Source organism: Biomphalaria glabrata, chromosome 9 (genome assembly GCF_947242115.1).
Source record: "Biomphalaria glabrata chromosome 9, xgBioGlab47.1, whole genome shotgun sequence".
In the NCBI taxonomy this organism is placed as follows: Eukaryota; Metazoa; Mollusca; class Gastropoda; family Planorbidae; genus Biomphalaria; species Biomphalaria glabrata.
The window spans coordinates 15,376,895-15,665,252 of NC_074719.1; the positions used below are offsets into that span (position 1 = coordinate 15,376,895).

At 35.0% G+C, this 288,358-nt stretch overlaps 11 protein-coding genes across 53 annotated transcripts in view; 7 read left to right on the plus strand and 4 right to left on the minus strand.

Annotated features, from left to right (window-relative positions):
- Positions 1–11,723, plus strand: part of LOC129928229 (uncharacterized protein C10orf82-like) — a 30,304-nt gene extending 18,581 nt beyond the window's left edge. The window contains exons 5-7 of the mRNA XM_056041534.1: positions 1–128; positions 1,489–1,595; positions 9,432–11,723. The exon at positions 1–128 is cut by the window's left edge and continues 68 nt beyond it. Of these exons, the coding sequence (XP_055897509.1) occupies positions 1–128; positions 1,489–1,595; positions 9,432–9,544 (348 nt within the window). The 3' untranslated portion in view covers positions 9,545–11,723. The remainder of the gene's footprint in view (positions 129–1,488; positions 1,596–9,431) is intronic.
- Positions 11,724–20,190: 8,467 nt separating this feature from the next.
- On the minus strand, positions 20,191–30,644 carry LOC106067745 (plancitoxin-1-like). Its single transcript, XM_056042205.1, has 8 exons — positions 30,116–30,644; positions 28,913–29,087; positions 25,328–25,406; positions 24,512–24,673; positions 23,577–23,774; positions 22,147–22,256; positions 21,446–21,529; positions 20,191–21,172 (listed from the first exon to the last, which is right to left on the minus strand). Exons 1-8 carry the CDS (start codon positions 30,205–30,207, stop codon positions 21,026–21,028), a joined length of 1,047 nt encoding a protein of 348 aa, XP_055898180.1. The 5' UTR covers positions 30,208–30,644; the 3' UTR covers positions 20,191–21,025.
- A 3,646-nt stretch (positions 30,645–34,290) lies between these two features.
- LOC106077106 (plancitoxin-1-like) lies at positions 34,291–76,570 on the minus strand. 2 transcript variants are annotated; one of them, XM_056039865.1, is made up of 9 exons: positions 76,379–76,570; positions 53,021–53,119; positions 51,620–51,788; positions 50,824–50,902; positions 50,409–50,570; positions 49,220–49,417; positions 41,183–41,292; positions 38,399–38,518; positions 34,291–36,033 (listed from the first exon to the last, which is right to left on the minus strand). In XM_056039865.1, exons 2-9 carry the CDS (start codon positions 53,104–53,106, stop codon positions 35,869–35,871), a joined length of 1,089 nt encoding a protein of 362 aa, XP_055895840.1. In that variant the 5' UTR covers positions 53,107–53,119; positions 76,379–76,570; the 3' UTR covers positions 34,291–35,868. The 2 variants fall into 2 exon arrangements, with proteins under 2 accessions (XP_055895840.1, XP_055895839.1); XM_056039864.1 differs by having other exon boundaries at positions 34,291–36,039; positions 76,379–76,569.
- Positions 56,996–150,216, plus strand: LOC106065426 (hemicentin-1-like). Of its 3 annotated transcripts, XM_056039861.1 has the most exons (73): positions 56,996–57,296; positions 69,929–70,562; positions 96,633–96,710; positions 98,392–98,543; positions 98,650–98,772; positions 99,527–99,698; positions 101,811–102,035; positions 102,731–102,915; positions 103,600–103,817; positions 104,540–104,661; positions 105,198–105,381; positions 105,877–105,968; positions 106,464–106,730; positions 106,964–107,088; positions 107,201–107,345; positions 107,660–107,842; positions 108,106–108,201; positions 108,406–108,678; positions 109,420–109,704; positions 110,121–110,393; positions 111,036–111,314; positions 111,877–112,152; positions 112,808–113,101; positions 114,376–114,482; positions 114,605–114,785; positions 114,931–115,082; positions 115,705–115,834; positions 116,059–116,170; positions 116,650–116,822; positions 117,546–117,827; positions 118,300–118,584; positions 119,828–120,106; positions 120,945–121,098; positions 121,577–121,701; positions 122,206–122,330; positions 122,659–122,818; positions 123,458–123,615; positions 123,725–123,848; positions 123,967–124,133; positions 124,306–124,423; positions 124,560–124,832; positions 125,137–125,280; positions 126,039–126,167; positions 126,793–127,009; positions 127,110–127,192; positions 127,356–127,546; positions 128,728–128,809; positions 129,009–129,140; positions 129,809–129,946; positions 130,822–131,009; positions 131,207–131,288; positions 131,701–131,872; positions 132,901–132,998; positions 133,526–133,696; positions 134,231–134,401; positions 134,626–134,790; positions 135,632–135,778; positions 137,018–137,155; positions 137,663–137,818; positions 137,959–138,162; positions 138,859–138,921; positions 139,168–139,287; positions 140,008–140,142; positions 140,835–140,954; positions 141,073–141,192; positions 141,366–141,497; positions 142,199–142,327; positions 143,680–143,802; positions 145,245–145,751; positions 146,070–146,192; positions 146,539–146,665; positions 147,228–147,393; positions 148,852–150,216. In XM_056039861.1, exons 2-73 carry the CDS (start codon positions 70,211–70,213, stop codon positions 149,062–149,064), a joined length of 12,390 nt encoding a protein of 4,129 aa, XP_055895836.1. In that variant the 5' UTR covers positions 56,996–57,296; positions 69,929–70,210; the 3' UTR covers positions 149,065–150,216. The 3 variants fall into 3 exon arrangements, with proteins under 3 accessions (XP_055895836.1, XP_055895837.1, XP_055895838.1); XM_056039862.1 differs by lacking the exon at positions 133,526–133,696; XM_056039863.1 differs by lacking the exons at positions 143,680–143,802; positions 145,245–145,751 and having other exon boundaries at positions 56,999–57,296.
- A 2,791-nt stretch (positions 150,217–153,007) lies between these two features.
- Positions 153,008–181,545, minus strand: LOC129928023 (beta-1 adrenergic receptor-like). Its single transcript, XM_056039888.1, has 3 exons — positions 181,364–181,545; positions 164,732–165,487; positions 153,008–153,548 (listed from the first exon to the last, which is right to left on the minus strand). The coding sequence occupies exons 2-3, from the start codon at positions 165,474–165,476 to the stop codon at positions 153,223–153,225; spliced, it is 1,071 nt and encodes a 356-aa protein (XP_055895863.1). The 5' UTR covers positions 165,477–165,487; positions 181,364–181,545; the 3' UTR covers positions 153,008–153,222.
- Positions 181,546–199,196: 17,651 nt separating this feature from the next.
- LOC106066846 (uncharacterized) lies at positions 199,197–203,344 on the plus strand. The gene is made up of 2 exons (XM_056042488.1): positions 199,197–199,328; positions 201,478–203,344. The coding sequence occupies exon 2, from the start codon at positions 201,540–201,542 to the stop codon at positions 202,683–202,685; it is 1,146 nt and encodes a 381-aa protein (XP_055898463.1). The 5' UTR covers positions 199,197–199,328; positions 201,478–201,539; the 3' UTR covers positions 202,686–203,344.
- A 3,742-nt stretch (positions 203,345–207,086) lies between these two features.
- On the plus strand, positions 207,087–217,582 carry LOC106066845 (zinc finger protein on ecdysone puffs-like). 3 transcript variants are annotated; one of them, XM_056040917.1, is made up of 16 exons: positions 207,087–207,136; positions 207,554–207,664; positions 209,947–210,020; positions 210,798–210,858; positions 211,004–211,299; positions 212,171–212,261; positions 212,963–213,018; positions 213,165–213,373; positions 213,465–213,549; positions 213,673–213,777; positions 213,924–214,004; positions 214,115–214,183; positions 214,305–214,368; positions 214,455–214,576; positions 215,065–215,485; positions 216,167–217,582. In XM_056040917.1, the coding sequence occupies exons 4-16, from the start codon at positions 210,813–210,815 to the stop codon at positions 216,388–216,390; spliced, it is 1,869 nt and encodes a 622-aa protein (XP_055896892.1). In that variant the 5' UTR covers positions 207,087–207,136; positions 207,554–207,664; positions 209,947–210,020; positions 210,798–210,812; the 3' UTR covers positions 216,391–217,582. The 3 variants fall into 3 exon arrangements, with proteins under 3 accessions (XP_055896892.1, XP_013081391.2, XP_013081392.2); XM_013225937.2 differs by lacking the exon at positions 209,947–210,020; XM_013225938.2 differs by lacking the exon at positions 209,947–210,020 and having other exon boundaries at positions 211,004–211,242.
- A 4,923-nt stretch (positions 217,583–222,505) lies between these two features.
- Positions 222,506–231,172, minus strand: LOC106066844 (small RNA 2'-O-methyltransferase-like). 11 transcript variants are annotated; one of them, XM_056041658.1, is made up of 9 exons: positions 231,025–231,157; positions 229,931–230,038; positions 227,931–227,966; positions 227,536–227,663; positions 226,545–226,792; positions 225,788–225,976; positions 225,432–225,612; positions 222,954–223,159; positions 222,506–222,795 (listed from the first exon to the last, which is right to left on the minus strand). In XM_056041658.1, the coding sequence occupies exons 2-9, from the start codon at positions 229,992–229,994 to the stop codon at positions 222,633–222,635; spliced, it is 1,215 nt and encodes a 404-aa protein (XP_055897633.1). In that variant the 5' UTR covers positions 229,995–230,038; positions 231,025–231,157; the 3' UTR covers positions 222,506–222,632. The 11 variants fall into 11 exon arrangements, with proteins under 11 accessions (XP_055897633.1, XP_055897637.1, XP_055897636.1 ...); XM_056041662.1 differs by having other exon boundaries at positions 227,931–228,030; XM_056041661.1 differs by having other exon boundaries at positions 227,931–228,069.
- Positions 231,173–231,667: 495 nt separating this feature from the next.
- LOC106066843 (phosphatidylinositol 4-phosphate 5-kinase-like protein 1) lies at positions 231,668–243,951 on the plus strand. 5 transcript variants are annotated; one of them, XM_013225928.2, is made up of 12 exons: positions 231,668–231,751; positions 232,620–232,724; positions 233,195–233,291; positions 233,968–234,265; positions 235,478–235,634; positions 237,155–237,217; positions 237,698–237,858; positions 239,097–239,165; positions 239,263–239,449; positions 239,612–239,684; positions 240,156–240,315; positions 241,046–243,951. In XM_013225928.2, the coding sequence occupies exons 4-12, from the start codon at positions 234,054–234,056 to the stop codon at positions 241,467–241,469; spliced, it is 1,506 nt and encodes a 501-aa protein (XP_013081382.2). In that variant the 5' UTR covers positions 231,668–231,751; positions 232,620–232,724; positions 233,195–233,291; positions 233,968–234,053; the 3' UTR covers positions 241,470–243,951. The 5 variants fall into 5 exon arrangements, with proteins under 5 accessions (XP_013081382.2, XP_013081386.2, XP_013081384.2 ...); XM_013225932.2 differs by lacking the exon at positions 239,097–239,165; XM_013225930.2 differs by lacking the exon at positions 233,195–233,291.
- Positions 243,952–247,666: 3,715 nt separating this feature from the next.
- On the plus strand, positions 247,667–272,879 carry LOC106080349 (ranBP2-like and GRIP domain-containing protein 4). 8 transcript variants are annotated; one of them, XM_056042257.1, is made up of 23 exons: positions 247,733–247,975; positions 255,221–255,288; positions 255,415–255,528; positions 256,318–256,370; positions 256,555–256,601; positions 257,896–257,955; positions 258,100–258,165; positions 258,275–258,379; positions 258,518–258,651; positions 260,543–260,672; positions 260,926–261,097; positions 261,479–261,700; positions 261,849–261,938; positions 262,210–262,298; positions 262,860–263,041; positions 263,303–263,423; positions 263,766–263,887; positions 267,699–267,894; positions 269,998–270,129; positions 270,282–270,342; positions 270,596–270,645; positions 271,896–272,147; positions 272,571–272,877. In XM_056042257.1, exons 1-23 carry the CDS (start codon positions 247,898–247,900, stop codon positions 272,613–272,615), a joined length of 2,589 nt encoding a protein of 862 aa, XP_055898232.1. In that variant the 5' UTR covers positions 247,733–247,897; the 3' UTR covers positions 272,616–272,877. The 8 variants fall into 8 exon arrangements, 7 of the variants coding, with proteins under 7 accessions (XP_055898236.1, XP_055898232.1, XP_055898233.1 ...); XM_056042255.1 differs by having other exon boundaries at positions 247,737–247,975; positions 258,266–258,379; XM_056042256.1 differs by having other exon boundaries at positions 247,738–247,969; positions 258,266–258,379.
- Positions 272,880–276,393: 3,514 nt separating this feature from the next.
- The window catches only part of LOC106050106 (DENN domain-containing protein 1B-like), a 31,514-nt gene continuing 19,549 nt past the window's right edge, over positions 276,394–288,358 (plus strand). For all 17 annotated transcript variants that reach the window (XM_056040814.1, XM_056040823.1, XM_056040816.1 and 14 more), the window contains exons 1-14: positions 276,394–276,687; positions 281,894–281,958; positions 282,346–282,389; positions 282,539–282,588; positions 282,969–283,076; positions 283,790–283,949; positions 284,417–284,470; positions 284,582–284,643; positions 284,830–284,928; positions 285,057–285,107; positions 285,280–285,325; positions 285,531–285,638; positions 286,670–286,775; positions 288,353–288,358. The exon at positions 288,353–288,358 is cut by the window's right edge and continues 128 nt beyond it. In XM_056040814.1, the coding sequence (XP_055896789.1) occupies positions 276,671–276,687; positions 281,894–281,958; positions 282,346–282,389; positions 282,539–282,588; positions 282,969–283,076; positions 283,790–283,949; positions 284,417–284,470; positions 284,582–284,643; positions 284,830–284,928; positions 285,057–285,107; positions 285,280–285,325; positions 285,531–285,638; positions 286,670–286,775; positions 288,353–288,358 (976 nt within the window). In that variant the 5' untranslated portion in view covers positions 276,394–276,670. The remainder of the gene's footprint in view (positions 276,688–281,893; positions 281,959–282,345; positions 282,390–282,538; positions 282,589–282,968; positions 283,077–283,789; positions 283,950–284,416; positions 284,471–284,581; positions 284,644–284,829; positions 284,929–285,056; positions 285,108–285,279; positions 285,326–285,530; positions 285,639–286,669; positions 286,776–288,352) is intronic.

A 288,358-nucleotide genomic window follows, 5' to 3' on the forward strand; every position in this document is an offset into this window, starting at 1 on the left:
ACAGAGGTGGGGCTGGGTCAGCGGTATCATCGTGCTGCTGATAGTGGCCTTGACCTCTTCACCAGGGAACAACTGCATCACAAGATAACCAACTCTTCCAGCCCTGTCAAACAAATTACACTGGACAGGTCAGTTATGACACGAATGTCAGAAAGTATTCGTTTTTACATTTTGTGTGTGTTAAAGTTACCAGTGTAGTTTTTCTTCCATTTGGAAAAAATGAGCCACGCACGACAAAATAGATTTTTTAAAAGAAACATTGTTCATTCTTGTCATCACGCAATGCCCATTTCGTCAAGTCTGTAGATCCCAAACAAACTGTTGCATACTATTGGCTATTATTTTCATCATTTATCTGTGTCACTTTCCTGGTGGGAAGCTCTGCGATCTTCGTTTGTCTACCTCGTGAGTACTCGTGACTCTCTCTATAAATACACAAATACACTAATATTGGTACAGATGTGTGTTCTAGAGGTTCCAGACCTATCTCGCTAGAAATAATTTTAGTCTACTCGATAAGAAAATAAGGTTACATTTGCTTAAAGATTCATTTATCATAATGTTAAAATGCTTTTCAAATCTGTTTTTTTTTTTCATTCATTCTAAAAAAAAAATTATTATTTTCAAGTTGTGAATCATTTACACAATCTGAAAGAATTTTATTTCAGCGGAATTTAAAACAAATAATAAGAATTCAAAGTGTTACACGAAATTTGTCAACGTAATGGAAAACAATTGTAGACTCAGAACTTACTACAAAGCTGATATTAACTCAGTCTGTCTATCTTGTAAAAAATTTGAACACTATTTCTCCCACACCGATTCTCGGATCAAGTTGAAACTTTTCAAATTATTTATTGTACTAACAAAGCGTGAATAAAAAAAAATAACCAATAAGTCAACTAATTACCGGTATTGCTAATTATTTTTGTGTGATACCAACAATGGAAATGAATCCTTTAGTATTAACAGATATTTCTAGATATAAGGGGTTTTGTCCGCTTAGATAATTGTACACGTTATTTCTCCCACACCCATTCACTTATCAGGTTGAAACTTTCCACAATTTATTATTGTACCTAACAGAATATGAATCAATTAAAAAATTAAACAGTCAATTATTCACTGGTAATTAATTATTTTGTTTGATGTCGAAAAATGGAAATAAATTCTACATTATTGAGAGATTGTTGTAAATATCGAGCTCTTCCCCTTATAATAGCTTTATTATTTTTTAGGTATTTTTTTAAAATATTAATAAAGATCGTGTCTCCGTTCTAATAATGTGTACGTGTCACTTCTACAGTATGTTTAGAAATACATTTTATCTTCAGATTCAAAACAATGAAAAAATCGAGCGTTGTATCCCAAAGTGACTTTCTCAAATTGATATTTTGTTTCCTTGCATTGTGTCCTTCTAGCTGCTGGATAAAACATACACAAATAAATATACTTCAATAAATGTTGTTTTCTTGTGTTTGTTTCCAGCCAACCTGTTGATTTCAGCACGTCCACTTCCAGGCCAGGTGTTGACTACAGTACCCGTGTCTATGTCCGAGATGGCATGATACCTAAGTACACAGGATATATTCCACGTGAGTTTGGTCACGCGCTTCTTGGCGCACTCTGTTATCTGTAGATATCACACATTAGAATGTAGAACAATGGGAATGTGTTCCTTAGCTCTAAGCACGTTTCTGAGCTGCATAGTACGCGTAGCTACGTCTGTCTGAGTTTGTGCTTCAGATTTCATCATGAAAATTTTTAAAAAAAAATGCAAAAAAATAGAAGACAATTACCAATAGATCTGTTATTTGTTATACTATGAGATGGATAAACAACATTACCATTGAAACACCGATAGACATTCACAAAATTTGTATCAATACTTAATTCTCCCCTGTTCTCACTATATAATATTCTCTCCCTGTTCTCACCACTTAAATCTCCCCCCTGTTCTCACCACTTAAATCTCCCCCCTGTTCTGACCACTTAAATCTCTCCCCTGTTCTGACTACTTAAATCTCCCCCCTGTTCTCACCACTTAAATCTCTTCCTGTTCTCACCACTTAAATCTCTTCCTGTTCTCACCACTTAAATCTCTCCCTGTTCTCACCACTTAAATCTCTTCCTGTTCTCACCACTTAAATCTCCCCCCTGTTCTCACCACTTAAATCTCTTCCTGTTCTCACCACTTAAATCTCTCCCTGTTCTCACCACTTAAATCTCCCCCCTGTTCTGACCACTTAAATCTCTTCCTGTTCTCACCACTTAAATCTCTCCCCTGTTCTGACCACTTAAATCTCTCCCTGTTCTCACCACTTAAATCTCTCCCCTGTTCTGACTACTTAAATCTCTCCCTGTTCTCACCACTTAAATCTCCCCCCTGTTCTGACCACTTAAATCTCTCCCCTGTTCTGACTACTTAAATCTCTCCCCTGTTCTCACCACTTAAATCTCTCCCTGTTCTCACCACTTAAATCTCCCCCCTGTTCTGACCACTTAAATCTCCCCCCTGTTCTGACCACTTAAATCTCCCCCCTGTTCTGACCACTTAAATCTCTTCCTGTTCTCACCACTTAAATCTCCCCCCTGTTCTCACCACTTAAATCTCCCCCCTGTTCTCACCACTTAAATCTCTCCCTGTTCTGACCACTTAAATCTCTCCCTGTTCTCACCACTTAAATCTCCCCCCTGTTCTGACCACTTAAATCTCCCCCCTGTTCTCACCACTTAAATCTCTCCCTGTTCTCACCACTTAAATCTCCCCCCTGTTCTCACCACTTAAATCTCCCCCCTGTTCTGACCACTTAAATCTCCCCCCTGTTCTCACCACTTAAATCTCCCCCCTGTTCTCACCACTTAAATCTCTCCCTGTTCTCACCACTTAAATCTCCCCCCTGTTCTGACCACTTAAATCTCTCCCCTGTTCTGACTACTTAAATCTCCCCCCTGTTCTCACCACTTAAATCTCTTCCTGTTCTCACCACTTAAATCTCTCCCCTGTTCTCACCACTTAAATCTCTTCCTGTTCTCACCACTTAAATCTCTTCCTGTTCTCACCACTTAAATCTCCCCCCTGTTCTCACCACTTAAATCCCCCCCCCCCCTGTTCTCACCACTTAAATCTCTTCCTGTTCTCACCACTTAAATCTCTTCCCTGTTCTCACCACTTAAATCTCTTCCCTGTTCTAACCACTTAAATCTCTCCATGTTCTCACCACTTAAATCTCTCCATGTTCTCACCACTTAAATCTCTCCCCTGTTCTAACCACTTAAATCTCTCCCTGTTCTCACCACTTAAATCTCTCCATGTTCTCACCACTTAAATCTCTCCCTGTTCTCACCACTTAAATCTCTCCCTGTTCTCACCACTTAAATCTCTCCCTGTTCTCACCACTTAAATCTCCCCCTGTTCTCACCACTTAAATCTCTTCCCTGTTCTCACCACTTAAATCTCTCCCTGTTCTCACCATTTAAATCTCTCCCTGTTCTCACCACTTAAATCTCTCCCTGTTCTCACCACTTAAATCTCCCCCTGTTCTCACCACTTAAATCTCTCCCTGTTCTCACCACTTAAATCTCTTCCATGTTCTCACCACTTAAATCTCTCCCCTGTTCTCACCACTTAAATCTCCCCCTGTTCTCACCACTTAAATCTCTCCCTGTTCTCACCACTTAAATCTCTTCCCTGTTCTCACCACTTAAATCTCTTCCCTGTTCTCACCACTTAAATCTCTCCCCTGTTCTAACCACTTAAATCTCTCCCTGTTCTCACCACTTAAATCTCTCCCTGTTCTCACCACTTAAAACTATCCCTGTTCTCACCACTTAAATCTCTCCATGTTCTCACCACTTAAATCTCTCCCTGTTCTCACCACTTAAATCTCCCCCTGTTCTCACCACTTATATCTCTCCCTGTTCTCACCACTTAAATCTCCCCCCCCTGTTCTCACCACTTAAATCTCTCCCTGTTCTCACCACTTAAATCTCTCCCTGTTCTCACCACTTAAATCTCTCCCTGTTCTCACCACTTAAATCTCCCCCCCCCCTGTTCTCACCACTTAAATCTCTTCCCTGTTCTCACCACTTAACTCTCCCCCCCCCCCCTGTTCTCACCACTTAAATCTCCCCCTCCCCCTGTTCTCACCACTTAAATCTCCCCCTGTTCTCACCACTTAAATCTCTCCCCTGTTCTCACCACTTAAATCTCTCCCCTGTTCTCACCACTTAAATCTCTCCCTGTTCTCACCACTTAAATCTCCCCCCCCCTGTTCTCACCACTTAAATCTCTCCCTGTTCTCACCACTTAAATCTCCCCCCCCTGTTTTCACCACTTAAATCTCTCCCTGTTCTCACCACTTAAATCTCTCCCTGTTCTCACCACTTAAATCTCTCCCTGTTTTCACCACTTAAATCTCCCCCTGTTCTCACCACTTAAATCTCTCCCTGTTCTCACCACTTAAATCTCTCCCTGTTTTCACCACTTAAATCTCTCCCTGTTCTCACCACTTAAATCTCTCCCTGTTCTCACCACTTAAATCTCCCCCTGTTCTCACCACTTAAATCTCTCCCTGTTCTCACCACTTAAATCCCCCCCCCCTGTTCTCACCACTTAAATCCCCCCCCCTGTTCTCACCACTTAAATCTCTCCCCTGTTCTCACCACTTAAATCTCTCCCTGTTCTCACCACTTAAATCTCTCCCCTGTTCTCACCACTTAAATCTACCCCCTGTTCTCACCACTTAAATCCCCCCCCCTGTTCTCACCACTTAAATCCCCCCCCCTGTTCTCACCACTTAAATCTCTCCCTGTTCTCACCACTTAAATCTCTCCCTGTTCTCACCACTTAAATCTCTCCCTGTTCTCACAACTTAAATCTCCCCCTGTTCTCACCACTTAAATCCCCCTCCTGTTCTCACCACTTAAATCTCCCCCCTGTTCTCACCACTTAAATCTCCCCCTGTTCTCACCACTTCAAATCCCCCCCCCCTGTTCTCACCACTTAAATCTCCCCCCTGTTCTCACCACTCAAATCTACCCCCCCCTGTTCTCACCACTTAAATCTCCCCCCTGTTCTCACCACTTAAATCCCCCCCATGTTCTCACCACTTAAATCCCCCCCCCTGTTCTCACCACTTAAATCTCCCCCCTGTTCTCACCAATTAAATCCCCCCCCCTGTTCTCACCACTTAAATCCCCCCTTTTCTCACCACTTAAATCTCTCCCCTGTTCTCACCACTTAAATCTCCCCTCTGTTCTCACCACTTAAATCTCTCTCTGTTCTCACCACTTAAATCTTCCCCTGTTCTCACCACTTCAAATTCCCCCCCCCCCTGTTCTCACCACTTCGTTCTCCCCCCTGTTCTCAACACTTCAAATCCCCCCCCCTGTTCTCACCACTTAAATCTCTCCCTGTTCTCACCACTTAAATCCCCCCCTGTTCTCACCACTTAAATCTCCCCCCTGTTCTCACCACTTAAATCTCCCCCTGTTCTCACCACTTCAAATTCCCCCCCCCCTGTTCTCACCACTCAAATCTCACCCCCCTCCTGTTCTCACCACTTAAATCTCCCCCCTGTTCTCACCACTTAAATCCCCCCCCTGTTCTCACCACTTAAATCCCCCCCTGTTCTCACCACTTAAAATTCCCCCCTGTTCTCACCACTTAAAATTCCCCCCCCCCTGTTCTCACCACTTAAATCCCCCCCTGTTCTCACCACTTAAATCCCCCCCCTGTTCTCACCACTTAAATCTCCCCCCTGTTCTCACCACTTAAATCTCCCCCCTGTTCTCACCACTTAAATCTTCTCCCTGTTCTCACCACTTAAAATCCCCCCCCCTGTTCTCACCACTTAAATCCCCCCCCCCCTGTTCTCACCACTTAAATCCCCCCCCTGTTCTCACCACTTAAATCTCCCCCCTGTTCTCACCACTTAAATCTTCTCCCTGTTCTCACCACTTAAAATCCCCCCCCCCTGTTCTCACCACTTAAATCCCCCCCCTGTTCTCACCACTTAAATCTCTCCCCTGTTCTCACTACTTAAATCTCTCCCTGTTCTCACCACTTAAATCTCTCCCCTGTTCTCACCACTTAAATCTACCCCCTGTTCTCACCACTTAAATCCCCCCCCCCTGTTCTCACCACTTAAATCTCTCCCTGTTCTCACCACTTAAATCTCTCCCTGTTCTCACCACTTAAATCTCTCCCTGTTCTCACAACTTAAATCTCCCCCTGTTCTCACCACTTAAATCCCCCTCCTGTTCTCACCACTTAAATCTCCCCCCTGTTCTCACCACTTAAATCTCCCCCTGTTCTCACCACTTCAAATTCCCCCCCCCCCTGTTCTCACCACTTAAATCTCCCCCCTGTTCTCACCACTCAAATCTCCCCCCCCCTTTTCTCACCACTTAAATCTCCCCCCTGTTCTCACCACTTAAATCCCCCCCATGTTGTCACCACTTAAATCCCCCCCCCCTGTTCTCACCACTTAAATCTCCCCCCTGTTCTCACCAATTAAATCCCCCCCCCCCTGTTCTCACCACTTAAATCCCCCCTGTTCTCACCACTTAAATCTCTCCCCTGTTCTCACCACTTAAATCTCCCCTCTGTTCTCACCACTTAAATCTCTCTATGTTCTCACCACTTAAATCTTCCCCTGTTCTCACCACTTCAAATTCCCCCCCCCCTGTTCTCACCACTTCGTTCTCCCCCCTGTTCTCAACACTTCAAATCCCCCCCCCTGTTCTCACCACTTAAATCTCTCCCTGTTCTCACCACTTAAATCTCTCCCTGTTCTCACCACTTAAATCTCTCCCTGTTCTCACCACTTAAATCTCCCCCTGTTCTCACCACTTAAATCCCCCCCTGTTCTCACCACTTAAATCTCCCCCCTGTTCTCACCACTTAAATCTCCCCCTGTTCTCACCACTTCAAATTCCCCCCCCCCCTGTTCTTACCACTCAAATCTCACCCCCCTCCTGTTCTCACCACTTAAATCTCCCCCCTGTTCTCACCACTTAAATCCCCCCCCTGTTCTCACCACTTAAAATTCCCCCCTGTTCTCACCACTTAAAATTCCCCCCTGTTCTCACCACTTAAAATTCCCCCCCCCCTGTTCTCACCACTTAAATCCCCCCCTGTTCTCACCACTTAAATCCCCCCCCTGTTCTCACCACTTAAATCTCCCCCCTGTTCTCACCACTTAAATCTCCCCCCTGTTCTCACCACTTAAATCTTCTCCCTGTTCTCACCACTTAAAATCCCCCCCCCCTGTTCTCACCACTTAAATCCCCCCCCCCCTGTTCTCACCACTTAAATCCCCCCCCCTGTTCTCACCACTTAAAATCCGCCCCCCTGTTCTCACCACTTAAATCTCTCCCTGTTCTCACCACTTAAATCTCTCCCTGTTCTCACCACTTAAATCTCTCCCTGTTCTCACCACTTAAATCCCCCCCTGTTCTCACCACTTAAATCTCCCCCCTGTTCTCACCACTTAAATCTCCCCCTGTTCTCACCACTTCAAATTCCCCCCCCCTGTTCTCACCACTTTAATCTCCCCCCTGTTCTCACCACTCAAATCTCCCCCCCCCCCTGTTCTCACCACTTAAATCTCCCCCCTGTTCTCACCACTTCAAATTCCCCCCCCCCTGTTCTCACCACTTAAATCTCCCCCCTGTTCTCACCACTCAAATCTCCCCCCCCCTGTTCTCACCACTTTAATCCCCCCCCCCTGTTCTCACCACTTAAATCTCCCCCCTGTTCTCACCACTTAAATCTCCCCCCTGTTCTCACCAATTAAATCCCCCCCCCTGTTCTCACCACTTAAATCCCCCCCTGTTCTCACCACTTAAATCTCTCCCCTGTTTTCACCACTTAAATCTCTCCCTTTTCTCACCACTTAAATCTCCCCTCTGTTCTCACCACTTAAATACCTCCCTGTTCTCACCACTTAAATCTCCCCCCTGTTCTCACCACTTAAATCTCCCCCCTGTTCTCACCACTTCAAATTCCCCCCCCCTGTTCTCACCACTTAAATCTCCCCCCTGTTCTCACCACTTCAAATCCCCCCCCTGTTCTCACCACTTAAAATTCCCCCCCCCCTGTTCTCACCACTTAAATCCCCCCCCCCCTGTTCTCACCACTTAAAATTCCCCCCTGTTCTCACCACTTAAAATTCCCCCCCTGTTCTCACCACTTAAATCCCCCCCCTGATCTCACCACTTAAAATTCCCCCCCCCCTGTTCTCACCACTTAAATCCCCCCCCTGTTCTCACCACTTAAATCCCCCCCCTGATCTCACCACTTAAATCTCCCCCCTGTTCTCACCACTTAAATCCCCCCCCTGTTCTCACCACTTAAAATCCCCCCCCCTGTTCTCACCACTTAAATCCCCCCATGTTCTCACCACTTAAATCCCCCCCTGTTCTCACCACTTAAATCTCTCCCCTGTTTTCACCACTTAAATCTCTCCCTGTTCTCACCACTTAAATCTCCCCTCTGTTTTCACCACTTAAATCCCTCCCTGTTCTCACCACTTAAATCTCCCCCCTGTTCTCACCACTTAAATCTCCCCCCTGTTCTCACCACTTCAAATTCCCCCCCCCCCTGTTCTCACCACTTAAATCTCCCCCCTGTTCTCACCACTTCAAATCCCCCCCCCCTGTTCTCACCACTTAAAATTCCCCCCCCCCTTTGTTCTCACCACTTAAATCCCCCCCCCTGTTCTCACCACTTAAAATTCCCCCCTGTTCTCACCACTTAAAATTCCCCCCCTGTTCTCACCACTTAAATCCCCCCCCCTGATCTCACCACTTAAAATTCCCCCCCCCCTGTTCTCACCACTTAAATCCCCCCCCCTGTTCTCACCACTTAAATCCCCCCCCCTGATCTCACCACTTAAATCTCCCCCCTGTTCTCACCACTTAAATCCCCCCCCTGTTCTCACCACTTAAAATCCCCCCCTGTTCTCACCACTTAAATCCCCCCCATGTTCTCACCACTTAAATCCCCCCCCTGTTCTCACCACTTAAAATTCCCCCCCCCCTGTTCTCACCACTCAAATCTCCCCCCCCCCTGCTCTCACCACTTATATCTCTCCCCTGTTCTCACCACTTAAATCTCTCCCTGTTCTCACCACTCAAATCTCCCCCCCCCCCTGCTCTCACCACTTACTCCCCCCTGTTCTCACCACTGCATTAAGTGAATTCAACTAGCTATAAAATACAAATGTTACTGTTTGCAATGAGATTTTAAAAGGAAGTGGGCTATTTTTAAGAAATTCAATTCTAATCAAGGAATGTTTACAGTAAACTTCATTTACACAGCTTCCTTTCATTACTTTATTACACAACTTCATTACACAATTCCATTACACATCTCCATTACACATTTAATGTCTATCAGTATGTAAACATGTTACTACTTGCAGAGAGACGCTATGTATTCGGCAACACGTATGGAGATGAAACCAGATCACTGGACGTGTGCGCCCACCCAGCACCTAACTATGGAATGTTTGTACGATCAAAAACTTTCGCTTGAAAAACAAAAAACCATCATAGTTAATCTACTCAGAAACAGTACAGAGTGTTGTCTATGTTGTCTAGGTTTTTTTTTTTTGTGTGTGATAAATTTACTGTGCACACCAATTATAGGTTAGAAACAATAAGAACAAAACAACAACAACGTGTAAGCCCTGTTTTCTATTTGGCCTTATTAATGTACTTAGCATCTTTCTGCTCATGCTTACCAATATAGGACTAACAATTAAGGCCAAAAGTTACAACCTTTGCCTCTGTAAACCTAAATTATTAAAGTCGACTTTTTAAAATGATATATGTATTCTTGAAGTCATATCGTTTTCATGTAACAGAGAAATGTTTGTAATATTTCTAGAAGTGCTTTCTTAATTGTCATGAGCCGTATTATTTAAAAGAAAAGTAGATTTGTTTTTTTTTACACCTAGAGAATTGTTTTTCATTGTAGTGTACGAAGTGAATAGTAAGTTTGTATTCTAAAGTTATATCTAATAGCAACAACTTGCCAGTTATCTTTTCCTTACCAAGTTGTGTTGTCAACTCTCAGTGTTGGAAGTAACTTAAAGACTTGTGTTTTGATATTGCTTTGATAATAAACATGTACTTTATAAATATAAATCTCTAGAATCAGTATTATGATTTTACTTTCTCTATACTTCTTTGTCTACTGCACCGAAACTTGGAAACTATTTTATATAGGCCTCTACATTTTCCAAGTCTTCATTGTCTTCTCTTTAGATATTTACATGACTGGCTTTTCTCCCTTTTTTATTCTTTTTAACAGTAAGCATTTTTTTTTTTTTTTGCATATATTGAAATGTAAACATTTTTTTTTAGAAAGTGTAATTGTTTAAAAAGCAAAAAATGTTAATACTTTATGTCTAAATGTGGAGTAATTATTAAAAGAAATACATGAGCTCAGATTTCTTCGCAATAATTTCCACAACTTATTAACAACTCAAATAGGCCTACATCTATATTTTTGTAACTGATATTTTTTCCATTTAAAAAGTTTCTTTATTATAAATAAATAGAGCGTTATATATCAGTGTCCTTCTTTACATTTGAAACAATCTCTAGACTGTATATACTTTTGTTCATAATTATCCAGTTTAAAAAAAAAAGCAACAACTTATCTTTTCATTTGAATTGCTGACTAACCCAATAGCCATAAGCATTCCAAGCCTTGTTATACATTTATCTCTATTTAATATTATTAATTGGTTTTCATTTTGCATATTAATTGCCATACTCTCTATTGTGATAATGTACTCATCATGTTACTTAAACTTATATATAAACAGTATTACGTAAGTCGTTCAAGTGGAAACAAAAATAACAATGGACTCAAAATTCGTACGGATCTATCCTCAAGTTTATTTTGCAACAATATTGTGTTACACTGGAATTAGGTTTATGCACGATATGTTTTGTACAATTTATCAAAGGACGAGGCTATCTATTCAAAAGCAAAGCAGCGAGCTTGGAATTCTTAACTTAAACTGAACAAAAAATAGATCTAGCTCCCCCCTACTTGAAGACAGAAAATCCATTTTGGTTAAAAGTAAACACTTATTTGTGTTGATATACCCCAAATTTTTTTTATCCAACATGGCGACAACGTGCATTATCCTAATGACTATCTGTCTACATCATGTTCAGAATAAACAGGGATATTGCCTTAGAGTTCTCAGTCCATTGTGTACCTAGGTATTACGTCATTGAAATGTGAGATGATTTCGTGGGTTGTTTCTTGATCTAAGTACATCAGCTTTAAAGAGCCCAGTCATGAGCCCAGTATTGGAATTCTTCTGTTTTGGAGAGCAAAGTTCTATGATAAGCATGGAGATCCATCAAGGTTAATGTTATGCAAGAACTGCTGTGTCAATGTGTGGCAAGGCTTAGAGAGTATGTAGATCTTTGTAAAACATGCAATTATTGAATCCTTTGAATGTGTATAAATATGACATCATCTTGAATGTATTATCGGTATAGTTAGTAAGAGAGACTGTATTTGTGTTTGATAGAGAGAGAGAGAATGTCCCATTTCTTGCCACACATGGTACACGAATTAGTTTTAAGCTCCAAAATGGATACATTCGAACATAACAAAATTTCATTTAAAGAGTTTTTTGTCTAATCAATATATTTCTAAGACATTAAAATCACATCAAAATCTCTCATTCGGTTCTTTGCCTCTTTAATTATTCATAGCCTCATTGTTATAAGTAACATTAACATATTATCCAGTCACATTAGAACACATGTCGGCAGTATCAGACTAATATAGTATTTCAAATATGACCTTGATTTAATTAAGACTAAGTCATGATTCCTTTTGAATTTCAGTTTGTGTTCCTAGATCAACAAGCCTCCAGTAAATTAGATTCTGCCAAATAGCTGAGTACATGTTCTTGAAACAACGCTATTCCCATTGTTGTAGATACTTAGAATCTTGATCGCAGAGGGCTAAAAAGTTTACCGAGTAACCTTCCCGCCATTCAAGTTCATTTCCTCTTTCCACTTCAGGTCTCTTGCCCCGGCGTCATGGCTGGCCACGCTACATACCCATGTGTCCCGACATCAGCGCCACCTAGACCACATTTTATAAACAATGTCGGCGGTAGGGTGCTCTCTCATTGTGGGTAAATGGTAATACAATCCATTATGTAGAACAACGCAAAAATAATAATACCGGAAGTGAAGTCATACTAAATTCAATTGAGTGAGAACGGACATTTCCAAATCAGAAAAACACCTTGCAACCCCCAACTCTCACATTAAGAGTAAAGGAAGGGGCTCCATTAAGAAGGTGAGCAGACAACTCTAGCTAGCATTCTGCTTAGGTGTAGCTCAATGTAGTGTCCTTATAATCAATTTCAGGTGATTTCATCACATCCTTAGACTCTGAGAGATTCTATGCGTGTAACGCTGGTGTTAAACCAATGTAGGTCCTAGTGATTGTAGTGCTGGATTTAGTCACACTTAACACTTTAGCTTGATACGATTCCGTTGGAATAGAATTCACTAACACAGTTCCGTTAATTATGTAAACTTGAATTGTAGAATAAACTCGTACAAATAATAATTCTTCCTATACATACGTGAAGCTCAATTGATAAACCCATATTGAACATTCTGAAATAGTGAACGAATGTACTGCTCTAGCTAGCTAGTCTCCCCCCTTTCATGCTCTAAATGTGTCTTCTCTGACGTCTTAGAACGAGACAATCTGAAAAGCCTCTGTTTATTTTTAGCAACATCCCTGGACTTTTTATGACCTATTTTGTGCTTCAGTCAAAGATTTTGATCTCTCGTGTCCTCTCTCCCTAGTCCTCCACTTATTCCGGTCAGCAGCTGTTCTTAGCAGATGATCAAGAGAGAGGTGGGTCCATTCTTTTACGTTGTCAAGCCAGCTTTGTTTTTTTTTTCTATGGACGACCCTTTCTTTGTGCTCCGTCCACTGTACCCTGAATGATGACTTTGGACAGAGAGTCATGTCTTACAATATGGCCGAACCAGCTTAGCTTTCGCTTCTTGGCAATGTTGAAAAGTCCCCCCTTTTCGCCCGCCAGTGTCGACGACTTATGAAAGTAAATAGCTATTTGTCTTCTTTTTCTGGTATCTGATACCCAGCAATTTTTTATCATTTAATTTCAAAGGCTCGAATTCTACTTTCTGTCTCGGTGCTTACAGAGACTGCAAGCTATATATGCTTACAGAGACTGCAAGTTATATATACTTACAGAGACTGCAAGTTATATATACTTGCAGAGACTGCAAGCTTTACATGCTTACAGAGACTGCAAGCTATATATACTTACAGAGACTGCAAGTTATATATGCTTACAGAGACTGCAAGCTATATATACTTACAGAGACTGCAAGTTATATATGCTTACAGAGACTGCAAGTTATATATACTTACAGAGACTGCAAGTTATATATACTTACAGAGACTGCAAGATATATATACTTACTAAGACTGCAAGCTATATATACTTACAGAGATTGCAAGTTATATATGCTTACAGAGACTGCAAGTTATATATACTTACAGAGACTGCAAGTTATATATACTTACAGAGACTGCAAGCTATATATACTTACAGAGACTGCAAGCTATATATACTTACAGAGACTGCAAGATATACATACTTACAGAGACTGCAAGTTATATATACTTACAGAGACTGCAAGCTATATATACTTACAGAGACTGCAAGATATACATACTTACAGAGACTGCAAGTTATATATACTTACAGAGACTGCAAGCTATATATGCTTACAGAGACTGCAAGTTATATATACTTACAGAGACTGCAAGTTATATATGCTTACAGAGACTGCAAGTTATATATGCTTACAGAGACTGCAAGTTATATATACTTACAGAGACTGCAAGTTATATATACTTACAGAGACTGCAAGCTATATATACTTACAGAGACTGCAAGCTATATATACTTACAGAGACTGCAAGATATACATACTTACAGAGACTGCAAGCTATATATACTTACAGAGACTGCAAGTTATATATACTTACAGAGACTGCAAGTTATATATACTTACAGAGACTGCAAGTTATATATGCTTACAGAGACTGCAAGTTATATATGCTTACAGAGACTGCAAGTTATATATACTTACAGAGACTGCAAGTTATATATGCTTACAGAGACTGCAAGTTATATATGCTTACAGAGACTGCAAGTTATACATGCTTACAGAGACTACAAGTTATATATATATATATATAGGACCAGAATTCACTTGCAAAGAATGGAGTTTTAAATTTTACTAGGAAGCTGCTGTTACTCTTCCAGATTTTCCATAGTTTGCTCATGACAAGCTTATACAGATTTTTATCTCTTGTATTGATTTTTCTTCAAAAATTGTATTGTGGTTTATCGAAAAACAATGTTTATTTAGATGTTTAAATATAGAAGGAAAGAGACAAACTGCGATCATCTTATCTTATATGATACAGACGTTACTTCAAAATAGAAGATGATTACGTCTAACGCGTCATGCATTTAGTCATGCATAGTAACCAATTCTGCCAAGTCACTGGTTTTCCTGGCTAGCTCAGGTAATCCATTCCATGCTCTAATAGCGCTAGGGAAGAAAAAGCATTTGTACAAAGTCGATATATATTATTCTACAACTCTATTATTATGTGATAACTCTATTATTCCACGATAACTCTATTATTCCTCGATAACTCTATTATTCTACATCTAAATAATCCAGACAGTTACTGTACGAAGAGTTATCTTACACTAGATCTATGAGATGTACCGAAATAATAAAGCTACAAACAATTGGAAAGTCAAAAAAAATCATGTCTGTTTCCAACATTACCCTCTGTTACTTTTGGTGAAAATTGAGTTTGACGTCTTCGTTACAGTAGCACTAAGAACCACGCAGTCCTACACACCACTGGGCGTAATTTAATTTTCTAACTACGGTGGTCCTGTGGTCATCAGGTACTCCCCGAGTTTATTTCCCTTCCTATTTCCAAAAAGAATTAAACGCACACATCTCATAACGAGGCTGGACAGTACTTCCGGGTCGACTTTATCAAAACTTTTAAGTTGTTTGAATGCTTACTGTTTTTAATACATAAAACTCTGATAGTTGACATCTCATTACAGCAACATATAGTTCACAGTATAGAAGTTTATGAACTTGTTCAATGTTTACGGCAGTGCTTTGCTACAGATATAATACCAAATATTCAAAAACAACCAAAAAAAAAAATATTGAGACAGGAGATGCTCCCTGGCACTGGCACAGTTCTGGACCGTCGTGACGACACATGGTAGGGCATTAGCACACGGTCATATCGTGAGGGGTGCTTAATGTACCCAAACGTTGGTATTACATCTATGAACATGTACAAGCATTGAGTGTCACGACGCTTATTTTAAGACAACGTAGCACCGAGCTGACTGTAAGGACGCTTTTACTTTAAACAGATTACACATACATTGGAATGTTGTTTAGGTATGAATACATACTGGATGACCCTCTTTTTTTTTCTTTTACACCCAATCTTCTAGTTTTTCATGTACGGAGGGCTGATGAGGGTGCATCACATTGTTATTGAACCCGGTCCCACGGAAAGTCATACTTTATATAAGGTCGAATTCTAATGATTCTTAGTCCGTATTTCTCTCATGTTCTGCTAGTCTCTAACCGAGACAAGATTTAAACTTCTATCAATTAAACTTCTATGTAATTAGACATGACGGTTTCGTTGTTGACAAATCTTTGCTGTAGAAACCATTTAAATAAATGCAGTTCCACATACTTGAAATGTTCTCAGTGCCAACAAAATAGTTTCTTGCACTTTGATTCACAACAATTTGTATAGCTTTGTTTTCTCTCTATGTTTTCAAATAGTAGAAGAAAGTCTTTAGGCAGTGAACGAGATGTTTCTATTGTTAAATGTTACCACTTTTCCACTCCTTATTTCTCTCTCTCTCTCTTTCTCTTTGAATTAATCTTTGACACCTTTTCTCTATTTCTCTCTTCTTTGTCGTTCTCTCACTTTCTCTCTGTCCTTCTCTTACGCTCTTTATCTTTCTCGCTCTCCTAGTTTTCTCTCTTTTTCTTTATCATTCTCTCATCTACTTTATCCTTCTCTCTTCTACTTTATCCTTCTCTCTTCTACTTTATCATTCTCTCTTTTTCTCCACTCTATTTCTATTCTGTTTCTCTATTTCTTTTTCTCTTTCTCTCTCTTTCACTTTCGTTCTGTTTTTTGTTTCTTTTTGCATTCTTTCTCCTTTCACTCCTCTTTTTTTCTCCTTCTCTTCTCTTTTCTCTTCTCTTACTTTAACCTATACTATTGTTTTAAAACTCCACACGCAGAGACACACACACACAGAGACACATGCAGACATACACACAGACACACACAGAGACACGCGTAGACACTCACATAACACACGCAGAGATACACACACACAGACACACGTAGACACTCACATAACACACGCAGAGACACACACACAGACACACGTAGACACTCACATAACACACGCAGAGACACACGTAGACACTCACATAACACACGCAGAGACACACACACAGACACACGTAGACACTCACATAACACACGCAGAGATACACACACACAGACACACGTAGACACTCACATAACACACGCAGAGATACACACACACAGACACACGTAGACACTTACATAACACACGCAGAGACACACACACAGACAAGTACATTCTTGAACGTGAAAACTACTTATGTTTGACGAGACGTGGGTAACTCTATGAGGTCTGTCTCTGATCGAAATGTACGACCTGACAAAATGAAATCTTCTTTATGTCAGTTCCTGTCAATGGAGAGATGACTGATAAATAGGATTTACGTGTTTGTACTTCAGTACTCTCAGTGGTCTAACAGTCAAATTTATATCATAACTAATCCTACGTTAGTTGCTAAATACAAGGCTGGTAATAATAAAAACTATTCAGGCTAAACGTGCAGAATCGAAATAAGTCAACGGCAGCCTTTAAACAATGAACTTTGGAAAGAGAAGAACAGAAAAGTCCAGACACGCTCTAGCTCTAGAACCTTGTTATATATAATAGTTAGGCTGGTCACTATGCTGTCAACACGATACCAGCGTAGGCATTCAGTTAAAGAAAAAAGAATGGAAGTTGACTTCGACTGTCCTACTGACCTTTGACCTGACAAAGAATGGTAATCAAGTCTTTCCTTTACGGAAATAGAATCTTGCTTGCTGCTGAGATACGCTGCTGTTGTTTTTCCTCTCTCCTTATTTGTGTTGGTGAAAGATTTATTTCATTGTGTCATTGAAAACCTTCCTCCGCCCATTCCCCCTTCTGTTCCCAATGCCAGCATTGTGTATAGATGTGAGTGGCATTGTGTGTGTTTGTGTGTGTAGTTCTATGTGTGTGAATACTGAATTATGTTCAGTTGTATAAAATTGTTTCGGATGTTGCTTCATAAAAAGATTATTACCTCCTTTTCCTAACCTCACGCTGACGATGGGGGGTGCGCGGGAAGGGTTTGAACCCAGGACCATGGAGACGACAGTCCCAATTGCATAGCAACGTCCAGTCAGCAACCCTAATGAATTGATGAATCTGAACATGTCTTTTGTCTAAGTCGCTTGTCTAAGTCAAGAAACGATTTCATAGACTTAATGTTCTTAGTTATTAATCGTATTTATTTTTTAAACCCTAACAAAATGTTGCAACTTGCCGCTTGGTGTTTGGGTGTGAAATGTCTAGATCTATAGATTTACTGAGGTAAAGATTTACGATAAATACAAAAAGAAACCCATTAACTAGATCTGTCTCAAGATTTTCAGCCATGTTTCTTGAAAAAAAAAACAAGTTTCTCTCTCGAACTCTCCACAGAAAATCTACTCTATATGAATTACAATCTCTCTCTCTTTTTCTCTCTCTCATTCTTTCTCTCACTATCTCTCTCTCTCTCTCTCTTTCATTATTGCTCTCTCCCTCTCATTCTTTCTCTCTTTTTCTTTATCTCTCTTTCATTCTTTCTTTCTTTCTCTCTTTCTTTCCATCTCAATCTTTCTCTCTCTCATTCTTTCTTTATTTCTCTCTCATTCTCTTTCTCTCTCATTCTCTCTAGCATTCTTTCTTTCTCTCTCTCTCTCTCTCTCTCTCAATTTGTCTCAATTCTCGTAAAATGATCACTAGGATATCGAGTTGTTAACATAATTAAAATCAAACTATTATTGTTCCGTGTCAAGAAAAAAAGTCATCTTTAGTGTTTTAGTTTTTGTGAAACTAATTTATTGTGGACTTGATCTGTTTTAATTCCCTTTTACAACTACCAACTAAATAAAAGTCAATCGTATTATGGGATTATTTGGAAGTAAAATTTTATATTGAATTGCTAAAAACTTAGGGGACAAAAGCAAAAGTCATTATTAAGAGAGAAGCGATCAAACAGAGACACCACGATTCATGCACATAACCTCTGTATAAATAAAGAGAGAGAGAGGTTAGAAGTCCATCCTCTCGGTTACAAATCCAAGCACATTCAGCTCATTTTTTTTAAAAATGTTATTGGAGAGCCTATGAACATGGAAGATTGTTTAGTCACACTGACGGATCCAGAGTAAAGGCGATCACTCCAACCAACTCTGCTGACCCCCTCCCCTGTAACAAAACGAAACTACAAACAGGCGTATTGAACATAATTAATTACTTATATATGAATTTTTTATTTAAATATTATTTTTGAAAGATATTTTTTTCAGCGGCAACCCTCTAAATCTGTATTTGCAATGAACTAAATTTGATCTTCCCTTTTTTAATAATAATAATAATAATAATAATAATCTTTATTATCCGTAAGGAAATTTGTCTAAGATGAATAATGAGCTGTGGATGTCAGGAGAATGCGTTTCTGGCAGTGAAGAACGCAAGAAGACGCTTGGCCACCAACGTCCGACGTTTTTGTTGTTGACGAAGTTTGAGAAACACTGCTCTAGTTGTAATATGACGACTTTTTGTTCTTCTCTATCTATCTATCTATCTATCTATCTATCTATCTATCTATCTATCTATCTATCTATCTATCTATCTATCTATCTGTCTGTCTGTCTGTCTGTCTATCTTTTCCCCTCTAATGTTATGGTTTGCGGGCTTTTTCAGTGCAAGGACCAAAAGTTTGGAAGTTGCTCGCCATCGATCTCCGATAACATGCTTCTCTACATGAACAAGAAGAACATTAAGACCTATTTGTTCAAAACATTTGTAGACCAGTTGTAGACCAGTTGACCAGTTGTAGACCAGTTGTTGACCAGTTGTTCATGTAAATCCTCATGTCTAAGTCTATTATGTGACAACTGGCGCACTAATTAGTGAGGACAAGAGAACAGCGCTGGCAGAAGAAAAGAGTCAGAGAAAAAAAAAGCAAGGCCAATGACACTAGTTCCAGCCGAACGTTCCGGGCTCACATAGGTCTCACCAGCCACATGAGGAGGCATAAAACCCCAGTGCAAAGTCCTCAGCCCCATGGATGACAAAAGTGGTCATCATCAAACCACGATGGACGAACTATAAATGTCTATTATGTTATCATAGCGTCTTGAGCCTACATTATGTTTGTTAACACCGCTATATAATTAATTTATTAATCATTACTACTAGTATCCACCGACTTGTCTGAAGTCTCATACGAAATAAGTTTATCCTAAATTTGCATGATAAATCATTAACCATATATTGTATCAAAAAAAATCTCAAGTCTTCTTATAATTCTTTTAAATATATTTAGGATTATTCAAATACAATAATCAAATGAGAATAACTCAGATACTCAATTCTTCTGGCAGTCTTCTCGTCTATAAAACTTTTAGTCACATAGATGGTATATTTTTAATAAGCTATTGGCAACTAAGCCGCAACTTCAAAATAATGTTAGCCAGTAACTAGCATATTACATTGAAACAAATTGTTAGACTCCAAAGTGATTTTCATTAACACTTTCATTAGACGTTTAAAAAAATGGGTACATTGACAGCAGGTTTCTTTCGAAAAACCATTACAAAGTTCTGACCATAAGGTCTATAAAATATTTTTTGAAACAGTAGCTGTGTAATCTATTTTGTTGAACAAATAAAAAATGTAAAATATACAAGAGATTAGGGAAAGGAACAAAACAACAGTTTATACTTAAACCAAAAGACTGTTCATTTGGTTGAGAGTGTAAATCACACGTGCTAACGTCAAATTTCTATATAATACAATGATGTAAATATAACATTTAAATTAATTTTCAAATGAATAATCAGAACAACATCAATTAACGCCAGGTCAACAAAAAAAGTTTAAGTCTGAGATAAAGTCTGAGAGTTAGGACACCACCTGTCGAAGTCTTTTAGGACACCAATTTCCAAGGTCTTTTAGGACACCAATTTCCAAGGTCTGAGAGCTAGGACACCTTCCAAAAGTAACGACATATTTTTCTCTCATTTTTCCTTGAATGACCAGCGAGTTTACTCATTAAATACACCACTTTTGTTATGGGTGACATGTCAAAGTTCAATCTAGAAGTGATAGGATTGAACTCTTTTTTTTCGCGGAACACCACGAAGTCACCTGACCAATGAGGCTGGAAGCGATATGGGAGAGTTCTATTAAACACGAAGATGCTTGCTAAAATCCTCTTTTGTACCTTTTGTACATGACGTGCTAAAATATGTAGGTCACAGATGGGTCTGCATACCCACCAGAAATACTGTACTCTTGTCATGCACGAAAACATTCGCATTATTATTATCTTATTAAATATATTCCTTTTTAAAAATACTTTTGACATCCATATTTGACGTATAATCTAATTATGAATAAAAGGTTACAAAATATTGATGCATCCAATTTGTCAGCAGCTGTCTGATATTGTGCACCATTGCGTTTTAAAGATATTTCTTTCAACTCTACACTAATCATGGACAGGGTTGATAGTGTGCTATGATGTTGTTGAATGATGTCCACACACGCTGATCCTTTAAACACAGACATCCTCCCGCTCTTTTAAACTGAGTAGACTTTCTGTTGATGTCACTGGCGCACGTCCAGTAGCTGGGAGACTCCTGAAAGAGAAGTCAAATAGTAAATCTTAATGAGTAATTATAAGCAGAAGATGATCACAATCTCATTACCTAAGTAGTCCAAGATAGCAATGACGTGAGATCTTCGCTTTGAAAAGCCAATTACACTCAAGACTATTAAAAACTTATAGCTATTGCCAGATAGCTAACGCTAGATGGCGCTCCAAGTCATTAAAGTATAGTTCCATGGTTTGACTATAATGTTGTAATTTTCTAATATGAGGTCAACATGATGTTAATAGGGAATGTATTAACCTTTGAAATGGCCCACTTGGAATGATCTATTGTTTCATTGAATTTCACATCCTCCCTCAAAGAAACTTGGTCAATGTCGTAAACCTGAAATAACAAAGGAAAAGACTGAGAAACATTGCATTAGTGAAATAATAGTTTAATAACTGAAAATTCCTTTCATACCTACAATAATAACCAAATTAAACGATTTTAATTAATTTATTTTTTTGCTCAATATATGAATTACAGCAATATATGCAAGTCTTGGGCCCATATTTTTTCTATGGATCGAATATTGAAATATGTACAGGTCTATACATTTTTTACTTTACATTAGCTATCTACTATTAATTAAAAAAAACACCACATTCTTTGAAATAATTAAGATTACATTTGTATACATTTGCATAGGGTATCTGTCATGCCATAGCATTCTAACGTCGCTGTGGACAATCTTATAGGAGGGGGGTTCCTGAGAGAAGACGCCCATGCTGCCTTTAGGCGCTTAGCAAACACAGCTCAAATTGAGTTAAGATTGGAACTCGTGCCTCCTTGATAGGTAGCCAAGTGGTTCATGCCACTGAGCCACACACTGGACGTTTTCCCATTCACGTGTCCAAAATAGTGTGGTTCACAGTTCTGCCAACGCTTACAGTTTAGCCAATCGCAGAACAAAGAAAACGAACATTTCAAGGGGGGTAATGTCACAAAGTTGTACAGACCTTGTATTTTAAAGAGCAAGTAGATGGTAGGGATTCCCCAGGCCCGTTCATCCATGACTCGACCATGAGATCTTGCTGCAGCTTTGGCGCCACTAGAGCATCATAAAGATCTGAAACATTTTCGATGATCATATCTGTACAGGTTTCAAACGTCTTAATAAAGATAATAATTGTAAGTTAACTTATATGTTCCTTAATTAGAAATATCACTATCAATAAACTAACGAATATGTATGTAAATATCTTTGGCATTTTACTTCTCGAAAGACGATCTTTTCCCTTTGCAACTTCTTGTGTGACTAAAGAGCCCAATCCTTGATACATAGATGCGGTCACAGGTTGGGCCTATGTAATCACCAGGCGCCGTTGCATTTTCACCCTTCTTTCTACTACTGTTGTGTATGGCATCTGCAATCCGAGACCATTCTTGTATTCTTACTCTCCATGTGGATCTATCCAATGCCACTTTTTCCCAGCTTTTAGTTTTGATTTTGAAGAGAGTTTGCATACATCCGTATTCCACTTTTACGCTATATAAATATATATATATATATATATTGTTACGTCTCTCCTACTATCCAGGCTCTCTTCAAACTGCACCACACGACACAACGAACTTAAAGAACCTCACAACTCAGGGCTTCAAAGTAACAGTAGCAATTTAATTTCAAATACATTACAAAACTGTACAGTTGGCAACAATATTACACTAACTGTCCAAAAACCTCGCCTTGCTCCGCCTGACTTCACACACTGTAGTGTTTCTAACTAACTTCGCTTCGTACTGGTCTCATTGCGAGGTAACGTGAAGTGTCGTGAAGTGTCTTGACTCAAACACACTCGCTCTTATATATGTCTCTACTGGCCTTCTAGAATCGGATGGAACGTTCTTGACCACTCAGAATGATCTCAATCGCCGTGACTTGCGTGCGTAATATTTACATATATATATATATATATATATATATATATATATATATATATATATATATATATATATATATATATGTGTGTGTGTAAAATAATAAGGCTAGTCTTCGAGTCCGAAGATTAGTGAGGAATGCAGTATTTCCCGTGGCTGCGCAGTCCAACCTGTGACCTACATATTTTGCCACAACCAGGGCAAGCATAACCATTGTCCGCAGGCGGTTGATTTAGATTTTCTTTTCGCCGTCTGCGTTTGTCCTCGGCAGCAGATTTTGTGTGTGTATATATATATATATATATATATATATATAATAGATACATAGACAGACAGATATTTGGACAGACAGATAGATAGATAGATAAATAGACAGACAGACATATGGGCAAACAGACAGACAGACAGACAGACAGACAGATAGATAGATAGATAGATAGATAGATAGATAGATAAATAGATAGATAGACAGACAGACATACGGACAGACACATAGATAGATATCTACCATCGCCAAAATTGTCTGATTTAGCAAAACTTAGAAAACTCTGCCCCCGCAGTGACGTCACAGAGGTGAGGTTGAACCAAGGAGGACCTTTCACGGGACCACCTTTAATAATGGCGTCCAGTATTGGAAATCTTGCTACAAAATCTTGCGGGAAATAGTGATCATACACGTGAGGTTGGTAGTAATACAGTTGATGTCCTGAAACATGGAGAGTTTACAAGTATTAACACTTTTCATAATAACATGATAATAATACAACAGATGAAAGAAAAACTGGTGGTATAACACAGTAGATGATAAAATACAAGCGCGATTTATTAGGAAATAACAACAAAACGATTTGTGTAAAATAAACAGAGTACACTCCCATTTGAACTATAAAAATACAGAGAAAACTGAACACAGATTTATTTAATTATTTTTTTAAACGACTAAAATTGTGTTATTTAATTGTTTGTAATTCCAAGTAGCCAATATTTTAATTGACATTAAATTCTTTTAAAACGTTGCTTATAAAATGACTTGGTTATGAACAAGAAATGACTTGGTTATGAACAAAAAATGACTTGGTTATGAACAAGAAATCACTTGGTTATGAACAAGAAATGACTTGGTTATGAACAAGAAATGACTTGGTTATGAACAAGAAATGACTTGGTTATGAACAAGAAATGACTTGGTTATGAACAAGAAATGACTTGGTTATGAACAAAAAATTACTTGTTTATGAACAAAAAATTACTTGGTTATGAACAAGAAATGACATGGTTCGATAAATCAAGAAAACGAGCTTCTATTTTTCTTAATGAACCACCAAAATTTCTTGAACCTCAGCAAAGGTCACTCTAATCAACCCTTTGTTTGTTTATTTAACTTTGAAGAATATGGAGCATGAAGCTATTATGACGAAAAAAAAAAAAGACTTGCTGGCATACCTATTACATCTAACTGTGCCAGAGGAAAGCTAACACACAGAAAATTCTGGCCAAACTTTGAAGCGCTTAGCTTCCATTGGTAGCCATTGGCCTTTCTTGGTGGGTACTCTGGAGCACTGTGTATCATCCAGAAACCAGAAGTTTGATCAAAGGCGACAACTCCTGAAGGAAAAACAAAACGTAAAGATCTAAAGTGTTTAGTAATTGTCAACAATTTTATTAATTGTTTTCTTTTTATTTTAACGCGAGTCAAGGAAGGTCTTTTACTCGGGGCCTGGGCGAGTGTCATATACAGGGCCGATATATTCTTAAGTGTAGGCTATATATGCAATACCACAGCGTTTCTGGGCTTTCCGCCACTAATGCTGTACCTGTAGGACTTATTATTGTTATACGACGTAGATAGTACTTTATGTAGGTACCATTGGTCACTTAATTGAACACTTCATTACGTCAGAGTTGTTCTTATTTTTATGTTAATTCCATTAGTCAACTTAATGATACAGAAATATTTTCATGAAAAAAATCAACTTCAAATTGGGAATAAAATTAATTCAATACAGAGTATTTAGTCTATAATGGATTTTTTATGGTAAATTAGAATGTGTGACAGAGGCCCCGCATATTTGTATGATAGGCTGAGGGTGACAACAGAATCTCCATATCGTGGGCTCTCCTTCAGGCCCGAGCCTGGGAAGTTTTCCTCAATCGCCACCCCCAAAGCAAAGAAGAGGATCTGTAAAGCGACCCTTCCTCCCCCCTCAAAAGCTGTGGATCATCACAAAAACTTCAATCTCCCTGCAGCAGACGATCTACCTTTTGTATGACCTTTAACAGTTTCTGAAATGTTCATAGGTGGCGACTGGTCGTTGTAAAACATATACATCATGGAAGTCTGAAAATACGAAACAAAACAAACTATAATGTCAATGTAATAAGTTCACAAGTAGACTATAAATGTTTGAAAAGGTGTCCATGTTTTTAATATCTTTTAATAACTCAGTAGGCTCGTCATGTGACCCATCATGGATGACATGATGAAGAGTCATGAAACAAGCATGAATACCAAGTAGTCTAGAAGGTTAGTGATTAAAAACTGAAATGTCGCTGACAGTGTGGCGTTGCGTTAGGTCCTAATTTTTGGCACATTTAAGTAGACATCCTTGGTCCTGACAACAGACTTCGTGGTGCTGTAATGATGGCATTCGACAGTGACAAACACACACATTATATATATATATATATATATATATATATATATATATATATATATATATATATATATATATATATATATATATATATATATATATATATATAAACAGACTTCGTGGTGCTGTAATGATGGCATTCGACAGTGACAAACACACACATTATATATATATATATATATATATATATATATATATATATATATATATATATATATATATATATATATATATATATATATATATGTGTGTGTGTGTATGTGTGTTTGTGTATGTATGTATGTATATATATATATATATATGTGTGTGTGTGTGTGTATGTGTGTCTGTGTATGTATGTATGTATGTATGTCACTGGCGGATCCAGGGGGGGGGGCGGTAGGGGCGATCGCCCCCCCCACTCGGCCGACCCCCCCCCAAAGGGGGGGGGGCGGACGAATTTTAGTACAGAATTAAACACAATTTGTATACGAATTTATTACTTATGTTAATAATATATACTAATTATTTATATTTCAACTTTTTTAAAGATTATTTCGCCCCCCCAGTATGTTGGCTGACTTAATGGGGTCGGGCGGGGGGGGGGGGATGGCATCAATACCGCCCCCCCCCCCCTTTCCATAAATTTTCGAGTGGGGGGGCGGTCCAATTTATGTGTAGAAATCAAAGCTTGCTAACAATAACAATTAAATATCTATATGATTAAAACTTGTTATTAGTGTTTTAATCAATCTTTATATTATGTCTTTCCCCTGTTGGCCGATGGGGGGGGGGGCGAATACTTCTACTGCCTTTCCCACCTAAACCCTTTGAGTGGGGGGGGGGCGGTCCTACTTTAATGGGGAAATCATAGTTTGTGAGCAAAATTAGTTGAGTTAAAATATAATTTTTATATTATGTCGCTCCCTTTATGGTATCTTGGCCGATTCGGTGGGGTAAAGGGGGGGGGGAATTGATTGTATTGTCTTCCCCACTCTAGCCCTCTGAGTGGGGGGGGGCAGTCCTATTTTTATGCAGAAATCATAGTTTGTGAACAAAATAAGTTGAATATCTATATAATATTAGCTACATATTGATATGTGAACCCATTCTATATTATGTCGCACCACACTCTAATATCAAATTTTATCATTAGTAAATATAAAATGAAAAAGGGTTGTACCAGGTGGGAGGGGCGATTCATGCAATCGCCTTCCGCCCATCGGACAAAACAATACTTTTTCTTTTTTTGTTTTATAGTTAAGATATTACAATTTTTAAAAAAATCTGTCACTAATATTATTTATATATGCTATAAATTAAATTCTTATATCGAGTCGCCCCACACCTATTCTTTAATGCCAAATGCAATCATTAGCAAATATTATAAAAAGGAGCGAGGATTAATCGTTTTCACTCTACCGCCCCCCCCCCTCTTTTTCCAGACGAAAACGCGATGTTTTAAAACAGAAAAGTCAAATTTAGCGACAGAGTTTATGTCATTTCATCATTTTTTATCATAATTTTTTAACGAAAGACTTTGCTTTGGAAAATTTGGAATTCATACCAAATTTCTCAGTAGAAGAATAACGATTGAGATGAGTTCTCAACAGAAATATTCTTTTCCAATCTGCCTTTTTTCAATCTTTACTCAATCTGCAATTTTTCTAGTTAAATTTGGGACACAGCTCACAATTTATGCTTGAATCCTAAAATTGCAAAAAAATTTAGAGTAGAATCTAATTTGCCCACTTCATTTCTCCTCCCACTTCAGAAATTTATTTTAGAGCTTTAGATTATAGTTCTGTAACAAAACAAAGTTACAAACATGCCAATTGAAATAAATGTATAACTTACAAATGAGCTTTTTTTTATATAAATATTATTTTTCGAACTTTTGTTTTCGGCGGCGATCCTCAAAGCCTTAATCTAAATATGTGGGGTATCTTCTAATCGTTTTATTTGCAATGTAGTAAAGGCCTATAAATTCCTATTAGAATATTTTTCAAGTAAAACTTTTTTCAAAAGTTCCTTTTTTAATAGGATGAATAATGAGGTGTAGATGTCATGGAAATGCGTTTCTACATAGAAGAATGCAAGAAATCGCAATGATAAATAGTGAGATATAGATACCATTAGAATGCGTTTCTGCAGTGAATTATACAAGAAAACGCTTTTGGCGTCGGAGCTTCGCCCCGAATCCCACTGATTACTAATGAGCTGAAGTTGTCAGGAGAATGCGTTTCTGCAGTGAAGAATCCAATAAAACGCTTTTGGCGTCGGGGCTTCGCCCCGAACCCCATTAATTAATAATGAGCTGTAGATGTCAGGAGTACGCGTGTCTGCAGTGAAAAATACAAGAAAACGCTTTTGGCGTCGGGGCTTCGCCCCGAACCCCAATGATAAATAGTGAGATGTAGATACCATTAGAATGCGTTTCTGCAGTGAAATATACAAGATAACGCTTTTGGCGTCGGGGCTTTGCCCCGAACCCCAATGAGAAGGCTTACAGTGATTCCCCCAGAACCCCAAGCTATCAAGAGAAAGGCCTCAACATGACTTTTTTTTTTTTCGCCGAATGTTAAGAAACACTGCTTTTTTATTTTTTTTTTATTTTCATATATATATATATATATATATATATATGCAAGAATGCAAGAAATCGCAATGATAAATAGTGAGATATAGATACCATTAGAATGCGTTTCTGCAGTGAATTATACAAGAAAACGCTTTTGGCGTCGGAGCTTTGCCCCGAACCCCAATGAGAAGGCTTACAGTGATTCCCCCAGAACCCCAAGCTATCAAGAGAAAGGCCTCAACATGACTTTTTTTTTTTTCGCCGAATGTTAAGAAACACTGCTTTTTTATTTTTTTTTTATTTTCATATATATATATATATATATATATATATATGCAAGAATGCAAGAAATCGCAATGATAAATAGTGAGATATAGATACCATTAGAATGCGTTTCTGCAGTGAATTATACAAGAAAACGCTATATATATATATATATATATATATATATATGCTGTACGCACGTTTATGCATAGGGTTAGGGTTTACTGGGCATTAGGGTTAGGGTTTGGAAAAAAAATCGCCCCCCCCCCACTCCGAAGTTCTGGATCCGCTAGTGAATTTTTGTATGTATGTATCTCGGTATTTAATACTAAATTTATAAATTGCAGACTGAGAATTTAAACTCACTTTATTAGCATAAACTTGTAATAGTGTGTTAGTAATGGCTGTGTTCTTAGCTGCGATGGTTGCAGTGGACAACGTCCAACTTGTGTTTTCCTTGTCAAGGTAGAAAAATCCCTGGCCAGTTTTAAACTTGTGATCAGCATGTTTCGCTAATTGAGGTGCTTTGTATACAAAGTACCTGAGAAGAAGAGTTTGTCCATTAGTTGTCATAACATTATACACAGTTTGTCTTTTAGTTGACATTACATTATAAAAATGTTATCCTTTAGTTGACATAACATTAAAAAGTTTGTCCATTAGTTGTCATAACATTTTTAAAAGTTTGTCCTTTAGTTGACATAACATTATACAAAGTTTGTCCATTAGTTGTCATAACATTAAAAAAAGTTTGTCCTTTAGTTGACATAACATTATACAAAGTTTGTCCATTAGTTGTCATAACATTTTAAAAAGTTTGTCCTTTAGTTGACATAACATTATACAAAGTTTGTCCATTAGTTGACATAACATTATACAAAGTTTGTCCATTAGTTGTCATAACATTTAAAAAAGTTTGTTTTTTAGTTGACATAACATTATACAAAGTTTGTCCATTAGTTGACAAAACATTATACAAAGTTTGTCCATTAGTTGACAAAACATTATACAAAGTTTGTCCATTAGTTGACAAAACATTATACAAAGTTTGTCCATTAGTTGTGATGACATTACAGAAAGTTTGTACATTAGTTCTCATAACATTAAAGACCCACATGAACGCACGTGTAACATTAAAGATAACTATATAATGGTGCAGACATTATTATCAATTAGGGGCAGACCGGATGTCGAATTCGACCTTGCAATTAGCATAAAGTCCAAAAATGAGTTCCATATCAAAGTCATGAACCCGGGCGAATTGATCCACTCTAGTTTCTGCTTCACTGATTGTGTGTTAATTTTTTTTTTTTCAAAAGTAAAGCAAGAGCCATTTGTGACGCTCGGTCGGACACTTATAGAAGACAACACTAAATAAAAATCTTTTACGGAACTTATTATCATTGTAGGTGGTCATTCAGCAAAAAACTCCATCGGCTCAGTGGGTGCAAGAAAGGCGTGTTAAGTCAAAACAATAATAAATCAATTCTTCAATACTTTGACATAAGAGTGTTTGGATATTAAAAAATAAAATAAAACAATGACAAAAAACAAAACAAGGTCACTCACCAATCTACAGGATTTCCCTTGGAATCTAAACACTGCAAAGCATGGCCCAAACTCATTACTGAGTGAAGGGACAAAATTAGGAGTCCAAACATGAATGACTAAATGTCACAAGTAACGTGAATCAACGTAAAGTCAAATCTCTGCTTGTGATGATTAGATTGTGATTTTGCAATGTTCGACAGAATTTCTTTATTTGAAAATATATAGGCCAGTTAAGACTTGCAGTTTTACTTTCACTTTCGTTTTCACCGTACGGCAGACATATTTCAGTGCACAGTAGCGCCAAGTTTACGTTATACAGTTGAACACAGAGAAGCTTACGGCGAGGTTCTCATGAAACGAAATATTCCTTTGTGTGTGTGTGTGCTACGTAATATAAATCAAGTTAGTAGGTCAATGTCACACGAACACAGTGAAGTGCATTTGTCGTGGTTTGTCCCTATTATCGATCGCGTTCAGGTTGGCTGTTAAAATACTTTAAAAAATATATTACAGCAGTCAGCTACAAGCTTAACAAAACACTTTGACCCAAATAGAACACGACGCAATAACCTCTCGCGGACATAACCTTGTCACCTGATTAGTCACCTGATTACAGGTAGTAATAATAATAATAAAGATCTTTTTAGAGAGTAATTACTGGTATTAATTTGATCCAGCTTTAGATTCTGATGTGTAAGATGGCAGAGTAGGAACAATTTCAGGAAGAGACGCAAGCATTTGAAAAACAAGCAAGTTTAGTGATTTTGTTTTGAAAGTTGTTTTCTTTATATAAACTGAATATATGGTAGTAAAATTAAGAAATAAAATATATCTAAAATATGTTTTTTTAAAACAAAGCTTATAATTGGTAAAATTGCATCAATTATTTTGAATCAATCATGTAATTAATTTTTAGTAGGTTAAGACTAAGAATAATAATTTCAGGTAGGTGTGTGTGTGTTTCTATGGTGACGGTGGTAGGAGGTTAGCTATGCGTTGTGAATGATGCAACATAGGTGGCGTTGTCGTCACTTGGTCTTAGGGGAGACGACTCCAGAACTTTAGATTGAAAGGATGTTATTGCAGTGACTAAGATTTTGTTAAAAGATATTATTACTGAAGTCGATTTTATTTATTTCATTAATCATGCGTTGATTTAGTCTATATTATAAATAAAGTTATAAATAGTATTACTCACAAGTAAGTTATTCATTTTATTTGTTTATTTGTTAAGATAGTTAAGTCAGTTAAGATATAGAGTCTACTACGCCTACAACGGTTTAGTTGTCTACCAATAATTTGGTGCTACAAATCAACGACCGGTAACAATAAATTGGAAATTATTTTATATAAATATTGTTTTAACGCAACTGTCATGCTCATAGCATGCTCAGTGAGTTCAGGTTCAATCCCTCTTGTTGACCAGTGGGGGAGGGGCCGAGAGGAGGGGGGGGGGGTATCTGTAAGAAGTACTCCTAGCTACAGTTTCAAAAACATTTTTTTTTTAAAGTTGTTCCAGACAGAATTCAAACTCGAGCCTCAACGATGGAAGGCAGACTTGTTAGCCACTGAACTAGCCAAGTGCTTCTAAAAGTAGGTTTTATAGTTAAAACTTTAAACGAAGTACGGACATCTCTCGCCTTAGCAGGCTCTACTTTAAATAAATAAAATTATATTAATTAATTACGACTAATTAATTAACTAAAATGTTATTTTTGCCATTATCTAAAATGGTCAATAGTGCTTATTTCAACTTGATCCGTCAATGGGAAGTGGGAAAAATAACGTGAACAAGATTTCACTCAGAAATGGTTGATATAAACTTTGTAAAAATGGAGACCCTAGTTAAAATTAACATCAGTGAATGATCCTATTCAAATTTGGAATCACGGATAATCTACTTTGAACTTGTGACAGTTAATAATCTATTTCAATCTACTTTGTAGAAAAAAACCTGATCTCACTAGACATTGGAAAGTTGCTGTTTTTTTTTTTTTTGTGTGCAAACATTATTTCAGTTTATTTACTGTTCACATTGCTAGTCTTTCTTTTTTTTTATATCATCCTTTATGCACCGTGTCAGTACATTGGTTATTGGTTTTATAAACATTTATTAACATTAGTGGATCTTCTCGTACATTACGGACAAAAGAAAAACTATAAATAGCCAGATTTTTGGTGTATCAGGTGAACACAATAAGGAACGTGTTCATAAGCTATTTGTGTGTGTGTTAATAAACTATTTGTGTGTGTGTTCATAAGCTATTTGAGTGTGTGTTCATAAACTATTTGTGTGTGTGTTCATAAACTATTTGTGTGTGTGTACATAAACTATTTGTGTGTGTGTTCATAAGCTATTTGTGTGTGTGTTCATAAGCTATTTGAGTGTGTGTTCATAAACTATTTGTGTGTGTGTTCATAAACTATTTGTGTGTGTGTTCATAAGCTATTTGTGTGTGTGTTCATAAGCTATTTGTGTGTGTGTTCATAAGCTATTTGTGTGTGTGTTCATAAGCTATTTTTGTGTGTGTTCATAATGAAAATATTTGTGCAATTTTTCAACACTGCCAAATCAGAGGACATAAGATCTTCCTTTTGTATCTCAAACTAACTTCAAAACAGAGGAAGGAGTAGAATTTCACTCTAGGACTTGAAACTTAGGCTATTTAAAAACAAATGGTAGAAACTTTATTATTTTTATACGAAGCTCAATTACCAGGACTTGAAATAGTGTTGAAATAACAGCTCAATGAAACGTCCTTGACATTATTTAGTTCATCGTGAAAATCTCAAATAATAAAAAGCTTGTCACTTTAAATAATATTTGTAATAGTATCATTATGATATTCCGCGATTTTAACTTTGAAAATATTGTTTTAAACATCTCAATTTTAAAGAAAAAATATACAGCCACTTAGCAGTCTCAGATTGATCTCAGACCGTCTGGGCTCTCCCTTCTCTAGCTTCACCATAAGTACTTTACTTCAGGTTCAGTACTCTGCTATGTAAAAGTAAATACTAGATCTAGATTCGATCATATTTCTAGACCAACTTTACCTTTATCCATGATCAAACGGTACAACATCAACTGTTTTGTCGATCCGCCGCTGATAAACTACACCCAGTTCGGCACCTGCGCTAGAATCCGCCACTGCTGAGACCGACCCCCACCCGACAGCTTATTATTGTAGTGGTTCTGCCACTGGACAAAGACAAAGTGGTATGAAAAAAAAAAACTCACTCCCCTATAAATGTGGTAAGCGAGTTTGCAAGAAAAGTTGACTCAAGTTACCACGGACATGTTTACCTACAACCTAACAGGGTAGATAACTGCTCTGCATGTGTGGCGGCGGTTGTCTTCGCTTTAGTCACATAATACTTTGGACTTGTCTTTTCCCCCTGGTACTCCCCCCCCCCCCCCTCCTACGCCGCGGTGTTTCCAATCCAGTTTTCTTGACATTGAAATAAACTAAAAAAAAAACCACAAATCTGAAAGATGCCTTTCTTCCCCCACCCGCACTCTGGGCAGTTCTCAGCACCACAGAAATGTAGGATGAGCCGGCGAAATGCATACTATCCACATGCACAACCCAGAACATGTCATATGTATATACCTAGATTTGTATAACCTTTCATCCCACGTGACCAACATTGTTTGTTCCATGCATTTCTCTGTCTCTCGGGTAGTTATAAAAAAAAAACACGGCAATACAGAGTACGTGGGTCTACATAAAATAAACAGATATTGAAAAGTATTGCAAAGATAACCATTATAGTGCTAACTCGGAATGAGACGAGACAGAGGATAGTAGACAATATACAAGCATACTATCCGCATGCGCAACCCAGAACATGTCATGTATATACCTAGATTTGTATAACCTTTCACCACAAGTGTCCAACATTATTTGTTCCATGTATTTCTCGGTCTCCTATAAAAAACAAAATACAGTGAAGAGACAATAGAATACCTTAAAACTTGAAAGTATCTCATTACAGTGTTACACTTTCCATTTCACTGTTAGTGCTGACAAGTGAAGTCGGTAAAAAGATGAAAGCTGTGACGTTCACTATTTGATTTGAAACACACGTGAGCAAAATTCTTTGTTAAGGTTTTACCAAGCTAACGTCTGGGTCATTTTAAGCATTAATATCTCAAGACTGGTTAGACCAATTACACAACAATAAGGAAATGTATCTACATCGGGTTTTATTCAAAATGAACACTCTACAAAATGCTAAAAAGATTTTCAAACATTAAAACATTTGTTTAAAACTTTGACAAATACGATTGCGCCAATTACAAAATCACAAACAATTTCATTTTCTGCGTAGTGTTCACCCATTAGATTATGATGGTTGAACTAATGTATTGCTTGTATTGCCTACTTTATTTAACTTTTCGTTATATGCATAAAGTAATGTTTAATTCTAATGCGAAAAGCACACTTGTAAAACATATGTTTCACTTTCTGTAAATCTTCAATGTAATGTTAGCCGTAAGAAAGATCTGTTGAATGGAGGGGACGCTTACCAGTCTGCTTTCAGATACCGTCATCGAGACGTAGATTTTGTTTTCCAGTGGTCAACGTTTGAAGACGTCATCAAAACGTAGTTGTTTTAGTGTCCTCCGGTTGTGAGAGGAACATCCAACACACCCTAAAGTCTCCGCAATGATGTAAGGAACATCCATGCCAAGTGTCATCAAGATTGCTCAGACGGTTTGTATTTGTATTAAAGACACACACACTGGTACATACACTTACATTCTTCTTACCTTATACATTACAGATGTTATTTCCAAAGAGAGGAGCATGTTGTCCTACTTTATATATCAGATGAAAAGACGAAATGAACGAGTTCAAGCCATTCAGTGTATTAAATTAATATGAACATAGCAGCACATCTTCAACACAATACTGTGGCTATAGAGTTGAAAACCATGTCCGCATAGTATGGCGTTAATACACGGAATATACACTGAATGACTACACACCACACTTTGGTTTCTTATAGTTATAATGTTTTTTGTTTGGTGTAATGCACAAATTGTAAAACAAATCTCCTTACGGATAAAGATTATTATTATTATTATTATAACATTTTTGAACACATTCTTACGGACGAGTTACAGGCGCATGTAAACATAAGAAAAACAACCGATACAAGAAATCATTTTCATGAGAGTACACAGCAGATATTGACTAACAAACACAGACTATGTACAAAATATAGAAACGAAAGGCCATCTAAAAAAATGTATTAAAAAATATGCGTGTAGAAAAAATAGATCTATTTATATATAGTACAATTTGTGGAAAAATGGCTAGATCCAAATGTGATCAAGTGGCAGCATTGTTGAACAAAAAAACGAAATGGTAAACATCAACAATGGGACCTACAGCCAAACAACAACAAAAAAATCTTAAACAAAGCAAATATCAATTTAGAATTATTTACGAAACTTGAATTGGGTAGACGTTTATAGTTGGTCAGTGATCCGACTCTTGGAGGTAGTGGTGCCGTGATCCTCAGTTATGACTTGAGTTGTTACAAAATAAATTAAAACTCAAGTCTGCTGTACGTCAACATCCTGACGGGTGGGGAGAGTTGTCTTTCCATGGGCTGGTCAGAACACCTGCCACCATCAACAATGAAATGGAATCGTGTGGTGTGTGTGTGTAGGTTTATGGTGTCTGTGTGTGTGTGTGTAGATCTATGTACGTGTATGTCAGTCTTTTTGTTTGTGTGAGGGTATCAGCTCATACTCCCTAAGGCTGACAGCTGTCACATTTAGCAATAGCGTTGTTGAAAGATGTCCAGACGCCCTGGTGCTGGAGGCACAGCGCCCCTCCGCCGCGCTTAAACTGACTTTCCATCCTATTAATATCAGCCACACAGACCCAGGGGCTCGACTGGATGCGATGGCGTTGCACCTGAAACTTGAAATAGGAAAAACGTAAGTTATAAATACATGTCAACATTGATACAATCACTTAAGTCGTTTAGTGCTCTTAGCTGTGGACAATCCCAACAATGTCTCTTCTAGTTCCATTATTCTAATTGAAAAAAAAGAAAAGAGGTTTATGTGCTGGTATGGCTGCGTGGATGTCTGACTGGTCGTATGCTTGTGATTCAGACGTCACGGTGGTCTCAAGTTGGAACTTCGCTGGCTGTCACCCGCTTCAGTCCTGTGGAAGGGCTAGATTGTCCCGAGTACGCTATTCTGCCTCAACGTGGCACTTAGGTGGAAACGATCACTAGAGGAAGTGATTAGGCTAAATGAATAGCAAAACAAAACTCCCGTGGGAGTGTCCAAGGGAATGCGAGAGCTTTCCCATTGTACATTGCGGAGTTGAAAGAGAGCTTCCACGTCCATGCGCCGTTCCTCAAGGGACCGTTACACTAATGGCGAGTCCTGCACGGTTAGCTTGGTAAAACATAGGAAAATTGCGCGGGTTCCGGTGTGCTCGGCCTTCAGCCATGTATTCTAGTCCATGTGCCCGAAGTGCCACATACATCAGAAATGGCAATGTTTTTCAAAGACATTGACTTGGAACTCTTCCAGACAGAACGGTTGGTTCATGCAGGCTTACACGCCTAGAGTTCGAAGAGCCTTCGGCTCAACTCTTTTGACCTTCACACGGGCTAGAATGGAATGTAATAATATTCATCTCTGAAAGATCGTCCGAGACTGAATGGTCAAGTTCATTCTACTTTTTGATTTGCACTCATGTGTAGAAGAATGAAAACAAAACAGTGGAATGACCAAAATGAGGAGTATGGAGTGTATTTACAAGAGTTCTCTCCCCCCTTCCTCCACCTGTATACTCAGACCCCCCCCCCCCCCCCCACAGATATGAATGACTTAAGTGTGAAAACAGTTCAAATATGATCCTTTAAAATTATGAAACAATCAAAAAATAAATGTAGTATAGATAATGACAGCTATCATTACATCTATTTCGATAATTAAAACTAAGCTGCCTATTACAGTTACTTAGCCTTGTTAAATCAAATGAAATTGTTTCATTGACATGTTTGATAAACAGATTGGCTGGTTGACACACTTCTAGCTCTTTCCATAGAGTTACACAACTAATACACTGATACAGATTTTCATGAGTTGTGTCCAATTTCCCAGTGAATAAAAGGAATCATGGACAATCTGCTTTCCTTCTCAATAGTATTAACTTGTTATGTCTGCAGCATTAAATAAAAACGTTGCATGGTCATTAGCTAGTTACTTTCTTGAAGTACATAAAATGTAGGGGAGTTTTGTCTCTTGTTAGTTAGTCTAAATCAACAATCATCAATGGATGGCGAAAGACAAAATATTATTAACTCTTTAGCTTATGTAGGGCATATGATGTAAAGGTCATCTTTTTCTATAGCCCACGGTGAACGATGGTGTCATGTGGCCAGCACAACGACCAGCTTTACTTTTCTCCAACGTCAGGTGCTGGGTGGACTCTAAAGCGCCCTAAAGATCCTGAAATAAAAAATCCCAGTCTTCACCAGGATCCGAATCTGGGACCTTCCTGTTAAATAATCAACCAACATTTTTAAAAGTCCTTATTTATTTATATGATATTGTTCGTAGGATAAAGGATGCGACTTGTCTTCTCATTAGATGTTTGTTCAGTTAATAATCACACATTAGACTTTTTTTCTAATAGTTTTATTGGACTTCTTTTATAATAGAGTATTGGACTTCTTTTATAATAGAGTATTGGACTTCTTTTATAACAGAGTATTGGACTTCTTTTATAATAGAGTATTGGACTTCTTTTATAACAGAGTATTGGACTTCTTTTATAACAGAGTATTGGACTTCTTTTATAACAGAGTATTGGACTTCTTTTATAATAGAGTATTGGACTTCTTTTATAACAGAGTATTGGACTTCTTTTATAACAGAGTATTGGACTTCTTTTATAATAGAGTATTGGACTTCTTTTATAACAGAGTATTGGACTTCTTTTATAACAGAGTATTGGACTTCTTTTATAACAGAGTATTGGACTTCTTTTATAACAGAGTATTGGACTTCTTTTATAACAGAGTATTGGACTTCTTTTATAACAGAGTATTGGACTTCTTTTATAATAGAGTATTGGACTTCTTTTATAACAGAGTATTGGACTTCTTTTATAACAGAGTATTGGACTTCTTTTATAATAGAGTATTGGACTTCTTTTATAATAGAGTATTGGACTTCTTTTACAAATGACTATTTGGCTTTTTCTATTCATCCATTGTAATGTATTTAATTTGTTTTTGCCTTTTTTGTTTGTTTACCTTTTCAGAGATGAATTGTATTGTAGAGCTCTCCTGATCAGAGATGGCCCACTTGGAGTGATCCTTAGTCTCATTAAAATTGGCTTGAGCAGAGAGAGCCACATCGCGAATGTTTCTTACCTGAGAAATAGCAAAACAGACTGGGGTCTGGCTCATGCTGAGAGCAATGCATCAAGTTTGATTACAAAGAACTTTAAAGCTATTTTTAAATAAACTAGTTTTTTTTCCCTATGCATTAATAAACAGGAAAGTAAAAAAAAATTAAAAAATAAACAATTTATGTTTCAGGCAATGTGCCCAGCAGTCAAAGAACTAGTCTAAAACATTTATTCAACGTTGATATTTAGCATATAACTTATAATCATGTTTTACATGCTAACCAGGGGCGCCCGCAGGTTTTATTTTTAGTAGGGGGTTGCAAGCTGCCACTTATCAACTTTCTTGTTACGGAGAATATTGAAGAAAAGAATTGGTGTCCCCCCCCCCCCCCCTATGCGATATGAAATGCACTGTAAATATTTGTTTCATGAGACTTTTAAACAAATTAAACATGAGAACAAACTTATCCGCGCGGCCCTTGACGCCCGTGCTTCCCTGCGGTCGATCAAACAAATACTGCAAATGTCTGTGGGTGCCGAAACTATCAATTACGTTACTAAAGTTTCTCGTCGCGATGGACAAGCTGGCGATGAGCGCTTATCGTGGACAGTGCTGAGAGTCTTCTTCACATTGAAGCTCTTGCATCTTTTTAGGATGAAGACAAAACAAGTTGAACTGAGCATTGTTATTGATCGAAATGAAGAAACTAAGGAATCAAGATACCTTCGATGAAGTCCAGTAGGGAATCGGCGCCGTAGACGCCATTATCCCGTTGATGGTTAGAAAGGCGTTTATCCAACCACCAGACCTGGACATGGGGCTCTTCACCCCTTTCATGTCTGAGGGCTCTCAACGGTAAACGACCATATCGGTTGAATGGGCCAGACCGGGCCGTGCCGTGTACACAGCGCACCGTCCCCGGTCCTGGGTGGAATCAAGATACAGAATTTAAAGCCGTATTCTGTAATATGTGGTTTTAGCTCGGTATGTTTAGAGTCTCGACCACTAATTCTCGGCAGCCCCAACTCGATACTAAGTTTGGCTTCTAGAATTCACGATAGGCCTACCCACTGATGAAGTACTTTACCAGATGCCATTCCTGAAGTTGGTTTTTGACTTTTCAATGAGACTGCTGATGTGGGTATCACAATCCATGGATGACGCCGAACTATAAAATCCAATTTAGAAAACAGACCAAGTGTCGGGTTTTGTTTTCAAAATTGACTACAGTTATAACTCACTTAATAGCTCCTGACAAAACGAACGTTACAAGAGTTACAACTCACAAAATAGCTCCTGACACAAAGTCATAACGCACTTTATAGCTCCTGAACTTGGCACTTTACCATGCTCCAGATTTCTATACAATAACATTTATGGCGAAATGACTCTGGATTATTTCCTAGAAAAAAGATGAATGACGAGCTTTTCTTCTCCAGATCTGGTCCATCGTGGTGGCGACCAGCACTTCATTTAAACTGGACTTGAGATCTCTTTCTCTCATTCTCTCTTTCTCTGTCTCTCTAACCTTACATTCATTAGTTGTAACGCATTAGAACTTAGTAGCTCGATCTTGCAACTAGAAGTCAAGCGCTCTACAACTTAGGTCACTCTGCAACTTAGGTCACTCTACAACTTAGGTCACTCTACAACTTAGGTCACTCTACAACTTAGGTCACTTTACAACTTAGGTCACTTTACAACTTAGGTCACTCAACAACTTAGGTCACTTTACAACTTAGGTCACTTTACAACTTAGGTCACTCTACAACTTAGGTCACTCTACAACTTAGGTCACTCTACAACTTAGGTCACTCTACAACTTAGGTCACTCTACAACTTAGGTCACTCTACAACTTAGGTCACTCTACAACTTAGGTCACTCTACAACTTAGGTCACTTTACAACTTAGGTCACTTTACAACTTAGGTCACTTTACAACTTAGGTCACTCTACAACTTAGGTCACTTTACAACTTAGGTCACTCTACAACTTAGGTCACTCTACAACTTAGGTCACTCTACAACTTAGGTCACTCTACAACTTAGGTCACTTTACAACTTAGGTCACTTTACAACTTAGGTCACTCTACAACTTAGGTCACTCTACAACTTAGGTCACTTTACAACTTAGGTCACTCTACAACTTAGGTCACTCTACAACTTAGGTCACTTTACAACTTAGGTCACTCTACAACTTAGGTCACTCTACAACTTAGGTCACTCTACAACTTAGGTCACTTTACAACTTAGGTCACTTTACAACTTAGGTCACTTTACAACTTAGGTCACTCCACAACTTAGGTCACTCTACAAATTAGGTCACTCTACAACTTAGGTCACTTTACAACTTAGGTCACTCTACAACTTAGGTCACTCTACAACTTAGGTCACTCTACAACTTAGGTCACTCTACAACTTAGGTCACTCTACAACTTAGGTCACTCAACAACTTAGGTCACTTTACAACTTAGGTCACTCTACAACTTAGGTCACTCTACAACTTAGGTCATCAACTCATATGTTATAGTTCCCAACCATTACATGTCTCGGTTTGAACATCAAAAATATCCTCGATTGTATCCATTGCACAATTCATTCTTAATTCGATTCAAAAGAAAATACCCCCAAAAACTGTGGGTCTACATGTGCGATTGATCTAAAGTGGATCAGACACTTCTCTTACCTTGTAGGTAGATGTGCAGTCCGAAGGTAGTTTTGTACCTTGACCATTCAACCATGTCTCAACTTTTAGACTTGTTTGTAGTTTTGGAGCAACAAGAGAATCATACAAATCTGCAACAAAGAAGTAGATTCTTTTTAAAATATTGTCTAAAAGAAAGCTCATTTCTTTGTTTTTCTAACAGGTAGAGGACTGAAAATAGACTTAGCAAGAAGTCCTTTATGGTATCTTTAGCATGATTAATGTCATAGCAACATAGTAACATTTTAAAAATGAATAAGAACATGTGTTTAGCATGGGTTGTTCATAGAAAGATTGATCGATGCCTTTGTAAGATGTGTTTATTGTGGCTGTGACAGGTGGGGAAATGTGACGTGTGTTTGGCACGTTTTATGTCTAGGGGATGATTATTTTTAATGCTATCACACCCCCACTTATCAGCATATGAATCGGGAGCAGGCACGCAACGAGACAAAGCAATGAAAGATAGATACAAAAGTTAAGATAAAGGATATTTATTTACATAAATATACATATAATAATAAAAAGGGGGAGGGTTTGCATCTATCTCTAGTATATTCTATGTTTAATCATCACTCTTGCACCTAATAAGAGAGTATGTCACTTTGTCCTCTGACTTAGCTGGTTGTCCTGTTGATGTCGCAGCTGGCTGTGTCCTGACTTGAGGTTCTGCAGCTGGAGATGGCGCTCTAGCGGATAGAGGGACGCCGGCGATATAGTTCTTGTGGAGTCTCAGTCCCAAGTTCTAGTATCTGTAGTGGGCACAGTATGGCGGGTGGCCGGATACCGTGGGCACAAGGTTACTGCGGGCAGAGCTGATCTGCCGTGGGCAGTGTGGGTAACAGGATATGTCCAGTGAGTTGCAGGGGGTTGGCGTAGCTATGACGTCTCGCACAGATCTGACTCTATAGGGACGTCGCGCCTAATAGCTTGACAGGTGGGCTGTCGAATAGGCGGGCAATGCCGATAGCGCCAAGTAGTAGAGTTGAGTAGATCTCCGTAGGCGGTAGACGATACTCAATAGGAAAGTGCAGCGCTGAATAGCACTAAGCACAACTGCAGGTAAATAGATCGTTGATCCAATAACTAGGCAATAGGTGATTCTCGATGGCAACTAAATAGGCGGGTCTCAGTAGGACAGTGCAGCGCTGGATAGCACTCAGCACATAAATAGGCAGATAAGTAATCCGATAAATAGGCAGACACCTGAGGGAGGCTGCGGATAAACAAAGACAAGTTAGGACATGTCTCTCAAGCATCTTATCGATGCCCTCGACTGAGGTGCATTCGTCAGATTGGTAAAATTGCTTTAGAGCATAATTGGGAGAAGATGACAAATGGGGTTTGGAATAATAGATGGCTGATAGTAGCAATATAAAAATGTACATAAAAGGGAAAGTAATAATATAAAAATGTACATAGCAGGAGAAATAATAATCTCAAATAAACAACACAGGTGGATAGAGAAAGAAGGGGGGGGGGGAAGGGCGGTGGTCAGCGACCCAGACGATTTGTTTACATATGACCGTGGGTCGAGAACAATGGAGCGTGCTTGAATGTAGAGTGTGTCCGTTCAAGCGGGGTAACTCTTATAAGAGTAAAATGAGTAAAGCGGAGATAATTCATATATCTTCTCTAAACGCAGTATCAGTGCGCTAGTAGAATTATCACGGTTGTCAGCCGAGATAAAGGAATAAACTAAGGTGTACAAATATATACATGGTTGCATCAATGGTCAATTGAGCAACGTAGCATTAATAGATTAATGCAATACTAAAATATATACACATCACATGTTTATGTTTTCTACTTACGCCAGTGAGAAATACATAATGCACTAATCAAATATAAATGAACTAAGCAAAATACACATGATAAAATCCAATGGAAATATACACAGAGTAATTAAGATGGAACTTGTGATTAAGTTCGGCTTACCACCAGGTATTCCTCTAGGAGAAAGAATAAGTGATATAGTCCAGACTCGATAGCTCAGCTCGAATGAGAAAGAGAGGGTGATTTGAGTTGGTTTACTATATATATATGCCTGAAAAGCGTGGGCGGACACCGGAAATGTCCAAGGCTAAGATTTTTCTTACACGTGGGTGGATTTGACTTGAGGTGGGAGCCGCACCTTGGAATATCACGCTGTGTGTTGACCAGGGTAATCTCTTAGATCAAAGAGAGACGTGAGAGAAAGGGGGGGGGAGAAGGATTAGCTTGCATTCAAACCAAGGTGGGGTCAACCGCGACCGTCCTTCAGACATCCGGCGGGCAAGACAAAAGAGATTGTGTGTTTACCTTTCCCCGATCAAGGGCAGATAAATGAAGGGACGCGCCTTAGCTATCTCCAATGTGGTCAACTAAGTCTAGCCTGGAGAGGAAAAGGTGTGGCGGGTGAAGAATTCAGGGGTAGGATGGAGAAATAATTAAAATAAAATAAATAAATAATGAAAAATAATAATTAATGCTGTGATAATTTAGAGTGACTCTGACAGCGAGTTTTTGACTTGTCACATACGCCGCCGCCAAGATGGATCTATCGCAGAAAGATCCATAAAGTGCGAGCAGACTGATGTCACTCTAACTTTAAGATCAGTTGTTATCACAGCATCAGAAAAAAAAAAATCTGGAAAAATAAAGGGATAGCCATGCCAGGAGGAGAGTCTGTCCAAGTCTGTCCGTGGTCTACTTCCCGTCCCTGTGTATGTAGTCACCTGAGTGAAACATATGGGGTTGCTTGGGAGAGTAGATTGGGCGATTGGGTGAGTAATAATTCCTTCCTGGGGCGGATTGGGGAGTGTGATTAGGGCTTAGGCGGGGTGCCCAAGGCGCGTGTGCTCGTTGGGGCTTACCTCCGAAGCCGCTGTGAGGCGCTTCTTCACGAGAGTAAGTAGTCAGCTTACCTCGGTTTCGTCTGACACGATCAATGTCAGGGAAGAGTGGCCTGATAAAGAATGTGGAGTTCTGCCTGAGAACGTCCCCACGAGTGTGATAATTTGGCATACATCGTGGCTTCCTGACACGGTCAATGCCAGGGGAAGGTTGATTATGATCGGTGGCTGAGGAGCCAGGGTGAGAAGAGTCTTCACGAGCGCGAGGGTTAGGCTTACCTCGTGACTTCCCGACACTATCAATGCCAGGGGAAGGTTGATTCGGAATGGTGGCTGAAAAGCCATGAAGAGGAGTGAGTCCGCGAGAGCAAGGGTTCATCTTACCTCGGGGCATTCTGACACTGTCAATGTCAGAGGAATGTCGTTTAATTTTGGCTGAGTAGCCTGGGTCAAGTAGACCCTCACGAGTGCGGGTAAACGACTTAACTCGTGACTTCCTAGCAGAGTCAACGCCAGGGCAAAGCGGTTTGAGCTTCGCTGATGAGTCGGGACCAGGCGCGTTAGCGAGGCGACCAGGGCTTCCAACCAGCTGGTCGCTGCCACGTTTCTGCTTCGTCGATCTACCGACGGGCAGAGAGAAGTATGGCTTATGGACTACTCCGAGAGGGACATATTTGGAGCCTAGAATAAAGTCATATACTGGCGTGTCCATGACAGCGGCGTCAATGGTGCCATGTACGTACCTGCACTCCACGTGTACCCTCGCGACAGGTAGAACCTGCGGAGGAGTGCCACGGTCTATGGACTGGATTGTCACTGTTCCACCAGTGAGATCCGATGGGTCAATCAGCGTTCTATTTATAACCGCGCCGAACGAACAGCCTGAGTCGTAAAGGCCCAAAACTTCGACACCGTTAGCCAGAATGTTCTCTACTCCCGGAGGCGAAGAGGTGGGGTGAGGTAGCACCGGTGGGAGTTCTAATCTGCTGAGATCAACGGCAGTGGGTTGAGGAGCCACGGCCATCGTGGAGACGACGTATGTGTCCTCCTCTGGTTGGTCAAAGGGATCAATCACAGAGGGTTGAGGGACTGGCGCCACCATTGATAGGGTCCGTGGGGCCTGCTGCTGCCGATGTGGAGCGGGTCTACTGTCACGCGCGCCATGACGTGAGTCACGCTGAGAGTAGTTGGCCTGATTATAGCGAGACTGGTGGTTGGGGCGGTTATTGTGGCCATGAGGGGCTGATTGCCGACCTGGTGCCTGGTTTTGCTGGGGAGTTTTAGGAGCAAGGTTGGACTGGGCAGGAGAAGTTGGTTGGTCTGTTTGCTGGTCTGTCGCGGTTGCTTTACCTTTTAAGTCCTTACGGGCGTTCAAGTACCGGTCAGCGGCGGAAGCTATGTCAGCGGGCGCGGTCGCTTGTTGCTCCCTGACATAAACTCTGACCTCTGGGGACATGCATTCCAACAGCTGCTCAGAGAGTATGAGGCATGCTAGGCCATCAAAAGTCTCTGGCAATTGGCTGAGGGCGTGCCACCTGACAAGGTACTTGTCCAGCCTCTCACAGAGGTTGCCGTAGGTCTCTCTGCGTTCGAGGCGGGAACTTCTGAACTTTTTGTGGTAGGCCTCGGCGGTCAACTCGAACTGGACGAGTAGCGCCTGTTTGAGGGCTGGGTAGTCCTCTCTCTGGCCGGAGGGAAGTTTGGAGTAAACTTCGTAGGCTTTGCCTCGGAGGCATTGGGATAGCCGGAAGCACCATTTCTCCTCTGGCAGACCGTAAAAGCGTGCTACTTCCTCAAATCGGACAAGATAAACTTCGATGTTCTCTGTCTTGTCGTCGAAGTGCTCCATTGGCATGTGGGGTAGACCGTTCAAGGAACTCTGAAAGGATGCTGGGCTAGCCGGGCGTGACTCGGAAGAAGCCTGGCGGGCGGCCTCGTTCTCTTTGTCCGCGGCTATCTTTTCTCTCGCTGTAATTTCCTTTTCTTTAGCTATGGCTATTTCAGCTTCCTTTCTTTCTCTTTCTTTAGCAATAGCTATTTCAGCTTCCTTTCTCGCTTCCCTTTCCTTCAACGCTGTTTCAGTTTCCCTTCTCTCCCTTTCCATAGCTATTTCATGCTCCCTTGCCAGTTTTTCCCGTTCCTCTCTATCAAGAGCAGCAAGTCGTCCCTTGATGTATTCATTCTGCTCTGCGTCGCTAAACAATTTAGCCTCATCCATGATATCTGCTATCCGCTGCTTGCGGTCAGGTTCAGACTTGGAGCGAGTGCCGCTGGCCATAATGATGAGGGGTGGGTAATGAGAGGTTTTAGGATGGTGGAGGGGCAGATAGAATGGATAATGGGATTGAGCTAGAAATAAAGAAAGTGGGTTAGTAAAAGTGAGTCGCTGTTTACCGGAAGAGTGCAAAAGGAATGCGGTGTCTGCCTACGTTAATCACAAATTCCTGCAATGAAATATTACAAATAAAATGCAATAATAATCATAAATGAAAATATGACAAAAGTGACACTCTTGAAAATGCGAAGTGATGATACTTATAAATATTTTTAGAAAAAAGAAAAAAAAAATATTGATATGGAATTTAGTTATTGCTGCCTGTTCGTGCCTGCTGTACTAATGGGTTAAATCCACGGACGGGCTCGCCAAAATGTGACAGGTGGGGAAATGTGACGTGTGTTTGGCACGTTTTATGTCTAGGGGATGATTATTTTTAATGCTATCACACCCCCACTTATCAGCATATGAATCGGGAGCAGGCACGCAACGAGACAAAGCAATGAAAGATAGATACAAAAGTTAAGATAAAGGATATTTATTTACATAAATATACATATAATAATAAAAAGGGGGAGGGTTTGCATCTATCTCTAGTATATTCTATGTTTAATCATCACTCTTGCACCTAATAAGAGAGTATGTCACTTTGTCCTCTGACTTAGCTGGTTGTCCTGTTGATGTCGCAGCTGGCTGTGTCCTGACTTGAGGTTCTGCAGCTGGAGATGGCGCTCTAGCGGATAGAGGGACGCCGGCGATATAGTTCTTGTGGAGTCTCAGTCCCAAGTTCTAGTATCTGTAGTGGGCACAGTATGGCGGGTGGCCGGATACCGTGGGCACAAGGTTACTGCGGGCAGAGCTGATCTGCCGTGGGCAGTGTGGGTAACAGGATATGTCCAGTGAGTTGCAGGGGGTTGGCGTAGCTATGACGTCTCGCACAGATCTGACTCTATAGGGACGTCGCGCCTAATAGCTTGACAGGTGGGCTGTCGAATAGGCGGGCAATGCCGATAGCGCCAAGTAGTAGAGTTGAGTAGATCTCCGTAGGCGGTAGACGATACTCAATAGGAAAGTGCAGCGCTGAATAGCACTAAGCACAACTGCAGGTAAATAGATCGTTGATCCAATAACTAGGCAATAGGTGATTCTCGATGGCAACTAAATAGGCGGGTCTCAGTAGGACAGTGCAGCGCTGGATAGCACTCAGCACATAAATAGGCAGATAAGTAATCCGATAAATAGGCAGACACCTGAGGGAGGCTGCGGATAAACAAAGACAAGTTAGGACATGTCTCTCAAGCATCTTATCGATGCCCTCGACTGAGGTGCATTCGTCAGATTGGTAAAATTGCTTTAGAGCATAATTGGGAGAAGATGACAAATGGGGTTTGGAATAATAGATGGCTGATAGTAGCAATATAAAAATGTACATAAAAGGGAAAGTAATAATATAAAAATGTACATAGCAGGAGAAATAATAATCTCAAATAAACAACACAGGTGGATAGAGAAAGAAGGGGGGGGGGGAAGGGCGGTGGTCAGCGACCCAGACGATTTGTTTACATATGACCGTGGGTCGAGAACAATGGAGCGTGCTTGAATGTAGAGTGTGTCCGTTCAAGCGGGGTAACTCTTATAAGAGTAAAATGAGTAAAGCGGAGATAATTCATATATCTTCTCTAAACGCAGTATCAGTGCGCTAGTAGAATTATCACGGTTGTCAGCCGAGATAAAGGAATAAACTAAGGTGTACAAATATATACATGGTTGCATCAATGGTCAATTGAGCAACGTAGCATTAATAGATTAATGCAATACTAAAATATATACACATCACATGTTTATGTTTTCTACTTACGCCAGTGAGAAATACATAATGCACTAATCAAATATAAATGAACTAAGCAAAATACACATGATAAAATCCAATGGAAATATACACAGAGTAATTAAGATGGAACTTGTGATTAAGTTCGGCTTACCACCAGGTATTCCTCTAGGAGAAAGAATAAGTGATATAGTCCAGACTCGATAGCTCAGCTCGAATGAGAAAGAGAGGGTGATTTGAGTTGGTTTACTATATATATATGCCTGAAAAGCGTGGGCGGACACCGGAAATGTCCAAGGCTAAGATTTTTCTTACACGTGGGTGGATTTGACTTGAGGTGGGAGCCGCACCTTGGAATATCACGCTGTGTGTTGACCAGGGTAATCTCTTAGATCAAAGAGAGACGTGAGAGAAAGGGGGGGGGGGAGAAGGATTAGCTTGCATTCAAACCAAGGTGGGGTCAACCGCGACCGTCCTTCAGACATCCGGCGGGCAAGACAAAAGAGATTGTGTGTTTACCTTTCCCCGATCAAGGGCAGATAAATGAAGGGACGCGCCTTAGCTATCTCCAATGTGGTCAACTAAGTCTAGCCTGGAGAGGAAAAGGTGTGGCGGGTGAAGAATTCAGGGGTAGGATGGAGAAATAATTAAAATAAAATAAATAAATAATGAACAATAATAATTAATGCTGTGATAATTTAGAGTGACTCTGACAGCGAGTTTTTGACTTGTCACAGTGGCCTAGTTCAACGCAAGATTGATAGATGTTCCAGTAAGAAGTCTATCAAGGTTAGTTCATAGCAAGATTAATAGATGTTTAAGTAAGAAGTCTATCAAGGTTAGCTCATAGCAAGATTAATAGATGTTCCATTAAGAAGTCTATCAAGGTTAGTTCATAGCAAGATTAATAGATGTTTAAGTAAGAAGTCTATCAAGGTTAGTTGATAGCAAGATTAATAGATGTTCCAGTAAGAAGTCTATCAAGGTTAGTTCATAGAAAGATTAATAGATGTTCCAGTAAGAAGTCTATCAAGGTTAGTTCATAGCAAGATTGATAGATGTTCTTCTAGGTGTTGGCCTACCTTTATCAAATTCATCTGCCTTGGCGAAACTGAGAAAGTTCTGTCCGTTCAAAGAAGTTAATTGCGTGACGTTGTACCAGGGTGGACTAGTGGGTCTCTTGCCCATCACTATCTGCTGTAACAGTGGATAGTCTGCTGCTATCTGGTATGGGATGTTGGAGTCATACACATGAGGCCGGTTCATGAACAGCTGATAGGCTGTGAACAGAAGCAAAGACATTGCACAGGAACACAAGATACTTTTGAAGAATGAACAAATTCAAGGGAGAGCAACAACGTGTGAAGGCAGCATACGAACAGAGGATGTCAGTTTAGGAGAGATTTTAATGTCGTGCGTGGTGACTGAGAGAGGTGAGGCCTTGGATTTTTTACTTCGAGATTTGTAGTCCATTCTTATCTTATCTTATCATTTATACTTCAAAAAAGAAGTTGATTACGTCCTACGCGTATTCCTAGGTTAATCTAGCCATGCTTGTTAATCAATGACTTAAGCTCTGCCAAGTCATTGATTTTCCTGTCTGACTCAGGCAACCCATTCCATGCTCTAATAGCACTGGGGAAGAAGGAACATTTGTACAAATTTGTCCTAGCATATGGAACGAGGAATGTGCCTTTATCTTTGTGTCTTTCTGAGTATTTTAGGTTTTGTTTTTTGATCTTGTAGGATTAGGGTTCAGTGTTTTATGTATAAATGCTACTTTCCATAAAATCTTCTCTCCTGAAGGGTCTTTAAATTTAATGAATTTACTAAAGGTGTAGGTCCTTATGGGTACCTTTTGGGAAAGTAAATGCGGTTGGTCGTTCTGCTGGCTACATGGCACACTCGGCAATCTTTGGCCTTAGATACATTTGAGATTTATGTCCCATCAATTAGTAGTCATTATGTATTGAAAAGGTATTCAATGACTATTCAATAAATATACGTTCCTTATATTTGGTTTAGGTCCAACTCAATAAGAACAAGTGAGAAAAGATCGGACTATTTGACAAGAAGTTCGCCAACCAAAATATTCTCATAAACGATGTAATGCTGGAAACAAAGGAGATGGACTCGTACAAAGATGACTCAGAGTCTTCTAGAATAACAAGAGTGGTTTGACTTAAGCAATAACTTCGTAACACGACCTTTGTTAAATATCTTCTGTAATTGAGTAAACATGATCTACACAGAGACACGCTCAGTACTTACCAATCTGACCCAACTGGCTGTAAGGAAAAGTGATGCAGAGAAAGATCTGACCATACTTAGAACCATTGTAGTTCCAGGAATAGCTTCCGCTTGTAGGGGGAGGAAAGTTAGGTACACTGTGGACCAGCCAGAAACCAGACGTCTTATCAAAAGCTACCACACCTGGGAATCAGATCATACAAACAGTAACAACATTAAAGAATATTTAAACAAATCATTGACAAAAAAACAACAATATAAATGTAACCTCTAGTTAACCAAAATGACTATATTCTAATGTAAATTTTAAACTTCTGGGGGGCATTATAATGTAATAGTAAAAGACAAATTTGTTTCATTGATAAGTAAAATATTACAATGTGTTTTGAATATTAATTCTGATAGGCCCTGGCCTACACTCTAATAAAGTATTTACCTTTAGTATGCCCCTTTAGGCTCTGTGATGTACCAGAAGGAGGCTCGTCATTGTACAGCAAGTACATCCAGGAACTTCTCTGGAGACATTAGTCACGCATTAGTAGAAGAAATAGACAAGATTTAATAACAGCTGTTTCTAAAAACTATTTCTTCTTTTGCTTTAAGATACACTCAAATTTGCTATTAAAGATTTCAGATTTCCATTTTTCTTAGCTTTATTTATTTTTTTTGTAATTGGTCTTCTAAAAAGTAAAAGTAAAATAAATGTTGAATTTCAAGATACCAAAACTGAAATTGATAATATTGTTTAGAAAAAATTTGCACGCTACGAACTTCTATGATGGAATTAGGCTATAACTCCTGCTCTCAATTTCGTGGATTACGGATGGTTCTTGAATGTAACTTACGCGACAAACTAGGGACCACTATATTTCGTTAAGTCACGTTTCTTGAGTTAAGGTTAAGTGTAATTATTTTATTAAATCTGTACAAATCTGAAAAAAAAATTACAAATCTGACAAACAACAAGAATTTTTTTTTTAAATTCTTTGAAAAAAATTGATACAAAGCTTACATACGGGGTTTGTATCAAAAAATAATTGTTTTTAGTTTCAACTTGATCCGAGAATCGATGTGGGAGGAATAACATGTTCAAACCTTTTACCAGACAGACAGAGTGCGTTGACATAAGCTTGTAAATATTGCAAATCTGACCAACAAAATGTACAAAATGTCCTATGACAATATGAAATGTACAACATGGATACTAAATGCTATTAGTCTATACCACGTACAGCGCTTGTGTAGATCTGGGTGACTGTATTAGCCACAGGAGTTCCAGAATCAGCAATGGTTGCTTCGGACAGTGTCCACGTTGAATTGTCCTCATCAAGGTAGAAAAAACCCAGACCTTTCTGAAATTTGGGAACTTTTCGAATCAAAGCAGATTTGTAGACCGAGAACCTAAATGCATATAGTACAAACATGTTAATATTTTATTTGAATCAACCTTGAATTGACTTCAATGTTAACTAGTTAATACTATCAGAGTATTGGTACTGTTCTAGAGCTCCATAGTAATTGGTAGCAATCAAAAAATAAAAACGAACAGTACCAAAACGAGTAAGAAACTTCATGAAAATTTATTACATCTAACGCAATGTCTCTCATTTAGTGTGTGCACTTCAAATAGCATTTAGACAACTGACCAAATAGCAACGTTTTGATGTTTTGTGACCAGTCGCACTTTTTTGCATACATCAAGAAACCGCAAAAGTTGCCAATCCATAAGGTGCCATGGGTGCACTAAAGTAAGCAGTATTGAGAGCAACAAAAAATAAACACAGCAGACAGAGAAGAAAAGGTTCATCATTTGATCGACACACAAAACACCGCCATACTGGCAAGTCAAAAAATACAATAACAGCCAAAACTAACCTACGAGAAAAGAACACAAGTAAAATTGCAATCTGGAGATAAAGTCACATTGTTGTTATGGATAGAAAGGAAACTCTACTTGTATGAATTAATCTGTTACTGTCTCATTACATTTTAGTTGTTGTTCTGGAGACTTTCTCAATTGCTAGAGAGCTACATTTAAGGACACCAGTAAGGAAGACTTTGTTTTTACTTGTATAGTATCTATCTTACTGGCTAATACACAGCGACCTCAGTTAATAGATCAGACTTCAAGTCTATCAACGTTACACATAGTGGTCTAAGTTTAACATTGTATGACCTAAAAACAAAAAGAAAAAGACACAAATTAAATTCCAGAGGGGGAGAAAGACGAGACAGAGAAAACAAGAGGCCGAGAGATTGGGAAAACAAGAGGCCGAGAGATTGGGAAAACAAGAGGCTGAGAGATTGGGAAAACAAGAGGCTGAGAGATTGGGAAAACAAGAGGCTGAGAGATTGGGAAAACAAGAGGCTGAGAGATTGGGAAAACAAGAGGCTGAGAGATTGGGAAAACAAGAGGCTGAGAGATTGGGAAAACAAGAGGCTGAGAGACTGGGAAAACAAGAGGCTGAGAGATTGGGAAAACAAGAGGCTGAGAGATTGGGAAAACAAGAGGCTGAGAGATTGGGAAAACAAGAGGCTGAGAGATTGGGAAAACAAGAGGCTGAGAGACTGGGAAAAAATAAAGAGAGAGAGAGAGAGAGAGAGAAAGCTCTTAAGTTATAACAGTTACCTACCAATCTACGTTTTGTCCATTTGAATTCAAACATCGTAAACACTCGACACACGCCAGCATTGCAGACAGAATAGCAATGACTTTCATGTTGAGGTCCAGCCTGGAAGAGCAAAACAAAACTCTTGAGCTTATTTCTCTACAGACTTCATGAAAAGGAAACAAAAAGACAAGTACAGCATTATGTTGGTCTCTGAGAGTTCTTGGCATGAACTGTTCATTCGAACAAGTCGTAGAGGCGTGATCCATGAAGAATTGTTAGATGACCAATGACCTCTCTCTAGATAGCCATCCTTCATTTCTCTGTTTCAACAGCCTCCACTCTCTCCTGGGGGCCACTCCACGGGAACATTTATAACGCCACCATTCATTTTCAACGAAGAAACAAAGTTGATCTACATTTGATTACTTTCATTTATCTTTTCCCTTCTAGAGATACTGACCATTCATGTCACTTTTAAGTTCTATCACTACTGACCATTCATGTCACTTTTAAGTTCTATCAATGCTGACCATTCATGTCACTTTTAAGTTCTATCAATGCTGACCATTCATGTCAATTTTAAGTTCTATCAATGCTGACCATTCATGAAAATTTTCCCTTCTATGGATACTGACTGTAACGTAGATGTTTTATTACAAACGTACGCCGTGTTAGCGTTGTTCTGCCTCTATTTCTTTCAGACCTTGAGATCTATAGGGTAAAGGTCATCTGGTTGTATGGCCGACGGTCAACGAAGGTGTCATGTGGCCAGTACAACGGCCCTTTACTTCCCCCAACTAATGTCAACTATATGCTGGGTAGTTGAGCCCTCCACTTTGCCATCGAGCTTCCAATCAAGCTATTTATAAACCGAAGTACGCTTTACAATGTGACTACACTTCAATACAACAACCACTGTGTGAAATCAAACAGACGGAGACTACAAGCAAAGCAACTCAATCTCAATGTGACTACACTTCAATACAACAACCACTGTGTGAAATCAAACAGACGGAGACTACAAGCAAAGCAACTCAATTTGACTTTTTACAATTTATATCATTGGCTGTCAGAAACCCAAGTCAGAGATTTTTGGCTGTTTTTAGCAACGCATTTTGATCGTTTACTGAAAGTTGATTTATTTTTAGTGTAATCAAAGTTTGACCTTTGAGTGTGTCAGAAGTCAAAGGTGAGTTTTAAGTGTACTAATAAGATCGTAACACAGAAGGTTATTCCTTTATTCCCAGTACAGCGGTCAAATGAAGGCGGTGATGTATGGTACCTTTCAGAACACACTGTTTTTTTATCTTAGGCACTACAAAGAGCGAGGTCAATCTTGAGGGCGGAAGTTATCTCATAAAGGAAGTGAGAACTGCAGACGTGAGAGCAAGCAAACTTTGATTTCTAAAAATACCTGCAACACTTCTATTGTCCACCGCCCCCCCCCTTTTTTTTTCCTCTCAGTAACCATTCACCATTCTATATTTGGCACACTGCTCATCCTTCATTGTGTGTGTATGTGTTCGTGTAGCTAGAGTCAAGGTCAAATGTCCCAGGCTATTCTTCACATTTCACTGACAGATCTCGCTAGAAGACTCGGGCAATGCTCTAGGACAGTGTTTCTCAAAATTGTGACCTAAGTGTACCCCTTTTATAGTTGATGTAACGTTGAGTACCCCTTCCCCCCCCCCCGCTTCCTAAATCTACTTGCATCTATAAGAAGAATGAAATTGTTTTGTGCTGAGATGGCAGATTATATATAGCCTAAGTTGATTCCCTGATGGTTAACTTTAATTATATAGTCTAAGTTGATCCCCTGAGTGTTAACTTTAATTATATAGTCTAAGTTGATTCCCTGATGGTTAACTTTAATTATATAGTCTAAGTTGATTCCCTGATGGTTAACTTTAATTATATAGTCTAAGTTGATCCCCTGAGTGTTAACTTTAATTATATAGTCTAAGTTGATTCCCTGATGGTTATCTTTAATTATATAGTCTAAGTTGATTCCCTGATGGTTAACTTTAATTATATAGCCTAAGTTGATCCCCTGAGTGTTAACTTTAATTATATAGTCTAAGTTGATTCCCCTGAGTGTTAACTTTAATCTAAGATATTGTTCAACGTCCAATAGTCTCTTTTGTTTCGACTTAATGTCTGTTGAAAAAAATGTTTTGAGACGCGTAAAGAATGACCTCATGGCGAAGCTTTAAAACGACTTTCTATTGCCACTTTATTAGCACATCAGAAACTATTTTAACTGTGAATAGACCTTGTTTTTAATGATTTAACTGTATAAAATTTAGCCCTTGTTATTTAAAGGGAGAGTTATCCTTAAAGGATTACGGGCACGACATGGCCTAAATTGTGCCGATGTGCCTAAACTCAAAAACTCAAACTCTCTTACAATTAAGTATTCAATGACTAGGTTTGCTATTTACCATTTCAATGTTACCATAAACATAGTAAATAAAATTATTCATTTTCCTTTTCATACCTTCTTAATATTTTTTTAAATGGATAATAACACTGGTTATGAGTTTTACAAATTTAAAATCAAATAATATTGAAGTATCTGCATTGAAACTAATTGATAATTAATTTGAAATTATTGCCATAACATAATAAATGGGTATTTTAAAAAAAATCAGCAGATATAATGAGGTTCAACGTGTACCCCCCTCCAAAGTATTGCCGCACTCCTGGGGGTACGAGTACCCCACTTTGGGAAACACTGCTCTAGGACAACGAGATCACAGTGAGAAGAATATAAGCTAGAGTAAGAGACACGGGCTGAAAAAGAGGCTAAAGAGAGATTTAGAGAGTAAAAGAGGCAGAAAGAGAGAGACAGAGAGAGGAAGGGAAAAAAGACTACTATTGAAAGAAATATAGACATAGGAATAAGTAAGTAATAAGAAAGAGAAGGGGACAGAGAGAGAGAGAGAGAGAGAGAGAAAAGGATGGAGAAAGAAAAATGAGGGAACGACGAAGAAACAAATAGTAAATAAACAGTTAAGAAAAGATTAGTCAAAGAAAAGTCAGAGTGAACAAATGATAGGGAAGGAGGAAATGAGAAGACAAATGGAGAGAAAGAGAAAGAGAGAGAGAAAGATAATCAATGCACTGAGGTAACATAGCTCTTTTAACACTCGTATTTCTAGACGTACTGACAGATTTCTTAGCAATGTCCAACTTTTCTGACGGGAAACGTCTGCTAACTGAAGTGGATCCGTTATGTTTCCAGGTATTCTAGGTACATGTGGATGCAGCCAACTCCATGGAGAAACGCAGCTATCTCATGCATTCGAATATGTCCCTCACGTTTATTATTTCTCCTCATTCTCTAGTTTGTCCTACAGCACGACATATCGACATGCTAAGTGTCTGTATCGAAAAGTAACAGTTTTACATTCTTATGAACATTTCAACTTTCAAGACACTCTTTTTTTAATCAGGCTACACAAATGCTAAATATCGGTATTTAAAGTCTTCTGTTCATTCAAAGACACTCCTGTAACAACATTTCAAACTAGAAATGACTAAATATCAGCATTAAAAGTTGACATCCGTATTCATTTTCTACACATTTTAAAAACATAATTCTTTCGGCGGTAGATTTTAGTTTTGGAGGATACAATCAATGCTAATGAATGGTAAGAAACTATTATGACTAATTAGATCTAGACTCTAAAGCTCCAGTTTCCTTATCAGAGAACCAAAGACTCGTTTCGTTTGTCTCCTTTCTCTGGGAGATTCTGAGAAGTCCAGACAGAAAAAAACATTGCATATAATGATGAAAAAAAAAGTACACATTTTTTAAAAGGAAAAAGAAAGGAACTTCAGGAGATTTCCAGTTTAGTTTATGCTGTGAGCCAGCGATGGTCTCGCGAACGCGAAACGCGCGCTTCGTTGAATTTTTTTTTTTGGTCTCAGTTCGTAGAGTTCGTTATTAGCGCTACCCCCGAACTGGCGCACCCACCCATTACCCCCGTCTCCATGTTTCCCCATTTTGCGCCCATCCCCTTTCAAAACGATTCATCCAGCATCTTATAGCGCTTTTTTTTTTCACTTTCTGCTTTTTTTCCACCCGAGCATATTACTAGGAAAAGTAAGATTTGAACTGTGCATTAATTGAAGTCTGAGAGTGTGTAGATGTCATTAGAATTGACATCAGTTTCTCTGTGTCATATTTGGACTAGGTGAACCAGCATTCAGGACCCAATTAATGCCCGTGTTTTATTGTTGTGTGTGTATTTATTTATTCTTTGGCCAACACTTTTGTTCCTTGGTTTTATAGGTAAGTACAAATGTGTTTAATTAGAGCTTAAACTTTTACATAACATAAAATGTATGGCTGAAAACAAAGGATTATTGGCCTAGTGTAAGTTGGGCTGAGGACAGAGCAAAAGTATGTTCATAACTTTGTGGGTTTTTCTCTTTTCAAGGAATGCGCAAGCGTTATAACAATGAACTTTATAATTACCATCCACCTCCAGTGGCTGAATTCATCATAACTATACATTTTCTAGCAATTTGACAAGAAATAGCTTTAATTGTGTGAAGATTTTTCATTTTTTTTTAAATATTTTGACAAAAATTATTTTTTTCATTCTTCAATAAAATGACACACTTTATAACGACCCCTGTAGATGGTAATAATATATACTATACTCAGTGCTTTTTTTTTTTTTTTGGTAACCAAAAAAAAAAATTAGGTCCCGGTACTCAGTAATTGATTGCCTAACTTTTAACTACCAAAAATTAATAATATACGTTAAAATACAAGAAAAGTAATAATATTTTCAAAAAGGTGCCTGTATGCATTACCGTCACAAAAAAAGCCCTGACTATACTATTCTATAACAAACTACTTTTGCTATGTCTGAGTCATCAACTAATGTAATTTAGAAACACCCCTTTTCACATTCTAGTCTCCCTTATAAGCATATACACTATTATGGCCCATTATGTCATCCACTGGATAACATTCATTTGCTTTGCTTACTCTGTGGAACTCTTTGATATGTAACGTACATAAAACTAATTTGATCGAATACATTCAAGATTTCAACGATACCATGTGACAGTAGCAAGGAAGTGAGCTAGCAGTGTTGCCAACTAAAAAAAAAAATAAACTATAATCTCTAGTGTACTATTTTTAATGAATGCACTAGCCAATAATTCTAAAAGATACAATTTAATCAGTGCCATGTGACTTTATTTTCCCCAACTCAGAGGCACCCAAAGATCCGAAATTAAACTCTTTGTCTCCGAATTAACAATGCCATCGTCGATTTGACCCCCATTAAATTAAATTAATTTTTGGTTGTAGAAAGTATAATTTGTGTTATATAAGAAGAGCACACATTCTCCTATAATTCTAGACCAAAAGTCAAACGTTTTCTGATTACAAACAAAAATGTTATTGAAGTTAAATCGTAACAAGGTAGAATGTACAAATGTGAAAAATTAACAATTTTGTCAGAACGTGGAAAAATAATTACGGAGATAAAGAGTTAAAAATCCCAGTCTTCCCAAAGATTCGAACCCGGGACCCAGGTTCGGAACCCAAGCGCTTTACCGCGCCTCCTAGAGTGAAACTGTGGCCTTTATATATATATAGTGACATTGTTTTGTGCTATAAACAAAGAACTTTGAACATTGGATTCTGCAGTGCTAAAAAGGGCACAAAAAAGTTTCAGATATATTTAACAAAAAAAAAACTAGCTTATAAACACTTCCTTTATTCTGTACGCCGGTTCCTTACAGCTTGGAAAAAGAGTTACGTACATAACAATCTCTCTCTCTCTATATATATATAGGTCTGTGATCTAATCATTATCGGATAAGGATTTGATTCCGTGTTCCAGTCTAGGTATAATATATATAGGTCTGTGATACACACATACATATTTAGAACTCTTCAGGTTTCATTTTTCTTTAATTATTCTTTCAAATCGTGTAGTCTCCAGTTTGAATGCGAAACGTTGTATATAAAAAAAAAAGATCTATGCGAATTGATAATTGCGATCTTTGATGATGGTGAAGAAACAAAAAGCTAAGAGCAAGGTTTCGTTACTATTCGCGATTAGTAACTGTCCAATAATTTGTGTGAATGTATAAATTATTGTTGAATTAGGCATTCTGATATTATTTGCATTTTTTCAGCCAAATTAATAATAATAATCGTTATTATCCGTTATGAAGTTTGTATTACAATAACAATGAACCTTACCCCAAAATCTCACGGATAGTTTTAAAAAACGAATTTGATCATTGAATTCGAAATGCGTACAACAAAAAATAAATAAAACAAAGGCCAAAACAAATTGGAACAAAGTACATTCGTTGTGTTTTTTTTTGGTTTGAGTTCTTTGATTTATATTACAATTTATTCTAACATTCTAGTAAAAAAATTTTTTTTTTCAACATCGCTTCCTGCTCTTCAACTGAATTTGAAATAGAATCACAGCTTTTTAAAAAGAGAATCCTGTTCTGAGTAGACAAGCTGTAGGTCTACATTTCTATCCAGCGAAGAGCTGAGGAGTTGCGAAAGATGGAGGGATGCCTGGTCGTGCGGTTTGCGCGCTGGACTGTCTTGGATTTATCGATGGTCCCGGGTTCAAACCCTGCCCGGTCCCATCCCCCGTCGTCCTGCGGGAGGTTTGGACTAGGAAGTAAACTATCTTCAACTCTGAAGGAACATCCGAGACATGTCAAACAAACAAACAAACATTTACAAGAAATTAAAAAAAAACAACTTTAACAGAGAATCTAAGTACAAAAAAAAAGTGCTAACCAAATTGCTGGCGTGTTACCTTCAAACAATTCATTTTAAAAAGAAAGAGTCTGTTTCTGGTTAAAAAGAAAAAATAACAACAGGATATAATATTGTTTCCAAGTCTTTCCCAACAGTAAACTAAAAACATGGAATTTCCTGGCATTATGAATTGAGAACTCAATCTATTACACTTTCCGAGAATAATGTCAAGGTTAATCACGTGATAGATCAACATGTTAGCGTGGGAAACTTGACGAGGTTTCAAGAGAAATACATTTGTTTTTTTGTTTTTTTTAAAGTAACACTGACGTAAATCAACATTGAAAGAAATTTTTTGTGGATTTTCTTTACGGAAACTTCCGAAGATTTTATAGATAAATTGATTGAAATATTCCTTAAAGCTAGAAGCTATTAATAGTCATATAAGAGGACATTTCATAAGTAAGTCATAAAATGTATCCATAAATCAATGGGCCACATCTAATTTACATTATGTACAATATAAACCACATTATCTTTTTCCAACGTAAACCATATGGAGTTTAGTGAGCAGCTATTTATGTCTTGTAACCCAGACAGAGACTTGATTTATCGGAATTGAAAGGACATAGATATCTAAAAACTCTTTTATTTACAAAACTTAACGTTTGTTTGAACACAAAGGGCCGAGAAATTAATTAAACACCTTCACAACCTGAGAGAAACCACAGGTCAGGCATTTATTTAAACTTAGGAAAAAAAAACATTTGTTGCTCATCCTGGTCTGTCTGTAGCCCCCCCCCCCACCTCTCTTACTTCATTATCACTTTTTTTTTTACTAATAAGCCCCTACCCCTCTCTCTCATCCTGCCCCTCCTTTTTTTTTCTTTACAGAAGGTAGCACATTTCATTAATGTTATTTCGTAATAATTTATATATATCTATTTATACGTCTATCCATAATTTAAAACAATAATTTGAATAAGAGAGAGAGAGAGATTTACTTTTCAAGTTTAAATTAAAGATTTGAAAATATATTTCATCATAATTCCTTTGAGTTCCTCGTGGAACATAGGGCCTCGACAAATACACGCCACTCTCCACGGTCTCTTGCTAGTTTTTTTTTATGGCTTCCCAGCTCTTTCCGGTCCTCTTGGCTTCCTCTAGTATACTGCGTCGCCATGTTCTTTTTGGTGTTCCTCTACGTCTTGTTCCCTGGGGGTTCCACTCTGAGGCCTGTCTAGCTCTGTTGTTGTTATCTTTTCTAAGGGTGTGACCCATCCATCTCCACTTCCTCTCTAAGATCTGCACCTCTATATATAGTAAATATGTATATATATGAAAATATATTTACTTATGTTTATTTATACATCAAATTAATTCTGTGCTCTGGGAGGACACCATAAGTAGAAATGTTCTATGAACTAAGAAATGTTTTGGGAAAAGGGCACACCTGTCTTCTTTATGGTTAGAGAGATATTTGAAGGCCTTACATTGGGCTTAAATATATGTTATCATGAGCACCAGCGTTTCTGTCATTCTCTCTCCCTCACTGTCTGTCTCTTCTCCCTGTATCTTCACCTCCCGGCATAGACATATATTTTACTTTGGGTCATTGGATTTAACTTTTGGAACATAGACTGATATATATTATATCTAGACTGGACATGGAGATCTTTTAACACTACAAAAAATTTGGAAATCTTTTACAAAGTTGAAACAAGGCGTTGTTTTGTAAAGTAGTTATAAGAAGTAAAGGTTGTTTTTTCAACCCTAACCTATGTAACATATAATTTAATGTTTAGATCTAGATCTAGTAATTGAGCATCAAAAATAAGAGTACTTCCAACTCTTGATTATTATTTTACAATGTTAGATACATAATCAAGAAAGATCTAGGTAATCAATCTATTTAAATGTACATAAGATGATTAAAATCAACAGAGATGAATTATTTCGATCAAGGATTTTTTAAACATTAGGCCTATCTCAATGGAAACTAACAGGAAATGGCTTTGTTTCATATATTTGCGTGAATATATAGTTTTGTGATTAATAGCCCATTCTAAAGAAAATCCGAGAAATGATTTGCATTATTTCTAAACTTTGAAAACTAAAGATCATTACCGGTACATAGACATAAATAAATATAGACTGGCCGAAGGAAGTAACTTCATATAACTTGAAAACATGTATATCTATTGTATTCGGATTTCCGAATTATGAAAAATTGCATAATCTTCATTATTTGAAATTTAAAAAAAACACTAGTGAAAATAATGTAATACTTATATAGGTTATGGCTGAAATAGGTATGAATACTTAACTTTTATACTGCTCATAAATGCAGTATAATAAAGTACACAAAATTTTCGTTTCATAAAACTCTTTAATCGGCCAGTCTATATTTATTTATGTCTATGTACCGGTACTTTTCTAAGACAGAAAAGATTGATTGGGGCGACTTCCCTTACAGCTCGAAAAAAAGAGTTACGTACATAAAAATCCAAATATATAGGTATGTGAATCGCCGATAAGAATTTGTTTCCGATTTCCAGTCTAGATATCATATATATAAGTCTATGTTCTGGAAATACCAAGGCGTGTAGACCATTCCAATCCATCGTAACACCAAGAATCAATGTATTAGAAGTAGACTTCTGTGAGGATTAGACAATTTCCGAAGAATTTCCGCTTGAGAACTAGACTACATTCGTGCTTACTACAAATCAATGTCAAAACAAACAAAAAATTTCTACCCAAGCGGAAGTTAATTTTACCGGAAGCTGCGTGAAATACCGCCATAAAACTTTCACTGGCATATATTTCGTGCTCACCTTAAAGTCTTGCTCTGGCGCCATTACCTACAAAAAATAATGATATGTCTAAGAATAACACACAGAAAGGCAGACAACCTGGCAAGAGAAATTTTGATGAAGATCAAAGTTTGTTCAAAATTGTTAAAAAGTGGAAAGTGCACAAAAAAAAAAGTCTGTTTAAAATTACAGGACAAAAAACTAGGCTGTAGAGAATAGAGACCACAATCTATTTTTTTTTTACATGTCTTGTAATAGGATCTATATCTATGTACTTTCAAAACAAAAAAAAAGGTTAAGAAAAATCATTTCTGTGTGTTTGTGTGTTAAATTTAACACTAAAACCTAATTCAAAGAAAACTGTATCACAAAGGAATGCGATTATGAAGTAAAATGGATTAAGAGGGGGTAATATTTTAGATAAAGACGATCCATGAAGATTGGAATTTAATAATAATGATTAATAATTATTTAATTTATAGAACGCTGTTAACAGACAAAATGTAGGCTCAAGGCGCTGTGATAACATAACAAACATAAACAGATCGAAATCAAAATCGATAGTGTTCATAGCGACATTGACAAAAACTAATTCCATCTGGAGCGAAAGAGATTTCAACGACAGTTTCTTCAGACGCCTTTGAGCTTCTGCAACAAGGACCTGTTGAGATCTTGAGTTTTACTTGAAAAGATGTTGGCTAGATGATTCAGTTGTAAATATTGTCTTTTTTTTAAATATTTCTGACACTTGAGGTTACTGAGGTTCTACGCGAGCAAAATGTATTCAGACTTAAGTTGATCATTAATTAATGGCAATCAACGATACAAAAATTTGTGACTCACTAATTTGGCAATGGTTGGAAAAAAAAATAGATTTCAATTTCGTCAGGAAGAAAGCACCTAAGATTTTTGTAGTATCTTGTTGTTAAATTGATTTTTCTTTTCAAATTAGCAATACTTTAACAATAAATACACATTAGTTCGAAAAAAGCCATTTCGTTGTTTCAATTCGTTTTTTTAGAAAGGGGGGGGGGGAGGCATCACGAGGCGCTGCCGCACTGGGCATCATATACACTAGCTACGCCACTGACGCGAGCCAATATGACAAACTAATCTAAAAAAAAGTTTTAAACAGATCGGTCTTAATTTGAAGTAAAGTTTATTACATGGGGGGTCAGATTTTAAAGTTTATTTCATGAGGATCAGATTTTAAAGTTTATTACATATGTTCAGTTTTAAAGATCATCATATGGGGTTCAGATTGTAAACTATATGACATGGTGGCCAGATTTTAAAGAAAAGTGGATGAGAATGAAATTTCAACCCACTGGCTAGATAAAGGTTGAAAAAAGATACAATGTGTACGTGTTAATTAACAAGAAATACATTAGCAGGATATTCTTGCACTCGTGAGATCTAAGGGATATTCTGATATGCCCACTTCTAAGTTTCTAGAGATTAAAGTCATTAGAAAGTAGCCAATTAAATGCCAGGAGGAGAGCAATTCATTCCAAAGCATTGTAGGTCAAAGCGATTCCACCAGTGTAGCCTTACTTGCGTGCTCGTTTAATTTCTCTGTATGATTAACCTTCGCATCTGTTTCATATTTCACTTCGTTTTTTTTTTAATTGACAAGATGTTTTCATAACACTTCACCGCACATTCAAAGGACAAAGATTTTTTTCTAATAGAGCTGACTATCTGTGTGCCTAGAGTAATGTGCGCATTATGTCAAACACATGCGCTTAAAGAACTTGTTGAGTCTAGATTACTTCCATACTTTGATAAGTGCTAGCGAATTACATAAAGCAGAAAGAATTCCATAAAACCAGGGAATGTAATCATTATTCAAGCTAAGAGGTGGGGGTTTTTTTTTTGTCCATTATCTAGTGTGTTTGATTTGTGTGTGCGTGTGTGTGTGTGTGTGTGTACGTCTGTATTATATAAGATAAGATAAGAAGTTATTAAAGGTACAGTTGCAGTTTAAAATAAAATTCGCTTCCAAAGAGAAGAATGACAAAAAACATGATGACCTCCCGGATTCAATAATAAATACAGGACTATCAACTAGAAATGTCACTAGATATTTATACAGGCTGAATGTTAACACACATGACCGTATTTCAATTATACATTGATACGGGGGGGGGGGGGGGGGGAGAAGGTGAGAGAAAGACAATGAGAAAGGGGGGGGGGTGACAAAGATACAGATAATAGATGGACTAAAAATAAGAAAATAAGAGAGTGTGATAGTGGGAGAGAGAAATAGAAGGATAGAGAAAGAGAAGGAAAGAGAAAGAGGAGGAAAGAGAAGGAAAGAGAAAGAGGAGGAAAGAGAAGGAGAGAGAAAGAGAAATAAAGAGAAAGAGAGAGCAAGAAGAAGAGAAGAAAAGAGAAAGAGAAGAATAGAGAAGGAGAAGGCTAGAGAAAGAGAAGGCTAGAGAAAGAGAAAGAAAGAGAGAGAAAGAGAAAGAAAGAGAAGGAAAGACAAAGAGAAGGAGAGAGGGAGAGAGAAAGACTCTTAAAGAGAGTAAAAAAATGTGTCGAATGTTCATTTTGCTAGAAACTAGAACGACTATTCATCTAAATTCTACCTCAACCAATTCGTATGTAGTTCTTATGTAATATGCGTTCTAAATTTTCCATTAAGTAGATTCTGACACAGTCACTCTGACGCGAACATAACAAACTTGTCGGAGAGAGATATCCGATATGAAGGCTTCCTATCAGTCCAGCATCCTTTCTTCACATGCCAGTTTATAGACTGGGGGTGTCTTCAAGTGCATCAGATAACCGTGACGCCATCACTTAAGTTATTACCATAACATGCATTGAAGTGTACGCCTCAGCACAACCATCACGTGACTAATAGTTTTTGGCAGATTTTTACGCTCTTGAGCTTTGGGCGTTTGATAGCAATGTACTACTTGACCTTAATTAGTTTCTTAGTTTGGAAGATGCTCGGGGCAGCATCACAAAAGTCCTGTTGACCATTGGCATCCATACAAAAATGGGTTAGTGTTCATTCTTGGGCCTTCCCTGTACTAAAGAACCTATCGGTTCAAATATCTGGCGCTAGCAGGAATTACCTCCCTTAGTATTTGGAGCCCTTTTTTTATAGTAACAAATAAAACGCTTACATTTTAACTCAACAGACAAACAAAAAATACTTTTAAACAATGTTCATGGAAGGGAAAACACCGCAATATTACTGTCATATCTCAAAGTTTATTTTGTCCTTTTCTATATAATAAAAATCAATTAATTACAACCAATTGATTAACTAAATGTTGTTTTTGTTATTGATTCGTGTCTAACTTTTGACTATGAATAATAATGCAGAATTTGAACTTTAATATTGGAAATTGGAGAAAGAAAATGTGTAAAACAATCAACACAGACAGACACACAGAAAGGGTTGATGTAAGGGGTCCTCTAAAAGGCCCACAGACTGCGACGTTGCATATCAGTGTTGAGGGCTACTATGGCAAATGGTCTCCACAGGCCACACGTTGCGACGTTGCAGGTCAGTGTTGAGGCCTGCTAAAGCGAAGGGTCTCGGTTTAACTCGCATGTTTCATACGTTCTTTAGGAAATGAAGACAATTAAGTTTCTACAAGAAAAAAATTACTAGACGACACAGTGGATGAAAGTGTGCGGGATTCGAACTTAGGGCTATAGTGAATGAAGTCCAAAACGCATAACACCCAACTGGCATCAGTGGCATGTTGACAACTACATAACTTGAATTTCGAATTTCGAGATATTTATGGCCCTATGAATACACCAAACTCTAATGGGTACCTAACATTATTTGGGGAAAAGTTACGGCGTTTGGTCGTTGTGCTGGCCACATGACATTCTCGTTAAACGTGACCACAGAAACATATGACCTTTACACCCTCTACCCCATTTCGAAAGTTCTAAATGGATACTTTAATTTTTTTTTTTACTTTTACGATAACCCAAACAAGAAAGCAATGTGTCTTGCTTACCAGAACAGAGTGAGATATTTGGCCAGACTCGCATTTGGCCGGATGTGCTAGCTTCTTGATTATTTTTTTTTAACAGTTAAAATGTTTTCGCCCATCTGCAGGCAGCTCAGAAAGTTCGGCAATTAAATTAGTTCGCCTTTTTTTTCCAGGAAAAAAAAGTATACTGCGCAATTTACAATCCTCCACAGTAGAACACTAGAAGTCACTGAGACACTAAGGCAAGTTAGCACAGAAATTGTATATGGGAAATTATTAATTTTGCATAAGTAGGTAATAATGAACGAATTTATTTGTGATATTTTCAACGCTTGATTCCAAATTATCGATCTTAGGGCTGTATCTTTGAATATGTAGATAGGGTGACACAGAAATACAAAAGTAATACTAGATCTTAAGTCAAGCAAAAAATTATTAAACACTTGTCATAACAAAGTTGGTTGGTTTCGTTTTTTTTCTCTTTTAATTACTTATTGGTCTAGACCAGGCATGTCGTAATACTGGTTGGTGAAGCCAGGTATGTCGTAATACTGGTTGGTGAAGCCAGGTATGTCGTAATACTGGTTGGTGAAGCCAGGTTTGTCGTAATACTAGTTGGTGAAGCCAAGTATGTCGTAAATACTGGTTAATGAAGCCAGGTATGTCCTAATACTGGTTAGTGAAGCCAGGTATGTCGTAATACAGGTTGGAAAAAAATAATAAGCATAGACATTTATATGTCTATGATTATAAGCCAAATATTATTAGAGATTTTTGGCGGAAAAAAATAAAAATTGTTAGAGGTTTTTTTTTTGGAAGTATCCGATGTACAAAATAAATGAAGTTTTGATAAGCTTTGTTTTTCAAAAGGTATATGATAAATGTTATGCACTTTTTAATAATAATAATAATAATAATAATAATCTTTATTGTCCGTAAGGAAATTTCTCTTACAATTTGTGCATTACACCAAACAAATCATTATAACTATAAAATACGAAATGTACACAAGATTCATTCATAATTTACATGTGAAAAGTTTATATCAGATTGTTTCTATTCAATGATTTGATTGCCAGGGAAACAAAAGAGTGTTTGTGTCTGTTTGTCTTTGTTGCTATCGGTGTCTTGTATCTCTTTTGTGTGGTAAAATCACAAAATCCTAACCCTCTGCAAAATCAAATTTTCAAAATTTTCTAAGACCTTCCATTGTTAGCACAGAATAATTTCAATATAAATGAAGCATTAGATTTGTACTCAATGAGTTACAAACGTATTTATAAACGAATAGGCGACAAACTAGCAATAATCAGGGGGATTTGATACGAAGGTCAACTGGTTAGCACTTAATTCACTTTTATTTAGTTGGCAACAGTGAAGTTCCATTTAGCGTCCTTAACATTGTTTAAACATACACTATTACGTCATAGTTGCTGGTTCAGGCCCACTATGTGATGATACTGAATGATTATGATATCAATATGGGGTCTAGAAGTAACAATAAGATATGCTATACAAAGTCATGCTAAATTTAATTTTCTAGGATCTAAATAACAGCGACACAAACTAAACCTGACTTTCAACGAAATAAATAAATAAAAACACATTATTGAATCAAATATTAGTATAATAAAACATCGAAACTGTGAACTAAAAAAGTAGGACGCTGTGCCGTCAAAGAAACGAAAGATACCAATAAAACGAAGCAGTGGCAAACTGACGATTGACTTTGGCCTTGAAGACCTCTCTTTGTGTTTGACCTGTAGACATCACAGATGCGAGTCAAGGTTGAAAAAAAGAAAATCGAAAGATGAAAGGTAGACTTCTGTAGTTGAGGAGATTATTACTATTGCTTTTGCAAAACTAAAATTAGCTTTCAAGAACAACAGAGTAATTAGAAATGGCTCGGTTAACAGTCTGTTAAAATTAACATCTTCGCATGTGACATTGTTTCCTTTTTGACACGCCAAAAAGCACTAAGAAGTAATGGATTTGTAACAAGTTCAAAGTCTTTATCTATTATATATATATTTATAGTGTATATATATAGTGAGAGAGGTAAAGACATTGGAGATAATAGGATAGGTAAAGTTATCTGTCGTGGACTGACGGATTCCTCTTTGCAGATTCACCGAGAATTAAGCGTAAGCTTTTGAAAGTATCAACATTTGTAACCTCTAGGCCTAAGTCACCAACAGACACATTCACAACACATCAGAGATAATGGAGAGAAATACAAAGCAGGGACACTAAGTGTCAAATCAGTCGAACACAACATTATAGAACTTCAACAAGTAACTATTCCAAACATTTTTGTTTCGAGACAACGACAGACTTCACCTCTCCATAGAAACACTCTCAACAACTCTGACCACGTTCCGCTTGGTCTCCCTAACCCACCATAACCTACATTTTGTGGGAGAATTTATTTTTTTGTATTTAAATTTAACCCACACCTGGCTGATGGAAAAAAAAGTAAAAAATAAACAAACTCCTTCGAAAAAAAACTTTTTTTGTGTGAACCGTTAATGTAGGAATAATTGTGGCCGGTTGTTTACTCCATTTCCACACGAGTGCAGCTATGCCATCTTTGTATAGGTTCATTCAATACTACATAGGAAGCATTGTTTAGGTTGGGGGACATTCTCTACCTCTCTACTAAATGAGCATTAGCCATGGAAAGTAATATGTAATTGGAGTTTCGAATCTATGGTAGATAGCTATAAATATTTAGGGTTTTTAATTTTGTTATTATACACACAAAATGAAGGGTAAAAGGTGTGTCGATAAGCAGTTTATATTAACTAAGTCAGGCTTCAGGTTACGAAACGCTAAATGAAAAGAATAATTTCAAAAAGAAAAAAAAACAAAAAAAAACAGCCAAATATAAAAAATCTTTAAAAAAAAAACAATAAAGTTTATCTAAGGGAAAGAACTCCGCGCTTACAACTCAATAATCTAGAAGTTAATTTGCTTATTCGAAATGAAAAAAATGTTTAATTTACTAATTTGTATTGACTTATGTTTTGTTAGGTACTATGAATAATTGTTTTGTTTCAACATGATCTGACAATGTGTGTGGGAGAAATATTTGTAAGGGGACGAAGCCCTACATTTTTAGCCGTATCTGTGAATACTGAAGAATTAATGTAATTAATTTTTTAAAATTGATTCATGTCTTGCCAATGAATAATCGTGCAAAATTTCAAATTGATATTAGAATGGGAGTGGGAGAAATAGCGTGTGCAAACTTTTTAGAAGACAGACAAACAGATAGACAATCAAACAGAATGGATTGATATAAGCTTTGTTTAAAAAAAAAAACGCTTAAGGAGAATCAGTTATAAAGAGTTCAACTTTTCTTTTTTACTTTTACTTTTAGTGATTCTCAAGCAATGTTGAAAGGTGCTCAGGACCAAGACGAATAGATCAATGCCTTTGGACTAAATGGAGTTAGCAATAAGAAATATCCCATCGGGAAAACCTTCTTGACATACAGAGTTTCAAAGAAAGGGGAATTAATTGTGTTTCCTACTTTGTGCTATAAATCTAAGAAGCTTCATTGGCTTTATTAGATCTTTATGTAGAGAGGTTACAACTGAATCACATGTAAGCAAAGAGTTCAAAGTTTAAAGTTCACCGCTGTCATTCACCATTAAAAGACATGTCTGTCACGGCTATGACTTTTGACACAAGTCGGTCTTCCAAGAGGACACAACTGGACCAAAATGTCCCGAGTGACCACAAGTCCCTGTGCAGGTGCAAGTCGGTCAGCCTAGCAGTGGTCCTCCTTCTAGTGCTTCTAGTTTCAGGTCACGTGTCACGGGTCGAGTCGCAGGAGCTGCTGGATCCCGACCTCCACGGGGCTTCCTTGGCCTTTGTGTTCGACATCACGGGATCTATGTACGACGACCTCGTCCAGGTCATCAAGGGCGCCGGGGAGATTCTTCACGACGCCCTGTCCAGGAGGGAGAAGCCTCTGCATAACTACGTGCTAGTACCATTCCACGATCCAGGTCAGTTTAGCTGTTTTTGGCTCATTTATCCCCTTGTGTCCAGGTCAGTTTAGCTGTTTTTGGCTCATTTTCTTCCCTAGTGTCCAGGTCAGTTTAGCTGTTTTTGGCTCATTTTATTCCTTAGTGTCCAGGTCAGTTTAGCTGTTTTTTTTGGCTCATTTTATTCCCTAGTGTCCAGGTCAGTTTAGCTGTTTTTTTTGGCTCATTTTATTCCCTAGTGTCCAGGTCAGTTTAGCTGGTTTTTTTGGCTCATTTTATTCCCTAGTGTCCAGGTTAATTTTGCTACTTTTGGCTCATTTTATTCCCTAGTGTCCAGGTCAGTTTAGCTGTTTTTGGCTCATTTTATTCCTTAGTGTCCAGGTCAGTTTAGCTGTTTTTGGCTCATTTTATTCCCTAGTGTCCAGGTCAGTTTAGCTGTTTTTTTTGGCTCATTTTATTCCCTAGTGTCCAGGTCAGTTTAGCTGGTTTTTTTGGCTCATTTTATTCCCTAGTGTCCAGGTTAATTTTGCTACTTTTGGCTCATTTTATTCCCTAGTGTCCAGGTCAGTTTAGCTGTTTTTGGCTCATTTTATTCCTTAGTGTCCAGGTCAGTTTAGCTGTTTTTGGCTCATTTTCTTCCCTAGTGTCCAGGTCAGTTTAGCTGTTTTTGGCTCATTTTATTCCTTAGTGTCCAGGTCAGTTTAGCTGTTTTTGGCTCATTTATCCCCTAGTGTCCAGGTCAGTTTAGCTGTTTTTGGCTCATTTTCTTCCCTAGTGTCCAGGTCAGTTTAGCTGTTTTTGGCTCATTTTCTTCCTTAGTGTCCAGGTCAGTTTAGCTGTTTTTGGCTCATTTTCTTCCCTAGTGTCCAGGTCAGTTTAGCTGTTTTTGGCTCATTTTATTCCTTAGTGTCCAGGTCAGTTTAGCTGTTTTGGCTCATTTTATTCCCTAGTGTCCAGGTCAGTTTAGCTGTTTTTTTTTGGCTCATTTTATTCCCTAGTGTCCAGGTCAGTTTAGCTGGTTTTTTTTGGCTCATTTTATTCCCTAGTGTCCAGGTCAGTTTAGCTGTTTTTCTTTGGCTCATTTTATTCCCTAGTGTCCAGGTCAGTTTAGCTGTTTTTTTTGGCTCATTTTATTCCCTAGTGTCCAGGTCAGTTTAGCTGTTTTTTTGGCTCATTTTATTCCCTAGTGTCCAGGTCAGTTTAGCTGGTTTTTTTTGGCTCATTTTATTCCCTAGTGTCCAGGTCAGTTTAGCTGTTTTTTTTGGCTCATTTTATTCCCTAGTGTCCAGGTTAATTTTGCTACTTTTGGCTCATTTTATTCCCTAGTGTCCAGGTCAGTTTAGCTGTGTTTGGCTCATTTTATTCCTTAGTGTCCAGGTCAGTTTAGCTGTTTTTGGCTCATTTTCTTCCCTAGTGTCCAGGTCAGTTTAGCTGTTTTTGGCTCATTTTATTCCTTAGTGTCCAGGTCAGTTTAGCTGTTTTTGGCTCATTTTATTCCCTAGTGTCCAGGTCAGTTTAGCTGTTTTTGGCTCATTTTATTCACTAGTTTCCAGGCCAGTGTAGCTATTTTTGGCTAATTTTATTCCCTAGTCTGTTTAGTTAAGCATTTATAAGTTATAGACTGCCAGTATCTTGATTCGGTTCAATAGGGATACCTAGAAACACATTGATAATACACATTAATAATATACACTTAAGATACAGGGAAGCTACTAGAAGATGAATCCATAAAACACCAGCTCTACCGGAATGAACAAGTTTAATATCTACAGTAGACAAAAACTCAGAAGCAGCCAAATACCCTTTTCCATTGCCAGAAAAAAACTAACTCCAACTACTCATACAACAAGATCTCAGAATTCAGTTCTCATAACATGCATACTGTTCACATTCATAACATTAGATCAGGGGCGTTGCTAGGAATTTTCCATCGTTCGGGGGCCCGGGGGGCTTAACATCTCTGGGGACTTCTGCAATTTTTGTAATATTTAATATTTAATTTTTTTAAAATAACACTCATTTGGGGGCCTCCTTCAAGTGGGGGCCGGGGGGATTTTCAAATTCTCCCCCCTCCTACTCCACCCTAGCTACGCCACTGCCTTAGAGTATGTTACCTAGCTTGTGGAATAAAAAATGTGCCTTTGTCTTATAATATCTCTAGAACAAGGTTGAGTTCTAAGGAGATACAAGGGTTGTATTCCAAAGGTTCTAGAAATAGACTGGGATGTGTGTCATGCGATTTATAACGTCACAAGAGCGCGTGACTCATTGATTCATTACGTGACTCAATTATTCATTACGTGACACCTTGATTCAATACGTGATTCATTAATTCATTACGTGACTCATTGATTCGTTAAATGGCTCATTAATTCATTATGTGATCCATTTTCCTAAATTAATATAGTTCTGCACATTCTCTCCCAATTGGAAGGGACATGGACCATAACCCCTTTCCAGTCCTATCACTTCTCATATGGATCAAATTAATTCTGTTGTCATGGAAGCGTCCACTGTTGGCGGCAAATATTCCCAGTTTTTATTGCGAGCAAAACCTTGAGAAAAAGAAAATGCGCATGCTCGTAGCTCACTGTAATGTAGATCTTGGCTCACTGTAATGTAGATCGTGGCTCACTGTAATGTAGCTTGTGGCTCACTGTAATGTAGATCTTGGCTCACTGTAATGAAGCTCGTGGCTCACAGTAATGTAGATCTTGGCTCACTATAATGTAGATCTTGGCTCACAGTAATGTAGATCTTGGCTCACTGTAATGTAGATCTTGGCTCACTGTAATGAAGCTCGTGGCTCACAGTAATGTAGATATTGGCTCACTGTAATGTAGATCTAGGCTCACTGTAATGAAGCTCGTGGCTCACAGTAATGTAGATCTTGGCTCACTGTAATGTAGATCTTGGCTCACTGTAATGTAGATCTTGGCTCACTGTAATGAAGCTCGTGGCTCACAGTAATGTAGATCTTGGCTCACTATAATGTAGATCTTGGCTCACAGTAATGTAGATCTTGGCTCACTGTAATGTAGATCTTGGCTCACTGTAATGAAGCTCGTGGCTCACAGTAATGTAGATATTGGCTCACTGTAATGTAGATCTAGGCTCACTGTAATGAAGCTCGTGGCTCACAGTAATGTAGATCTTGGCTCACTGTAATGTAGATCTTGGCTCACTGTAATGTAGATCTTGGCTCACTGTAATGAAGCTCGTGGCTCACAGTAATGTAGATCTTGGCTCACTGTAATGTAGATCTTGGCTCACTGTAATGTAGATCTTGGCTCACTGTAATGTAGATCTTGGCTCACAGTAATGTAGATCTCGGCTCACTGTAATGAAGCTCGTGGCTCACTGTAATGTAGATCTTGGCTCACAGTAATGTAGATCTTGGCTCACTGTAATGTAGATCTTGGCTCACTGTAATGAAGCTCGTAGCTCACAGTAATGTAGATCTTGGCTCACTGTAATGAAGCTCGTAGCTCACAGTAAGGTAGATCTTGGCTCACTGTAATGTAGATCTTGGCTCACTGTAATGTAGATCTTGGCTCACTGTAATGTAGCTTGTGGGAAACCAAATTCAGAAAAAAAACTTTTGCCGTAAGTAGATCTCACAGATGCACCCCCTCCCCCATCCATTAAAAAAAAATAAAACCTGGAACGATGGCATCGATATATCAATGAAACTTTTTTAAAGCTGCCCAGAACTGTTATCCGTCATGTAAATATGGTTTAATATACATAAAATAAACGCACAAAGTCTAAGTACACAATGAGAAGCAGGCGAGTATACATAAAGCCTACTTAAAACATGCTCTATGCATGAACGCTATTCGGGTCATAACGACTCCCCCCCCCCCCCCCCCAAAAAAAAAGAGAGAAACTTAAGAAGCCTCAGTGTTAACGGCGAGGGAGGGCGTATCTAAATGCGTGGTATGCTAATTGCACCTGAAGAGTGAGCACACAATGTATAGCGTAATTATTATCTTCAGGCAAAATATACGCAGGAAAAGCAACAAAACAATTATCCAATGCTATGCAATAATAAAGATAGTTGAATATGCCACTATATATGCACACAATAGTTCCTAATGTTAACATCATACAGTATCATAACATACGAGATACATAGACATCCTTTATACCATAGATTTTCATTACGTCGCTATTCACAACACAAACCCAAGTCACAAGATTATAAACATGTAGGTGTGTGCACAACCCGGAAGTAAAAAGTCAAATGATAGAAGTACATCGTTTTTATTATATACGAGACATTGATTTTTATAACAACGGACTACCTTATTACGACCTTAGAAGTTATCTATCATCCCATTCTTCTAAATCTATTTTTTAAATTGAAACATTTTTTCCTTAGTACACTGACTTATATTTTAATCCAGTATTTTATACTAAATAAACATTATTTGCTAATTAGAAATGATAATGAAACGGCCCTGATTATGTCGCTACTTAAATATACTTTTGACATGTACGTTCAATTGGTACGATCCAATTTATAGCGTTCCCCCTCCACACACCTAAATTTTGTCCTTGAATTCTATTATCACCCCCCCCCCACTTTCCGCTTATGGATATGTCTATGTAGCACAACGTTTAGTAAGTACTCTAGACTGTTGACTCAATGGTCCATAGATCGAACCCTGCCCGCCGCCATCTTTCCGGAGCCATGCTAGTTAGATGAATCTTTCAAGAACTATCTATTCCTCTACAAAGTCAAACCTAAACGGGATGCTTGATATTAACATTATGATAAATTCCCGTCCTCCCTAAAAAAAAAAAAAGGTCTTGTTCTAATTTCTGACTATTCTTCGACTTCTCAAGTCATTGTTAAAAATTTAAATAATAATACCCCCCCCCCTTTTTTTTTTTTCAAAGCACAACTCAGTTGTGAGAAATAACGTGTTCAATTATCTAAGGAGATGAAATCCTACATATTTAGCCATATCTGTCAATACTTAAGGATTATTTCCTTTGTTTGCATCGAATAAAAAATATATTGCCAGTAATTAATTGACTAATTGATTAATTTGTTTTATTGATTGTCTATGCCATGAAAAGTTTCAACTTGATCCGAGAATGGGTGTGGGAAAAATAACGTGTCCAAACTTTTTACTAAACAGACAGACAGAAAAACAGACAGAGAAATAGAGTTGATAAAAAAATAGACCTAAATGTGTAAAATTAAAATTAGTCTTTCAAAACATATTAGGTCGAAATTGCGAATAATGAATCATATGAAAAATTTAACCGCTCTGGGTTCGATCTTGAAAATATCTTGTCTTAACAATGTTAAGTGATAAGTTACAATTTAAATTTTCGTATTTTTTCACCCAAGGCTATTGAGAGAATTAATGTTGAGTGAATCAGGGCCCTTGTAAATATATATTGGGTAGATCCTGCTAATTATTATTATTATTACGCCTGTCTGTTTCTACTTTCTAAATCAGTCACAACACTATAATAGCCGCCATAGAACGTAGTCGTTAAATGTATTATAAATAAATTGTCATATCTTTCATAAGCCCATAATTTATACTTCTGATTTAAAAAAACAAACAAACTATTTTTTAAAGTGGGCTATGTGTATTGAGTAAAAAAAAAATCATTTGCATTTATTCTAGACTAATACTTTTCCGTATTATCCCGTGATAAAATTAATAGGTAGGTTAATATTTTGTCTAAGGCTACAATTTGAACTACACAGAACTGTTTAGGCCCTAGATCTTGATCTAGATTAAGTTTTCATGACCTACTTTCTGTTTCACTGTGTAGAAGTTAGTTTCTTAAAATGTCTTATTTGCACTCACCTAGTCGATACAAAAATGCCTGTGAATTGAATTACTCTCTTAAGATTGTTGCATGTTTTCTTGCTACCTTAATTATTTATTATTTTTTTTTTACTTTGAAAAGATGGAAAAACGTTTAGGCTAATCTAGATCTATTTGTGAAAATAGTCTCGTTCGCCGGCGAAACAACAAATCTCACGTGACACCGGAAACTCCCACCTATTTATAGATTAAACTTACGACTAAAAACTTTGATCCGTCTTCATCTAGCATTCTAGCAGCTAGCTAGTCTTCAAATGTAAAGACTTTGGCCTCAATAAAATAATTAGATCTAGATCTAACATCGTTTAGTAAATAGCCTACTACCACTATATTTAATTTTGCCTTCATGTATTTTTCTTTGGACTAAGATGCATTTGTTTAATATTTGCTTTAAACAAAAGCAATAATATTTTTAAAAACAAAAAATGGGAATTCCCATAAATCTATTTTTAGTAATAATGTTATACATTATAGCAATCAGTGATGAGCAAACTCACAACTCAGGCACAGTAAAAGTCCGGCTCGTTATATAATTTATAATAATGATTTAAAGCCAGTGGCGTGGCAAGGGTTGGGGAGGAGGGGGAGAATTTGAAAATCCCCAATTTTCTAATTTCACGACATTAAATTCACTGACCGCGAGGCCAAAGCCTAATGAACATAGATTGGAGAGCAGTTTCTTGGCGAATTAGACAGAACATTTCAAGACTTCAGTGCAACTGGAAACAAAAAAAGATTTAGATGTTTACAGTATCCCCCCTCGTATGCTTTTTAATGTGGATTGTTAAGTAGTAAGATCAGACCTGCAGATTGAATTAATTGGGCTCCAATGTTAAGTAGTAAGATCAGACCTGCAGATTGATTAAATTGGGCTCCAATGTTAAGTAGTAAGATCAGACCTGCAGATTGAATCAATTAGGCTCCAGTGTTAGGTAGTAAGATCAGACCTGCAGATTGAATCAATTAGGCTCCAGTGTTAAGTAGTAAGATCAGACCTGCAGATTGAATCAATCGGGCTCCAATGTTAAGTAGTAAGATCAGACCTGCAAATTGAATTAATTAGGCTCCAATGTTAAGTAGTAAGATCAGACCTGCAAATTGAATTAATTAGGCTCCAATGTTAAGTAGTAAGATCAGACCTGCAGATTGAATCAATTTGGCTCCATCGTAATACTCCAGCCCAAACACCTGAAACATAATTTAGAAATACAAAAACCCAACCTAAAAATAAAATACTTAGAAAGAAAGATAAACACACATGAGTGGTCTACATGTGCAAGTGTTCCTTTCAACCTCAATCCTCAGTTCCATTAGAGCATGGACTGGGTTACCTGAACGAGGCATGGAAACCAATAATTGAGCAGAGTTTATGTCTCCCATTAACATGCACGACTAAATGAACGCATTAATGCGCGTAGGACGTAATTATCTTCTTCATTGATGGGATGTCTGTGCTACATAGGATAAACTTCCGATAAACAAGTATTTCTAAACCTTCTAAAATTTGAGTTCTACAAGAGATTGTTAAAATCATGTTTTCAATTGGCACTTCAGGTTCAGACTCAGAGAAGATAGGCAATGATTCTATTTTGAAGAGTAGTTTATGTTTTGTTTGTTGACTTCTTGTGTTGTTGTTTTTTCAATAATGAAACTTATAAAAATTTGTTCCAGAAATAGATGCAAGATAAAGACCTCAGTCAACTCCTAAAAATAAATAGTCTTATATCCAATATGAACAAAATTATGAACAAAACACCTGCAGCTTCACATTCGTTTCATTTCAATATCATAAACAAGATTACACAATGTATTATTTACATAAACAGTTCAGCATTTTCTCTGCAAACCTTGTAGTTTTGGGAACGCTTCTAAAAACATTAGTCCATCCGTGGTCTAGACGGATCTATCATTAGAGATTTAGTTTAATTAGTTAATTAACTATTGGTAATTAATTATTTTGTTTGGTATCTCGAACAAGGGAAAGAAATTGCACTTGACTTAAGTGGTGGTATAATCTGAATTAGTCCCCTTTATAGGTCGTCGTCTGAGGCTCAGTGAACACAATCATGAAATAGAAACAATAAATAACTACACAATCTTCTATGTTCATACTCTTCTTGTTAGAAGGATGGTTACCATGTTGGCTTGAGAAGTCAAAGAAGGCTTTAGTTCACGAGCTAGAATTCAGTTCGTTCCTTTTTCTAAATACATTTCTTCTCCCCCCATAGCGTATTGAAAAAGCTAAAAGCATGAAATTTTGCTTAACAAAAAAAAAAAATGGTAAAAATACTTCTAATCGCACATATTTATTATTGCTTGTCTAGATCTATTACAGATTTAATGACATGTTTGATCCAAACTTATTGATAAACTTAATATAAGCTTTTTTTTTTGTTTTAAGTAGTTTTGTATATTTGGCTTGTCATATACATCTAGATTAAAATCGAAAGCTGTAGTAAACGTTACAATGAGTTTTGTTTATAAAGAAGTTTGCTCAAATGTCATATAACTACATTCACATCAGATCATCGGTTTAATAGTACTAACTGTTTGGAGCCACAAACCGAAGACGGAGCATCAACACCTTACCCCCATGAAAACACTCACACACACACTCACACACACACACACAATTTCTTTCTTCTCCAGGTTACTCAGCAATATTTATTACTTTCACTTGTTTGCCCCCCCCCCACACACACACACTCGCAAAATAATTAAAATGAAAATGTATTTGAGGAAATCACGCGAGGCTATGCTGTAACGGTGTGAGAACCACGGCTGCAGGATATCATTAGAAGTGATGTTTATTGTGTTAAGTAAGGAGATAGAAAACAGGCGCGCAAGCAGAAAGAAAGAAAACACAAAGTCAATGACATGACAAAAGAAAAAAAAAACACTTTGAAAACTGGAAAGTGAAGATGGGGGGGGAGGGTGGGTGGGAAGGAAGAGAGCTGGAGCACACTGGGAAGGAAGGAAGTGGGGGGGGAGGGGGGAAGAAAGAATGTGTAATGACAACTGACTCACACACAAAATGCTAGACATTCATAGGCGTAACACTGGACATGTGTACAGAGAGAAGAGCTAACGTCGATTATGGAGTTAAAAAACCAAGATTCTATCCCCTCTTTTAACCCAACAAAGGAAACGAATAGTATTAGTTTGTACACGAAGTTTGCAATGACTTTCATACAAAAAAATTCGTTTTTTTTTTGGTTGTTTTTTTTTTTGCCGTGATGACTGCAGGGGGGATTCGTGAAGCAAGCGATACTGTGCTACATACACTACTGTGCACCATACAATAGTGGGCTACAGTTTTTACTGTGCACCATACAATAGTGGGCTACAGTTTTTACTGTGCACCATACAATAGTGGGCTACAGTTTTTACTGTGCACCATACAATAGTGGGCTACAGTTTTTACTGTGCTCCATACAATAGTGTGCTACATTTACTGTGCACCATACAATAGTGGGCTACATCTTTTACTGTGCACCATACAATAGTGTGCTACAGTTTTTACTGTGCACCATACAAGAGTATGCTACAGTTTTTATTGTGCACCATACAATAGTGTGCTACAGTTTTTACTGTGCACCATACAATAGTGTGCTACATCTTTTACTGTGCACCATACAATAGTGGGCTACATCTTTTACTGTGCACCATACAATAGTGGGCTACATTTACTGTGCACCATACAATAGTGTGCTACAGTTTTTATTGTGCACCATACAATAGTGGGCTACATCTTTTACTGTGCACCATACAATAGTGGGCTACATTTACTGTGCACCATACAATAGTGTGCTACATCTTTTACTGTGCTCCATACAATAGTGTGCTACATCTTTTACTGTGCACCATACAATAGTGTGCTACATCTTTTACTGTGCACCATACAATAGTGGGCTACATCTTTTACTGTGCTCCATACAATAGTGTGCTACATCTTTTACTGTGCACCATACAATAGTGGGCTACAGTTTAAAAGTATTGAGATAATAAAAAAGTCTATCATTTTATACTTATGTACTTATATATCCCGTGACATCTTCTAAGCCAGAGATAGTTAGTGCCCTAGAGTCCATACCATGTTACAGACGTAATCAGTTATGTAATTAGTTAGGACAGAAACACTAGATGTCAAGACAGATAACTTAAAGTGCAAGCTTCAAGTAAATACTGCTTTCTTTTTTCTTAGCAGCTCTAGAGCCCAAAAGGGAGACTAGTTATGAAGAATGAACTCTCTAGTCCAAGAGGGAGACTAATTATGAAGAATGAACTCTCTAGCCCAAGAGGGAGACTAGTTATGAAGAATGAACTCTCTAGCCCAAGAGGGAGACTAGTTATGAAGAATGAACTCTCTAGCCCAAGAGGGAGACTAGTTATGAAGAATGAACTCTCTAGTCCAAGAGGGAGACTAGTTATGAAGAATGAACTCTCTAGCCCAAGAGGGAGACTAGTTATGAAGAATGAACTCTCTAGCCCAAGAGGGAGACTAGTTATGAAGAATGAACTCTCTAGCCCAAGAGGGAGACTAGTTATGAAGAATGAACTCTCTAGTCCAAGAGGGAGACTAGTTATGAAGAATGAACTCTCTAGTCCAAGAGGGAGACTAGTTATGAAGAATGAACTCTCTAGTCCAAGAGGGAGACTAGTTATGAAGAATGAACTCTCTAGTCCAAGAGGGAGACTAGTTATGAAGAATGAACTCTCTAGTCCAAGAGGGAGACTAGTTATGAAGAATGAACTCTCTAGTCCAAGAGGAAGACTAGTTATGAAGAATGAACTCTCTAGCCCAAGAGGGAGACTAGTTATGAAGAATGAACTCTCTAGCCCAAGAGGGAGACTAGTTATGAAGAATGAACTCTCTAGTCCAAGAGGGAGACTAGTTATGAAGAATGAACTCTCTAGTCCAAGAGGGAGACTAGTTATGAAGAATGAACTCTCTAGTCCAAGAGGGAGACTAGTTATGAAGAATGAACTCTCTAGCCCAAGAGGGAGACTAGTTATGAAGAATGAACTCTCTAGTCCAAAAGGGAGACTAGTTATGAAGAATGAACTCTCTAGTCCAAGAGGGAGACTAGTTATGAAGAATGAACTCTCTAGTCCAAGAGGGAGACTAGTTATGAAGAATGAACTCTCTAGCCCAAGAGGGAGACTAGTTATGAAGAATGAACTCTCTAGTCCAAAAGGGAGACTAGTTATGAAGAATGAACTCTCTAGTCCAAGAGGGAGACTAGTTATGAAGAATGAACTCTCTAGCCCAAGAGGGAGACTAGTTATGAAGAATGAACTCTCTAGCCCAAGAGGGAGACTAGTTATGAAGAATGAACTCTTCTATAGCACAAAAGGAAGATTAGAAGGAATCATTTTTGAACATGAGGAAATATCAGTGTGTTACATACAGACTGGGGTAGTGGTGGCTGAGTGACAGAGCTTGGCTTTCGAACCGAGGCGTTTAGAATCTCAATGAAAACTGAAATTTCGAATTTCGGGATTCTAAGAGCTCCCCTGCGTCCACCCAACTCATGTTGGCACCAGGTGACTTTAGTTGGGGAACGTTAAAGTCGTGCCGGCAACTTGACAGCCCGTTAACGAAGTGCCACTGAAACTTATGACCTTGACATCATCTGCCCCATGGATCGCAAGGTATGGAAGGGGAACTGTACATGTGGACTAGAAATCATTCTTTTACATAGACAAATATCAGCGTGTGACATGAAGGCGTCTTATAATTGAACGTTATCTATACTGGACATCTATTTCTTTCTCATCATCCCACCCCACCCCTAACTATCTCTGGACAATCCTGAAACTCATATTACAGTATTACCACTTGAATTATTTTTTAAGTGACCGCTAGAGGCAGAGGTTCTCACTCTTTCAGGACTCGACTTTCAATAATTAATTTGATATATTTTCATACACCATTTAAGTATCAACTTTACAATTACGAACTTAATAAGAATAATCATTTCTATTTGACGCTTCTGCTCACGAGCCCCTAATGAGAATATGATGCTTGAGGAACAGTTTGATTACCAATAAGAGACTAAGACTAACTGGTATACATTAACGTTACATGGACTTGCTTCGGGCCATCTAGTACGACTTGAAGAGAGCTTCTTAACAGTGAGCACTGATCTAATCCACAAAGCACGCACGGCAATCGAATAGTGCAGCTACAGTCAGGCTTGTGAAGTCTACATTTGGTCATTTACATTTTATTAAATAGAACGTTCGACCAATCAAGCTGCACCATCAAATGTATTTCAAAGAGGAATACAACGAGCTATCTGTCACGAATCGATACTGTGACCTTTTTCTAGAAAAGGTCATGACAAAAGAAGTTCATAGATGAAGCACGTGTGAATCAGAAAAAAAGTCGCGTGTTTCTAGAAGGTCATAGCGAAAAGAAAGGTTTCTAAGATTCTAGAAAAGAGGATTTTAAAAGGTATAATTTGGGGGAAAGTAAGTTAGTCATGCTCCTTGAGGCCTCATAGTTGTGGCGGGTCCATAAGTCGTAATAAGTCTTTGAGTACTTTCTATTTGTGAAGTCAATTATAGTGAAAGTGAAAGTTGAAGTTAAGAAGATGGAAAAGCTCAAGTCGTCCAGTAGTATCAATAGATGGAAGTGCTTCTAGGTTGTGGGTGTATACTTTCAGTGGTTTTGTCAAGTAGTGCTGTAGTGTGAATTGTTGAATTCATGTTTTGAAGGAGTTCATAAAAAGAATGAAAAAAATAATATAGAAGTCTCTTCAGTGTTGTTGTCTTTTTGTTCTTTTATATTTCCTCGGCAAGTGATTCTGTTTGTGTCATCGTGTATACACAAAGGGGAAAAAAAAGCATTGTATTGTAAACACAATCATTAACATAAAATCAATTTTTAAAAAATTAGATACTAAACAAGACAATAAATTTAAAAAAAAAAAACATTAATTGTCACACTATCCACGCCAATACAAATAATAATTTACATTTATTCATTGACTAGTTGACTTTTTAATTCAATAATAAAATGTCAAAATCCATAGCAGCATTCTGTGATAGCGGCACTATCGGCTATATCGATGTAAAGCTTACATTAGTGTCATGAGCGAAAAGAACGAGCATATCCCATAAGGCCATTGAAGCAGAGGAATCTTCGCTGATTCTTTCACAACAGAGGTCATCGTGGGTGACCCTGGCGACACGAGACTGACCTCAGCGTGGGTTTCTATAACCTGCGCGTGTAAATAAGACGGTCATGTGATCTTCTTAAATGAAAACGCCCGAGGCGCTGTATCATTCTGTCTTATTCTAGAAGTTTGTTTGGGGTCGCTTGAATCTTATAAACCCAGGGAGAGAATGTGCAAGAGAGTTGTTACTTTCGATACATTATTTGAATAGTTATGTGTACGGCTCGCTACAGTTGTGAGTTGGTAGAGCTGAGTACGACTCAGAAGAGTTAAGCAGAGAGGAATTCGGCTTGTTACAGTTGACTTAAGTTGAGTGCAGAGAAGTCCATGGAAGTGCGAGGAAGTGCCGTGAAGTGCAGATAGTGTACATTTTTCTACGCTACTTGTGTAGAGAAATTAGTAACAATATGTTTCAGTCACCTGAGAAGTATAGCCTACACCATTCTAACAATATGTTTCAGTCAATCTGAGAAGTATAGCCTACACCATTCTAACAATATGTTTCAGTCAATCTGAGAAGTATAGCCTACACCATTCTAACAATATGTTTCAGTCAATCTGAGAAGTATAGCCTACACCATTCTAACAATATGTTTCAGTCAATCTGAGAAGTATAGCCTACACCATTCTAACAATATGTTTCAGTCAACCTGAGAAGTATAGCCTACACCATTCTAACAATATGTTTCAGTCAATCTGAGAAGTATAGCCTACACCATTCTAACAATATGTTTCAGTCAACCTGAGAAGTATAGTCTACACCATTCTAACAATATGTTTCAGTCAATCTGAGAAGTACATACCATTCTATTCCTCGATATTACTTAACCTTTAACCCATTTTTTTTTACTTCCTTCCTTAAGTACCCCTGGCTTCTATAACTTTAGATACACTGTACTATCTAGTTCCTATACTTGAAGTATGTTACCGATGTTCAGTTTAATTGAATACTCAATCTGTTTCAGTCCAGCAACGTAAACATTTTAAAGCCCAAAGGTAAACAAATTCTAAGAGATTTAGGAAATACAAAACAACAGGTGCTAACATCTTGCACATTTGCTCTCTATATATCAACACAGGAGTTTCTACTCAAGCTGTGACCATTGAATTTGAAAGGGAAAAAAAGAGACTCAGTTTATTTACCTCCCTTGTGTAGAGTCAAGGGCGTTGGTTCGTTAAAGGCTGTTCCTTAACATACGTACACATTGCCATACTGAATTTATAAAAATAAAAACAAAGCTATTACGAAGTGTAATTGTCTCAATTAGTTTGGATTAGTCAAGTAATTAAATTTGTAATAGATCTAGATCAACAAAAATAAATCTCTACGATGAATAATTCTGTTACAAATTGTTTTTACAAAGCTTATATCAACTCACTCTGTCTTTCTGGTCAAAAGTTTGTACACGTTATTTCTCCTACACCCATTCTCGGATTAAGCTGAAATTTTACACAATTATTTCTTTTACTTTTACACAAGAATCAATTTAAAAAAAAATAACCAATTACTTAATTAATTATTGGTAATTAATCATTTTTGTTTGATATCTCAAACGAGGGAAAGAATTTGTTCTTGACTGTAGTGGTGGTATAAGATGAATTAGTCCCTCTTATAGATCACCGCTCTAAATTGTAATGATGGGCAGTGGCGTAACTAAGGGGGGGGGATGGGGGGGAGAGAATTAAATGGGGGTCCGAAATAAATTTGTAAATACATAAATTAATATATTTGATTGACAAATAGTGTCAACAGGTGTCTTTTTTTTTCAACATTTATAGATGAAATTTATCACAAAGACTAAACCTAGATCTAGGTCTATCAGTACGTTGACTTTGTTGACATTTTAAAAATATTTTTTCCTACAGAGATCAAAGTTTTTTTTAAAGTTAGTTTAACATTTTAAACTTTGTTGCCACGAATAAAACTGCATGATATACAGCGAATTCCAGTTATCTTGTTACCTTTACTAATAATAGATCTAAATGGCGAGTATTGTGTGGCTACACTACTTAACCTTGAACCAAAATTTACAGAATCGAGTATAACAGATCTAAAAGTTATTCTTAACAATGCTAAAATAGTCCATTATTCGGGTTTGGCGTCTATAATTTCAGAATTAAACTTCACACTCGAGTTATTACCCCTCTATTTATCTTTCCTCCATTCAAAGGAAACTCCCTTTTTTATTTCCATCTAATCCTTTTGCTTTCATAAACATAAACAACAAACAATGACGTAATATCATATAATATTAGCACATCCTTCCTTTTGAAGTTATTATCACACCCTTCCTTTTAAAGTTCTTAAGAGTGATATCTACTAGCAGGGCCGGCCCTAGCATTTGCAGGGCCCTATGCGAAACGGATCGCGCGGGGCCTAGTCTGGGTAGGGATAAGCATAATGTCAAAATTATTTTTTTTTATTTTGAAAATAGGCCTACTTTCGTCCTTTACAATAAATTTTTATCAAATGAAAGCTCGCAATGCCACTTTTTATTTATAGGCACCCCAAAATGTCAATTTGGTCTATTCTTCAGGAGATCTGAATAAATTCAAAAAAAGTTCAGGACTATATCGCATATTTTGCCTTTTCATTAGATTTCCTGGAGGTCCTGGAAATTCAGGAGATCGCGAAAACCATGTTAATTTATTTACGTTATAATGGTTTAATTTAATACTTAGAATTAGCGCGGGGCCTATGAAAGCGTGGGTCCCACTGCTACCGCATAGGCTGCAGAGGCCTAAGGCCGGCCCTGTCTACTAGGAACTTTAACAATTCGTCCACTTCTGGTTGTCTTGACTGGCACAATAAGTTCTCTAGACATTGGTCTATAACTGTCTGTTTCGTTTGTTCCAATAGTTTGCAGTTCATTGTCTTCATCGGTATCATAGTACCCAGAGATGTCTTCATCGAAACTCTTATTCAAAAAGCGTTGATTTCTTCTGTATGTTTTTCCATCGTCTGTCTTTATGATTTAAGATCTGGGTGCTGAATGTTTTTTTATGACAACTGCTTTCTGGCATGTTTGACCTAGACGAACTCTCCGACAGAATAATCTTTAGGTAGTCTAGCTTTTGCATCGTATTTCACTTTGCTTTTCATCTGTCGTTCGTTGAGTAATGTCTCTGCATTTTGAGCTACCGATGGTTTCAATAGTTTGGGATCAGTTGGAATGATTCCCTGAGTCTTCTACTCGTCAGCAGTTGTGATGGTGAATACGGCAGTCTACTTATCGGAGTATTTCTATACTCGAGCATAACGAGATATGGATCTTTCCCACTTTTGTATGCTCTGAATGCTTTTGCTTTCGCACAAAACATAAACAACCAACAATGACTTAATACCATATAATATTAGCACAGAATCTTCTTCATGCAGTGGAAAATTAAGAATGTTTTGCCTATCTTGAATTCTGGTCAAAGCTCCTGCGCCCAATTAATATAGTTCAGAAGAAACTACAAAAGTCTGGACTGCATATACGGGAAGCTGCTAAAGAAATTAGTACCCTTTCATGCTTTCTGCAAAATGATGAGAAACTGACAAAAACCCAATCCATCGAAAAAGCAAAAGAAGATAGTGAATACTATGGATTCCCTGTAATCAAAATAACCAGAAGAAAGAAAAGACTTGATGGGAAGTTGAGTTCTAATGTAGGACTGTCAACAGAACTGCAATTCAAACGTGTTGCGACAGAAGTGCTGGACAGATTTCATATGGAGATGAAGGGCAGATTCCAAAGGCTGGAAAGAAAATGGATACCTTTGGGCTTCTTCTTGAACCAAGACACCTGTTAGATGAAGACACGCTTATGACAAACTGTGCTACTTTTCCTGTTTGTATGATGAAATAAATGGAAAATCTCTTTTTCAAGGATGTCATTGATGCACGAGCACTTTTCAACCAGTAATACAATCACCAATAGACATATTTAGGAAAAAGGCTTCATATGGTAATTACGTGTGCTCAAACTTTGCAACCTCCACCGAATACCGCTAACTCAGGCCACTTCCATTACGTCATGTGAGAGATCATTCTCAAAGCTCAAGTTCATCAAAAACTATCTCAGGAGCAAAATGACGCAAGAAAGGCTTATCATGGATTTAATGTCAGTGAAGTCACAAATACTAGAAAGTGTCGATGTAGTTGATGTTATAGATGTCTTTGCTGCAAATAATGAACGACGTGAAGCGATATCAATTTAGATTTGTCACTTGTGCATTATTTAACTAATAAACAACGGCATTATTCATTAAAAGAGTCTTCATGATTATTTTTTTGTTAAGTTTACTGATATACTGAACCAATTTGATTTTGGGCTTATATATATTTGCGTACATTATCTCATGTCATATGTCGAATGTCAAAATGCAAGGGGCCCCCAAAGAGGTCAATCCCCCCGGGCCCCCAAATCCATAGTTACGCCCCTGATGATGGGTTTAATGAAATTTCGCAAAAAACATTTTTTTTTATACCTACATAGAATGATCGTAGAATTTATTTTTGTATGCACTTATTGAAGAAGATAGAATGTAACGAATGAAAAGATTTAAAGGCCCTGCCGAATCAAGAGTGAAATTTAAGAAAGTCTATAATTAGATATAGGAAAATGAGAAAGAAAGAGAGATACAGTGACAGACAGTGAAAGCAGATCTAAATTATTATAGCTTTAATAATGTCAAACTGACATGTAATTAATTTGCTTAATGTTGATTTCTGTTGCTAAATGTTACATATATTTGTTACATATATTTGAAGCATGCCCTGTGCCAATAAGTATGTGTGTAGAAATATTTAATAATTAATTGGATTAAAGTATTCAAACAAAGCAAGCCTCTTGTAAAAACAAAATTACATCGACGTTTGACTGTGTTCTAAACCATATGATCGAGAACGAGTCCGTTCTAAATAGATGCATTTAAGAATGTGGCATCATGGGATGAAATAGATTGTCTTTCGAAAGATGGAAGCAGACGGCACTCTGTAACATCTTGGCTACACCTGCGGAAGTGACAGTTTTACCCGTTTCAGAAAAAATCATTAAAAAAAAGGTATTGCAGGTAAATTGTTTTATGACAAAAAAAATTTGGTCACTTTTACTAATTTGAACTATCCATTGCTTAGCGATTCTAAACAATCCAATCCCTGACTGATTTAAACAATTCATTCCCAGAATGGTTAGAAAACTCTGGTCACTTTAAACATTGTATTCTTTGTGTGATTTAAAATTTTAGACAATCCATTCACTGGTTGGATAGCATTGATTCATTGAATAACACTGGTCCAACGTATATAAATGAAGGTTATCATTCAAATGATTTTTATTATTAGAATTTTAACATTATCAAACGAAATGGTGCAGTACTTACTACCAATACTTCACTAATAGAGTTTTCACAAATTGCGATCGCGTATACAAGTATTGCTGTTAGATAAAGAACATTTACGAATGTAAGGCTCAAAATCAGAAAAATAGTCAAATGGTCATTGACTCTGTCAAAGGGTCGTTGATTCCTCTTTGTGTTAACCGAATAGTTTAACTACGTCATATGAAAACGTCTTTATTCAGATAACAACTCTTGACGTACAGAAGTAGACCAGAAACAAGAAAACATAAAAAATGTTTTTTTAAAAAAAGCTTATATTAAACATAGTTGTATCAATTAGTTTGGATCAGTCATGTAATTAAAATTTTAATAGATCTAGGAAGTAGACTAACAATTAAAAAACATTTATAAAAGTAAATATAAAAAAGGAGGAACGATTTGAATTTGAACTTCTAAGGCTTCTCAAACCAACACGAAAACCACTCTGCTGGTGGAGAGCCTATTAACATGGAAGATTGTATAGTTATCTATTTTTTCTAGTCTCGTCCTATTTTACATGTTGTGTTCACTAAGACTCAAAAGACAACCTGTAAAGGGGACTAATTCAGCTTATACCACCACTTCAGTCAATTACAATTTCTTCCCCTTGCTCAAGATACCAAACAAAATAAGTAATTACCAATAGTTAATTAACTAATTGTTGTTTTTTATTGATTCTTGTGTTGTCAGGTAAAAGAAATAATTGTGCGAAATTTCAGCTAAATCCGAGATTGGGGAGTGGGAGAAATAACGTGTACAAACTTTTTACCAGACAGACAGAGTGAGTTGATAGAAGCTTTGAAAAAATATTTACAAACAAAAGTATACCAACTATTTTTAGATAATGACATTAAGAGCGTGCCCAATATATCCGGCATTATGAAAAGTAAAGTATATAAGTATACCAAAAAATAATAATAATAACGTAGGGCCTAAGATGTAAGGACAATCATTTTAGAAAGAACGTCTAAATACATAAAACAAAAAAAAAATGTACTGACAGTGACAAGTGTTTTAACATAAAATGTATTAAATATATCAGAGCAATGGACCTCATTCACCAATCATAAACAAACAACATTTAGTCACGTGATCTTATTGAGAAAATAACGAAAAAAAACTGTCACGTGACAACCATCATGAATTAAACATTAGATCGTAAATTATATAGAAGAGATAGAGCACCACGTGGCTAAATGTTGTTTGTTTACGATTGGTGAATGAGGTCCATTAAGAGAGGATATAACAATGAAGTTAAGATATCACAACAGTAAAGTGATGTTGAAGTCATTTTCGAAATCCCCTCCTACTCTATGTCTGACTGTACCTATGAAAAGAATTGGAATTGTAATGTTACAATATGTTGTGTTGACATTTACATTTTCTTTATCTGGCATGGACAGTGCCACTAATGGGTCTACATCCTGACCAATGAGTGAATCTTTTATTACTATGTCAAGATGAAACACGTGGTGTCTTTTGTAGGTACTGTTACCCGGGAGGTCATGGGTCACCCAGGTGTGAGAGAGCACGTGCACCCACTGGGCTTCACATCAGCTCTGTGCAGGACTTGTTTAACAGCTTACCACCCACAACTTGTCCTGTGCACCCCTCCCCCTTCCTTTTTTTTCCTTCTCTTCATCAGTACCACACAGTGATCTCTGACTTACGCTACTCAATACACACACACACATCAATACTTACACTCTCAAACACAATGGGATACATTTTTTTCTCTCTCTTTCTTATACTCAACACGCACACACACACACACACGTTCACATACGACTCACAGCGATCATCTGTTAATGCCTTCACACACTCGCGCACAGACTAATCCAGCTGAAAATATTATGACAAGCCGGTGGTCTCAAGTAGGTAGTTTCCTGCCGGGCCCCGGTCTCTTCCAGGGTGGCCCCCTCACTAACTAGACAGGCCAAGCTGTTAGTCAAGATTTATGGTGGCACGCTCTCAATAAGTAGCACTAGCAGTTCTACCCTTAGCATGAGTTGTTTTATCAATACATCAAGTTATTTAATTGTCATCTAATTAGTTAACTTAATCCAAAAACAAGTGCTTTTATGCTAATTCTAACAACCAAATTTTATGTTGCTTTTATGTTGAAATTTATTTTACTATTATAAAAAAAAAATTACACACTGGATCACATATGACCAAGGCGGATTATAGGGAGGGCAAGCCCCGGGGGTATCCACAAGAAAGGGGCCACAAAAGAGATAAAATTTATCCGAATTATGACGGGTCAGAATTTTTTTTAGCATTTTTTGCCGCTGGCAAAAATGTGATTAAGAGGTGTACGCTTGTAGAATGCTCGGAATAAGCAAATACAGCTCCGGATTTACGACAGTGCGTCTTCCAAAGGCCTTAACTTCTACAAACACAAACATATACACTTTTTAAAACTAAAATATGCATATTTAATATTTTTTAAAGGAAGTAAGATTAAATTTACAAGTACCCCATTTCTTTCTTCTAATATATGCTTTTTAATCGGAGTATTGTAATGACCATGTTCTGTAGTGACTTTATGGCTGCGCACCAACGCACGAAAATGGACTAAATGAATGGGGAGACAGGAAGAGGAAGTGGGAGGAGATTGAGATCAGGACGTTAGTAGGGGAAAGTAAATGGAATTGGTCGTTGTGCTAGCCACGTGACACTCTCGTTAACCGTGGGCCACAGAAACAGATGACCAATAAATCACAAGGTCTGAAAGGGGAACTTTACTTTTTGTTTCCTTTACTTCAATCTATGATAAACTTTAGAAGAACTTTTAAAACTTTGCTATGCAAATGTAGACTTCAAGAAACTTTCAGAAAATATGCAAACAGGAAGTTGATGCACCTGATAGTTTTGATACGCTCCATGTTTTGACATTTTACTTTTTTTTTTTTAATTCTAGAATGTAGCTAGATATATAGGTCTGTGAGCTAGACTCTGTAAAAAAAATGAAAGAAACAAACCAGTTTTCTAGGTTTAAATATTTCTTTACCTGATTTGTGAATGTGTAGAGTATATATATAAAGTTTTTTTTTTTAAATATTCAAATGTTTAATTAATAACTTCTCTTTCCATACACATTTTTTTCTGCAAGATCTGAGCAGCAGAAGTAAATCAGAAATACTTTTCATATTTTACTTTTACCTCTCTCTTAGTCTGTTGGACCGTTGGGGCAAAATTTATCGACCGTCTTTCTCCGTTCCTCTGTGTCTTTTAAGTCTTAAGCTTATAAAGAAAAAGGACTGAAATGTCACATGGTGTTGGCCTTCACCTTCAATGACTTCTACTCACCATTAGTCCTATTTGGGTTTAAAATATATTTCTTTCTTATACGTTAACATTTTGGCGCTATTTATAGATCAATGCCTGCTATGGAGAATCAGAAGTCTTTTTCTTTTTTTAATTGGCTAAGGCTTCAACAGACTCCAAATCTCATGGAACGTAGGCTACTGACGGGAGTTTCAGCAGCCGTGGACCGGAAGCATATGTGATTAACCTTTTCACTGATGTAATCTGCTTTCAACTTCTTACCAACTCAACGCGTGGCACACACTTCAACCGTTAAGACGTCACGCACGTGCAAGAATCAGATCGTTTTTTTTAAAAAACAAGGAATGAATTTCTTTGCCACCAAATCTTTAACTAATTTCCTACAAAATTAGTCCGAGATCAAAATAGTGTGGCAACTGAAAGACATGCAGAATATATTTTAAAATAAATATTATTTTGGCTTAATTAGACTATGCTGTCCATTAAAATCATTAAGTAACTCTAATGGAAATAGGGAAAGAAGTCTTCTGATATAAAAGCACAATTTTATAACAAAAAAGAGTAAAATATGTTAGAACATTAGAATAAAATATTTAAAAAAAAATAGAGTAAATATTTTGTAACAAAAAGAGTAAAATATTTAAGAGCGATAGAACAAAATATTTTATAACAATATAGTAACATATATTTATATGAATATAGCAAAATGTTTTATAACAATACAGTATAATATTTTATAACAACAGAATAAAAGATTTTATAACACAATAGAGTAAAATATTAAGGAACAATAGAGGTAAATGCTTTAGAATAAAAACTTTAGATAAATAAAGTTAAATTTATTTAGAATAATAGACCACTATAATAAGGTAATAAGAATCGTTAAATCATATTTGAAAAGTTGAGGCAGGCTGTTCGTAGCTAAGACACCTGCTGCTGTCTGATTTAGATTTAGTCAGATGCAAATCAGAAAGATGAGAAAAGCTTCAAACTTCAAAGAACATTGAAAGTTTAGTTTGAGTAGAGAGTCAGTAGGGTAGCCACATAGTTGATCCATCGTCACAGGCTGACTTGACAGTGTCCGGAAATGGCGGGGGAACAAAAACACACGCTTGGTCATGCTATCGCTTTTGGCCACATCTGCTGCGCCCATCAACAGAAGTTTCCTTCTCTTTGAACCGATCACTTGCTTCTAGCTTTCACATTTACAAGACCAGAGCTGCCTCTTTGTCGATGTGTGTTCCTTTTTTTCTCATCTGGACATATGTTTTTCCTACATTAAGATTGACCGCTTACCTGGCTACTTTTTTATAGCTCTCTTTTCCCATTCTATCTCACTTTCTGTATTCGGTTCTCCCTCTCTCTCTCGCCCCCACAAAATTTCTCTAAATATATTGTTACGTTCTCTCCTATTCAGGCCTTCTGTAAACACTGCTAAACACATCTAACACATCAAGAACTGAATTAACACAGCCAATATGACACAATTGGCAATACATCAACACTAAAAATGCTATACTGTACATCACCGTACTAAACTAACAAGTCTTCTGACTCTATCTCTTCCTGGACTCGTACATTCACTTCAGGACTCCACCAGGACTGACTTCATGGCAGACTAACAGTCCCGGTCTAATCGCTGTCCTGTCTTGAACTGCACTGCCTTACACACACTGTGTCTCTGGTCCACGCAGGCTTATGATATGATGACCATAACCCGGGTCATAGTCACGTGCAAAGTTCATGCCAGTACTGTCCCTTGCCCTTCAATATAGCACGCTAAACTGTATTACTGGCTTGTGTCACATGTATCAGCTGATCACACACAGTTAACACTATATTTATTTATTTTTCTGGCTATCTATATAGATACAAAACACAACCCTAGATTACTCATTCAATATGACAGGACAAATTCGTGCAAATGCTCCTTTTCTCCTAGTGCCGTTAGAGCATAGAATGGGTCGCCTGAATCGGCCAAGAAAACAAACGACTTAGCAGAGTTTAAGCTTATAATTAACTCATGCGCGACTACTCTTGAATACGCGTAGGACGTAATTATCTTCTTTTATTGCAGGTACGTTAGTAAAATGATTGTGTGTGTGTGCCATTCACAGGAGCATATACATCTGACCTCCTATTGTGTGTGTGTGTGTGTGTATGTGTGTAAAGATTTAAATGATGACAGATTAGATCTTTTGAAGTTGCAAGGATTCCCACGTGTTGGGGAACATGGGGGTCATGTCTAATCTGAGCAATTCAATCCGGGTAAACAATGGTACTACAAACATTGACAGAGGGGTGAGGGGAGGCAGATCCGACTAGCCAGGAACTTGTGTGTTTACACCACCATCTCAACCATGCGACCTATGAAGCACCACCACCCCCACCCATGTGTTCCTCCCTCTCTCTCCCTCCCACCGCGAGAGCTTTTAAGCTTGAAAGATAACCAGAGCTACTTCAGGGGAAGGTGGTACCGAAAACACTGGTGGCCATGGACCATTGGTTCCAGACATCCAGCGTCTGGTTTATCCTCCGTTGTGTATTCAACGCATTCTATTAGTCAATAAACGCACAGGTCAACGAAAAAAACAGCTATATTAGATAACCAGTTACAGTGGCGCTAACAAGGAAAGTTGTGAAACTACTCCCCTTTGTTATAACTTTTATAATGCCTCCTTTTTGTCTCTGTCACTAACACATTCAGATTACAATGGAATTACAATAAGTAGACTTATGTGCGCATGCCCAAATATTTTAATTGCTCATTCTTGATGATCAACCTATTAGTGAGTGCTGTGAAAAGTGACCTAACAATGAAAGTGTTGATTGTTCTTCTTTTAAATCTAAGCTCGTCTGAGTGGCAAAGTGCTTGATTTCAGAACCCAGATGTCCCGGGTTCGAATCTCGGATAAGACTGGGATTTGTATTTCCAGAACGCCCCTGTCCACCCAACACCTGACATTAGTTGGGGAATGTAAAGGCGGTTGGTCGTTGTGCTGCCCACGTGACACCCTCGTTAGCCATGGGCCATAGAAACAGATGACCTTTACATCATCTGCCTAATAGATCGCTAGGTCTAAAGGGGCTACCAGTGTAAATAGTAGGCATATTTAGCGTCTTTTCTAAACTAAATAGTGTACTCGGAATACAGAGATTTTCATCTAAAAATATTGTCATCACTTTTGTAAAACAAAAAAAATGTTATTGAGAAAGACGCTAAACAATTGTTTAGTAAGTAGTTTCCAAATTTTTAAAAACTTTATAAAGTGAAGATTTGAAACAAAAAAATGACAAGGAGTAAAACAATACTTAGTTTAAAAGATTCGGATTTATGTTCATGGGGGGTCGTTGAAAATAAATGGATTCCCTGCTCTTTCTCTCTCTCGTTTTTTTCCCTCTCTCCATCACCCGTCTGTGTGTGTGAGTGTGACAGTGTGTTCTCTATTATGTTTCAGTCATTCAGAATAAGTGGACCTTATTGTGTGACCATCAATACTCATCGTGTCTTTGTATTGAATGCATAATAAAAGTAGCAAGGGGAGACAACATTACTCTTTTTTTTTTAAAAAGGCTTATCTACCCTGGCTTTCAAGACTGGTAATTTAAATGTCTTACAACTATGGGGATGCCCAGCCGAGCGATGACAGGGGAGGTAAACCTAGAAGCGTGAGCTCGTGGAAGAGCAGACGAACTGAGCAGTCATCGGGTCAAGGAAAACTAACGGGTGCATTTAGGGGGGGGGGAGGGAGGGAATAGAGGCAGTGATCATTTCTTTATTGTCACATGTCTACCTTTTTTTTTAAACAAGAGCGTTACAGAGATACAAGATAGAAAAAAAACTAAATAGCAATTTATATAAACACTTTAAAAAAAAAAGAAGCTTATTTAAGGTAAATAACTCTACTCTTAAACTAAACATCTCAATATTGTAGGATATACTTCCATTTTCGATATCAAACAACGTAATGTCTGACTTGCAATCCGTTCTACCATTAGGCCGCCACAAATATCCCGTCAGAGAGTTCATTTTATTTCTCTCATAATTTATTTGCTTGTTTGTTGCTGATTTTGTTGCTCACATACAGACTTACAAACACATTCACATGGGTTACTAGCCTACTAGTACAGATAATCTCTTTTTGGTAAATATAGCAAAGTGTTAAGCCGTTGTGTGTGTCACATCACTTATAGAGTTTAGTTTCCCTATTTGTTTTCAAGGTGAATATTGGCAGTTTTCAAGGTATAAGTGATAAATAAACAACAACAGTACAGAACAACCAAGGCGCATTAAATTATTTTTTTCGATTCTTATCGAAGCAGTTTAATGACGTGTATAAGCATGTTTGAAATCCTTTCTCTCTAATCTTTGTTTCTTTTCTTCTGTAACACAGTCATTGGTCCAGTTCTAGTAACTAGTGATCCAGAAAAATTCCAAGAGGAGCTTAGAAATTTATATGTACAAGGAGGAGGTAAGTCGTTTAAAATCAAGTTGGTTTTTTTAAGCACAATATACAGGGTGATAACAATGGAATGCGCTAAACCCATTAAAAAAATACCCAGCTGGATACTAGTGTTGAAAATAACTTTAAGTTTTTATTTCATGCTTTACAAGTGTTCATTGTTGCCACCACCGGCGGCACAGACATCAAGCTGATATGAAAATTCCTGCCAAAACGCGATTCAGGATGTCCACGTCTAATGTGTTGATTGCAGCTGTTGTTCGGTCTTTCATGCCATTGATATTTACTGGGAACAGTGGGAAAAAACACTTTATCTTTAATATAACCTTACAAGAAAAAGTCGCGCAGTGTGAGGATACAGTGAAATCGGGGGAAGGCTAAGAACAAAAGAAAAAGGTCTTTCTACCAACTCATCCACCGCTGATGCTCAGATAAGTTCGAACCTTTGCCAATGTGGCGGAGCATCGTCACAAAAAATAAAGTCATTTCAATCAGTGTATCAGGTGGAACAGATGAAGACATTAAACGTCGTATAACTATAAATCTAGCGCGTCAGACATTTACACGGCTAAAACCAACCTGAAAATCTCCGCACATCTCAAACAAGACTAAAATAAGAATCTTTAACTCTGATGTCAAGGCGGTCCTACTGTATGGTTCTGAAACATGGAGAACAATGGAAGCGACAACAAAAAAAGTACAGACCTTCATCAACAGATGCCTGAGAAATATCCTAAAAATACACTGGTACGACAAATTTAAGTAGAAAAAAAACAAACTGTGGGAGTTGAGTGGACAGAAAAATATAGAGGTGCAGATCTTAGAGAGGAAGTGGGGATGGATTGGTCACACCCTTAGAAAAGATACCAGCAACAGAGCTAGGCAGGCCTTAGAGTGGAACCCCCAGGGAACAAGACGTAGAGGAAGACCAGTATACTAGAGGAAGCCAAGAGGACCGGAAAGAGCTGAGAAGCCATAAAAAAAACTAGCAAGAGACCGTGGAGAGTGGCTTGTTTTTGCTGAGGCCCTATGTTCCACGAGGAACTCAAAGGAATGATGATGATGGTGAATCTACTTGCACTGAAGCAAACAACCACTTCGAAACAGGCTTGTCCTGTTGGCGCATTTTTTTTGAAGCACGATCTAAATAGCTGAACTATGCCACCATGCTTTTGAAGTGGAGTGGTAGATTAAAAAGTTGGCTATGTTTAAAAAAAAACGTGTTTTATTATGGTTTTATATATTCAACACATTAAAGCTTTAAAACTATCTACTGTGTAAAAATAAAATGCAATTATAACGGGATAGCTACACAGAAATAACCAATATTTTAACAAAATGTATGTAAACCAATAGTCGGTGAATCATTTGTTTGGTGAACCAATGGTCGGTGAATCATTTGTTTGGTGAACCATTTGTGGATTGAACCACTTGTCGAGAACGAATTTGCATTTAAGCAGTTGTTGTGAACAAATTATTGTGATCCCGGGGTAGCTGCATGTGCTTCACATTATCAGCAAGAAGTTTTTCTAGCATTTTTTTCTTTTCTCTACCAACTTTTGCTAATTATCAAAAACGACGCCAGAATCTAACAAAATATATAGGCTAGTTTTATCGATACATTTGTCTATATTTTTCAAGTAAAGTCACAAATTTTACTCTTTTTTTTTTTGTAAATTGAATTTTTCAGGTGACTGTCCAGAAATGAGTATAGGTGCAATCAAAAGGGCGCTGGAAGAATCTCTCCCTTATTCTTTTATTTATGTTTTTACTGATGCTAGAAGTAAGGACTATTATCTCACTGAAGAAGTGTTAGCGCTCATACAGCAAAAGCAGTCACAGGTAGAGACCTTTTCATAAGGCAGTCATTTTTTTTTTAATGTCGATTATCTACATTTCATTATTATTGACATGTTTGATTATTTAATAACCCAAATTCTATTTAAAGGTTGTATTTGTTTTAACTGGGGATTGTGGCAATGTCACTCACAGTGGTTATAGGGCTTACGAAGAAATCGCCGCAACAAGTTCTGGCCAGGTGTTTTTGCTTCAGAAATCCCAAGTGAATCAAGTAAGAATGGATTCTTGTAATTATTATTATTATTGTTATTTACCAAGAAACGAATTAACTAAATTAATAAATATAAAATCCTTCTCTACATTGGACCAATGATTTACAAGTATAATTCTAAGCAGTGCTTTTTTTTTGTGTAAAGAAATAGCTGCCGGTATTCAGTGATGAACTTAACTTTCCACTACTAATAAATTAATAATAAACGTTAAAATACAAACAAAAAAAAAAATAATTTTCCCCACATTGAAAAAGGTGCCGTTACGCCGTACCGGTGCGTATCCATGATAAAAAAAGCACTGGTTCTAAGTGATGAAAAGTTCCTTTTTGTGATTTCATTTTTCATTCTGCTAAATTTGTAAAAATGTAGGTCAATTCATTACTTTAGTTCCTCTTTCAGACCTTGCGATCTATTGGGCAGATGATAAGGTCATCTGTTTTTTAACGAGCAGGGTGTAATGTCAGGTAGCCTACCTATTAGAGTTGGGTGGACTCAGATGCGCTGTAAAAATTCCAAAATTCAAAATCCCAGCCTTCACGGAGATTTGAGCAAAGGGCCACAGGTTGGGAAGCCAAGCACTTAACAACTCAGTCCCCCCCCCCCCGCCCAATTCATTACTACATTCAATATTTTCTATCATTAAGACTATATTTCTCAATATAAATTCGTATAAGTTCGTTGCGTTTTTTTTTTTTTGTCCCCCTAGTTATTTAAATTCCCTCAGTTCTATGTTATTTCTAATTCATTCACCAGGTTCTCAACTTCGTAAGGGTGGCCGTTCAGGCCAGAAAAGTCAATTTACTTTCTGTGAATGAGGATGAAGGTAAAAATCAAGTCTTCAACCTCCCCCTGGATACACTGCTCAAAGAGGTGACTGTTTCTGTCAGTGGAGAGAACCCGGAAATTATTCTCAAAGATCCTGAAGGTTTCTTGTTTCTTAATTCATAGTAAAATGCACGTTTAAAAATTTTTAAAATATATTTTTGAGTTTGTGGAGGCAACCCTTAAGCTTGAGGCCCAGCGCGGAGGCGAATTCTATCTCCATTTCCGTCCCTTAGATGTTCTAGCTCAGTGATGCCCAACCATTTTCGGCCGGCAGGCCAGTTTAATTTCCGACACTCGTGTCGCGGGCCACATCATCGAATAGGTACAAAAAAAGAAATAGAGAATAAACCATTTTAAATAGTTTTATTAGAAACCCGTAGCACTATTTGGCCTACGTACACACGTATGGCTATTATGTAAGATCAGTTTCATCTATTTTATTAGTGAAACGTTTGTCTACTCAATGAAGTGCTTGTAAACATTGTGATCGTCCATAACACTTAATTTCAGAAAAAATGAAAAGTTTCTTCATACACCACGGAGAAGAAATCAATTACCTGCATCGCTCTAAATTTCTCAAGCAGGGATGTCTGGCTTTGTAAGTCAATCAGCGCCTTTTGCAGATCTGTCGTAACAAAATCCTCAGTGGGAATAGAAAACATTTCAAGATCTGCTGCTCTGTCATTTAGTTTTGAATGGAAATTTTTACCTATATCGTCCACTCGTTTTGCAATGTTTTTATTGCTTTTATTACCAGGACTAATTCTGTCAGCACTGCTACAAATCACTTTTTTACGCTTCATTTCTCATAATTTGGGCAACTCTGTAGCTTGCCCTATACCGTGGACACATTTCTTGTCTCTTTTTTTTTTCGTCAGTCGCTCAACTCACTCAACTAGGCGTAACTTAATCTTTTACTTTGATCTCAAACCAACAATGCCTCCATATTTTAAAAAAATGTTTTGTTTTACAAGTACTTTTTGTTATATTTAAAAAAAAAAAAACAGACACATTTCTGTACAAATCATGTTCCCCAAAAGCAAAGATGTGTCCAAAACTTTTCCCGGATGTTTCTACATTCAGAATCTAGTTTTCGTTCCTAAGGCTCTACCATTTCAATGATGCCCAAATATTCAATGGTACGTACTAGTCTCTTTGATACCAAAAGAACGTTACCAAAACTGATGCAGAATTGATGCCCCTGTGTTACACACAAGATGTTAAGAGCACGACTAGCTCAGGACAGCAGCGGAATTATCCAAGAATCTTAAAAAAACGGTCAACAATTGTCAACGAAAAAACAATTAACGTCGTGTTCATTTAAATAAATAATAATATGAAAATTAGAATACACTAGATCAGAATCAAATCTATCCAAAAAAAAAAAAAAAGTTGAGTCCTAACGTAACTAAAATTACATATATATTTTTCAACCTTTATTAAAAATTTCTTCACTTTGTGCCTATGTTTAGGCGGGCCGGATAAAGCCACGTCGCGGGCCGGATCTGGTCCGCGGGCCGTAGTTTGGGCATCACTGTAATCTATAGCTTAATTAATGATAGAATATTCCTACTACAGCTACTACTAGGTCTAGTACTACTGCAGTTTAGACAAAAAAAAAGTAGGCCTATCTCTTAGAAAAAAAAGATACATCTATTTTGCTCATGCCTGGAAGATTCGAACAGAAAAGTTGGATTAAGTTAAACCTTAAGTGGCTTAAAATTAGTCCTCTTTCGAAATCTGTTTCGAAACATCTCATTAAGGCAAAAAATAAAATAAAACAAAAACTTGTTGTTTTGTTGATATCTAAACTACATCGATAACAGTAACACAATATCATTAATTTTGTTAAGACATCCATACAAATTATAATACAGCAGCAGGATAGCATGTTCACATAAATTCGATCTATTATTCTATATAGACTCATCTATAGGCCTATAGGGTTAAAATGGAATCTGGTCATTAATTCAATTAGATCTATTGTTTCCTAAAATAAAATAGAGAATGCATTTGATTGGTCAAGAGGGCTAGGCGCTGGCTCGTTTTGTAGACTCTATATTCCTAGTCTATAGATATACTGTCTATACTCTAGCTAGGCCAACCTATTCACAATGCTTGGCTTCTCTGACTGTACAATGAATGAATGTATGATCTTTAAAAGCATTAAAGTAGGTAAAAAGAACTTGAATTATTCTTATTTGTTTTTCAGGAAAGACTAAAGTACTGGGTAATAAATTCACGGAATTACTGAATCTAAGCAATGTCCGCATAGTAAACATCAAAGAACCGACACCTGGCAACTGGAGACTACGGGTTAGCAGCAGTGGTACACACAGCATTAGAGTTACTGGCCTTAGCAGTGCAGATTTTGTAGCAGGATTTTCAAAGTATCCTACTCGAGATTTTTCAAAAACAAATCTTCGTCCAATTCAAGGTAAGATCTTGACTAATCTAAAGTTGGAATCTAGTTTAGTCTTCAATAGAGTTTAAATGGCCCAAAGTTAAATATATAATATATAGAGTCTAGTCATAATAGATGTAGGTTAAGTTAATGGTTTACTTCTGAGACTGAATCATATCTTCTGAATCATGATATCATCATGATGATCTTCTCACTTCTGATAATCATTGATAATCATAATGCTAATGATGTAAATGTAACTATCATTAGTATCATTACTATCATACTTCAATTTTTTTTTACTTGTATTATTAAATACTATTAGTATTAGTATATTAGTAGATCTAAGTATTATCTCTAATAATACTAATATTTGCCATTATTTGGGGAGTTTGCTAATAGATTAGTAATAGTAGTCTAGTATAATAGTAATAGTTAATAGAAGCCTAATATCATATAGATCTATGATCAGAAAATGAGGGATGTAATTCAAGTTTCATTGTTTGTTTCACAAAAATGACAATAGATTTAGTCTGTTAAACCATACATGAATCATGATGATGATCTATCAACCGTCTTTCTCCATTCTTCTCTGCCTTGGATAAAATACTTTATATATATTATGATATATATCTAGATCTAGACCAGATAGATCTATATGATATAGTGATAATCAAGAAATAAACCTAATTAATGAATCTTGCTAACTTTCTTATTTACTAATTTAGGAATAGCTACGAATATATTAGTCAACTCAACTGGACTTGAAGAGCCATCAATTTTGAATGAGCTAGAGCTAGTGGATCTGAAAGGGAAAACATTGGTTAAATTTCCCCTGACTCAAGATCCAGACATTCAAACCTTGTATAATGTCAGCTCATTTGTTCCACCTGATAAATATTTCTATATCAAGGTAAGTATAACTTTCTTATACAAGTTCATATTAGATAAGGCTGACTTCGTTTTACAATTTCTTCTTTTTTTTCTTTTCATCTGCATCTAATACATAATCATCTCAAATGTGTCAGGTTGTTAAATAAGTGTTGTTTTTTTTTGCTTAAGAAGCTTGACATTTTGTTTGGATTTGAGTTAGTGTTCCAAGTCTGGCAAAAATAAGATATCATTTACAATTTGTTGCCATAATTTTAAATTTAGTTTGTATTAATTTTGCTATATACAAGTCACCTGTTTGATTCACTCAGAGTTATAGCACATATATTGTAATGATTAGCTATAGATCTATATATAGGATATAGGATAAAAAAGAAGCAACATATAGGCATATTCTGAAACCACTACATTTGTTCTTGAAAAACAACTTCAAAAATGATCTACTACATAATTCAAACCTGCACATTTACATTAGCAAATAGGTTGAAGAAACCCGTTACAAAGGAAAGCAATTTAGAAAGGTATTTGAACTAAAAACCACTGATCAGTTTATCTCTAAGAGGAAAACAAAATAGAGGTGGCATATATTTACAGGTGCAAAGCAATGGAAACCAGATGTCAATTATTAACATAGGTATATTTTCAGTATTTATTTAACTTTTTAATAAGATATACATGTTTTAAACTTCTAGAGGATTTCTTGCAGGTAACAGGCACTGATGACGCTGGATATGTTTTACAAAGAACAACACCAACTGCCATCAGTCCTCTTAAGGCCAAGTCTCCCAAAGTGGTTATGCAAGCGACCACACATGCCTTCTATGACTCTACTGTTACACTGGTGTGTCAAGTGCACAGCTATGTGCCTTACAGAGTTCAATGGTCGTATAATGGGAAGCAGCAAGGCTATGATTTATTCTATGAGTAAGTTTGAATTCAGTACTTATTTAATTGTATGTTTTTCAGTCATGTATAGTTCGTTAATTAGTGGATCTGTACGGTAAAGTCACTTTGTTTTGTGCTGCCTGTAAAAACACATTGAATATAATATGTGCCCATCACCTGAGTCAGACTTAAAAATAGGTGCATTGTCTACCTCTTATCTTCTGAAAGCAATATGTTTTGTTTTTAAAATAAAATCATATACAAAATTTGAGTCATGTATAGTCAGTCATGCATAGTTATATTGCTGTATATTGATTAAAAGACATGTAATAAAAAGGGAAATAATCAAACAAATTTATTCCATTTATATATAATGTTTTGGTATTATTATTATTTTTTTAAAGTTAATTATCTGTTTATGGGTAAACTTCTACTTATGGTATTCAGAAAAAATGCACTTTTTAAAAATAATACGTATTTGGTATGCACAACCAAATTTAATAGGCATTTGGCATTATTACATGAGTTATTTAATTTATATGAATGAATCCTGCTAACTGCAATCTGGTAATACAAGTTCTTCATTATTTTATTTTAAATCAAGCTAACTTTTATCTCAATATGAAAGAATACGATTAAATAAAATCCAAAGATTTACATATGTTCACCAAAAGACTTAGGAATGACATTCTTTTTTGTATACAGAACAACTATTTTGATTAAGTCTTACTTATGTTCTCTGTCTTTTTTTTTATCCTTAGAGATCCAACCAATGTTACACTGGAGATACCCAATGCCAGTAGTCTGGTTGAAGGAGAATACCATTGTAATGTCAGTAATTCAGCAGGTTACCACTCAGCCTCAACATACTTAGATGTCAGTGGTAAGTTTAAACATTGACTTGAGTTGCTTTCAGTAGTCAAAAACTCAACTACTTAAACTTAATTGTGATAAAAAAAGAACTGAAATGGTCTGTTCAATTAACTATGAGGTGAAGGCTGCTGCTGTAAGACCAAGGATCGGCTGGTCCATTTTTTTTTATCCCCTTCCTCCTCTAGGTTGTACCCAATAAAACTTTTGCTAAATGAGTTTGTAAGGATGCACTCTGAGGTACACACTTTGATTTATGTCTTTAATGTCATTAAAATCAGTTTACAATTAAATACACATTAATTAAGCTAGATAATGGTTTATCACAGTAAATAATTATAATTATGATAAGTACAATACAATAAAGTTAGTAAACCTTAGAATAACTGACTTAAAAAAAAACTAATACAAAAACTTAACTGACTGCTTAAAAAACCAACTAGTTCATGACAAAAATAAATACGATATTTATTTCTTATATTTTTTGACTTAAATAGAAATACATTATGAATTTCATTAATCAAATTGCAACATCTGTTTGAATTTCAGATCCACCACCAGCCATTGTAACACCAGAGAATGTCACAGTGATGCCAGGAGAGATTGCAATCTTGTCATGTATTGTCATCAGCACTGTGCCCTACAACCTGACCTGGAGACATGGCTCTCATTTTGGACAGCTATCATTAGATCCTAGGATACGGATATATAATAATGATTCAATGATTATTTAGTAAGTAATCATAAAGGTGTCAATGCTAAAATGTTTAGTATGTACCAGAAATTGAAAGTTTAAAATCTATGTTTTTATAGCAGTGGAAGATATTTTAATTACATTAAAATAACTGCATCTTTACCACTGAATTAAATTGATTGCAACATATATAATGATTACTATGAATGTTTTTAAGCTTGTAGATCTGTACAAAATGTAGAATTGTAACACCAATATTTGAGTGTCTTATTTGGACTAGTTTAGATTAAAGCAGCTACTAACTGAATCCAAGCTCTTTGATTTTGAATTCAAAGCCCCCAAAATTTTTTTCTATCAAAGTGTTCTGATCATTAAAAGATGAAAAAAACTTTTGGATACTTATTGTCTATCAAAGTCAGTTGAATTAAGTGATAAATTATTTTTATGGATGAAATATTACTTAAGTATAGTTGTTGTTTTTATAAATATTAATGTTGAAGTTTAATGATAAGCTTACTTGTCATTTCCAACCAGTAATGTAGATCGACATGATGAAGGAACATACAGCTGTACTGCACAGAATGAAGGGGGATCTTCAACAGAAACATTAGTTGTTCGATTAAAAGGTTTGTAAATATTGTAGCTCAAATTCTCAAAACCAAATCTGTGATCAAGATTTATGAAAATCACAACCTCCATTTGTATGTGTTGCTTAAAAAAAAATTCAAAAATGTAAATAATGAAAAAGAAGAATCCCAGTTCAACAAAATTATAAGGTCTAAGTACTGGGAACTTCTCAAATACTAAAGAATGGAATATAGCTAATTTCAATTAGAGCAAAGCAATCAAATTATCTCCAACTAAGCTAGAAAAAAATATAAAAGAATTATTTTATTTCTAGAGAGAATCCATCAACCTTACCTCACATTTTCAAAATAAAAAGTCTGTGCTGTTTGACCTAATCTTAAGACACCAACAACTAGTTAAAAAGGCAAATAATAGTGTATGCTATCTTCTTTTAATTTTATTTTCTCTGGGAAATCACTTATGAACATTTCATTATTATTGTTATTTAAATTTGTACTCATCTTCATTATTTTTAAATGGTAATATTGTTTCAGTCAAACCTGTGGCTCAGATATTCCCAAGAGAACAAACTTTTGTTGCTGGCTCTTCCAAAAACTTTACCTGCATAGCTGGAGGCTATCCTGAACCAACGTTTCTCTGGCAGCAAGATAATGAAATAATGCCCTCTGGTGGCCGAGTCCATATTGAAGGCGGCTACTTGGTGTTGAAAAACTTAAAGCCATCTGATGAGGGAGAATATGAGTGTGTTGCTTCTAACTCAGCTGGGTCCCATTCTGTCAAAACGAGGCTGATTTATATTGGTAATTGAGAACTAATCATTATATTATTATTATATAACTTTAAGTTATATTTGATTTGAAACTAGAAGCTTTATAAATGATTATAAATTAAATTTTTTGCTAATTATTGACAAAATGGTCTTGTGAGAAAATCTATTTCTGATTGAGTTAAAAAAAATTTTGCATTTACAAAACAAATCTTTGCCTAATTTTTTCCTGCTTTAAATTAATATACTCAAGGACAATTTTTACAGAGGCTCCTCATGTAAGAGAAATTGATAAAAAACTTCTGGTCGCTGTTGGTGATGATGCCAGATTAAGCTGTGTAGCTGATGGTATACCACCACCTAATACCACTTGGTACAGATCTGATATAATGGTATTTCAAATTTCTGTTTCAAACAATTGCTATGCTCTATAGTAGATAAGCCAATTGTCTTATACTTGGTCATGTAAACTTAATATCTTATGTCTTTTTTATTTTATTTTAGCTTCAACCTGCCTACAATGTTGAGGTGACAAGAAGTGGTCAGCTAGTAATTGCAGATGTTGTGGACTCTGATGCAGGGACATACCGCTGTGTAGTACAGAATGAGGCTGGTTCAGATTCTGCAGAACTGACACTTGAAGTTGGCTGTAGGTTGTTGCCAGTCTAGCAGTAATTTGTTTTCACATTTGAATATTTATTAAAATTTAAAAACTGATCAATAATAAAAAATGTGGACTTTACTAATTTTCATCCTCATTTATGCAATATCCCATAATCCTTACACATAATTATTATTAAAATAGTTATAGTCAGATTATAATACAGATTCTTGGATTCTTATATTATATTGATAAAAAGAGGATGTTTTTTACTTTTGTTCTTATGATTTTATCTTGAACTTCTTCTTAGACTGTCAAATATGTATATTAGTAGTTATGATAATCTGAAATGTCATTTCCAGCCCCTCCAGAAATAACACTACCCCCAGAGAACACTGGTATAGACATCGAGAGCAATGGCTCCTTATTATGTCAGGCCATTGGTAGGCCAACTCCTAAATTAAGCTGGAGAAGGAAAGATGGCCGACCTATTGACTTTAATGGAAGATTTAAACAAACTCAACCTGGACTGCTGGAGATCACAAGTAAACTATGACATTATCTCTTTTTTAATTTCATCAGTTTGTTTAATGCTATATTAAGTAATTTACTTCTGATGTTATAATAATAATAATAATAATAATCTTTTTTATTCATAAGGAAATGTGTCTTATAATTTGTGCATTACACCAAACAAAACATTATAACTATAGAAAACCAACTATACATTCAGACCAGATTCACTTATAATTGAAGTGTAATACATTGTTTAATTGTCTAAGAAGTATTTGTACTCTATGTATTTCAGATATCCAACAGGGTGATGAAGGTTACTACACCTGTGTGGCTCAGAATCCCTTTGATACAGCTGAATTTGATGCTTATGTCTCTGTCACAGGAATAGGTAAAATATTAGAAACTTTTAGTTTATTTTAGTGGTGCAATTGTTGAAAATTTTAGCTATTTGTTTTAGTACTTTTAAGAGATATTATGTAATAATTTTTTTTTCATGTATTTAAATATTTTTTTATTTCAATTTACTGAAAAAAAAAATAAATTTATAGACCATTTGTATTTAGGACTAGAGTTTTCTATTTGACTATTTCAGTGCGCCCTCTGATAGCGTATACATCTCCATTTGTCAAAGCTATCATTGGAGAAAATGCAGAGTTAGAATGTATTGTAATGCTAGGTAAACCTAAACCTAAACTCAACTGGCTACGTAATGGACAGTTGTTGAGAGAATCTGACCGAGTTAGACTGAGAGAACCTGGACGTATAATTATCACAAATGTCCAAGAGGATGACAAAGGAGATTACTTATGTATGGCTAGTAACATTGGTGGAAATGAAACATACAATGTCAATTTAGATGTTTTAGGTAAGTCATCATGAATTTCAAATGTGACTTCCTTTCAAAAAGTCATTTTATTTTTTTTGATTAGTCATCAGTATGAATGTTTCTAAGCTACACCAGTCGAAAGACTCTAAATTATGTTTTAATAACCATTTATAGTTGACATAAATTCTTGCCCTTTCTATTTTGTATGATAAAACAAAAGATGGTAGTCTCAACTAATACATTTTATATAAATTTAGAAAGATCCTGATGATACTTTACTGATGAAAACAATTAGCCTCTTTTGTTCCCTATTAGATGTTCTTGCTTAAGCTACCCTAAATCTTATTTCACATCTGAATCTTTGGATATGTCAGGAAAACTGATGATTATTTTTAGAGAGATTGTAATGGAACCTGAATAAAATGGCACACAAGTTGCAAACATTTTTTACACTGCTTTGTATTTAAACTTGCTCTTCCACTTGAACATTGTCCACTGCCTTATTTGTGTTCGAAATTTTAAGATAAGAATGTAGCAACACCTAGGAAGAGGAACTTGAAAATGAAAAGTGAAACATAAAGTTTGTTGAGTCAAAGAAAAACTGATGTGTGTATGTAATAGGTAGATAGATAGATAACAAGCAGTTATAATATAAATTTATGTGCAGCCCTATTTTATTTGCAGATATCATTTTTACAATTTTTAAAAAAGCTATTGACGAAGTGAATAGCAATTAAAACAAAGATAATCACATTACTGTTTCTTTATACTTATGGACAGTGCCACCCAGACTGCTAGAGGATGAGGAGAACCTTCAGACTAACTTCTCTGTGACTCAAGGCAAAACTATTGTTCTTCCATGTAACGTGGATGCACACCCACCTGCATCTTTCTCCTGGTTCAAGGGGGGCAGTCCAATTTCATTTGCAGACATCAGGTATTACATAAGGAATGATGGGGCCCTGGAGATCTTCAGTGTTGATTCCCAGGACACAGCCCAATACAAGTGTGTAGCCTCTAATGTGGCTGGGGAGATGGAGAAAAATATCAATCTCTTTGTTGAAGGTAGGGGTAAAATTGTTAACATTGATATTTTGGATGAGTGTAATGGTCCATTCTTGATGTGGTCCTTTTTTTTTACACACATTACATCCATCTTTCCTCCCCCAAAAATATTTGTGTTTACCTTAAGTAGTTTTGAAGTGATAATTTTATTTTTAAAACCATTAGTTTGTGCCATTGACAATGTCATTAGTCTTTTTTAAATTCTCTATTATGTTACCTTTTTAAAATTATGTCAGTTCAAAGTATACAAAGTATCAGCAGAATATTAGTGTATATAACAATGTTATTTTGACCAGCTTCCCTTAATTTCTTTGTCTTTCCTTGACCCTGACCCAATCTTAGTCAACTGTCATATGTTGTCTTTATTTTCATCTGATGACCTGCAGGAAAAACTTGGTTTAAATTTTTTTTTTTAGTTCCTCCTCAGATAGCTGGTGATTTAGAAGAGGCTTTTGAAATCAATCAAGGCGAGTCTATTCTCCTGCCATGTCAGGTGACTGGAATACCCAAACCTGTTGTCACATGGAAACAAAACTTGCTGCCCTTGAACCCTGATGGTGTGAGAGTTCAGATCCAGAGCAATGGTTTGTACATAAGCAGTGCAGAGACCTCTGACAAAGCTATGTATGAGTGTTGGGCATCCAATGTGGCAGGGGATGCCTACAAAGCTATCACTCTTCAGGTGTTTAGTAAGTATATTTCTTGATGTATAAATCTTAATGTTGGAAGATGTAGACTACAATTAGTGGCAAAGGTTTCACAGCAGTAAATGTTAGAATACCATGTTTGTTTATTTTACATGTTTTGGATGCTCCTTCAGATTTGAAGATAATTACATCCTCCCCAAGGACAGCAGGGTACCTGGTACCATCAATGCCATCGAACAACAGTCCAGAGCATATACTATATGACCAATCAGTCAACCTAGTCATTGTAATGTACCTGAATGTTGGAATAATTCTTTGGATAGATATTTGACCTCCAACTGGGCTCTGAATTCCATTAAATACTTTTGGTGTCAGAAACAATTCCTCTTTTCAAATACTCTAGTAACTTACATTTCTAATAGTTTTGAAGTTAAAACATTTTAACAAACAATTTTAAGAAGGGCTGACTTTATTATTTCATGTTTTCATTTATATTATATCATTTAACTGATCAAAGACAATATTGGTTTAAAACTTGGTGTCTTTTCCCCTCTTTTAATGGATTGTTAAATTACTCATGTTTGTAATAAGACATGCTGAGATAACTCATTAAAAAAATATTTCCCTTTACTATTTCTTAAACTTCATTCTAATGTATGACTATCATTTAAATGCATCCTCCAGCTTTGCCAACCATAGAGCCTGGGCCCACTGAGGTAACAGTACTGTATGGTCAGCCAGCTGTGTTAGAGTGTGAGTCTGATGGCACCCCTCGACCATTGGTTCTCTGGAAGAAAGAAGGAGTCATTCTGGATGCTAAAGATGATGACAAAGGGTACAGCTTGTCTCCCAAAGGATCTCTGACCATCAACTCTGTAGATCTAAGTGATGGGGGCTCCTACACGTGTAGTGCCACAAATCCTGCTGGCTTTGCTTCCAGAGATGTCTCCTTAATAGTGCATGGTAAGTTCACATTATTTTATTTCATGGGATCTTGGCACCTTTGTTAGTGATTCTTAATCATATAATTCCTTACAAACTGTCTTGAAAATTTTGAAAAATCTGAATCAAAAGATTCCCATGGATAAAGAGAAGTAGTAGTCAGTAGTCTATAAAATATGAAACACAGTTTTAAAACATGATCTAATGCAAAGGTTCTAAATTTATACAATTGTGTCCTAATGAATCAATGGTTTTAATGTGCAGGCAATGTAGAATCATATTATTGGCAAATGAAAATTGCATTTAACTTTTTAGAATACGAGATTCCATTAAATAGTAGGCCTAAAGGATATTTGCTTTGAAGTTATGTCAGAAACCTATAGTATACTGGAACATACAATGTATAGAAAGGAAGTCTTATAAATGGGAATATTATTTTGAAACAGTTTTCTTATTATCTCAGGAGTAAATAAAAATGTAATTTTGTCTTAGAGCCTGTCTCTATTTCATAGTGAAGAAGTAAAAAATGGTCATTAATGAAAATAGATCTGTATTAAAGAAACTAAAAACTTTTTTTTTACAGGAGCTCCAGAGATTCCTGGAATTTATTCTGATTATAATGAAGTGGTTGAAAGAAATCCAATTATACTGCCCTGTCCAGCTGTGGGCACTCCAAAGCCAGTAATTGCCTGGTTCAAAGACAATGCCCCGCTCAGTTTCGATGGTTCTAACATGGTGCTACTAGATGATGGTTCACTAGAGATTGACAATAGCAGAGCATTGGATTCCGGCAATTATGAATGTATAGCTGAAAATGTTGCTGGAGTGGCCAACAGAAACTTTGTGCTGAAAGTATTAGGTTGGTTTTTGTTAGAATTCTTTAGAGAGTGAAAAATATCTTGGTATCTTGATTGCTTTATGGTCTATGTATTAATGTATACATGAATTACCTACAATTCATTTTCCAGAACATTTTATTTCTTCTTACATATTATATTGTTTTAAATAGGCCTATACTAAGAGTAAATAGGAATTAAACATCGTTTGTAGCTTTGGAAATAGATTGCAGATCTTTTCTATTTAAATAAGCAGTGCTAAATAAAGCTTGTCTTTTGAGTTCAATGATTAAGGAAGAGTGCTGTATTTCATGTGACTACGCAGACCTAGCCGATTTACATATTTTGTCACATCCAATGCAGACATAACTGGCAAAAAGAATATATGCATAATCTAATCACCATATTTTAAAGAACTAAATGAAATATTTAAGGTAGTTTAATGTATATACTATTTTCAATATTCACTGGAGAAAGAATATAATATATTGCCACCTGTTACTATTTAAAAAAATAATTGTCTTTTTATGTTATTTGTTTAATAGTACATAAAATAATACAAATTCTAATCTTTGATATAAATTTTTTTGACTTAAGAAGTTTTAAAAATATCTTTTATATTTATAAATTCCAAATTGAGATAATATTAAAAATTATCTTTCTTTTTTCTTTCTTTAGTTCCACCTAAGCTAACTGGAGGTACCCAAGGAGGAGGCCCAGACAAGCCAAAAGTCATACTGGACAAAAACATCACATTGAATTGCCCAGTGTCTGAAGATACTGACCCACCACCTGAATTCAAGTGGTACAAGAACAATGTGGAGATTGTACCAGATGGCAGGATATTCCTGACCAATGCTGGGAGATCCCTGACTATAGCCAGGTCCATTGTGGAAGATGAAGCCAGGTACAGGTGTGTGGCTAAAAATGTTGCTGGAGAAGTGGACAAATATTTTGAGTTAGATGTCCAAGGTAGGTTTCTAAGAGTGGAATGGCACCCACACTAATGTACATTCACAAAAGTTAAGTCTATTTCAATAGTGGAACACATTTTCATGAAAATACAATTGTGCTGTTTATGACAGAGATTGTATTTTGAAGATGATGTGCATAGCAATGATACTTTTAAACTAAAAATCTTTTGTCTTCAACCCACTTAAAAAACCTTTTGTGTTCAATAAATGTATCTCAATTGTATTTCTAAAATTGATTTAAATTCTAAAACAAATTTCTTTTAAGGTAATGAAACTTAGTATTATCAATTCTTCAATGCTTCTCAAATTGAGAGTCATATAAAGGGAAAAAAGTTCAAAGTAAATTTGCTAAGAATTTTCTAATGATTTGACTGGTCTGCAGCAGTTCTGCATTATTAAGAATCTTCTTAGATATATTGAGGGCCCTAAAGAAAACTGTGTGGTCTGTTGTTCTTTGTTTTTTTATTTAAGATTAACATTCACTCCACGAGGAGATTTTCTTTCTTTTTTTTTTTTTTCATTTCTAATTTTTAAAGCTGTGAAATAATGTCAACAATTTTGGTGGATTTTTCTTGTCAATAAAAAGTTGTTAAAATCTATTCTCTTGTCTGCTAATACTGACCAGTATAGTAGAAGAGACCATTGGTAGACTTGTATTTGTTGTAAGATGCTGTATTTATCTGGTCATGAGTCAATGTCATATGTTAGTGGACTTGTTTTGCATGTTGTTTAAGATTACTTAGTTATGCATATACTCACAAAGACATGAAGCATGCTATTCACTTCTAATTTTTTTTTATTGCACTATTTGTAGGTCATTATATATTGTGTAGGCTTTGTGATACTCCTTAATATCACAGTAGGTACAGTCTTACAGTGGAAGACTTGAGTGTTAACTTCAAAGTTATTGATGTGATTTATATCATCTCGTTCCATGTCACTCCATTGAAAGTGTTATTCTCTACTTGTTTTTTTTTAAGTAAAATGTTTCTCTTTTTAATTTTATTTCAAGTTATATCTTGTTATTGAGTTCTTTTCTTCCATGAATTCAAAACCAAAAGTAGAGTTTACCTTTGAATATTTTCTTATGCATGACATCCAGGCAAATAGTCATCCTGATAGCATTGTAAAAATTGTTAACCATTATAAATCAAAGTTATGATTAAGTTTCAGCAATCATTTGTGAAATCATGTACAAATTTTAACTTTTGGTGTTAATTTTCTCATTCTTGTAACCAAACAGTCTGGACATTATATTTTTTTTTTACTCAGTACCTCCAACTGTAGATGAGTCAAGTCTGTCTCCTTTCAATCAGAGTGTAATATCTGGACGTACATTGTACATTAATTGTCCAATCCAAGGAAAGCCGCCACCACAAGTACGTGTCTTAGAAATATTTTGCCTTTATTCTGAGTATATGGATTATTTTGTTTTAACCTTTAAATCCAAATAAAGAAAATAAATCCATTTGTTTTTTATTTATATCTCAAATCACTTCAGGTGAGATGGTTGAAAGATGGTGAACCTTTGGTAACCGGACTAGATGTCAATGTTAGACTTCAAGCTGAAGGAAGAAGACTGGAATTGCTCAATGCCCAAATAACAGACAGAGGAAGATATGTCTGTATTGGAGAAAATATTGCTGGCCAGACTTCTAGGGACTTTTCTGTCAATGTTTTTGGTATATAGATATAGTTTTATTTGACTTTTCACTAAGGAATAATATCTATAGAATAGTGAATTAAAACTTAAGTTTCCAAGTTAGGAATTCAATGTTTATAGTGTGGCCATATTCATGAACTATGAACTCTATTTGATGCTTGCAGTACCACCAACAGTTGATCAGAGAGAAATCCCAGAAAAATCAGAAGTAATACAAGGACAAACTGTACGCATGACTTGTCCAGCTTCTGGCATCCCACTTCCCACAATCACCTGGTTCAGAGAAAATGTGCACATTAAAGCCAATACTAGCAAGGTATCTCTATGCTGACAAGTTTTTTTTGTTAGTTTTTCTCTCAGTTAATAATATAATTTTGTATTATTTATTACTATTGCTTTTATATAGATTGTCTTCCATGTTCCTGCATACTTAGTCCATGCTGGTTCAATCTCTGGACTTATGGTGGGAAAGGGTATGTGGGAGGTTTCCTTGCTTTCTTTAGGCCTCCAGCTAATACAACTTGAGTCAAATATCAAATTTAAAAATCCCTAGTCTACATCTCAATCTGAACTCAAGCCCCCTCATTTATGACCAGAGCTCAAGTCTCCTCAGGTAGCCTAGTTTTTTTTTACCACTATTACCTTTTTTTTGCACTCTTTTCTTTTTAAAATAAAAAAAAAATATATCTTTTGCAAAGTCAGATATATTATTATCTTATTATTTTTTGTATTGACTCATATGCAGGTCATAGCTGGGGCTGCATAGCCACGGGAAATACTCACTCTTCATTAATCTTCGGACTCGAAGACAAACCTTATCATTATCTTTTGTAATGTTCCATCAATCTATTGTTTCAAATAGGCCTACACCATGTAGTTCTTTTTGTGATCATAAAATATGTTACATGATAATTTGTGCCTTAATCTATTAATTGAAGGTCTCTTTATTGGACTTTGGCTGGACTATAGAAATTCGAGACACAAATGTAACTGATGCTACAAGATATTACTGCCGGGCTGAGAATGTTGCTGGACAGACAGAGAAAGTTTTTGATCTGGATGTTTTCTGTGAGTGCTCTGAAATGTGCATAGGCTAGTGGGTGTCTTGCTATACTCTATGTGCAGGCCCTCATTTAACTTGTTCATAAATGAATATTTCATTTTAAAAAAAAACTCTAGATGATTATAAAGTTCGGCTTTTTTTTTTCTTTTTCTTGTTGTTTATAACGCTAGTTATGTATGACTAGTTGTAGTCAGTTCTGTAGAGCTAATTGTACACTGTATTTCAACAGTGTTTCCAATCATCAACAAAGAAAACATAGAGTTTAAGCCTGAAGTAGTTGTCAACAACACAGCAGTATTTAACTGTTATGTCTCTGGAAACCCTCTCCCTGAGATACTCTGGTAAGAATTTAATGAAACTTGATTACCATTATGTAAAAGTGAACAAAATATCATCTTTAATATGGCTAATTGTTTAAATTTACCATTACACTGCCAAGTCCAAACTTTACGTTCTGAGTTTGACAAATAGTATGAAAATTAGAAGATTATATGAGTGTTCAACGCCTATCAAAGTGTTTTAGTTCTGTGAAGAAAAAAAATCCTTAAATAATTAATGGCAATGCCTTTGATTCAAAATATTAAGTATAAATGCAGTGTTTCCTTATTTATAAATGACGCATTTAATTTCAGGCTAGCATAGATTATGCTAGTATGAGATGTCACAGTGAACTACCAAGTAAACACAGATTTTTAAAAATAATTCAACTATTTAACGCTCTGATAACAAAATAAACTTTCTTATAACAGAATGTGTTTGCTACATTGTACTATCATTTATTTTTTTGTTGTTGTTTAAATGTGCACAACTTTCCTTACAGGTATAGGAATGGTGTTCTAATAGATGCCACTAACAACCCCCGTTATGAAATCCTGGCTGGTGGGAGACAACTCAGAATCTACTCAGTACAAGTCAAAGACAAAGCCAAGTACACTTGTGCTGCCAACAACAGAGCAGGCAAAGATGAACTGGATTATGATTTGTCTGTTTTAGGTAACTTTTGCTACCTTCTTAATAAATAATAATTTATTATTTATTTTTACTAAACTTGCATACTTAGTATAGCCCATTAAAGTGGGTCAAATAATTTTGTTTTAGGAGTTAAGCCTTGGATAAACTACAAGTAATATGTTAACATTTTAAAATCTAATTTGCATTATATTTTATTGAATTTTTTAAATTTTATCTTATATAATACAGATGTTACTTCAAAAAAGAAGATGATTACATCCTACATGTCATGCATCTAGTCATGCATGTTAACCAATGACTTAAATTTTGCCAAGTCACTGGGTTTCCATGCTCTAATAGCACTAGGGAAGAATGGTTACAATGGTTACAATAAATAACATTTCACCACTGATATATTTGATTAAAAAAATAACAAATTCTGCTTAAAATACCTGCAGTACAAACACAAATTCTGAAATATCATGACCAGTCTAATCAGCATTCTTTTTCCATTAATTTTATTTCACTAACTTAATCTTTTTAATTTAAAAAAAAGTCTGTTGATTTCTGTAACCTTTCTTTGGTTGATTATTTTATTTTGAAATTTAAATTTGGAACCCTTTAACATATGTGTACATTTTAAAAACTTATTTGACATTTGCTAAAACACTTTAAGACTTTTTCTCAATTAATGGATATAAAAATCATAATTGTGATGCATTTCATTGTCAAAACTAATTAGTCTTCTGTGTTAACTGTTGACAGTGACACCAAGGATAGAGAGGCAAGGGATCAATGTCCAACCTAAAGTTATAGCCAACAGTACTGTGTCCCTCTCATGTCCTGCCACTGGGGTCCCTCCACCCAAGATTGTTTGGCAGAAGGATGGTCAAGTCATTGAATCTCAGCCTGGGGTTGTTGAGGTCAGAGGCAATGGCACTGAGCTGGTGTTGGTCCAAGCTCAGGTATCTGACAGTGGCAGGTATAGATGTCTAGCATCCAACCAGGCAGGGGATGACAGTATCAACTTCCAGTTGAGTGTACACAGTAAGTAAAGTAGATAATTCTTCAAATTTCATACATTTTAACATCCATAATGTGTGGGTTGTAATGGCTTTTGAGAATAGGAAAATCTTTTTATAAAAACAATACTTCTGTTTAAATAAAAATTTAAGTAAATTAGCTAGTGGAGTAAAAAAAAATAATTTTTCTCAACAATTATAAATTAGTAAATATGTTAATTGATGGTTATCTACTTTTAGAAAATCATTATTTTTTTATTTTTTCTATTGATCAAATGATTTATAGCCATGTAATTATAAATAATTCTAATAATTCTAAGTGATTTGTACAATATTTTTTCCTCTTTGATTTAGAGTTTATTTTGACTACTGAGACGTTCCAATAACTTTTAGCCGTGTTGAAATACTTGAACTTTAATATTAACTTGAAGTTTTCATATTGCCATCCTATCTAATAAAAGAAAATAAACAGATTTATTCATCTTTTTTGTTTACAGTTCCACCCAGCATTCCATTTGAGGGTCTACTAGTGGACACTAATGTCATAGAAAATGACACTACCATCTTGGAGTGCCCAGCTTCTGGTTTTCCGGAGCCTTCCATTCTGTGGTACTTTAATGGGGCTCCACTGGATCCTCAGCTCCAGCCAGGACTGCAGATTAGCGAATCTGGCAAGAGGCTCGTCATCCAGCAGACCAAAGTTTCAGACTCTGGTGTCTACATGTGTGTGGCTTCCAATGAGGCTGGAGAGGCTGAGCAGAATTACAATGTTGATGTTTGGGGTAACTCATGGACTGTAACTCTGACATGAACTTCATAACCTTAAATCATTAAGCTGACAGTTTCTTATTCCAGTCTAAAACCAATAATAGCATTTGCCTCAACAGTATCTTTTCTATGTTATTCATTACCTCATTTGGCTTTACTTTAATTTTTTGTTGTTGTAATAAGTTCTGCTTAGATTAATTTCTAGGACATTCATTTATAGTTGATTTTGATTAGATAACATTTGGACATGATCGTTATGGCTCTAATAAAAGGCTGGTCCAGCGATCGAAGAGATGTGTGTTTTACTTTTGGATTTGGGTGTGAATAAGCAGCTTTTCAACTCTAACTAAATTAATCAATATATAGCCTGATTAGTGATCACATTTAATTAATTAGATCATTCATTAATTGGACCATCTTTTTATTTTGGCTGAGATAGTATTGTACTGAAACAGTGATGCTCAAAATACGTCCCCCGCCGAAACGTCAGCACAAAATATAGAAAATCCCCCTCCCCTCCCAAACCCCCACTCCCACCCCCACCCCCTTCCCAAAAAAATTTTCAAAACATATCTTTACTTACGTTAGGGCCCTTAATTTTGTCAAATGGATTATTACCAACGCATTTAACGTTTGTGCGTTCATGTAAGAAAAGTGAATGGATCCTTACTTTTTTGTAAAACATGATACCATTGCTAGCCAACATGTTTGTTTTTATAAAGAAAGTGTGGCTGTTTAAAAATAAAACAAGAATAACAAAATATAAACAAAACTTACACCATTTTTTTGAAGTGTAAAGAGAAAATTCAAATATCCCAATAATTCAATGTAAGTACTAGATCCTCGGGTTTGAAATAAAATAGTTTCAAGTCAATTTCAATAAGTTTTTATATCTTTTCCATCATGTACCCGCAACACTAGTGTTGGAAATTAAAATGGCCCGCAGATTGAATTAGGTTGGGCAACACTGTACTAAAACGTTCTTGTAACACAGAAAATGCTCTTGCATTCATCTGTGCTGTTTTTTTGGGTGGGGGGTGGTGGTGACAATTTTTCTGTATACTTTTATTTCTCTCATTAATTATTATAACATACAGAAAATAACTTATGGCTGTCTTAAAAATATTTTTACCTTTAAATATCATAATTAGTTATACATATGGTATGCAGTAGTTTAGTTTTTTAAAATATATATATATATATATATATGATGCAAGCAAATCTTTTTAACAATGAATGTTATCTTTATCACCACAGTTCCTCCAGTAATTGACCGCTCTGCCATTGAGTCCATGCCACGTGTTATTCTGGGTCACACCATCAGCATTAACTGCCCAGTGTCCGGCATACCTTTCCCTACGATCTCCTGGCTGAAAGATGGCAAGGAACTGGTCAAGGGCACTAAAGTTCAGATTCTCAGCAATGGACTGCTGTTACGTATCAGTGACGCCCAAGAGGAGGATGCTGGGACTTATTCCTGTGTGGCAGAAAACACTGCAGGGAAAGACAAGGTTAACATGGAGCTAGCTATTTTAGGTATTATCAATATGTATTGTAGCTGTTCAAAGTTTTTACTTTATCGTATTATTTACAGACATTCCTTTTATAAAATATCATTCTTAAACAAAACAATTATATAATTAATGTATAAATTATTAATACTAAATTAATAATTAACTATATTAAATCAAATAAGTAATATTTGTAAAAGTCAAAAAAGAAAAAGTAATTAATATCCATTATGATTTTTTTATGTATTAATTAGAATCAAAAAGTTGGAGTGTTGGAATCAGGGTACTAAACTCCAACAATTAATGCTAAAAAAGTAATACTGGAGTTATATAACACTGCATATAGTTCTGTTATTTTCTATGTTAGAACCTAAATATCTTAGGGCATAGAATGATCTTTACAGGAAAACCATGCCAAACATTTGAAATATTCTAATTAAATAAAAACATATCTAATGATATCACAACCTAACTTTATGGATGTCAGTTAGAGGTTTATGAATAATAATAATAATCGTTGTTGTCCATAAGAAAATTTGTCTCACAATTTGTGCATATTATAACTATAGAAAACTAAAATATACATTCACAACAGATTCACTAAAAATTTACATGTGAAATGTTTATATCAGATAGTTAAATTATTTTTAATGATTTGATTGCCAGGGGAACAAAAGAGTTTTTGTGTCTGTTTGTCTTTATTATCTGTGTTTTGTATCTACTTAACACTGTTCAGACATAATATTATATCATAAACTAATGTACTATTCTAACAATCATGAGTTGTAGACTTGAATTTCATAAGTAATAATTCTTCAAGGCCATTATGTTTTCTAACTTACAATTGTATTTATCTTTACTAGTTCCTCCCACAATTGATGAATCTAATGTTGTGTATGACCGTAAGGTAAATATGGATAGAAAAGTACAGCTGGAATGTCCAGTGCATGGAACCCCAACACCTTCAGTAGAGTGGCTTATCAATGGACAGCCAGCTGAAAACTTTAATTATGTTGTGTGAGTTACAGCTTTCTTTTTCCTTCTCTTTAAATCTGCATCTAAAACTTATCTTTCAATCAAAATTATTGAACATTAGTTGACACTCTTACAATGATAGTAACTTGGTAAAATGTTTGATTTTGAGAAATTAATTATAGTGAGACAACTAGATTTTGTTTTTTAAAATATACATCTACATTTTTTAAAAATGTTATAAAAGTCAAGATTCAAACAATTTAAAAAAAAAAAATTCCAAAAATTTTACTAATTTTCAAATGGGATCACTCAATAAAAACTACCAAAAATGTTTTAACATATATATTTACATAAATTGCAGATATATATAAATTTATTATACTGACATTTTATATTTAAGTTGCTTACTAACAAACCAATGAATACTCCAGGAAGCATTTTTCTAGTAATTTTTGTATGATTTTGCTGATTTCTGTAATGAACATTGGTTCTGTTTAAATTATGCCAACTTTTTTTTCAGCCTTCTAAATAACAAAAGGATTTTAGAGATTGATAAAGTCAACTTGAGAGATACAGCCCAGTATGTGTGTGTGGCAACTAATGAAGCTGGACAGCTGGAGAGAATCTTTAACTTGGAAGTATTGAGTAAGTAAAGCACAGTCCTAGAACAAGCTCCCTAAAATTGTGCAATTGGCAGATGAGGAGGCTATGTCTCAAAATTACACCTACCTATATAGTAATCAGTGAATCACCACTTATCTAATTCTATAAAGAATAGCATAGAAAATAATAGTTTCACCTTTCAGACCTTGGGGCAGATGTTTTTTTTGGCCAACAGCAGGGTGTCATGTGGCCAGCACAACGACCATAAAAAACTAATGTTTTTAGATAATTTTGTTTTTAAACACTGGTTATTTTAGCTATAGCTCTATATATGGACCTGTATTTAGTAAACAATAAAACAATTCATGTGCTTAAAAACAATCTATTGTAAAACTGCTCATCTGGTCCAATAACTTTGTACACAATGTAAGGTCTAAAAGTAATCCCCCAGAATGTTTATCTCACTATATTAAAATTCTGGCCAAGCTTTCATTCAATTATGTTTTAACTTCAATGTTAACCCCTTGTTTGTTTTGTACTTTCCAGTTGCACCAGTTATAGAAAAACAGTCAGTTTCTTCCAACCTGGTCGTAGTCCAGAATGAAACAGTTAAAATAAATTGTCCCGCTAAAGGAATACCAGAGCCAGACATCATGTGGTCTAAAGAACGGGTGAATTGCACATTTGTTTTCTTTTTTGTAAAATGTCATTTAATTTTTCTATTCCCAACTATTGTAATCATGTTTTCTATTGACCAGTTCTATGCCTGTTGATCTTGTGAGCTTTTTGAGTCAATATTTTAGAAAGATTATGATAGAAGGATAGTATCACATGAAAAATTCCTTTTTATATTAAAAAAAAAATCAAGTTTTTTCTTTGAAATGTTTAAGCGTAAAGTTTAAAACCTTACATATACATTTATTGATCAGTTTACCAAAAATAATAGTTTTGTTGCCATGAAAAGTTTCATATTATTCAGGTTAAACCATTGTTTTCCAGCAACCATTCTTAGAGTTTCCTTATGTGGATCTACGTCTCCTAAACGATGATCAAACTCTAGAAATCAGTAATGCTCAGCTGAATGATGCTGGTAACTATAGCTGTAGAGCTAGTAACCCAGCTGGTGTGGATGAAATGACATTTACACTCCAAGTACATGGTCAGTTGTTTCTCAACGGTGCTAATTAAAAATGTTTGTTTTTTGGGCCTCCATTTCTTATAGGACAAGTTAAAACAAGTTAACAACATTATGATTGGAAGAGCTGGTTTTTTGTTTTGCAATCAATATTCTATTTCATAGTTAATCTTTTGACAATGTTTTGAGCACTTATTTCGAGTAAAAAAAAAAAAAAGTACCGTAATCTATATGTAGATGTAGTCAAAATAATATAAAATTAAACTTTTTTTTATCAATGAATTGGTAGAAAAACTTGAAATATTCAATTTCAGTTAGGATCCTACTAAATAGCATTAAGTATTATAGTATTTTCAAAATTATTTGGTTTTCTGGGGTTGTAAGTATTTATACATTAAAATTCTGAAGGAATCACATAAAACTTGTTCAATTAAATTGTTAAGTTTTTGTATTTTTCTTTACATGTTTAGCTGAAATATCCAGGGAAATAACTTTGGTTATATGCAAACTTTTTAGTGTGCATTTTTGACACACTCTCGTGTTAACATTGGTTTTAATATGTATCCAGAAAATATGTTGATTATCAACTTTTTGTTGGGTTTCTATTTCTTATTATTTCTTATTTCAAACAAGCTGATTAAATTCTCAACCTTCACCCTACAGTTCCTCCATCTATTGGTAAACCAACTCCTGACAAACTTCATGTTGTTGAGGGCCAGTCTATCTCAATGAGATGTTCTGTGACTGGACTACCAGAGCCGTCTATACTGTGGCTGAAAGATGGAGCAGTCATTCTAGAGGAGAAAAATGGACACAAGCAGGTGTTGTATATAGCTTTATATGCTTAGTGTAAGTATATCATATATATATATATTGCAAAATATCAGACTATGTTTAACTGACAAACTTGATCTTGTCTCTGAACTCTAGATACTTGACAATGATACCACACTGCAAATAGTTGATGCCCATCCTGTAGACAGAGCCAGGTACACGTGTCATGCTGAGAACCAGGCTGGGTTTGCTGAGAAATATTTTGACTTGGAAGTTTATGGTACTGCTTAATCTTTTATATATTGGGACTTTTTGTTTAATATTTCTTATATATTATCTTTTTTTCTATTTCTTCATATTTATATAGTATATATAATATAATATTCCTTCTTGCACAGAGCCAGCTAAGATCAATGGATCAGGAAAGAGAGTAGATGTGCCAGTCATTGTGAATCAGGAAGTTATACTCAACTGTCCTGCTGAGGGTGTACCAACACCTACAGTTACCTGGTTCAGAAAAAATACTCCCATACCTCCATACGGCATGCCTAACATTCGTATACAGGTAGTTACTGTAACTTGATAATATGACAATAATATTGGTGTTTGTTTTAATTACTGTCCAATATCTGTTTAGTGACACTAATTCCTTTCCTCCCCCTCTCTTGAAAGAGACTCAAAAAGTTCATGCATTTAATAATGAAGACTAGTTGAATGTTTCATTACTGTATACTCAGGACATGAGCAGACAACTGGTCATTATCTCAGCTCAACTTTTAGACTTTGGTGACTACTCTTGTCTGGCCAAGAATGATGCCGGAGAGGACAGACTACATTTTGTTGTCTCTATCATGGGTTAGATTTTATCTACATTTATTTACCTGGCTATTATAGGGTTCCCACTTTAGTGGATCAGACATTGTAGTGAAAGCTTTAATATTTAACACTGCCTTAATGAGAAAAAGATAATAAAACTAACAACTGTCCTCAGTTCCTCCTGATATTGAGGAAGGTCCTACAGAGGTGGCGGGGAAATTCAATGATCCGATATTGCTTCACTGTGAAACCAGTGGCCAGCCAACTCCAGTGGTCACTTGGACAAAGAATGGTCAGGCATTCCCATCAACTAGCTTGAGACACAGGATACTGCCCACTGGTTCCCTGGAGTTCATGCTGGTGAGACTTGAGGACAATGGTGTTTACCAATGTACAGCTACTAATGCTGCAGGCAGTGCCACAAGAAGTATTCAGTTACAAGTGCAGAGTAAGTTGTTCACACACTGTGTCCTGGACCTTATCAACTGACTTGTTGATTTTAAAGTCATTTGCTAACATTTAATAAAATGAGATTTCTCTTTGCATTTAGTTCACTTATAAAATATTCAATATGCAGTGAGACCAAATACATCAGATACATTTGTAAGCATTTCAAGTTAATTAATTTTTTTTGAATATCTAATCCTAGTATAAGATAGATTTAAAAAAATAAAACCTTATAAATTAAAGCTCATTCTGTCATTTCCATGCCAACCCTAATTTAATTATATTTTGAATTTGATATGCTCCAGTTCCTGCCAAGATATTAAGCCGCACCAATCTAAACATTCGAGCATCAGAACGTGAGACAGTCATTCTAACTTGTGAAGTGGAAGGTTTCCCAGCACCTACTACCTATTGGCTTAAGAACAGAAAACAGCTTGATTCTGATGTCCGTAAGTGTATTCGTTTGCTTTTATTTTTGAAATATTAAAAAAAGAAATTGTAATATGAAAAAGAAGTTGAGAAGAGATCAACCTTCAAAATCCTAAGATCCTATCTTATACTGAATGGATTGCATTCATTTTGATAGTAGTAGTAGTTCACTTTCAAACTCTCCAAACTTTTAATGTGTCTCCAAACTTTTAATGTGTCTCCTAACTTTTAATGTGTCTCCAAACTTTTAATGCGTCTCCAAACTTTTAATGTGTCTCCAAACTTTTAATGCGTCTCCAAACTTTTAATGCGTCTCCAAACTTTTAATGCATATACTCTCTTAAAATTTGATTTGTTTGGTTCTGCACCTCAAAGGAAATTTATTTTTCTAAAACAACAAAACTATAACTCATCTAGAAAGCTTAGGATTAGTAGTTGTTAGAATAAAATCTATTGGATTAATCTAATGCTATGACAAAATTTAAAAACAAATATAAAGGAGGTTTATGTTACACAAACTTGTATGAAGCTCTGTTTGTCAGTTAAATTTACACCTAGCCCAAATTGTCGGTTTCAGATTGACATGAACTGCCTTTTAAATCTTGTTTTAAAATTGTTTATACACAAGTTCAAACTTAGGCATAGACAACTCTAAAAACAAAATTGACACAAGTAGCTACAAATTCAAAGTGAAAATATTGCTTATTTCATTTTTTTTTAAATGTTATTTTAAGATAGCTGCCAATGTTTCAGACATATTCATTCTGCATATTTCCAGGCATGTCTACACTGTCTAATGGCTCCCTATACATAGCTTCGTTAGATAGGAAAGATGCAGGTGTCTACACTTGCATTACTATGAACAGTGCTGGCACTGACAGTAAAGATATAAGACTCAGAGTTTTAGGTAAGACTTTAAAGGCTGATGTGAAGAAGGCAGAATTTCATGCTTACTTATGCTCTATACTCGTATTTGCAGTTAAACATTGTTAGTTTTAACTTCACTTGTATCAAACTCTTTAAGTTATTGGAAAGTCAACTTCAACTTATTTTCTTATCATGTTGATATTTCCATTTTACTTTGTTTTGTTTCACATGTTTTGGATGTCTTCAGAATTAAAGATTATTACATCTTAACCAAACCCTCCTGCAGTGAGAGTTTAGCCTAATGCCATCAATACAACAATCCAGTGCGCATACCACATGACCAGGCAGACATTTTTGTAGGCTTTAACAACAATATTGTAAATATTTATTTCTTTATGTTCGATATATTGTTATCTAAATAGGTTTGACTCAATTTGTTTATAACATCCTGTTTGATACGATGGTACATCAATCAAAGTTTATTGATTACATTGTACTTTAGGTGAGACAAAAAAAACACTTGAAAACTGATTCAACTTAGTCAGTCTGACAAATTTAAAATAAATTCCTTCTCATAGCATTTGCATTTAGTTAACAGAGCACTTTTTATATTGGAGGTTTGTTGGTATGAGTTATCAAAATATTGCTAAACCATTTTTGTTTAGAGCCACCAGAGATCTATGCATCTCAGACAGAATTCACAGTGCTTCAGAACAGAACAGTTACTCTCCCATGCCAAGCTAATGGACGACCAAGGCCTAAGATTTTCTGGGAGAAAGATGGCAAGGAAATCCAGACATCTACCAATCAAAGACAGAGCCAAGGGAGGCTACTGCATTACATCACAATGCCTACTGGTGGTCTAGTCATTACACATACCAGGTAGTCTATTCAGAAGTATACTATATTTTTTTGTATGTTGTTCATATTTGCTTTACTAATTTGTAAAACATTGTTTATATTTAAACAACTGTGTCCACAGATCTGAAGATGCTGGTGTGTATAAATGTGTTGCTGAAAACAATGCTGGGCAATCCTTCAAGATGTTCAGGGTAACTGTTCAAGGTAAACCATATTGATCTAGTTTATGTGATTTCATGTTTTGATCCTATTACTAATAACATTCAAATGTGATAAATAGTTCAAGATGCATTAATTTAAAAATATCAAAAGTGAATCTTTGAAACCTTGATTTACAATGAATTACTGTGCTTCTGTAACTTTGTAGTGCCTCCAACTATTGAAGCTGCCACTCGTCAGTACATTGTTTCTGTTGGAGAAAGGGTGACTTTACCTTGTAAGGCCAGTGGCTCTCCTGTTCCCACAATTTTATGGACCAAAGATAGGCGCAGGATTGACCCCCGCATAGCAAGAATAAGGGTAGAGCCCAGTGGCAGCTTGACAATTGAAAGCATTACTGTGAGTTCCCATCTCTTGAATTATATTGGCATATTTACATTGTTTATTATTGTTTGATTTCATATTAGCTGAAATAATCCTTAAAAGAAAATATTATGATTTATGTATGTAAAACTCTGTCCTCTTGGACATGAAGTTTATAAAATATATCAGTACTGCAATATTTTCATATGATTTAGTAGCATAATAGAATGAAAATTGGACCATTCTCTGTTCACTCTCAATTTACTTACAAGAAATAACTTCTTATGTACAAGGGACAATAGTCATTATACCTTCATTCTAAATATAATAAATAGCTATAAACCTCAGACTCTTTCTAGAATTATTCATCCACCTAGAGTTCATTTGTACTCATTCTAAATATTTTTCATGCAACATTTCTCTTAACTCTTTCAGTGCGAATTATTTTGATAGAAAAAAGTGGAGTTTTCCGGGATGACCACATATTTTCAAGGGGGATAGAGTTATTAAAACCAACATAACTTTTTTATTTTATTAAATAATCTAACATATTTGGTTAGGAAAATGAATGGGCTACTAAAGTATAATAAATAAAATAAATTATACAAAAAAAAATAATTTTTAATTAATTTTAAACTTACCATGGAAAAGGGAAATATATTAAAAATTCATTAAAAAATCAATATGCTGAAAGATTTAACGTTTCTATTAAAAATTAAATCCATAAATGTTGAAAAATCACAAAACAAAACACATTTTATCACTTCAAATTTCATATAAGAAGAACAAATGCACTAAGAAATTGTATTATTTATATTTTTTGGGTCCCGGCAAATAAACTAAAAAGAGGAACCACTGACACAATGTGGTCTTTTGTTTTTTTAAATGTGTTTGTACTGCTTACAATTTACTACCAAAACAAAGAACAATCACTCTCATATCCGGAAAATTAAAAAAAGAGTGAGAAATAAAAAGTTTAACATAAAAAACATAGTGAAATAACTATTATATACCAAGCTGAGAGTAACGCCACACTGACCAGCTCTAGCAAAGTTACTCAGTGAGGGTAATGCCGCACTGAAAGAGTTAACCATTCAACAATTTATTTTAAGTACACCAATGTCAAAATATTATCGAAGCACAAGTGGCCAGTAGAGCTCATTTTACATCAACTGTTACACTTATTGGCTAAATACTTTTTTTTTTCTGACCTAAAGGGAGATGATACTGGTGAATACACATGCACAGCAGAGAGTGATGTTGGTACTGACTCACAGAGTAGACTGTTAAGAGTTAAAGGTAGTTAGGAATAGTTTCTTTTTGTTTGTAGAATGAACTGAAATATTCCATTCATTAACCAACAATGTTTTCATCTGGACTTGTTTCACAATGAACTAAAACTTTACATCTATTAAAAGGATAACTCTTGTTGTTTTGTGGAGCTAAGGGGGAAGAGTAACAATTCTTATGTTACTTTTATGTTTCTATCTGTGTTTAGTTCCGCCTGTGTTTGTGACCACTCCTAAAGACCGAGAGATGACAATTAACAGTAACTTCCAGTTGAAGTGCGCAGCTAAGGGTGTCCCTACTCCAGTCATCACTTGGCAGCTCAATGGGAGACCAATTTCAGGTATTTACTCTATTCAGGTACTGGAAACTATTATTGACAGTCAGTAATAAAATGACTTGATAGAAACTTATTGTAATTACCATTGACAGAACTTAATTAACAAGCAATTCCATTATAACTTAGAACAGGGTTCTCGCAATTTTCTAGGAGCTCCTTGAAATCTCAGAAAATTGCAAAATATAGGAAAAAGTCCTGGTAATTTACTAAAATTATTAAAAATCTCCTTAAAACTCTCCGGAAAATAGACAGAATGGTCATTTTAGGGTGTCATTCAATATGGCGATGCGATCCTACTCGTGGTAAAAAAAAAGGGGGGGGGGAATTGTCAACTTTCATTGAATAAAAAGTGTAAAACAAATGTACTGTCTTTTACAAAATCTTAATTTTCCCTTAGTATCCTTATTTCTACCCAGACTGGGCCCATGCAATCCATTTCGAAATAAGGCCCTGCAATAGGGTTGAAGTGTTGAAGCATTTTTTTAAAGTAGCTTTTAATAGTGTAATTTGCATATGGCTTGGATCCATGTATGACAAGAACTTCTATGTAAAATGTAATTCCTGAGATGGGAGCAATGCTTTCTGTTGTTGTTTTTTTATTTGTTTCAATTATGTCCTTAGCAACTATCAACTACTAGACTTAAAGTTGTTGTTGTTTTCTTACCATTTAGCCCCTGCCAGTATCAATGGTGTCAGCACAATAACAGTCAGAAATGTGGTGAAGGAAGACGCTGGAGAGTACACTTGTATTGCCACCAACCCAGCTGATAACCAACAAGTCACAGCCAGTGCTCGAATCATTGTTAAAGGTATATCTAAGATGATCTTTTTCAAATTGTGTAACTATAGGAATGGTAATTTCAGATAGCACTTGGCTCATTATTAAAGGTGGAACATAAGGAAACTGTAAACATGTTTAAGAGCCATTTGTAGGCCTATATCTGAAAGGAGAGTACCAGTTAACTGCATTTTTACTTGACTTTTTATTCTATTCTTTGTTTTCCTTGTTAGCTTTAAAGTTTTTTTTTCATATTCTGTAATAATTATAAAATATAGTTCTTGTAGATTTCCTCTCCCCCAGGCAATTTTAGAGTCCTAATATTGTTGGCATTCTCTAATTCCTGTCCTGAGAGAGACAGATGAAAACACAATTTGTATCTTTTTCATTTCTAATGCCTTTTTTTTATAACCCCACAACCTAATAAAAATTTTCCTGAATTATTTTGTTCCCTCCCAGAATAATCTCTAAGCTGTTTTATTTCAATATAATAAAATTTAATATTAAATATTTGTTAATAAATAGAGCTGCAATTTAAATTGTAATAAATACCAAGTGTCTATGATAACTATTAAAAAAAAAATATGTGGGACTTCAGTTCAGCTTCTCATATTTAGTGTGTTCTCCCCAATTAACATGGTTTTGACTTCATTATCTATCAAAGGATACAAACAACTATAATGGTTTTCCAACTTTATTGAGTCTTATAGTTTGAACAGTTATATAAAATGAAATGCATTGGACTTTTAAATATTTCCCATTCATTTGTAATATTTTAATAGATCAGAAATATTGATTATTTTCCTCCTGAAAATATGTATAAATTATAAATGTCACATATATATATATATATATATATACTTTTCATTACATATGTTAATTTGTTTAATTAATGTGTTTTGAAAGTTCCGCCTAGAGTGATTGTGCCACCATCTGATTGGGCTGTGAAGATAGCTGAAAAAGTTGTGCTGGACTGTTCTGTTGGTGGTGACCCACCTCCTGAGATACTGTGGACCAAAAATAGTCGACCTGTAGATCTTGGAGACAGGATACAGAAGTTGGGAAATGGATCTCTTATAATTTATGATGCTACAGTAAGGGATGTTTTTCAATTTTTAGTGATAGCTGTCTAAAGTAAAGTTAGGGTGCAATTTTAAGTTACTTTAAAAAAAAAAAAAAATTTAATGCTTTATTCTTAAACCAAAGATCCCAGGTGAGAGTCATGAATTAATCAGATAAAGTGTCAGAGGGTCATATGACTTACTTAGATAAATTTTCTATCTTTGCACAGGCATCAGATGCAGGAAACTATAAGTGTATAGCAGTCAATGATGCTGGCACATCAGAGGCCCAATCCATTGTTACAATCAAGTGTAAGTTAATGTAAATTATTTATTATTATTAAAGTATATCAAAAGATTTAGATAAAGAAATGTTTTTGTTTTGGTCCATAATATATCAACAAAGCAAAATTTCATTAATTTCTGCCTAGGCTAAGGTGGGAAAGAAAGAATAGCATATATGAATTAGGAGCACAAATACATTTTTTAGCTGGATAGTTAGAAGCCCATATGCCAATAGCTGATCTAAGGTATTACTTAGGCTAGAGTTCCACTGATCTAAGATACTATTTAAGTTAGAGGTCCACTGCTTTATAAAGTTAGTTTATAAAAATAGACAAATTTAGTGTCATCATAAATGTGTTCTACTTAACATCATCATTCATGAACGTGTTCACTTAGTGTTCCACTAAACAGAAACTAATCTTCTCTCATCTGACTGTAGCTGAACCAAAGTTTAGAGTTGAGCCCAGTACCGCCCTAGTGGAGATTGGTGATACTGTCAGCTTTGACTGTACTGCTGAGGGTGTGCCAAGACCAACAATGTACTGGTGGAAGGAAACACAGGAAATAGTTTCTGGTGGGAGGATCACAGTCATGGCCAATAACACTTTGAGGTTACTGGCTTATTACTCTGTGGGGAATACAGTTTTTTGTAGAACTTAGAAGTATTTCGTCTTCAATCTAAAAAAAACACTACGATTCCCTCTTACTGTCACTCACAACCATTTTATACTAATTTTTTTTTTTACTATCACCCAGAAACTAAAATAAAAACAATATCTTTATATTTTTTTGAATGAACTGATGGCCCATAGCATTCTGGCATTGATTATGGTTGATGAGGCATGATAAAAAACATTCAGGAACATACTATTATAAAAATCCAGCATGCAGGTAGCCCGTAATATGCGGGTGACCTTCTCAAAGCAACTGATTGTGCATAGCATGCTGGCACCCCTGTCCGCAACATCAATTTGTTTATAAATAAATATATTAGGTTTGTACTGGAGCTTAATTAACTCATGCTCTAGCTGAATATCCAGCTTTTTTTTTTACTATCTCATCTCCAGCCAGATATCACTGCAGAATAGTTGACCAGATTGTAAAAAGTACACTGTAGTACCAACCAGTTTAGTAGGGCGGGTCTATCTCCTCCCTCCTCTTGTTTGTTTAGTCCATCACATTGAGTTTATATATAGACTGGTGACCTCATAAAGACAACATGTTGACACTATCTAAAGGTCACATCTTATGACCTTTTGTTACACAAATTACAAGTATATAACTATATCTCGTTAGTGATGGGTACTACACTCAATTTTAAACATTAAACTAGAACTAAGTTTGAACTAAGTATAAAGTAGTTGAACTCAAAGTTAATCATTAATTTAAAACAATAAACTCAAAAATAATTAAACTTTGACAACTTTTAATGTTTTTCTGGTTTGTTTGGTCTAGACCTACCTAATCTATCAATCAGGCAATGATTCAGTCTAATTCTTTTATCATTGTAGAAATCTTTCTCCATAATAAAATCAATAATACATTCTTGCACAGTAAAATACAAAAGAATAGTGTTTGTTTACATGGTGTGTATGGTTTTATGAATTGTTTTTAAAAAATTCTTTCTCCTTTTTGACAGAATCATAGCCACACAACAGACAGATGCTGGTATCTACAGATGCTTTGCTAGCAATCCATTGGGTAAAACATTTGTGGAAACATTCCTTAATGTGGTAGGTTAGTATTTTTTTAATCTATTTCTCTTTATTAAATACTTTTTTTTTATTTTCTGGATCTAACCTATACATTGTTTATTATGAAATTTTAGTTTGGATTATTAATATGTTTTAATTATTATATAATATAGATATTTATCACCAAAATCTTTACCTACAAAAAATTTCAGTTTAATAAAAAAAAAATATACAAAGACTAAACACTATCATTTATAAACTTGACATATATTAAAAAAGAAGAAGCAAATACAATATTTTAAAAACTATATATCATGGCAGTACAAACATATCTGGACACATTACACTCCTGTTGCTAACTATGGGAATGTGTGAACCTGACAGTTTTGACACTCTTCCTGCAATAAAAGATATCTAAAACCCCAGGAAGAACATAGATAGATTTATTACATTTGTTTACTAAAAAGAAAGTTTTTATGATGTCTAACATTACTTAAATATTATTGATCTATAATTAATTTTTAAAAAAGCATCAGGGGAGCTAAGAACTACCTACTGTAATACTTTCAGTACATGGTGAGTACTCCCCCTGGACTGAATGGGGAGCTTGCAGCACAAGCTGTGGAAAGGGGAGTAAAACTAGGAGAAGGACTTGTGACAATCCTCGACCAGAAAATGGTGGCAGAGATTGTATTGGTCCCAGTGTAGAGAACACCAATTGTGTCATAGAATTGTGTCCTGGTAACGGAACCATTCAGACTAACTAAAACACACCCATATACTAATATTCATTTCATCCTTATCATTGACATATTTTTTTTATCCACACATTATCTTCACTGTTTATAACATAAAGAAAATGATCATGTGATTTTTACACCTTTTTTTTACTATTAAAATAAAATGACCCTACTCTCTGTTTAGCTTCCCATGATATAGCTTTCTGTTTTAACTTCTTTAATAAGCATATATTATGATTTTAATTCATGAGTCTAACCTTTTAGCAAGGCAGTTAAAATGGCCTACTTTGAGGCCTTGAAAAGTGTCTTATGACCTTGATTCACATAAATCTCACCATACTTTGTGCTTGTGGGTTTTGATTTAATTAGTAGAGTCCTCACTATTGAATTTAAGAAGTGTATTAATATCATAATATATAATATTATTGACACTTAAGTCTTGACTAAAGGATGTTGCTACCTGCCATTGATATGTTCACATTTCCTTGTTATCTCTGCCTTCCTGAACATTTGTGTGTGCTTTCATTCTGTCTAGTCCATGGCAACTGGGCACCTTGGAGTGTGTGGGGAGAATGTACTTTAACTTGTGGAGGTGGACAAAGAAAGAGAGTCAGAACATGTAGCAACCCAGCACCCAGTGGGAGTGGTCAGCCTTGTGCAGGAAGTGGAGAAGAGATGGAGTATTGTAACACACAGGGATGTCCAGGTACTGTATTCACTGCAAACTCTCTTTTCAAAATTCCTTGCAAATACCACCACACATACAATTTATGTATATAGTCAAACCATGGAACTTGATTAAATTGTCTCACTTGTTACTCTATGCACATCTATTAACTTCAATGAAGCTTGGCATACTTATGAACAACTTTTTTTTTTTAAGTCTAGATTTTCTTAAACTTGTATGTAAGACTTGAATAATATCTCTAGTTGATGGCAAGTTCTCTGAGTGGTCAGATTGGTCAGCCTGTTCCAGCACATGTGGACTTGGCGAGAAGAAAAGAACTAGAGAGTGTATCCAGCCATCATTTGGTGGACGAAGGTGCTGGGGAGACACGTCACAGATAATGGACTGTAATCTAGGATCTTGTTTTGGTAAGTTTACAATGACCCTTAATTTATAGTAGTAACATTTGGGTTTATTCAAAGCAATGTTTACAAATCAAACAAGAGCTTAAAACTAAAATACTATCTTACATTAGTTAGACCAATAGTAGAATTTATATCTTCACCTTCAAGTTATGCCACACTGATTAGCCACAGATAGAATATTGTCCACAAGTAGACAGCCAACATCACTATTGGCTATTACAGATCAAAGGGTGACAGGGTACAGCATGCACTGGTACAGCAACCTGCACTGGTTTAAAATGGCTTGGCCAGAATTGGCACAATAACAACTGGACCCAAGCTGACTCCCTACAAATACATAAGAATGAATGCTCTCCAAATGAAAACAATGTTGCACTGAAGTAGCTTAAAGACAAACACTAAAATATTGATAAGCTTATCTTATACTGTCAAAAAAGAGAGCACATTAATAAGCAAAGCTTATCTTATACTGTCAACAAGAGAGCACAAAATTAAAGCTATCAGATTTTAGTGTACAAAGAGGTGTGTATTCAAGCTGAATCAGCCAGGGAAACTAATGACTCTCATAGTATCTAATTAACATGTATGACTAAAACAGGGATAGGCATAAGTAAAGGCAAGATAAAGATGGCTTCTGAATATCTTGGGTCTATGAACAAGAGTTGCAATACTTCACTTGAGAGTATTGCTTAGATTAGTATTCATAATATTGTATTTTGATAAACTTTGTTTGAGAACTCATTGTAAGTTTACACTTGGACCAAATTAGTTTGGACACAAACCATCCTTGAGAACTTGTTTTTTTTTTGTTTTTCTTGACTGAATAAAAATATATGTGTTTCAGTTCTGCCTCGTAAAGCATATGGCAATTTGATAGGATACATCAACAATGTGGACATAGCTGATGCTATTATCTCAGCTAATATAATTCCATCAGAGAATGGTATGACCAGAGTAGAAGCTACTGTTGGAAATATTCCACCATTGGCAGGTAAGACAAAGTCCTCCTATTTGTTATGATTTTAATTTAAATTTATACAAAATAAGATATTTCCCTTTTTTTTCTCTTTGCTTGTTTTTCTAATGGCAACAAAGTTAATAAATAATATATAGTAAATTGTTTTTAGAATTTCTCTAGAACTTCAAATCAAAAGTTATTTAGGTCTAGGCTGATGAAACAATGTTGACAGGTAATGAAATTCTTAACATAATTTACAGGCCTCCTTTAAAAAAGTATTTTATATTATGTATATCTTTTTTAACATTAGCATTCATTAATAAGTGATTTCCAATGTACTTTGTTGTTAGTTTTCCTGTTTTATAGGTTGATAAATTCAACTTTTATTAGTTGTTTTTTTTTTTTAATTTTGTTTACATCGATCTTTGTAGTTTTCATCATATTTAATGATGTGTTACAATATTTCTGCTGTTTGCTAACTCAGTGGCTCTGTAGCTTAGTCAACTGCATACTAACTTGCTGACTGTTCTAAAACTAATACATCAGGTCATCTGATAACTAATGTTATAAATATTATAAAGTACAAATTATCATTCTATCTGTCACAGAGTCAAAGGAATTAGATTTTTGGTAGATCAGCCTTAAGTATTGCTATAATTAAGAGGAATTAGCTAATACTAATGTATTTCAAAATTTCATTGGATTGGTTTAACATTATTACATTTTAAATATATACCATATGGATGGCTGCCTGGTCATGCGGTTTGCGCGCTGGACTGTCATTTGGATTTATCGATGGTCCTGGGTTCAAACCCTGCCCGCTCCCATCCCCCGTCGTCCTGTGGGAGGTTTGGACTGGGAAGTAAACTATCTTCAACTCTGAAGGAACATCCGAAACATGTAAAACTTTTACAAACAAACTTTAATAATTAGTATTTCAATTATATTTAGAATCTAGAGATTTGATCATTATAGTTTTACAACTTGAGCTTTCAACTTTTTTGTCATAAAGGAAAAAACACCAAGTAGCCCTGCACTAACAGATGTTTATTTACTTAAAATACTTTGACCTTTATTAACATGCCAAGACCTACATATTTTAACTATTCAAAATCCACTGAAATGCATGTAAATGTTCACATCTCGTATGTTCATATCTCATCAGTTTGTTTTGTTTGGTAGAGACATAATTATAAAGTCATCAAACTTGTTACACTTCGCTCTTTGATAATATTGTTATTTAAAAGAATCTATTTGCTCTGATGTTTACAGCCAAGTATCTTCAACATTTGGTCTCCCTGTTGACTCCTGTCTATTGGTCGACTGCACAAGAGATTGATGGAGCTATGAATGGTTACACCTTGACTAAAGGAAACTTCACAAGGGAGGTCCAGGTGGAGTTTGCCACAGGTAAGGGAAAACATTGCTTAACCAGGCAGAAGACGGGCTTGCTGTAATTATACATACTTGTAACTGTTGTTGTTTTTTTTTATGGACATTAAGATTTACTAAAAATGTTCAATTAGTATATTATATCTTTATCTTACTAGCAATATATTCAATTATACTAACCAAATAACACTTTTGTGACAGTGTTTGCTTTCTCATCAGAATGTTGTTATATTTTGTTTCTGAAATAATTAGATACACTAAAGTTGTTAAATGAAAACATTTACTTTAAGTATAAGATTTAAAAAAATAAATGTAGTGAAATGGTAACAACTTTGTGTTTCAGTCTTCTCACTGTAACATCATTGCATCAGTCCAAATGATCTTAGCACCACTCTCCTTATCTCCTTTTTACTCTCAGTTAGGGCTAAACCAAACTACTTGTATTTATTGTTGAACTAGGGCTCAATTTTAATATAATTCCCATCTATAATATACTTGGATTGTTGTCCTTGACACATTGTTTAGGTGAAGTCTTGAAAATGTCTCACTACATCAGTGGCACTGACTCCAAGGGAAATCTTCAGTTTGATGTGATCATTAGAGGAGAGGTGCCAGAACTGGGTCCATTTAAAAACATCCACCTCAGACCATTCCAGGAGGAATACATTCAGACAGGTCCAGGTAAATGTTGACCTACTATTTTTTGGTGAAATTGTATTTTTAATAGCACTTTCAGTTTTTAAGATCATTAGTAATGTAAAAGTGGTTTTTCCCCTTTTCTGCTGCCTAAAACATACTGAAGTAATCTATCTTTGTCCTAGGTACAATTTATGCTCACTCCTCACGATCCTTCAGTGGAGATGGTGTCATTCTCCCGTATGCCTGGAACCACACCATCAACTATGAGAGCACTCTGGGTCAGATGCCATACTTGGTCCAGCAGCTGACTACTAAAGGACTACAAGTGGAGATAGTGCCTGGGGATGATGCTATCTCTTATGTTATAGAGGCTTCCATTGGACCAGGTCAGTAAATAAATATAGCAGTAAATACATCAAAAGCAAAACTTTTGCTTCATTTTTGGCAATAAAATTGCTGTACATAAAATGATTAGATATCAATGTGTTGAACATTTCATTTATTATGTTTATTTTTACAAAGCTTATATCAACTTTGTCTGTCTATCTGTCTGGTAAAAAGTTTGAACATGTTTTTTCTCCCATTTCCCATTCTCGGATCAAGTTAAAACTTTACACAATTATTTATTAAATCTGAAAAGATATAATTCAGTAAAAAAAAATTACCAATTAGTTAATTAATTGTTTGTGATTAATTATTTTGTTTGATATGAAAATAAGGGGAATAAATGCTATTTAATGAGAGATGTGGATGTATGTATGGATTCAATCCCTTTATTACATTTTGACACTTTTTTTCTCCCACTTCCCATTCTCAGATTAAGCTAAAATTTTGCATAATTATTCATAGTCGATGATAATACACTAATGATTCAAAAAATTAACCACTTATTTAGTCATTTAGTACTAATAAATTAATTTTGTTTTATATAGAAGAAAGAGAACTAAACCCTGTAATTTTCAGATAAATAGCAGTAATTAGTGATGCTTTCCCTTAAATAAGCTTCGTTTTTAAAAAGTACTCTTTTTTTTTTTTTTTTTTGCTTTGCTTTTGTGAGTTTATACTCTTTCTCTGACATTCAGGTAAGCCAAGCAATAGATGTCCTACAGGCTTTCAACTGGAGTCAAGACAATCTTACTGTAAAGGTAGGGACTCTGTTTTTTTACGCAATAAATCATGTCAGTTTAGTAAGTGTTTTTTTGTTTGTTTGTTTTTTATAATGATTAGTAACTAGACTCTGATTCTTTACGCAATAAATCATGTTAGTTTAGTAAGCGTTTTTTTGTTTGTTTGTTTGTTATAATGATTAGTAACTAAAGTTGGTAACATGTATGTATTCTTCATCATCACTTCTGTTGTACATTATTTTCTATTCACTATTGTCGTCTCAGATGATGATGAGTGTGCACAGTCCAATCCTTGCAGTCATATTTGTTTGAATGGGCCAGGCAGTTTCACATGCTCTTGTCCAATTGGATTTTTACTGTCACAAGATTCTAGAACTTGTCAAGGTAAAGAAATCATTTACATTTCATGACAAATTCATATAGTCAATGACAGGATAGATATGTCTAGAAAATAACATTGTGCTATATGTGTATTTCTCAAAATAATTTTTAACTCAGTTTTAATTTTCTCTGATATTATGCTATAGTCTACTAGAACATAATATGAGGCTTTTTGGCTTTAGTAGCTAGAATTTCAGATTTAAAGACTAGATATTTATTCATCATACAGATTATGTTTACTGTTATGTTCTTATTTGGGACTGAGTGTAGGTGTTTTATTACAGTCTCACATTTGAATATTAACATGGGATTTTTAAGTCCGGCATTGAAATTCACATGTCTACATGGATTTAGCCAGTCCTGTCTGGCTTGTTGACATGGACATTGTCAAGATATTAACTTGAAGTTTTTCTAGTACTATTGCAGCATAATTTTTTGCTTATAGCTACTTCGTTGACTAAATTTGCAAGACCTTACACTAAGATAAACCAGAGGCACTTAATTTCTGTCATGAACTAACTTACTATCTCACACTTTTCTCATTAATTCTGGTATTGAGTTCAACTAATTAGACTAATTATTTTCAATTCTTGAGGCAAACATCATGATCCACTATTTATATATTTAAAACTTTGTTTTAGTGTCCCAAAACATATATATAAGCATACCTAAGTGTTAAATCAACTGGTATCCTCTTCAGTGTTAGCATTTCTATTCTTTTAGATATCAATGAGTGCAGTCTAAGTCAGACAGACTGTGGGCCTGATATGGACTGTCTCAACACTCCTGGGTCATTCCGCTGTGTCAATGCATGTCCTAAAGGATTTAAAAGAGATGAGAAAGGGGATCTTTGTGTTGGTAAGTTGAAACTTTGCTCAGATTCAATGATACTGATATTAATTGAATGAGAAACCTGACTACAGTTATTAACTTAGAAGTTTGTATGTTTTTTTTTATTCTTAATGAGCAGTCAGCGAGACAGATATTGGTCATTAGTTTCTGTTTGGACAAAAGTATCTAGTGGCTTTTGAAGAATAGGAAGTATGACCCAGCACTTAATATTTTTCATATCCAAGTCAGGTGAACCCATGATCTACTGGAACTTGATTAAAATACACTTTGCTTAAGTAGCCTCATTAATGAGGTTCATGAAGTAGTTAGACTCAGGGGTTCACCAAAAGTGACTGTAGTTCTAAGTGTTATTTCTTGAAATAGCTTTGTATCTTTCATTCAAATTACAGTTGTAAAGGGCTTTAGATTTGAAATATTAAGAATGAGCATTTGTTTGTTCTAATTGACTAAAAGTTGACTTTTAAAATCTTTTGGGGTTTTTTTTTTTGGTATTGCCAAATATTCCCACCACCTTTTCTTGAGTTTTTTTCTTTTTTTGACTTAAGTACACAACATTCAGTATTAACTTTCTTTTTTGTGTAATAAGTCAGATTGTTCAACCATTTAACTTAGAATTTATACATGGCATTCAAATGTTTATTTGTCTAGAATTATTTTAAAATAACTTTTTTTTACGTACTCACATTTTGTTTAACCAGATCGTAATGAGTGTATTGAAAACCCAAGTATATGTGAACAAAGCTGTCAGAACCTTGTTGGAAGCTACAGGTGTACCTGTCTGCCTGGATATAGACTTGGAGATAATGGAAAATGTGTTGGTAAGTTCTTTCAACCACATTCAACTAGACATTTAATGCACTGTTTCTAACAAAAAAAAAAAAACAATTTGACTTACGTATGTTTGGCTGAAGAAAGTGTTTTCCTTTTCTTCAACAGACCTAGATGAGTGTGACATGATCACATCTCCCTGTTCACATACATGTGTGAACACAAAGGGCAGTTTTATGTGTTCCTGTCCTTCTGGCTATCAACTTTTGAATGGTCGAGTCTGTAGAGGTACACAAGCTCTCTTTTAGTGTACTTTTCAAAGTTATTTATTACTGTTGATGAATTAGTAATTTTCTTGAGCTATACATTTTGTACTTATATTTCATTTAACAATTGTACAAAATGTATTTTGTTTAATAAAGATTTGAGATAAAACTTTTCTTGTTCTGGAATATATTTAGACATAAATGAGTGTTATGAAGGGGGAAGTAACTGTCGATCTGGTGAGGAGTGTATCAACAAAGAAGGAAGCTTCACTTGTCTAAAGACATGTCCTACAGGCTACAAGAGGACAGAGTCAGGTCAATGTCAAGGTAGGCCTATTTTTTTCTTTATAGTATTATGCCATTAATGTGAATTAATTTTGTTCATAGCATGTTGACAGTTTCATATTTTTGTATCTTATTCTTTATTTGATTTCTAGGGGGTACCAATTTGATTTGGATCAACTCATAGATTTATTAAAAATCTAATTTAAAATTCTTATACCCATTAGGATTTGTTATTTATTTAAACACAATTTAGAAAGACAATTTAGAAAGACAAATATTTTTTCACTCATTAAGCACTCATTGAAACTTTTCTAATGTGTACTATCAGAAACACTAAAGTTGCAAATCTATTTGCAAATGATTTTATATGTTCTTAATTTAAATGTTTATTTGTCTAGAATTATTTTAAAATATATAACATTTTTATTACATATCGGTACTCACATTTTGTTTCACAATTAGTGAAAAAGAACTTAAGCTATCTTCATCTCTGTGTAGCAATTTTCAGCACTCTGTTTCAAATTGTTATCATCCCTTTCAGTACCCATAACCTTTCACACTACACATAAACTCTACCAACTGTTTGTATACCTCTTAGAAATTATTATAAAACCTTGCCTATCTATTTTACACTATGACTAGTTTAAAGCCTATCAAAGTGAAAGTAACTTCATACAAAATACTATAAACTTTATTCACTGTTAAATGTATAAGCTGTACCTAGTGTTCTATAATCTGTCCAGATATTGATGAATGTGGGGAGAGACAACATAAATGTTACTACAACCAACTCTGTGTCAATACTGATGGTGCCTACCGCTGTGACTGTCCTGCAGGGTTCACTTCTCGAGGGCCAGGCCAACCATGCATAGGTATGTCTCATTACTAATAAATCATTCCAAAAAATCTCTACTTTAGTTGTGAGACTTCTATTATTTCCTATTTAGAGTCTATGGAGTAGAATGTTGCTTTTAGATCAATTACATTTAATGTTGATTTTCAAGCTGTACAAAACACAGAAAAATATGTCCTAATCCTTTGCATATGTTGAAACGAATGTTCATAGACAATTTTTGTTTCACTATTGATAAATATTAATTGATTTTATATTGGCTTCAAGTCACATCATATCTTGACCTTTTGATCCTATTTCCCCAATGTTTTAATGAAGTTATTTTCAATTTGTTGTTTTTATATCTTCTCCCCCATACATTCTCTGATCCAGTTGATACTTATACAATTATTAAGTGTACCTAACAAACATGAATCAATTAACAAATTAATTATTGGTAATTAATTATTTTGTTTGATACCAGATAAGGGAAATAAATTCTACATTATTGATATATATATATATATATATATATATATATATATATATATATATATATATATATATATATAGTTGTAAAGGTGGAGTTCTTCCTTATATATATTAGCTTTTTTTTTTTTTTTTTTTAAAGGATTTTTTATATTTTGCTTAAATCTGAATTTTATTTCAACTTAACAGAAGACTTGGATTGGATTTTGTAAAAAAAAAAAATGTATACTTTAAATTAAATATTTTTGTAAATTATGTGTAGAAAAGTTATTGTAAATTGCAATAATTGTAATTCATATGAAATGAGTTTAACATTACAAATGATCATACAACATTGACATTGAATCATCTAAAACAGTGATGCCCAAAATACGGCCCGCGGGCCAGACAAGGTTCCATCTGGCCTGCCGAAATGGTCGGCACAAAGAGTAGAAAATCCCCCTCTTTTCCAAAATAAAACAACAAAATGTTGAGAAACGTATCTACTTTAGGGCCCTCTGATGGATTGGCACCATGACCTTAATCATTTAGTTTGTGCGCGAATAAAAAGATTTTTAAACTGATCCTAGAAATTGGAGGATCGATGGGAATATTTACTAAAAAGAGACAAGAAAATGAATCGTTGGCTAGCTAGCTAGCTATAATTTTGCTCACATTTTAAGTAGAGATATCCCATTAATTAATATAAGCACAGTAAGTAGTAACTACTAGATCAACCGGTTTCTATTAAGATTGTTTTTAGGTCAATTTCTTTTCATTTTTGTACCTTTTCATTAATTTGGCCCGCAGGTTGAATTAGGTTGGGCATCACTGATCTAAAACATTGTGCTAAAGAAATAACAATTAATGGTTTGGATTTTTAAAATGAAAAGATAAGGAACAGTAGTTCACTTATTGTTCCAGATATTGATGAATGCCGACTTAGTCCCCGCGTCTGTCTCTATCGTTGTCGCAATACTTGGGGCAGCTATGAGTGTCTGTGTCCACCTGGGCAGCTGCAGCTTGCAGACAGGAAGTCTTGTGCTGGTTAGAGTGCTGCTGTAGCTATTACATATTGCTTGTGACCTTTGTCTTAGTCTATTAATACCTTTTTTTTTTCTTTCCTAAAAACTAATTGTGTTTTTTTAAATGATGAAAACACTTTTTTAATACAGGAAATGTATTGATGAAATATAGAAATCAAAATGTTTTAAATCAATTTTGAATCTCATTTATATATCTTGTTTTTCAAAATGTAAACAAGGATCTCAAATTGTCTTTAGAAGGAACAATCTGTCATTGCTAAGCTATTTATAAATGTATTCCTTTGTTCATAGTTTGACTTTATGTATTACACTAAGTTCAGTTCAGTGTCCGACTTTAAATATTATGTTGAGTGCTTTGATGTTTGTATACACATAACTGTTGTTGAAACTTTGCTCCCTCACTAAAATATGTAGAAACACAATTTAGATTAATTTGATCTACTTGTTATAAATGTGTAGGAGTTAAAGTTGTTAAAGACAAAACATATTTAGGACACTTCGAAGTTGTCAAGAGTTAACACTGCTCTCAATAGACCTTATAACATTGCTTTCCAGTTTCCATTTACTGTCAATATTATAAAATCATTCCATAAATGTTAACAATTAAAATTTGTACATATTTATTTTTAGTAAATAAAAAAAGTAATATTAAATAGACATTTTTCAACCTTTGCATGGAATAGAAAGCCTTATTATGTAGGCTTTTTTTTTCAATAATTGTATCTAAACCAAGTCCTAGATTTGATTTGTTTCAACATTGTATTGCTGTGTTTAAAGTGATTATTCAAATGTCAATCCCTTTATTTTTTTTTACTTTATATGTTCAACTAACACAAAATGAAAAAGTGGTTTTATATTAACTGTATATCATAGTGTGACTAGTCATGTGATCAATAGTTGATTGTGAATGTAGACATTTTCTAAGGCCTGCACTAAGCTAATCTATTTTTTACAAGCATGTTGTAAGCTGCATTGGATGTCATTTTTGTTCTACTAGTCACATTGTTCTATGTCTAAAGAATGAATGTAAAGTAACCTTGATGTTGTCTCTCTTATTGTTATCCTACAGAAATAGAAGCATGTCCTTGCTTTTATTATCAATGTTCTTCTAAATGATTGTTTATAAAAAAAAATATATATAATATCTGACATAGGAAAAACATCTATCTGCTAAAACAAGGTTTTCAATTGAACAAAAAAATAATTCATTGCTCCTCAGTAATTTTTAAATTAATACAATCTGTAATAAATTCTTAAAAGCAATTTTTACAAACTCAGAAATGAAAAATTTTCATTATTTTCATGACTTATTAAACTTATTCATATTAAACTTTGACAATTTTTCTTTCATTGGCTTAAGGACTATTAGTGTGAAGGAAGTGGCTGTCATGCTTTATTCCTGTGATGCTGTCAGTTTCTGACACTATTCACATTTGATTCTAGGTTTGGAATTTCTTGAGCCTGGTCGAGTTCTTCCAGCAGATGATGAGGCTTTCAAAAAAATGAAAGCTCAGCAGCAATTCCTTGAAGACTTGGCAAACAGGCAACATCTTGAAGAACAGCTGGCTCAGCAACAGCAGATGGCAAGGCAACAGGAGGAGAAAAGGAGTTCCGAAACCTCCGCCCTTAGTCTGGAGTCAATAACTAAAAAGCCACGAAGGAAAACTGTTGTAGCCAGGAAACCCAAACCCCTTCAGATTAATGGAAAGTTGAAAAAGAACCAAGGATTATCTGCCCTGGAGTCTGCTGACAAAGAATCAGAAAAATATGGATTCTATGTGTTAAATACTCCTAGAACAATGGACTTGATGACAACATCAAAGTATGAGAAGTATTACTTTCCAACACCCAAGTCTTGGCGAAGAAGAAAGAACAGAAATTTATTGTCCATTCCTGATAGTTGCCCAGAAGGTTTCCAGAAAGATTCTAATGACCAATCCAGTTGTATAGGTGATTGATATATTTCTGATATTTTAGCCATTAATCTTTCAGTTTATGTTTGTGTTTTTATCTTGCCTTCTTTTATACATATATATATTGATTCTAGTTAGTTTGTGTCTTTAGCTCTAGCCAGCACTTAATCAGCACAAGTTTCCAGATTGTCAGTTACTTTTTTTTTTAAGTGTTCAATGGAAAAAAATACAAATTAACTAGCCCTTTTTTTCACTAACAACTTAAGTAAGTAAGCTCTACTAATAGCAATAAGATTCATTTCATTAGCACATTGTCTTGAGCACTCCACATGATGTGATATTTATTGTGTTTTAGATCGGGATGAATGTGCTGAGGTGGTATCAGTCTGTCAGCATAACTGTACCAACACAAGAGGAAGCTATACATGCTCATGTCCACCTGGATATAGGTTGGAGAAAGATGGTTACTCTTGTAAAGGTTGGTGCTTTGGAGCAATTAGATTTGGTCTTTAATTTAATTGCATTGATGTTATTGAATATAAAATGGGATCATTCTATTCTATTACTGATCTTATAGTTAAAAACCAATGTGTAACTGTTGAAGTATTGAGAAATGTATTTTTACCTATCATTTCTGATTTGTTCATTTTGCATTCTAATTGAGTTACAAGCTCTAACAGACATTATGTTAACAATGTAGTTTTCAAGTAGCTTTCATTGACATTATAAAGGAAAAGACATTATACTTATCACATAGTCTGTCTGTAGACTTATGTATTGTATGTATACTGTAGACTGAATCATATCAATACTTTTGACTTCAGATATCAATGAATGTGTTGAACAAAATGTGAACTGTGGTCCAGAGAAAATGTGCTTCAACCAGAGAGGTTCTTATACTTGTATAGACATCCCATGTCCTCCTGATTATGCAAGAGATCCTACTACAAAGTAAAATTTATTCTATTTTCTGTGTGCATAACTGAGACCTGTTTTGTAACAGAATTGAGAAAACTAATCAATATGTAAATGTCACATGTATGAGTTCAAAGTACAAACTACATTGTCAGAAACAGTTTTGATATGAAGTGTTTCAATAGTTTGTTTTTAAATGACAAAATAAAACAACACAATCTTTTTTTAATTAGACCAAGATAAATACAAGAACAGAATATGAAGGTAGCCAGCTGGCATAAACTGCATGGGTTTGCAGTTCAAATCCAGATGTAGACTAGGAACTGTTTTATTCAAGATGTAACTTGAGTTGTCTCTTCTGAGCATCTAAAGGGCAGCACAAAAACTTGACCACACATATACAAAGGGCATTCGACCACAGTAAACTGAGCATGCTTTAAAATATATGGAGACAGACTATATAAAAAATAAATCATTTAATGGAATATGTTTTCATTTTTGTCAAAGCCCAGGATTATTGAATTATCTTTGTTTTTTATATTGAAATGAAGATGTTAAATGATTGAAAGATTTTGTATTTTCACTTTGATTCTTTTAGCTACTGTGTGTTGGAATGTGTTGACCCTAATATCCCTTGTCCACCTGGAGCCAAATATGCAGACATAATAGAGTTCAAGACCATTGCCTTACCTGCAGGCAGCAAAGACAGGCAGGACTTGATTCGCTTGACTGCATACAATCAACATGATCAATACTTACCTTATGTAAGTAGTCCTCAACTATAAACAAATAGAATACTGAACATTGGAGCAAAAATGTCAAATCAAATATATCCAGAAATTTAAAAATTAAACTAATAGTAATAATAAACCACAGAATAGAGTAGAAAGCAATAAAGTTGTATACTAGCATCTTGCAAACTAAATGTAGATATACCATAAATTAAAAATTGTTATGTACGATATATAATTTTAAAAAAAAATATGTTTACTTACATTTTAAATTTATTTGCTTAAATTTTTCATAGAAATTATTCTAAGTATATTTATTATTATACAAGTAACTATACTTTTTTTTTTTAAATTTATTAAAAATTTATCTTGTGAAATAAACTGTCAAATTGCACAATTTTATCAAATATTTGAATCTATATTACAATTGTTAGATAACTGAAATCATTTTAAGTAATTACATTTTGAATCCAGTCCTACCATACTTCTGTAGTAGTATTTTATTAAAAGTTTATTTATTTTGCAACTATTTCAATTATCTTTAACCCTGGGTTCATCATTATGACTTCTGGTTAGCATAACCCAATCCCTTCTTTCTTCCTGGTCACTATCCTTAGTCTAGAGAGAAGCCAGTCCACTCTTTCATGTTGTTTAATCAGAGATTGGGTTTGAATCACTTTTCTCCCACCATTTTTTGTTTTTTGGATATTCTTTTTTATGCTCCATACATGGCAATGCTCTTTTTGTCACCACCACCAATGACTGCAGGATGAAATATCTTGTTTCCATATACAAAAAATGTTGTTTTAGATTTGGATTGGTTTCAACATTTAAATATATAGAAAATAAGTTTAAAGATTATAAAGAAATGTATACAAAAATCTATATTTAAAAAAAAAAGTGTTTCATGAACAAGGGAATTAATTCTAGTAGTTTAAGTAACAACAGCACTAGGTAGAAGAAAAAAAAGGATGCACTTTAGGCAAGCATCAAGCAATGAGTTCTTGTGTTGTTTTCATCTAATTGTATTTCTTAATATCTTCACATTTTTATTTTGAATGTTACATTGTGTTCAAGAGAATTCAGATGATCAGTTTATTGTCTGTGTTCCACAGTTTCCTTTGAAACTGGAGTCACATTATGAAATTAACAAACTTTATGTTTTCAACACCATGACTGTTATTATTGAAGATTTACATATTATGTTAGGAACTCATTTTTATTTATATTATTGTTAAGAAGTTGTAAGGCTTAAAATGAGGTGAGCTAAAACAAATACATTTATATATATATATCTGTCTGGGGAGATAGATTTTTATTTTGGACACAGAATAAAATATATATATATATATATTAGTTATATTCATTTAAATCCTAAGACATTACTTTTTCAAGCTCCACCCAGCAGACAATTTTTTAAAATTCATTTCAATGTCATATAATTTGTTCATTATAAATTTTTAAATACTGACCATGTTTAATTATCCACAGACTGTCTTTACTGTACTGTTAAATGATCCCCAAATGGAGTTTCTGATCAGAACAGATGAAGGCCGGGGCATTGTGTACACCATGGAGCCTCTCAAGGACAGTTCTACTTACATGATTACAGTTCGAGCACGCTCATATGACAGCAGCAATCGCCATATACAGTATCAGACCACATTCATCATTCACATCTCAGTCTCAGCATACCCCTACTAATAGGTTGTAGATTGTTAACCATATACAGTATTAGACCACATTCATCATTCACATCTGAGTCTCAGCTAACCATGATTGATATGCTGTAGATGATAGTATCATGTTACATCACTGTGGCCCATTAGCTGTCTCTATATATAGTTCAACGATATTTGCACTCAAGCCAGTATTCAAGTTCTATTGAAAACATTTATTGCTAGTGTGAATGTTTCGATAATGACATCTTGAATAGATCCACATATAGGCAGAACATAATTGTATCTTTGACTTTCAAATCGTCTTCTCCTTATCATTTAACACCTTTTGAACATTTGTTTAAAGGTGTACAATTACATTTTTAGACAATGAACAAAATGGTCCCACTTGTAAGTACAAAAATGTGTTGATTTTTTTTTTTCTATTGTCATCTTCATTTTTATTAATGATACACCTAGTTGTTTTTTTTTAATGAAGTCAAGCTCAAATCTTAACCAGAGACTTAATATATCAGTAACTATCAATTCTACACAACATTATTGGTAGCCTCTTCTTTTGTTTTTATTTATGTTAGTAGGAATAACCATTTTATTGAGTTGAATTCTTATGGACACAATGTTTGCTTGGTTCATTGCTGAATGTAAAAGGATGATTGCTCTATATGACATATTCTATAATAACTGGTCATGTGTATTTGTTGTTGTATGTGTATATGTGCTTCAGACTTATTCACCTAGTACTTTTAACATGTGCCTTACATTTGATGGACATCAAACCATGTCGTTGTCTTTACCTTCTTTGAAGTTGATTTTGTATCACAGACATTTTGGGGGGTTCATCTTTGTAAAAACATATTCTTTGTATAGTCTCTAAATGGTTGTTACTTAACATTGTTGGGTTGTTGTTTTTTAATATATATTGTTGAAGGAATATCAGTTAATTATCAATAAAAAAAATAATTTTGTGTACATCTGATCAAAGCTTGTATTTAATGGTACTTTATACACCTACAAAGAATACTTTGTATCCTGCAATAAATACATAACATTGTTGTCTGGATTTATTGGCAGTACTTCAATGTTATGCCTAGTAGTTTGAATTCCTTGGAAAAACTTTTGAACTATTTCTTTATTTCATGGGTTCATATTTTTTTAAAATAAAAATATAATAAAACTAGTAGCTTGGTTTATCTATTTGAATGTCAGTCTGTGTCTGATACAAATGTTTATTACTGAAATTAATGTATGCTTTTAGTAGACTGTTTGAAAGTAGTGGATTTTATGAGTCCTATCAGTTCATTGTATCCAGTCACATACAATGACAAATTTGAGCTCCAAACATTTTGAACCAATGATCCTGAGTTTGAAACCAATGTGTCCACACTATAAAGACATTTATTGAAGAAGTAAAGACAGTTGGTTATTCCAGCTGGATTCATACTTTTCTATGTACTTGCTACGCTACAGAAAAAAGGTGAGATCTATAAAACTTTGTATGCTTCAACACTATTTTTATGAGATTACTTAAAATAAAAGCCATGCTAATAATTTATAAGTAATTTTATAAAAGCATACAAGTTACAAAACTTTAGGAGTGTAGCAACAACAAAATACAGTGGCATAGAAAAAGAAGAGAAAGCCTTATGGAGAAATATGTATCCTTAAGAAAAAGAGGAATAAGGGAGGAGATAATGAAATAGAAAACAGGAATGCCTTAGCTAAAGATCAAAATATCTCTTTTACTAGACGAGTGGCTAGTGTGTAGGCTTGAGAAGGCTGTTCGGCCTTGAGTTTGAATTCAAGTCGTTCAACTTTTTTTTGGTAATAAATGCATTTTAAGAGAGATCACGGTAACATTCCCCCAGATAACCCTTCTTTCTCCCAGCCCATTCTTTCTCCCAGCCCGTTCTTTCTCCCAGCCCATTCTTTCTCCCAGCCCCTTCATTTTCCCAGCCCGTTCTTTCTCCCAGCCCGGCCCTTTTCTCAACTGGTCCAGACAAGTGATAGGATCATAGCGTAGCGAGACATGTGATAGGATCATAGCGTAGTGAGACATGTGATAGGATCATAGCATAGTGAGACATGTGATAGGATCATAGCATAGTGAGACAAGTGATAGGATCATAGTGTAGTGAGACAAGTGATAGGATCATAGCGTAGTGAGACAAGTGATAGGATCATAGCGTAGTGAGACAAGTGATAGGATCATAGCGTAGTGAGACAAGTGATAGGATCATAGCGTAGTAAGACAAGTGATAGGATCATAGCGTAGTGAGACAAGTGATATGATCATAGTGTAGTAAGACAAGTGATAGGATCATAGCGTAGTGAGACATGTGATAGGATCATAGCGAAGTGAGACATGTGATAGGATCATAGCGTAGTGAGACAAGTGATAGGATCATAGCGTAGTGAGACAAGTGATAGGATCATAGCGTAGTGAGACAAGTGATAGGATCATAGCGTAGTGAGACAAGTGATAGGATCATAGCGTAGTGAGACAAGTGATAGGATCATAGCGTAGTGAGACAAGTGATAGGATCATAGCGTAGTGAGACAAGTGATAGGATCATAGCGTAGTGAGACAAGTGATAGGATCATAGCGTAGTGAGACATTTGATAGGATCATAGCGTAGTGAGACAAGTGATAGGATCATTGCGTAGTGAGACAAGTGATAGGATCATAGCGTAGTGAGACAAGTGATAGGATCATAGCGTAGTGAGACAAGTGATAGGATCATAGCGTATTGAGAAAGCTAAAAGCTTGTAATTGTACTGTAGACAACTTATTTTGTTTGAATTTCAATTAATTTTTTTATAACTTATTTATTACATTTAGTTAAAGTATATTAGGGCATCAACTAATTACTGGCCTTTTAACACCAAGTGTAGTACGCGACGTTTGACATGTTTGTTCTTGTGACTATGCTTGTATCAAATCATTCCGTCTGTCTGTTTGGTAAAAATCTTGTTCGCGTTATTTCTCCCTCTTCCCATTCTCGGATCAGGTTAAAACTTTGCACAATTATTCATTGTCGATGACAACACATGAACCAATATAAAAAAAAAAGTAACCAATTAATTAATTAATTAGTCGTATTTAGTTAATTTTGTTTAAAAATAGAAAATGTACTAAGCAATGAGTAGATAAGCCTTGTGTAGATAATTAGATCATTCTCTAACAATTTTTCGAGAGAGAGCGCAAGGAATGATACTCTGTAACACCGCAATTTCCCTAAATTCATAATTTAAGAAATCAAATGTTGTGAGCGGGAGAGCGGTAAGTAAAAGTACTACTAGAATTCACGGGACCAAAAGATAATGTGCTTGTGTGAGTCTGGGGTGGAGTTATGAAGTGGATCTTTCCTCGTCAACTCGGAAGGCTTACAATGTGCAGTTGTTGTTTTTTTAATAACAAAAATGAAGGTTCCGGAGAAAGTGATAGGGCTGTTGAATTTCATTGAAACATATACACAAACTGACGGGCTAAAAAGTATGTTTTCGTGGGTTGTTAAAATGTGTCCCGTTTATTGAAATAAAAAAAAAAGAAGGGGATGTCCCGGCAATAAACAAACAATATAAAGCCTGGGAACAAATCAAAGGGCATAGCTGGTGTGTACTGCAAGTACTATTATAGATTTAGAATACGGCAAACAGTTATCTTATCTTACCTTTAAAAATATAGATGTTTATTCAAATACGCATGTCCCTTGGTCAGTCTAATCATGCATGCAGAGGCGTAGTGAACAAAATGTGCGCCCGGGGAAAGAAACTTCTTGCCTCCCCCCCCCCCCTTTTTCCATGAACATCACATAATAAAATAAAAAAAAGTATTTAATAATAATGTAAGACAAATAATCTTAGAATGTATTACCTAACTAAAATATCTACAATATTTTTTTGGCGCCTCTAAGTGTGGCGCCCCCCCCCCCTGAAAGTGGCGCCATGGGCATCGTTCCCCCCTTGCGCCCTCTCGCTACGCCTCTGCATGCATGTTAATCAATGGCTTAAACTCTGCCAAGTCACTGGTTTTCCTGGCTGACTCAGACAGCACATTCCATGCTCTAACATCACTAGTGTACAAATTTGTCCTACCATGCGGAACAAGGAATTAATTTTTATAATAATAGTTTGAAAAAAAAAGCACTATAACAATTATAAACAAAAGAGCGAAAGTCTTTGATCACTTCAGATACGATGTATTGGATACAGCAGCCAATGGCGAAACCTGATCGTTGGATTCTGTTTTCCTACAAACGTTCAAACCCAGAAGCTTCAAAAATGTATGCCTAAACTGTCTTTTAAGAATGGCGAAAATAATAAAGTTCATTCCGGAGTTCATAATGGCTACCAAGTTCAGAAATCGATAAATCTCTCCTGGAACGTTGTAGAAGTAATCCAACCCCAAGCAGACGACAACTGGCGTCAGGCAGACAAAGAAGACTCCAAACACGACGAAAAAGAACTTCACGCTTTTCCATGCACTTTTCCTGGTTGACAGATTTCTCCCTAGAGAGAGAGAAAAAAAGGAGGGGGGGGAGGAAAACAAAATGTTACACACTAGAATTCAGTTCATTTATAAACGACAGTAATGCATCTTCAGCGACTATTGACAGTTCCGATAAGGATTAACAACAGTGGTCAACGAAATATTTTTAATTGGGGTGGGGTGGAAATAAAAAAAGCCTTTTAAGAATTAGGAAAGAAAAGGTAAACCTTTGACACACTAGACTATAAAAACCCAGACCATTACTCTGTGCCAAATCTAAACCTTACCTTAAATTCAATGTTGCTGATAAGATTATCCAAATTCCAATGTAAATGTTCATTGAAAATAAATTCTGACATGTTAAATAAAAAGCTCATGCACTAGCTTAGGCTCCCTTCACTCCCCCCCCCCCCCAAAAAAAAAAAACCGCCAACATCTCCCTAGAGAAAAAAAAAGTTAAAGGCAGCCCATATTTAGTGGGAGCCTAAAGGAAAGACTGTAACTCGCACGGTTCTGTAAGTGCTATCTTTCTGTAACGTTTAATATTGAGCATTGGTTGCTATGCAGTATCAACTTTACAATCACCTTTATTGTGCTCAAAATGTTGCAAAGGCTAATTTTCCTCTGTGTGCAGACCACTTCTTTAATATGTTGTTGTTGTTTTTAGAATTCTAAAGCTACATGATTAATTTCATGAACTGACCTCCGAAGATGGTCTCTAATACTATTTTAATAAGTGTTTATGTTGTGACAAGACTCTATTTACAAAAAATAACTTCATTATTTACAACATTAACGAAGCGGATAATCTCCCCTTTTTTACAGCCGTATAATTAAATAAAATGATGTATAGCCGTTGGCCCAGGGCTGAACTGTGTTGGACAATCAATAGAAACTACAACAGTGCTGTCCAACCCAAGAAACTAGCCGCTGGGCAGACAAAGTTAATTGAAGCTCGCGCAAAGTTTCAACATTTTGTGTACAACAATTTATCGCACATTTTTGTTGTTGTTAGTTTGGTTTAGATGAGCTGTTGAATCAATGCGTTGTTTTTATAATCAACTACATGAATCGATAATAATAATAATAATTGGTAGCGTATAACAAACAAAAATATAATGCAAATAATTTTAATTTACCCCCCCCCCCCAAAAAAAAATGAAAAAATGAACTCGTGTGTTGCTAATTTTTCAGAGAAAAAAAAAAGTTTTAGATACTTCGAAAAAAAAAATGATAAAGAAAGAGAGATATTGAAACTAAATGATGTCAAGTTCGCCATGGGGCAGTGGTCTTCAACGGGGGGCGGGGGGATTTCGTGAAATTGGGGGGGAGGGGGCGCTGGGAGCCAAAGAGGCGGTAGGGGCGCACTGGGCATAAAAGTGGGACGTAGAAATGAAAGAAGAAACTAGAGGTGCACTGTAACAAAACAATTTCTTCAAAGTTAATCTGGCTCATCAATTATAGACAAATTATAGTTTGCTTACTTCTAATTTAAGAAGAAAAACAACGTTAGAAATTTGGCTCGGGTAGCCCTCCTTTTTTCTATCACTTCTTACTCTGTTGCTGTAATCGAAGGGTATCTAGTGTCTTTATTATATTTGATCTACATTTATAAAGATATTAATATGTAAATGTTAATTTAAAAAAAACGCTAAAGCTATCATTCAAATAGAATAATTTAACTTTTTTAAACAATGAAAACATTGATAAAGTCGGTATTGAGGAAAACTCACTGGTATATAAATATATAGTCTAAATCTCTCCTAGTTGTATTGAATTCCCATCAGATAAAAAAGTCTTTCAATAATCTGCTTTGAATGACGTTTTCAAATCAGGTAATGAAACCAAGTCGCTTTCACGAACATATAGCAATACCCAAATAGTAATTTAAGAATATTCATGAACAATTAAATAACTTTCTACTATTCAAACATACTTTAAAAAAAAAAAACGGCAAAGCAGAATATGTTTTAGTGGCCTCTAACAAAAGTTACATAGCTTTTTTTAAAAAAAGAAAAAAATAGGTCTTATGTTTGAAAACTGATTGAAACTGTTAAAAACTTATCTGTGACTCAAAAAAGGCTTTTTTTTGTTTAGTGATGAAATATTACTTCTAAATAGTGTAGTTATGTAGATTATTGCGACATATGGGGCACCATGAGTGGTTGGACGCTACAATGGCTTCAAAAGTAATTTAGAATAAAGAAAACCCAGATCTACCCAACTATTTACATTGTGAGTTTATAAACCCAAGCATCTTGTTCAAATTTTAGCCCACAATTTTATTCCTATTTGAATCTAATTATAAAAATATGAAATAAAATTTTGAAAATAAGCTCATCTTTCAACAGGTTTGTGAAACAAATGATGAGCAACATGTTCAACTCTTATTGTACACTGAGGTTTGCTGCATTTCCAAAGGGAGTTGTGTTGCTCGTTTTTTCAAACTCTTTAAAAAATTTTTTGAGAAACAGGAAGATTCATCGGATGGCAACACAATAGCAGACTCTTTGGCCCACCAGGGAGGGCAAATTCCACTCACTGAACAGGCTGTAAGCTTTCATGAAGCCCTGGCTATAATTCAAAAAACAGAAATGGAAAAGTGGTTTCAGTGCTGGGACAAGTCTCAAAAAGCCCGTGGAGTCTGGGAGCGCATGAAGCGCCCTGACCGCACTTTCCCGTGGTGGAGGCTGTCCAGGCCTGAGCAAGCTATTATAGCACAGTGCAGGACAGGCCATTATCCTGTTGGCTCATATTTTTCGCGGATATAGCCAAATTTTGATTCACGGTGCCCCCGCTGCGGGGAAGAATAGGAAACCGTGCCTCATATTCTGTTTGACTGCCCCAGACTTGCTGATTTCCCTCTCAACAGGTCTGGGAAACCCAAAATTCTCGACCTGTATGGCGACATTTATGCCCTACGCAAGACAGCTGGGTTTCTATCCAGGGCTTTTGCAAGAGAGGATTTAAGCCTCTCAAGCCTTTACTCAAATGGAGCTTGATGATGTTGATGATGATCGGTTAGCAATTATTTCAAGCAGACTAAAAAAAAAAAGATTTGTTTTACATGGTAGTCATCTAACGCAAAAGCATGAAACCAACCTCAGACTGCAAGTGAAGAAATTGACTTGCACTGATTAAATCATTTTCTCTTTTATTGAAATATTAAATATATTTTCAAGGGATTTACAACCTCACATAACATGTTTGTTGGCAATAGACTTACTACCTAAAGACATCGATGTCTATGCAATGCACCTAACAATGCTCTATGAAGAAATGACGATTCGCTTCTAGGATGTAATAAATTGTTAAAAATTAAATATAAATGACAATTTTAAAACATCTGTTACTGATGTTCAAATTGAGTTGCAGAAAAAAAACTTTACAAAATTTTCTAGAAATTTGTCAATCTGTGTCAATCTTTGGGAATAAAATTACTATAGTATAGGTCCTTGGTCACGGTGAAAACTCTAGTTTGACAATTATAAGTTTTCAAAACAAAATTTCTTACACGCTTTCATCGGGTATTGCCTCACTCAACACAAATGTTTATTTGTAGGCTATTGAATATATAAATAGACATTCACGGACATTTTGGGTACCTTTTTTTAAATTTTCTATTAAAAATCCTTTTTTTTTAGCTTGCAAACTTTTCATGGGTGGAAAAATAATTATTAAACTTTCTGTGTAGCCTTCATTACACTGTATTTAATGTTTGCAAACACTCTTAAAATAGTTCTGTGATCTTTATTATAAAGATACGTGAGATATACTAAATAAAAATAATAATGAAAGGAGAAGTATCCATAAAAATTAATCACCCATGGTAAATGGAAGGGGGACAACTCTTGCGTTACTGTCTATAGGGCAAAAAACGTTCTTGAAAGAGATAAAGTGCAGAAATGATATCCATTTTGTAAAAGTACTTCACACATATTAACGTTCCAACAACAGTTGTACTTTGCGCAACGCATGTTACGTGGAATTTCTTTTGCTTGTCAATGATTCTATGTCAATAAATACAAAAGACGGTATCCCGTCAAAATAGCGCGGACAAAATAGCGCCGACAAAATAGCGCGAACAAAATAGCGCGGACAAAATAGCGCCGACAAAATAGCGCGAACAAAATAGCGCCGACAAAATAGCGCAGAAGAAAATATATTTTAGTCATTTTGAAAGAAATACTTTAGATATCGTAAAATATGAATAGAGCCAATATTTTTTTTGTTTTAATGTTATAATTTTTCCGTCATTTTGCAGGAAACACTTTAGATATCTTAAAACATAAATAGGCAAAAATCATAATAAGGTAAACTGAATAATTTCAAAATATAGCATTTATTTACATTATAAAAGTGTACTTTGAAAACACGCAAAGACACTTGTCAAATATACACATACACACACAAACTTTCACTAAGTTAAATTATAGGAAATGTCACGTAGAAATTAAATCACTGGCTTGTTTCCATACATTAGCAATATAGCTGTTAAGTCGTCTGTTAAGTTGAAGGTACTTTGTCTTGCTTGCAGCTTTACTTCGTTCTCCAGCATTGTACCTCAAAATCTTGTTCTCAGTGTTCTCCTGTTCTCTGAGGAAGTGAGAGATTAACTTGTACACATTTGTGTGATGACCGTCAATAGACAGCTGAAATGCCTGGTGCAATCCCTCCACTGAATTGTTTGTTTGTGGTAGATTGTCCTTGGAGTCACTCTGCGGTTTCGTCGTACAAGATGGAATAGATAACCGACAAGTCTGGTCGTAGGGAACACTGTGCTTACTGCATTTTGACTTGCCTTCTCAAAATCTAACATCACACTCAGTTTCCAGAAGTTTCTTGAAGAGTCGAACATAGTCAGGACATGAAATTACTAATAATCCGGTACTTTTATACATATAATATATAAGTCCGCGCTATTTTGTCTTGCGCTATTTTGTCGGGAAATTTTGCGCTATTATGTCGGCGCTATTTTGTCCGCGCTATTTTGACGGGTCACCACAAAAGACACAAAACCATATTTTCATCAAAAATGTTTACATAGGGCCGATAACACCTCACATTTTATTGTTTTGTTTCCTCCCATTCATCTATGTAACTCTACATAGAAGAGTACTGTGCTGTTGTAAGACACTCTCTAAAATATATTTAATAATTTAATTAGTGAAAGTCAATTTCTTTTCTTGCAGACAGGGGATGGCAGTGGGCAGGGTATGAACCCTGGACAATCGAGACAGCCGAACGAGAGTTCAGAGCTCATATCGCACGACCAGGCAACCATAAAATACATAGCCTATATATGATTACCACTTCCTTTATTCTGTACACAGGATAAATCACAAAGCAAGTTATTAGTGATTTTGATGAAAATCTCCAATATTGGCGAACAAAAGCCTGGCCATACCTTAACATTAGTCTCTAAGCAAGAACACTTAAATCATAAGAATTTTTGCTATAATTGACTTTGAATTGTTTGTATTTTATTAACAAACCAAAAAGAAATATCCATTCAGGAAGATTTGCGTCAGAGTGTGAGCGGGTTAATTTGATCTTAACTAGTTACTGAAACCTTAAACTGTAAGAATCTTTTTTTTTTAAAGCAACATTAAATTTATTTTTGGTGCGATTTGTATTTCAAATATCAATTTCAAATTATAACTTTATAGTTTATACGATTGTTTAAAAGTGGCAAAACAATGACTTTTGAGAACTATCTAATATTTAAATAAGATAATGACGTAATATTCTAAATATAATCTACTCGGACTATTGGCCATTGAAGAGGTCGATGAAAGAGGTAAAAAAGTGACAGACACATTCGATGACTCAACAATGCAGACAAGTTCACTGAGCTACTTGAAGCTTTCCATAACAGGATGTTAGAGAAAGTTAGATCACTTGTTGATTTCTTCAAAGACAGTTTCATGGAGTTGTAATAGAGTCAACAAAGGGGTTAGGGAACCAGGAATGGATCTCATTCACCAATCGTAAACAAACAACATTTTGCCACGTGATTCTCTATATCTTCTATACAAATTACGCAATCCATAAAGGCTGTCACGTGATACGTGGGCATTTTCATTGTTTTATCAATATTATCACGTGGCTAAATGTTGTTTGTTTACGATTGGTGAATGAGGTCCATTCATAGCGACCAAACACACATACAGAGAGAGAGACAGGGGGGGGGGGGTATTTGGTTATAAAACAAAATAGCACCCGACAAATCATTTATCAATTAAAGGTTCATCGAATGTAGGAAACATTCAAATGTCAACGGTGTGATGTTGCAGATATTTATAGCAATTGACAAACTGTTTAATGAGAAAATTTCTTTTATACAGTAAAACAAAAAGATTAACAGCTAGATTTTCGGTGTATCCGGATATAAACTTTTTCTTTTTTTTTAAAGGTATATGAACATTTTTGTATGCACGTTTTAGCACTGCAGACATTTTTTTTTCTCTTCTGATAGTTGCACAATGGACCTCATTTACCAACACGTTTTCTTGTTTTTATTATTAAAATTAATTTTGTTTGAAATTCAACAAGAATAAAACTTAAGAATTACACTATACACTGTACGTGTCATCATTTGTAAAACGTTAGACCGTACTTTCTGCTATGCACGAGCGGCATGGCCTTCAACACTACTTTGATGTCTTCAAGACTGTTTGGCCTGATCATTTTGCTGGTCGGCATGGGCCTTTGATGGCACTCCTATTTTTATTGTACTCCTTCCCTCACCCGTTTTTTTTATGGTTACATTGAAAGTTAACGAAAAAGAGGGATGGGAGAGGTTAAGTTAGAAAACATTGATATAATGCGTCATAAGGGGAGACAATTAGCTCGTTAACAAAACTTAATAGAAGTTAACTTAAACACATACACACAGCCGCGAAATAGCAAACCACCCAACTTATTCATAGCTCAATATGGGTATAACTGTCCCTATAAAGCTCTACTTTCTGCGATTTGAAAAAAAAAAAAAAAAAAAAGATTCTTGTTGTTTATTTGTAATAACATAGATCTAAAAATACTACACTTAAGGCTTACAAAAAAAAATATTATTTAATTAAAACATAAATCTAGATTGAAATCTATACTGGTACCGTTATGATTATATGATTAATGGCAAACTTATGCTTAGTATGAAGTCATTGATGATGAAAATTATTACAATAATATATATATAGCGCTGTCACATCCGATATTTAATGAAAGGAGATTTAGAATCATTTATATTTTAAATAATATATTCATATACTAATCGCGTTTTTGAGAATGTACTAGGACGAAGCAAGAGCTTTTCACATTTAGAAGTACCTCTCTAACCGTTCTGCTTTCTCTTATCTTGTAAAGGAATATATATAGTTCGTCCATCGTAGTGCGATTATGACCACTTTGTCATCCAGGGGGCTGAGGGCCTTGCACTGGGGATTTATGTCTCCTCGTGTGGTTGGTGAGACCTATGTGAGCCCGGAATGTTCGGCCGCACACTGGGCAGGTTATTCCAGCTGGAGCTAGTGTCATTGGCCTTGCTTTTCTTCACTGGCGTTTTTCTTCTGCCAGCTTTGTTCTCTTTTCCTCAGCAACCTTGGCGCCGGTTTTTACAGCGCGACGTCATGATGTTCTGTCATGTGCCTCTGTCTCCCAGGTGGCTGGGTCTATGCTGAACCCCTTCATAGAAGCTTTGAGGGTGTCCCTGAAGCGCTTTCTTTGACAACCTTACGAGCTCTTTCCTTCGCTTAGTTGGCCATACAAGAGTCGTTTAGGGATGCGGTAGTCTTCCATTCTGTATACATGTCCTGCCCATCGCATCTGGGACTGCATCAGGATTGTGTGGATGCTTTGCAGACCCGCTCTTTGAAGGACTTCATTATCTGGTATTTTGTCTTGCCATTTGACATTCAGTATTTTTCACAGACATGTCGTGGTAGTGATTCAGTTTCTTTGCATGTTAACTGTACACTATCCATGTTTCTGAGACATAGAGCAATGTAAGGAGGACGACGGCTCGATAGACCCCTAGTTTTGTATTTGTGGTGATACCACTTTAAAGGAATGGGTTGCCTGAGTCAGCCAGGAAAACCAATGACTTAGCATATTTTAAGTCACAGATCAACATGCATGACTAGATTGACACATGAAATGCGTAGGACCTAGTTATTTTTATTTTTTTGAAGAAACGTCTGTAATCTATAAGTAATATCAAAAAGTTTGAAACTCATTAAGGCTCCTATTGTAGTGTTTATAGTTTTCAGACTACATACATGTATAAAAAGAATACATTATGTAATCCTACGAAAGCATACATCCAGTTTTCGATGCGTTATCAAACTTTATATATTTTGAATAGAATTAGGCTTACACCTATGTTAAAACACATGGGCGTAGCCGAGAGGGGAGGAGTTCAAACCATCACCGGCCTCAGATCTCATTGTCTGAAAGGGAAACTTTACTTACTTCCCCATTGCAGTCAACTTAAGCAAACTACAGTCACCAAATTTCACGACGTAGCCAAAAGGGGTTTTGTGGTTCCCCCCTCCACCTCCAATACAAAAACTAAAGCATTTTACTTTTTTCTACCAGTCGCTGGACTCCACTGAATAGAAGATTTAGTTTTTGATTTTTTTAGCGGAAGAATAGCAGGCTAACTGCACTGTAGATAGCCCCGGACCCCACTGGGGAAGCTTACAGCGCTCCCCCAGACTCCCTAGCTGTCCCTTAGCGGTGTATACTGCCTTTCACTAATTATAGGGAGTATTCTAGGGTAGAAAAGACGTTTGAAAGAATGTAATGAAGATTAATTACATATAGACACACACTAATATTTATATAAATTGCGGAGAGGTTTAAAATTCCCCCCCACACACACACACACACTCCGAAAATATATGACATGACATTTGTGGGCCGGTTTATATGGTAATGCCCGGGCCGGTTTTGATACCCAGTCCGCCCCTGCTTTCAACTTATTTCAAAACAAAATGGCCATTAAGCTCCGGTTATTAGGAGAGTCGCTAGGAAGATCAACTGCTACGCCTTGAGATATTCAGTTCTTTTTCGATTAGTTGGCAACAGTATAATTCCACTTAGCGTCCTTGACATAGTTTATCGTGAAATCCCCAATAACAATTCAACATTTGTGTTACACTTTGTATCAGTGGCGTAGCTAGGGTGGGGAGAGGGGAGTCCAAATTTTAAAATCCCCACGCGCCCCCAAATGTGTCCTAAATTTGTTTTTATATTAAATATTACGCCATTATCTCATGTCATGATGTCAAATGTCAAAATGCAAGGACCCCTAAAGAGGTCACCCCCCCTGGCCCCCGAATCATTAGCTACGTCACTGCTTTGTACATTTACTTTGTTTATCTTAAAAAAGCGCCATCTTGACAGCATCAATAAACCAAAAAAATTGAAATGAATGAAGCAGTGTAAAGACAAATCATAATGCAACAGATCCCCATCATCCCCATGTCGCTTCACCTGAGTGACTGCTGGAGATGGTTAAATGTATGTCGCCGGAAGCCTTGGACAAAAACCTTGCGGTTATGTAAAATGAACAAATGTCTCCAGACAGGTCAAGAGCAAATGAAATTGTTGAAAATGTCAAACTTTTATTATTTCTATTATTGAAGAGTATCTAAATTACTCTAAACATTTTCATCTTCTCTCATGATGCTTTCATTTACCGCTTAGTAACTGTTTCATGGTCACGCAAGAGCCAGAAATAAGATAATCAATAGACTCTGACAAGCTATGTAAATTGTTTTGACTTGGACAAATGACTAGGACCGAAGATTCAACAGCACTTAGAAAGAATGATGATTGGAATGTCAATAGGGGATTTTCATGCATGTGAGTTTGAAGATCCGACTGACATTCTTTAAGCACTAGAAAACAGTACGACAGAAAGAAGGGAAAACGATGTGGGAAAACATGGGGGTGATGTAAAGGAACCTAAAAAGAAAAACATTTAAAATACTTTTTTAATACCTCCTTAAAACATATTATAGAGCGATTGTTTTTCTCTTAATAAATAATAAATAACATTTATGTGAAAAAACAATGGAACATTTTTTTACCCCGCCCCCCCCCCCCCTTTTCCTCCGAGAAGGAATCCTGGTTAAGCGAATGTAAAGATCTACTACACTTTATAATATTCCAGTGATAGGCCTTTAGATTTAGACTTAGAAGACGATGCACAAAAGTTTCCTGAACATTACTTTTTTTAAACTCTTGAATCAATAATACTTACATTCGGAAATTCCCGACCGCGAAAGTACTTTCAAAAGGAGGCGCGATGGCCGAGCAGTAAAGCGCTTGGCTTCCGAACTGGGGACCGGAGTTCGAATCTTGGCGACGACTGGGATTTTTAATTTCGGGATCTTGGGGCGCCTCTGAGTGCAAACAGCTGGGTACTTGACAATAGTTGGGGAAAAGTAAAGGCGGTTGGTCGTTGTGCTGGCCACAGGACACTCTCGATAACCGTAGGCCACAGAAACAGATGACCTTTACGTCATCTGCCCTATAGACCACAAGGTCTGAAAAATACTTTATATATATAACTGATCCATTCTTACGTACTCTGTACATGAGACACAACGGAGCGGTACCAAGTAGCACTTTTATTTGAATAAAAAAAAAGAGCTTTAAAGAAAAAGTAAACATACCGTTTTACATGTAAGCACACCATTTTTTAAACGCGATTTAAGTCTTATATAATACATTCCATCATTTCATATTAAATGATACAATAATCTCACATAGACTACACAGGCTACCTTTGCTTTAAAGCCAGTACGTGTATTCCCATTTTATGCTAATAAGTTAAAACGTTGCCTCACAAGCAATTGGAGCTATATACAACTGAAGGCGCAACTACGAATCACCCGCAATTGCCACCTACGAGCTTGTGTTAATGATTAATCTAGTATTTTTGTTTCATTCGCTTTGCTCTGCCAATGGGGATGATTTCATGAGTGTACCTGATCATGTCTGATGATAAAATCTCGCGTGTGCAGTTAACAAACAGTCTCTAGGTTTGACTAGATCGTTTTAGATAACTGGGCCTACATGTGAGAATAGAAACCAAACAACCAGCCCATGGTAATTCTCGAAGCAATCGCTCTAGCGATATTTTGATTGCTTACACACAAATGATTACATACAAATAGCCAACACCGTCTCTTACCTTTCGAACCATCAGGATAGACGGTGACCGCCGTGATAGCCTTCTGTTGTACGACAGCCGTACGTAGGATGAAAGAGTACATAATGACGATGAGAAGCACGAGAGAGAAATAGATCGTACAGCTGGAGTAGAATAAATAGCCGATGGGAAGGACCATGGTGACGTCACACACGGGCTGGTCACCGTACGGCCTATGGATGAACTGGGGCAGAAGGCTGTAGACGACGCCGAAGGTCCAGATGGCGCAAATGGCCACCACGGCTGGCCTCAGCTTCACCACCCTCTCGTAAAAGTAAGGCCTGGCAATGTACAGGAAGCGATCCACTGAAATGAGCGTCATGTGGAGCACGGAGACAGCGCACATGCCCAGGTTGAGACCCTGCATCAGGACGCAGAGATGGATGTACCGGAAGAACAGACGAGATCTTGTCGGCGGAAGCAGAAAAAGCGCCAACAGGATGCAGCCCAGGCCAACGATGAAATCTGCACAGGCCAAACTAGCCACGTACAGATTTGGCAGAGATCGAAGTGATGGCGTGTGCCAGATGGCCAGCACCGCCGTAATGTTTCCGATGCAGATAAAGGCGGCCAGCAGACACGCAAACATAAAGAGGAGGACGTCGATCAATGTCACTGAGTTCAGATCTAAATTACTGATGTCTTCTGGTGTGTTGGTGACGCAGCAGTCAGACGTATTGGCGCTGCATGACGTGTTAATGGCACACAAATCTGACGAAGTATTCATGCTGTCCACACCTGCACAATAAAGACATGTACAACTTTTATAACTTTTTAAAAAAATGCAGTTAATTACATTTACATATCTCAGTGATGCAAAATCTATGGCCCGTGGGATTTATCCGTCCCGTCACTCAGTGATATCCGGCCCCTTCCAAACTTATGCCATTAATTCATTCTTAAAGGATCATTGCTATTGGTTTCAACATTTTTTTACAGTAATGCGACCCGTGTTTGAAATTTAACCCCCCCCCCCACACACACACACACCAGGGTGAAAATTTAGGTACCACTGATTGTAATAGACGCTAATGATCATTCCATATGGTTTTTTTTTTTTTTGGTTGTCTTTGCATTACATGCATTTAGACCTGTGCCACCCAACTCTTTTTAACGTGACAAGTTTTCCACTCAAAACTTTGGACCAAAGGTTCAATGAACTCAGATCACGTGGTTCATTTCATGAAGAACGTCAAGAGACTCAAGACTAACCTGTTTAAAACTTATAGAGATTACTTTGTGCTTTTCAACTCAAGTTTTTTTTTTTTTTTTTTTTTTTACAAAGTTTGTATTAACTCTCTTCGTCTGTCAGGATTTTTATTTGGTTTATTGTATGACTGTTAACTTTGTAAAATAAATCATTGTTAATAGTTTTAGTCAGGAAGCGTTCTTAGAAAAACATTATTGTGCTGGCCTCATTAACAGTGACATCACTAAGATCACTAACACCCATGGACTAGCAAGTCTTGATGAAAAAAAAATTACTTTTTAAAATCATTAATCAAGTATAGAAAAAGAAAAAAAAAGAAAATCATTTAGGTCACGAGGTCACAAGAGAAATATTCAAAGTTGATTGTATGAAGGAATACATGAACAACTGTTCAGCTCAAGCCTACATTTGAGTGGACATTTATTCCTACTTTATGGTCAAATCATGTTATAAACAAAACATTCATATTTAAACAAAGAGAAGCAAAAATGGCCAGCTTGAGGATCAAACGCACAACAATCGCGTTAATGACATAAACTGAGTCTAGAACTTATACTCCTGTACTTTCGAAATATCTACTTTATATCAATAAATACAAAACATCTCCATAATATGTTAATTTCTTCTTTGGTCTTTTTCTTTTTAAAAAGTTTATATCAATTCACTCTGTCTGTCTGTCTGTCCGGTAAAAGTTTTACACGTTATTTCTCTCACACCTTATCTCAGATCAAGCTGAAATTTTGCACAATTATTTCTTTTACCTGACAGCACAAGAATTAATTTTAAAAAATTGCCAATTAGTCAATTAAATATTGGTAATGAATTATTTTTATGGCATCTTAAACAAGGGAAAGAATTTGTACTTGACGGAAGTGGTGGTATAAGCTGAATTAGTCCTCTTTATAGATCGTCGTCTGAGTCTTAGTGAACACAACATGAAAAGTAGAACGAGACTATAGAAATAATAGATAACTAGACAATCTTCCATGTTATAGGTTTTCCGCTAGCAAAGTTGTCACCGTGTTGGCTTGAATTCAGGTTGCTACCCTTTTTTTTAAATTTTAAATGCTTTTTTATTGTTAGTCTAGATCAGGCATGTCAAACACGGTGTTCGGGGGCCGCATGTGGCCCGCGACCACTTTGCATGCGGCCCATATGGCCACCTTAAAAATTATCAAAATAATGTTAAAGTATTACGCTGGCAAATAAGAGATGACAAGCTACTTGAATGAAAAATAGTATTTGTTAAGCTGAACAACGAGAGTGAGTCTGCAATGAAAGCAAGCTACATTTTGTCAAACTTAATTGCAAGCCATAGCAAATCATTTAGTGAATTAAATGAAGGAGTTTGTCGTTAAAGCTGCCGAAATAATTTGTCCAGAAAAGGTAAAAAAATTCAAAGAAATAGCGTTAACTAGGAACACTGTCAGTCAGCTTGCTGAACAATTAAAGAACAAAAGAGTTGATTTTAAATTGTTTCAGTTGTCTCTCGATTGTCAACTGATGTAACGGGTGTAGCACAGTTGGTTACATTCAAAAGGGCATGTGACAGGAATTTTGAGATACACGAGGAGCTATTGGAGCTCTGTTCTATGCATAATACCACAACAAGAGTTGAACAAGTGAGGATGTTTTTGAGAACAGGAGGTAATGCTAGCTAGTCTAACAACGGATGGCGTACCAACCATGAAATGAAATGGTTTTGATGCAAAGCTACTTTCAAAAATAAGAGAGACTAATTCTAGTTTTAAACTTGCTCATTTTCAGTGCACCATTCACCAAGGAAGATTCTGCGCAAAGCAATTACAGTTCCAACATGTTATAATACCGGTTTCAGTCGCTCTCTTTAAATCATCGCTAATTTTCAATGTTTTTAGATGGCATTGGACATGAATTTGATTGTGTTCCTTACTACACAGAAGTCCGCTGGCTCTCATGTCATAAAGTATTGAAGAGATTGTTTGCACTGCGTGAGGAAATTGTATTGATTCTGAACATGAAAGTTGAACCTGTTAAACATTTCCAAACTGACGAATGTGTTCAGGATTTGATCTCACTGGTCACCTGCAAGACTTGAATTTGAAACTTCAAAGTAAAGACAAAATTGTCACAACTGCTTGTGATGATGTGAAGTGCTTTCAAGCAAAATTACGACTGTGGATAAACCAAATATGAAGAGAAAATCTTGTTCACTTCTCAACGTGTCAGGAACTAAAAAGATAAAATACGGCAACAACATTTTGGTAAAGATGCTTTCAATGACCGTTTTCATGATTTCATTTCGTTTGCTTCTGAAAATGCTGCTGGTAATGTGCAACTAGAGCTGATAGAATAGCAGTCAGATTCTTTGTTGAAATCGAAGTATATAGAAGTGGCTGTGCTAAAATTTTAGTTATTTACCTGAACGGTACGATGAATTGAGGAAATTTGCAGCCAGAATTCTAGCTATGTTTGCAAGCACTGATCTCTGTGAGCAGGTTTTTTTTCCATAATGAAATTTACAAAAACATCACACCGTTTGAGATTATCTGATCAAAATTTGTCATCAGTGATGAAAGTGTCAGTAGCAAACAAACTTCCACCTGACATTAATAAACTTGTATCCCAGAAAAGATGTCAACAAGCATCAGGACAAACAAAATAATGTGTAATCATAGTTATGTTTAATTAACAAATCGTACTACAAATGTAGCTAACTAAGGGACAGGTATGCCATTAATTATTGTATTCTATTGTATTGTTTCTAATTTACATAAAACTAGTAGACTGTTTTGCAACTGATTTTTGGCTGCGGCCCCTCAGGTCATAGTAAGTTTTTATTTGGCCCATACACCTTAATGAGTTTGACATACCTGGTCTAGATCTATTACAAATTTAATTACATGACTTTTTTAAAAGTGTTTTTATTTAATTTTATTTTCTTGTTTCCCATATTTTTAAATTCAAAACGTGTTCCCATCCGGCAGCGCTCCAATGTTTCCAACTTGAGACCAACTTTCTCTTGTAGCCATGAAGAGAATGGTAAGCTTATAGTAGAAATGTATGTTTAAACTATTATTTTAGGACCTATACAAATTTGAGTGATATAGTCAAAACAAAAGTGAGACGTGTTGTGGAGTCTAATATATCGAAGACATTATGGTAATTTATTTTTAGGTCAGTTTCCCGATATATCTAGAGGTGACTGTGTCCCAGTCAAAGCCTGAATTATACCGTAACTTTTTAGCTAATATCATCAGCCTCAATCACATTTTGGTCGCCTTTCACAGTCAGGTGCGGCTTTAGCAGTGTGCGGGGCCCTGGGCGGGCGTCATTTGCAAGGCCCTTAGACGTAAGGGTAGACGGGTAGACTATATATACGTACCACATCAAGCTGATGGACTATTCTGACAATACAGTAAATTCGCCTCTAAACATTACTTAGGTATTCAGTGGCGTAGCAAGGGTGGGGGGAGGAGGGGAAAATTTTAAGATCCCCCCCGGGCCCCACCTTGAGGGTGGGGGCCCAAATGAGTGTCCGAAATTTGTTTATAAATTAATTAAATATTACGTCACTGTCATGTAATCTTACTTTTCACGTTATATAAGTTAGTGACCCTGTTGCATGTATTTCACGCATAGTATTAACATTTTCCGTGAGGGGTTTCACTCAATTTCAAGGATTAGCGCTGACTACTGCCGTGTTACTCTCAGGAAATAACTTGGTATATAGGGTGGTTTATTTCATTATCCTTATTATTTAAGAAGAAACCTGATAAGAGCACTGAAAACAAAGGAGACCATGAACGTGTCGAAGAAAAGAATTACTATTCAGATGATTCATACAAAGATACAGCAGTCGAAGAAGTGACAATGTCTCTTGATGAGAGAAGTAGTGCTGAAGAGACTCCAACTCCAGGGTAATACCTTTTACCACAGTCAGAGAAAACATCTGAAGTAAATGATACAGATGATGAGTCAATTGATGGTCTTCCAAAATCACTTTTTCCAGAAGTGGTAACATTTCTAAACTGTGATAATCACTTTCTGAACCTGGCAGCTCTTCATTCTGCTGAGATAGATCCAGCAATTGTCACTTTTTTTTGGAACTGTACATGAATTGTTCAACTTTTCCAATTCACCCCAGAGATAGGCCAAACTGAAAGAAGCTGGAGCCGGGAGTTTAAAAAAGGAGAGTAATACAAGGTGATCTGCAAGAGAAGAAACTACGTCGGCAGTTTCCTTACATCTTGACAAAATCATCAAGCTGTTGGAGAAACTTTCGGAATCAACAACTGAAAGAATGGACACTAGAAGCAGTGCACAGAATCATCATTATGCAGTGGAAAATTATGAATTCTTTGCTTATCTGAAATTCTGGTCAAATCTCCTGTGCCCAATTAATATAGTTCAGAACAAACTACAAACGTCTGCTGCTGAAGAAGCTAACCCTTTCATGCTTTCCGCAAAATGATGAGAAACTGACGAAACTGATCACCCAATCCATCGAAGACGCAAAAGAAGATAGTGAATGCTATTGAGTTCTTGTAATCAAAATAACCAGAAGAAAGAAAAGACTTGATGGCGAGTTGAGTTCTGATGCGGAACTGTAAATAGAACTGCAGTTCAAACGTGGTGCGACAGAAGTGCTGGGCAGACTTCAAGAAGGACATATTCCAAAGGCTGGAAAACAATGTGGACACTTTTGGGTTTCTTCTTGAATCAAGACACCTCTTGGAGTCTATGGATGATGACACGCTGATAAAAAACTGTTACTTTTCCTGTTTGATGAAATACAGGCAAAGCGCTAGCTCAATGATGTCATTGATACACGAGCACTTTTCATCAACAAAGCAGTGCCACAATTACTAATTGACATATTGAGGAATCTGGCTTTATATGGTAATGATGTGTGCTCAAACCTTGCAACCTCCGTCCGAGTACTGCTAACTCAGGCCACTTAAATTGCGTCATGTGAGAGACTATTCTCAAAGCTCAAGTTCATCAAAAACTATCTCAGGAGCACAATATCGCAAGAGGGGCTTATCATGGTTTTAATGTCAGTAGAGTCACAAATACTAGACAGTATCGATGTAGATGATATTATAGATGCCTTTGCTGCATAGAAAGCACGACGTGAAGCGATATGAATTGAGATTTGTCACTTGTGCATTATTTCGCCAATAAACAACGGCATTATTCACTTAAAGATTCTTAATGATTATTTCTTGTTAATTTTACTGATATACTGTACCGATCTGAATGTAGACATGTATTTATTAAGTACATTATCTCATGTCATGATGTCGAATGTCAAAATGTATGGGGCCCATAAACAGGTACGTCTCCCCGGACGTATTTTCCCAAGGCCGCGCAGTAGCCTATTCCTATTGGGGAAAAAAACAACTTAATACGTCATCACCAAACTTTCTGGAAGCTGATTGGCTGAAATAGCTGTACAAGCATATTAACTGGTTCATTACAGGTGTGACGTTCACACTTGCCGGGGATTATATTATCAATACTTGACAATTCAATGAAATGAAGAAAGAAACATCTCTCTGTATTTTCTTAAAACTTCTTTAATAACTTCTTCAACTTTCACATAAAATTAACTTCTCAATTCAATAACAACTTGACTTGATACTTCATACATAAAACTTAAAGATACATGAAACTTCATTTAGTATAACTTCAACTTTAACAAATAAAACTTTAACTAATGGACCCGCTAATATCACAAAACTTATAACCATTACTAATCGAGGACTGAGCGAGGACCCCGTCTAACTGACTTTCCCTTAATTTATACCTTTCTTAATCGTACATTCCAGAATCATGGAAACTTCTCAGATAATTATTTTAGTAACTTTGACCTTCTAGAAGCTGACGTGTGCTATTTTTTCCCTTAACCTCTTTCTTTGATTGGATACCTAAAATTAACGTGTTTACGCTGGACACTTGCACTGGTTTGACCTCAAGCTTCTGGAAACTGGTCGAAATAGGTCACAGACTCGACTCGTGACAACAGGCTAGGTTACAATACCAAATAAATACTTCTCATACAGTTTATACACCCTCAAACCTTTTTTTTCCGTTGCAGGCAAAGTAATAATATATTTACTGTATACGTACACATTCTTTTTATACTGTAATGCGACATAACAATGTTGTATGACACTTTTAACATTACTAAAAATTTAAGAAGTTTTTAAATGGAACAGCATGTACAAGTTGTGAATGAAATGGGAAATGGTTATCTAGTGTTTCTAAGTGTTTGAGGATGTCCTTTGATACTGTTCATATCCGAAAAAGGAGTAAGTATATGAAATTAAATACCGCGAAAATCTAATTACGAGCGAAATTCAACTGTATTTTTGTTCATTCATTTTCATTAAAAAAAATCAATTTTTCAAAAGTTTCATTTATATTACTACAAATGCTATAAATGACTTTTTCATCTACAATCTTTCATAATGGTAAGTGTAGTTTAAACTTTATCACTACGCATTTTCCTAATAAAATCCGATTCGACGTCGATGTTTATATACGAAATAAACTATTTGGATTGGTTGCTTCCACCTAGGTGTTGTTTTTTTTATGCCAAGGTAAACTGTTAAACGATGGTAGCCTCTTAAAATCGGCCGTTCATAAGATGCTGTCTTTACCGAAACTGAACGTTATTTCGAAACCAAAAAGTATGTCAAGAGCTTCACTGGTAATTGATGTCATAGAGATACTGGGAAAATATTGAGTAACAATTCCTAGATTATGAGAACTGATTTGGTTTTCGAAGTTGGTGACAATAAAATCTCCGAGCGCGGCCCCCCCCCCCAGGCGATGGGCCTAGACGGTTGCCCCACTTGCCAACCCCTAAGGCCGATATTGTTCACAGTAATAGTAACAGGGGCGGACTGGGTATCAAAACCGGCCCGGGCATTACCATATAAACCGGCCCACAAATGTCATGTCATATATTTTCGGTGTGTGTGTGGGGGGGGGGGAATTTTAAACCTCTCCGCAATTTATATATATATTAGTGTGTGTCTATATGTAATTAATCTTCATTACATTCTTATCTTTCATTCTTTCAAACGTCTTTTCTACCCTAGAATACTCCCTATAATTAGTGAAAGGCAGTATACACCGCCAAGGGACAGCTAGGGATTCTGGGGGAGCGCTGCAAGCTCCCCCAGTGGGGTCGCCCCGGATCCAAGTATTATTTACGTTATTTTAAGCTTTAAAAAATGCATATTTTGCGGTATCTACAGTGCAGTTAGCCTGCTATTCTTCCGCTAAAAAAATCAAAAACTAAATCTTCTATTCCAGTGATGCCCAAACTACGGCCCGCGGGCCAGATCCGGCCCGCGAAGTGGTTCAGACCGGCCCGCCAAAACATTGGCACAAAAGATAGGAAATAGAAAAAAAAATTTAAAAAGGTTGAAAAATGTATTTTCTATGTTAGCATTCACTTTTTCTTTGATGGATTTCACTCTTATTTTTCTTCTTGTAGAATCAACAGTTGTTTTAGAGTCTTGGATAGTTCCGCGGCTGTCTTGAGCTAGCCATGTCCATGACATCTCATGTGTAGAATACAGCGCATCTTTTCTGCATCATTTTGATTCGTGTTCTTCTGACACTAACATGATTGGTGCCGTTCCATGTAACATTTGTTCGTTATTGTAATGGGATGGTCGAAGAAACGAAAATTGAATGTTGAAACTTTCAGGAAAAGTGGACAGATCTTTTTTTTTGGAACATAATAAGTCAATATGTTTGATCTGTACAGTAATGTTTTTAAGTAACATAACATAAAATGCATTCTAAAACAAACCATTACAAAAATAGTTGAGGCATTCTTGTCTTGAGCCGCAAAGAAAAGATCGGAAAGTTACGTCAAAAGTTGAGTAGAGTTTTGCGATTGGCGAAAATATTGACCAACAAGTCAAGAAATGTTTCGGCTGTAACAGAGGCTACAGAGTTTCTCACATTTTAAGAAGAGAAATGAAGCATACAAAAGTGATTGCTGGCAGAGATAGAATAAATTCGTCCATAAAAAAACAAAAGTTGTAGCCTTCAGCTTTTCTGCCATGAAAATTACAAAATGGGTGAAAGATGTTAGTGAAAATTCCAAATTCAAAACTAAATGACAGAGCAGCAGATTTCGAAATCATTTCTATTGCCGCTGAGGAGTGACACCAACTGGAACTGATTGACTTACAAAGCCAGACTTCCCTGCTTGAGAAATTTCGTCAATGCAGACAATAGATTTCTACGCCTTGTTATCCTCATGAACCTTGCACATTTCTGAAATTCTGGGTATGATCACAATGTTTACAAGAACTTAATTTAGTGGAAAACTTTCAGTTACAAGACGCCTGAAACCATTGTTACAAATTGACTTATGGGTGTAAGTAGATCTACAAGCATACATGGGATTGTGATAAAGCTATTTAAAATGTTTTAGTCTCTATTTCTTTTTTTTTATATCTTTCGTTAATGTGGCCCGCGACACGAGTGTCGGAAATTAAAATGGCCCGCAGGCCGTATAAGGTTGGGCACCACTGTTCTATTCAGTGGAGTCCAGCGACTGGTAGAAAAAAGTAAAATGCTTTAGTTTTTGTATTGGAGGTGGAGGTGGGGAACCACAAAACCCCTTTTGGCTACGCTCATGAAATTTGGTGACTGTAGTTTGCTTAAGTTGACTGCAATGGGGAAGTAAGTAAAGTTTTCCTTTCAGACAATGAGATCTGAGGCCGGTGATGGTTTGAACTCCTCCCCTCTCGGCTACGCCCATGTGTTTTAACATAGGTGTAAGCCTAATTCTATTCAAAATATATAAAGTTTGATAACGCATCGAAAACTGGATGTATGCTTTCGTAGGCTTACATAATGTATTCTATTTATACATGTATGTAGTCTGAAAACTATAAACACTACCATAGCAGCCTTAATGAGTTTCAAACTTTTTGATATTACTTATAGATTACAGACGTTTCTTCAAAAAAATACATAAAACTAGGTCCTACGCATTTCATGTGTAAATCTAGTCATGCATGTTGATCTGTGACTTAAAATATGCTAAGTCATTGGTTTTCCTGGCTGACTCAGGCAACCCATTCCTTTAAAGTGGTATCACCACAAATACAAAACTAGGGGTCTATCGAGCCGTCGTCCTCCTTACATTGCTCTATGACTCAGAAACATGGATAGTGTACAGTTAACATGCAAAGAAACTGAATCACTACCACGACATGTCTGTGAAAAATACTGAATGTCAAATGGCAAGACAAAATACCAGATAATGAAGTCCTTCAAAGAGCGGGTCTGCAAAGCATCCACACATTCCTGATGCAGTCCCAGCTGCGATGGGCAGGACATGAATGCAAAATGGAAGACCACCGCATCCCTAAACGACTCTTGTATGGCCAACTAAGCGAAGGAAAGAGCTCGCAAGGTTGTCAAAGAAAGCGCTTCAGGGACACCCTCAAAGCTTCTATGAAGGGGTTCAGCAGAGACCCAGCCACCTGGCAGACAGAGGCACATGACAGAGCATCATGACGTCGCGCTGTGAAAACCGGCGCCAAGGTTGCTGAGGAAAAGAGAACAAAGCTGGCAGAAGAAAAACGCCAGAGAAGAAAAGCAAGGCCAATGACACTAGCTCCAGCTGGAATAACCTGCCCAGTGTGCGGCCGAACATTCCGGGCTCACATAGGTCTCACCAGCCACACGAGGAGACATAAAACCCCAGTGCAAAGCCCTCAGCCCCATGGATGACAGAGTGGTCATAATCGAACTACGATGGACGAACTATATATATTCCTTTACAAGATAAGAGAAAGCAAAACGGTTAGAGAGGTACTTCTAAATGTGAAAAGCTCTTGCTTCGTCCTAGTACATTCTCAAAAACGCGATTTGTATATGAATATATTATTTAAAATATAAATGATTCTAAATCTCCTTTCATTAAATATCGGATGTGACATCGCTATATAAATTATTGTAATAATTTTCATCATCAATGACTTCATACTAAGCATAAATTTGCCATTAATCATACAATCATAACTGTACTGTCATTGATTTCGATCTAGATTTATGTTTTAATTAAATAATTTTTTTTGTAAGCCTTAAGTGTAGTATTTTTAGATCTATGTTATTACAAATAAACAACAAGAAAATTACTTTTTTCTTTTCCAATCGCAGAAAGTAGAGCTTTATACGGTTATACCCATATTGAGCTTTTAATAAGTTGGGTGGTTTGCTATTTCGCGGCTGTGTGTATGTGTTTAATTTAACTTCTATTAAGTTTTGTTAACGAGCTAATTGTCTCCCCTTTTGACGCATTATATCAATGTTTTCAAACTTAACCTCTCCCATCCCTCTTTTTCGTTAACTTTCAATGGAACCATAAAAAAAAAACGGGTGAGGGAAGGAGTAAAACAAAAATAGGAGTGCCATCAAAGGCCCATACCGACCAGCAAAATGATCAGGCCAAACAGTCTTGAAGACATCAAAGTAGTGTTGAAGGCCATGCCGCTCGTGCATAGCAGAAAGTACGGTCTAACGTTTTACAAATGATAACACGTACAGTGTATAGTGAAATTCTTAAATTTTATTCTTGTTGAATTTCAAACAAAATTAATTGTAATAATAATAATAATAATAAAACAAGAAGATAACGTGTTCGGGTCTTTGTGTCTTGCTGCTGTCACTTTTTTTTTAAGTTGTCTGCATTTAATTTTTTTTTCTTTGGTCGCGACCAGACCGGCCCATTTTGGTACCGGCCCACCGGGCATTTGCCCGTTTGCCCATATAGCCAGTCCGCCCGTGAATAGTAACTATTAGCAATCCGTTTCCAGAATGAGTCTTTGGTCTACACTGCAGCTACATACAATGCTCTTGATTCTACTTCACATTAACATTTGTTGACCGAGAGTTTAAAAAAAAATAAAAAAATGAGGCTACACAATCTTAGCGAGGTTTTAGTATACAATACAAGTCGGGTCACGTGACTTTGTCAAATGAATAATTACGAAAATTGGAACTTTTATTTTTATAGTCAATCAATTATCTTTTTTTCCCGTCATTTTTTTGTCTTAAGAGGTAGGTCTTTAATAATGATAGGCTAATCAGTGGCGTAACAAGGTATCCGTGGGGCCGGGTTCAAGAATATGTTGGTGGGCCTCCCTCCTCTTTAAGACAAATGCAGTATGTGCTGTGTCAGACCAAATTTAAATTGTCTGAATGTATCTGTATAGTCACCGAAAGACATTCCAATGCAAGTCGTGTACTTTGTTTATTTTGAAGTAGGCCTAATGAAGTCGTTGTTGTTTAGAGTCTTACCACTTCCTACAAACTAGTGTCTTACCACTTCCTACAAACGAGTGTTCTTACCACTTCCTACAAACTAGTGTCTTACCACTTCCTACAAACTAGTGTCTTACCACTTCCTACAAACTAGTGTCTTACCACTTCCTACAAACTAGTGTCTTACCACTTCCTACAAACTAGTGTCTTACCACTTCCTACAAACGAGTGTCTTACCACTTCCTACGAACTAGTGTCTTACCACTTCCTACAAACGAGTGTCTTACCACTTCCTACAAACTAGTGTCTGACCACTTCCTACAAAACTAGTGTCTTACCACTTCCTACAAACGAGTGTCTTACCACTTCCTACAAACTAGTGTCTGACCACTTCCTACAAACTAGTGTCTTACCACTTCCTACAACTAGTGTCTTACCACTTCCTACAAACGAGTGTCTTACCACTTCCTACGAATGAGTGTCTTACCACTTCCTACAAACTAGTGTCTGACCACTTCCTACAAACTAGTGTCTTACCACTCCCTACAAACGAGTGTCTTACCACTTCCTACAAACGAGTGTCTTACCACTTCCTACGAACTAGTGTCTTAAAACTTTTTTGTACAACTTCTTGTCAGGATTACACGACTAAAAGAACAAACACATTTTGTATCATTTCTGTTTCTGATTATACTCATGTTCAATTTGAAGTCCAAATACATTCAACACTGATTTTAAAAAAAAATTATTTCTATGTCAATCTGTTAACAGTGAATGGATCTAATATTTATCTTCTAACATTGCATTTTTCTGTCTAGAACAGTAAGTACAGTCAATCTGCTTCTTAAATAATCGTAACTTCAAGAACAACCACTCTGCTGAACAAACACTTACACTCTGTTACAGGCAAATCCTTATTTCCATAGATTTCCTTTGGAGCGATCATATCGTACGCAACATGGCTGACAGTAACACACAATCATTTTTCGGGAGTATCAAAACCCAAAGCGAGGCAGAATTAAACCGCCGTCTGTTTTCCTGCTGTACACAAAGCTGCTAAAACCCTTTTGGGAAACTCAAATTAGGCGTAAAAAACAACCTACGAATCAAGAGACATGGTGATCTCATCGCGGACTGTGGGCCCCCTAATGGTCGTTGGCCCGGGTTCATTGAACCCCCTCGCGCCACGAATGCTACGCCACTGAAAGTATATGTATATATATCATTATCTTGAGGAATTTAATATTTTAATTATGCTGTGACAAGTCAAAAACTCGCTGTCAGAGTCACTCTAAATTATCACAGCATTAATTATTATTTTTCATTATTTATTTATTTTATTTTAATTATTTGTCCATCCTACCCCTAAATCATTCACCCGCCACACCTTTTCCGCTCCAGGCTAGACTTAGTTGACCACCTTGGAGATAGCTAAGGCGCGTCCTTTCATTTATCTGCCCTTGATCGGGGAAAGGTAGACACACAATCTCTTTTGTCTTCCCGCCGGATGTCTGAAGGACGGTCGCAGTGGACACCACCTTGTGTGGGATGCAAGTCGCTACCCCCCCCCCTTCCCACTTCTCTCTTTGATCTAGGAGACCACAAAGGACAAACACGCCCATTGACCTTCCAAATGTGCGACTCCCATCTCAAGTCTAATTCACCCACGTGTAAGATAATTCTTAACCTAGGACATTTCCTGTTTCCGCTCGCATTTTCCAGGCCTTTGTATATAAGGCAAATTAAATCAGGCCAGACTATCTTTCACTTCTCATTCGAGCTGAGCTATTGAGTCTGGACTACTTCATACATTCTTTCTCCTAGAGGAATACCTGGTGCCTCCCTCAGGTGTCTGCCTATTGCCTATTTACCTGCCTATTTGTTTGATATCAAGAATCACCTACTATCTTTGTGCTTAGTGCTATTCAGCACTGCACTAGCTCACTGACCTGCCCCTATTTATGTGCTTAATGCTATTCAGCACTGCACTTGCCTACTGAGATCTACTCAACTCTACCACTTGGCGCTATCGGCATTGCCCGCCTATTCGACAGCCCACCTGTCAAGCTATTAGGTGCAACGTCCCTATAGACTCAGGTCTGTGCGAGACGTCATAGCTACGCCAACCCTCTGCAACTCACTGGACATATCCTGTCAACTACGCTGCCCACGGCAGATCAGCTCTGCCTGCAGTAAGCTTGTGCCCACGGTAGCCGGCCACCCGCCCGACTGTGCCCACTACAGATATTAGATTTTGGGGATTGAGACTCCACAAGAACTATATCACCGGCGTCCCTCTATCCGCTAGAGCGCCACCTCCAGCTGCAGAACCTCAAGCCAGGACACAGCCAGCTGCGACATCAACAGGAATACCAGCTAAGTCAGAGGACCAAGTGACATACTCTCTTATTAGGTGCAAGAGTGATGATTAAACATAGTATTCACTAGAGATAGATGCGAACCCTCCCCCTTTTATTCTTATATGTATATTTATGTAAATAAATATTCATCATTTTAACTTTTGTATCTATCTTTCATTGCTTTGTCTCGTTGCGTGTCTGCTCCCGATTCATATGCTGATAGGTTGGTGTGTGATAGCTTTAAAAATAATCATCCCCTAGACATTAAAACGCGCCAAACACACATCACATTTCCCCACCTGTCACATATGCATTAAACTTTTTAAAAAAAAAACAATTATGACGAGAGCAAACAAAATAGAAGTCCGTACCAATCAATGTTTCAGGCTCTCTATTTTGTTCTTCAAACAAGCAAATTATAAAAAATATTGCTTTAATAAGACAAAGCTTATCTTAGGGGAAGTACTCCACATTTACAACTATATGTCTCACTAGTTTGGAATTTGTTTCCCTTTTCGATCTCAAACAAAGTAATAAATTATCAACTATTAATTGACTAGTTGGTTACTTTTTTTAAACTGATCATTAACCACTTAGATAAACATAATGATTTTACTGCATACCAACCTGCTTTAGGAAACTGAGGTCACTTAACTAATAAGTCTAACTGATGACTTTTAAAAGTTCTTACATAATAATGAGCAAATAGACGTCATTTTATGAGACTTCTTTAAGGGATTTGACAAAGTTACAACCATAGCTTGCTTTGCAAAAAATTTTTTACATTACTGGTGCATGTTGATGCTAAATATTTATAACAAAGTATTAAGCAACGGGAGGAGAGTACATAAAACAGTATAAATAGAACAAATCAAAGGCATTGAATACTCGTTTTAAAACTGAAATTCCAAATAACAAATCAAAGGCATTGAATACTCGTTTTAAAACTGGAATACTAAATAACAAATCAAAGGCATTGAATACTCGTTTTAAAACTGAGATTCCAAATAACAAATCAAAGGCATTGAATACTCGTTTTAAAACTGGAATACCAAATAACAAATCAAAGGCATTGAATACTCGTTTTAACACTGGAATGTTTTTCATTAAGAGCAAAACACTACAGCAGGTCCCAAGAGTGACACAGCCCGACTGGATAGGAATAAGCATAACGTCAAAATTAAGATTTTGTATTAGAAAATAAATTCGTCTTTGCAATAAACTTTTTCTTTATGACAGCTGACAACGCCTTTTTTTATCGCGCTCAGGATTGGCACCCGAAAATGAAAATTTTTTTCTATTTTTCAGGAGATTCTTATGAGTTTTCAAGAGATTTTTAATAATTTCAGGACATTTCCAGGAGGCCCTGGAAAATCATGAGGCCGCAGAAATCCTGTTATTATATATAAGTTATAATTGTCTAATTAAATAATGTACACCTAGAATTAGCGGGAGACCTCTGGAAGTGCGGACCCACTGCGACCGCATAGGTTGCAGTGGCCTAAGTCCGGCCCTGCTGTGAAGTAAAAGTAACTCTTTACATGTTAGACTAAATTAGAAAGTCAAGACAAAAAAGTAAAAGGGGGGGGGGGAAGTTACCAAAGAAGCCTAACCGATTTATTGTTTAATACTGTGCACATTTAAAATATAACATACTCCTAATTAGATGTAACAAAGTAGCCACTAACAAAGTAGCCACTAACAAAGTAGCCACTAACAAAGTGTATATCTTCTGCTATAAAGTGAAATACTTACTCAAACGTGGGAGATACAATGTTCCCTATTCAAAGTATCACTTCATAGCAGCAATGAGATCCATTGAAGACCTAATTCTAGAACAATTTATTAAAATAATACTTTAAATGCAATTCCTTTAGTTGAAGCTTCTGTCTGGGATCAATCACGGCTGTCTCTCACTTCATTCAACGCTGAGTCGAGAAATGTACACATCATTCAGGACTCGCCTCTCTCTCTCTCTCTCTCTCTCTCTCTGAATCTCTTCCTAATTTTGTCTATTGTTAGAGGTTATAAGATGTACTAGGTTATCTCCCGGTCCCCTGAGGTACGCAGACGTCATGGATGACAAATAAATAATGTATCGCTAGTGTACATCATTTTGTGGAAAGTTGAAATGTTAATAAATAAAATCTTTCATCTATTAGAAAGTTTCTGAAATCAAATTGTAAATCTATCACATTGTTTTCAAGAGAAAATATTTAATATGGAAAGGAATTACTGGCTTTAAATGTTATTTTACTAGCAATTACCTGCAGGCTACGTCCAAAATGTATAGAAACTTCCAAACTTATAACTTCTTATGTTAAATGACAGAAAACCTTGCATTGCTCTGTGTCCAATTGTTATGGACTTTCTCTCTCTCTCTCTCTCTCTCTCTGTGTTTCTAAGGTGATTTTGAAAAGAAGTTAGTAATAGGTTGGTAGCAATTCAGTGACAATAATGAAATATGAGCTGATTTGTCGTCATGCAGATATTAAGAACGACAGACGAGCACTGGCGGATCCAGGGGAGGTGGTATTGGCGATCGCCCCCCCCCCCACTGGAGCGGACGAATTTTAATAAAGAAATCACACAATTTATATGAGAATTTATTAGTTATTTTAATAATTTATACTAATTATTTATACTTCAATCCCGCCCCCACCCAACCATAAACTTTCATGTGTGGGGGGGGGGGGGCGGTCCAATTTATTTGTAGAAATCAGAGCTTGTTAACAGAATCATTTAAATATCTATATGAAACTTGTTATTGATGTTTTAACCCTGTTAGCCAATTGGGGGGACGGTCCTACTTTTATGGAGAAATCCTAGTTTGTGAACAAAATTAGTTGAATTACTATATCATTTTCATATTATGTCGCCAGCCTTCTGGTATCTTAGCCGATTCGGTGAGGTGGAGGGGGGGGGGTGATTGCTTCTACTGCCATCCCCAATCTAGCTCTTTGAGTGGGGGGGGGGGCGGTCCTATTTTTATGGAGAAAAAATAGTTTGTGAACAAAATTAGTTAAATATCTATATAATATAGGCTACATATAAATATTGGAACCCATTTGTATATTATGTCGCACACACACTCTAATCTCAAATTTTATCATTAGTAAATTCAAATGAAAAAGGGTTGTACCAGGTGGGAGAGGTAATACAAGCTATCGCCCTCCGCCCATCGGACAAAGCAATATTTTTTTCTTTTTGTATTTTAGTTAAGAAATTACAAAATTAAAAAAAAAACTGTCACTAATATAATTTATATATGCTATTAATGAAATTCTTGTATCTAGTCACCCCACCCCTTATTCTTTAATGCCAAATGCAAACATTAGCAGAAATGATCAAAATGGAGCGAACATTAAAACGTTTTCACTCTACCGCCCTCTCCCCTTTCAAGACGAGCACATGAAGTTTTAAAACAGAATAGTCAAATATGGCGATAGAGTTTATGTAATTGCACATGATTTACATAATTATTTTAAGAAAAACTTTATTTTGGAAAATTTAGAATTCATACGAAATTTTTCAGTATAAGAGTAACAATTGAGATTCATTCTGAAACCAAATATCGTTTTCCTATTCACCTTTTTCCAACTTTTACACATACAGATATTTTTCTATTGTATAAATAAATTTGAGACTATAACAATAAATGCCCATATCCTAAAACTGCAAAAAAATTGGAGTAGAATCATAGACTTATAATATGAGTAGAATCTAATTGATCCGCTTAATTTCTCCACTCATTTCCGAAATTTTTTGTCTAGAGCTTTGACTTATAGTTCTATTATGAAACAAAGCTACAAACATGCCTATTGAACAAAATGTATAATTTACAAATGAGCTTTTTTTTAAATATTATTTTTCGAATATTTTTTTTTTCGGCGCGATCCTCAATGCCTTAATCTAAATCTGTGGGTTATCTTATCTTTTGAAGGAACAAATCGGTTGTATTTGCAATGTAGTAAGGACCTGTAAATTCATATTAGAATATTTTTCAAGTAAAACACTATTTAAAAGGTCCTTTTTTAATAGGATGAATAATGAGCTGAGGACGTCTGGAGAAGGCGTTTCTGGCAGTGATGAATGCAAGAAAACGTTTTTGGCGTTGGGGCACAGCGGCACAATTTAGGCCATGTCGTGCCCGTAGTTCTGCGTAACGAAACTATCCCGTTACTTGCTAGGTAAATCATTCATCCTACTAACAGATCACACCCCACTAGCTTATATCAATACTCGCCAACCAGAGGATTACTAGATGGGATTTAAAACTTCAAGACTTCTGCTTTACAGTTCAAGCTATTCCGGGACAAATCAACGTGATAGCTGACGTGTTGACAAGATGTGTCTAGGGACCGCTGGATTTGCTCTCATTCATTAATCAGCCAATGAGAAAATTAACAAGTACCTTGTATGATAACTTTAAATTTTGTCTTGTCAAGATTTAATTAACATTACGCTTTTTTTAAAAGCGGAAATAGATATCCTATTTCATTCAGAGATTAGAAATGTGTACCATAATATAGCAGATTTTGTTTGTTTGTTTGTAGTCGTAGATGTCGACCTATGAATGGGTATGTATGAAACACAAAGTAATCAATCCCCAAAATTTTGAAGACGTATTTGATGTAATAAAAAGTATTAACTAAGTGGGTATTTTTCACCTTCCAATGTTCTTTTTCAAATGATTATCGTTACATAGAAAAAAAAATTAAATGTGTGGATTTTTTTATAAGTTGTACAATATAACAGGACATATGCAGCGTTTATCTTTTAGCGATAGTTCAATTGAAAATGTTTCCTTTCAATAACATACTATTGAAGACGTATGTTATTACCAGTTCTCTTATAGTAGATGTTGCCATTGTATAACATGTCATTTTTTTTCTTGTCGATGTAAAACATTATTAATGTACACCCAAACTATTGGGTTCATGAAATTTAGATACTATCAAAATTTTTATATGCCCTGGGAGGACTGTTGTGACACATTTGGCCTACTATACGGCATGTGTGGCCAACCGTGACACACGGTCAAGTGTTGTGTACCTTGACAGTGGACTGGAGACGAGTCACATATATTGTTATTAAATTCCTTGCAATAAAGACAATATATATATAGCTGGGTCTTTATAGCCACAGGAAATTCTCAAATCTTTTAACTAGAAGATACTATCTGAAAGTATTTTTGAATACCAGTTCTAAAAGAATGTCTTAGTTAGCCTCTGTCTAAGACTGTTTGAATGTCTGACTCTGTTAGCCTCTCTTAGCTTCTGTCTTAGACTGTTTGAATGTCTGACCCTGTTAGCCTCTCTTAGCCTCTGTCTTAGACTGTTTGAATGTCTGATCCTGTTAGCCTCTCTTAGCTTCTGTCTTAGACTGTTTGAATGACTGACCCTGTTAGCTTCTGTCTTAGTTTGAATGTCTGACCCTGTTAGCTTCTGTCTTAGACTGTTTGAATGTCTGACCCTGTTAGCCTCTCTAAGCTTCTGTCTTAGACTGTTTGAATGTCTGACTCTGTTAGCCTCTCTTAGCTTCTGTCTTAGACTGTTTGAATGTCTGACCCTGTTAGCCTCTCTTAGCCTCTGTCTTAGACTGTTTGAATGTCTGACCCTGTTAGCCTCTCTTAGCCTCTGTCTTAGACTGTTTGAATGTCTGACCCTGTTAGCCTCTCTTAGCTTCTGTCTTAGACTCTTGAATGTCTGACCCTGTTAGCTTCTCTTAGCCTCTGTCTTAAACTGTTTGAATGTCTGACTCTGTTAGCCTCTCTTAGCTTCTGTCTTAGACTGTTTGAATGTCTGACCCTGTTAGCCTCTCTTAGCCTCTGTCTTAGACTGTTTGAATGTCTGACCCTGTTAGCCTCTCTTAGCTTCTGTCTGAAACTGTTTGAATGTCTGACCCTGTTAGCTTCTGTCTTAGACTGTTTGAATGTCTGACCCTGTTAGCCTCTCTTAGCCTCTGTCTTAGACTGTTTGAATGTCTGACCCTGTTACCCTCTCTTAGCTTCTGTCTTAGACTGTTTGAATGTCTGACCCTGTTAGCCTCTCTTAGCCTCTGTCTTAGACTGTTTGAATGCCTGACCCTGTTACCCTCTCTTAGCCTCTGTCTTAGACTGTTTGAATGTCTGACCCTGTTACCCTCTCTTAGCCTCTGTCTTAGACTGTTTGAATGTCTGACCCTGTTACCCTCTCTTGGCTTCTGTCTGATGCTGAAGATTTGTTTAAATAAGGAACAAAACAAGAAAGTTCTCAGCAAACAAATCTACGAAATCGAAGATCGCGACGAACTTAAAGCTACTTCTTGCAGAACTAAAACGTTCTCTGGTAAAGTGAGAATAAAGTAAATTATTTAACAGCTATTGTAAAACCAATATTGTATTCAGCCGACGCCTTCAACCGGATCCTGAGGACACGTTAGTTCAACATTTCTCTCACAATCAATCAATGCACTTCATAAGACAACGTTGTTCAATACATTCTTGGCAGAGCTAGTCTCCTTTAGAAATAAAAACATTGGGAGATTTAACTGATGTATGTGTGTTCAAGATATATACTGTGTAGACATCAAGCTAAATTTAAATTATTTTTATTATTGTTTGAAAAATTATAATCAAACCAGAGTTTTTTCCAGTGTGGCCAAACAGATAGATTCTTAAATGGTCCATACAAAAAGTGAAAGGTTGCTAACATTCTATGGGTAACAAAAATCGTAAAACAGATATTTCAAAAAAAAAATTATTTTGTTTCGTGTGACCAATAAAAAAAAATGCTATGAAATCTAGTCTTTGGTTATTTGGACTGTATAGATCTTTTGAATATAGAGTTAAAGTAACTTTCTTTATTAATTCAAATTTCGTTATTTCTGCACCTAGGAGAGCTATAAAAGGCGAATCGATCCAGTAAGAAGATATACCCTATTTAAAAACAAAAAGGACGAGCTTAGCTCAGGCTTTTCGTAATTGTTAATGTTAGTATCGCCTTTGACTTTGTTTGTAAACATTGAGTTATCTCAATACAATATACAATTAGAATTTGTGAAACCCTTTTTAGGCATTCGGCTTCAACTTGATGTCCATGAAATGGCTGCATTGTTTGGTCTGTCCATCAACCTAAAAAAATGAAGGTCATGCTTCAGAAGTTCTTAATTGAAACAAACATATCCACGAATCAATTTGAATGGCTATCTCCAATGTTGTTGACCACTTTACCTACCTGGGCAGGACAGTGTCCAACGATACATCACTGTCCAGAGAAATAGACAACCGTCTCGCAGAGGCCAACAGCGCTTTTGGTCGCCTCAATCTGAGAGTATGGCGGGTTAGGTCTCTTCACCTAGGAACAACAATCAATGTTTATAAAGCAGTGGTTCTCACCACACTTTTGTATGGCTTTGAGACAAGAGTGTACTATCGAAGGCATTTAAGGCTCCTTCAACGCTTCCACCAAAGGTGCTACCCCTTGAATACCTCATTTCTTTGATCGTTGTAAAATGAGCGTCGATTCTATTGTAACGACTCTTGGGCAAACACTCAACGTAGGATCAAGGTGAAGAGATGAGTGATGTTTATTTTCATGACTACATATGAGAAATTATTACACAAACGTAAATGTTTATGTTAGCTATAAGTTCATTTAGATCTGGCCTGCATGGTTCAATGTCGCCGCCACTGCCTTCCACTAACATACAACGTTCACTGTTGCCGCCTATGTCTAAACGTTTCTACAGGGTTCACTAGGAATGTCTTCCACTAACAGGAAGGACCCTTTCCACAGTTTCCTCGCAAGACTTCTTCCTGATCAGTGTCGTGCGAGCGTGGAGTTTTCTTTTTGTTTTTAATAAGTTGTGTTTTAATGTATAGGAAGTAGTTTGTATTAGGTGCGTTTTGTTGTCTAGAATATTGTGTGTGTGTGTGTGTTGACGTCAGCCTTAGTTCCCGCAGTAGAGAGAGCCTTTTTAGCTTGTTAGTTGCAGTTCTCTGTTTTCCCCGTTTTAACAGTACGTCAGTACATAGTTTTAGTAAGTAGGCTGATCTTTTGGTACGGGTGTCGCTAATGAAAAGTTCTTTGTTGTAGTGGCATCGCTAGATCTAGGTTTTATTGCGTTTCAGGGTGTTAGGCTTGGGCTATGGGAAAGAGTGTCGCCTTCCCGCCCTTGGAGCCGTATCTTTAGCCATAGTCGGTCTTATTTCAGGAGACGAAACTCAGTATCGAAGCTCGATAGAAGAGTTTACAAACTGGTGCACCGACAACTTTCTAGAACTGAATGTAACAAAAACTAAAGAACTTATAATAGATTTTAGAAAGAAAAAACAAACTATACGTGAACTGCAAATAAACACTACATCTATAGAACAAGTAAAGGCATATAAATATCTAGGCATTATCATCAACAACAAGCTTTCATGGGAAGACCACCTTGGAACTCTGACAAAGAAAACAGCCCAGCGACTCTTTTTTCTATACAAACTCAACAGTTTTAAATTAAATAAGAAGATCCTTGAGACATTTTACGGCGCGACTGTACAAAATCTGCTAACATACGGAATAAGTTGTTGGCAAGGCAACGCCTCATCTAAACTGTTGCAACGTCTAGAAAACATCATTAAAAAAGCATCAAAAATTACACTCACAACATTACCACATTTAAAGGAACTTTTTGAACAAACGTGCCTAAGAAAAATCGAAAAAATCTTGGAAGACAACGGCCACCCGCTCCATCAGAACTACGCCAGGTCGTCCGAAGTGGGCGACTGCTGTCAATCAAAACAAGAACGGAGCGGTACAAAAACTCGTTCGTACCTCACTCGGTCAGACTCTATCACCGCCACTCATTGATCAGGGAACATGAAATGCACCAAGATACCTGTGTGTAGTCGCTGAATGAACTCTTTATGTTGTCTGTTGTATTTATGTGTATTTTTCTGTTGTGTTGTCTTTATATGAGAAACGAGTCCTTGTAATCACAACAAATTTCCGTAAGGATCAATAAAGCAGTCTTAGTCTTAGTCTTAGTCTTAGCAAGCGTTGTTTGAAGCTGTTAATCTGTAGGGCGCCAAGATGGAGTGTGCGAGTGGAAGGTGTGTTATTGGTGTGTTATTTTTAACAATTATTAATATACAGTTCACCACTATGAAATTGATACATATCTTATTAATGTACAATGAAGTATTATTAAATATTATTCATGTTGACAATTGTTGTTTAATCAGTAATAGTTAATTTGGATGACATTTATTCGTTGTTCATTTATTTCGTAGTTATATGCTAGTACTCTTTGTTTTGGTTTACACTGTTCAGGTTGGGGGGGGGGGGGAACCCGGAAAAACAATGAACTTATGTCTACCCCTAGAGTAACACAATGAAACCCCACCTGACAATCAGACAACTGCTTCTCACCTGCTGACCACACTGGCAATGATCCCTTCTACAATTCAGGCGGTTCTAACCTATCTCTAGGTCTGTTTCTCCATCTACTTAGCCGGAAACAACAGTCCACCATCTTGTCTCTACCCTCTGTTCATCACTCGTATTTAAAAGTGTACTGGAGCGCACAATTTTTTTTGCCAAGATATAATTTTTCTCATTTGGTTGTCACAACCGTATGGGTCTCACTCGGTTAGGACCGCACCCCTCCATGTGACGCTACAGAGATATTTTTTTTCATTTCTTAAAAAATGATATGCTGGATATAATAAAGCGAAGACCCGCCATCAGTAAAAATGTATAGAAACTTTTTTAACGTTCTATTAATTTAATACAACAAAATGCAAAGGGTACCAACCAGTTTTGGAACATTTGGAAAAGAAGAACTCTGAGAAAATGTGCTCGAAACTTTGGTGGCCAGTCATTTCACAGTTGTTTTTCTTTTAAAGTTAGTATTTATCAGTAATTATCTACCATTATACTGCATTCATTCATTCTTTTTTTTTTGTTCTTGTTCTTTTTCAGCGTAGACTTTACAAAATAGTGACAGACAATTAAATACACTGCACAAATCGCTGTTTGATGGAGTGTGTGTGTGTGTTGATATGGTGACGGTGGGAATAGGTTAGCCATTAGTTGTGAATGATGCAACATATGTAGCATTCTGGTCACTTGGTCTTAGTTAGAAGAGACAACTTCAAAACGTGAGACTGAAAGGTTGTGTTATTCAAGTGAGTTCAATTTTGTTCAGAAATATTATTACTAAAGTCTGTCAAAAGCTTTTCTTCACCAGCTTGTTAAAAATCATTTTTAAACATACAATTTCAAAAGAGCAATCTTTTTTTTTCCTATCCATCTCAAGCAGAGCCTCTTTATAAATGTGTCTCTATTATTGTCTGCTTCAAAACATTACAATATCTTCTTTTTTTTTTTTTTTTGTTCTACTTCTAAGTTGTGATAATTTTATTTCACATAACTTGCTCATCAATGTTACATATGCAAGTGATCATACAGATTATACTTGTAAAGGGAGATGTTGTTGCGGTAAAAGGAGATGGTTTGTCTGGGGGAAGGGAGGGGGGTACTGTGACAAACGCTGTCGTTACAGCACGGTTAGAGTTAATCCCTAAATGGCAGAAACATGTTTAACAATGAACAAAAACTGGTGAGCGAGTTTTAGATAACAGTTTGTGATTTAGAAACAACCTAACAACACCATTATAAAAGTTATTCAAAAAATTAATAATATATTTTTTTTAATTTACAGACATGAAACTGTATTTATCGGTTGAAGTATTGAACATTTCATTTCCTACATCTTGAACTTAAATATTCGAAGTTCTATATGAAGTTAAAGTAAATGAAAAGAGAAATTCAATTTTAAAAAATAAAAAGAATTTACAAAAACAAACAAATTATGGCCACTGATGCAGGGCCGGCTCTAACAATTTGGGGGGGGGGGGGGAGCTATGCGGAACGGATGGCGCGGGGCCCATAGTGTAGAGTGTAGAGATAAGGATAATAAGTGAAAATTAAGATTTTGTATTAGAAAATAAATTCGTTTTTCAATTTTATTCATTCTTTACTAAGTACAAAATCACGATCAAATTTTAAAAATATCGCTTTTGATTTATTTGTTTAAAGAAATCGAGATAAATTTAGTTCTATATCTAGATCTATATGCCAGTCAGTGACTATTATAGTAAAAAAAAAAGTAATGGAACTTCCGGTTTTGGTTCAAATTCGCCCTAAAATTACATTTTTTACTAAATGAAAGCTGACAATACCTTTTAATATCGCGCTTAGAATTGGCGTTTTCTATATTGAACGCAAAACGACAATTTTTGTCTATTTTTCCTGGAGATTTTCATGAGTTTTTAGGAGATTTAGAATTAGTGCGGGGCCTATGAAAGTGCGGGGCCCACTGAGACCGCATAGGTTGCAGTAGCCTAAGGCCTGCCTTGCACTTATGCATATTTTTTTGAGGGTCGTAAGTTTGTTTTAGGGCTACAGCCTACAATAATAATAATAATTCTCGTTGCCTGTCTTGTACTGTCTTGCACTGTTTTGTTGAGACGGCTTCAACAGTCTGTAGATGAAAGGCTCAGAGAAGAACAAGCAGGTTTCCGAAGAGGCAGATCATGTACAGAGCAGATTTTCGTTTTACGAAATATCATAGAACAAAGTCTTGAGTACCAACAACGGCTAACGATCAGTTTCGTGGACTTCAAAAAAGCGTTTGATAGTGTGATGGTAAAATCACAAAATACTGACCCAAAGGGTGATTTTTTTATTCCTAGAATCTTTTTAGTTTTATTATAGATGTTTGTCTCAAAAAACTGCCCAAATGGGGTTTGTTTTTTGCCAATGATTTTACCAGCAAGCATTTAGGATTCTATAAAGTTTATTTTTATTTTTAATGCTCAGATTGCCATACCAGGCAGTGATATTGAAACTTAAAATATTGCAAATGTGAGCGTGATAAAACATAGCCAAGGTCTTTTCGCTAACATTAAACGAGGACAGTTTTCTCAGTAATCGTAATCTTTGCTGCCTTTTTTTTCTGATATAATCAGTATTTGCAGTAAAATTTAGTTTATTGTCTAGGATAGTACCAAGGTATTTAAAAGTTTGCACTATTTCAATAGTCTCTCCAGTTACAGAAACAATATCATTTTCCTTCTTTTCCATACGAAAATCGATTATCATTTCTTTCTTGTTGTTTTTTTGACATTTAATAATAAAAAATTATCTTTACAGTATTTTTCAATGTCTTCTATTTCTCTGAAATACGTCTGTGCTCTTTGAGAGCAGGGTAAGAAGAGCCGCATCATCAGCGAACTTTGGAAAGGAGCAAAATGGACAATCGGATTGAAAATCATTGGTGTACAAAATGAACCACAATGGCGATGTCAGAGCCCCTGTGTTAATTATGCGTGCATTTGATATAACATTGTTTACCCTAACCCTCTGAGATCGGTGGGTCAAAAATTCATTAGCCAATAGTATTATATATGGACTAATCTTCAACGCTTTCATCTTTTCAATAAGTAAATGAAGTTGTATAGTGTTAAAATCTGATGAGAAATCAATAAAAAACAATCTTACATAAGTGTTAGGTTAGTCCAGATGTTTATAGACACAATTTAAAATATTTAGGATGGTATTGTCTACACCTTTACCCTTTTGGTAATCAAATTGTAAAGGGTCCAACTTACTACAAAGATCATTCAGAAGAAACATTTTAACCAGTTTTTCTAAACATTTAGACACAATGGAAGTAAGTGTAACAACTCTAAATTCATTCATTTCCTTTGGTTTGGAAACCTTTGGCACAGGTACAATTATAGATGACTTCCACACAGATGGTATCTCGTGGTTTAGTAATGAAGTGGAAAAAATCTCTAGGAAAGGTTCAGCTAGTTGTTCAGCACATTCTTTTAAGATTCGCCCTTTTATTCCATCAGGTCCACCAGCTTTCATTGGGTTGACGTTTTTGAAAACGTTGCAGACTTGTTCTTTAGTAATCGCTAATTCAAAACAATTTTTAACTTTGACTATATCAAGGGCTTTGAGTCTTAGATAATTAAAATCTTTCGTGTCGAAACGACAATACAAATCATTTAGCTCGTTGGATAATGTTTTGTCGTCTCTTGTAGCTAGATTATTTTTACTTTTGACTTGTGCTCTTGCCATTTTGTTCATGATGCCCCACGCCTGTCTCATGTCACTTTTCGTAATCGAGTCTTCCAGCTTGGTGCGGTAGTTTCTCCTCCCTTCCTCAAGAACGACGTTGAGATTTCGTTGAGCTCTTTTCGTTCCTGTCTATCGCCACTCATATATGCTCTTCTCTTTTTGATGATTTCCCGTTTTATTTTATACATACACTACGGTCTAAGTTAGTACCCAAGGAACATTTCTGTCAAGTTTCATCAAGATTGGTCAAACGGTTTTAATTTCTATTCGGCACATACATACATACATACATACATACATACATACATACATACATACACACATACATACATACATACATACATACATACATACATACATACATACATACATACATACGTACATACATACATACATACATACATACATACATACATACATACATACATACATACATACATACGTACATACATACATACATAAATACATACATGCATACATACATACATACGCCTTACATTCTACGTTATAGTATAGATATAGATATATATAAGTCATTCAATGACCAGTTACTTAGACTTAAAGCTACTGGTGAGTTCAATGACCAGTTACTTAGACTTATAGGTACTAGTGAGTTCAATGACCAGTTACTTAGACTTATAGGTAGTGGTGAGTTCAATGACCAGTTACTTAGACTTATAGGTACTAGTGAGTTCAATGACCACTTGCTTATAGGTACTAGTGAGTTCAATGACCAGTTACTTAGACTTATAGGTAGTGGTGAGTTCAATGACCAGTTACTTAGACTTACAGCTACTAGTGAGTTCAATGACCAGTTACTTAGACTTATAGGTAGTGGTGAGTTCAATGACCAGTTACTTAGACTTATAGGTACTGGTGAGTTCAATGACCAGTTACTTAGACTTATAGGTACTAGTGAGTTCAATGACCAGTTTCTTAGACTTATAGCTACTAGTGAGTTCAATGACCGGTCACGTTTGAGTACATTGACTAATTAGTAAATTGTCCTACCTGGAGACATCACTCGGATTCAAATCATTGATTTGTGTCCACATTGTCTGAGTTGAATGGAAATTAGGAAAAATCAATTAGCCGTGAAAATAATTATAGAGATTATTGCCAGCGGTTCTTCTGCGCCATGCCTCAGACTCTTACACGATCAATGTAAACTGTCCGCGGGAGTATAAAGTCCATGTTGTTTCTCAGTTCTTTCATGTATTTTCTATCGCTTTAAGGACATCAATAAGGAGTTAAATTCAACAAATAATTCACGTACTCTTTAACTCTTTCTCTCCTAATCGACGTTACCATTGTTGATTTTGACCTCATTAAATTAACTTAATGTTTACTTTTTTAAACTTGACTTTAAATTATGTAAAAAGAGCATGCAATTCCCTTTAATTTTATACCAAATACAACATTTTCTGATAACTAACAACAAAGCTATTGAAGCCCAATCATAACAGGTAGTGAAATAGTAATAAGCAAATTAAGAATTCCTTCCAAACGTGGAAAAATAATTACGGAGAGAAAGAGTTAACTAAATCTTTTTTCTTGCGCTTTAAAATTACGCCTGCGAGACTGAATATAAAATGAAATCATTGACTTGATTTCAACTCAAAACAATTACAATATATACTGGCATAGACTTCTACATAAATAAAACTTTAGCATTAGTACACTTATTTTGTTATCTACAATCTAAAATGCTTTGGCCCTAGCTGACTGACCGAATGAATTGTCACTAATTCTCCCACTTGCGGTGGACGAAAAGAAATACTAAAATCGAACATGTTATTACTAACTGTGTACATAGAACAACTAAACAATTCTCACGATTAAAACAGAAGCGGATAAATTAGTCAACAACTGTTTTTTATTCGAAATTTCGAACCAATACTGATTGACGCAATCGCCCCCCCCCCACACACACACACCAAATCGATCAACGTACTATCGGGGGGAGGGGGACAACAAAATAAAAAAAAGGTTAAAATAGAAATAATTAGTATATATTATTGATTTAAATAAATAACTCGTACATAAATTGAGTGATTTCTCTACTAAAAATACTATGATATTGACATGCTTTCCCTACCCTCATATAGTATAGGCGAGGTGGGCGAAAAAAAAAAGGATCACGTTCATTTGTTTTCGGAGGTACTATAAATTATATAAATCATTTTCGTGTGAACAAAAAATTGCATCGATTTGTTTTTTTTTCATTCATTGTTTTTATTTTGTTTTTGGACAATATTAAAACCCACACACACACATTCTAATGCTAGTGACATAACAAGAATTACACAACAAACTTACATCCCAAATCCCAAACATAACATACTATACAAACAAAAATACATTTAAACATTAACAAACACTAAAAAAAATAGATATGTATCATTCGTTTTAAAGACATAATTAAAGAACATAAATAATGTGTTTAAAATTTTTACGCCAAAACAGCTGCGCTACAACGACCATCGCGTCAAAATGGCTGCTCCAAAACGTCATATTTTGCAATATTAGGAGGAGGAGGAGGTTGATGCAGATTATGTAAGTTTACCCTTTCAGACCTTGTAAGATGATGTTAAGGTCACCTGGTTTCTTTAGCCAACGGTTAAAGAGCAGGGTGTCATGTGGCCAGCACAACAACCAACCGCCTTTACTTTCCCCAACTTAAGTCAGGTACCCATTAGAGTTGGGTGGGCTCAGAGCGCTCTAAAAATCCCAAGATTCAAAATCTCGAGATTCAAACCCAGGACCCCAAGTTCGGAAGCCAAGTGCTTAACCACTCAGCCACCGCGCCCCCATATTTATAATTTATCTGTAAGCCTTTGCGAAGAGGGATATACTAAGATCTGTGTCATTTGAGTCATTTAAGACAGTCATCTGCGAATAGCGGGATCTTTAATTCAGTTATATTATATTTTTTTTAATGGAACATAAATGATAATCTATATTATAAAGTAGAATGTGAGGGGTATGTATGTATGTATGTATGTATGTTACTTATAGACATCAAAACCGCTTGACCAATCTTGATAAAACTTGGCAGGAATGTTTCTTGGGTACCAACTTAGACCTTAGTGTATGTATTGTAGCCCTAAAACAAACGTAAGACCCTAAAAAAAAAATAATGTTGTCCGACTCTATTACAGCTATAGTATTTTATGGATCTAGGCCATGTCTACAATGTTGACAATAGAAAAGATAGAAAGGATTTAGACCTAGATCTAATTTTAAGAAATACACTTTGCGCAGATAGTTTTTTACTTTGACACATGAAAATACAAAAGAAGATCCATTGATTTCATTATATAATAAAATTAACCTTCAATTTTGTGTTTCAAAAGCATTTTTTACATAAATTAGTTCCTTATATCTGTGACTACAGATTTCCTGACGAACATTGTTTCATTAGACAATACCGTAATGAATCGCGTACTAAATATTAATTCGTTTAATTGTTTACTTTATAATTCCATCCCTAGATCTAAAACTCTAATTCAACTCTAAGATGATAAAACTTCTCTTCGCACAGATAGTTTTATACTTTAACACATAAACATATTAATTAAAGTCCATTCATTTCATATTTTGATCAAATAAACATTCAAATTTGGTTTTCTAAAGCTACATCCACTTACGAAAGCTGCGAAGCCGAGTTGAGATAGGCCTAGATCTATATTCATTCATGAATCGCGTACAAAATATAATTTCGTTTAATTGTTCACTTTATAATCCCATTCATTTAACAAAGCTATCGCTCTTTTCGTTTTTAATAGATAAGAATGTATCGACTTCGGGTAAACCCATTTTCGATAACCTAATTTTATTTTCGTAGCGAAAGAGAAATAACGTGAAAGGATCATTAGCTAAGTTTAACATACATATAAATCCAATCCACTAGATTATTCAAAAGCATTTTTTACATAAATTAGTTCCTGATATCTACAGATTTCCTGGCGAACATTCTTTCATTAGACATTACCAAATGGTTACACATTAACACATCTCTCTTCTGAGGTCTGAGTCTATTCCTAGGCCTAGGTCTAAAACTCTTACTGAACTCTAAGATGATAAAACTTCTTTTCGCAAAGATAGTTTTATGCTTTAACACATAAACATACTAATTATTGTCCATTCATTTGATATTTTAATCAAATTAACATTCAAATTTGTTTTTCTAAAGCATTTTTAATACATTCGTTCGCTGTTCGCTAAAGCTGCGTAGCCGTGTTGAGATAGACCTATATTCATTCATGAAAAAAGGTTCACGCATGCGCAGCACAGAACTCTAGATTAGTGTAGATTTAGATCTACGTCTACCTCAAGATCTACTTTATACTTAATACACATGAACATACAAAATTTAGTCTATTCATCTCAAATTTTAATCAAATATATGTAGGCCTACAAGCAAATGTTTTAATTTGAAAAAAAAAAATGGATTTAATTAAGCCTATTAGCTATTTTGATTTAATAGCTTCATTCACACTATTTTTACATTGACACATTCGCTTTACTTATTACATTATTATTTCGTTTAATTGTTTACAAAACACTCTCAGTGACTATATCGACAGTAATGCGCAAATAAAGACCCGCGGGTCGCGGGTAAACATATGTCTAGTATGATTATAATGTGTGAAATATGAGGTTGTTAGGGAAGCTAACTCGGTTATTATTAAACTATTGCACGATGTCGAGTTTAGATTAGGTCCCTTGGCTCGTATGCACATATGGTCAACTCGGCACATGTTCTGGTCATATACCCGTGTTAAATGTGTAGTTTGGTCACATCAGATGCGTGGAGATGGGGAAGAACTGCTCAGTGGGCGACATCGCCCCGACTATAAATAATGCCAACGCTTTCATCTCGCTTATTCAAAACCTAAAAAAAAAAACTGGCTGGCTCCTCTACCACAAAAGCGAAAAGCCACCTTGGCCTACGATATATTTGGAAAGGAGTGTCTTTCCAAAATAGGACTCCACAGTCACACGAAAAAGTGTTCTTCGAGTCTTCCCCACGACATGAGCCATGGTCGTTACGACTGAAGGGGGCCCCCAACAGATATCTAAAATGTAAATCTTCCTAGTATCTAGTTACAGTAATTTTAATGTCAGTAAAACAAAAAAAAAGTATATCCGAAATAAGATATTAAGTACACTGACATGGATAAACGGAAGGTCACTGTCATATCGTTACTGTTATCTCTCATTTGACTAGACTAAATACAATTTATATTTAAGCTTATGAGTCAAGAATGTGTGGCTTTCTTTAGTCACGTCACGTGGGACATAGGCAATAGGTAAAACCGGCCCAGATTGCAAAAGACATTGTAGATAACAACTACGTGTACGTCACAACGCCAAGTCGCCTTGGTTACGACGCTGACTTAAACACTGTATGTTTTTTGTTGTTGTTTTCCAATGTTTACTCGTGAAGTTTCATCCGTTCATAAAGCTGACCTACTTGGCGCACAAATAGACTCGTATCAGACTAGTTTTAAAAAATTAAGCATAGTGTTAGCAGATTAAAAAAAAAAAGATTCATGTATTAGTTACTCGTATTGTTAAATAATTTTATTTGTATCTATTTTAACATCGAGACATTATGAACAGTGCAAGTAACTGTTCTTGAATTATGGCCCATATTGTTTAAATACGATTGTGCTTCTTAATTATTTTCTTTCATTGCTAATACAATACTAATACAATATATAGGCCTATACAAGGTTCTGACCATCGCTAATGCCCAGGCTTCCATCTCATCTCTTTGAGATGATTCATAGCCTGAAGGAGGCCTTCCAATTTTGAACATATTGTTGGTTGACGTCTTGTTTTAAAACAGTTAAAACTCTACAAACTTATTTTTTTAAAAGTTCCTTTCAGACCTTGTGGTCTATATGGCAGCATAACAAACAACTGCCTTACTTTTCCCAACTAATGTCAGGTAACTAGTAAAGCTGACTCAAAGGCACCTAAAGATCTCGAAATTTAAAATACCAGTTTTCCACAGGATTCGAACCAGGGACTAATTAGCGCTCAGCTACCGCGCCTCCAGAAAAGATTTAATACACTTTTATTCTACTTCCCTTCCTAACTGATCACTCCAGTATTGTTCAGTAGATAGTATCATTTGTAAAAGTAATTAGGATGAATTGTAGGAAAAAAATGAGTTGTTATGTTGTCATTATACTCTCACACGAGTCCTTCTAAATAAAAGGACGACCCTTGTAGTGACCTTGATTTGACATATTTAAGGTAAGACATTCGATGAATGTAAATCAACTTTGATTGAAACCATAGATCAACTAACATTTCGTAATATCTTAAAACACATCAACTGAAGTTTGCACTTCAATTATACAATAGATTTAAAGACCAGTAATCTGTGAATAGTTTATCTTATCTTGGCCTACGTTTCCAAAAATAGAATAATCTGACCAGTGCATTGGAAAGTCTTATAAAGCGGGTAGGAGATCTATTGTCAGTAATAAATTGGGACAGATAGCAATGGACTGAGATACTAAATATACAGCCTAGTTCTTCATAATTCTAACATTGAAACATTTTCTACTGCTCCAAAAGTAAGTTTTGTTTACAACATATTTAGCTTAGCTATTTTCTGCATTACCAAGAGTTAAGATAACGTTTTTCTAGATCTGAAAACAATCAAAATAAATAAATAAATTAATTAATATATATATATTAAATTATACTCATTCCATTGTTTCAGTCAATCTATTCAAAATAGCCTATACCCAGTTTAGAACATTTAATAATTTAATAGCACAAAGTTGTACTGCATAGATATTAACAATGGATATAATCATACAGAGAATATTGAAAGCACCAATGAAAAACTTAACCGCTTCTTTTCCCTTCATAAAAATCGCGAGATCTAGTATAATGGCTGATTCATTCAAATAGGATAAGGCTTGACTTCGAAGATTAATGACGATTGCAGTATTTCACTCAGTCTTCGCTGTGAGCTACATATTTTGTCACATCCAGCACAGACATAGCCTTTAATAATAATAATAATTTTATTTATAAAGCGCTGTTAACAAACAAAATGTAGGCTCAAGGCGCTGTAATAACATTACAAACACAGACACGACAGCTAAAATGACATTTAATCTAAAAAAGTTTTAAACAGATAGGTCTTAATGTTCTTCTTAAAAGTGGTGTAACATGTTGTCTGTCTGAGATCAATGGGGAGTGAGTTCCAAACCTTTGGTCCGTGAACTGAAAAAGCCCGCAGACCGTAGCCTTTGTCGGTTTAGGTTCTCTTTTCGACGTCTAGATTTCCTTTTGGCCTCAAATGTGTAATTCCTCGGACTTGGTAAGAAACCTCCAGTTGTCTAGCTCGGAAGCCGCCTGCTGCCAGATGCTCTCTTCTATGTTAGATGAAGCAAGCTAGCGCCTAAGTGTTTCTCGGGAAGCACCTCAGTTACGCTAACTATCTTTCAACTATCTTTAACCAAAAAAAGATTACAAATGACATACTGTCTTACTCCATACTGTATAGGTGTCCTGCCCAGCATGGTTGATTTACTAGTTTTTAAATCCCTTCAGAATCAGAGTTTTATGATGGTATTTAATTTAAGGTATTTAGATATTCAGTTGATAAAGTCTAACAAAATACCAGAATAATTGTATAATATCTGGCACAGTACGATATTGATAAATTGACCAACAACAGCCTGTCCTGCTTCGCTCCAGTCCTTATTATAGTCTTCAGGCAGCACAAAAGATGGCTCCTTAGTTCCCAACATTGGACTTCATTCGCCAAAACGAACGGTCATGTGATAATATTGATAAAACGAGAAAAAAAACTATCAATTGATAACCATTGTTAATTTAAATTAGATCGTAATTTGTATAGAAGAAATAGAGAATCACGTGGCTCAATGTTGTTGATACACTGTTCTTTTCTCTCACACAGTCTTCCTGTCCTTGTTCAATAGTGTGCTCGTACGCACCACAAGCACTGGTGCAAGGCAGGGTCACAGCAATATTCTAATGATAGCCCTTTAGATCTATACTTAGAAGACGGTGCGCAAAATGTTCCTGAACATTAGTTTATTTTTTTAATGAATAGAGCAAAGGACTACATGCGAAATACCCGAAGACGTAGAGTCTGTTCAAGATAAAGATTTTCTTGTTCTCAAGCCAAATTTAAATGATTTTCTTTTAATACTTTGAAAAATTATCACGTCAAACTAGAGTATGGTGTGGCCAATGAGCTATTCATTATTTTCCAATGATATACATCAAAAAGCGAAAAGTCAGCATCGGCCCCCGAAATGGTCCACTCAAGCGAGTGAAAAGGCAGAATTTCAGCATGAATAGAAGACAATATGAACAACAATCTAACCACAACAACAACCATATCTTCGCAAATACAAAATGAAGATAGTGTTTCCGATATTATTGTATTGTTTGGCCGTCTGACTCTATTTTATATTTTACTTTTTTAAAATGCTTTTTTTTTTAGTTTTTTAACATCGAAACATTTTGGAGTCTTTCGTAACGAAAGGTTAAATGGACTCACCCAGTATCAGACCATTAGCCATAAGAAAAAATGTTGACCTATGCAATGTCTTACAATGTAAAATAAATCCAAATTTATCTCTGTCTCTCTCTCACTCTCTTTCTCTCTCTCTGTCTCCCTCTCAAATAAATTATTTCATGTGTAACATACGTTTTTTTTTGTTTTTTGTTTCTTTTCAGAAGTTTGGATTGAAGTACAAAGTTAAGGCTGTAAGACTCATTGTCTATAACTCTGAGGAGCCATGTTCTTTCCAGACTATGTCGCTTTATCTATCGCCGACAAAGCTCTTTCAGTTATCTTCATCATATTGATATGCGTAACAAATATTGCATTAGTGGGTCGACAACTGTCAAGACCGATGTTCTATCGGAACGCCAAGCTCATGGCAATAATCTCTTTAGCTGTAGGCGACATCATTCTAGCTCTGTTCCCCGGTGTTATAACAGCTAAAATCTATTTTAACCAACAGTGGATTCCGATCTGCAGAGTAAATCTTTTATCCTCAACCTATTTTAGCTTGATGCACTTTGTGTTCGGCATAGGCCTGGTAGTGCTTTGCGCTGAGTCTCACCTCCGAGATTTCATCAAGAAGTCTGGCAAGGAAACCGCTAGTGCGCTGGTGCTGAGCAGTGTCCCTTGGATTATAGGTTTAATTGTAATATTACCACTGTGCCTGGTCAACGCCGAATATGATTTTTTCTGCAGGACTGGGGTGTCCCTTAAAGTCATAATAGCTGTTTCTGTGTTCGTGCCAACGTCATTAGCTGTACTGGTATGTGTGGTCAATATCTGTGTTACCTATTCTACTGTAAAACCACATCAAATAGTAGGCACCCGGCCTCCACCTGTTGTCTACTATCATAATAATGTCGCCATACCAGTTAATCAAGAGACCCAATATTCGGCGACCAGCGGAGTGAACAGCGATTCCTATCTCCACAAACAGGACAACGCCAAGGAGACTAATCTATCGTTGACCTTTCAACCGTCCATGACGAATACACCTCAACTCCAACCGACGGCCCAACAAAGTCAGGCGGGATACTATCAACAGCCAGGACCAGTGTACATCACTCCCCACTCCCACCAAACGACTGTGCAGCAAGGCTACTACCAGCCCGGTGTGGTCAACATCGGTAGGCCTAATGGCCAAACAGTTGCTCCCTTCGGAGCACCTTCGTCCAACCGCCGCAAAGAAGCTATAATGCTACTAGCTATTGCAATATTCTATTTTGTAATGGTCTTGCCAAACTCTGGTGTTGCGATCACAAACATCGATTGGCCTAATCCGCTGATGTTTTCAATAGTGACTCAAACTGTTAGCTGGCTATCGATGGCTAGATCATGGGTCACTCCAATTATGATGTTCTTCTACTCCAAATTTTAATCTTCAAAGCGAACCTTTTTTTTTAACTTTAAACTTCTTTTATTTAAACTTTTATATAGCTAATATATATCAATAATTCGTTTGTGGATTTCATAGTGATTTTTTTTTTGTAGCCCTTACAGAAATTCGAAGATTAGCAGTAATGAGATGTCCATGACTTCGTCAATAGAAAAGATACACATTGAGAATACTCAAATAACTATAAATGTAGAATTCCTGACAATTTGTTGCTGATTAAACATTTCTAGAAATAACTTTTTAAACAGTTTATGACGCGATTTCTTTTATCTTTGATGATTTAATTCCTAAGTCTGTTCTTGAAAAAAAGTCAAGCAAGGCAAAGAGAAGTCTAACCTCTAGGTTTATTGAGAAAAGTACATTTCTAAATACAGTTCTTTAGTCTGCAACTGTCACTTTCCATACTCAAACTAACTCAAACAACGTGAAGGCTATAAATACATTTAGGTCTACCAGTTCTCTGAACAATTTTACGTAGAAACAAATTTCTACTTTCCTAATGTTACATTGTGTAACATTGTCTTACATTGGGATTGTGTCGTTAGTACATTTTTTTTTACTTCTTATATAATATATTCGAATTACAAACACTAATGTAAGAAGAGGATTGAAGAATTAATAAAGCACTAAAGAAACTTCAATTTAGGCCTTCGTGTATATATTATCAATTTAGTAATATTCCTTTGAACACATATGGACATCTTGCTTAATTTAAAACCAAGTCGAGAGATGCACAAGGAAAAAGGATCCAAAACCTCTAAGCGAGTATAAATCCATCATAAAGGATCTGGGCCACGAGCTAGCACCATTGTTCAAACTATTTTTGGGGGGCATCACTTAATCAGGGTAGGGTACCAATAAGGGACTGGAAATTAGCTAATGTTACTCCGATTTAAAATAAATAAATAAATAAATCTGATTCGGGAGACTAAAGACCAGTATCACTAACCAGCATCTTATGTAAAATACTAGAACACAAAATATGTAGCAATGTTAATAACTACTCAAATAAAAATAATGTCCTCACTCCATACCAACTATGGCTTTAGGAAATATAGATCAATAAATAGGACCAATTGATGATTTTTCCAAGGGATTAGAAAATAATGAGCGAATATTTTTGAAGTAGAGCTTTTCCCTCAAGATTCCTCTTGGCTAGTTTGTGAACAAAATGAGTTGAATTACTTATATAATTTTTATATAATGTCACTACACTTCTTGTATCTTAGCCGATTCAATGAGGTGGGGGGGAGGGATTATTTCTACTGCCATCCCCACTCTAGCCCTCTGAGTCGGGGGGGGTGCGGTCCCATTTTTATGACCAAATCATATTTTGTGGACAAAATTGGTTGAATATCTTTATAATATAAGATACATATTAATGTTTTAACCTATTTGTATATTATGTCGCACACACACTCTGATCTCAAATTTTATCATTAGTAAATATAAAATGAAAAAGGGTTGTACCAGGTGGGATGGGTGACACATGCAATTGCCTTTCGCCAATCGGACAAACCAATACTTTTTTCTTTTTTTATTTTAGTTAAGAAATTACAAAAATTTTTTTTAAAAATGTCACTAATATAATTTATATATCGAGTCGCCCTACCCCATATTCTTTAATGCAATTGCAATCATTAGCGGAAATTATAAAAATGAGCGAGGATTAACGTTTTCACTCTACCACCATCTCCCCTTTCCAGACGAAAACATGACGTTTTAAAACAGAATAGTCAAACATGTCGACATAACTTATGTAATTGCACACTAATTTATCTTAGTTATTTTAAGGAAGACTTTGTTTTGGAAAATTTAGAATTCATACGAAAATTTTCATTATAAGAGTAACAATTGAGATGAGTTCTGAACCCTAATATTATTTTCCTAGTCGTCTTTTTCCAACCTTTACTCATACTGATATTTTTCTATTGTATACTGAAATTGGGACTGTATCTCACAATATATAATTGAATCATATAAATGCAAAAACTTGGGATCTAATAAGTCCACTTAATTTCTTCTCCCACTTACGAAATTTTTGGTTTAGAGCTTTGAATTATAGTTCTGTAACAAAACAAAGTTACAAACATGCCTATTGAACAAATTGTATCACTTACAAATGAGCTTTTTTTGAAAAATATTAATTTTTTTAAAATTTTTTTTCTGCAGCGATTTTCTAAGTCTTAATCTAAATGGATGGGGTATCTTATCTTTTCAAGGAACAAATCTGTTGTATTTGCAATGTAATAGGCCTAAGTGCCAGTAAATTCATATAAGAATATTTTTCAAGTAAAACATTATTCAAATAGGATGAATAATGAACTGTAGATGTCAGGAGAATGCGTTTCTGCAGTGAAGAATGCAAGAAAATGCTTTTGACATCGGGCTTCGCCCCGGACTCCAATGGGGGAGCTTTCAGTGCTCCCCCAGACCACCTAACTGTAAAAAAGAGCTCAACATGGCTGTTTTTTTTAGCGGCCCCCGAAAGGGGAAAAGACGCTATTAGTTTTGTGTGAAATGTCTGTCCGTCTGTCCGTCCGTCCCGTTTAGATCTCGTAAACTAAAAAAGATATTGAAAATCCGACATCACAATGTTTTAGACCATTGAAAGTTCTGATGCAACGGCTACTTTTTTTTTCTGAAAGCGAAAAATCTAATTTTTAAAATCAGTTATGCAAGCAGTTTTTTAAAGAGAAAAAGCTAATTAGTATGCATCATAAGTTAGACCTAATTTAAAACGAATAGTAATCTTGTAAACTTCATTTTCCTCAACAATCTTTTATTGCTGAAATCTTTTTATATTTTTTTGAGAATTCGAATAAGAGATTGAACCTGTACAAAACAATTAGATCAATTATAAGACATCAGTTAGGCTGAGCGGTAAAGTGCTCGGCTTCCGAACGGGAGTCCCTGGTTCGAATCCTATGAAGGATGGGATTTTCAACTTTGGAATCTTTGGGCGCCTCTGAGTCTACTCAGCTCTAATGGGTACCTGACATTAGTTGGGGAAAAGTAAAGGCGGTTGGTCGTTGTGCTGGCTAAATGACACCCTCGTTAAACGTATGCCACAAAACAGATGAACTTTACATCATCTGCCCTATAGACCACAAGGTCTGAAAGGGGAACTAGTTAGGCCAGGTTCACATCTAACTTTACATTCACTTTCACCTATCCTTTGATCTGCTGGACCGTTGGGGCACTACACAATATCTGTTAACCTTCTTTCTCCATTCTTATATCTCATTTGTCTTTGATATAATTTCATTCGGGTGTTATTTCTGAAAATATTGAAGCCTGCCTGGGTGAAACACTTCGGGGGCCGATTTAGAGTTTGTGTTTCCACACAAACTGTCTTTTGTAACCTTGTTTTTTATTATTATTATTTCTCGAATAATTTTTTTTTCGGCGGCGATCCTCAATGCGTTAATCTAAATATGTGGGATATCTTATCTTTTCAATGAACAGATCGGTTGTATTTGCAATGTAGTAAGGGCCAGTAATTTCATATTAGAATATTTTTCAAGTTAAACATTATTCAAAAGGTCCTTTTTAATAGGATGAATAATGAGCTGTAGATGTCAGGAGAATACGTTTATGCAGTAAAGAATGCAAGAAAACGCTTTTGGCGTCGGGGCTTCGCCTCGGACCGCACTGAGGGAGCTTACTGCGCTCCCCCAGACCCCCTATCTGTCAAGAGAAGGGGCTCAACATGGCTGGGTTTTTTATATGTTTTGTTTTTGCCGAAGGTTGAGAAACACTGCTTTTAAATATATATATATATATATATATATATATATATATATATATATATATATATATATATATATATATATGTTGTACGCGCGTTTATGCTTAGGGTTAGGGTTTACTGGGCGTTAGTGTTAGGGTTTACTGGGCGTTAGTGTTAGGGTTTGGAAAAAAATCACCCCCCCCCCCCACTCCAAAGTTCTGGATCCGCTAAAGGCGGCTACGCACATGATTTAAAAACATCGGTATTAATGTTATCTTTAGGCCCATGTGAATAAATCTGAAACAAGTTATATCTAAAAAAAATAAAAAAAAATTGAACGCCTTTATAGCCTAATTCTTGTCAGCTCGTCGCCTATTAAACCGGCCCTCCCCTCTCCTACTATATATCTATATCATTTTCTCCATGGCTGCTAAGATGTGTTGAACTGCCCCAAACTATATTTAATAGTAATGTAGATCTAGGTTTAAAAGATGTTAAGAAAAAACAACAACAACAAGATTACAGAAACGTTGACTGATTTTCCTATGCATTTCTTAATGCAAGCCTAGGGCCTACTGATAAAATAGCAGAAACATTCCATTGAGTTTTTCTTAGAAAACCGGCGGAAAAGCAGTCATATTGAAGTGTTAGGTAAATCGAAGGACCGTTTTGAAGAAAGGCGTTAGACTAGTTCAGAGAAGTAAGCCTACTAGATTCTAGATCTGTATTATAAACTAATAAAGTAAAAATCTAGATTTAGATCAATATGAAAAGTCTAGAATAGATTTCAATAGTCTCAATAGATCTAGCTTGTCCTAGCTTGTTTGTATACAGTAAGTAGCCTAGGCTATTAGAGTATTAGTCATGGCTCATGCATTACTCTGGAGCTTTGTTATTATTCTGACATCGATCTCCTGTAAATTTAGATCAAGATCTACTGCCCTGGTTGGCATTATTTTATTTTTTAAAATTTTATTTATGTATTTTTTATTTTTTTTTTGCATTAATCTTTCTAGATCTAGAATCTAAATTTAGAGTAGTAGGTAAGATCAGTAGCTGTAATCGCTGTGTTTGTATCGTTGAGAATTTTATTTAAATTTTCATGTTTCAAAATCAGGAAGATTCCTGCGCATGCGTAACGTAAGAAAGTCAAGACCACAGACACGTTACAACTAGGAAGATTAATTAATACCATTTTATTTGTTTTCTTTGATATTCTATAAAGGAGGTAATTTTCTATTTAATAATCTAGTCTAGATCTTAATTAATTTAAACTTTATCGATTATTTATAGACTGTAATTAATTAGTGATCTAGGTTATTAATTCACAATGGCATGAGTTACTGAGTATGATCACATCAACTTGACTTACTTGACTAACTTGATCAACTGATCACTCACTGACTGATGATCAACTCATATAAAAAATGACAAAATAATGAAAATGATCATTCGATTCAAAAAATGTCATTGATGATTGACTTAGTTACACTTAGTAGACTTCACTTAGATTATCATTAACTCATTAAGTTAGATCTATCACTTACTTGACAATGACAGTCACAGTGTGAGTGACTGTTTCACACTGTGACTGTGACTATTGATTTGAGTGTTTGACATTTTATTTTTAATCATCATTTTTGTTATTATTCATTATTAAATCATATTATTGAGATTATTCATATCATCTAAGTCCAAGTTCATGAAATTCAGAAATAGACTGACTATATAATATATGGATCTATATCTTATCTTATATAATACAGACGTTACTTCAAAAAAGAAGATGATTACGTCCTACGCGTCATGCATTTAGTCATGCATATTAACCAATGACTTAAATTCTGCCAAGTCACTGGTTTTCCTGGCTAGCTCAGGCAACCCATTCCATGCTCTAATAGCACTAGGGAAGAACGAGTATTTCGGACTATATACAAGCAATCATGATTCAGCTGACATTGAATCAATGATTGATATGATTTGATTATAATCATTATAAATAAAAACATCATCAATCATGATTGACATGATCATTGCATTTTCATCATCACCAGAATGATCAGTAGTCAGTAGATTTGTTTATAGTTTATAATATCTAATGACTAGTCACTAGGTGACAGTAGGTCTAGATTCTAGATCTTATCTTATATTTAATATTAAAATTTATTAATTATTACTATTCAGACATTACATGAAATGCATATGAGTAGAACATTTATAATTACCTCCTTTGCATTTCACGTGTCCATCTAGAAATCTAGATGCTAGTCTCATGCATGTTAGTCTCTAAATCAGTGACTTAAACTGTTAAACTCTGCTAAGCCCTAATAAGCCCAAGTCATTGGTTTTGTTAGCTAATTCAGGCAACCCATTCCATTCTCTAATGGCACTTTCTAAGCAAATTTGTCCTAGCAGAGATACGAACAAGGAATGTGCCTTTATCTATGTCTGAGTATTTTATTAGGTCACCAGATGATGATGATGATGATGCACAACTAGATTGACACATGAAATGCATAGGACATAATTATCTTCTTTTTTTTTTTTGAAGTTACGTCTGTAATATATAAAATCTAGATCTACTGATCATTCTGGTGATGATGATTAGCAAGGAACAGCTTAAACAATTGATTACATGTTTCCCTGCTTAATTAGAATCATAGGGTATGGTATAGTGTAGGTCTTGTTTAGATGATCATTTGTAAAAATAAATACCCTTAGGCTTAAAGAGGACCTTCAGTGATAGAATAGTTATTTATAATATATATACTTATCTATATGTAATGAAACCACTACTTCTAAATGGATGTTATTGAGAAATTAATGACACAAAAATACTTTTGAAAATCTGACAATTAGTTCAAAAGTCAAACATTTTTGAGTTAACTATTTTGACCTCTTCTTTGTCTTTGTATTTCACTGATTTTTCCCTCCCACTTTTGCTTTTGTCTTGTCTTATATTGTGACTGAATTCATTTTTTTTTATTATCTACATTTAAATATTAAGCTTTTAAATATATATCATGTCCCCCACACACACCAACCTTTCCTGGCGATATCTAGATGTAATTCTAAGGTACAGGATCTAACTGATTGGGTTTATGACCCTCCTACTAAAAAATAATAGCCTAAAATCAAATGTATAGTTAAATAAATAAATATCAAATCGACAACATTATTTCTTTCTATGGGTAAATTTATTAATAAACACAATAAAAGAAAAATTAATTTAAAAGAATTTAAGAAATTTAAAAGTAATTTTAAGACGTCTAGAACTTGGAACCTTTTTCAATACCTTCAGCTCACCATTTAATGCAGAGAAGCTAACTCAGCTACAGGGGACATACCTCCAAGCTAATTATGATCTGAAAGAGAAGTTCCAGTCAGTTCTTCTGCAGGAGATTTATGGGTGCCTGAATCTTTAAAAAAAAACTTTGCTGATAAAGTTTCACATAATTTGGGTTCATATACTTCTGTGATCAAGCATTTTTTTATTTGTTTGTTTTTTAGAAAAATAATTAAATGTAAGAACAGGCTGATGTTGATTGACTGTAATGTGAAAGCTGTTACAAGGATAATAACTAGTAAGCTAATTCCACTGTTCTGGAGCATTATGCACAAGTGTAAACAGTTTAATACATTGAGTGCAACTATACATCTGTTCTGAAATGTAATGTAAAATGACTATCACAAAATAAAAAAATATATAATATTGGTAAAATTAGTTTAAGAAATTCATCAATTGGGAGTGTAAAAAAAACTGAAATGAAAAATGACCCTGATTTAGTCATGCATGTATATCTGTAACTTGTAACTCTGCTAAGTCATTAGTTTTCCTGGCTGATTCAGTCAACCCATTCTATGCTCTAATGGCACTAGGGAAAAAGAACCACTTGTACGAATTTGTCCTAGCATATGAAGGAAGCCAATTCTATTTAGTGTTTGCGAGCTAAAAAAATGTAGTATTAATTCACTAAACCACTATTTTATCCTGAAGGCTTCCAAGACTTTGGAAAATGTTAGGGCTACTAGAACACTACCTTTATTGGTGTAATGTTTTATTTCCTATTCTTTATTTAAAAAATAAAAAGTGCTTCGAAATAGCTATTTTCTCATCATATAAATACCATTTTTACTCATCATATTTAAGTGATAGCAAAAGAGATTTGTACTGTTTAGTCTTGTTTTACATTAAGTAGAATTTTGTTCATTAGGTTTTTCTTACAACTTAAAGTTACATTTGTTGAGAGGATTTTATGTTTCTTTCTTGAATATCAGACCAAGAAGGAAGTATAAAAAATATTTGCCTACAATTGCAACTTCTCTCTAGCAATCTTTTGTTGTTGTTTTTTTCCCCTCAGTCAATAGTAATAAAAATGAATAGAAGGCATGGTGGACGAGATCGAAGGCCCAATTATGGAGGTAATCTTGAATTCTGTTATTTAGGAAATTTAATAAATAATGGTTTTAAATATATGTATGACTTGTTACATTATTTTAAAGATCTGAGCTACAAATTATAATTATGCAAAATTAAATTCAAATTTTTTTTTCTTTATCATTTTAGGAGATGGACTCTTGGGTGAAGGGCCTGGTTATGGTGGTGGCATGTATGACCCGATGGTTAGTACACAGATGAACCAGCTGATGCTCGCTCAACAGTTACTTCAGCAGCAAGCAGCCTTGGGCAGTGGAGCTTTCGGAGCTGGTGATTTAGGAGCACTGGCCATGGGGAACATGGGCTTTATGCAGCATCAAGGAATGGGCTACGGTGGCGGTCTTGGCATGAGAAATGATAGGAAACGGGTAGGCGGACAAAGCAGAGATATGGACTTTAAAAGAAGAAGACGTGACTCTTCGGGGGTGAGCTTTCAACAAAATGCTCTAAAATAGAAATAGTTTAATCAGTTGTCTAGTTTTAATGACCCTGTTCTTTAATATTTACTAAAAGTGTTTGAGCTGCCTTTAATCTAATGCTAACCAAATGTCTACTAGCATATTAAAAATGCAATTTGCCCAAAAATTTGTTTTTCATTCAAGAAAGACCTTTAAAATTTTATTTTAGAAAAAATTTATATATATAATTTATACCTTTTTTTTTAAAAAAAAAATTAGTAAGATTTAGCTTGTATTATTATAGCATATTAGCATTTATTAGAGAATGTAGAGTATTCAGCGGAAACAAATGTTTCTTCAAATGTAATTTTAATCAAATTGTCGATAGACTGACTACATTGTTTTGCCTACAGTAAATGTCTTTTTTTTTTTCCAAATATAATCTCACATCAGATGGTGTGGATACAGTTATCAATCAGATATATCACAGTTTTTGATGTGGAAATACATTCCATTGCTTTTATTTCAGCTTTGGAAATCTGCACCAAAACCGGATAATTCTGTACAAACAGAATTGTTTTCTACTAAGTCCAAAGCTGTCTGATTGACTATTTTCATTTCCTATTCTTAATCTGTTCATTTTAAACATATCATATTGGGGATATCCAGAGAAAGGAATAATTTTCATTTTCTTCATTTAACCAATCTTAACTTTAATTGCCTTTTCATATGCTTTAAACAGTATCATTTCAGTTTTCTTAGATATACCAAATGATTATGGAAAAATGTCTCATCTTCTCAAGATGATTTTTATGCTGTCATTTTTCTTCTTCATGTTGCCTTGTCCCTTCATTCGTCACCACTTTGTTTTTTTCTTCACTTCCATTTGGATCTCTAGAGAGGTGGTGATCGGGATAGGTCTCGAGGCCGTGACGGCAACAGGAGCAGTGATGGTCGAGATCGAAATCATTCTAGTCGTTCGGACTCAGGTAAAATTCTTTTCTCTCTGCGGACTGCTGCAGCAATTTTCCTCATTGCGAGCAATGGCAGCAAATGATTGTTCATCTGCTGTCTATTACTCCTTTTTTTATCCACACTTGTCCATAGTCTTTTTGCCAAAAAGCACACAGTTTAGTTCATATCACTACTTCTTGCACTTCAAATCCCTGACCTTTATCAGATCAACTTCTCTTGACAAAACTTACAATTATTAAGCCTTCTAAGAAATCATTCTTTTCTTGGCTTATTCATTTATTACATAATTACAAAGAGGTTTTTATTTGCATAGCATTTGTATAGTACTATAAGTAGACAGTAATGTTTAGTGTTGTCAATGAATTTACATTTTTCAGAAAATGCTCTTAAATAAGTTTAGGTGTAACCATGCTTTGCTAAACTAGTACTTGGTAGACAATCATAGTTATATTTTGTTACAAGTTTATTATGCTCTATCTGGTATCTGGTAAACAAAAAAAATCATATTTCGCCTTGCCAACTACTGAATTAAGTCATAGCTGAAACAATTATAATTAAGCTTTTAAAAAAATGAATGAAGGTTGACCAAATGAGTTTTTGTTTTTAAGACTAGTCTTGAAAATGTACATCACAATCTAAAACCAAGTCTTGGCTATTACATCTATTGGCATGTTTAGTTTACTTGTACTTAGATGTGTAAATGTTCATTTTATAGAGAAAAATCGCAGCAGAGAGGAAGATTATGACCCTGCGGAGCCAACAGAAGATGAGGTAATTATTTCATAATAATAAATTTGGGTCTGTTAATTCGTGCTATTTTTTCTTGGTTGATTTCCTTTTAATTTCTGACCCTACCAAACCTGTTATTTGGTTTATATCCTTTCATTGTCTGACCATGCTAAACCTGTTATATCCAGGAGGGTAAGGACAAGGACAGTAACTTGTATTGCCATGTGTGCAATGTGTCTGTCTATGATGATGAAAGTTTCAGAAGACATCTGAATGGTACCAAGCATACACAGCGCATGAACAGTGTGCTAACTGTGCACCAGATGAAGAGCAATCAGCTCAAGTCCAGGCTCAAAGCTGAGGAACATCTGAGAAAAATTGAGGGCAAAAGAGGAGGGTAAATATTGTATTTTGAGTGTGTTTAAAGTTGATTGCTTCTGAAAAGGTCATGTGTATGGTTCTAAGATTATTCTTTTTTACTAACACAGCTATGATCCAAACTTCTTCTGTAAAATTTGCAATAATAGTTTGACTATTCCATGGGAGAGGCACAGATTTTCAAATATCCACAAGGTGGGTGTAGTGATTTCTTGTTTTATTGTCAAATAATTTGCATTTTTTTGTAAGTGATCTAAATTATCTTACATGATGGATTATGGCACTATTAAAAACTAATTAATACTTTTATCGTGACAGCAAAGACAGCTTCAGGTTAAAAGAGGCTGTGGCTGGTGCAAAGTTCATGATTTTACTAACTTCACGGAAGTTTTAGAACATCGGGAGACAGAGGAGCACAAGAAAGTAAGTAAAGTAAAGCTGATAGGTTTTTAATAAAGAACATCTTTAAAACTAAAATACCTATAGACAATTATGAGCTATTGATGTATAGTATTTAATATGTTGAAAGAAACTTAAATTAGGAATTATTTGTTTAATACTTTAAATAGAATGCAGAGATTTATGGTAAGAAGAAAGATGAAAAAGACAGCGAGAGATCTAGAAGTAGAAGCCGAGAACGAAGATCTGATGTAAGTGTCATCTCGTGATAACTTTTTTTACAATTTCATTAAAATAGAACTCAATTGCATTAAAAGGGGCTAGATCTAGAGGTATTCTATTAATTTTTTTGTTTTAACAGAAACACAGGAAGAGCAGCTCATCACGAGATAGGTCAAGGAAAGATAAGGATAGAAAGCAAAGAGATAAGGTCATTAGATGTGTTCTTAATTCTGTTTAGTTCTCAATTGTTCATAAACTTTACAAAATCAATATGTTAATGTTAAGGTTATTCATGGTTACTTCAATGTTTCTGTTATTCAATTGTTCAGAAAAGACAAGAGGAAGATGAGGAAGATTTGACCATCCCAGAATACAATGCGGAGAATCCTGTCGGTAAGCAGATAATCTACTACAATAGTTTTTCATGCTTTTATTTTATTAATTTTTTTTTTTTTAAATAAAACTTTTGTCTATTCCAGGTTTGAACTACATTATTCCTGTCACTGGCTTCTTTTGTAAACTCTGCCACAAGTTTTATAACAATGAAAAGTCTGCTAAAGGAGCTCACTGTCAGAGTGAAACACATTATGAGAAATTCAAAGTATGTTTTGAGTGACATTAATTTTTTTAATATTTTATATACCCTGGTGGGGGTAGGAGAGTAAAACACTTAGCTACTGAGCCATAAAAAGGTAGAAATAAATAGGAAGGCAAGAAATTATTATTTTTTTTTATGTCCTCACTCGAGACCAATTGTTATAGATAGCCTGAACACTGACCTACAATCACAACCTGCGGGCTGGTCTGTATGACATAGCAACGAGCTATTGGTCTAAACTGCCCACAGGCTGTGCGTTGCAGGTCAGTGTTGAGGCCTTCTAGAATGAATGTTTTTTCCTCTACTCCCCTTACATTTGTTTTGGGTTGTGGGCTATAGATTTTAATTATTTTTTTGATGATCTGATGCACTCCAATTAATTGCTAGAGCATGTTGATAGTTAGGCTTCAGACTTGAAAAGAACTGACAATTCACATCATTTTTTTTCATAACAGATCATGCTTGTTAAACTGTACATAATTTTTCTTCAGGAAGCCACTGAAGTTAAAATAGCTGCTCGAGAAAAGCGTAAAGCTGAAGAAGCAGCACAGGAGGAAGAAAGAAAGGCCCAGGAAGAGGAGGCTAAAAAGAACAAAGAGGGGGCTGAAGAAGAGATGAAGGAGGAAGTGAAAGAAGATGTTGCAGAGGATAAAGATGAGTTTAAGAAGGATATTAATACAGAAGATGAGTTTGAAGAAAACTATGATGATCCACTTCCTCTTGAAGATGTGGACAATGATGGTGGTTTGGCCAAGGATGATGATTATGGCTTGCTGGATGATGATGAAGCCAATGTAACAGTTTCTGATGCTGATGTGAATGAGGAAATGGATGTCAACTCTAATTCTGCTTTCTTATCTGGAGATGGTGCAGACGGGGAAGCTGACAAAGAGCATTTTGAGTCTATGGAAGGTAATTTGCAGATTTTATCAGTCATGATAAGTTTACATAAGTTAATGAGTAGCTTAAATATCCTTGTCCCCAGAAAATTCTAGGCTCATGCTACACAACAACCTTCAGCTCGACCTTTTTTTTTCATGGGCATACAAATAACTTTCTAGAAGATTCTCTTTCATATTTTTCCCTCTTTTTTTGATGTCACCTGAATTAAGTACAGTTAACCTTGCATCATCATACATCTGACCTACCTTGACCTGTCATCCAGCCTACACACTAGAGTTTGACATGAGTATTTAAATGGAATGTTTAAAACAATTTGACTTATTCAAATGGGCTAATTTTACTGAAATGAAATGGTTGTTAGCTTTTAAGTGTAAAATGACAAATCTACATTCAAATATGTGCTTCTGACAATCTTTCTTTGCTTATTATGCTTGCTTAGTAACCCTTTTTAGAACCCTTGTAAACGCATCAACAAGACAATGAACAAAGTTTTTTTTTTTTTTTTTTTTTGTTAGACTTAACGCCTTCAAAAATACAAATTGTGTGAGTAGACTCTTAGATTAGTTTACACTTGGGAGTGTCAAGCATAATCTCTGTTTTCAAATTTAAAAAAAAAAATGTCAGAGCATTCTCTTATTGTATTTGTTCACAGTTTGAATATGAAGTATAGTCTCATTTTTATTTTTTCAGATGGTGAGTCTCGTCATGATGTCAGCACTGAAGAAATAGTCAAAGAAGGACAGGAAACAGTAACTGATGTATCAGGGTTAGAAGAAAAAGAAGAGGATGTTTCCATTGTCATCACAGAAGATGATGATGACAGCTCTGCTCCAGTGGCAGAACCAGTTAAAGCAGCTGGAAAAAGTAGGGGGACTGCCAGGCGTGGCAGGGGACGTGGGAAAGCTAAAAAGTAACGCTCCTTTCCTCAAAATTTAAACATTAATTTTGCCTCTCTCTCTTTTTTTTTTTAACACTGCTTTTAATTTTTCTATCTTTTTGTACTGAAACAAAAAAAATATTTTGAAGGGGTTGATACTGGACAGAGGCTAAACAAAAAAACTTTCTTTATTAAGCCTTGTCTTTATATTGTGTTACAATTTTTTTTTTTCATTGATGGCTATAGGTGTTCATCTTCAAGGTATTTAAACTTAAGAGAATTTAGCGGGTTGTTAAATTTGTAAGCTATAAAAAAATTGAGTGTGTGCGTGTGTGTTTTTTTTTTTTTTTTGTCTTTCATTTAATAACATTTGCTTATGTATATTTAAAAATCTACCTTTCCCTATCCTTGATGTTATTGTAAAGTGGTATTGTTAGTTAGTCATATTTGGTTGCTAATTTGATGTATTATTTAGGACCCTAAAATTACCTACTTTTGTTCTAATCGAGCATTGGTTACAGAATTAACACTCATTTTGCTGCTGTTGTTTTTTTTTATACGTTTGCTCTATTTTTATAAAGATGCATAAAAAAACACCATCATAGAACATTTTTGTTTAATGTTAGTATTACAATGCCTATGGATATTCACAATTGAAACAACTTTTTTGATTTTACCACAAGTTTTGTGGAAGATTGAATGGTGTTTGGTGAAGTCTTAAGCGCTTTGCTTTCCCTTTTTTTTTTCTTTTTAAATGTTTCTTTATTGACAAAAGAATATTTTGAACAAAAAGAAAAACTGCTCTGTAATTTCATTCCATTGTTGTTTAATATTCTCAGAATGATTAATCAAACATTTTAAATGTTCAACTGTAGAATGTCTATGTATCTAATTGATGCACTGTGTTAGTGATTTCAAACCTTTTTGAATCACAACTCGATAGTCATCCACAAACCCCAAACATGTTGCCCATATCTACAAAAGAAAAAACAAATCTTTGCAACCACATTTATATGTTGCAAATCATGGGTTGAGAATCACAACCATTTGTATTTGTGACCATTGTCAAGTGAATTACCTTGACTAAAGTTGTTGTTAATGTTGTACTGTTACTTCAAACCCTATAGTCTTTATTCTATTTGTAATGCTAAAGGTTTTGTTGTTTTATTTTTTTAACATTAGTTCACACAAATTTTTTTTTTGATAAATAAAATTTAATTTTTAACCTATTGTGTTTTAAAGACTTGTATTGTTTGTCAATTAATATGAATGACTGAGCTGGTCTTTAAAGTATATCGAATAATTCTATTCAGCTGAAAAAATAATGTCCTTATTTAGGTTCCCTGATAAATGGGAAAAAGGTATATTTATATGGCAAACATCATTTGCAGATCATGTCCCATGTTTGTTTGTTTTTTTTTTTACAAAATATTCCATACAAACACACCATAAAACACAAAATATGAAGTGTTTTTTTAGCGGCCCCCGTAAGGGGAAAAAGCCGCTATTAGGTTTGTGCAAAATGTCCGTCTGTCCGTCTGTCCGTCTGTCACACTCAGATCTCGTAAACTAGAAGAGATATGAAAAATATTATTTCATCATTAAATCCGGCTTGAAAAGTTTAGGTGCAACGGCTACTTTTGGTTTTCTAAAAGCAAACCGTTTAATTTATAAAATTAATTATGCAAGCGATTTTTTCATAAAAATACACCAATTCTAAAACAATTACGTAAATGTAAGGGAGGCAATGTTACAATATGCTAACAAAGATGGACAATTTTTGTGTATTTTTAGTATCACTAAGTCAAATATATTTTAAAAATGTACAGGAAATGTTTACAACAAATATAAATAATAGTTAAAGACGTTTTTTCTGGTCAACTAGCTGCTAAAATTAAAAGAAAACATTTCTGTTTGTTTACAAAGGCTAATAATGCACTTTGTATGTAAATATCACGCACATTTTTTTAAATGGACTTTTTATGCAGCGATTTTCGTGCAGTAGCGTAACGTCGCAACATGATCAGGTGCTAAACCAATTCCTTAAACTTTTTTTAAAAATCAGATTTTATTTATTTTTTGTTTAGTGCCCCCATCCGAATAAAAGAAGCTTATTTTTGTGCGTTTTGTCTGTTGGTCGGTCTGTCCGTCACGATTAGATTTAAAAAACTAGAACTCTAAAAGCTATTGAAAATCTGATTTACCCTTTAATGTTCCTCCCATAACATCTCAATAGTTTTAAGTATCTAAAATTAATTGTTCCGGATTTTTTTGTGCAAAACTAATCAACGCCAACAAATGTTTGTTTGCTCTTCTAACTTATATTACATTCAATTTCCATGCTTAAACGTTGCAAAAACACATTATCAATAATATGTTGTTCCGTTTTTTATGTAAATAGCATATTAATGCTAAATCATAATCTCTATACTGACTTATATTTCATTAAGTGTAAAAATGTTCCGGATATTGTTTTATAAAACATGAATTATGCCTAATGATTGTTTGAAATCGCATAAGGCTTTTAAAAAAAGTAATTTACTAGAATTGATTACTGAAAATTACTTTTTAGACATTTAATTTTCTTGTAAAACATAACATAGAAGTTTTGTAATCGATAAAGAAAGTTCCGGATTTTGTTTCTTACAAATCGTCGCCAGAAATTTCCGAATTTATTTAAAAATCTACTAACGCCAAATAATTGTTTGAACTCCCTCTTCTAATTAATAAACAAATAATCTTCTCATTTACGAAATAATGTTTTTACGGATTTTTATGAAAAATATTTTAACTCACTACTCTCTTACAGTACATTTAACTTTCTACCTAAAACATTAAAAAATCTAATTATCGTTAATATTATGTTCCGATTTTTAAGGAAAACAGAATCCTAACATCAAAGTAAGGTATGAAAATCTCTCCACGTGGCTGTAGTACATCTAATTTTTATACGAGACCATCCAAAAAATTTAATTAACGGTATTACATTTATCTGAAATTCTCTTTTTCTTTTACTATTTATACAAACATCCGGAACAATCTATTATATAAACTTTTCAATTGTGTTCATACCTAAAAATTATTGCGATGTTTTGAAACGTAAAATAAAGGTTAATCAATTTTTAATAACTTTTAGTTGTTTTTTTTCTATCAAGATAACGGACAGACCGACTGACAGACAAAACGCAAAAACAATGTGGCTTTGATCCTTTTTAAATAATATCTATTAGAACTCAGTGCACCAATGTCTATGAACCCTCGTTAAATATCTCGTGTAAATAAAGACATTTTTTTTATGGTACCGGTACTAGCCTATTGTGAGGTAATGGAATTTTTTTTCTTTGACGTCATATGAATGGACTCTTTAAATGTAATGTTAAAAGAACGCACTCGGTGCACCAATGTCTATTAACCCTCGAAAAAATTGCTTGTATTAATGAAAACATATTTTAGTCTAACTAAGCCGTGTGACGTAGTGTTTTTTTTTTCCTTTGACGTCACATGGAATGAATTCTTTAAATGAAATGCTAAAAGAACGCACTCGGTGCACCAATGTCTATGAACACTCGAGAAATGGCTCGTGTTGATAAAGGTGATTTTTAGTCTAGCTAGGCCTTGTGACGTAGTGTTTTTTTTTCCTTTGACGTCATATGGAATGAATTCTTTAAATGAAATGCTAAAAGAACGCACTCGGTGCACCAATGTCTATGAACACTCGATAAAAGGCTCTTAATGATGAAGGCGATTTTTATTCTAGCTAGGCCGTGTGACGTAGTGTTTTTTTTTCCTTTGACGTCATATGGAATGAATTCTTTAAATGAAATGAAAAAAGAACTCGGTATAGTAATGTTTATTAAGCCTCGTTATGTGACTCGCGTTTAAAAAAGGAATGATATCTTGATTTAGATCTAATCTAGATTTTTTAAACTAGATCTAGATTTTTATTACAGTATATCTAGATCTGGATTTATATTCTAATTAAAATTATTTTAGAGTCTAGATCTAGAATTTCTAGATCTAGTTTAGACTAAAATAGACTAGATTAAGATGTAGAATTTCAATTTCTAAACTTAAAGTGTAAAAAAAAGTGTAGATTTTCATTTCCAAACGTTTTGATCAATATTGTAATGTTTTAATATACTAAAACTAATCTACTTTTTTTTTATTAAATTTAAATTTAAATTTACGGCAAATGAATCTTTGAAACATTATTACTTTTGACCATCGGATGGCTGCCTGGTCGTGCGGTTTGCGCGCTGGACTGTCGTTCAGATTTATGGATGGCCCAGGGTTCAAACCCTGCCCGCTCCCATCCCCCGTCGTCCTGCGGGGGGTTTGGACTAGGAAGTAATTATCTTCAACTCTGAAGGAACATCTGAAACGTGTAAAACATTTTACATGAAAATTAAATCACCTCTTGAATATTATTTGCGAATATGCAGATCCGACAGGGATCCGACTTCGACGGGGGCCGCCTCTGAGTTTGTGTAACACAAACTCTCTTTGTAATCTTGTTTTTTTTAAATTGTACTTTTGAAAACTAAAAATTACAATTGATTTGCACTGTGAACCTACCTTTCTTGCCACCTTGATGAAAATGATATATTTGTGATCAGCACCCTGCTCCTTAGCCTCTAATTTGATGTTTGTATAATCTGAGAAATGATTCACTTTGAGAGATATGTGCTTGCTTCTGTACTGCTTAAATTTACTAAACGGCTCCCGAAAGGGGAAAAGACGCTATTAGTTTTGTGTGAAATGTCTGTCCCGTTTAGATCTCGTAAACTAGAAAAGATATTGAAAATCCGACATCACAATATTTTAGACCATTCAAAGTTCTGATGCAACGGCTACTTTTTTTTTTTTTGAAAGCGAAAAATCTAATTTTTAAAATCAGTTATGCAAGCAGTTTTTTAAAGAGAAAAAGCTAATTAGTATGCATTATAAGTTAGACCTAACTTAAAACGAATAGTAATCTTATAAACTTTATTTTCTTGAAAATTTTTTTTTTTTTTGCGGAATTTTTTTTTTTATTTTTGAGGATTGAGTAAGAGATTGAGCCTTTTCAAAACAATTAAATTATTTATAAGACTTCAGTAAGGCCTGGAGAGGCGTGGTAGCTGAGTGGTAAAGCACTTGTCTTCAGAACCGAGGGTCCCGGGTTCGAATCCTGGTGAAGACTGGGATATTCAACTTCGGAAACTTTGGGCGCCTCTGAATCTACCCAGCTCTAATGGGTACCTGACATTAGTTGGGGAAAAGTAAAGGCGGTTGGTCGTTGTGCTGGCTACATGACACCCTCGTTAACCGTAGGCCACAAAAACAGATGAACTTTACATCATCTGCCCTATAGACCACAAGGTCTGAAAGGGGAACTAGTTAGGCCAGGTTCACATCTAACTTTGCATTCACTTGCACCTATCCTTTGATCTGCTGCACCGTTGGGGCACTACACAAGATCTGTCAACCTTCTTTCTCCATTCTTATCTCTCATTTGTCTTTGATATAATTTCATTCGGATATTCTTTCTGAAAATATTGAAGCCTGCCTGGGAGGACCACTTAGGGGCCGATTTTAAGTTTGTGTTTCCACACAAACTGTCTTTGTAACCTTGTTTTTTTTTTAGATTCAAATAGACTAAAATGATCTCTGGGGTTGGATTGTGCATACTCCTAACCTGAGCTCTATTACTGTGCTAACTTCCTAGGAGCCTGTGAAGCCATGGAATGTTCTAAAAATAAAAATTCCTGAAGCATATAAGGGCACAACATATGAATATTTAATTGCATGAATTGTTTTGGAAATATGCACCATAATATATTTAACTATAGTTATCAAACCATTTTTTTTAAACAAATAGTTGTATCAGTGGAGGGGAAAAAAAAAAGGCTTGAAGTGCAAAAACATTTTTGTTCACATTTTGAGGATGCTATTGACACAAAATTTATGACCATTATGTCCATTTTAAAAAATATGTGTATATATGACATTGCAACAATGATGATGTTGCTTTTGTTAAACTTAGGTATTCAAAACAACTGGTTGAGTTATAGTTTCAGAATAATCCATATTAAAAATATATTCCAAAAAATTATGAACAGTGTGGTACAGAAGTAACTTCTAGTGATCACAAATGAAAGCAAGTCAAAATGTACTTTAAAAAAAAGTTTTATTTAACAAAAAAACTTGCTTAAGCCAATGTAATTCAGAAAGGTACATATTTACAACCACCTTAGAGCACAGGTCTATTGAAAGACAAAGACACACATTTTCTGTTGTTTAATCCCAACTTTCTAGATGCATCTCATAGTCTTGACATACTTGATGGGCGACACATTGATCTTCTTCAGTGTTAACATCATTTTCATCATTCTCTTCTTCTGGCACATAAACAATGAGCTGATCATCAGATATTTGGTATTCACATCGATGTAAGCTTTCCCTGAAAGAGTGGTATTTTTCACTTGTGAGTAGAATTAAAGTTTTTATTTTAAAATTGAGTTATTTATTCTAATTAAGGACATCAAAGTTTATAATTGTCCACACTATTTCACTTTATTTAAGGTGGGGACTACCCCAATAATGTAAAATACTATTTACCTAACAGCATCTTCATCACAGAAAGATTTGATGTTAGGAAAATTAAGAATTCTCGATATTTGTAGGGCCACTGGGCCTTCATCATTGCCAGAATTTTCCTTACGTAAAGATGAAGCCAGATACTGAACACAATATTTCACTTCCAGATCTATTCTCTCATTCAAAGAACAAGTCTCTTTCTCAAAAGGATAATCTGCTTCAGCAATCTGTAGACACAATACATTCAAATTGAAACAAATTGAGCATTTAATGAGAAAAAATAAATGTATGAGTTGATTGCTTCACTTATAAGGCATAATAGCTGCACTTCCCAGACCCCGTTAAGGATTTCTATTCTGTACAGATTCAGGTATCTAAATTAACAGCTTACATAGCCTGAGAGTAGTCAGAGCATTTTGGTTTGGTCACTTTCTCATTTCAATAACATAAAAGTACTTCCAGTTCTGAAAGATGATTACAGTACTTTATTATATCTTCACATGGTATGAACCTTAAGTGACAACTTCTTGATTTTGGAAAGTTCTTTTGTTGTTTTTTTCAGCCTGTTTATTATTATGTACCCTCTCTGACAAAGACTTGCTTGTCTTATCAGTTTAGGTTTAAATTATGGCTACTGGCACCTTTATATTTCTCTTACAACTTACAATATCTAAAAAGCAATGTTGGCATATTAAATACTACCAGCTCACCAAATAACAGATCCCTAACGTCTGTGTCCTTTTATTAAATCTATATAAACTATCATGCATACCTTTTATAAGTTTTATTGCAAATGTTGAACTTATTACCAGCAGGTGATGGCAAAGTTAATTAGACTGCTAATGGTTGCTATATAAAATAGTTTAATAATTGTTTTGTCGATTTTAAATTTTCTTAGCTTTAACATCACTCTACTGCTAAGCTCTCTTGTGCCTGACACAAGCCCATTCGCTTTTTCATATTATGGGCTTTTAATCAGAAAGTTTAGAAACCAAGCTAGCATGTGTTTGCTACGTTCAAGTCAGATAGTTTTTGCATCATAAGATGTGATTGAAGTATGAAAATCTATTACTAATTTCTAATAGCAACACCAGCAGTAGTGCTGGACACTTGTAGGAAAACAATCTGGTTAGCTAAGAAATTAGAACATGGTGGTCCTATCAACTTTGTCATCCAGCTAACTAGAAGCACTACTCCTAAATAGGATTACCAGACAACTGCATGCCAAAAGAGGACTGAAGTTAGCAAATAGCATTTAAAAATGAAGATGAAGGAAAACCAATTACATTTAAAAACTATGCTTACAATTTATTTGAGGAAATATCAAATCATTGAGTATAATAAATTTAAACTACTCTAGTAAGAATCATAATTTACAGAGGAAGTGACTTTTTCCAATAGTTGCAAACAATGGTGTGGAACTGAAATGCACTACATTATCTTCAGATTGTATTTGGTGAGAAACTGCTGCTCATTGGTTCAAATGTCAGTCTCTCATTAATTCAAATGACAGTCTCTTGTTGATTCAAATGACAGTCTCTCATTGATTCAAATGACAGTCTCTCATTGATTCAAATGACAGTCAGTCTCTCATTGATTCAAATGACAGTCCATTTCTCTATTTTGTCTACAGTTCTGCACAAATCTTGAGGAATTTCAGGCAAAAGATTTCATATGATGAACAACACTTCACAAAGAAAATTGTCAAAAAACTTTCAATCTTGAAAAGGAATGATTTCAAGTTGCAATATTAGTCAAACAACTAAACATCATTCACATCAATACCACATTGCTGTATACATAACTATACATTATTTTTGAAAGAGCTTGTGTGTTTAAACCAGAAGAAATGATGTTTTGGATTCCATTGATGGATAAAATATCATTGAAGTAAACAACAGAAAGAAAGTTCTCACACTTGAGGCCAATAAGAAAACATAAATTACTACTAATTTGCACATGCTTAACTTATTCATGGAGGCATAGTGGCTGAGTGGTAAAGGGCTTGGCTTCTGAACAAAGGGGTCTATGGTTCAAATCCTGGTGATGACTGGAATTTTTAATTCTGGGATTTTTAGGGCACCTCTGAGTCCACCCAGCTCTAATGGGTACCTGAAATTAGTTTGGGAAAAGTAAAGGCAGTGTGTCGTTGTGCTGGCCACATGACACCCCCATAAACTGTAGGCCACAAATACAGATAACCTTTACATCATCTGACCCATAGATTGCAAAGTCCAAAAGGGGAACATTACTTTACTTTTATGATTAATTCATGCTGCCATTTACTTTTTTTAAAAATCATCCTGAGAACATATATTTTTATGTTAGTATAGTAAGCAGTAGTTACACTTGTACATGTTAAAGAGAATCAAACAAAGGCAGTGTGTATTTAGCTATAATATGTTTAAAGATTTCTTTAATAATTGTAAACAAAGTTTATGTTTTAACTTATTTATATGTTTGTAATAAATGTTACAAAATAATTACTATTCTACTAACCAATTCATAACAAAGAGAAAAATGTTCATTTGAAAGACTTTGGCTGAAAACCCTCTGGTGATTTAGACAGAACACAGCAGCCTGACTGCAATACCCTAGATGATGAGTTTCTTTGTCAGGTAAAAGTCCCACACCTGTATATTCAACTATGTAATTATATCTTCTGCAAATTTCCTCACACCTATAACAATTTAAATGCTTTATGAAAAAAAAATAGTATCAATGTCATGCCTCAATAACAATTGAATTATATTACCTATTTATACATAACATATATATTTCTTTATAATTAGAATTTTAAAAAACATTAATGTTAGGAAGTTATCAGGCTATTTTTTGATAAAACGTATACTAACCAAGATTTAAATTCTGTTTGGTTCCATTCAAATTTATGATCCCAGTGACGAAATTTGTTAGGGTCAGCATTTTTGAAAAGCACATTGAATTCAGAGTTTGGAGTGGTGACTAAACAAAGTCTAGGCTTAATGTTACCAAAAACATTGTGTGTCACTTTCTGCAGTACATCAGGATACAAGTGTTCTATACTGGGTGGATAAAAGAACATACTTTGATATTAGTCACAAACATAATGTCCAGTGGCAGCTTCCCAAATTATAATAATTGGTGCTATTGAGACAAATAATAAACTAAACTACTACCTGTATCTGAATTTCAAAAACTGGATTGAACCAACACTATAATATTGCTATAGTAAATAATGCATGGCTGCCAATCAAGACTTGTGTAATATCAAACTATACAAAGAAACTTGGGTTTTTCAAATACTATCTTATTAAGCAAATGAGCAATTATGTTATGTTCATAAGTAGGTACAACTGACATAAAATGTTGATAAAATAATTAAGATTTTTTTACTGTAGAAAAATATATTATTATTTAAAATGTAGCACTATCCAAGACCCACAGGGGAGGAGAAAAGCCGGAAGACCAAAACAAACATGAAGAAGATCAGTGGACCAAGTGGCAGGATGGATATGGACTCAGCTGAGGGCAATTGCCCAGAATAGAGTCTGATAAAAAAATGCTGTTGCAGCCTTATGCTCCACTGGGAGTCAAAGGGACTAAATCAAGTCAGTATTCAAGATAACTTACAGTTCTATCATTGTTACTCCTTCAAAATGGGAAACTCTAGAGTCTGTCTCCTCTGCACTTCCAGCCAGTAGAGAGACATGAAGTGGGTTTTTTCTTTTGAAGATAAAGTGACGTAGTTCTGGAGCTATAGTTTTCTGTTTTGAAACCAGTAGCTCTTTGTTGATGTCCACTAATGCTATGGCCTCCAGACAAGGCACAGAAGAAAGATGTTTCACAAAGTGACACTCAGCACAGCCAAAATCTATAACCTTATAGAGAAAATAAAGTTGATGCAAGAAAAGATAGATTTAAAAAAAAAAGCTAAATAAATTATAAGCATACTTATTAAAGACCTAAACCAAACTCTAAATGCTATTATTGTTTCAACCATCTAAGGCTGGCTGCATAACAAACAGCCACACAAGTGATTGGAGGATACACAATTTATTTTGTTAATACTATTGATAATATATGAATTTTTTCTTATTTATCTGAATTAACTTCTATCTTATTTTAATGAGTTTAAAGGAAATAAACTTGTGATAGCTTTTTTAATAAAACAATTTTAATAGGCCAAAAAGTACTTGTTTGTAATAAATGTTTGTAAAATGTTTTACAAGGTTTGGATGTTCCTTCAGATTTTAAGGTTGTAATACATTGCTAAATGAAACAAGATGGAATGGCATTGGGCAGGATTTGAACCATCAAGACCATCAATGGACAGTCCAGTGCACATACCACACAGCCAAAGTTTTACTTGACATTGACATTTGAACCATATCACAGATAAAACAAAGTCTTAAAAAAAAAAAAAAAACCCACAACCCTTGCTAAAAAGCTGCCTGTTTCTTATCAACAAAGAGGATACAGTTTAAAGAGAACAATGAAAAAAATAAAAATACAATCTTACATCTTGAAATGGCATAGAAAGGTTTCTGCATCCTCAACATAAGTTAAAAATTGTTGACAGTGTTTGATAATCATTATAGAATACACTGTTGAAAGTACTCACACTTTTGATATCATATTTTGTAAGTGTTTCCACAGCTAGACGATATCGCTTGGCATATAAAGGAGGGAAAAAGTGTATACCGGTTGATTTACAATCCTCACCATGTCCATTATCTTCAACATCAATTCCTATGCAAATACATTTTGAGAAATAGAAAAAGGTATTTTACAGTATTTAAAATGAAAAGTTTTTCATTAACAATTGTTATAAGTATAAATTGAGTATGTTTTTTTTTTTCCTTTTATAATAAAGGGAGATGATCTACCCAAGGGAAAAAAAAACTCATCTTACAAGCTAGTTTATAATTAAACCGTCAGACCTTAAATTATAACTAGATCTGATATAGAAAATTATATCTTCCTTATTTTATTAATTTGATGTCACTGTGATATTACCTGTGGATTTAGTATCTAGGCAATTAGACTGAGCTTCTGATTTGTCCAATTTTTCAGATTCAATAAAATTATGATCCATGATCATAAATTGAGTATATAACTAATAAAGGCGTATAATATGCATAAGCATAAGCTACAACTGAAAATAATGTAACACTAATGTGGATCTAGATCTATCTATAAACACAGTATAGAATATATTATTGTCACTATCTAAAGGCGTATAATATGCATAAGCATAAGCTACAACTGAAAATAATGTAACACTAATGTGGATCTAGATCTATCTATAAACACAGTATAGAATATATTATTGTCACTATCTATAATTAGATCTATTATACATGTAGACTATATCATCTATTTAGATCTATATTATATTATTCTAATAATTCTACTATACAAGAATGAGAGGAGTCTACTGATTACTGAATTCAGACTTTGTTTTAGATGCTTCAACTAAATTAGAAAAGATTAAGTTTTATAGTCATTTTACTAATGGTGTTACTCTAATCAAATTTGAATGTTTGTTAAAAATTTCACTGCTCTATTTTTTATTTATTCTAGTTTCATGCAATAATCTGACTTTTGTTCCTGAAATAAGGCAATTGCGTAGGTCATTTAAAAATTGAATTAGAAATAGTAGTGGGCCTATGACTGTTTCTTGAAGTACACTAGAGTTTACTATTACTATTAATATTGTCTTGAGTGTTGATTTGGAACCAATTATTATAACAGAATCTGACCAGAGACTAAACAAAATTAAGACAACATTTCATTGCTAACTTCCCAAACAGAAAGACAAAAGACTGCAGAAAAAAACCTGGGGGTAGGTGTAAGACAGTATTCTACTGTAAAACTTACTCTCAGTTAAACAGTTACGTCACCCTGGAGTGCACACTCGCGAGTGCTTCAAAAAGTACCATACACAAATAAATTTTCAAAAATAAACATTCAGACATCATGTTTAGAACATTTTTCATTGTTCTAAATAAAATATTAAATAAAAATTAACTGGATCTCTGTTTAATTTGTTTTTTCTAATTTCTTGTAAAATACTATGAATTAACTAGAATTTAATTCAGACCTGGCTGCATGCCAACACCTCAAAAAATATTAAAGACTGGTAAGGGTTAAACCATTACTTAAATTGCCCAGCGAAGCCAAGGGGGGTTTTGAGTTTAAAATCCCCCTTCCAGGGGGTTTTGCGGCTAACCCCCTTCTTGTATAGAACAAAACAAAAAACAATGCAATCGACAATGTAGAAAAAAAAATGCAGATTACAAACATGGCATAATTTGTTTTTGCCATACAGCCTATTATTCTATTATTAGTATTATACTAAATTTACTAAATTATAGGTATCAGGGTTAGGTATCTAATCTAGACTAGTAGATCTATATAATATATTATACTATATAGTATATTATATATAATTAGATAATATATAGATCTAGATCTAGATTAGATAGTTGCAAATTAAATTGATCCTGTACCAACAAATGTGTAATAGAATGAAAGAGGATGAAAAATGCTTTCCAACAACACCACATTTATTATGCTAGCATTATTGGTTCAAAAGTTAATGTGATTTTAAGTTTGTCTGACTTTAAAGCGTCATGACATTTATATATAGAGAAATAAAAAAAAAGTGAAGCAAATTTCTTTTTTATGTGAATATTTCAAAAACTATTGTGAATACATATACAAAAGTATATATCAAATTGTACAGTTTCAAAGGAGGAATTTTAATTTATAAGTGGCAAATCAAAATGAAATTAAAATTTTAAAATATCATTTAGTAAATTACGAAAAATTTTCTTTAAATAGAGTCTATAAAAGAAAAATGCTTCTCGTTGTCAAGTTTTCAACACAATTAGCTTTTAAATTGATCTAAATCTATCTGGTTATAGAACAACAGTTTAGATAAGAAAAAGAATCTTCAGATTTAAGATTTAGATCTATTTAAGTATATTTATTTCAAAGAATATTTTAGATACCTAGATTTACAGATTTTAGCTTCTTGTGTCTCGACATCGACTGTCCAAAAGAACTCCCAAGCATACAGATCTTTATTACATTTTATGTTAATAATCAATAATATTGGACTAGTATACAGAATAGAATAATTCAATTTTACATGTTTTAGTGTACACTAATTTTATTTTACTAATGTAAAAAACTGGTATTATTGATAAAAGGTCATCACGACCTTAGTGAAATTTTAGTACATGGAAAAAGTGTGCTAAGTTTTAAAGAGTTGTTGACTCGTTTAATCATAGTAAATTTGTTATCATTGGAAAGCTGAATGAATTTTCTAAGTGTATGGTTAAAAAATTAAGATTTACGTATCCCTATATTTTTTCCTTGTTATTTGAAAATTTCTAATTTTTCTGATTAAAATATTTTGGACATAGTAAGAGAAAAAACATTTTTTTTTACCACTAACCGTTAGAGGAATCTCTTATCTTTAGAATAAACTCAAGAAAATGTTATAAAAACAATCAGTTATAAAGCAATTGCTTTTCTTAGGACATGATTAATTTCAGTTTTGTAAAACCTGAACAGAAAATTGTTTTGATGCCAAATGTGTTTTTAGATCCAAAATGGCCGCCTGTGAGAGTACCTAACTTCCTAAGGCTAATCTAGATCTATATATATGATGAGTAGATCTTGAAACTAGATATAGATTCTGGATATTGATATCTAATCTAGATCTATTCTATATTGAATAATACTTAAATACTAGATCTAATAGTAATAGTTAGTGACCGATGCCGATGTAAAGTTTTACCGTCTAATTCTAATTCGACTATACCGACAGTATTATATTTATAGACCCCTAAATTTATATTATAGATCTAGTAATAGTTAAGTCTAATATTTTAGTATTAATTTAAGTATATTTATTATATCTAATCTCCCGCAGTCGACGCTGCTGGGCTGGGCTGGCTGGGGACTGGGCAAAAACTGGGTGAGGGGGTTAGGATTAACTTTCCGATTAACTTGATTAACTAAACTTAACTTAACTTGACTGTCTTCTTGACTTAAGTGTCTTAAGTTTAAGCCTGAGCGGCTTAGATCTTAGTCTTACTCTTAGTACGACTGGCATATAACTACTAATCTAGAGTACATATTCTATAAGTCACTATATAACTATCATATTCATAGATTCATAGTGGTATTCAATTCATAGTCTGCTGTAGATCTAGTCTAGATCCATAACTAGATTAGATCTATAAAAACGAAACTGAAATGAAACTGTACAATAAATTTATATATATATATATATATCAGTGATTTTGGGCGGAAGTTGTTAATTTACTGTTGTCGAGGAAAACAATGTTTATTCTATTTCTAGTTTATGGTTAGAGTTAGGCGTGTTGTCATCACTGACACTAGAATGACTAGATTTATTAAGTCTATTTTAGTCAAGACGGTATATAGATCTAGATTCTAGATCTATAGTGAGCCTAGAATCTAGTAGTATTTTCCTTCTTATGGTAGTAGATCTACTTCAGCTTCACTTGAGTGACTTGATGATTGTTGATCTAGAATCTAGATTCTAGATAACTCAGTCACAAACTGGTTAACTCAAGTTTCAATCATCAATAATAACTTTGAATAACTGCATACTCAACTGTAACTGTAGACGTAGACACTGACTGTAGTGTATACTCAAGTATACTGTTACTGTATTTGATAATAATAATTGAAATAATTGTATAGTCAGTTATAGTGACTATAGTCTATACTCATACTGTCTACATAGACTCTAACTCTAGTGTAGTAGAGTAGCCTACTATACTATACACTGTATGGTAAGTATACAGTATACTATAGTTAATAGTAGTATAGTCATACTCATACTACACATAGTATAGAACTATAGAAATAGACATATTGCCAATATTGGTAAAACTAGTAAATTAAGTAAATCTAATGCTGATGATCTTAATGTAGAGTTATACTTATTATGCCTTATAGTCTTATAGAATAATATATTTAATACTGATCTAATTATATTTAACTTATTAGTCTTAGCCAGTCTTAGGTATATATTATTATTAACTAAGTTATATCATGATAATCATCTTATCAATCAATATCTGTGACATCTGTGTACAGTGTTTTCTTCTTGTTTTTTTAAACTAACTTTTACTTTTACTACTTTTTAATCTTTTAGTTCTAGAATTAAATCTAGATCATGTATAATGATTAATGATGTATTGTATGTAGACCAGATCTAGATTATTCTAAACTCTAGAAAGTAGAATCTAGACAAATCTCTAGAGAGTCTAGAGTTAAATTTACATTATCATGGTTGATCCCTGATGGATTTTCTCATGATGACTCATGATCTATCTAGATCAAGTATTAGTCTACTCTGTAACTGAGTTACTTTCTCTCTAGATTCTAGATGCTTGATCTACACTTGATCTATCTCTAAAAATAGAAACCATGGGAGTAGATTATAATATATATATATATATATAATAGTATAATAGCCTCTAAGTTTATCTAGATCTAGAATTCTAGATAAGATACTATTATTTAAATGGGCATATTATAATATCTACTTATATATAGATCTAGATCTATTTTTCTAATTATAATTTATAATCTAATTATCATTTAATTCATTATTATTCATAATTATCTCTGACAAAATGAATTCTGCATACCTAGAGTTGCAAAGAAATTGAAGCCTAATTGAGGAAAGCGCAAACAGGGACATCCTCGTATAACTTGGTGCAATACTTTCTTGGAGGACCTCAAAGCAGTGGACACCAGGTGAGAAGAGGCTTCAGACATTGCCAGTGACAGATCTTTTTGGAGACAGCACAGAATTGTATTCTCAAAAAAATTTTGCTGCAACTGTTCCATTGCATGACTTGTGAACAGAGAACTGGGGATTGAAATGATAGCTAATGGCTTAACTCAGGGAGGAAATAAAGAAGGATTTGAACTTGTTAGCGGAAGCTAATTTTTTCCCAATCGACTTGTACAGTACCTTTCTGTTCCCACACAATCATGCTACAAAACCAATAACCACAAATTAACTGCATTTTCCTCTTTGCACCATTTCTTACTTTTGCCACTCAATGTGAATGGTTCCAAGTGTCATTAGGTCATTGATTTCTACATTGCCCTGTTGTTGGCATCATAGATGATATTATTTGGCTAGTATGTAAATAAAAACATCATTGCCTTAAAATTAACAGCTGTGATGCATTGTAAATTTCAAATTTTGTTATCTTCAGGTAGTGACTATAAGCCTTGGCCTAAGTGCAAGCTGCATTGAATTTTCATCCCTTAAAAAATTCAAACAGAATGCTGCTAAGATTCACTAGATTTTTGGTAATTTGACCTAGGCCAAGATGTCTCTAAGAATTTAGTAGAATTTAGATTATACTTACAGCTTATTTTATTAGGTCTAGTTGAACTTTAATCTTATTGATACTCTAGTTAGTAGTACTGCACTTAATAATTATTGATTTAACCTTGGTTAGGCCAATAATAGAATATGCATCCTCCGTCTGGGACCCCTCAACTCAAGAAAACATTAAGACTTGGCAGAATTTAAGTCATTGGTTAATATGCATGACTAAATGCATGACGCGTAGGACGTAATCATCTTCTTTTTTGAAGTAACATCTGTGTTATATAAGATTTACATTAAATCTCTACATCTGGATTATAATATCCACACATTAAAATTGATTTTCTCCTATTGCTCATTTTTTTTTAGTCACAAAAATAGTAGACTTCTTTTATGTAGTGCATGGTGAATTATTTTTTTTTTTACATTACTTAACAAATTATAGATTTAATTACCATTATATTTACATGATTGCACTACTATAAATTATTTGGAATATTTAAATAAATACAATTTTAAAATATTTCTTATACATTTTAAAATGAAGTTCAATATATAGAATAAATATAAGGTATTATATCAACATTTCAAAATAGTGTTATAAAATTGTATTTAATTTAAGAGCTTTCGCAAACAAAATATATTTTTATGCAGGACCATTGTGAAAAGTTTTCATTCAGCTCTATAGTGTAAGCCATTCATGTTAAGTGCAAAACAGAAGCAGTGTTTATTGAACTCGGATGGAAACATCAGCAAAAAAATATGAACATTATCATTTTAAGAAAAGGGGTTCAAGTAAAGCAATGTCTCCATCACCATTGAAAACATACACTGTACATTTCAACTTGAACAGTCTTCGCAGTAGCAATTCTGTATCACCATCACTTCCAACTGTCTCACTGGGATCTTTGAATACTTCTATTGATCAAGCTCCAAGAAAAAATAAAAATGGGTAAGCCTATAATTATTCAAAAACTTTTAGACTAGATTACTAAATTTCATTGCAATTTTATTTAAAAATATTTTCAATTGTATATCTTGCCCTCTAAAACTGTCATACTATTTTTTCTCACGAAGTAACGCTGATAGATGGTATATGATAGCCACTATTTAAGACTAAGTCTATGACTGGTTTATTGATCCTTATTGGAAATTTGTTGTGATTTCAAGAACCCTTTTTAAAATTAAAAATGTTAAAACTTTGTTTAAAATGTTTTCAAATTGAAAAAAAACAACCTGAAGAAGTTCAGCATTGTTCTAAAATGCCATGCATGAATTGAAACATTTCCCTTTTCAATACTTATTGAAAGTCTTTTTCATTCATTTTTTCTTGGCTATCTGTTAAAATCCTTTGACACTAAACACTGGTTTCAATAGAAATAAAATCTATTTTATATGTCCTGTTGGTATGATAATTGTTAAACTTTTACCTTCCATTATCTCAGTGTCTATGAAGATCTGATTTATGAATTGTGAACATATAATATTTACATAAGATTTTTACCAAATTATTAAATTTTTACTACCTTTACTATTTTAACTGTGAATAGACCTTGTTTTTAATGATTTAACTGTATAGAATTTAGCCCTTTTTATAGAAAGGGAGAGTGATCCTTAAAGGATTACGGGCACGACATGGCCTAAATTGTGCCGATGTGCCTAAACTCAAACCCCATTATCTCTGGCTAAGCTCCTCAGCCTCAACATGACACTCATGTGGAACAGTCATTAGCAGAGAAAATTAGGCCATTGGGATCGAGTCCATTGCACTACCAGATAAAAAAGAGAGCCTCAAAAAATCATGTCTCAATGGGCCGTTTTTATGGTGAACATCTGTTTGGCTGATGTGGTACAGAGAAGGAATTTGGAAGAGTTTCTTCAGTGTGCTTGGCCTTAGTCCCCATCTAGCCTGAGCATCTTGGGATATGTGCCATCTGTAATTGGGATGTAAATATTATATCTGCTTGGGTATTTCCCAGACAGAAGTTTGTTCAGACAGGCAAAGGGAGGCAAGAACTTAAGCATGGGATCCTTTAAAGGACTTTTAGCCTGTAAAGCAGAACACCCAGAACATTAACAAGCACATGTTGTAAATAAAATTATTATATATATATATATATAATATATTGCTTAATTTTATTATTGTCATCACTTTATCTTTAAGAAAAAAGAGGCATAGTGGATGGTATCGTCTGCAGCGTAAGTTACCAAGAAAAGGAGTTGTGGCCATTGAGAATAGCCACCCCCATCATCAGTTAGTTTCCTGTGTGCGACAAGGAATTAGAGAACTTAATAGGAAATTTCCAGCTTTTGGTCCTAAAGTAAGAATAATATATAAATATAAATCTCTTTCATTTTCTTTGAAAAAGAGCAATATATACAAATAATCATGACAATATGTTGTTGTTGTTTTTCAGATTGCACCTTTTGTTTTGTTTATTCCAACTAGATTACTTTTTCCTTTTTTTTTTCTGGATAAAAAAACAACAGCTAGCATATCAGGTGGTCTGGTATTGTAATATAATGTGGATAAATTACTATACAAGGGATTAACTATAATTTTATTATTTTTATACAGATTTTTATACTTAATCTAAATTAGTGAAGAAAAAAAAAATTAACAATAAAAATATTGTAATACCTCAGTATTCAAATGTCTCTGAACTTGAATACTTTTTTTTTAACCAAAATATTTGAGTCCAAAATGTCTCTAAACCCATACAGATTTTGGAAACTCAAACACCCAGGTCGAACTGGCCAACACTGATAGAGTGTATGCATTATCATGGCATCAGATGGATTCATCCTGCACTTAAGGAAACTTCTAGTGTTGTGCATTGTGCTTATTTTTATTTTTTTCAAGTTAATATATTAATTTTAATCTTCAATCCTGGATGGTCCAAAGAAGCTAATGGTGAATAGAAAGAGAAGAGGAAGGCAGTGACAAAAAACTATTGAACTAAAAAAGGAAATAATTGCTAAATATGATGAGGCATGTTTCTAACCTCGTTTCCATTTTGACATGATTTTTTTTAGAATATACATATTTACATAGTATTTAGCCAAGCCCATAAGAACATTATTTGTTATGTGAAAAATAATTTCAGTAAAGCATTTTGGTTGAGTACCAAGGTATCTCTGTAAAATAACATCCATTAAATCAATGATTTCAAAACTACTGGTTGTGACAATAAAATTGGCAGCCATATTTGATGGCTTTAAAATAGGTATTACTGTTTCTGTGTTGTTTTTTTACTTTTTTTAAAAATATTATTACTGAAAAAAAAAACGTTGTAGTTGATAGTTATATATCAGAATTAATTAAACCTGATATTATTATATTTTTATTTTATGAATGCTATATCTACTTTTCATGGTTGTTCCATGGATGACCCTACTTTTGAGTCAATCAGTCTTTATTTCCCATAATGCTTATATGGTCAGGGATTCATTGTAATGTGACTGCTATATTAAATTTTTTAAAATTTTGATATTATATGATGTATTATCATAATAAGTGTTGTCAACTCTTTTGGGGATAGATGAGGAGTTGCTAGTCACTGCTTGAATAGTGGAATGGGAATATGTACAGACAACAATATTTGGTGGTGCTTGGATCTGTCATAGAGCTAGTTTTCAGCTGTCTGCAATCCTATAATAGCTTCAATTTTGGCCTGGTATTTTGGGCATTAATCGCCTCAGGGTGCACTTATCTCAAAGTGCTTATTTTTGGGGGAACTCATTTGAGTTGAAAGCTGATCCATCAGTGTACATTAAGATGGCTTTCAATTATAATGCAAATTTTTGTTTCTTTATTATTATTATTATTTTATATTTTCAGGTGGAATTAAATAACTTAGACTTCACAGAAGTTTTAAAAACTGAGATTCAAAGTAATAAAAAGGTAATTGTAATTTGATTAAATAAAAATATATGATTAAATATTTTGAAAAATAGTTATCAAAATATTATATTTTTCTAAAGGTATTAATTATACTGCAAGTAGTCTGTTCCTAACCATACATATATGAAGTAGCTGAAATAATAAACTGCTTTTAAAGAGGTTATAAATAGAAAAGAAACTAGCAAAGTCTAAAAAATACTTTGTTTGCTCTCATAATATTGCAAGATTTATCTTCCCTTTTCTTTATAAAACAAAAATAATTAATTACCACTGAGTAAATTGTTGATTTGTCATGCACCGAGGAGCATTGATTGTTGCATTGAGAGTTGATAATGACAATTTAGTACTAAACAAAACTTTTATAACAAAACTCTTAAATTGATAAATCATTCATAAAAATATAAATTGAGAAGATTTAAATTCCTTTCACTATTATATCAGGTGGAGATCTACTTTAGATACTTTTCTTGTTTATTTCAGATTTTCGAATTTGAATCATATTCACCTTCAGTATTTGCAACTATACGTCAAGCTATTGATATAACTGAAAATGAATTCCTAAACTCAGTTGCACCAGTAGATGATCATCCATATTATGAATTCATCAGTAACTCAAAAAGTGGCCAGGATTTTTTCTTAAGGTATAATATGAAATCTTAATATTGCTAAAACCTTCTTAGTCTAGTATACAAACTATGAAATCAATTGAAAGATTTTATCACTTATGACAGTCTATCAGTCTTTTCATTTCACACAATGTGAATTTTTAACTGTCTTTGAAATTCAAACTCTCAGTGCCCTCTTTCCCTGGATGACTAGATGAACACATGGATACACAATGGGCTTAGTTTTCTTTCTGTTTTGAAAGAATATCTGTAATTTATAAGATACGATAAGGTTATATTATATTTATATTGCATGTTCACGTGAATAGTAATTAAATGATTATGAACATTCTCTTGGTTGTAATAAATAAATAGATTGCGATTAGCTATAGTCTGCAATTAAATTATGTTCCATTTTTAACATCTGTGGGTTTACAAGCAGAAGATGTGTGTTGTGACCTATGATATAGATATAAATACATTAGACATTTTGACACATTGCAACTTTAAATAGAAGCACATGCTTCAGCAACTCATTGTAAATAAAATGAAATAGATCTATTATTATTTAATAACCACAAATGTTTACAAACGATTAACCAAGTCCAGTCATTAACATGGCTACATGAATCTACTTTTACTTTTTTTTTTTGTGGTCACTTAGGTCACTAATTACACAGTCAATAACAATGGCTAGTTAGAAAGTCTGTTGCAAAAAATGTTCAAATAGCAATCAATCATATGTTATTTTAGACACACATCTTCTTATCTTATAAATTACAAACATTCCCTAAGAAAATGAAGATAATTCTATTTTAGACATTTCCTTGAGTTAATATAGTTGTACATGTTTTTTAGAGACTTAAACTCTACTAAGTCATTGTTTTTCTGGCTGATTCAGGCAACCATTTCATGCCTTAATGGCTTAGGAAGTAAGAGTATGTATTTTTCCTATCATTTCCTAGCAAAGAAGAAACAAGTCAGCTATTAGAAAAAACAACATATTAATTCTTTTGTTTTAAAACTTTGCTCATCTCTTTATTGAAGTGTTAAGGAATTTGATCTCATGATTTGGTTTAGTTGAACATTGCACTGTTTCTTGAATATTGTTGAAAAGCTTTGTGGAAATTTTAACAGTAACTTAATCGCCCCTTGAATAGTAGGCCCTAATGATAATATTTGTCTTTGTCTGAAGAAAGTGAACATAAGATTACAAACAATACAGATATAGATACAGTACTTGAGTTAATACAATATGAAATACTTTTTTTCAGTAACAACATGCAATTCATGTTTAAATCTAACAGACAGAGGGATGTCAAGTTCTTTATTTCAATACTCAGGTCAATTATTTCTCTTCTTCTCTATTTTTAAATTTTGAAAAAAAAATTTTAAATGATAAAATTGTTCAAAAAAACATTGTTTTGGCAACTATTTCAGAAATTATCTACAGCACTTCATTTCCTACCCACATTCCTTGCTGGTGAAATATGTTGGCTGCTATGCAATTAAATTTCCTGGAAAACCAAAAAAATATTTCCTTGTCATGCAGAGTATATTTTATCCCTCTGACCGAATAGAGGAAAGATTTGATATCAAAGGTTGTACCGCAGGAAGATATCAAAAGGTGAACTTATATCTTTAACTTTATTTGGGACATATAATCATTGAAAGCAGTTATTGTAAATACATATCTTCAGATAATTTGACATTAATTTTATTCCCTTATGTTCTAGGTTACTTAGTGTTTCAAAATGCATTACTTATTAATCTATTAATCTTCTTTCAGCCAAACGCAGAGGGCTCACAAATCATCATAGTCCTGAAAGATCAGAATTTTCTAACGGAAGTTCTTGACTTTGGTTAGTTGAGTTGTTTTTGGCACCCTAAACGCTTGAGAGAGGCTTATGTGTTCATATATATTTCATTTTATTGCTTCTGGTTTTTATGTACTAGTAAATTAAACAAAATTTATTCATAAGAAAAAAAAATGAGATTTGAGTTTGATTATGATAAAGTTCAGTTAAAATTCATTTTGGTTCCCATTATGAGAGTGCAGATTATTTTTTTTAATATTTTGATCACATCAAATTTCTTGTTTATTCCTTGTTCAACATAGTCTCTTTCTCTCACTATAAAACTCTTGTTCAGTGTCTTTTGACAATATTTTTTAGTATTTCTCAACTCTTTTTCTGTTCCTTCAATCTCATCCAGTATTCTCTAATTATTGTTGGTGCACCTCTAAGGTATTTGCCTTACGGTTATGTTGGTTACATATTATTGTTAGTGTATGAATCAACTTTGATTTTAAATAATTCTTCAATTTTTCATAGGAGACCAAAATCAATGGTTTTTGCAACAGATTCAAGCAGATTCTGAATTTTTATGTGGCCTCAACTGCATGGACTACAGTTTGCTGATTGGAAGACAAAGGAAACATACAGATGAAAAGGTGACAGAACATGTTGCTACCATAGTAGAGAGAATCGGAAAGTAAGCACTCTAATTACTAGTAGTTCGAATTTATTTAACACTGTTATCTTAACAACATCTTAACAATTTTTATTTCCTAGAAATAGTAAATTTAGTTTTACTTAAAACTTCCCCATAACTTGTAACAATGTACAGTCTTGTATTTAAGAAGTACAAAAGATATAAGAAACAATATATTAGATGAGAGATGCTGGATATTCTAAAGCAGATATACATATGCATATCACTAAATTATAGAATGCTTATTAGCTAGGTAATAGTTTACTAATAAATCTCATCTGCCAGGGTTTAATGCTTGAGAGATCTTTTTTTTTTCTCTTAACACAAATAAAACTAATGTTTTACTTGTTCTCCACAAAATAGAAATTACTAGATTCATTGAGTAATTTATAATTACAATGAAAAGATTCATTTGGGATCTTTGGGTGCCAGTAGTTACGCTGAGGTGATCAAACTGAATTTCCATTTGTTTGGACCAATAAAAATAATCTTATCTCTGAGTCCACCCAGCTCTAATGGGTACTTGACATTAGTTGGGGAAAAATAAAGGCAGTTGGTCATTGTGCTGGCCACATGACACTCTCGTTAGCCATAAGGCCACAGAAACAGATGACTACATCATCTGCCCTATAAATCACAAGGTCTGAAAAGAGAACTTCACTTTAATGAAAGAGTTTATTTAAAATTGAAGATAAGTAAGCAATAATTTCTTTAACTTGTTTAACTTCAGGTCTATATCTCCTATAAGAAAAGGAATGCTTACGTCTAATGGAGATGCCTTGTACAATAGCAAAGGTGATTATACCAACAGAGCTCTAAATGACTTGAAAGAATCAACATTTCAAGACATTATTACTTTACCAGAATACAAACCAGGTGTCATGTTTCCACGTAGTCTGACTGATGGGGTTGAAAATTTTCACAAGGAACATAGAAGACTTTTGCCAAAAAGCAAAAATGCTCTTCACATTTTGGATGGAGAGGAGTACAGATATTTTGTTGGAGTTGTAGATTTCCTGACAAGATTTGACTGGCGCCAGAAAACAGCACAGTATTGGAAAATAGTGAAATATAGCTGTGGGGACCATTCCACAAAAAGTCCAAAGGTTTACAGTCGAAGGTTCATCAATTTTTTAAGAGACCATGTCAGATGAAACATTTACCTGAATATTTTAGCAACATTTATTTATTTTACTGTTTCTTTATCAGTACCATATAAAACTTATATGGTTTAATTAATAGTGTACAAAAATTTAAACAGATACTGTTTAAAAAAAAGTTTTGAAACCACAGTCAGTTATACATTTCTTTTAGCATTTGTTAATATTTAAAATGAAATAATTTTTTAAAATGAATTGGCTTTACTTAACACAATGTGGATCATAGCTAAACTTGCAAAACTTTTTGATACTCATGGCATTAAGTATGCTATCAAATAAATATTTGTAAAAAAAAAATTATATTTTAGACATTTATAAGATATTTCTATGATTTGAAAACACTTCAAATAATCATTTCATGGTTATATAAATTCACTTATGATGCTAGAAAAGAGTAAAATAGAAGAAAAACAATTTTAATGTTAAATCAGAATTCATTAAAACTCTGAAATTCTTTTATTTAAAAATAAATATGTTATGAACGCTTTTGCATGTAAAAAAACATGTATCCTTTTTTTATCTAAGCTTTCATAAATGCACTCATAAATTTTGTTTTTTCCTTAAAATTTTTTGCCTTATTTTACATTCAAAGAAAGAATCTCTTCTACAGTTCTCATTTAAGTATTTTTTCCCTTGAACAAAGCATCTGTGATAATTATTTTATTATTTTATGTACATGTTCTAAACTAGAATATTTACTGCTGATTTATATATTTTTCTTCTACAGTATTATGCACAGCAAATATCATATTACAAAGTAAATAATTTTTTATTGTCAAAATTTTATTTTTGAAAATGTTTTTACATCATTTTAAAACTGCTGAAAATTAATAAAAGCTTCACATTGAAGTCAATGATCTTTATAATTTATGTTCCAATAATATTTATATAGGTTAGTGAACATTTACTTATATATTTGTATATATATATAAAAGAAATATAGCCTATTAATTATCTCTTTATTCATGATGTCAACTATAGCAATAAGCCAAAACTTTGATACAAATATTAATAGCTCATAATAATTGCTGTGATAAAAAATATTGTTTCAATTCTTTATTCTATGTTATGCATGTTTACTTCATTATACAGTAGAGTCATGAAATATCAGCCTTATCTGGACCAAGGTTTGCTCAAGTTTGTGGAATGGGACTTAAGAAAAATGCAGAAGATATAGCTCTGAACTTGTCTGTGTTGTATTGAATACAGCAGAGAATAAACTAACCAAATATCCTAATACAAAGAAGAAGTAAATACTTAATGAAGGCATTGAACCTATAAACATGAACATGAAAAATTGAGTAGGCCTAATGTACAGATTGACCTTAGAAAAACACTTTAGCAAGACATAATTCTGTCTTTAGTGAAAAGAAACTGCAAAAACTGGCTACTTTTTTAAAGCTATGGCCGAGTTATCTAAACGGCCATTTTTTGGAGTGTCATGTTTTCAAAACTCTACTGTATTTCTATACAAATGATATATTATTTGTTATGGCAGCATTTTTTTAACAATTAGATATTATAAGCTACTTTGGTAGACAAAATTTTGACAAATATCTAGTTACTTCAATAAGTGCACAACATTTTTGAATAATGTATAAAAAAAAACATGGCTGCTTTTTCAAACAATATCATTTATAAAACTTGATTTGATTTAATTTTTGTTTTAAAATTATTATCAATAATGTACAAATTAACATACTAACTTAAAATGGAGTTATTTAAATGTAAAAGATTGTTTTTCTTTCACCAGTTATCATATTTTCACTTTTGTGCATGCCCTTGGATCTTTTAAAACTGTAATGTATTTTTCAATGATTATACTCAAAAGAATTTCAAAACTATAAGCAGGTCATTGTTCTAAAATTTTCTTTAGGAAAATTTCATCCGCCCTTAAAAAGTTATCAGTGTATAAAACCTAATTACACAAATATTAACTAAGTAGACCCTAAACATCTCCCCTTTAAAAAAATGTTAACCCATCATTCTTTCCACCTCTTCAAACCAAACAATTTAATGCTTGCTAATCATACCCTCCTTTTAAAGTTGTTTTTATAAATAAAAATTTGCTGATTTATCAGGTTGGCTTTTGTATTGTCAAACCCAATAACCTGAATTCTTATTTTGCCACTCATGCAACATAGCCAGAACAAAAGAAATAAACATTACATTAATATTTGTTTCAATAGTTTTCAAATACTCAGATTTATTTAATGTTTTTGATTGTATATCTTATTTTAATGTTTTATTTGCAACTTTTCACATTTTCCTGATGCACTGTCACTCTGTCATTTAATATTTTAATACAAATTTTTTATTTGTGTCATTTTTTGATGTCAGACTATTTATGGCTAATTCTGTATTTATATTTAGGCATATTTATTTACAACTATGCAAACTATGTTTTAGGGATTTATTAAGTCAAATACTTTTTAAAAGTTCATGTATTAAAATATTATTTTCTACACCCTTCAAACTATTGATATTCGTTTCTTTTACTTTTTACAAGTTCATTTTCATTGGATTTATTTATATTTTTTAAATTAAATCTTCATGTTTATTTTGCAAATGAACATACAAACTTGAAATTTTGGACTTTAAAAGACATTATTGTTTCTTTTTATCTATTTATTTTATTTTTGTATTGGCCCTAGGACTATCGGTATATAACTATAGCTTATTGGGTAAAAGTCCTGTGCTAACAAAAGTCTCATTTACTATTTGCAATCTGTTAATTATCTCAATTGAAGCTTTAACTTTGTTTCACCTTTTGGAAATCAATTTTTTTCTTTTTTTTTTTTTCAATAATTTTTGATGGAAAAACAAAATGTATTAATTATTAAAATGATATGAGCCAAAATTATTTATTTATTTATTGAACACTTTTTGTTAAAAGTCCAAAATATAATTATTTTAAAAAAAAATGCTTTAGCCATTGTATAGCCAAATCAAAAATGTTTTCTTCAATTCATTCTTTAACAGGATTCAAACCCTGGACCCCTCGATTCAAAAAAAAAGCACTTTACCAATCAGCAACTGCCCTTCCAAGAAATAATATTGAGCTACAATTCAATCCTATAGAAGAAACAAAGTTATCTCACTACTTTAAAACCAAGGAAAGCAAAGAAAACTTGAATCTCTTGGCAGTGTGTACATGTGTGTACATGTCACTGAGGATCGCAGAGTGTCAATGTGTCAGGGGCCAAGATTTTGAAATTATTTAAGATGACACAAAGGGTAAACCATAACACTTGAAAAAAAGGGCGGCATGAACAGTTCTTTCTACCGTATACATCAACAAGTAGTCGATGACATCGTTTATGACTGTGTCCAAACCAATTTGGTAGGCTTATATACTGAAAGCAACAAAGACTCTCACCAAAGATGTCTGCACTCCTTTATGGGCATGCTATGGCAAGACTGCACTACAAAAAAATGATGTTCTTGCGAAGGCTTGTATGGACAGGGTATAGAGTAAAGAGAAAAAGTAAAGTTCCTTCTGGTCTACAGTGCAGATGATGTAAAGGTCATCTGTTTTTGGTGTGTGTGTGGTCTACGGTTTATGAGGGTGTCATGTGGCTAGCACAACGACCAACCGCCTTTACTTTTCCCCAACTAATTAGAGCTAGGAGACTCAGAGGCCCCCAAAGATCCCGAAATTAAAAGTCCCAGTCTTCAGCCAAGCGCATTTTTTTTTTGGGAATTCCATCAGATATCTTGTCATATATTTAATTTCGCCAAGCGCTTGGCTTCCGAACTGGAATGGCTGTCTAGTCGGGCGGTTTGCGCGCTGGACTGTTGTTCAGATTTATCGATGGTCCCGGTTTCAAACCCTTCTCGCTCACATCCCCCGTCGTCCTGCGGGAGGTTTGGACTGGGAAGTAAATTATCTTCAACTCTGAAGGAACATCCGAAACATGTCAAACATTTTAAAAACAAACTAATAACTTATTTATCGTTGATCTGTAGAGGGGCAAGTTTTAACTCATATAATTAAAGGCTTTCTGAAACATCTTTCAGTTAGATGTCCCTTTTAATTCATTCTTATGTTTAATTGTCTCCAATTTATTTCTATGAAGTAACAGATATATCTATTATGGGAAAGACTTCGGGAGTCAACCCTGAGGGAAAATCATTTTGCAGCACTCAGTGCTACACCCTGGCAGAGCCTGCGACGCCGCTGACTCCAAACTGTATCGGCACTTGCCTTTCTTTTTCGTGGAGAGGGAGTAGGGGAACTGATGCGTGGGCGGCATCGTCCCAACCACAACTAAGGACCAGGCATTCATCTCATTTCCATTAGATGGTCCATGGTCGCTTCACGACCTAAGGGAGGCCATAGAGTAACAGAAGAGTAGGAGGAATCTGTTCGTACTTCTTTCCCTGCATTTCTGAACTAATTCATCTATTGCAAAAGATACTTCGAGAGTGACATTCTGTCCCTCAATGAGCAGAACGGTTGCATGGAATATTGCCGCAGTGTTGAGTGCACTATGCAGCCACACTTTAGCACACTGGTTTTTAAAGAGGTTCTTCTTCTTCTTATATAGTACAGACGTTACTTCAAAAAAAGAAGATTATTACGTCCTACGCGTCATGCTTCTAGTCATGCATACTAACTCTATCTCTCCGTAATTATTTTCCGCCGTCAAAAGGAAGTATTCATATTTCCAATTATTATTTTAATAGCCTGCTAGGGTTAAACTTCTATTAAGTTTTTGTTTTAACTAGAAACTATTTTAAGTGGTATAGATAAATGCATGCCCTTTTTATATAGCACAAATAAAGTTTAGAAACGCAAATATTAAGTTAATTTAATGGGATCTAATCAACGACGGTATCGTCACTCAGGAGAGAAAGAGTTAACAAATGACCTAAATTCTTCTAAGTCACTGGTTTTCCTTGCTAGCTCAAGCAAGCTATCCTATATCCTGTATCCTATATTGAAATAAAATATCTTGTCTCAAGAGAAGTGCCCATCCATAATAATAAAAAAAAAAACTCAAAAGTAAAGTAGCAGTTATACATAATACACTAAACCAATATCTTCAAATACAAAATGTAATAAAATACTCAGAAAGACACAAAGATAATGACACATTCCTCGTTCCATATGCTAGGACAAATTTGTACAAATGTTCTTTCTTCCCTAGTGCTATTAGAGCATGGAATGGGCTGCCTGAACCAGCCAGGAAAACCAATTACTTGGCAGAATTTAAGTCATTGGTTAACATGTATGATTAGATGCATGACGCGTAGACGTAATTATCTTTTTTGAAGTAAAGTCTGTATTTTATAAGATAACTATAGGCTATCTTATCTTATATAACACAGACGTTACTTCAAAAAAGAAGATGATTACGTCCTACGCGTCATGCATTAGTCATGCATATTAACCAATGACTATAGATACAATCGTCCATGTTCATAGTCTCTCCACTAGCAGAGTGGTTACCGTGTTGGCTTGAGACTTAATATGCTTGAGAAGGATTGAGCCATGTGTTCAAATTCAGGTTGATCCCCCTTTTTATATTTTTATAAATGCTCATTTATTGTTAGTCTAGATTTAGTACACATTTAATTACATGACTGATTCAAACTAATTGATACAACTATGCTTAATTAATATAAGCCTTGTTTTTTTTTAAAACAATATTTTGTTTTGTTTTACAATTAACTTATTTATGAAGTTGTGTAGCCTACTATATCTTATATTATCTTATGGATTACAGACGTTACTTCAAAAGATAATATAATTACGTCCTACGAATATGTATCAATCTAGTCATGGGTGTTAATCATCGAATTAAACTCTGTCATTGGTTTTTCTGTCTGATTCAGGCAATCCATCCCATTCTCCAATGACATTAGGGAAGAAGGATATGACCAGCAGAGCAATTCTCAAAAACTTTTTTGTTTTGTCCTTACCGTTTCACTCCTCAAAAATTCATATTAGCATTATCGGCGCAAAAACCTAAATCTTTAAAAAAAAATTGCTTTTATTTAGCGATCTTTCATGCTCAGAGCGCTTTGGCCTAAACTTTTTTGTGGACCATGGGTGGGGGAACGAGGGATCTGGAGAGAAGGTTACAGATCTCCTTTAGACGCTCAGCAAACACAATTTAGCTCGACTCAGGTTTCAAACTCGAGCCCTTTTGATAGGAAATCGCGTGTCTACCTATCTAACCTTTGACCTGCCAGTGAGTCAATAGTAAGACTAGTAAGATCTATTATAATTTTTTTGGTCTATTAAAAATTCGATAGTTCGAAAGTCATAGCGCTTCCGGGACATCAACGTGAACTTAATGAATGTATGCCGCTAAAATTTTTAATACATCAAGAAGAAAATTAGATCTAGACTTTAGAGCTTTCATACTAGACCTAGACCTATTATAGATCTAGATCTAGACTCTTGTCTATAAATGTTCAAACGAAAAGTTGATGTTGATAAACATGTCGCGTCTGTACTTTCACGAAAAAGAAGCGACAAGGATGTAAGTGTAAGAATTAAGAAAACACTAAAAATAGTTAATCTAAGAACTTCAAGAACAGAGCCAGCTGGCAGAGGTGTCACTGTCAGTTCTGAGAAGGCCTTAGTCTTAGGCCCGGCCTTAGCCTTAGGATTAGCCTTGATTAGGGCGGTAGCCGGCTTAGCACAAGTTAGCATTGGTCTTAGACTTAGACTTAGAAGTTCAATGACTGAACTATAACTTGTCAAACTCAAGTCCGAGCTCAATTATACATAGATTTATGACTGTCAAGGATCTAAATGAACTAAATCTATACAATATTGACTAGATTAGATTCGAATCTAGATTCTAGATCTATTCTAGATTTATCTTATTCACTAGAAAATAGGGCTTACTTATATTTATAGCTTTGGGCTTGGGACAAGCATGATCAATTATGATAATAACTGGCAATGCAGCTGCTGCCTACAGATATTCTGAGATAGCCCAGTCATGCCCCGTGTCTCAGATTAAATGAATCTCATTTCTGCAAAAAAAAAGCAACATTTGTCAGTCATCAGGACAACGATTAACAAATTAAATGATCAAAGGGGGACTAGTTGCTTTATAATTTAAAACAAATACTTACATTTTCTACACATTATTCTTAATATTTGAAATGTACACTCGACCTATACGGCTGAAATGCACAGCTGAAAGTCATTATTAGTGGCAGAAAGAGATAACACATACAAATGTTTGCTGTTGTTTGTTGTTCCCATTTGTAGACAATTATAGTGAAAACATTTCATTATCTGTATCTGTTAATTACCTCCATGTGGTTGCAGATTGAATTTGAAACAAATAGAAGGTAATTATCTCTCAAATTTCTTCATGCATCAGAAAAGAAGAGGTATTTCTTGTCCACCAGTATTATCTAGGCTTTCTAAAGGAATAGGCTAAGTAACCAAACTTTGGAAGCATTCAGAGAATATTGAAACTTGTTAGGAAGAATTTGGCTTCATCTTTAACAGATGAAGCCATTGTCAACTAGACGATCAGAATAAGTTCTCTGTGAAGAAACAAGTCCTTTTATGTTTAAAGTGTCTTTTAATTGTGGAACATTTTAACAAAACATATATACACAGCAACGTTATGTACAGATCTCCTGCTTCACTCGCTGACCTTTCTCTCTCTCTTCTTGTTTACACCCTAGTCACTTCCCTCAAGTCCCCTAACTCTCGATACCCAACACTTGATAGTGTGTCACGGTTGACCACACAGTAACCGTGTCACCACAGTCCTCCCAGGGCAGAGAAAAATTTTGATCGTATCAAAATTTCATGAACCCAATAGTTTGGGTGTACATTAATAATGTTTAACATTGACAAGTAATACAATGGCATCTTCTATTATGAGAGAACTGATAATGCCTATGACGACAAATAAATTTTCAATAATATGTTATTGCAAGGGACATTTCCAATTGAATTATCGCAGAAAGCTTTCCTGTTATATTATACAACTTATATACAAAAAAAAAAAAAAAAATACACGCATTTAGTTTTTTCTATGTAACAATAATCTTTTGAATGCCAAAATTGTCAGGTGAAAAATGCACAATTAGTTAATACTTTATCTTACATCAAAACATCTTCCAAATTAAGGGAATTGTTTACTTTGTGTTTCTTTCATACCAGTTCCTAAATGGACATCTATGACTACAATCAATGCAACAAACTTAAAAAACTAAATTTTAGTACGACTTTCACATCTCTGAATGAAATAAAAAAAATTCAGAAGCGTAATGTTCATTCAATTTTGACAAGACAAATTTTAAAGTTATCATACAAGTTATTTGTTAATTTTCTCATCATCTGATTACTGAATTAACATAAGTCGAGCGTCCCTAGACATCATCTGATTCCTCTATTTGTTCTATCATCATTACTCTACAACTGTCTTGCGTGTCTTGATTAGCGTTTGTTGAAAGAGTAAATGGTCTGGGCATGTACAGCTTCAGCATATTGATGTGAAATACTTTGTCTCGGCTATACTGTAGTCGACCTTCGAAATCACCTTTGTGACTTGGAATGGGCCCTGCCATTTTATAAATAGCTGGTTATTTCTGTCAGGCAGCAGAACCATGACATTATCACCAACTTGTAGTGTTCTCAACTTTCGTCCCTGATTTAGCTTTCTCAATAGTTCTGGTTTCTCTGTTTGTTTGCTTTTGGACAGTTTCGCATGCTTTGATTATATTTTGTCTTGTTTTGATGACAAGATCGTATCCTGTGAGTACGTCATGTTCTATGTTCCTATTTACTAGAAAGTCTCTGTATAGTGACATGGGTCCCCTAACAGGTGAGCCATAGAGCATCTCGAATGGTGAGAAGCCCGTTGTTGTGTGTTACTTCTCTGTAGGCGAACAGTATGGGGTTGATCAGCTTGTCCCAGTCTGTTGGGTTGTCCTGTGCTACTTTGTTCAGCATTGTTTTCAGCGTTGAATTCAGGCGTTCGCACATCCCATTTGCTTGGGGGTGAAAACGGGCAGCAAATTGTTGTTTAATATTCAGAGTTTTGCAAAACTGTGCGAATTCATTTGATTTAAACTGGGTGCCTTGATCACTCAGTATTATGCGAGGGTAACCTGTTCTTGCAAATATTGCTGTAAGTGCGTCTCCGACATCTTCGGAAGAAATTCTTTTCAATGGTATTGCTTCTGGAAACCGTGTGCACATGTCTACAACAGTCAATATGTAGCGATGGCCTCTTTCGGATATTACTGGCATTGGTCCAATAATATCTACAGCTATCTTTTCAAATGGCATTTCACTTAAGTCTGTTGTTTGTATTGGAGCTTGCATATATGTTCCCTTTGCTCCATGTATTTGGCAAATATGGCAGGATTTTATGTAGGCCTTGACTTCTTGCGTAATTCTAGGCCAAAAAAATTCATTCAAGATTCTATTCAATGTTCTCTTTACTCCCATATGTCCGGCAAACGGGGTGTCATGTGCAAGCTTTAAAATTGTTTCTCTATACTTCTTTGGAACTAGCAATTGGTGTGTCTTGCCTGCTTTCAGATGAATTTCTCTCACATAGGCACCATCTTCGCCTATCTTGATTAACCCTCGTCTTGGTGGAGCTTCACTTTCTATGAGTTTTATTAGATCTGGATCATTTTTCTGTTCACTGACAAATTTTTCTGTTTTAATGTGTAGTGGGTCTTGACTTTCTGTGGAGATTTCATTCGGGTTGTTCACTTGATTATGGCTTCTCATATCGCTATTTTCTGTTTCTGTATTTTCATTTTCATTGTTATAAGGAACTTGTATGTTATCGTTTGTATTTAGCACTTCTTCTGCTTTCTTCTGAGCTCTTGTAGTAACCATGGAACATTTCTGTGTGTATTTTTCTTTCCACTTGTTCAATTCTTCTACTGTGCAAGGTTTAGAGCCTTTGATACAGCCAATGATAAGGCTAATGTTGTCAGGCTTATTGTCTAGTACTAAAGCCTCATGCCAACCACTGATGAACGGTGTGTGTATGTTGATACGTGCTACCAGATGTGTAGTTACTTGACCCGTGTAACCAACACAGTCTTGTCTTCTTCCGGTGTACTCTTGTGGGTTGACGTATTCTTTTGCGACTAAAATTGCAGTTGCACCTGTATCGTACAGTACATTGGTCATTTGTTCTCCCACAAAGCCTGGGTATACCTGCAGTTTATTAGCGTGTTTGGCAGCAAATGCTCTATCTCTGGGTCTGTTGTTCCAATCTTTATTGCGTCGGTTGTAGAAGCAGTTGTCTGTAATGTGGTTTGTTCTACCGCAAATTTGATATTGGAAACGAACCTTTTGCTGGTTACGTCGGTATTCTCGTTCCTTGTAGGTATATGTTGGGCTCTTATCTTCATATTTCCCTCTTCTATATGTATATGTTGGGCTCTTAGCTGTGTCTTTCTTATATGTATATGTTGGGCTCCTATCTGCGTTCTCTCTTCGATCTCTATATGTTGGGCTTATTTCTTCATCTTTCTCTCTTCGATATCTATATGTTGGACTCATTTCTTCATCTTTCTCTCTTCGAGATCTATATTTTGGGCTTATGTCGATATCTTTCTCTCTTCTTCCTGTATATGGGCTCTTGTCAGCGTTCTATCTTCTATATAGAGGGCTTGGAGTCCACATTCTTGCAGCGTTGTTCACCATACAAGCTGATGCCGCAGTTGGGTTTTCTCTTGCTAACACTTCCCTTGGGTGTGCGGCCTTATACTGCCTTAGTTGTGCTATCAGGCTGCTGATGGTCTTTGGGTCTCGCTCCGTGACATATGTTTTCACATTATTATTGTAAGCTTCCATCACAGCGTCCATTATGATGTGTTCTCTGAGGGTTTCATAATTGTGATCCACTTTTGACAGGTCTACCCATCGATCGAAGTAAATCGACATGTTGGTGATGAATATTTGTGGATCGTCGTTCGCTAGAGGTGTCGACTCTTTCAATCTCCTTCTGTATTCGTAACTTGTGGAGCCAAACTGTCTCAGCAACGCCTCCTTCACGGCCACGTACTCTTTTCTTTCTTCATCTCTCATTTGAAGACACATGTCTACAACAGTCAATATGTAGCGATGGCCTCTTTCGGATATTACTGGCATTGGTCCAATAATATCTACAGCTATCTTTTCAAATGGCATTTCACTTAAGTCTGTTGTTTGTATTGGAGCTTGCATATATGTTCCCTTTGCTCCATGTATTTGGCAAATATGGCAGGATTTTATGTAGGCCTTGACTTCTTGCGTAATTCTAGGCCAAAAAAATTCATTCAAGATTCTATTCAATGTTCTCTTTACTCCCATATGTCCGGCAAACGGGGTGTCATGTGCAAGCTTTAAAATTGTTTCTCTATACTTCTTTGGAACTAGCAATTGGTGTGTCTTGCCTGCTTTCAGATGAATTTCTCTCACATAGGCACCATCTTCGCCTATCTTGATTAACCCTCGTCTTGGTGGAGCTTCACTTTCTATGAGTTTTATTAGATCTGGATCATTTTTCTGTTCACTGACAAATTTTTCTGTTTTAATGTGTAGTGGGTCTTGACTTTCTGTGGAGATTTCATTCGGGTTGTTCACTTGATTATGGCTTCTCATATCGCTATTTTCTGTTTCTGTATTTTCATTTTCATTGTTATAAGGAACTTGTATGTTATCGTTTGTATTTAGCACTTCTTCTGCTTTCTTCTGAGCTCTTGTAGTAACCATGGAACATTTCTGTGTGTATTTTTCTTTCCACTTGTTCAATTCTTCTACTGTGCAAGGTTTAGAGCCTTTGATACAGCCAATGATAAGGCTAATGTTGTCAGGCTTATTGTCTAGTACTAAAGCCTCATGCCAACCACTGATGAACGGTGTGTGTATGTTGATACGTGCTACCAGATGTGTAGTTACTTGACCCGTGTAACCAACACAGTCTTGTCTTCTTCCGGTGTACTCTTGTGGGTTGACGTATTCTTTTGCGACTAAAATTGCAGTTGCACCTGTATCGTACAGTACATTGGTCATTTGTTCTCCCACAAAGCCTGGGTATACCTGCAGTTTATTAGCGTGTTTGGCAGCAAATGCTCTATCTCTGGGTCTGTTGTTCCAATCTTTATTGCGTCGGTTGTAGAAGCAGTTGTCTGTAATGTGGTTTGTTCTACCGCAAATTTGATATTGGAAACGAACCTTTTGCTGGTTACGTCGGTATTCTCGTTCCTTGTAGGTATATGTTGGGCTCTTATCTTCATATTTCCCTCTTCTATATGTATATGTTGGGCTCTTAGCTGTGTCTTTCTTATATGTATATGTTGGGCTCCTATCTGCGTTCTCTCTTCGATCTCTATATGTTGGGCTTATTTCTTCATCTTTCTCTCTTCGATATCTATATGTTGGACTCATTTCTTCATCTTTCTCTCTTCGAGATCTATATTTTGGGCTTATGTCGATATCTTTCTCTCTTCTTCCTGTATATGGGCTCTTGTCAGCGTTCTATCTTCTATATAGAGGGCTTGGAGTCCACATTCTTGCAGCGTTGTTCACCATACAAGCTGATGCCGCAGTTGGGTTTTCTCTTGCTAACACTTCCCTTGGGTGTGCGGCCTTATACTGCCTTAGTTGTGCTATCAGGCTGCTGATGGTCTTTGGGTCTCGCTCCGTGACATATGTTTTCACATTATTATTGTAAGCTTCCATCACAGCGTCCATTATGATGTGTTCTCTGAGGGTTTCATAATTGTGATCCACTTTTGACAGGTCTACCCATCGATCGAAGTAAATCGACATGTTGGTGATGAATATTTGTGGATCGTCGTTCGCTAGAGGTGTCGACTCTTTCAATCTCCTTCTGTATTCGTAACTTGTGGAGCCAAACTGTCTCAGCAACGCCTCCTTCACGGCCACGTACTCTTTTCTTTCTTCATCTCTCATTTGAAGACAGATGTTGATGGCTCTACCTTTTAAGCGCCCCATGAGGCTTCTTGCCCATTCTGTCTGTGGGAGGTTGCATGCTGTTGCTATATCCTCAAATCTCAGTAGATATGAGTCAATGCACTCATTCTGGCTCTCGTCAAATGGAGACATTCTGTCTAATTGTTTGTATTTGTCAAAGTGTTCCTCCTTTTCATTTTGCTGTTCTTTGTCTTTCTTTTCTTTAAGTTTTAGTTCTAGTTGTAAAATTTCCTTCCTTCTACTATCTTCTTCTTTCTTTTTGGATTCTTCCCTATTAAATCTCCTTTCTTCCCTTTCTTCCTCCTGTGTTATTTTTAGTGTAATGAACTTTTCAAGTTCTTCGCCTTGCAGGCCATTTTCCTTGCCCGCTTCTCTAAATATTTTGTACATCGACATTTCCACTTACTTGTGCCTCGTCGTATCTCGTCGGGGTCGCCAGTTGTGAAGAAACAAGTCCTTTTATGTTTAAAGTGTCTTTTAATTGTGGAACATTTTAACAAAACATATATACACAGCAACGTTATGTACAGATCTCCTGCTTCACTCGCTGACCTTTCTCTCTCTCTTCTTGTTTACACCCTAGTCACTTCCCCCAAGTCCCCTAACTCTCGATACCCAACACTTGACCGTGTGTCACGGTTGACCACACAGTAACCATGTCACCACATTCTCTTTGCATTTTCTGCAATTTTGTTCTATGACTAATGGTTTCTTGAATGGGGGGGGGGGGGCTCTTTTTTATACTTTCCTCCAGTTATTATATCATACTAAAACCATTGTATCATTATTCACTGATATCTTTTTTCAGAGAAATACTTTGGGACTTCAGATTGCTAGACTCTATACAGACATACATGAATATTCTACAGCCAAAATGTAATTTTTGAAAGTTAAATAGAATCTATTTTTGCAAAACAAACTCACTTATTGATACTGGAAATATTTAACAACCTAATAGACCTTCAGGCAATTCCTTTTTTTATACATCTTTTTTTCACTTAGGTATTTATCTGGCTACTTGAATGTCCAGGAAACTGTAGCACCAGCTCACCAGCTGATGGGTGAAATTAATGAAGCTCTGGGGTTCAAGGAAGCTGCTGTTAATTCATTTAGAAGGTTGTTGTTTTTTTTAATACTTATAGGTGATAATCTATAAATGTAGGACCTATGCTACATATTGAATGAGGTTGCTTGTAAGAGTACCCCAGGTTACATAATAGTGGGGATTGATTCTAAAATAGCACCCCATTCTACATAACAAAATTTTGATCAAGTAATTTATCTGTTAGCGAGTATAGCTAAAATATTCAATTAGACTTATAGCTAGATTTAGGTATTTTAGATCAACAGATCAGTGTTAAATGTGTGCTTGCACGTTCGTCCAGTGGCATATTGGCCCCTACTTGTATTTCCTAGGTTATAACCTCTAGGTATACAATTAAACTAATGTATGCAAAACAAGACTTAACAAAGTTGCAGGTAAACATATATACAAAGTTTATTTACATGAGTAAAATAAATGTGTAAATAAATGGCCATCAACTCACAGGCCTTCTCAACACAAAATAAACAAAAGTTACACATTCAAAAATAGTATGGCAAACCGCCCTAGTCATATGTTACAACTAAATATACAATCTATTGTCAAATCCTGGACATCACACATCAGTGTAAACAAAAATGAATGTCACGGGCCTCAGGTCAAAACATGACCACTTTTGGCCACTCCAGGGCACAGGCTTCAGGACAACAGAATTACCAATAATTGAACATAACATAAGAATAATAAATATCTACTCGACTTGTGAAGAAAAATACAAAAAAATTCATGTCTATCAATAAAACTATGAATATTTATGAAGACTTCATATCTTTAACAATTCTCTAGAAAACCATTTATTACAGGGCTTTGGAGATTGAATGCGCTGAAAAGTCACAAGAATATTTGTTGAAAAAAAGTAAGAGAGTGGTTAAAATATAACACAATTGTGTTTGTTCATTTTTTTTTTTTTTTTTTTTGTGATGCTGTGATAGTATTTTAGTTTAGGCTTGCTTGTTATATAGTAAATTGTTGGGCAAATAAAATATTTTGTTGACAAATTTATGAAATCTGTACATTATTTTTTTAAATGTTTTATTCAGTTTGTGATTTATACAGCGAATTGGGTATGGATGAAGACAAATTAAAGGTAATCTTAATACTGGCATTCTTTCAAAAAGGAGAAATTCTCATGTCTCTTTAATCTTCAATCCTTTCACATTTCTCATTTTATGGATTTTACACATAATGCTAATTTTATCAACTGAGAATATTCACTTACAAATCTTTAATGCTCTTCTTTGCTTTTCTTGAATTTAGAGTGTAGAAGCATATTCTAATTTGCTTTTTTACTTTTTTGGTTTTTGTTCATATTAATTTGTACAATTTCTTTTCCTAATTTTAAGTAGAGAACATTATAACATGCTTAAATTACAGCATCATTTTCTATTTACATTGTAGAAAGGTTTATATTTGAATAACTTTTTCCACTAAATATTTCCAGTATTTGTTGTAAAAAGCTTTTTTTTTTGGACATTGTTAAATTTACTTGTTAATTATAATTGTCACACTCCAGTGTGTAAAGCTAAAGAGAAGAGAAAGTGCGGGCTAGTCACATGTTTGTGTCATGCTGACAGCACATAATAAGGGCTGACCAGTAGTAGTCGGTATTATTAGGTAACAGAGTGTGCAGGGAATCCAATAGAGCACGTAGTGTCTGGCAGCACATGCGTCACCCAGATCGCAGCGATCCATGGTGGCGACTGAGGAGGTCAGTGCAGACAATTATTGTGCAGTGTAGGATGGAAGACTGTCCTATTGGGGCATATTTTGCCCGGTTCTGTCCGAACTTTGACTCCCAATGCCGTCACTGTGGAGAGAGCGTCGAGTGTCGCACGTCTTGTACAGGTGTCCCCAGCTCCGCGAGCTAAGGGGGGATGTGTCTGAGCAGTCACTCGACTTGTATGGTAGCTATGAGGCATTAAGCCGAGCGGACAAGTTTCTTGCCAGAGCACTATGGGAGGATTGAGTCCTTCCTGCTCTGTTTTTTTCAATAGGAGTTCATCTCAGGAGAACAATTGATTTAATTAAACTAGCTATAGGGAAAAAAAATTGAATCATGGGAAGTGGATAGTAAGTTCTATCAGGGTTGGAAACTATCAAAAAAGATGATATGCGTTACTACATAAATGAAATCAGTTGGTCATTAGTATTTAGTCATTGTTCACAGTTGTTAGCCAATATTTTAAGTGCATTTACTCTTAAGTGCTGAGTTGCTTCATTGTGTCCTAGTGGTGTGTTGGATAGAGACTATTTGAAACTCTCTCTCCAAATTACATGTAACAATCATATTATCAATTGGCATTGTTTTTAAACATGACATTATCTTGAGTTTTAATCTTATTATTATTTGATTATCATTGCAGTTTTATTTTCTCTTTTAGTATTGCATTGAAAAGTGTGAAGTTTTGATGCCAAAAAGTGACATTGTTAACAGATTTGAGGTAGGAATTATTTTTTTTCCAGTTTAAGTTGAATTATTTCCTTTTTGTTTAGCATAAATGTTCAGTTAGTACAGTTCAGTTAACAAAGCTTAAGTATTTACAAAGCTTTTCAAATTGGATAATGTTGTTTGTTGTTTTCATTAGAAAAAGATTTCAGCAGTAAATGTGCCAGTTCAGAACAGCAACGTGGAAACTGTTAACAGTAACAAGGTAGGTTTGTTGTAGGAAATGGGTGGGCTTATATTTATATAATATATATATATATTCTAAAGCAATGTTTTTTTTCTCTTCCAAACTATCTTCTGGAAAGATTTTAAAGACTGACTGCCCACAGGATGCTTATAGGAGAACTGTCAAGTGTAACTTGAATTTAGAGCATTCTAGTTGTCTTGATTGGTTAGAATCTTCATTAAAAATTTTTGAGGTTAGTTACCCAAAAAGAGTTTGTTTATGAGATATTACATGCAAAATTTAGTGGATATTGACTTTCGACAATCATGTTGGATAACTATTTATTAAATTGTTTTATCAGCAGAATTAATATTGTGGATTTTATTCACAGATTTATCGTACTTCATATCCTGACTGTATGACAGACTTCATGTATAATCAACAATTGTTGCATATACTCAGAAATCTGACTTACTACAGCATTGGATGTAGAGACATTTCATCCATATCTCACTTTCTCACCAGGTACAATAAGTGTTTAGTTTCTTATATATATATATATACACTGAAGTTACTTAAACTTGGTTTTTTTATCTGATCTTTACTTTTAGCTTAAAACATTTTTTATTTTATATTATAATAATCTTTTCCAAAGAAGTTGTTATTCCTTGAAAGATCAGATTTAGTGCTCCATATAGTAGAGAAAAATTGAAGCATTGACATGTGTAGGTATGTTAGACACTGTGTAATAAAAGAAAAAAAAAACATGAGAAAGTAACATTTTATTCTTTAGAAGAACTTTGTCACAATATTTTTTTTTTCATTAATATTGATCTATTAGTAATATTTTTGTTGTGACTTGAAAATACGGTTCCTGGTCATTTCATCCTCAGTTACTTCATCTCCGGTCATTTCATCCTTGGTCACTTCATCCACTGTCACTTCATCCCCTGGTCATTTCATCCACTGTCACTTCATCCCCTGGTCATTTCATCCTCTAATACATCAAGTAATAATTGTAAAAAGTATGAAATTAACAATATTTCATTTATTTATTTTTATTTACATGACAAAAATAATTAACATAAATAGATAAGAATAGAATAGAATGTCATTAAAAATATGAAAAATTAACATATATATATATATATATATATATATATATATATATATATTTTATATATATTATATATATATTGTTACGAATCTCACTAGCAAACTGCACCATACACCACCAACTTAAAGAACTTGACAACTCAGGGCTCCAAAGTAACACTTTAATAGTTGAATAAATAACAGCCAGTACTATACAATTGGCAACACGTACACTGTACAAATATCTCTCCGATAACACCGTACCGCTGTATCAACTCTTGCACTGGCCTCTCCGCCTCATTCCGGGCTTGCACTGGGTTCAACAGTTCAGGACTGCCTTCACACACTAGGCTCGTTGTGTCGGACTCGATCGCAGACCAAGATCAAGACGCCAGTCGTCTAAACTGTACTTGACAGTACTCCGCACTGAACCGTCGTAATGCTCCGTACAGAACCACACCATTGAACTGTGCTGTAATTCATTTAATATTAAAAAGAGATTTGTGGCTCTCATAGCTTTCACTTTACTAGCAGAGGCCATAGACCTATTTGGAATTGGATTGACTTTGGCACTGTAGTCCATACCTTTATAGTAAAAATCCCTGACATATTTTTTTTTTGATAGGCAGTGGATAGTCATCTTCTCTGGCATTTTTAAAATATTGACATAAAATAATCACATTGCCATCTTTAAATTAAACCAAAAAAACCACAGTTTTCATACTCTTCATTGCATTTGTTAATTATCTATCAAAAAAATATGTTATATAATTATACATTTGAATCCTGTGCAAGAAAATTCTTTGAACAAAGCTTATATTAACTCACTCTGTCTGTCTGGTAAAAAGCTTGTACACGTTATTTCTCTCGCACCCAATCTCGGATCAAGCTGAAATTTTGCGCAATATTTTTCTTTTACCTGACAACACAAGAATCAATTTTAAAAATTAACCAATTAATTTATTAACTATTTGGTAATTAATAATTTTGTTTGGTATCTCGAACAAGGGAAAGAAATTGTATTTGACTGAAGTGGTGGTATAAGCTGAATTAGTCCTCTTTAGAGGTCCATAGACAAGTGACAGGATCATAGCATATTGTGAAAACTGAAATCATGAAATTGCACTAAAAAACAATTGATGAAAATATTTCTAATGAACAGATTTATTATTGTTAGCCTAGATCTATTACAAATTTAATTACACAACTGACCCAAACTAATTCATACAAATACACTTAATATAAACTTTATTTTTAAAAAAGCAATTTTTAATATTTTTTTTTGTATTTTTCTTGTTTTTCATGCTTTTTTTTCTTTTAGATTTGATCTGCATATTAAACACTGTGACTCATTAATGATCAAGAAAGAATCTTGGAATGCAATGTTAAATGAGATGAAAGGACAGCTGTTGTATAATGCTGGACTATTGTTATTAAAGAAAGCTATTTTGGTAAATTTGTCTTTTTACTAAAATTGTAATTTATTGTAAGAATTTCTAGCAATTTATGTGAACGAAGAACTGAAAAAAAGGTATCTGCAAAGGTATTTGTTTTTTTTTTTGTTTTTTTTTATGTGTAAATATATTTTTTTCAAAATTTAAATGCCACACATAAATTTTACTTGTGGACATTAATAAATAACATTATTATTTAGTTAAAACAAAAACTTCTTTACTTTAAATGAATAAAATATTTTTTTGTTAGGGTTTATTGCCTTGGGAAGAGGCAATCCATAATGTTGGAGTGTGTTTTGTGGTTTGCCAGCATATTGGTCCACTAGATGATCAAACTTGCAACTCTCTGTTGGATTTGAATAGATGTATCAAGTTCTACAAATGGTGGCACCTTCAAAGTTATGACAGGTTGTCTCAAGTAGGTTAGTAAAAATTTTTTTAAAACACATTTTCATGATAAAATTGAGTGTCTTGATGAAACTTAGCTTTCATGCTGTGTATCATAATTGATGGTACTTAAAATGCATCTACTTTTTGAGACTAGCATAGAGAAAATTCAAAATGGGTCAGGTGAAAACCTTAACCATATGAAAATATTGTTTTTAAGTGAACTGAGTTTTAAAATATTACACATTCAATCACAAGTTATCACATTGAACATTAGCAACTTTTACTCATGTGTGTCACTGTTTTATTGAGAAACTAAATACACTTGCATCATCAACTGCATCAATGCTCTTTTTACTAGATACATCTATTGCTAATCAAATCTTATATTACTTTTTTTTTTTGTTTTAAATCAGGACATGTATTAATGCAACTTTCACATTCTGAATTGTTCTTTGAGAATCCAACCATAAGACCCTACGTGTGTAACATCATGGTAATATGTCAGGAAGTTTTTATGAACTTAGATATTGAAGAACTTAAGAACAGTTTTCTTTTAAGTCACTTGAATGCCATGGATGAGATCTCAGATATGTCAAAGAGGCTTTCTTGGAAAGAATTAACAGATATTGATACAGGTTATTTTTTCTTTAACAGAGCTCATGATCAGTACCAGTATGTTGATGAAATAGAATTAAAAATAATAAGACAAATATTTTTTAAAAACAAACATCTTTTCTTCATTAACAAGTTTTAAATCCTTAAATAACTTCTATTCATCATTAGTGGCTGTTGAACTACACGTGAAGAGTTTACCAAATTTGGTTTGGTTGTGTCTGCAGCATTATACAGTGGACATGGATGCCCAACCTACTTGTAAACACAACTTTGTTTTTAAATCTCTTCTTGTGAAACTTTGTTAATGACACCAATATTTTAATTTATTTAGCTAAAGATATTTTCAACAATTAATCTAAATAATTTGTTATGTTAAGGGTAGGATCTGCATCTACAATCTTTATTTATCCCATGTCAAACTTAGAGCAGTTAGTTGTGGATATGTTTATCTATTTTGGTGAAACTTAGGATTATGGTCCCAGAGTTTACCCACTTGTTATTAGCATGGTTAACTTTATTTGTCTTACAGATGATTTCATTCCCATTGAAACATTTATGTTTAAAGCCAGATACTTACCTCTAGCTTCTGATGAAACAGTTAGTCACCTGGATATGTTTGTAAGCATAACCAAGCAATCTAAACTATTTTAATTCACTATGTATAGCGTTTAGAATTATAAACTAATTTAAGACTAAGACTGCTTTATTGATCCTTTTTTCAAAAAGTTCATTTAACTCTTTCTCTCCGTAATTATTTTTCTAAGTTTCGAATGAATTCTTCCTTTTACCCATTTACTATTTCACTACCCAGTTATGATAAGCTTCAATAGCTTTGTTGTTTGTTATTAGAAAATGTTTTATTTGGTATAGAATTAAAGAGGAATGCATGCCCTTTTTATATTAAACATAATTAAGTCTATAAAATTAAACATTAATTTAATTTAATGAGGTCAAAACGTTGGTATCGTCAATTAGGAGAGAAAGAGTTAAATATGGTAGTGTTGTGCGTGTGATTTTGATGCTCTTTGGTCTAATCACAGGGACATTGATGAGATGACTTTCTAATAGTTAATTTTACTTTGATGTTTCCTTTTTTTTATTTGGTTTCATTTAGAATTTCATTGTTAAGACAATAATAAACAGTATCTCTATTTATTAGGTTAAATTTGAATAATTTAGGTTTTCCTGCTAGCAGCTGTTCGATGTGCAGCCAATTTGCAGTGGTGTACACAGAATCACCTTTCTAGGAGAGGAGAGAGTTGTCCCATCCTGTTACCTCTGTGTCTTATTTCCCCTGTATGTTCTGAACAATTAGAAAACTTCTGGTCAGCTGCTTATGAATGCTGTACACATAATCTCTTGTAAGTTGTGATTTTAATTCATACTTTTTAAAAATTTTATTCTACAATTCAACATTTTGTACTATTTTAAATAGAAATGAATAGTAAAAAAAAAGTGTAATAGATCAGAAAAATTCCTTTGAAATTAAAAAATTGCCTTTCAACTGAAATTGGCTATAGCTGAATAAACCAAACTTTGAGACTTGCCTTGGTCCTGAATTATTTTCACTTTATTAATAATTAGCTACCAGGTGTAATTGAAAGATTATTTAATTTTCTTAGTAATAAAACTTCCCAGTCATGGCGTGAGGTGCAGCTAGGTGTTGATACAGTCAGGCTAATTGGCTTTCATGGGATGTCAGTAATGATGTGCGCACACATTGCTCGATCTCTTGATGCCAAGGTGAGAGGTGCAGATGGATGCACTAGTGTATTATTTATATGTAGTCTAGTTTTCTGAAATTCTTTTAGTCAACACATTTAGCAGACGTTGATTTCTGTCCAATTTTTTATACTTGTGATTTATACTACAAAGTTTTGATAAATTAATAATAATAATAATAATCTTTATTATCCGTAAGGAAATTTGTCTTACAATTTGTGCATTACACCAAACAAAAAACATTATAACTATAAGAAACCAAAGTGTACATTCACACCAGACTCACTCATAATTTACATGTGACAAAGTTTATTAAGCTAATAATGTAAAAAATTGTCTAGTTTTATTGACTAATTCTTCCAGGTGAGAAATGTGATTGAAATAGGATTACACAATAAATACTCTGCTTCTGACTTGGTGACTTTAGAAAATCTAGCTGCTTTTTATTGGAGCCGAACAGAAGAATCATTAAACAATATAAGCAGGTAATTTTGTTTGATCTCAATGTTCACAAAGTATTTTCATTGCATTCTCACATATCTATAAAGACAAGAATGGACACTTGATTACTGGTAATTAGTTATTTTAATAGCAACAAGGGAAACTAATACATCAGTATTCACATCTATGGCTAAATTTGTTGGGTTTAGTCCCCTTAAATTACTGTTAACGCTATTTCTCCTTCACGCATTCTCTGATCAAGTTGATACGTTAAACAATTATTTATTGTACCTAACAAAACATGAATCAATAAACAAAAATACTTAAGTCAATTAATTGTTGGTATTTAATTATTTGTTTGATATCAAATAAGGGAAATAATTTGTACATTATTTTTATATAGTTTTAAGGACAGAGTTCTTCCTTTTTAGATAAGCTTTGTTTTCTTTAAAAAGGATTTTTTATGTTTTGCTGTTTTTTTTTTAATATTTATAAAAAAAAAATATTCCTTTTTTTTCCTACTCTATTTACTGTTCTTTTAAATTTTATTGTTGTAATACTATATAATAAGTGTTGTTTTTTTGTCTGACTAGTGTTTTAATATACCAAAGAGACCAATTTGTAATACTTCTTCTTCTAGCCAGCTTTATTGCTGCTGAGCTGTGAGCTCTTTTGCAGACTGTGCCAAGGAAAAAAAGTGTGCTGTTTTCTTCATTTGTTCAGCACTGCCGTACAGGGTGTTGGTTATGTTGGGATGTAGTGGAAGTAGGGTCTGCCTAAGGTGGATTAGGGAGAGGCATTCAAAGAGGATATGGTTTACGATTTCAAAGGGGGAGTTGTGTGGAGTTTATTTTGTTCAGGTGGTAATTTAATAGTGGTGTGTGTCCTGTTCTTAGTTGGAAAATTGTAGATTGTTCTTTGCGGGAGAGGAAGTTAATACTGTCCAGTTTGTTAGGCGTAGTCATTTCTTTGTACATGGCTCTGCCTGTGTTTCCTGATGCCCATTGGTTGAGCCACTCCTCTTTGTGATTGTTGACTAACATTGATCTTAGGGTGAGGTAGTTAACAGGTCTATCTGGTTGTTCCATAGATGAACCTGCCTTTGATAGCTTATCTGCCTTTTCATTTCCCATGATGCCAATGTGTCCAGGGATCGACTGTAGTGTGATATTGATATTTAATTTTGATATCATCTGATGGATTATCACAATGAGTGTTGTCAACTCTCTTGGGCTGTTTGAGGTGCTGCTGTTAAGTGCTTGCAGAGTAGATTGGGAGTCTGTAAAGACAACAATATCTGATGGTGGTTGCACTCCTTCATATAATTTGTTTTTCACTGTCTGTAGTGCTATGGTAATTGCCTCAATTTCGGCTTGGAAGTTTGAGCAGTAATCGCCACAGGGTGCGCTTATCTCAAAGTGTTTATTTTTAGGGAAGACCAGGAAGGCACCAAGACCAGCATTGATGGTGGCTTTGAAAGCCAATCCGTCTGTATAAATATGGATAGCTGTTTTTTGATAGCTTTCAATTGTTTCAAGCGTGCCTACTTTGAGCTCCAGTGGATTTGATTCTTTTGTCAAGGTGTTATTTTTAAATGTGTTTTGATGGTTGGTTGTTTGTAGTTTAGTCCGGGTGTAATGTTTGAAAACCTGGTAATTTTTTCTCTGTTATTGGGTAGGTGGTGTTTAAGGGCTAGTTCGTCAATAAGTTGGATCAGAGTCCTTTGCTTTTTTTGATTGTTTTTCCTATTTCTCTGTGTTAGTAATTTATTTGGATGATCGTCCTCCAACCTTCTGTATCTCTCAATAGCTTCTAATGTTGCTCTGTTGCGCCTTAACTTAAGAGGTTCAATATTGGAGTCTATTTCACAGGCTGCTGTGGGAGTAATTCTCATACCTCCACTAATTAGCCGCAAGGCTTGGTTTTGGAATGTATCTAATGATGATTGATAGGTTTTGTTGGCAGCTACTTGTATGGAGAGACAGTTATCCATTACAGATCTGACGTATCCAGTGTATAACTGTCTTAAGGTTTTCTTTTCAGCTCCCCAGGATGTTCCTGCTAGGTGTTTTATTATGTTTAATCTTTGTGATGCCTTTTCTTTTAAATCTGCCATAAAGTGTTTTAGAGACAGTCTTTGGTCTAGTTTTACACCAAGATATGTTGGATTTTCTTCTTTATTTATTGGCTGTGAGTCTATTTTTAGGATGTAGTTTCTTTTTGCTGTTTTGTTGCTGTGGCTAAAGATTGAATAAATTGACTTTTCTTTGTTTAATTCCATTTTCCATAATTTTGAATATGTGGTGATAGTTGTGAGGGCTCTATTTAGTTTGGATCTAGTCAGCACTGGATATTTCTCTGTAGTCCAAATTAAAAGGTCGTCTGCATAAAGTGCCTTATTGACCGAAATGAGGTCCGGGAGGTCATTCATGAAAATTAGAAAGAGAGTGCAGCTAAGGGCTGAACCTTGTGGTAGTCCTTCTTCCAAACTTTTTTTACTAGAGATGGCACCTTCGAATCAGGATTGGATGGTTCTGTTTTTTAAGAATGCCCTGATCCAGCTGTACATTTTTCCATGGATGCCCATTTTTTTCATCTTCAAAAATAGACCTTTTCTCCACACTCTATCATAGGCTTGCTGCAAATCTATAAATACTGCTGTAGTGTGTTTGTTTTCATGAAACCCTTCTACTGTGTCCTGGATAAAACGAAAGAGGTGGTCTTCTGTTCTACTTGCTTTCCTGAAGCCAGCTTGTGCATTGTGGAGTGAGCAAGTACTTTCTAGCCACCAATAAAGTCAGTTATTGATCATTTTTTCTGCCATTTTGCCAATGTTGGATGTTAGAGATATTGGTCTATAACTTTTTGGGTCTCCAGGTGGTTTATTTTTCTTTAAAATGGGTATTATGTTTGCGGTTCTCCATTCCTGTGGTATGTCTCCAGTTTTCCATGTATGGTTGATAAAGTTAAGTATACAGTTTTGGGCCTGTGGTCCTAGTCCCCGAATCATTTCATTTGTTATTTGTAATACAAACAGTCCAAAAGAATTCAGCCCAAATAGTTTTAAAGAAAACAAAAAGATGAACACTATACTGTCACTTGTTAATTAATTGATGAAATCTCCGACATTACATTGTCTGGAAACATCACAGTTCAGATAAAAAAAGTTTAACTCTTAAGACTTACAACATAAAAACCAAACTGGTTATTAACAATAGGAACAAACTCAGAACTACTAAGCTACACTCTGCTACAAAGAAAAAGGCATATTAAATACCACTAACTGTTAAACAGTTACTGTCAGTGCACAACTAAATAAACATTAAATTGTTTTAATATTAATTTTAATTCTTTTCCAATTCTTTTAACATTTCTTTTTTTTTTTTTTTTTTTTTTTCAACAATATCAGATAAGCTATCTATAATCCAACTTTGTCTGTTGTGTGACTGTTTGTGATGAATACTTCTTTGCCCAAAATCCTTTTTTTTTTTTTTTCAATTATTTTGGTCAATTAAGGTTTCCTCTATCTGTGTTAATTGTATTGTTCTGTACAATTATTGATTCTTACATTATTATGATGTCCTGCAGGATTACCTTTGCATCCATCAAATTTGTTTCAACTGTGATATGACATAATACTACTACGCCCCCCCACCCCTTAACTTTCTGACCTCAGTGCATAATGAAGTCACAGAAGCTCAGTTCATTGAGCCTTTTTTTCTGTGATGCAGCCCTTCACTGACTCAGCCCCATTGTTGACACCAAACTTATTTTCTCTCTTTGTCTTTTAACTCCCCAATTGTTTTCGTCGTGAACTAATTATTCTATTTCATCATTTATCTCACTTGTATTCAGCTTTCCTATCAGCCACTGTACAAGACTATTTTCTGAAGCAGGTGACCAGAGTGTTCCTGTCTTTATACTTGCCAAAATTACAGAGGAAGTTCAGTTTGCCTTGGCTAGGCAAGCCATGAACAGTAACCAGCTAGGTGTAGCACTTCAGGCCTTTTCCTCTGCAAGAACATTGTGGGCTAAATACTACATGGCTCTGGTAAGTTTAGTACTACCAGCCTGAGCTAATAAATACTACATGGCTCAGGTAAGTTTAGTACTACCAGCCTGAGCTAATAAATACTACATGGCTCAGGTAAGTTTAGTACTACAGCCTGGGCTAATAAATACTACATTGCACAGGTAAGTTTAGTACTACCAGCCTGAGCTAATAAATACTACATGGCTCAGTTAAGTTTAGTACTACCAGCCTGGGCTAATAAATACTACATGGCTCAGATAAGTTTAGTACTACCAGCCTGAGCTAATAAATACTACATGGCACAGGTAAGTTTAGTACACCCGCCTGGGCTAATAAATACTACATGGCTCAGGTAAGTTTAGTACTACCAGCCTGGGCTAATAAATACTACATGGCTCAGGTAAGTTTAGTACTACCAGCCTGAGCTAATAAATACTACATGGCTCAGGTAAGTTTAGTACTACCAGCCTGAGCTAATAAATACTACATGGCTCAGGTAAGTTTAGTACTACCAGCCTGAGCTAATAAATACTACATGGCACAGGTAAGTTTAGTACACCCGCCTGGGCTAATAAATACTACATGGCTCAGGTAAGTTTAGTACTACCAGCCTGAGCTAATAAATACTACATGGCACAGGTAAATTTAGTACTACCAGCCTGGGCTAATAAATACTACATGGCTCAGGTAAGTTTAGTACTACAAGCCTGGGCTAATAAATACTACATGGCTCAGGTAAGTTTAGTACTAACAGCCTGGGCTAATAAATACTACATGGCTCAAGTAAGTTTAGTACTACCAGCCTGAGCTAATAAATACTACATGGCTCAGGTAAGTTTAGTACTAACAGCCTGAGCTAATAAATACTACATGGCTCAGGTAAGTTTAGTACTACCAGCCTGAGCTAATAAATACTACATGGCTCAGGTAAGTTTAGTACTAACAGCCTGAGCTAATAAATACTACATGGCTCAGGTAAGTTTAGTACTAACAGCCTGAGCTAATAAATACTACATGGCTCAGGTAAGTTTAGTACTAACAGCCTGAGCTAATAAATACTACATGGCTCAGGTAAGTTTAGTACTACCAGCCTGGGCTAATAAATACTACATGGCTCAGGTAAGTTTAGTACTAACAGCCTGGGCTAATAAATACTACATGGCTCAGGTAAGTTTAGTACTAACAGCCTGAGCTAATAAATACTACATGGCTCAGGTAAGTTTAGTACTACCAGCCTATGTAATTATTTACTTTCTTACATGCTCACATTTCTGTATCACTTCGGTTATACAATGCAAATGTGAAGTTATGCTATATCAGTGTTTCCCAATGTGAGGTCTGTGTATCTCCAGGGGTACAGGAAGAGTTTGAAAGGGGTATTCATTGCAACTCATTAACTATGGTTCTCCTTCTCATTGATGCAAATTAATGTTATTTATAATGAAACATTTATTTCTTATGAACAATTTTATTTTTCATTTATTATTTTCAATAATAGTTTTTTTGCTAGGGGTTTTCAGAGTTACAAAAATTATTTAAGGGGGTTGAAAGTTTGGAAAACACTGTGCTAGATGAAAGAGTAAAATATAAAGTATATCAAATGTATGAAATCATAAATACTCAATATGGATGTTGCATTTAGGCACCAAGGTGTTTTATTCCTTGCTTTAGAACATTCAAGTCTTAATATCTGTGCTGTTCTTTCCATTGCCTTCTATATCTTCCAGAAAAATGTAAGATAAATTATTTAAAACGCTTCACTTGTTACCGGTTAGGTTTATGAAATGTTAAGATGCATACAAAATTCTTATTTTTTATAGTGCATCTTTAATGCTCAATTAGTGTCATCTCTTTTGTGGACATTTAACTGGAGAAGGGTTTGTGTGTTGTAACAACTTTGCTCAAAGCTGCAATTGTATATTTTTGTATTAGTTAACTCTGATTTTCTTGTCCATGCCGGTATTATTATAAATTCAATGCTTAGATACTTTCTTTTTTTTTTTAAAGCCTGTAACAAGAAATGTATTTTATTTTAAGTTATATTTGCTCCACATTCTGTTTAAATACAAAAATATTTGTCAAAAAATGAATTTTAGTCAAGGTTCTTTTAATTATGTTTAGATGTACAAACTATTAGGACAGACTAATGCTGAAGAAAGTAAAGGCAATGCTACAAAACAAACGCTGCTTCTTAAAGCTAGACATTGTCTAAGTGACATACAAGACAAGCTTCATAAGGAAAACTCTCTGGATGTAAGTCAACAGAATAGAGGAAGAAATCATTCTCTCATTTGTTCACATTATGAAAAGAAATCTTAAAAAAGAATTTAACAAAATATTTGTGTAGCTTTTGAAACAATTTTGAGGGGAATTGGTTAACTAAAAAAAAATAATTTTTCTTTCAGAAATTATATGTTTTGTCTTGCGATGAATACAAGGAGCTGGACAGAGAAATCACTTGCATGAGTAAGTAACTAAATCAGTTAGAAAATGGATTACCGGTGCTTCACATGACTAATTTACATTTTGAGCATTTTCCAGCTCCCATCAATGGAGATTGCTTTTATTTCTTAGAATGAGGACACAATGTTTAGGTCTTGTCATTTTGTGAAAATAAAGACACAATTATTTCATTGAAAAACATCTTAAGTAACCTTTATAAACCTTTGATATTCTGAGAACATTTTTTTTAAACTTATGCATGTCTACTTTTCAATAGATAATGGATGTAACCACAGCAGCTCTTCCCCAGTACATAAACTAAATCAAGTAGGTAGCTTGTTTAAATTCTTGTAAACTCTTTGTAACTCAAGAAGAAAATAATTATTTATGAAATAATTTAAAGAGTGATAATGAAATTCCTTTTTGTTATTCATTTAGCTAACAATATCTTTTAGAGATTTTTATATTATAATTTATTTTACATATAAGGAACATTCAGCAACATTCTTTTGATAATCATGATGAATACTTCTAATTAGAGGTTGTCCAGCAGCCTCAATCATGTTAAATCACCCTTATCAAAGTGAGTGTTTGGTATCATATTAGCAGTAACAGAAGAAAGCTTCAATTGTATTTGTAGGGAAAAACACATATTTAAGAACACATGTAAAAACAAATTCTTAACTTGAGATACAAATTAAAAGGAAAGTGAATACAATTTGTTTTTTTTCCTAAAATTAGTACAATATTTCTTTTTATGAGTTTCAAATAAGCTGATCATATCAGATCATAGTTTAAAATAGTCAATTGCAAGTATTTTTGAAACATTTGGCCACATCAATAGTTATTAGATTTAGAGATCTAATAGTTATTAGATAGCTGGAAAGAAAACGAATAATAAGTGTCTAAAATTTAAGGAACAAAAAGAGTCAAGAAGTAGGCTAGATTGACTATGCATGACTAGATTTTATTATGAATGCCTTTTTTTTTTAAGTATACAAATACATTAATACCATAGAGCTGTACAAGTTTTTGAGTTTTGACAAACATTGTATGCAAAAAATTTTTACTTTTTTTGCACTCATTAAAAATGACTTCAGAGCTCCTGCCCAAATAATGAATATTTCTCAAGTACTGTTCCGGGTTTTCATATATTTTTAAAAAACTTAAATTAGCTTTTTTTTTTTTTTTTTAAATGAATTTAATTTTGATATTTCTAACATGTAGGTACTACAAATCAATAATGGTTTTATAGAACATTTATTAGCATCATTAACAGGTTGATTTTTAATTCTAGCCCAGAAAAAATGTTTCTCACATAGTCTTTTGGATTATTGAATGGCATACCATTTTTTTTGATGAATGTAAAGTTGGACAGCATTTTCATTTTAGTTATGTATCAACTCTACTTTGTCTTAAGCGTGATACCAAACCAATGCACCATATTTAAAATTCTTTCCATTTACATAATGCAATAACTTTTTATTTATATTATATTATTAAAGTCAAAATATTTTTTAAAAGACATTTTTTTTTTCAAATAAGTCAACTTATGCATTGCATTGTTTCTTTTCCAGACTAAAGATTGTGTTTATCAGAAGACATTGACCTCAGGTTCATCATTTCCTCACAATGCCACTCCTACAAGAACTGTGTCACAAGATGACAATGTACCATGGAAAAAAGATTCTACTATTGAAAGTCTGATGGTGAAAATGCTACTGGAAAGGAACTGTAAACTGATTCTACAGAATCAAAAGTTGGTTGTTGAAATATATCAAAGTAAGCAGGAGTTGAGAGAAAAAGATTTTTCTATTCAAAAGTTGAAGGTAAGCTTTGTACTCTTTTTTTTTTTCATTTGATATATGTTTTTAAACTGCTTCAAAAATTAAAAGATTGCAGAGTTGTTTTTAGAACAAAAAAATAATAACCTTTTCATTAATAAAGATCTTGTAAGATAATCTTTTTGGATTTCAGATTTGTTCAATTTGTTTTATATTGAAAAAAATTACATAAAGAGAATTATACTTTGATGAAATAATTCTAACTCCTTTAATGTATATCATTGTAAGTTTATTAATTCAACTTTTTAACATTTTGGGGATTTTAATGCTACAATTATTTTTTTTTTTTGGCAGCTTAACTTAAAATTTTTTTGTCCTGAAGCTTTAAAAAAAAAAATATTTATATCTATCTTTGGACCTAAGATTAAACCTTATAGATTCTATATGCTTTTTTTTTTATTTTTCCAGACTGATGTGATGAGTCACAATCTGCTGCACAGCTGCCAACTGTGACCTGTTGAAATAACACTGGCGGTCAAGTTAATACAGATGCATATCTAAAATATTTTATGATTATAATAGAAAAAGTCTTTTTTTATTTTCTTTAGTAAAAAGCTTTTTTTGATACATTATTTATGTAAGGGTCTTCCTGTATTAATTATATAGTAGTCCTACTATTAAAGGTATCTCATTTAATGAACAGTACGACATTTTGTGCATTTTTTGTGTGTTAAATCTCATTTCAGTTAACTGAGCATAACTTATATTGTTGTTACTCTGTTCATATTTTGATTTCTGATCATATTTTGATATCAGTTTATTAAAAAAAAAAAAAATTCTTTGATTTCTTTTCTGTTTTATATAAAGTCTTGAATTACAACACAAATATTTAAACTATGTTCATCCCTATCAAATTGCATAATGACTTTTGTTACAATTTTACTTCTATTCTATCAAACACAAAATACTGGATGTGCCATATGCTATTCTGTAAGAGTACAATTTTGATCAATTCTTATATTAAAGTTGGTTAACACTATTGTGATAAAGAAACTAAATACAATAGGCTTTATTAGGTAAGATGTTTTGAAATAGATTTACAGTCAAAACTCTGCATCAATGTTGTCACCACATTCTCATGACTTAGATGTCACTAAACTTAATAACAGTAGAAAGTAGCCTGCTAAAAAATACTGTGCTTGGTGAATCTTTAGCCAATAGTTTTAAGTGTTTACCTTTTTTAAATGGTTAACTTAAATCAGTAAATGTCAACGTTTTGTTCTGTAGTAAGTAAAGGATTCTTCTTTTAGCCAGCTTTTTTGCTGCTGAGCTATAGGTTCTTATATTTTTTGCAGTCTGTGCCAATGAAAAATAACGTACTGTCATACAAAGTGTTGGTTATGTTCAGTTTTAGAAGTAGTAGGACTCTGCCTAAGGTGGATTTAAATGGCACATTCTAAGTGGATAGGATTCACAGTTTCGACAGAGGTGGGTGAGAAGGATTTATTCTTTTAAGGTGATAATTTAATGGTGTGTGTCCTATTCTTAGCAGTAAGATTGTAAATTGATACTGTCCAGTTTGTTTGGCATGGTCAAGTCTTAGTACATAACTTTGCCTGTGTTCTCTGAGGCCCATTTGTTGAGCCACGCATCTTTTTGATTGCTGGGTAACATTGACTTGAGTGTTAACTGGTCTTTCTTGTTGTTCCATGGATGACCCCACTTTCGACACTATCAACCTTTTCATTTCCCATGATGTAAGGTGACCAGATACTTTGGTAGTGAAAGTGGGACAAATGTCCATCATAGGACGTAACAGAACAGGCTTAGATTTTTTCGAGCAATATTGCTTTTAACAATATTGACATTATTACAATACATCACAATTAATGTACACACATAATTTAAATAATTCCAGGCTTTCTAAAACTTTTTCCAAGATAGATAATCTTTCTGTACTATCTATCTGAAAGCGTTAACCTGTCAAATAGGCCGCTTCTCTTTCTCTCAGAAACACTCGACAATATATTAGTAAAAGTTGACTCTGCTACATCACTTTTTCTAGCCAATCCGTGTCATCTAAAATAGTAAGTCGCATGCGTACTTCTTTGGGGAGAAAACGTTTCATGCTTCTTTTCATGCATTTCTGAACCGATTCATCAATGGCAGAAGATACTTCAAGAGCACTGACATTCTGTCCCTCAAGAAACAGAACTTCTGCATGGCATATTGTCGCAATGTTGTACAAAATACAGGCATAATACAGCCCACGGGTTTTCAAAGAAGCTTTTGATAAAGGTGGAACATGTCTTTTGAGAAAAGAATATGATTTCAAAGCAGGATATAATTTAAATAGTTTCTTACCGAATGCTTCTGAGCTAACCACCATATCTTTCCATAGCCCGAAATTCTGCCAAATTCTAAACAGACGAATTTGCTTTTTTCTAAAAATAAATCCCATGAAGGGCAGAAAGAATTTTGGTTTAATCCACATGTACGACAGTAAACTGTGATCGACATTTCTAGTATCGCAGTCAACCGTGGCTGTTGATTTTTCTTGCTTTCTTTATAATTGAGAGTTCTGCCTGTACATTCCTATAAACTTCGATGTTCGTTTTGTTTCCGACATTTTTTACCCCGTCATCGACTTAACTCTTTCTCTCCGTAATTATTTACCACATTCTGGTGGAATCAACGCTGGTAGCGTCAGTTAGGAGAGAAAGACTTAAAAAGACGGGAAAGCCAATCCAGGGAATACTGTGTTCTGGAATTGATTAACAGAATCAGCAAAGGGTCATGAGGAACTAGTATACAACACGCCAAAAGTCAAAAGAAAACGTGCTGACGTCAGTTTCTGAGAAGAAGGCAGGATGCTGCAAAATAAAAGCAGTATTCATGCCTCTAACAGCGAACATAAAATAAGTATCGAGATGGAAACGTCTATAGGCAGTACTTCAAAGTTATTAGTCAAATGATGAAGAAAGTTTTTTTTGAAATAAAAGCATGATATCGATCGACTTTTTAAAAATGAAAGCGGGACATTGACTGTCCCGCCCGGACATTTTATGAAAAGCGTGACAGACACTACAAAGCGGGACTATCCCGCCTAAGTCGGGACGTCTGGTCACGTTACATGATGCCTATGTGCCCATCATTGTAAAGTGACTGTTATATAAAATTTTGATATTATACGGTCACAATACGGTGGGTTATCATGATTAAAAACTAAAGTTCCCCTTGCGGTCAATAGGGCAGATGATGTATAGGTCATCTGTTTCTGTGGCTCATGGTTAACGATGGTGTCATGTGACCAGCACAACAGTACGACCAACCATCTTTACTTTTCCACAACTAATGTCAGGTACTCATTGCATCGGGGTGCACTTATTTCGAGGTGTTTATTTTCGGGAAAGATCAGGGGGGGGGGCATCAAGACCAGCATTTATATATTGACAATTTACATCGAAATGTACCTCTATATTTATATATACACAATACAGGTAGCCCTATCAATTTAGGGCCTAACATAAATTATCTTTCCAAAGATATTACCTAAAGGCCTATAGATCTCTATGTGCCATTGCTAACGGTGGCAGGTGGAGAAAATGTATTGGGTGAGGTAAGGACAAATTAAATTGAAAAGAGATATCATTATCTTATCTTATCTTATGAAATACACTTGGCTAAGTAATCGGGGAGGCACACGGGAAGGGGGGACAAGAACGTTAAGCTACATGGGCTAAATCGTGAGATCGAGTCTATGATGGCTAAATAAAGCAGTGAGATTCATAACAAACGAATATTCACATTTGAATAGAGTAACACCTATAGTAAAATCACTAAATTTAGAAAGCCTTCAGGACAGAAGACTCAAAAGTAAAGTAGCAATTATACATAAAACACTGAACCATAATCTTCAAATACAAAAACAAAAGTTAATAAAATATTCAGAAAAACACAAAGATAAAGGCACGTTCCTCGTCCCGTATGCTAGGACAAATTTGTACAAATGCCCTTTCTTCCCTAGTGCTATTAGGGCATGGAATATGGGTTGCCTGAGCTAGCCAGGAAAACCAGTGACTTGGCAGAATTTAAGTCATTGGTTAATATGCATGACTGAAAGCATGACGCGTAGGACGTAATCATCTTCTTTTTTGAAGTAACGTCTGTATTATATAAGATAAGAAGATAAGATATTTTGTAAAACGTGAGTACATATTATAGAGCCAACCTTTATTAGGCTCTTTTCAAGTAGATATAGATATATATAGGTCTGTGTGCGAACCGTAATCATGTGAACAATACATTCAAAATGGCCACCGAGGGAGTACTTCCGCTTCCCGATTGTACTTAAAATGACTGTCAATAGTTTCAATGTTTACTAAAGTTATTTGTATATCATAGTATATGTAGACCTATTAGCTTTTAGCCTTAGGAATTACATTGATGAGTGCAATGATGTTCTTGACATCTAAATCTAGATTCTAAGTAAATCTTAAGTGCGAGGATTCTCTATTCGCACTAGATTATTTTAATTTTATGACTTATCAAAAATATCATCACAAAACATGGGGTCACGAATCAGGTAAAAATTTAAAAAATCCATTGTACTGAATTATTGTCACTTGTGAAAAAAAAATGCTTCTAGGTATCTAGTCTAGATCTATCCAAAGATAATCTAGATCCTGATATTTATGAAAATTATCATTAAATGACGGTACCTAAATGACTAACTTTAATGACTTTATTATTAGATCCAGATAAAATATATATTACAATATACAATATTAGAACTATAAAATAATAAGCTAGATTAACTAGATCTAGTAGAATCTAGTGACCTAGTCACTAGTGATTCTAGTCTACTTCTCTATAGTTCTATTTTCTATACTAGAATTAGAGGATATTTTTATAGAATAGATCTAATATATTTGTTGTAATATAAATATAAGTCTGAATACTAAATAAAGACAAAGTCTCTAGCTTAGCTAGATTTTATATCTAGATAATATTAATAATCTCGAGTCTCTGTTATTGTTAGATCTAAACCAGTGTTTCTCAAACTTTTTTGTCTGCTGGCACAGTAAAAAACTACAAAAATTTTGCGGCACACCACGAAGAGCAACAGTTGTTTTATAATAAAATGAAAAGTTATTTAACCTGTTTTTAAGTATTACATTCAATGTGAAAGGTGTCCCTGCTTTTGAGAGCAAATTCGATCTAATCAAGGCTCCAAAGTCGATAGACAAACTCGCATTTCATCGTCTATTGTAAGAAGTCTCTCTCTTTTCTTAGACTTGATTTCAGTCAGTACTGAAAACCCAAATTCACAAACCATGAAGATATAAACTGATTGCAGGATATAACTTGTCCAATCTTTTCTACTCAAAATTTGACTTAAGAACTGCATCATTTTTTAAATCAATGAGCTGCTCTTCTTCAGTTGTAAGATTTATAGCTTCATTGTTTCCAAATGGATAGCTGACCCATCCATATTCAAGACTGTTGGGAAGTAATTGCTGCAATGCTGACTGCAGGTGTGTCAAAGTGTCCAGAATTTCGGGGGTGATTTCTTTAATTGAAGCACATTCATTGTAAGTAGGAAAGCAGTCATTTCGAGATCTTACTTTGCCTCAAAGACAATTTTTTACCAAGTGACTTCAGTTTTGAGGATGCAGTGATGGTCCTTGAAGAATTAAATTCAATGAATTTAATTTGTCAAATAAATCAGAGAGAAATGTCACCTTAACGCACCAGATCTCGTCATGAATAGAAAATTCAAAGTCTTTTTTTTTTTCAGCCTCCAAGAATGAAATCAGCTCAGCCTTGTGTTGGGTGACACGCTTTAATACTTTTCCTAGGAGAGCCAACGAACGTTGGTGTGATACAGGAGACATTTGTAGTCTGAATCCATTGCTTCACAAAGCTGAGAGAAAAGTCAGGATGCAAGCGGTCGAGATTTGATGAAGTTTACAACTTCAATCACTTAATCCAGAACAGACATGAAATCTTTCTGCAAAGATTTGAAGGCAAGAGCTTCTCTGTGGATCATGCAGTGAACAACTAATACATTTGGATTTTCTTGACGCACAAGAGTGACAAATCCCTTTCTATTCCCCTGCATGGAAGGACAGCCATCGGTGCAAACGCTGACACAGTTTTTTCCATTGTAGTTTGAAGAGCAAAATGTTTTCGTTCACCACATTGAAAATATCTTCGAATTTGGTTGTAGTCTGTAAGTCTTTGCAAAATAAGAATTCGTTGACACATTTTTCATCCTTTATGAGCCAAATAAAAGCTAGCAGCTGGGCTTTGCCGCTAACGTCAGTGGATTCATCAACTTGAAAAGACCACAGCAGAAACACTTCATCGTCAGTCATGTCGAAGTGCTCGCAGATTTGATCTTGTAAATCTGACAATAAGTCTGCGCGAGATAGTATCATTTGACAAAGGAACTTTCTTAACCTTTTCGGTGGCATCGGGTCCTAGAATAGTTTCAACAACTATTGCTGGTGCAATGACTGATTCAGCTTCTGTGTGTGCGTTCTTGCGCTTTGCTAAAAACTGAGCAACCTTATAACTTGCAATCAATCCTTTTTCTGGCAGCTTTAGGTAGTTCGTAAGTTTTTTTAGCTTGTTTAGTTTGTTGAGTCCTGATGTTTTCCAAGTATTCCTTCAGTTGCGCTTTTACAGCTGGATGTTTTGTTTCCAAGTGTCTCTTCAATTTGCTTGGAACAAGCACCTCATTCGATAGAGTTGCATTGCAGATCAGACAGAATGGCAATGGAGCATCGTCAGGTCCAGAATATATGAAACCATATCTGATGTAATCTTCTTTGTACCTTCGTTTGGTTCCTTGCTTTTCATTTAATGCTTTAGCAGTTTCATTCTTGCCAACATATTTCTGTATTTCTCCATGGATAACAATGAATAATGCTTATTGATAATTTGTTATTATTAGAAGTATGTTGGAAAATTTCTTAACCTGAATGGCTAACACCTCTTTCCGTCAAAATGGAGCGATCCGATTTAGCAGGGCAGAGAAAATGGGAGAGTGTGAACTACTATTACTGATCGTTACAAGTGGGGATGTCGTCGCAATGTAAAATATAAATTTAATATTAATATATAGGCAGACCTATGTAACCTGCATGTATGGCGTTCTGAAAACTCCCTCGGCATATCTGCAAGTCATCGGCGGCACACTGATCTAAACATTTGTATTTTATAATGTTTCTTCAGATTTGAAGATAATCTACAATCTATCTACAGTCTACATGTGTAACATAGTCCAAACCTCTTGCAAGATTATGGGGGAGGGTATGAACTCTGCGTGGCTCTGGTCAATTGAGATGACCTTTAATGAATTCCAGTGCACATACCGCACAACCAGGCATCCATCCAGTCTAGAATGTCCAGAAAATAATCTAGCTAGAGATAATTCTTAAATTTGAATTTAAGAGACTCTTACTTTTTACTCTTTGACTTAGTAACTAATCTAGATCTAATAGAATAGAAGATATAGAATTTAGAGCAGATACTCATAGGGATCTTCTAATGATCTATAATTCTAGAACTAGAAATGGCTAAAGCTAGGATTAGAATTTAATCTACTTTTTAAAAATCTAGATCAAGTAAACATTATGTCATGGGGATGCAAGATCGCTGGCTATAGCCGACATGCTGGCAAAATCAAAGTAAAAAAAAAAGTTTGCCGGCAAATACCAGTTCGACTGATTGCCGTCTCGGTATTGGACATTTTTTTTCACTTGCAATAATGTTGGGGTTTTTTTTGGGGGGGGGGGGGGGGGGGGGGTTGCTGACCTCCCTTGCAGGCAAAACGGGGCTCCGTTGCTTGCATCCATGCATTATATTTAATTTCTAGCTCCTCCTTAGCTGTTGAAAATGAGCATAATTTTATTAAATTAAAATTTCCTATTAGATGAACTTTTTGAACTGAAAGACGATTATAATGGAGTCCTATCTTTGCTTTGAAATGCCATTCGCATACAAGGCATGAGTAGGTTGGGTCTGTTGCAGAGCCACACTCTGCACAGCTTATTAGTCCTTATATTTGAGAATGCAGGTCTTTTCCTCTGTATTTAATCAGTTCTCCCATAATTTAGTCCTCTCTTGGTGCTTTGTGGTTCTTTATAATCCTTATCATTTTTAATTTCACTTTGTTTTGGTGGGTTTACTAAGGAATCTGGTTCTTCCTTTTCTTCATTATCTCTATCTTCAGTCACATTTAGGAACTCAAAAGTATTTATCCATCTCTCGATTGCCATGCTGCTTTCTGTATTGAGCTCACCATCTTTGTTCCCACACATTTATGATCTACTTTGAAATCCTTTTTTTTTTTTCACCTATAATTTTCATGTACCTGTACATCCCTCTCTCTTGCTTAGTCCTCAATGTGAGTGATCTTATTCTCCTATTCCTGTTTTTTCTTTGTGACAACTTTTGTGACCCTTCTTCTTTTTTCATTGCATTGCTTTTTAGTGTTTCTGTTTCTCCTGTAGCATTGTCTTCCTAATATTGTTTTCACTTCTAGAACATGTCTGCATTCATCATCTTACCATTTGATTCTCCTGTTCTTCTGCTGAAATCTAACCACCTTTTCTGCTGTATTTTAAATAGTATTTATATTTATTTTATCCCATTGCTCATTTTTGTTATATTTTTCATTTTTCTTTTCCAATATTTCCAATATTGTTAGTTGTGCAACAAGAGGTATCTTATATTTCTTCAGTGCTTGAGTTGGGCTACGCACTGTTCTAAAAATACTTCTAAGTCTAAAGCACATTCCATGTCGCAAAATAAAAGTCATTCCATTTTCAGGCATAGACTGTTTTCCGTTGTGATCTGTTTTTTCATACATGTTTTAGCTTTGATAACAATAATTTGATATGACTGGGCTATTAGCCTTGCGCACAACCATCTTGGGACTGCCCTTTTCTGCTCTTTCTGCCTTTATTTTTGGGTAAGGTGCCCTAGCCATTGCGGACCACTTCCTTCAAGGCAGCAAGGTTGATTTTAGTCCACCCCAGATATTTTATTATCCTGGTAGTCGCCATATCTGGATGGCATTCCCCTATCTGATATCAGGGAGGCGCTCAATGGGAGATAAAAAGCTCCACAAGAGGGTATTTTCCATGGCTTTTGATATTCCATTCATTGATAGTCTCTGTGATATATATATATACACACACACACACATATATATATATACATACACACACACATATATATATATATATACATACACACACACATATATATACATACACACACATATATATATATATATATATATATATATATATATACATACACACACACACATATATATATATATATTAAAAATGAGACAATTGGTACTTATGATAAAAACTATCCTGCCATACCTAGTTGCTGTGTATAAAAATGTAGTTATTAAAGTAAAAACACTACTGGACATCTAAAGTTAGACCTAGTAAACTCAAATGTCTGCATATTTTTTTTTATCATGGAGCTTGAAAAATCTGTTAGCTGTTTCAAACACTTTTAAATTTCCAGTTAATTTCTGCCTTAAATTAAAAAAAAATCTCCACAATTCTAAAAATCAAAAGACAAAGTGTTTTAAATAACTTAATGGGTGTAAGAAAAAAAAAACACTTCAAAACAATAATGTGTGTAGGTTCAAAACTTAAGTCCTAAACTTAAATCTAATTTTTAAATCCATTGTAAAGCACATAAATAATTATTGACTCCCTGTTTTATTTAGCATTTTTTTAATACATTCCTTGCAGAGAAAAGCCAGAACGTTTCTTTGAGGTATTTGTTGAGATTGCAAAACCTGAAGGAATTGATGATGGTAAAAAGAAATTTCTATAATTAAAAAATATATGTTTTACAATAAAATGTAGTTTTTTTTCCTGCTGTGAACTTTTATAGTAGTTTAATTGTTATTGAGTTATAAATATTCAAATGCTTTAAAAGTTTATCAACATTTACAATGCTTTAAAAGTTTACCAACATTTACTTATCTGTGTGTATATATATATATATATATATATATATATATATATATATATATATATATATATATATATATATATATATTATAAATTAGTCTCAATCTTTGCACAATCAAAAGGGTTTCATAGATAGAAAAAACAATGTTTCTTATTTTGTGTTTATAGTGGAATATTCTGGCCGTTTAAAAATCTTATGCTTGTTATTTCTTCATTGTCTATTTCAGCTCCATTTATTATTCAGAAATATCCTGCAGATTTTGAGGATAAGGTAACATTGGGTATATTAAGTAAAAAAATGCTTCTTTGTAGAAATGAATTTTTATAAGATTCTACATGTGTTATGTTTTCTTTTCTTATTTAATATTCAGATTGTAATTATATATTTATCCAAATGATGTATATTTTTTCTTCTTTCAGGAAGCTCTAGCAATGATACCGAAATTTGCTTTCCCTTGCAAGACTGAAGTGTAATAAGAATTAATCATTTTAATTAATGAAAACTACTAAGTTACTTTTTTTTTTCAATGACCCTAAATGTTAAGCAAGTTGATTGACATTGGGTGGTATATTGGAATTAATGTTCAAGGCTTACAGAAATTCTGACCATAGTTTTACTATGTTGTTTTTTGTTTGTGTTTTCATATATATATATATTATACATAGAATTCTTCTTCTCAGTGGCTTGACACAGCTGTAGGGTTGTATCTTAAAACAGCATGTTTAGAAATTTAAATCATTAAAAAAGTTGTTTTAGTTTTAAATGTGCCACAGATAATAACTTTAATTACTTTGTTGTCATTTGTGAATGATAGTTGTTCCTGCTAACGAGGTTTTGTATGATTTCTAGGTCCACAGTGGAGCACTTCACTTTTGTCTTGACTGACTTGGAAAGTATGTTTAGATTTGGTTATTGTAGGCATGCCACAGGACATCAGACTTGTCTCTGTATAGTCAGGTTAGATGTTCATATTTGTTTTCATGCTTGGTTTGTGGTTGACTAGTAACAATAATGTATTTACCTGGAATGACTTTGTGATTGACATTCAAAGGGGATGTCTTATTTTTCCATTATGTAGTCTTTGAAAATAACAAGTCAAAATTGTAACATCTTGTCTCTTTTTGGTATATATTCCCATTGATTCTCCAATCTCAAGGCATAGTCTAACAATCTTTTATTTGCGGTTCAAACTAAGAATGCTGTCATTTGTTTTATAATGCTGTTTATGTGCTGTTGTTTAAAACAGCCACACTTTCTTTACAAATCAAATATGTTGGCTTATATCATGTTCCACAAAAAATCTGTAAAGATCCATTCACTTTTCCTGGTAGATCCTACACTCAGAGTCCCATTTCATAAACATGAAATATGTTAAATGCCACTGTGCCAATCCATCAGAGAAAAATTGAGGGCCATAACTTAAGGAAAGATACATTTTTCAACCTTTTTTATAGGAGGTTGGGTTTCTACACTTTATGTCAATGTTTTGGTGGGCCAGTTTTTGTGGTGTGACTATTAGAATTAAGAAGAATAAATAGATCTAGATCTAACTATTTGAACATTCTCTCTAATAGCAAGGCATCAAAGCCAGGTCTGATTTAATTAGAAACAATATATCTAGAAATGTTCCTATCTTCTTGTTCAATTAGTATTTCCTTTCACTCTTGCAGTTGTTTACCTTGGTACGAAATATTCTACAAATTTCTGGATCTGTTAGCGGATATAACCAACAAGTCTGAAAACAACAATGTGACCAAGTTATTAGAGAAAAGTTACAACCAAGAAGTCCCATCACCTAGGATACCAGTAACAATAGTTGCTAATGAGGATGTAAGTTGTCAGTCTTTAAGCTCTAACATATAGCTAAGTTCATTTCCAAGTCACCTCATTGATGCATACATTCACATTCAGCTGTAAATAAAGATACCACAGAAAGCTGTGATATACATGGAATTGTGTCACCAGGTCTCTGTTATGGAAATTTCTAAAATAATTAGTTAAAGTCTATAATGTAGTCATTTAAACACATGTAATTGTATTGTGATCAGTGAATTCATGCATTTTTGTTCTCAATGTTATATAAAGATAATTTGTGGTCAGCAATGGCCATCCATATTTACAAACTTGAAGTGATTACAGGAATAAAAATTCTGGCTCATCAGTCATAGAATTGAATTCTTTAGCTTTTCATATGAATGTATTCTAAGTATATTTGTACCTTTAAAAAACATTCTATTTTATTAATATTTAAGGCATATATTATGAACTAAAATGATTGTAACTTTTATTTCTTCTAGATGTTTAGCTTTACTCCTCCAGATCCAAATATACTGCCCAGTTTATCTAGCAATGTAAGTCCATGTACAATGTGACAAATGATTTGAATAATGTCTCATTGCATTAATTAACTTTAAAAGCCTTCAAAAATTTTGTCAATAAAAAAAATTGTTTTTTTTTTAAAGAGAAATCTTAAAGAATACTACAGCGCTGTAGATCATGAAAATATGATGAAAATTTTTGCCAGGTAATTTTAGCAAGCAATTTTAACTGAAAAGTGATTTAGTTGCTCATTCTAGTTTAAGAAAATGTACTCTATTTTATCCTTATATATATCTTGAATCACCACTTGTATAATTAATGAATGTATTAAGAGATGTGCTGTGAAATCCTATCAGTCATTGACAACTCTTAATGTCATATTATTTCCCAGCATGCTTCATGAACGACGTATTTATATGACTTCCAAAAAGCTCAGCAGGTTAACAGCATCTATACATGCAGCCGAGAGCATGCTCTACCCTATGCATTGGTAAAATGTTTTGATGTTTGATTAGCTTATTATTGCTTTTGTTTTTCTTTTCTTCATGAAAATATTTGTGAGCCTGCCATTAACACGACCTGTGTCTAATGTCTTGATATGATTGTATCTACTTTCAGGCAACACCTTTACATTCCCATCCTGCCATCTCACCTCATTGATTATATTAGGTAAGATGAAACAAGCTGTGCTTAGAGGTATTCTTGGTATTCACCATTGGCATTAAAACTAAATTTCTTTTTATCAACAAGTGAATCTTAACTTTAGAAATTTTACTCTGTATTTTCTATATATTTGATTTTTGATTAAAAGTTGAATGGAATATATTTTTAACTCTTCCAGTGCCCCAATGCCATATTTGATTGGAGTCCACAAAAATTTAGTAGAGGTAACTTTACTGCTCTAAACTATTAGGATACTAAGAAAACATTATTGGCTCATAGAAAAGTAACAGATTAAACAGTGTACTGAGAGCTCAGATTAACTCCTTGCATTCTTTTAAAGTAATATCTAGATTGTCCAACTTTCGGTTGAATAATAACTAATTTCTGTATTAAATGACAATTTTAATTTTTTAAAATCTGAATGTACAGAAACTGGTGCAGAACCGTGTCGATGTAGGGGATGCTGTGGTGGTTGACCTAGACAACAATACTGTTACCTCCATCTACGATGACTTAGGAGACTTACCTCATGATGTGGTAAATATTTGTGTACATCTTACCTCATGATGTGGTAAATATTTGTGTACATCTTACCTCATGATGTGGTAAATATTTGTGTACATCTTACCTCATGATGTGGTAAATAATTGTGTACATCTTACCTTATAAAGTGGTAAATATTTGTGTACATCTTACCTTATGATGTGGTAAATATTTGTGTACATCTTACCTTATGATGTGGTAAATATTTGTGTATAATGTACATCTTACTTCATGATGTGGTAAATATTTGTCTACATCTTACCTCATGATGTGGTAAATATTTGTGTACAATGTACATCTTACCTCATGATGTGGTAAATATTTTTGTACATCTTACCTCATGATGTGGTAAATATTTGTGTACATCTTACCTCATGATGTGGTAAATATTTGTGTACATCTTACCTTATAAAGTGGTAAATATTTGTGTACATCTTACCTTATGATGTGGTAAATATTTGTGTATAATGTACATCTTACTTCATGATGTGGTAAATATTTGTCTACATCTTACCTCATGATGTGGTAAATATTTGTGTACAATGTACATCTTACCTCATGATGTGGTAAATATTTTTGTACATCTTACCTCATGATGTGGTAAATATTTGTGTACATCTTACCTCATGATGTGGTAAATATTTGTGTACATCTTACCTCATGATGTGGTAAATATTTGTTTACATCTTACCTCATGATGTGGTAAATATTTGTGTACATCTTACCTTATGATGTGGTAAATATTTGTGTACATCTTACCTTATGATGTGGTAAATATTTGTGTATAATGTACATCTTACTTCATGATGTGGTAAATATTTGTGTACATCTTACTTTATGATGTACATTATTTTGCACATTTTCTATTTGATAAAATGTTTAAGAGTATTGTGTTTCTTTTACAATTAGAAATGAATTTATTTTCAATGAAAAAATGTTGAAGTATCAAGTAACATATTTGATTGAGCTATGTCATTATGATCTTATTTGTGAATTGTAACAGTATTTTGTTATTGTCTTTTCAGTCCAGTTTTCTCAAAAAAATGTTGAGGAAAGATACAAAAAACACAATGTTGTATACAGGGGATGCTGTGTCCAAGGCATTTCTCCAGGCAATAGTTAGACTCATTGGTAAATACATAGGTTTAATCATTTTATTAAAAAAAAACATTTACATTTCTCTCATTGTGCTGTTGAAGTATTAAATAGGCTCCCTGAATTAGCCAGGAAAGTCAATGACTTACTTTAATTAACATGCATGACTAGGTCAGACATGCCTACAGTCCCGCATTATGCGGAACCGTCCCATAAAAGCATCAAAAAATCTCACATGTTCCTCAGTTCCGCATTCACGATTTTTTATTCCGCCAAGTCTGAATTCCGACACAAAAAAAAAAAATCGCTGATTTTTCATTATTTATTAATAATGCGAAATGAAAATACTGAATGCAAAATAAATATATCTAGGTCTGTGTTTATTGTTTACATTTCATCTCCTCCCGTGTCCTAAATTTACGAAGATATGGTTGAGATAGATCTAGATCTAGTACTCTAGGTCTAGATACTAGATCTAGATCTATTCTTAGAATCTAGTAAGTGCTAATAAGCCTAATTTTCCATTCAAATCCCTTTCTTTTCCCGACAAAGGCGCTATGGCGGCTATTCTAACACTAACGTAACTAACTCAACTGATTTCTTAGGTTTCTAAGTAATCTAAGAAAAGGATTTTTTTTTCTAATAGGTTATCTCAATATTAGAGATCTAGATTCTAGATCTAGACCTAAATTCTAAATGTAATTAATTAACTTAGACACAGTAAGGCTAAGGCCTAGATCTAAATAAGGCTATATATCTACTTATTACATAGTCTAAATTAGTATCTAGAATCTAGATATAGATCTAGCACTGACTAGATTACTAGATTTAACTAGATGATACTAAATCTAGATCTATCTTAGTATCTATTATCTAGAGAAATAGACTTATAAGGTGATAGATCTCTAGATTTCTATGTATTTAATGTATCATTATCTTATGTAATAAATTTAGTTCTCAATAAGTCCATAGATCTAGTCATAAATATTTAGATCTATAATATAATTATTATAATCTGTGTTCTTAGAGTGTCCTAGAGTAGACTTAGAGGACTTATTAGATGTAGGTCTAGTCCTAGACTAGTACTACTAAGCTACTAGTAGACAGACTCTTAAATTATTTTAGATCTAGCACTAGAGACAACTTCTAGTAGAGCCCTAGAAAAGGATAGATAATCAAGTAGATCTAGAATAATCACATAGGAGTTAGAACTATTGATTTCAAACAAAGGACATAATTATGAATTAAAGGTTTTCTTACTTTTAATTATATTATACTATTTACATCTAATTTATAAGAAGCAAACTAGTATTGTTAATAAAGTAATATAATTGAAGTTTTATTAATTGTGTACAGTATGGCTGACAAACGTAAACGCGTGTATGTTCCACATTGGGGCCCAAAATTCCACATTTTCAACCTGAGTGTTCCACATTCTGGGTCTTGGGGGTAGGCATGTCTGCTAGGTATATATACATAGGATGTAATATACTTATTTTTTTAAAGAATTTGTGTAATTTATGAAATAAATCATTCATTGGATTAGATTAACAGAAGAATCTTCTAAATGCGTTTCCTTTTTTAAAAATTTCTACTTTAAAATTAATTTTCAGGTGGCT

Coding starts and splice junctions, on each gene's coding strand:
- LOC106067745 (XM_056042205.1), bottom strand. CDS start 30,207: ATGTTTGGACTCCTAATTTTGTCCCTTCACTCAGTAATGAGTTTGGGC. Junction 22,257..23,576: donor ATCAGACAATTTTGGCGATG/GTAGATATCTAT, acceptor AAAATGTTTCAG/ATCTTTATGATGCTCTAGTG. Junction 21,530..22,146: donor CTTGCTCTTTAAAATACAAG/GTCTGTACAACT, acceptor TTGTTATTTCAG/GTTTACGACATTGACCAAGT.
- LOC106077106 (XM_056039864.1), bottom strand. CDS start 53,106: ATGAAAGTCATTGCTATTCTGTCTGCAATGCTGGCGTGTGTCGAGTGT. Junction 49,418..50,408: donor CAGCCAGTTGGGTCAGATTG/GTAAGTACTGAG, acceptor TTCTGTTCACAG/CCTATCAGCTGTTCATGAAC. Junction 36,040..38,398: donor TACAATTCATCTCTGAAAAG/GTAAACAAACAA, acceptor TCCTATTTCAAG/TTTCAGGTGCAACGCCATCG.
- LOC106065426 (XM_056039861.1), top strand. CDS start 70,211: ATGTCTGTCACGGCTATGACTTTTGACACAAGTCGGTCTTCCAAGAGG. Junction 114,786..114,930: donor CTTTTCTGTCAATGTTTTTG/GTATATAGATAT, acceptor TGATGCTTGCAG/TACCACCAACAGTTGATCAG. Junction 131,289..131,700: donor ATCCATTGTTACAATCAAGT/GTAAGTTAATGT, acceptor ATCTGACTGTAG/CTGAACCAAAGTTTAGAGTT.
- LOC129928023 (XM_056039888.1), bottom strand. CDS start 165,476: ATGAATACTTCGTCAGATTTGTGTGCCATTAACACGTCATGCAGCGCC. Junction 153,549..164,731: donor CTATCCTGATGGTTCGAAAG/GTAAGAGACGGT, acceptor CTCTCTCTCTAG/GGAGAAATCTGTCAACCAGG.
- LOC106066846 (XM_056042488.1), top strand. CDS start 201,540: ATGTTCTTTCCAGACTATGTCGCTTTATCTATCGCCGACAAAGCTCTT.
- LOC106066845 (XM_056040917.1), top strand. CDS start 210,813: ATGAATAGAAGGCATGGTGGACGAGATCGAAGGCCCAATTATGGAG. Junction 213,019..213,164: donor CGGAGCCAACAGAAGATGAG/GTAATTATTTCA, acceptor TGTTATATCCAG/GAGGGTAAGGACAAGGACAG. Junction 213,374..213,464: donor ATTGAGGGCAAAAGAGGAGG/GTAAATATTGTA, acceptor TTACTAACACAG/CTATGATCCAAACTTCTTCT.
- LOC106066844 (XM_056041657.1), bottom strand. Junction 227,967..229,930: donor GCTAAAATCTGTAAATCTAG/GTATCTAAAATA, acceptor TGGACAAATCAG/AAGCTCAGTCTAATTGCCTA. Junction 225,613..225,787: donor CAAACAGAATTTAAATCTTG/GTTAGTATACGT, acceptor AAATTGTTATAG/GTGTGAGGAAATTTGCAGAA.
- LOC106066843 (XM_013225928.2), top strand. CDS start 234,054: ATGGAAACATCAGCAAAAAAATATGAACATTATCATTTTAAGAAAAGG. Junction 234,266..235,477: donor CCAAGAAAAAATAAAAATGG/GTAAGCCTATAA, acceptor TTTATCTTTAAG/AAAAAAGAGGCATAGTGGAT. Junction 239,166..239,262: donor TTCTTTATTTCAATACTCAG/GTCAATTATTTC, acceptor CAACTATTTCAG/AAATTATCTACAGCACTTCA.
- LOC106080349 (XM_056042255.1), top strand. CDS start 247,898: ATGTTCAAACGAAAAGTTGATGTTGATAAACATGTCGCGTCTGTACTT. Junction 247,976..255,220: donor GAAGCGACAAGGATGTAAGT/GTAAGAATTAAG, acceptor ATCTTTTTTCAG/AGAAATACTTTGGGACTTCA. Junction 256,602..257,895: donor TGGATGAAGACAAATTAAAG/GTAATCTTAATA, acceptor TTTCTCTTTTAG/TATTGCATTGAAAAGTGTGA.